The 288,358-nt window shown below is 48.2% G+C and overlaps 7 protein-coding genes, 2 long non-coding RNA genes and 1 other non-coding gene across 25 annotated transcripts in view; 5 read left to right on the top strand and 5 right to left on the bottom strand.

Moving 5' to 3' along the window:
* Positions 1-1,466: 1,466 nt before the first annotated feature.
* LOC149336506 (cell adhesion molecule Dscam1-like) lies at positions 1,467-197,735 on the bottom strand. 14 transcript variants are annotated; one of them, XM_089552927.1, is made up of 17 exons: positions 197,613-197,734; positions 195,031-195,324; positions 190,238-190,549; positions 36,127-36,246; positions 34,773-34,940; positions 33,234-33,378; positions 32,090-32,238; positions 30,622-30,744; positions 25,110-25,274; positions 20,985-21,055; positions 18,456-18,678; positions 16,450-16,548; positions 12,331-12,516; positions 11,600-11,752; positions 8,626-8,685; positions 5,398-5,525; positions 1,467-4,562 (listed from the first exon to the last, which is right to left on the bottom strand). In XM_089552927.1, exons 1-17 carry the CDS (start codon positions 197,686-197,688, stop codon positions 4,500-4,502), a joined length of 2,535 nt encoding a protein of 844 aa, XP_089409053.1. In that variant the 5' UTR covers positions 197,689-197,734; the 3' UTR covers positions 1,467-4,499. The 14 variants fall into 14 exon arrangements, with proteins under 14 accessions (XP_089409053.1, XP_089409054.1, XP_089409058.1 ...); XM_089552928.1 differs by lacking the exon at positions 8,626-8,685 and having other exon boundaries at positions 197,613-197,735; XM_089552932.1 differs by lacking the exon at positions 190,238-190,549 and having other exon boundaries at positions 197,613-197,733.
* On the bottom strand, positions 41,768-46,487 carry LOC149336507 (neuronal growth regulator 1-like). Its single transcript, XM_089552964.1, has 3 exons — positions 45,377-46,487; positions 44,640-44,927; positions 41,768-43,810 (listed from the first exon to the last, which is right to left on the bottom strand). The coding sequence occupies exons 1-3, from the start codon at positions 45,444-45,446 to the stop codon at positions 43,797-43,799; spliced, it is 372 nt and encodes a 123-aa protein (XP_089409090.1). The 5' UTR covers positions 45,447-46,487; the 3' UTR covers positions 41,768-43,796.
* TRNAG-GCC (transfer RNA glycine (anticodon GCC)) lies at positions 49,338-49,408 on the top strand. Its single transcript has one exon. It is a non-coding gene; the product is annotated as a tRNA-Gly (tRNA).
* Positions 67,045-68,214, top strand: LOC149336509 (uncharacterized). The gene is made up of 3 exons (XR_016284568.1): positions 67,045-67,852; positions 67,918-67,986; positions 68,070-68,214. It is a non-coding gene; the product is annotated as an uncharacterized LOC149336509 (long non-coding RNA).
* LOC149336510 (fibroblast growth factor receptor-like 1) lies at positions 76,982-80,341 on the bottom strand. The gene is made up of 5 exons (XM_089553612.1): positions 80,272-80,341; positions 79,889-80,176; positions 78,669-78,791; positions 78,163-78,447; positions 76,982-77,118 (listed from the first exon to the last, which is right to left on the bottom strand). The coding sequence occupies exons 1-5, from the start codon at positions 80,339-80,341 to the stop codon at positions 76,982-76,984; spliced, it is 903 nt and encodes a 300-aa protein (XP_089409738.1).
* LOC149336511 (uncharacterized) lies at positions 162,711-186,545 on the top strand. The gene is made up of 2 exons (XR_016284287.1): positions 162,711-162,962; positions 186,432-186,545. It is a non-coding gene; the product is annotated as an uncharacterized LOC149336511 (long non-coding RNA).
* Positions 183,774-185,904, bottom strand: LOC149336512 (CAVP-target protein-like). Its single transcript, XM_089554719.1, has 2 exons — positions 185,606-185,904; positions 183,774-184,258 (listed from the first exon to the last, which is right to left on the bottom strand). Exons 1-2 carry the CDS (start codon positions 185,676-185,678, stop codon positions 183,906-183,908), a joined length of 426 nt encoding a protein of 141 aa, XP_089410845.1. The 5' UTR covers positions 185,679-185,904; the 3' UTR covers positions 183,774-183,905.
* A 40,011-nt stretch (positions 197,736-237,746) lies between the features above and the next one.
* On the top strand, positions 237,747-240,669 carry LOC149336513 (uncharacterized). The gene is made up of 3 exons (XM_089554720.1): positions 237,747-238,531; positions 239,374-239,633; positions 240,093-240,669. The coding sequence occupies exons 1-3, from the start codon at positions 238,328-238,330 to the stop codon at positions 240,667-240,669; spliced, it is 1,041 nt and encodes a 346-aa protein (XP_089410846.1). The 5' UTR covers positions 237,747-238,327.
* Positions 240,670-244,693: 4,024 nt separating this feature from the next.
* On the top strand, positions 244,694-272,897 carry LOC149336514 (BSD domain-containing protein 1-like). Of its 3 annotated transcripts, none has more exons than XM_089552966.1 (10): positions 244,694-244,730; positions 244,900-244,957; positions 252,022-252,138; positions 253,614-253,769; positions 255,700-255,810; positions 258,391-258,580; positions 259,236-259,510; positions 263,086-263,395; positions 270,218-270,315; positions 272,458-272,897. In XM_089552966.1, exons 1-10 carry the CDS (start codon positions 244,717-244,719, stop codon positions 272,485-272,487), a joined length of 1,359 nt encoding a protein of 452 aa, XP_089409092.1. In that variant the 5' UTR covers positions 244,694-244,716; the 3' UTR covers positions 272,488-272,897. The 3 variants fall into 3 exon arrangements, with proteins under 3 accessions (XP_089409092.1, XP_089409093.1, XP_089409094.1); XM_089552967.1 differs by having other exon boundaries at positions 259,236-259,501; XM_089552968.1 differs by lacking the exon at positions 270,218-270,315.
* Positions 272,898-282,559: 9,662 nt separating this feature from the next.
* The window catches only part of LOC149336515 (XK-related protein 7-like), a 16,602-nt gene continuing 10,803 nt past the window's right edge, over positions 282,560-288,358 (bottom strand). The window contains exon 7 of the mRNA XM_089552970.1: positions 282,560-284,292. Coding sequence (XP_089409096.1) covers positions 283,441-284,292 — 852 coding nt within the window. The 3' untranslated portion in view covers positions 282,560-283,440. The remainder of the gene's footprint in view (positions 284,293-288,358) is intronic.

A 288,358-nucleotide genomic window follows, 5' to 3' on the forward strand; every position in this document is an offset into this window, starting at 1 on the left:
CGACATTTTTGCCTCTAATTAATTAACTAATTAATCTACAGTCATCAAACTTGGCTTCTAGGTTCATGTTTTCTTCCTCTATCTGAAGCAACCATTCGTTTTCTCGTTTCTTTTTTAGTTCCCGAGTTAAACGCTGCCAAATGTGTGACACCCTCTGCTAACGGACGACAGTATGAGCCATTCGCCTTAAAACCACGCGCATGGTGCCGCGAAACTCCAGCCGAGGGATTGATCTTTCAGGCTACATCGTAACTGCATTCTTTCTCAGGCTGTTCGCATTTACTTCAGCGGGAATAGCGGGCCCACTATTTCAGCTTTGCGTTCAGGTCCTCCGGGGCGTGGTAGAATGAGCCGCTAACACCACCACGTGGTGACCATAGGTGACAGCGCTAGAGCCGAGAAACCACGTGGCGAGGTGAACGTGGGGGGTGTGCTTGAGAGTGGCCTTCGGTCTCTCGCATTCGTTTTTCACGCCACGTGGCTGTCGTGCGGTGAAGCCAACCGAACTAAATAAACCCCAGCGGCGGGCCTCGTTTGGCTTCCTCTGCACCTGAGTGCGCAGCGGAAACCAACTGCACTTTAATACTGATTAACAGTTATACTGTTTATAGTGTACTGGTAACAGATTTAGACATCTTATGATAGACAGTGGTTAGTTCCAAAGCAAGATCCGCAGCGGCTTCGATGCGAAGGAGTTTGGGAACACGCAATCGGGACGCCGGTGGGCGCCACGTGTCTGGAAGACCAGCGTCACTGGCGTGGGTGCGATGTATTCTTGCTTGCTGGTTACAGATAAGCTTGTCTGTTGCCATCTTTATGGCGAAAGCCTTTAATGGCTTATTCTCCCGTCCGTTCGTCCGGCGTTACATCCAGCGCCTGGGGCGACTCATCGACGAGCGCAGCTGCCAAAAGGTGACGCCATCTTCGTCGACAGGTGAAGCTGTCTTCGCGGCGGCGTCGAGCGCTGCTCGTCGTCAGTCGGTGTGCGGCAGCTAGTGGGGGAGGAGCATGGCTCCCAAGCGGCGCAGCCGTAACAAACACAGGCAGTCATTGGCAGTCGAAGTAGCGCGACAAAGGCTTTCGTCTAGCGCACTTTAGGCTGCCAAAGTGCCCCCATAGTTTTTATATACAGAATTATGGATATATTAGAATCTTTCGTATTCGCCATCGAGTTTAATATATCCGGCCTCGATTGTAGCTATGTTCGGAAAAAGGAATTTGACAGGGACAATTGTAGCGGGCAGGCATCGTGCAGTTGGCCGTCTTCCTCGCAGAACGTCGCGAAAATCAGCGATGCCTCCACTGTGGAACCAAGGGGTGGTTGTCGAACCATTGAATGGAATTCCGATCCTAGCTCTGAGAACCCGGGTACACCCCCAGAGGCACCGGTGTCACAGTGAGTATGGAAGGCGTATGCATCTTGCGTTGTCACGTGCAAAAACGTGCAAATAAAGACGTGCGCGGGCTTTTCGGGGGGAGAACAGTTTATTCTTCCTGAAGATGGGCACGATCAAACAACAACAAAATGCCAACAGAATCAATAATATTTACACACTTAACAGCAACGCAAAACAATATCGTGTCTCGACGACACACAGCCCAGGTACCATACACACGCATTCAGTGCACACCGCTGGAGCTCAAGTGAGATTCAGTAATTCACTAAACGGCCTCGAAAACTCCTCTAATTTAACAGTGCAGCTCATCCTCTCAGTCGCGAAAGCATTCAGCCTTGCTCAGCGTGCGTCAGAAGCATCCGCTTAAGTCAGTTTCCACTAAGCTGGAAAGGTTCGTGATGATTGAATATTTTTTTTTTTTTGCTGTGTCCATTTTCGCGAAGTACATCGAGTTTTTTTACTTTTCTTTCAAGTTTCCTACGCTGGAGATAACTCACGTCGTAAAAACGATCTGGAAATACAAAACGCTTGCACTCTAAAAACAATTTGGCGGTTCAAGCCAGAGCACTTTTTTCATTACCGATAAGCTCCATTGCCATTCAAATTTTCCATCTGGATCGAGGCGACCACAGGATACATATGATATTCTTTCCCAAAAAGAAGTGCAGCAAGTTGCAACAGCATATAGGCTTTCTTCATACTACTGTTCACCTGCACACTACTGGATAGCGCTGAAAGCATAAAAATCACTTTTGCCACAGATAATGCATGACAGTCTTTACAGCTCGAATTAAATGCGTTGCTCCGTACGCAAGCCAAATGTTACTTCACAGAACTCTAGAAATACATATAGCTACACACCACGACACATAACGCTGAAAATTGAGCTGAAGCTAAAAGTGGCTCGTTAAGAGTCCTCAGACACGTGCGTGTATTATAAATACCGTTGTACATATGCAGTAATAAGTAGACAAGTCTAGGATAGAGAAGATTACAAACGCGATACAACACTGCTGCGATATATTACTCGTTCATGTTGTGCTGACGTGTACTGTTCACATCTTCCTCTGACTACATAACAATCGGTGGCGGCCACTATAGTGGTTGTCATAGTGGTCGCCACTACTAGTACCGTGTATTTCGCCCGCGAAAAGCAACACACGTTGACCGCATATCACAAATACAAAATCAGCCGCTCAAGGAACGGTGGTCAGACAGGACCACAAAGGTCGCCGTACGTGCGACGCTTTCGTAATCGGACAATGTACGGCGTCGACTACGAGTGAGGATACCCAAAGGGTTTACCAATGGCGACCCGATGTTACGCTCCCAAGTCGTACATGAACGGCTTTGCGGCAACAGATACCTTTAGCATACCGTGTACCGTGCTGCCGATACCGGAGGAGCACGCGCGTCGTCAGTGCGCACGCGCAGATCGCCTTTAGGGCGCCAGGCACCCGGCAGCTGCGTGTGCCTCATCGGGACCAATCAGCGCGCGCGCCTGCCTCATCGGGACCAATCGGCGCGGGCGCACTGGCGATGCGCGGGCTCCCGGCATTCCGGTAACGGTAACACGGTATACCAAAGGTATCTAATGACACCATGTTTGTCGAAGGTTTTTATAAGCGATGACAATGAAACGCGACTCGTGCAGTTTCGCTGCACTCTCGATCGGGGAAAGGCGCTTGTTTGTGCAACTCGTGATTTCGTGCTCCACAAGTGACGTCACCCTCCTCCTACCCACAGTTCGGTTCTGAGACAACTACGGATGCGTCGGCAGAGGTTAAAAACAAAGTAGTGTCGGATAACGTAGACCAGCTACGTCATCGTCCGCAGGAAACGCAGGGTTGATAAAAGTACACGCAGTGCGCGTTTATCTTCCTTGCATGATTGCCAAGATGGCCGGCCGACTTCCGTGACCGTTAGGAGACACCTAAAGGTTGTTTGTGACCATTAATTAAACTAGTTAGCTGATGGAACACCTGGCTGGGCATCATGAACCGACACAAGTATTCTTTCTCGATGTAAGAGAGACAACGAGATTTCGTATCAGTTTTAGAAATTGCTGCTTCACTTGTGACATCACGATGACTCGCCACTTCTTCATTCATTTGCCGGCTGTACCTACAACACCAATAGCGGCGACTCTGAAACGCGTTCTTCACTTCTGCATTTTCTAACACTGACCTGCTCGTTGACTTCAGTTGTTTAGCTCGCGATGCCAAAGCCATGAATTCCACCGAAAAATCTCGTTTTTAAGCGACCGCATCCGCTTTTCTATGCCCTTCAATACTGTCTTCCGCAGTACATTACGGTTTGAAACCCAACCAAAAGCGTGTGCAATTTGAAAAGAATACTGCACATTTAGATATGGATTTCGCGTGAAGCACCGCCTGTACAGCTTCACATAATACTGGAATACGTAGTTGACCAGCAAAGTATGACAGTGTTTGCAATGACAAAACTCTTGATTCCCGCGACGCACAGGTCACGATGTGAAGCCTGGAAAGATGATGAGGCCAATAATAGGCTTTTGTACATGGGACTATCGTGAGGGTGACTGAAAAGAGAAAACAGTCGCCGAACGTCTCGCGAGGGATGCTAGCACAGCCAGTGTCGAAATTCCTATCTCCATCGGGTTGGCTTCCGGGGTCTCTAGAGCTTCTCTCACCGAATCCCCAGCATTCCTAATCTCCGAGGGATTAGCAGAGGTTGCCTGTTCAGCCGTTCAGAGATTTGAATTTTCAAGACGGCTGCGAGACCACTGAAGCACAGCCCAGTAGCAAAAAACAGACGTTTTTAGCATACCTACAGGAGACATACTAGCGGAGACATATACCGGTTTACCGGACCCCTCTTGCGCACGCGCAGTGACTCTCCCTGACCCCAACAATGCCACTGCGCAAGCGCAAGGGTCCGGTAACCGGTACGCGTGTCCGCTAGTAGGTCTCCGGTATGCTGAAAACGACCAATGGCTGTACCACCTGTCACACTCTACGTATGAGCGATGCCCGGCAGACAATCGCTCATTGCTGTCGTTGAAACCGGAAGCTGAGCCGTGTAGAGGCTGGGCATCCGCAGCCGACGTCGGAGGTGGAGACGTTACACGATGTTGCGCTTTCCCTGTGTCTTGAGCCTAGCGTAACTGCCGATGCCGTCGTTGATCTGCGCAAGGAAACAAGAAACGATGATTAGCGCTGAGGCGAACCTCGCACTGAGGTGAGGTTCACCTCGCGGCAGCTGCGTTGAGGTGCAGCGTGTACAGATAACGCGATTTGAAGGTGAATGATTCAGGCTTGAACAACTGTCATTAAACTGCTATGCAGCAGTTTACATTTGCAAGGGGGCTGAACGAAATGAATAGCTTAGCTATCCGAGCCATTCCTCTATCGTGCACTGTCGTTTTTATTTCAAAGCATGAGACCGTCACACTTCGAAAAAAAGTTTTAGTCCGATTCGACCGGAACGACCGCGATGACCCTCATATTGCGTTATACCGTACTGTGTGTGCGGTCAGGCTAAACCGCAAAAGCTAGTAGTAAACGACAGCGGTGCCCGTGACCCGATGTCGGTACCATTTGCTTGAGGCATAACATTCGGAGTGAAAAATTTGGGCGACTTCATTTCATAAATGCGACGTGGGAAAGCCTACCTAACGAGTTTTCAAAATCGTGTTGTTTTACGTTGGATGTCTCGAACCAGAATGCCAAAGTTGGACATTTTAATAACTGAGCTCGTTTTCGATGCTGGCGACCTTCAGTTTCATTTTAACAGCGCGCAAAAACGAGATATTTGGAATCATATTGGTTCATTTTATTTAATTGTCTCCTAATTACATTTTATCCTGTAAATAATGGCCACCTTGCGAAACATTTTTTACGACTTTCAACGTAAAAGTCTGTATACAGTAACTTCGAACGTCCTGTAAATGTTCCGGGATATAGTAGGTAATATTGCCCCCCCCCCCCCCCCCCCCCCCTCGATGCGCATGCGTGCTCACCATGCCGGTGCGCGTGGGCGGTCCGTCCCATGGGATGTCGTAGGCCTCCTCGGTGTTCTGGCTGTTTCGGCCGTGCTCCATGGTGGGCGCGTACGAACCACGGGCGTACTGGCTCACCAGCGGAGTGCCTGCGCACAGGGCAGTCAAGGGCGCCGTCACTGACCGTCGCACACTCGGAAGCAACCGCTTCTGTGTCCTACACTGTGGTCCACTGTGACACAGAGGGATTGCAGCCAGGTATGAAGTAAGACATCGACGATTGCTATCGACAGGCAGTCTTCCTTTTCAGGAGGTGACCATCACGGTGCTACGCCGGTTAAATACAACGAGTATTTCCTTCCGGTTCTACTCCGTTGCTCCAGTGCGCTAATCTAGTAAGCGCATCCCGGCCGCACGGGTCTATGGAAAAGGCACCGCATCGATTGAGCGAAATATTAAAGGGCAAAAAAAAAAAAATCGAGATGACATTGAAAACTATTATAAGGACTATATTTAGCAACAGCGTAAGGGACCCGTTCCGCAGAAAAGTCGGCGCCGGCGTTGCCGCCGTCGTGGTTCCCGAAAAATTCTGATTGGTCGAAAAAGTGGCTGTTATAAGAGGCGCCCATAGATGGCGCCAGGCACACCAGCGACGCATCTAATCTTCATCGGTAGGAGCAACCGCGAGCAACGTGCCAAGACGGGCTGCCAGCCGCCGCCTTCCTCTTAAAGGGTCAGTCTACTGAATTTTATCGACCATATTTTCTTTGCGGCAACCGATAGCTCTTTACTCAAATTACCGTTTAGCCAGCTGTGGTGCCAAGGAGTGCGGTAGAACATTTTAAAATAGAATTTATTAATGTGGGAACACATCTGTATGAGATGGTAGTCTCATCTGGCAACCATCTGGATTTCCGCCGCGCGGCGACAAACATGGCGGCGCCCGTCGAAGCCGGACCTCTCGCTTCGGACTGAATTCTCGTTGTTGCTGCCTTTTTCAGTGCGTTCACTGGCCATAAATGGAACGCCTGTCTTTCGCTTCGTCTCATCTCGCCTATAAGAAAACATATAAGAGATAAATTTGCTTTATTTTAATAATTAGAGCGACGATTCTGCCGCTCCTAGGCTTAAGTGGAGAGTCGGTTTGTTTACAGCAATGGTTCCCGTCCTGACGACCAGATGGCGCCACTATAGGCTGAGTTTATTTTTGCGTCTCTGCTAGCATACGCTGAACTAAAGGTGGGAATGTGCCTGCGTTTTGCGTACGTGTAACTATAAATATTCATGTGATTGACAGAAAAAGCGAGCGGTACGCCTTCTACAGTTTACTAGAACAAAACGTGCGTTTCTCTGACATTGGGGCATACAAATGGTACGTAGTATATTCACTTATGCTTCCACAAAAAAGACTACCACTTTCTTGAACAAAATGAACGTTTGGGGTCGCCACCATGCATTTTTACGCGACTTTTAACGCCGAAATAAAATATAAATTCCTGCCTAAACCGGGCGCAGACCCCTCGTTCTTGATGTTATAGGGTGCCAACTACCAGAATATGCCATTATTTATACACTCATCTCGGTGAGTAGACTGACCCTTTAAACAGTTTGGTCACTATGCGGTGGCCAGGTTGTGATGACGCCGCAAGGTCACGTGACCTGGGTGGCCCACCCAGGTCACTCTTCGGGCACCACGTGCCCACGGGCACCACGTGATTTTTCGCCTACAACGCCGACGCCGAATTTTTTGGACAATGGGGCCTTTTAACGCTATGGTGGCGTTGAAAACGCGCCGCAAAATATGAACGGCTTTCGAATCAGTCTTTTGGGGAATAAACATAACCGGCCGGTGAGTCCTACGGTGCGCATCGGGCTCTTTAGAAGCATGTGTTGACAGCTGGTTCCAATTCACAGCAGCTTCTACGTAGTTACGGCACCGAAAGAACGTCAGGGCTGTGAGCCACTTGCTTCTAGGAAAGAAGTCCTCCATGTTTTCCTTCGACTTCTGGAACGTACCACGACAGGGTGATGGTACCTTAACAGAACCTTTTGAAGATAGTGATGAATATAAGGTGAGATTTGGGGAGTTTGGACGAGTGCGCGGTAATTAAGACTAAAGGCGAGAAAAATATGAACAAAGAAAAAAAAATCAGGCATGCATAGTGTGAAGATCATGCAATTCATTGCTTTACGACTTCTGTTCAGCTGGCATAATTTTGGCGTCCTCATTTAATTCCTATCTATTTCGTTTACGTAATTCCGCTGCTTCCTTTGCTTTTAAATATGCAACTAGATGGGATATAAAAGGGAAGCGGTAAGCGTATGGGTTTCGGATTCGCAGGTACGACGGGCCCGCGTCTAACATTGCGAAATCTTAAGGATTAGAAGAACTGTGCTTTTAATTTTCAAAACGGCATGCAGTCGCCAAATCGAGCACTTCGCTGCCTCCATACAACTATAAAACGGCTACAGGCTGGGGGCCGGCCTGCAGCTTCAAGCTCTCATTTCTTCGCTATCATAGTTGTTGCAGCTGTGCACTGAAAGTTGCTTTTAATTTTAACTTTTAAATCTTATTTTCTAATACACGTTTCCGTATCGCACCAGAAAACCTGTTATGTATGTGTCGCCGATGAGTTAAACATTGTCATCATTAAGTTGAAACGTGTTAAAAAAAATGCCTGTGGTTTGACCAATGGCCATCCCGAGTAGAATTGCGGAAGCAACGGCGCGGCAATCGCCGCGGCGGCGGCAGCTCAATCGCCGCGGCGGCGGCAGCTCTGAGTCACCCGCGCAGCGGAGGAGTCGGCGGCGGCTCCGCGCTGCTCTGACGTCACTCGTTCCTCGCGCATGCGCAGCTGGGGCTCTCCGGGCCTCCGCGAAATCACTCATACCTAGCGTAGTGCTGCTTTCGCAACAAAAGCTTTTCTGCCCGCTATGTGCTAGCCAACTTCGTGCGCATCGCGCACAAAACGCCATTCACGTAAAAGCAAGAGCAACAGAGCTGAGAGCAACGCGTTGCAGCTGATCAACGCAGAAATGACGGACGACAGAAGGATGCGGGTTAGTATGGTAAGCTGTGCGTCGAAGCGTTCATCATTGAGAACCGTTGCAGAAGTTCAGGCTTTCGGGCTAGGCGGTTAGTAGGGAAGCTGGAAGCAAGGACAGTGGTTGGCGAAAGTGAGCCTCTTCAGCAGCGTGAGTGCGTAGTGGTGACAGGCAGCAGTTAGTCGCGTGAACATTCGTTCTTACCTGGCGGTAGCTTACAGTCGCCATAGTATTCGGAAGAACCGTAAACTTTCAGGTATGCGTCTGGAAATGCACACAACGAGCAGGGGAGTCAGTCGACGCACAAAAAAATCTCCGTTCGCTGATGCCTTTTCTTTTATAAGTATGCTATATTACGAAGTGAAATCAGCTTTCCGTAAGAATTTCATTTTACCGCTTAGGCCGATCGTATCGTCTCCACATTTGAAAAAAAAGCTTTGCAATGTTTTTTTCATTCAAGTGTGACTAATGCGATCGGGATATCGAAGCTAACGACTGTGATCGGTTAGCACCGAATGCTTTCCATCTAGCTCTACTTCCTGTCTACACTGTGTTGTCAGCAAACATTATTGCACATTGTCGACACTTATTGCATATTGCCACTTATTGCACATTGCCGAAAACATAGTTCTGCACATTCAAGGTCTTTTGGTGTGAAGCATCGCGAATGAAAGCTAAACTTTACTCTCCTTAAAAAGGCAATAGAAACATCGTATTCCTCTAGACGCTACTGAAACGTACCGAACTCAGGAAAATCATAGTTATAAGAACGTACAAATAAAACACATGCAACAAATCAGTGATAATAAAGCGAATTAAGCACACTCATTCAAGAAATCAAGAGAAAAACGCGCGCGCCGCGGGCTGACACTGCTAAATTCACTTCGTACCGACGACTGCCATAAAGTAGCCTCCGCGATCTGCGCCAGCGGGCTTCAATCGCGGAGGCCACGGCCATAAGCTTCGCATAAACGAATCTTCACGTCGACAGCGCGAGAGAATCTTGAAAGGGAGGAGCTTTTATGCATTATCTGATACAGGCACGTTTTGCAGGTGGGCTTAGCGCGAGACAAACGGGGACAAGACAGGCGCTCGTCCTGTGTCCCTCTCTTGTCCTAGTTTGTCTCGCGCTGAGCCCACCTGCCAATCATGACTTACCAACTGGCCCGAAACTCCACTTTGCAGGCACACAGCAATAAATGTTTTGTTGCGGGTTGTTGCTGGGGGAGGGCGGAGAGGGGGGTTCTGAACTTATTCTCAGGGGGGGGGGGGGGGGGTTGGAGGGGGGACGGCTCCGGGCCTCCCCTTGTATCCGTGCCTGACCTGGTACATTCCTATGGGTCGATATTCATCCCAAATGCATGCAGCTGAGTAACATGGCCACGCCTGTCTCTGTGTCGTAGAAAACACAAATGAAAAAAAGATGTGCTCGAAGTCTGAACGTCGCTTATACACTACGCGCGCAGAACACTCGGGGCCACCGTGAGAGATGAGAGGACCAACCTTGCCAGCCAGGAAGGCTCAGTAGGGCGGCCTGGTCGGCCAGGCATCCCAGCTGATACAGCTTTTCGACTTCGTTTCTTTCCCATTAATCACTACTCTGTCGTTCAGCGGGATGACGTTTCTATGAAGCGGTACGATATTGAGGCACTAGACGAGCGTCCCTCGAGGCGTTAGGCAGCGAACCTTGAGTTGCAAGCCCTCTCTGTGCAGTGAGCAATGGAAAAAAGTCGACAGTTCACGACTTGCAGTGCGCAGCGCTTTAGGCCTAGCGATGTGGCCTCAAATTAAAATCCTTTTTTCGTTGATGCGCACTCTTTATTAATTTTTTTTCCTTTGACCGTCACTTTTTTTACTGTTCGAAAACGCAACGCAACAGGCTATGAATGCACTGGATGAGCACCGACACGACGTCCGCATCGCTGTAGCGCCTAGTCGCCGATGGTGACGCAGAACCACACGGCAGCGTTTCTTCGGCGTCAGCGTCTTGGCTACCGGCGTCGAAATATCGGCGTTTGGAAGGTGTTTGTATTAGTCAAAGACCTTCCAAACGCAGGAATTTCGCCTCCTGTGATGCCATTAGACGAGACGCGATGCCGAAGAAACGCTGTCATGTGGTTAGGCCTTAAACGCGGCTGAATTTTTAAGGCGAAAGCCTTTAATGGCTCATTTTTATCCGCTCGTCCGCAAAAACTGTCACACTGTAGGTGCTAATCATTCTGATGACGTCATCGCCACGTGGATGGCGGCGCCCGCGCCGCTCTCTGCTGCGCATGCGCTTTGCGCCTTGGTGGCGCCACCGTCGTGCGGCGCTGACATTCCAGCCGACCGAGTCAGACGTCTCCTTCGAGTCGCGCCAGACGGATGCCTCCTAAGCATTCTCTCGTTTCGCCAACGACTAAGCGCACTCGCGCTGCAGAGCTTCAACAGAAATCGCGAGAGGCCAATTAAATCGGCGCGAAAATGCTTTCGCCTCGCGCACTTGAGATCGTCACAGTGCACCCCTAATTTTAATTATAGAAAGCTCAAAAATAGCCAGTCTTCATGTCTCATAAATGATACAGACGGGGCCTCTAGGACGCCATGGACTGACAGCATCCCTTACGCAAGTGGTACGTTCCTACCCTGGAAGCTACGTGCAAGCGAATGGCTGGAGAGTTTTCGCATAGGTGAGGCGTGTTAGATGTATAGACATTTCCCTTAAGCATTCCTTGGATGCCGTTATATTGCTAGCTGGACTGCTGTGAGCACCGAGAGCTCTCTGAACCTGTTCGCGACGGTCCAATAAGCAGGTGCTTTGTCATATGCATGCACAAAATCGAAAGGTCTGTGCGTGATTGCTGCAGCACATACTGCAGCAGAAGCAGATGCTTGACCAGGGAGAGTGCGTACCTGCCTGTGCGCGCCAGCATCGGGCATCTGGTATATATCCTAACACGTATCCGCTGTGTTAAAAGTCTATATTAGGAGAGCAGCGAGCTGAGATAGTTGGCAGTATCACACCAACGAGACTGCGCAAAGCACAGCCACAAAAAAAATGAAGAATTCATAAGTGCGTACTGCACCCTATTTCTTCCGTGCCTGTTTGTTCACCGTTTGCTAACTAGAGCCATTAGCGCTGCTCACGTGACAGACACAGAAAGAATAGATGAATGATGAGATAGGGAGGAGCGCTCACTTTTCTGGATGATGGTGGCGCGCTTGAGGCAGGCCCAGGCAATGACCACGGCCGTGATAATGACGGTGAAGGAGGCGGCCACGGGTACCACGAAGTAGGTGCGGTAGTAGAAGGGCACCTCGCTCTCGGTGGTCACCTGCAGCGAGCGCCCGTCTGCGGAGAAAAACAAAGTGGGAAAGAAATGACAACTCAGTCAGAACCCCACAACCGCGAAAGACGGTACCCTTACGGTGAACGGCCGGGCTGCCGTAAGACAGACGCAGGGTGGACTACGCGGCCGTCATGTAGCAGACCCACCTGAATGTGTGAAGTTTGAACTCTTGCAGATGTCGCTTACCAACGCCGCCTTTTACATGGTCACATTGAAGTCTAAAATTATGCACTAAAACCTTCGCGCTCACATTTGACAACATTTTCGTCTTTACGGGTGCTCTTACTGCTCCACTATATGGATAAAGAGCAACACAAGTGGCTCAAGAACTTCTGACCAAGGCTTTGTATCCTGCAGCGTCCACTCCAATACCGCAGGACCATATATATCCATAGTGAAAAAGCTGCATCATGCAGTAACTTCATACAGGTTGTTATACAAATGTCGCTCAATTATAATGCCCGTGTCATACGTTTTTAAATATCCCTAATTTCTCGTAACAGTGTCGTACGGTATTATACAAATTGTACGAGATTTGTATGATAACTCTGGGCCAAAGCAAGCCAGGGTCTGTGCTTACCGGACAAGTGAGTGACAGCGGGCAGGTTGTGCGAAAAGTCTCCACGGCCGTACATGTTGTACGCGGCCAGGCGGAAATTGTAGCGGGTGCCGCTGCGCAACTCTCTCAGCGTCACGGTGTCCTTGTTGCCTGGGATGTGCAGGTCCGCCTTATCCTCCTCGTCCGTGCCATACTGCACCAGGTACTCTGCATGGAGAGGCAGGCAAAGCTACAGCATTGAAGCTTCCACGTTGCCAGAAACTCTCTCGGTGCTTGCCACCTGCTTAGAGGAATGGCAAATTCCAATAGCAGACCGTGAGGGGCCACCCACAGCATGACAGGGGCACCTGTGCCCGGTGGAGAGTATAAGCCTCAAATCTGCATTTGGAATGCTCGCTCTCTGGCTGAAGCGACCGAAGAGAGGTCACAAATTGTTGACAGAGAAAGTACCCAGCATTCCTTTCGTTCTTCTGTGCGCTTAGTGTGCTACAAAGTAGCAAGCAATGAGGTGCTGGAATAGAGGGTACTGCTATGTGAAATACGCCATGCAGGTTTCTGACCGAATCTGCCAATTTAGGCAGGGCAGTCCGGGCTGCTGCGGGGAGTTACCATGGCTCATAAACTAATACAAATCTATGACTAGCCTGCCCCTGTGATTCAGTGGTTACGGCGCTCGGCTGCTGGCCCGAAAAACGCGTGTTCGATCCCGGCCGCGGTGGCCGAATTTCGATGGAGGCGAAATTCTAGAAGCCGTGTACTGTGGAATGTCAGTGCACTTTAAAGAACTCCAGCTGATCGAAATTTCCGGAGCCCTTCACTACAGCGTCGCTCATTGCCTGAGTCGCTTTAGGACGTTCAACCCCAATAAATCAAAACAGATCTACGACAACACGCAGACCACAATCGACATTAGAACAACCTTGCTGTAAAAAGAGCAGAAAATGTACATCTGCATGCCCTTTGAACTTCTGATTCCTATTGTAGATTAATTAGTAGCTCAGTCAAAATATGGCTGAACAAGAATTTGCAGGCTGGGCTGCATGCTGTGACGGCAGCATTTCAGTGGACCATTAGTACGACAACAGTTCTGGACTAAGATTTCGTTTCAGCATTGAACAATTGCAGGCACTTGAAATTAGCCTGGAACCCTCGACTACGTGCGCCTCAAAGCCGATGCTATGCGTTACTTTAGCACATATATATTTATTAATCTTAGTGATAGGCTGGCGTATGAGAGACACCATTCTGGCTAAGCACACGCCTCTAAAACTTGCCAGCAGCTCTTGAAGTTCAGCTCCTGGTTTGCAGGCACGACCTGTAGCTACTATGGCAGTGCCAAGAAATCATTCAACAGTAGAAGAAAACTGCCAGCAACTAAACTACAGGGCAGGGAAAAGTAGAGGATATGAATATAAGTAATGATGCAAGGAAGATGAATCTGTAGAGGCCCGGAGTTTGGTTGCGTGACGCTTTGTCGGGCTAAACTTGAGTGTGGAAGGAGAGGAATCAAAAGGCAGGTGAGAAAGCTGGCACAGCATGATGGTCTACTGGGCGTCCCAAGAAGCTCGGGCACGAGTCCTGTAACAAGCGGGCTGGACCACAGAAGAGGACTGGGTTCTATCAATCACTCACTGCGCAAAATCGCTGATTGCCCACGACTCAGCTGTTTCTTGTTTCTGAGGTAAACACCTTTAAGCGTAATGCCAATTCGTGGCTACCTAGAAAGTTTATCCATTAAGCTCCAGTGCAAGCATGAACATTTCAAATCTCGTTTCCCTCAAGATGTTGTTTGTGTAGTAGCTAATCATGGTTCAGAAAGGCACAACTGCCAAAGGATCGACCAATCGCAGAGCAAACTTTATACATAAAAAGCTCTGTGGATGTTATCTTGTATCTCGCAACACGGATGCATGCGCCAGTATACAGGTGTTCAAAATTGCGCTTTGAGGATTTTATAAAAACAAACAATAACTGATGTGAAATGCACGAACACTCATCCTGCACACTGGTTTTATAACCAGACAGACAAAAAATGAGACGTCTTGTAAATATCCTAGTGAATAAAGATAATTAACAAATTTTTGGTGACAGCAGTTGGTGTACATAGTTATATTAGAAATTTAGATCATAGTCGTTTATCCTGACTATTCCACTTCCAGAATTTTTCTAACACGCGTGTGCTCCGTTATATTCGCGACCAGTTTTGCTGGCTAATGTAATTGCACAAGCGAAACAGGATCAGCGCTGATCTCCTCCGTGGTGTTCCTTACGGTGTTTCTTCAACTTCACTAGCCAAAAATGAGAGGGAACCAGTGTCTTCATCTATTGATCTGCGTAGTTTGCGTAAGAAATGCCACATATCAGAACTGCATCACTTCAGGAGAAGTTTTTGCAGTGATAGTCAGAGCCTTGCAGGCGCATTCGCGCAAATTCACCTGGAAATTTGGAGGCTAATATGTCGGAATTCTGCAAAATGGAATAGTCAAAATGCATGACTGCTTTTAAATTTTTTATATAACACTGAACTCCAACCCCTGTGGCTAAAAAGTTTTTGACTGATTTTGATTCTTACTCATGAGACTGAACGCGACTGATTCTGTCAACTTGTGCCTGCCTAGCCAGTAACCATAGGTGCAGAAATGACTTTCGCGCATTGTGCATCGTCTGCACTCCCAGAATCCTGAAAACGTAATTTTAAGCACACTGTATACTATGGTTACACCTTAAATGTCAAATCCAGAGCTGGGCTACAACTGAACCTTCATATCGACCTACAGGGGTTGTTTCTCCTCGGGAACCAAGGTGTCTGTGCATGGGAGTCTGCATTTTTCCTCCATCAAAATACGGTCACAGAAGACGGGAACGAATCCGCAATCTAATTCTCAGTAGCAATGCATCCTCCTATGTGCTGGGTCACCATGCCAGGTACATTGAGCAACAAACTAGGCAATCTTATCGTCCTTTAGCACTGCTGCTATCAACGTGTGTCTGGCACGAAGAAGTAATGAGAACCTGTAAACCTGTTGGCTGGAATATGTGGCGAGATGCAGTCTACGTGAAAGAGGCCAAGGGCATCCAAGTTACACCTGTGATAGGAAGCTTCAACTCCTTGACTTGAACCGTGATCGCAAGGTGCTACAAGGTGCCAACTTTCCACGAGGTCATCGGCTATCAGTGATTCCATTTGAATGGGTCAAAAGACAAGGCTGTTAATATTCCTGCCATATTGGCTGACTGATCGACATTTGCCATGATTAGATGTTCCCAAATTGCATTTTTCTACATTAATGATCCAAATGTGTCATGATCGACATGACTAGCTGAGTTCAGCAGAATATGCTGCGTAAACACAGTTGACTGTCACTCAGTTCAATGGCTTTTTGGAAGCTGAACTGGTGTTCGCTTAGAACAGGTGGAACTGCTGGGGGACAGAAAGTTGAGCTCACAACTTTCGTTTAATGGGTCACGAGGCAGTTTTAGAATATCGTACGCAGGTGTACACAAAATCGCTAGCTTACGACAAAAAATAGCACACTTCATAGTGCACATGCACCAAACACTACTTCTAATCTGGCGTTAATGCAAACTCACGCTGAGTACGCCATGTCTCTTGTGTGTGCAAAAACATAGAGTTTGCAACACCACCGTGCACGTCCCTTCGTTTTGGACTGAATTTGTTGCTAATGCATTTTCCAGTACATTTGGTGGCCATAAATGGGGCATCAAGCTTTTGCTTCGTCTCATTTCATCTCGCCTATACAGTTAATAAGCAATATATCCACTGTGTTTATTCGTTTTTTCATTTGTCACTACTGCTGCTGCTGCTAGGCCTAATGAAAAGTGGTTTGTTGCCAAAAGTTGTTCTCTTTCAAAACCTTAGATGTCGGCACTATGGCAGACGTTATCATTGTCACCGTTTGCATACGCTGACCTAAAAGTGCAGATGTGACATACAGCGTAACATCCCGTTTGCGTATAGGGTTCATAAGAGTGCATAACCATTCTAAAGATCGGATCAGCAGGGCCACGAGTTTGTGTGGAGGTGCACGTTTAGCTAAAAGGTGTGTGTTCTGAACTCGAACCGGAGAAGCCATGCAACCGACGAAAGTTTGTGCGAAGTGCGGACGTGTTCATACTTACGGATGACTGGTGTCATTGGGCTCTGCGGCGCATTCCAGTTGAGGCTAACGGATGAGGATGTTATTCCGGTCACTCGCAGGCTTGGCACTGGCGGTGGATCTGGAAAGAAAAATAGTATAAGCATAGTGCAACACAGGTTACGATGGAAAAGCAACTTCGTGAGCAGTTTCCCACGTAGACTGCCATATGCATGTTGCTCATAAAAGTAATCAGCCAAAAAGAGAGTGTTTGATGCCATGCTCCAAAATGTGTGCTTAAGTCAGCTTTTGTGGAAAAATTGGCCTGAAGCTTGTTCAATAGTCAGCCATGTCAGTAAGTTGGAATGAAGAGAACCAACGTGAATGGAACTGAACTGAATTGTCACCAATGGTTAGGAATAAGTGACAGAGCATGTCCGTATATGTAATGTAGTGACAGAAGCTGTGGAGCACCAAAACATATTTGGAAGAGAATTAGAGACATATGGCATGCTTGTAGCTGGCGCTGTCAAGTTGCAAACAGTAGCATGCTAGTATTTGTGAAAAAGATAACACAACAGTGTATTCAAGTATCCAGTGCTTGCCGGTACATTTTGAAACAGAGAGTTAGTGAAAAGCATGAAATTAGAACAACAGCAGCACAGGGAGGTATGGAACAGAAAATCATAAGGTAACTATAAGAACCAGAGAGAGCTGGAAGGGTGCAAACATAAGTTGATAATACAGTAGCCGACTGATTTTCCGGACTCCAATAATTCGGGCTTGTGCGATATTTCGACCTTGCTGTGGAACCATCGCGCACCTCATAGGCACGTGAACAATTTCATGACCAATATTTCCGACTCAGTGCAGTCAAAAAGTTCGATTTTTCGGGCTAAAGTCGACGCCAGGTGTGGAGATCGTTTTTCAACCGCAAAGTCGTTTTTTTTCTTTGAATTAATATACACGCGAGCGGGCATCGCTGTCGCAACCAAATGGTTCTCCACCGCTGTTAAAGGCGCCATCTTGGATTTAAACGAAGTCAATCCGACAGGCCGGCTTGGCTATTCGTTCTTATTTGTTTTTTTTTTATTCGAGCTGTTTGCCATTAGGCATAATGAAAAAGGAAAGAAAGTTATAAAAAGGAGTGCAAACAAGCCTCGCTTAAAAAGCGGCACATGTCGTTCGTCTCGGCTGCTGCCTGAAATAATGGCACACTCTTCGTTGTCATCGAGATGGCCTCAAAGCGCGCGCGATCGCGTCGAAATCGAGACAGCTCCTGCGTCCGCCGCGGCTCGGACGGCGTTGGGGGGGGGGGGGGGGGGGGGGGGGGCGAATTCAGAGGCACTCACTATCGCCGGCGTCTTCCCGTGGGTTACCTCTCTCGGTCTTCGCGAGCGTCGTTGCGCATCAAAATTGGCTGTTCTTGCTTCGCACGGCGCGTACAGAAGTCCTTCATGGTCTGCGGCCGCGTCGCAGAGGCTGGTGTCGTGACGTGGAGTGACTCTATCGTGACGCGACGTGGTGCGGACATGACGAAAGCACGACTGTGGCTCAGATAAAGTCTAATATTATCGCTTTCAGGGCGGAACGCGGGGAGCGGCAAAGTTCGCGATTTTTGAACCCGGTTTTTCGCAGATTATTTTTTCAAAGTTCACGCATTTTTCGGACTGTTCGATTATTCGGACCATTTTCCGGCTCCCGCCGATTCTGAAAAATCTGTCGGTGACTGTACCTTAGCTGAAATTTCGAGGAAATAGACTTAGGCGCGCATGTACCGCACCGAATAAATAGCGTTGGTTTTTCTCATCAGCAACATTTTTCATGTGGCTGCATGCTGCCTGCTGGAAAAAGGAGAGGCGATGAGTGGTGATTAACAATTTTTCTAGGTGGGGGGGGGGGGGTGCAACGATTGGCGCAGGACGTGGCTAATTGGCCAATAGGGGTGCGCCGTCGTCCAATGGATAATGTCTGAGTTATGGTGGCACCACGAAGCACTCAGTGAGGATGGCAGAAAGGCTCATGTAGCTTCGGGGTTATTAGCCGTACCTCCGTTGAGGGTGGTGCAGGAGACCTCCTCGGAGGCCGGTCCGGAGTCGATGTCGTTGAAGGCCTTCACCGAGAAGGTGTACACGGAGGCCGCCTGCAGTCCGGCGAACACCTTCTGCTTGGCGTTGCGGTTTACCGTCTCCTGGCTGAAGGGCGTCCCTTCCAGCTTGTAGCTGACCGAGTAGCCGCGCAGCTCGCCGTTCAGCTTGTCCGCCGGCGGAGCCTGAAAAAAGAGTGGACTCTTACAAGAACGATACAGGAGTATACATGGCGGCGCCTGCGAAAAGAGCGGACTTTTACAGGAACGATACAGGCCTGTATAGGTGTATACAGGAGCGCCCTTCTTGGATCAAAACATTCGCCAATGGGTGCGTCGCGACTTGCGCGGTATGAAGAGGGAGTTTTATTCGCAATCTCCGCGGCATATGTGCATGCCGTGTACTTGCATCTGCCTTTAATTTGTAGAGTAAAACTGCGGGATTAAAGTACGGGCACGCTTGAAAAAGAAAAGCGGAAAAGAGGGGGCACCCTCTCTAGGTGAGGAATTTTTCATTCGAAAACCGCACTGTCCTCACCACCCCGAACCGCTGCCCATAAATCCGCCGCTGTATTGAAGAGACGATGAGGAAAAATTTAAGTTCGTCTTTATCTATTGATTACCGCGTTGTAATCACAAAGAGGGGTACTCTCACGAGAAAAGGAGCCTGTGTAAGCTTTTAGAAAAGGGCAGTGAACGAAATACGCGTATCGCCACCATCAGCCGTTGTCGCAAGCAAACTAGGATGACGTCGAGAGAGTTTACTTGGTACGGATCCCTGAGGCCAGCCTGCGGCGCCGTCCACCTACCCGCGGTCACAGAGTCCCTTCCGATCTTGACGCAGTGAGTTTGAATCAGGTGGCGGAAAAATTCCGGTTATATAGACCTATCAAAATCCGGTTCTATAGACCTTTTCATAGGCAGCCGAAATTCTTGCGGAACAAAATGGCGTCTATCAATGGTTGTAATCACCCTCAACGGAAGTGCTTTCATGCACGCACCCTAGCGTTCCCAGCATATGGGGCGCACGTGGCGGTGGCACAAGCGCCCAAAGCACCTACGTTGCCGATGCATTTCGTCAACTGAGAAGCCACGGCGAGCGGAACGGTCGAAGGTGTGATCGTAGAGGCCGCACTTTAATGGCACGCGCTCAAGAATGCTTAAGAGTCGAGGTGACTTCGCATCCCACTGCGCTGGGTTCAGAACCACTGAGTGCACGGCAAGTGGGCGTTTGAGATCTCGGAGTAAATGTAATGGCAGGCATAAACACCGACAGTGACGAAATAAGGCGGCAACGGCTACAGTAAACGACCGCTGTCCCTCTGCCCCGACCCCAAGTTCGGCCGCAAGTAAAATCTTCCGAACGTGCATTACATACTTGGGAAGTAAAAAAAAATTGGCAGTGGTTTAGCTCTGGTTAAACCTGGAGGAATGCGAAAGCAACGAGGAGAGAGAGGCAGTGCAGAGCGCGCGGCAGCGGCGGCGGCCCCAGCCGCCCCAGCACGCTAGCTATGCGCCGCTACTGCGCATGCGAAACTGGCTAGCGCGGCGGCGGCACCTCTGAGTCACCCGCGCAACGACGGCGGCGACGCGCCAGCTGTGCACCGTCCTCGAGCATGCGCAGTATGGCCTTGCGTCAGCTCTGCGAAATGGCTCGGCGACTCGCGTAGTGTTGCTTTCGCAACAAAACAAGCTGCCTGCACAAAATGACATTTGGCCCGGCAGAATACTAAAATCTGTCATTTTTTCCCCGTAAATACCGCATTTTTAGAAAACTACGTAATGACTAGCAGAGGCGAAGCTGGGCAAATGGCATTGTAGCACGGAACGACTTACGGCCCCCGCAGTGTCCTCGTTTGTGTCAGTTCAGCGGCGAACTGAGATGGATTAGGATAGTAGAGGTCAAATGTTTAGTGGAATCCCCCAATGTGGAGTAGATTTGTAATAAGGGAGTAATTACTCATTGACATCCACCCGAGCGCAGCCATACGGCTACAAAGGAAAGCTATACAGCTTTCTCAGAAACTTCGTACTTAAAGAAAAATTCGTCCTGGTCCGGGGTTCGAACCCGGGACCACCGCTTCACCGGAGCAGTCGCTCTACCAATCGAGCTAACCAGGACGGCAAGCTTATGGTAGGGCGAGAGCGAATTGATCAATAACTCGAAGTGGGAACAGTGTTGGTCAAATGTTTAGGGGAATCCCCCCAAGGTGGAGTAGATTTGTAATAAGGGAGCAATTACTCATTGACATCCACCCGAGCGCAGCCGTACGGCTACAAAAGAAAGCTATACAGCTTTCTCAGAAACTTCGTAGTTAGAAACTTCGTGAAGCGGTGATCCCGCGTTCGATCCCTGGACCAGGACGAATTTTTCTTTAACTACGAAGTTTCTGAGAAAGCTGTATAGCTTTCCTTTGTAGCCGTATGGCTGCGCTCGGGTGGATGTCAATGAGTAATTACTCCCTTATTAGGATAGCAGAATGAGCCCTTACCTCCCAGGTGACCTTGATCGTCTTGGTGTCAATGGCCTCGCACTTGACGTTCATGGGAGGCGCGCCAGGCTCTTCACAGGGGATGGAGAGAGGGAGAGAGAGTAAGAGAAGGGCCGAAGCTGAGGCGGATGCCTCTGGCATAGATAACGCCACTCCGCTGCGTTTGCATAATCTGATTTCCCTTTCGGCGCGTCGAGTGTCCATATAAGACAGGTAGATAAAGCACTCCACGGCTTTCTCCTCAGTTTCAGCCTCGGTTTGGTTCGTGACCAAAGGAAGCAACCCTTACAAAGATTTTTTAGACAGTCTACACACTTCTGTGTATAAATTTTATAGAATGTCTACAGAAAAATCCTAGAGAATAGTCTATAGGCAACACATATCCCATAAATAGTCCGTAGACAATCTGTAGGTACATGGAAATACACTTTTAATAGACTTTTGTCTATAGAATGTTTATAGGCTACGAATAGTCAGAAAAATTAATAGGAAGGAAATAGAGTCTATAAGAAGTCTATAAACTGTCTATAGCCCATTTTATACGGTACCGCAGCTTAAAGGCAAAGCCCATAGGCGCTTGGTTGCCAATTCCTGGGTGCTGCACTTGGCATCTCAATTCTCGTTCATTACAACACTGGGCTGAGAGCTCCCGAGTGAAGTAGATTTACTAGAACATTCCAAACTTTATTTTATTTTACAAATGTGCATACAGTCTTTAGGATGAGCCACAGGCCAAAAGCTAAAGAAAATAGCTTGAAAATGCCTGTGGCTCATCTAAGAGCCATTACAAAATAATAAAATAAACACATGCATACAACGGTGGCAGATCGGAAACGAGCACACTGTAGAAAGAATTTATAATATTTACGATTGAACTGATGGGTACACAGAGATGTAGTTTGAAACTAGAAAAAAACAATTAAAACTGAACAAATGCATTTGAAAGTTATACACTGCTGGGTTGATTACAAAGGGGAAAAGGACACCGATACATACACAAACTACAATATATGAAAAGAAGTTATGGAATATTATTTACAAAGTACACTTTTAAATCATGTGGTCGGAGGTTATACATGCTCAGCTGGTTAGATTCGTAGCTGTTTAGAACATTAGGTATAAGGAAGTTAAGTGCTTGTTTACCATAGTTAGTTCTAGCTCGTGGAAGTGTCCATTTTGCAGTTGATCGGGTTTGAACATACTTTTCTATGGGCTTTAAAGATGCGATATTAAGCAAAAAATTACATATTGATGGTGAAGAAAATTTGAGATAGTATAATAGGCGGTACTCAAGAAAAACATTGACACGAATTACTTCATACTTAGTAAACAATTCAGCCGTATGGGAAGTAAAACTGGCACCTGCGATAATCCTGATAGCTTTCTTTTGGAGAATTAGAATTTTCTGTAGATTTGTTTTGGATGTGGTAGCCCAAACTATGTGGCAATAGTTAATGTGTGATTGGAATAGGGCATGATAAATCATTCGTTTTATACAGGGAGGAAATTCAGTGCGGTACCGAGCAAGAAAACCAACGGAAGGAGCTAATTTCTTGCGAAGATGTGTTGCGTGTGCGGTCCAGCTCATACAGGCGTCAAAAATTACACCGAGTGATTTGAAGGTGTCCACGATTTCTATTTTATGATTCCCAAGTTGAAGATCATCGTTTAAGTTAATTTTGACGTTTTTAGGCCTGAAGAAAACAGCTTTAGATTTATTGGTATTAATAGACAACCCATTTTGAACGGACCACGCATGCAAAGTTTTAAGAACAGCATTACCGCGATTTAATAACTGATCTGTTGAGGAGCCCGTTAAGAAAATACTGGTGTCATCTGCGTACAGAATGAATTTAACGTTACTGTCAATGTTTACGAGATCATTTATGTATACGTTAAAGAGAAAAGGACCTAAAAGGCTGCCCTGAGGCACTCCACAGTTTATAGCCTGAAGAGTGGATCCATGTCCGTCACAGAAAACAGCCTGTTTTCGATCAGTGAGGTATGACCGTAGAAGATGGAGACACATTCCTCGAACACCATACATTTCTAGTTTAGCAAGCAAAATAGTGTGGTTAAGAAAGTCAAAAGCCTTACTGAAATCAACAAAGATACCGAGAGTTAGACATTTACGTTCAAAATTTTGCAAGATAAATTCTTTTTGTGAGAGGAGAGCAGATTCGGTAGAGCGTCCTTTTCGAAACCCGAACTGTGAATCTGTTAGCAAGCTGTGTTTAGTAAAAAAGCTATCCATTCTTTTTAGAATAATCTTCTCATATACCTTCGAAAAAACCGGAAGTACGGAAATCGGGCGGTAGTTGGTTAATACGGCTTTATTACCTCCTTTAAAGATAACTGTTACTTTGGCATTTTTCATTTCATTAGGGAAAATAGAGCATGAAAGGGACTGATTAAAAATGAAAGCTAGATACGGGGCTATTAGGTCTGCAACAAACTTCAGCGGTTTTATTTGCAGCCCATCATAATCCACACAGCGTGTTGATTTCAGATTCATTAATACTGAGAACACTTCTTCCGAATCCGTTTGATAAAAGACTATTGATTCATTAGGCATATTGCTAATTGTACTAGTGGCAGGTTTTACATCTCCGGTTGGCTTAAAGGCAGTAAAAAAACAGTTAAATTTCTCTGCAAGGGAGGCCCCGGATAAAAGCTCATTTTCGACAAATAGTTCACCTAGTGTTTTGTTATGTTTTTTGTGGACAAAAGCTTCATTCAAAACTTTCCATAGCTGTCGGGGATTGTGCTTGTTATTACTAACTAAGCGCTGCTGGTAAGCTTGCTTAGCGCTCCTTAGCTCACTTGTTAGATTATTACGATATTTTTTGAATGAAACTAAATCAGCAGGATCCTTAGTGAGCATAAAATGCTTGAAAAGCTTACTTTTGCGCTTCATCATTTTCATGTGAAGGGGGGTTACCCATGGTTTTCGGATCTTAGATTTTTTAGTTTTTGTCTTCCATGGAAAGCAGCGTGTGTAGTGTACTTTTAATTTATTAAGAAAGTGCTTATAGCAATCGTCCGGCTGAGAGTAATTGAAAATCGAGCTCCAGTCTTCAGAAAGTATTGACAGCCTAAAACGGTTAAGGGATTCTTCATTAATGCACTGGTAAGTAAAGACGTTATGTTCACAATTGACAGCAGGTGTTTGGGAAACAACAGAAGCAAATACAGCGCAGTGATCACTAATATCCGAAACTATAGTTCCAGCACAATTGACATACGAAGCGATGTCAACAATCAAAAGATCAAGTGTACTCGAAGAAGTAGCTGTAAATCTGGTAGGTGTGGTTATTAAATTCAAAAATCCATTGGACCAGACAGCTTCTAAAAAGGCACTGCTGTTACGACTATTATCTTCAATGTTAAGATTAAAGTCGCCACCAATAAGCGTAGATTTTTCCCGAGAGCAAAAGTCAAGAAAGGCATCAAAAAACTCAATAAAGGTATCAGTGCAACCTGACGGGGGCCTATATACCACTGAGACAATACTGTCAGCAATTTTGACTGTAAGTATCTCAAAATCATCCTTCATAACAGAAAACTCGGGTAGCAGGTCTGCTTTAAGACCGCTTTTGACGTAAATGGCTACACCGCCACCTCGCGTGCTTCGGTTCAAATAGAAAAGAGAATAATCAGGAAGGTTTATAAAATCAATTTCATGCACCGCCCACGTTTCTGTGAACAACAGCACATCAAAACTATGTTGAAGGTGTGCTAAGAGATAGGGCAAGTGGTCGGCCTTGTTTCTTATAGACCGCCAACAGCAGAGAAAGACACCTGGACATGTCAGTAGCTCCGTATTCACTCCGAAATTACGTGCCAACCAAGAGGGCTGAACCATGTACCAGTTATTGGCTGCCATCATGGAGGGCAGAGAAAGGCATATTTCTTGTCGTCGTAGTCGTGGCATATATTCTGCAAGAGCGCGTATGCTTTCTGCCTGCTGGCATATTGAAAACAACGCTGATGCGAACACCCGCACTAGCTATTTCGTTCTTTCTGCCTTTTCACGCCGTCCCATGAAGATCTAAGAGCGACTGCGCAGCTCTAGCGGTTCTAGAGTGTAGAGGTGCGGCAGGAAGAGGAGGCGGTGGCGCATACCTTCGGAGGCCGTCGTGAAGTGGACGGGGTCCGAGGGTTCCCCGAAGCCCACCGAGTTCTCTGCGAGCACCACGGCCGTGTACTCGGTGCCCGGGTGGAGCTTGCCCACGCTCAGGCTGGGCCGCAGGCCGTCCACTTCGCGCTCCTGCAGCACGCTGCCTTTGCCTGCGTCCGTCGACCCACAGAGAGAGGACGTCCCTTATACGGAAATAACCACAGGCAAGGAAAAACAGGGCAGCATGCAATCGTCTTTGCTGCGAGTTACGAGTATTTGCCAGACCGGCAAAGCTTGTAGTATCTGGCGTTTATTCCGTCCGTGTAAAGCGGTATGGACACGGACGACGGAATACAATTTTTGCATGGCGCGAACCGCCACCGCGCCCCGCCACTGAGCATGCGCAGATCGCCCTGAGGACGCCAGATGGCGCTACGTTTCCGTCTACAGCGCGGCCGCCTGCCGCGTCGAGACCAATCAGCGCGTGCTCAGTGGCGGGGCACGGTACGCGGTAAGCAGTAGCGCCCTACGCGCTATGCTAAACGTAGAGAGTTATAGCATAGCGTGATCCGCTTCCGCGCGACGTCACTGCTTACGCGCTGATTTGTCCCGATCGCGGCACGCAGCTTACTGGCACGTGGCGCCATCTGGCGCCCTCAGGGATTTCTACGCATGCGCACTGGCGCCTAGCGGATCACGGAAGCGGACCGCGAATCGCGCAGTGCTATAGACCAGATTTTTTTACCCTCGCACGCAGGCTGCGGACGCGCGCCTACTCTCGACGCCAGTCGCCATCTGTCGGCACGCGCGGCCCGAGGGACTGCGGGTCGCGCCGGCGCCGCGCATAGAACGCATGTTTACGTGTTCGCTTCTGCCGTTTTGTGCTCCATCAGCTAACGTATGAGGGTGTGTGCTGTGCGTCACTACTCACATTTGCCCTCTTCCAGACAGTGCTGCGGTTATCTTGTGCGCAGTTACTCGTTAACGTGACATCCGAGTGTAGTCGACCAAGTAGTGTACGGACTGGAAACCGGCACTTCTAAGCAGATTTCTGCGCTGTCGTGTCGTTTGTCGTCGCCTTTTACGTGCGATATCGTCTATGATAATTTTATGCATCAGAATTTAGATCTATTGATTTGACTCAGTGGAGTAGTAACTGGATAGGCGAGCTGCAGACTGAAGGTTGTCCCGACGGAGCGCGTGTTTTCGATCACCATGTACGTGTTCGGCACCCGTGCGCTGAGCTTGCTCTTGTTCCCATTAAACACATTTCATGCAGAGGATTGTAAGCACGACCGCTACCGATTTCAGCTGCTTTTTCCGCACGCATGTTAGAGGTATCTGGGGAAAGGTTTATCTATAGTACCTTTCTGCTGTTGGTATCTACCTTAGCTTGGTTTGGTTTATTAAGGTTTTACGTCCCAAAGCGACTCAGGCTATGAGGGACGCCGTAGTGAAGGGCTCCGGAAATTTCGACCACCTGGGGTTCTTTAACGTGCACTGACATCGCACAGTACACGGGCCTCTAGAATTTCGCCTCCTTCGAAATTCGGCCGCCGCGGCCGGGTTCGAACCCGCGTCTTTTGGGCCAGAGCAGAGAGCCGTAACCACTGAGCCACCGCAGCGGTGCGGTATCTACATTATTCATAGGAAAATATGCGCGATTTCATTACATTTTCCACACTTAGCCAAACGCCTACGCAACGCTCTCACACGCGGCGAGAGCTCCTGAATAAAATAACCCGACTTCGGACCTCAGAATTAGTGAAAGCTGGATTAGCTGCTCATATCTATTCAAGCTTTTATAAATTAAGCGGAAGTACGTTTTTATGCACCAGGTTGCATAAACCATGACAAAATTTGTTTTCTGTTGGCGCTGCGACTCAGTTGAGCTCACAGCGGTAATTTGTTGATAAACTGGCGCGGCGACAAGAAAGCAGTTTGTGGAAGGGGGGGGGGGGGCTTTATGGCCGGCAGGAAGGAATAAGAGTGCATGGGAATTGGAACTGCATACTAGCCGCACACCTAATTCTTGATATTGAATAAAAAGTTTCTTTGCGGTGGAGCACCAAGACGGAATTCGATTAAGCACGAGCGCGTTCTAAGCGCCGGCACAATTAACTTGAATGTCATTAAAACGCGTCAATGTTATCCCTTTGATAACGTAAATACTTCCTGCAACACAGCCACGCAGCGGAAGTATGCTCGACAATGTTTTTTTAGCGCCCGAAGCGCGGCTATATGCAGGCGCGGCCGCGGAACTACCGCAGCCCCGCAGTCCCCAACGAAACGCCCGCACCGCGGCGCGCCAGTCGGTGCAAAATGGCCGCGCCCAGGAGAGGCTCAAAAATCTGGTCTATATCTCTATAGTATCTAATGCCTTCCTAAAGAAGGCCGACGGAGCAAACGTCACGGCTTCCAGAGGCTGCGGCGCGGCGACGACGCTTCTGGTTTTGGTCCCGCGGCGGTTAGGGGGTTGTTTGCTTGGCCGACACTAAAGGCGCGTTTATAGTCCGACGTGTTCAGCGCGCGGGCGAGCGTAGCTCGCAGTCAGTCGCGCTACGCCGGTTTCGCTGCGCCGGCCGGAGCGCCACCCATTCTATACTTCGATGCGTCCAGACGCCGCGCGCCGCTTCGGAGCATGCGCAGAACGACCGCCGACTCGCGCGCCTATCGTCGACCGGCGGGTAGTTTGAATTCCGTTCGCGCCTTTTTCTGCGTCGCCTCATCCGTGCGTCACACACTTAGTGCATCCTTGAAAATCATGTAAAACGACTTTTTTTGCAGGATGACCAAGGCCTCATTTGATAAACTTTTGAGCCTTGTCCGCGACCGCATCGTCCATTCACCGAACCACAAGAATCCAATCAGCCCAGGAGAAAGGCTGGCAGTCACTTTACGGTTCGCTTTATTTGTTCCCAAGCGTTCTCTTTTCGCTGGTTGTCTCTGAAATCGAGTCGTTTTGTGTCGTATACACAGGGGTGTTGTTTTATGGCTTCAATAAAGCGTTCCACAACGATATCCGGCTCGGTTTCGATGTTTGGGCAGCTCGCGCCACTCACGCCGCTCGCGCTGGCATCCGCCATTTTTCTCCGCGCGATGCATTGTGGGTCGACGCGGTCGGCGGCGCCTGCGCGCAATTGGAGCAGGAGCCAAATCTGCGCCGGGCTCGTCGGGGCACGCTGGCAGCCGCCGGTTGCGTTGGCCGCTGCAGTGCGTCGAACTATAGACGGAGCTGTTTTCACCAACGCAACGCAGCGTGCGCGCGCGCTCGCTTGCGTTACGTCGGACTATATTCGCGCCTTAACTCTCCGTCGCCTTGCAGTAGCGGCCTGAGCGGAGTTTTTCTCGTATCTGGCAAGTTCGCAGTGCGTGTTTTCAGTGGCGTCCCCTCTTTTAGGCGGTGGGTAGTATGGCAGCAGTGATGTTCACCTTTGGCTCCAGACGGGGGACCTCGACGTGGAGGAATGCGCTTGATGATGCTTTCCTGGCGCTACTCCTCCCGCGCCGTATTCACACGGGCCTCCTGGAGCCGAGGGGGCAGAACTGTTACCGTACGGCTCACCGACAAAATTAAGGGACGCTCCGCCGAACACGGGCCGCGAACTTGCCGGAAAGGACAGAAACTCCGCCCAGGCCCCGCCTCTAAAACAAACAAACAAAAAACGGAGGGGGAGGGGACTGCCAGTGCCAGCTGAGCCAGGCTGAGCAAACGATCCCCTATCCGCCGCTGGACCAAACTAGAAAGCTGCGTCGCCGCGTGGCCTCTGGAAGGCGCGAAATGTGCGCAGTCACCCTTGCTTAGGGCCATGTTACCACCGGCCGACATCTCCACCTTTTCCTGTCATTAAAATTCCTTTCATTCTCATCGCCCGTGTTTAAGAGTTTAAGTTAAGCGGGTTTGTGCGCTCGCGCCGCTCAGCGAGCTAGCGGGAGCGCTACTGCGCATGCGCGAAACGCTCAGGCGGGAGCGCGCGAGCAGAACGGCGGACAGAATCGCCAATTCGTTCACGCTTCGTCCGAGGACGGCGCAGGCTTCGCAGGCTAAAAATAAGAAAGCGAGCGTTTTGTTCCTCTTGGATTCTGGCGGCAATCGGCTGCGCTTCTACAAGAAGTACAAGTTTCGAGTAATGCAAGAACGGCATTTTCCTACTTTATTTTCACTAATGTGGGGGCACTTTTCTGGGAGAGCTAGGTGCCGTCGCCCGCCCATTTCCTTTGTGTTGGTGCAGTTCTGGGGTACGGTACCTGTCTCCCTCTTCGAGGGACGCGAGAAGGGCGAGAAGCGCAGTGGTTTCGACAATTTTCCGGTCCATCCGCTCCGTCGCCTGCTCTCGTAGTCCGTGCCAGCTGGTGCCGGTTCATCTGCACGCGTCTCTAATCATGGGACCTTTCCGTCCGTGGTGCCGTCCGTCGTGTGGATCCCGCTTTAGCGCGCCTCTTCTCCACTTCTCCAGTATTCTCCCGGCACTCATTCAACTCCTTGCATGCCTTCGTGCGGTCGCCGTTACGATGACGACGACGCCGATATCTCTGGGGAATGGGCCATTAATCCCCGTTGTTGTGAAAACCTCACAAGGCCGCATAGGTCGCCTTTAGGAAGCCCGCCCAGCGCTAGCCATGAGATTGCTTGAAACTGCACAAGCTCTTTTCGTTTTTCCAGCGACATCAAGAGTACAACGGCTCTGATATATGATAAGCGCTACCAATAGGACGAGAACTATATTGCCACTATAGTTTAAGCATTAAGTATGCTATGGGAAAGCTATTTTAATGACCTCACATGATTTCTCCGCTCGCTTGTTTTGTTCAGAACTGGACGTTCTACTGTTTCGGATGTCGTTAAAACTTCTCTTTGGGCGAGTTGGTGCAGAATGCTTTAGTAAAATATTATAGCACAAACACAGACAACCATGCACATGGAGTATGAACACATACACAGCTCTCTAAATGTCAAGAAACTGGAATCGTATACGTGTTGTAGAGAGATAGAGCCTGGTCCCTTATAGCTAGACGCCAGTATCGCGGATGGTGGCGATAGCGCCACTACAGAGTATTTGCTGCCTACTCGAGAAAGGCCTTGCCGCCTTGACCCCATGGAACGGCGTCGATAACTCTTGAGAAAGCAAATATTTTGAGCACATCCCGCGACGAATACAGGTCGCACAGTCGGAACGCCACCCCTAGCACCTCCGTTCCTGGCTTGAAGCCGGCCAGTGAGGGGGTGTGCTTAGCGGCTGGTCTTTCTGACCGACTGAATCGCGGCGTTTGCAGAAAGTTAGCGTATATGCGGTGGCGGGTACCACCACAAAGGCGGGCCCCGCCGGACCAGATGAAAGGCGGCGCATCTCGTCTCCACTGACAAGTGCCTCTTCGGGACACGGCCCGCTCCGATAAGAGCGCCGGCGGTGCCGACGATCCTCCACAGTTTTCACGCAATCTCTGGCGCATTCCTAAACGTATATACGTACACTTTAGGGCAGGCTGGAGGAGAAGGAAGGCACCCACTGAACTCACCGGATTTCTTCCAGTAGCGAACGAGGTAGCGGGTCACCGACTTGCTGGACTGGGACCACTTCATGAGGACGTGACGGCTGCCACGTTCAGTGACCACCACGTTGGTGGGGCTCTCCGGCGGCTCTGCGCGATGAAAAGCCGGTGTTAAGGATGCGTTATCACTTGCGTGAATTTTACCTAGACCTCCGCCCCCTCTACTGAAAGTGCGTGTTCATGCAGCTGGGTCGCGTGACTCACTGTCATCGGTCACATCACGCTACAGTATTTCAACAAGAGCTCTTTGATAACACCAGTTCGGGAACCACGCTTCAAAAAAGTGGCTAGTCCCAGAGGCAACTATCCGTATGCTTTCGGCTGGCGAACCTATCTGGAAACGGCCAATAAAAGCTACCGTAATATGTCGCCGTTATTTTCTGAGAACCGTTTGTTTTCCTTCTTTTGCCTCTTCAGTTTATATTTCGGTCTGCTATATCTATGGATTTTCGTTAATACATACTGTTCCCTGATTTCGTCGCCAAGCAGCTGCGCATTTATCAAAAATCTCAAAGCTTGCGCTTGAGCACAGTTTACGTTGTTAACCACGGGCGTCGCGGAATGCATGAACATCCGAATTTCGGCCCACTCGGACCGACATTTCTTGATGCTTAGACCCGATGGGGAGTTTCGAAACTGGTAGTATCAAAGAGCTCCGATGAGAACAACGTTTCAGCTTATTTGTCTTGCGCTGTTCTCCGGTACAAAGCATCTACTCCGTGTTTTAGTAGCAGTGCACGTATTTTATGCACGAAGGTATTTTGCAAAGACAATGGAAGCATGCGATTTGAACCGACCGCAGAGCAACCGAGTAGCCGTATGGATCCTTCTAGCAGCGGACTTATCTCGGGAAGCACTGTTCAAGGCGCGCTGGAAGCGAGCCTCTAAACGCCAATATTTGTAAAGCTGCTCCGAATGCTGCGAGAACGTTTGCGAAGAAAGACAATGGACGATAGCACGGGCGACCAAAGTGCACATTTCTCGTGTGGTTTGGTCCATTCGCTAAGCTTTCAAACAGCCCTGCAAGATTAAGCCGTCGATACTTGAATGTGAGCATTCATTAGTTCTGTTGCGTGCTTGCGACAGCTCTAATGAGAGTCGAAAAAAAATGGCAGTGGTTTAGCTCTGGTTAAACCTGGAGGATTGCGAAAGCAACGAGGAGAGAGAAAGAGGCGATGGAGAGCGCGCGGCAGCGGCGGCGGCCCCGGCACGCTAGCTATGCGCCGCTACTGCGCATGCGCAACTGGCGAGCGCGGCGGCGGCACCCCTCAGTCACCCGCGCAGCGACGGCGGCGGCGCGCCGTGTGACGTCACTGCTCCTCGCGGATGCGCAGTATGGCCTTTCGTCAGCTCCGCGAAATGGCTCGGCGACTCGCGTAGTGTTGCTTTCGCAACAACAACAAAGAAAGGTGCTGGGAGGTGCAAGGGCGCGTACCGAGGACGGCGAGCCTGAAGACGTCCCTCGTCTTGCCGTAGTCGTTCTTGGCGATGCAGACGTACTGCGAGGCGTCCTTCTTGACCGTGTTGTGGATGACCAGCACGGACTGGATGCCTGTCGGGGTCACTTCCTCGTGCGTCTCGTATCTGCAACGGGACACGGCCGGAGATGAGGACACTGAATCCATAAGTGGCTTAGCAAGGAGAACAGGTCGTCCACACGCTGCAGAGTACGCTGTTGTCAAGACCTCAAGACCTGAGTCACCTCACCCACCGGCATTATCATGTCCGTGGTAACCACTGGACACAAGTGACGTGTGTGGCGTCGCGTCCACTGCCACATCATCATCGCCACTGCGTTTCGGCTCTATCTGTCCAAATGGCGAATTTGAGAAAATTAGGTGTGAAGATTGCGATTTAGCCATTCGCTTTATGCGTTGGGGTACCGCCGCGTCCCGCACTGTGCAAAGGCAAGACTTTATGCATGATCAGCTTCACAGCACCTTTGAGCTTCAATAAGGAGATTTGTCATCGTTTGGCACATTCTATTACAGCAAGGGGCGCGTGGGATGGTGAACTTTTCGCGGAGTTTTGTCACCTTCTGTCTCGATCAAACTGTGCCGTTGTAGGTTGCCGCTCCCCGCCATTTGATCGCGGTCCGAATCATCGTAGATGTGAACCGTTATTTTGGTTGGGTGCCTTGGATGTGGTATGTTCGGCTATTACTATTAGCCCGAGTATGATGCCCTGTAACCTGAAACCGTTCTTAGGGATTAATAGGGCAGATATGACGTAACATTTCTTTTTGTCCGATTCCATTCCATTTTAATCACTCAGGGCTCCGACTGGTAGATACCGGCGAAAGCAGAGACGTGGTTTCGATTCAGCCAATCATAAAGGGCAGAGATAATAGAAGTACAATAGAATGTGTGCAGTAAACCGGGGCAGGCCTTCACAAATCTCACGCCCGTTTCTCTTTGGCGTGCCTTTGCCTTCAGTATAGAGCCTTGTAGTGAGAGAGTCTGGAGTCCGGAGATATCGACTAGCGTGCTACTGCCCTGAGTATGCCTGGCGCGGAGCCTGGCAGTTCTAGGACAGTGGCGCTTCCGCGAGATGCTCGCCAGCGTCAAGGGGGCGCTCACCTCTCGGTGGAAGGAATCAGCGGGCTGTCGTCTTTTTCCCAGGTGACCACCAGGGGGAGCTCGCCGGTGACGTCGCAGGCGATCTTGGCGATGTCTCCGCGCTTCACGGACACCTCGCTGGAGCCCTTGGCGATGGTGGGAGGCACTGCAAGCGCACAAGCACAGGCCGACGGTGAAGGTCAGTAAACGGCATGCTAGGACTGTGCTTTCTTCTTGACTTTCTGAAGCAAAGCCAGCGCGTTAAGTCCTCAACATTACACGAGAAACCAAGTTACGTCTGAGTCCTTACTATCACTTCTCTCGCTGACGTTCAGGTACTTTCCCCATAATGTTTGCTACACTGCACTGAGGTCTCTACGGACTGACTACGTCTCCGTTGCCGCTCTGGGGAGGCTTGCGTTACATATTGAATTGCATGGTGCGGATCGAAGCTGCGCACAGCTGTTGACAGGGGGCATGCAGACCTGCATACAAGAGTACAGCAGAAGGATACACTGGCGCTTTCTCTGAGGTGCCACGAAAATGACATGTCGTTCCTGCTGCGGCAGTGAATGGCGCTGCATGGCTGAAGGCGCACAGTTCATTGGCGCCAGAATACAGGCGACGCTTCTTACCCACGAATCATGTTCGTAGAAGACGGGCTGTGAACTTTATTCGCTACAGAGGTCTGGTTTAAAAAAAAACTCGGAACTCGAGCCGTCGCAGGGTGGAAGAAGTTGTGCCGAACGTTGTCGATGTTCCAGCTTTAAACAGCTTTCGTACTGAACGTTACGAGCTTTTTTCAACCACGCTTAAAAAAGCAAATTCCGCACCAGCCAACGGACAGTTCTAGCGTAATGTTTCCGCGCGTAAATTACGGACGGTGATTCCTGCAAACCAGCGAAGCTTTCACTACTTCCTGTCTCGTATACACTGCACTTTTCAGCGTTCTCTATGCAGTCTGGGCTGTGGAACTGACAACGCCTGAGTAGAGTAGGATATGACGTACGTAGACAGCGGCTTTACTACAGTTAGTGAAATGGCCGAGACCACTGCCGCTGAAACCTCCAAGCTGGATAGTTTCGTAGTAGCCTGTTACACTATGTTATGTAGGGTTTAACGTCCTGAAGATTACAAATGGACTATGAGGTGAATGACGGTGTATTGAAGGATACCGGAATCATTCCGACGACCTGCGGTTTTCTGACACTCTCACTTAGCGCAGCACACGGGCGTTTATATTCCGGCGGCCGTCGCTGCCGGAATTCTATCCCGCGACTTACGGTTTAGCAGCTAAACCCCAGAGCCACTGAGCCACCGCGACGGTGCGTTTTATAAAGGCGGGAAGAATGCCGCGCTTTTTGAAGCTTCCGTCTTTGGGAAAAGACCCCACTATGTGTGGGCCCTCGGGCGTGACGTAGTGGATGAAAGCGTGGTTTTCTTAAAGCCCTGAGCACGTTATAGCTAAGATAAGGGACACTATGAAGCAACCATGCTAAGATGCGGCTACGCTGCTGGCATATGGCGACCGGAAGGTCAAGGCACTCGGGAGAGGCGTACCGTGCACGGAGACGGTCACCGCCTTGCCCAGCGACGGTTCGATGCCGTTGCTGACTTCGCAGCGGTAGACGCCGGCGTCCTGCGTCTCCACCGCCGCCACCACCAGCGTGCCGTTGTCGAGGATGCGCTGGCGGCCCACCGGGTGCAAGGGGACGAACTCCCGGTTCCCTGGACACGCATGATTAAGAGGAACAATTACTGAATGAAAAATTGCGTGGACACTTGGGCAGCTAAAGTGTTGAGAGGCGAAAGCCGGGGACACTATGCCGTGACGACTTCCGGTGGATGTGACGTCACACCGGTCCCGTGGCTATATCGATACCCAAATTGTACATCTTTCGGGGATCTTAAGTGTTAATTACGCTTAATTACACATTTTCCTATCTAATTTGACACAAATCCGACGTTTTTTTGACCATTCTGTGACAATTTTCACTATGCCGTGACGACTTCCGGTGCATGTGACGCCACACCGTTCCCGTGGCTATATCGACGTCCGAGCTATTTCGACATTTTTGCATATAATTAATTAACCAATTAATCTGCAGTCATCAAATTTGGCTTCTAGGTACATTTTTTCCTCCTCTATCTGAAGCAACCATTGGTTTTCTTCTATCATTTTTTAGTTCCCGATTGTTAAACGCGTGCGACACGCTTTGTTATGGACGACAGTATGAGCCATTAAAGGCTTTCGCCTTAAAAATGCAGGCGCAATAGACGCGCCCGCATGCATGCGCAGTGCTCCATACCCGCGGGTTGCATGCAAGAGACGAACGCAGAGTGCAAAGGAGTAATGCCAGCAATGGCGCAGAGGCCGGCAGGAGCGGAGCAATTATGGCCCGGTGCTGCACGCTGGGGCAGATGGGAGGTGACATAGGCAGGTAGAGAGAGAACATGGTAGGCGGTGATGGCGTAGTAGAGTGAGATGCCGACTAGACGCTGAAGACATAGTGCACTGGGGCATGCACGCGCGAGTCACGAACACGCATACACCACACACGGCTTGCCTTCACAAATGCCTCTAGCAGGGGAGTCATGCGATCCCAGGGTGGTGGGAGTGCTTTGCGCAATTGTCTGTGTGCAATTCTTCAACCATTCTGGGAGCATAGTATGTAAGCTTAATACGCTTCTTAGATTCACCAGTTGTGATAAGCACACAAATGCCGCCGCCGACACGGTAGCAGCGTGAATATCAATCACACCGTACGGAGGTTTTTCGGCACTTTTTCAAAGCAGACACGTTCGTGTCCGTGCGTCACGCATGTATAGTTCATGGTGGCAAATTCACTGAAACAGCACTGAAAGTACTTGCAGAGCGCACTCAGAGTGAAAAATGAGTCAGGGGGCGCCTTACCAAGCTGTATCTTCCAGACGACGTTGGGTTTCGGGTAGCCCACGGCCCCGCACGGCAGGTACAGGCTCTTTCCTTGGATGGCTTCGGCGTCACTCGGCTCCGCGGACCAGACCGGAGCGGCTGCAATCGCCCCGCGCACAGCCCCGCCCGAGCAGCGGATGAGCGACTCGTTCCAATATATCGCACGTCGCAGGTGTCACAGATGGCAAGTTCAAAGTCTGAGAGGCTTAGTTCCGCATCACATAGACAGAACATCGAAAAGCAAGCTTTATGTAGACACCATCGATTTTCGTCTGCAGTTATGCAGGTTGCGGTATTAGGAGGGTTTGTTATCTCCCGTTTTTGCTGCGGGGATAAGACGCGATTAATGATGAGGTCGCGCAGATCTTAACTGCAGAAAGGAAGACATTGCCGAAGCCATCAAGATATTGTCAGCGTGTGGAACGAGGTTTGATGGGCCCTTATGAACTGAATCACAGTAAGGGTTAGTTTAAGTCTCGGGGGGTTTAAGTGGGCCTTGAAACGATGAGTAGCAAATATACCCCTTGTAGGTAACGGCTGTTGTTAATTAAGAGGAGTTGTAGTCAACCATATTTCAGGTACATCGGCAGCTACCGCTAGACGGCGTGACTTCAGGCGTTGGCCACAAGCTTTACTGGAGATATTAGCAAACCAGAGCTATTTAGCGTGGTTCATAAATCAGTACCACTTAAATCTTCCTGAATATTCACATGATTTCACTTAATAAATACCGCAAAGAGAACAACAAAATTAAAAAAAATGGTACAGTGTCAACTGGACAGTCTAGGACGCGGATTTCAAGCTGTTTAGTATAGATGACTGTGTGGCCCTGATTATATAATAATAATGCCCGTCGCATCACTTTCGACACAGAGCTTAAAAATCTGAATAATTTTCTCGCATATAACGACATGAATGCTAACATAATAGCGGGAACTGTCTTTTCCAACGTGTCTATAAAAAAAAAAAGGTCGAAGTGTCAGCTGCTAAGGATGAAGAATGAGGCTTACTGAAAGATTAATTTATGCAAAAGCGAACCATAATAGCACAACAATCAAATTTTTGCGGTCGTATAGTGCTGCCCTGGCTGGCGATGGAGCAGTTTTAAATTTTGCTCTTGATTTGCTGTACGAGCATGCGTATATCGTCCCTAGCCTGTCAGAAATTTCATCGGCAAGACCCGTCAGATGCAGGCCTACGTTCTAGACGTGTGCAACAGACACTGTACGGGAGGCAGCTACAACAAACAAAACGTCACTCGAGCCGAGCAGAAACTTGACAAGACAGTCAACATCAGCCGTGGTCGACACGGCAAAGACTGTTCTGTTTCGCGTGCAGCTAGCTGTTCTTCCCAGAGCATACTAGCAACAGTAACGTGCAAGGCAATGGCTGTACTCACGTCCGGAAGACCCACTCTCTCCAACAAGGGCTGCGCTTCGAACACACATACAAATCAACCCCTCTCACACTGTGAGCCTTTGATTTGTACAGTTTATCAAGTGCTGCACCATGACCTTTAAGGAGGTCTGCGTACTGCGATATTCGTGCGCGCTGCCTTGACTAGTCCTCCGCAGTCGTACCCAAGCTGATAGCAGGAACAGGTTTGCAACATGATTGGGCGAAGCGACAGCGACCTGATTGTTGTTGTCCGCTTGCAGTGCTGTAGCCATGCATTGTAACAGCCTATGGCAACTCAGCCGTAGGGCTGAGAAGGACATCCAAGGTTTAAATCTGTGGCCATGACGAATTTTTCCCCAACTAAGCTATAACATTTCAAAACGTAAACGTAGCGTTCTTTCGGCGTAAATTGCTTCTCTGGTCGATGCTAATTGTACTTGTGACCCAGTTAGGAACCAGTTTCGGCTAAGTACATTACATCAAAGCAGCAAGAAAAGTGTTTTTGTTTTCGTTCTTTTTGGAGCATGGTGACTTTTCTAAAACAAGGAAACTTCACAGGAACAGGTGCCTGCGAAGCGCTTCCTCCCCGGGTTCGGTGAAAGCCTCTTTAGGCTGATGCTCGCTCTTGAGCGGCACGGTAGCACAGCAAAAGCTGCTACATGATTCAGCTAAATTGTTGCCGTCTTTAAACATCGTATGTTCAGAATGTGCGAGACACAACGCCAAAACAACCAGCCAGAAACGAAAAATTCTTTTTTCATACTTTATTGCAGCAAGCATAACACACACATCTCTGAAGCAATCAAAGCTAAATAATGCGCAGCGAAGTGACGTTGTGATACAATGAGAATTGTGAGAAACGGCCAAGATAATTTAGGGTATGCGCCGGGGTATTTAGAACCGCGGAAAAAAAGAAAAACAACCGACGCTAAAGTATTGCAGCGTGCTCGAAACAACGGGAAAGACATGGGTAATAATCGCACGCGGCAAAAAGAAGTGTATTGCGTGTACGAAAACAAGTATTTTCATTGGATGCACCTTTGAGCGCTGTTTCCATTCGGGTCCTTATAACGACTGAAAAATAGAGGCCGAGAAATGACATCGTGGAGATCGTCCGCGATCTCGCGATGAAACATTGTCGTCGTCAGTAACCCGTGGCACGGGATTTTTACCCGCACAGCGTGCAAGAACTAAAAGGACACGACAGCCAGGACACAGAAGGACACGGGACACACGTAATGGCAATGTGCTCTTTATCGAACAAAACACGCCAAACAGAGGTGAACACAAGCGAGTACAGATAAGATGCAAACGCCCAGAGGAACCAAAATGGCGGCTTTACGCGCGTCTACGCGTAAGCGACCCTTGTCCGTACGCACCCACCTTGTACGTAGAGTGTGGCCCACACCGCCGAGGTGCCGGCGTCGTTGCGGGCGACGCAGGTGTAGTTGCCGACCGACGCCGGCGAAACGGCCTTGATGATGAGCATGGCCACGTTGTCGGCAACGTGCGAGACGGTCGTCCCGACGCCATCTCGCGGGGAGATGGGCCGGCCGTCGTGGAACCAGGTGAATGTGATCGGCCTGGCTCCGGCTATGGCCACGCACGAGACGACAGCCGTGCCGCCCACGAAGGAGTTCTTCGAGAAGGAGAACTCCTGAAGCACGGGTGGCTCTGAAACAGCGAAGGGTGCAGTCGTTTAGGAGGGGGAAAACTGAGCTCTGAATTGCAAATGTGTACTGCAAACGAGTTGAGACGACACATGGCAGGTGAGGATGCAGAAACAACCCAAGAAGGGAGCCTCGAGAATAAGGTGTGGTCAACAGTGGACCCAGCCAGCGACTTACTGGGCTAAATTTCAATCCTACCGCGCGGCTGGAGTGTTTGCGTTAATTCGTTTATGTTGAGCAATTAATGGATCTAGCAATACTAAGTTTCATATGCTGCTGGTAGGGATGCCCCGGACCAGAACGATGTCCGTTCTGTGAGGTTAAAAGGGCCCAGGTCCTGAGGACCTTTGCCGTCGACGGTACAAGGACTGAGGTTCCAAACAACAGGGGTCTTTTTAAGCAGCAAATATTTTTTTCATGATCAAGGGCGTTTAAAAGGGCACAATGTACAGTCTTTGTCAAAAGTAACCAGACTGCACGTTTTCCTTCTCAGTTGTATATTAAAGCTATTATGTCAGCACTCAAGCTCTAAACCTCTATGTGGTAGGAAGAACCCCTGTTCTCACCTTCAATGAACTTTTTGATCTTTAGGGAAGCCGTGATGGCTCTGTTATACGAATGATAAGTAAACCATGCAGCCTGGTTACTTTTGACAAAGACTGTACAAGTACGAGGCAACAGAGATGTCAAAGATGACTTAGAAAACACGAGCCTCACATGGTAAATCATGAGCCTTTAACAGAGCAAGATCATTGAGCTAACTGAACCACCCTCCCCTCCCCCTGAATAACTCACTTATGACGAAGATTTTTACACGTTACCTCGAGACATGAGAGAAATTGAGAACCCATGAATGCTGTAATTACATCCTAGCCGCGACGCAACTTTACCACAGTACATCACTGATTATATCATTTTCTTTTTCTCTGATTTTATAGGACGTAGCAGCGCCTGTTGAAGGAAATCATTTCGCGGTCGGTTCGTTCTGGTAACTCTTGTTCCCAGTAATATGTGCGATTTTCCGAAAGCGTTCGGAGCCGCAGAACGTGCCACATGCGGCTGACGTACGGAGAGTAGTCAGCGACGCACTGACGTGTCTCACGCGCAGCTCATGAGCTGGCCGCTGAACTAAGTTGATTGGCTGTGAAGCCATCACTCAGGTTACCCACAAGAGTAAGAATAATCGACGGCGCGTGACAAGTGCAATAGTTTGGAAAAGCTGAAGGGAAGACAAACGATTAACACGGAATGTTAACGTTCACTGGCGCCGAAGTTCACCCTTTTCTGCTGCTTAAAGAAAGAAAAAAAAAGAACCAGTTTCTGTAGAATTTTAGAAGCGCACGGAATTTCTTATTCGTGATAGCAGGCATAAACGCCTATAAAGGAGGTACTCCCGCCATTGTAGTTAAGGGGCTGTTCTGTTTACTGTTCAGTTATCGCACCTGCTTGACGCTTCGTTACAGTTCGGAAATGAGATAGGAAAAAAAAAAGTGAAAATAAAATACCACTTACCGTGAGCTGCGGCTTCCCCGAACCACTGCGCCAAGTAACAAGCCAGCAGGGATGACGCCAACATCCTCGGCATGTTCCGTGCGCTGGCAGCCGCTATCCGCCGAAGCCCGATTCTCTGAGAACTTCCGAGCGATTGACAGCGAAGGCTCGTCAGCTTCCTCTACATCCGCGCGCACTGGGGCGATTGCCGCCGAAGGTTGCTTGCCGGCTTCGCGGTCACGCTTGGCGGTCTTGGGATGACGGCGAGGACGAGTACGCGACGCGCGAGACCCGCGAAAGCGATACGACGCGTCTTCTGTCCGCGCTACTTGCTTGATTCGCCGCCGTCGCGCGCTCGTTACGTCACGCGGATGCGTGGCGCCATCTCGGGACCGGTCGGAAAGTTGCGCGCGCGCATCTCGTTTCGCGCCGCGCTTGAGAATTGCGTTTATATTTTCCTTCGCGTTTGAGACCGAACTGTTCACGATTAGTCCCTTTAAGAAGATAGCCAAACACAGTAGTGTAAACGAGTGGTCTAGCTTGTGACGTGCGACGTAATGTCGCCGATTTGTATGAAGTGCCGAAGGCAGTGGTTTCTTTGCGTTTTTGTACCTATACGTTAAGCGAAAGTTCACATGTCGGGAGGAGCAACGATTAGGGTAATCAGTGAGAAAACAACAAAGTTACTTTTATCGCAACAGTGTACCGACTTAGTGATTATAATTATCAGAAAGAGAAAGAACGAGACGATAAAGTGCTGATGAGATCACAAATATATATGAAACAAAAAGTGCATACGCAGAAGAATGCTTGTGAACTACGTATCCAACGCGTTTCTCAATAGAGAGGTTTAGCATAGCAGAGACATACTTGGGCAGACGTAACCGGTTTACCGGACACCGGATGCGCACACGCAGTGGGCCTACTTCCCTTAGAGAAATTTCTGTACACAGTCTATGGACTTTTGTCTATGAAGTCTATAGGCTAATCGTATACACTACTGCACAGGCAATACAAATCCTATAGAGGATCAATAGATAATCTATTGATTTATGGCCATTCACTCTTAGTAACCTTTTTTTTTCTGTAGACAGGCTTAGATTATGAATATACAAAAAGGAAATATTTATAGCAACAGTCTATAAAAATTCTATACACTATTTTTGTATAGCAATTAGACGCACACCTACCACTGCATATGCGCAGAATGCGTCCGGTAATCCGGTACACGTCTACGCTAATGCGTCTCTGATCGGCTAAAAGCTACTGGTATGTCAGCGCGCACAATCCGTTGCTCGAAGTTCCAGATAGAGCAGCGCGTATAGAATACGCCATCCAATGCTTTCATACGAATCGAATGACAGGCGAACTAACGGTACGCACGCTGCTTGTGCGGAGGAGTTTCTAAGCTCACCATGTTGAGAGAGCGAGAGTGAGCGATAGAAGGAAAAGTGTACGGGCCTGTGCTTGGCGATTTCATCGCCACAATACCACTGCAGCATGCAGATAGAAGAGGAGAGGATCGCCACCGCAGTGCTTCGCAACGGAAGTGATACGCACGACGCAAACAGTACTCTCTGACTTCATTTGCAAAAATGCTGGTTCAAGGAAGCGCCCCGCAAATTAGTTAAGAAGTTCATTTCTTGAAAAACATGGGCGTTGAAGAGGTTGAATTGGAAACAGTTTTTGGCGCGGCACGCAAGGACAGATGAAGAGAAACTCTCCATACCGAAAATGGTGGACTTTCTCCGTGTTTCTGTCAGCCCCGCCTGAGCTGAACCATAGAAACTCTTCTTCAACATGCCGCGTCAACTGAGTTATATGGTAGGCTGTGAATAGAAATTCGCGGGAAATGTAACGCTGCGTGTACACCTGAATCGGGCCGGGGGGAAGTGTTCAATAAGGTGAAGGAAATGACTGCTTCCATGTATCATCAGAACACGCACACATTTAACCTTGTAGACGTGTGACCTTCCTCCTAGACAGAGCAGCATTCAACGCTTCGCCTCCGGCCACAACTACAGTAGGCACACTGTAAGTTTCTGCGAGAAAGCTGTTTCGCCTGCACCAAAGCGGTAACACGTGTGGGGACGCTTTCGTCCCCTGCGTTCGCTTTCCCTCAACGCGCTAGTTCCCTGTGGTTAGCTCCTCCGCAAAGCACTCCTCTCGGTTCGGTGACTTTCCACTAACAGGGGAGGGCGCTCGCGTCGCAGCGACACCAGCGCCACGGATGGCGTTTTGCTGCGCGCTCGCGGGGAGCTACGGGGTCTCTTCTCCCTCGGCAACGGGAAGCGAACGGACGTTTCGCTCGCAGCTTCGCTCTTCGTCGACGGGCGCCCCTCGGTCGGAACTTACTCCCGCCGAGCCCGTCCCGCTCGACCTCGGAGTTCCCTTTGCCCTACCGTGGGCGGACGTTCGCTCGTAGCCGTGCTGGTGAGTCGGACATCCTAGATTCCTCAGTGTATTTTGTTGCTAGCTGGCGTTATTGTTGCTATAGCAATAAATGCCTTGTTTGTGTCAGCCATTGTGTCGTTCCTTTGTTCCCGTAGAGCACGGCCCGCCGTGGTCGGCGTGCGCTCAGTAGCGTACGCGATCACGGGGTGGGGTCCGCGCGGTTTTGAACTGAGTCAGCCGTGCTTAAACGGGGAATACGTGTTTATCTCCCCGATTTTAACCCCACACACGTCACCAGCAAGTTCCGAAAGAACAAAGACAACGCTAAGTGTATAGCACTTCTCCGCGACCCCCTTGTATAAGGATGCATTCGTTTGGAGTGCACACGGCGCTCATGCTGGCGTCGCGCTGGACTCCCTCCGACACGCAACGGACCACTGGAGCAAGACGGAAGCGAGCCTGCGCACGACGCGGTCCGCTGGGCGTCGCGGACTCTCACGCGCAACATCGATGCGTGATGCAGCACGCCGATGAGACGTCGCGCCGGTGGCAAGTCCCGCGCAAAACAAAAACAATTAGGAAACGCTCTAGGAAGCCCCGTCTCGTTCTTCGGGACTTTGGCTGTTCGCGGCTTCGGTTCCCACGGTCGGATTCAATGGACGATCCACTAAGCGGCAGATGGCAGGAGCAGCAGTGTCAGCCGCAACGGTCTGGAAAGGTCGGGACACCAGTGTGAGCTACACAAAGTACGGATTGCAGGCTTTCTCACAGCATAAGATGCAATCATTGCAGGCTGCATTATCAGAGTCTGTGCGATTGCTTGCTTAGTTTAAGCTGTGTAGCCAAGACTTTCGAGCATAGGGTAGGCTGCGAAGCTCATGTGCAGTACTTGTAGCTCTGGAAGAACTGCGCTGGGTCACTTACATGCACACATACAGCGCCGCGAGCCTTGTCGGCGGAAACTGCTTGCCGCTTTGGCATCTACCAAAGGCGAATACAAGCCTAGCATTTTAGGCTCAGGAACTCAACCATGTAGCACCAGTGGAACGCATACGCACACTGTGCTTTGTAGAGTTCTTTCAAGAAACCTGACCATGCAGATCGGCTCGGGCCGTAGGGACCGTGAGAGCCTCGGATTAGGTCATCTTCAGAGTCTGCCCTGATCATGTGGTCCACATGGACCCTTGAGCGCGAAAGGTTGCAAATGTTTGGTGAGAAAAGGAAACACGCAGAAACTGTCACATGTACTGTCGGTGGACATCTGCAGCATACCGTGGTGGAAGTGGTGAAAGAAGGTGCCTCAGTGCATTGCTGCCTGCTAATTTCGACCACCTCGGCTTCTTTAACGTGCATTGACATGGGACTGCATATGGGCAGATTTAAATTTCACCTCTATCAGAATGGGGCCGCCGTGGACAGGATCGAACTCTATGACAAGTGAGCCACCGCGGCGGGCGGGCGGGCGTGGGTGCAACACATCAAGGATCGCCCTCACACCAAAATTCCGAGCTTTTGTAATGTGTTGCCGTGGCAGTCTACCTGGGATTATGAGAGTCGTGGAAAACTGGTCAGTTCCCCGAGCATTGGAAGCCACGCATGTGTAGTTGCCAAAGTCGTCCGGTCGAATCTCCCGTAGCGTGAGCGTCGACAACGTGTCCGACTGCCTCGTGACCGTGACACGTTTGTGGTTCTTTAGCGCAAGACCGTTTTTGAACCAGGACAGATCGTGGGGACCACGGCTGCCGCTCTTGATGGCGCACGTGATCATCGTGGTGTCGCTCAGAGACAGGTCGGGAGAGAAGCTGAAGGCTTGAATCTTGGGGGAGCCTGGAACGTGGTTTTATGGGCATCCACATTTTGTCATCAGCCTTGCCTGGTCTCATTTAACAGACTGTCATTCGGCATGCACGAGCTACCGTTTATCCTGGAAATGTCAGGTGGGTGACTTAAAAGGAGACTAGGAGGTAAGATAAAAAACGGTTTGTCAGTATTTCATTTAACTCGATGCACTAATGAATTTTGCACGTGCAGTACTCGGAAGTTTCAAGAAACTCAATGCTACTTCGTGCAAATCATATCGCGAACTAAGTGCCCTAAGCAGAATTGCCGAATAATGGGATGTAATCATGAATATTGATTAATTGTTACGTTGTGCCCCCCAAGAAACTGCTTAACTAGAATCCAACGGCATTTATAGCGGGAGGAACGCATTGCTGAGCTTATGTGGCTGATTACTGTCACGAACTTGTTTATACAATTGATAAGACAGCGCTTACCTTCGGCGTTGGAAGTCGCTGCAAGGAAAGATAGCAACGCGAAAGTTTTGACGGCTTTTCCTAGTGTCATGATGGTGTCTACGCGACCGGTACCGACGGTGAAGTGTGCTGCGAACGCTCTCAGATCGGAAAGCGCGTCAAGATGTGCCGCGGAGCGGAAACCTCAATATATGCGCGTTCTCAGCGGACAGCTAGCGCCATGCAACGGCTTAGAGGTGAACTAACGTAGCCGGAACGCCTGGCGCGAAACATTTAAAAAGCGTTTTGTGTCGGTCGAGCGAACGAAAAATCAGGGATGACGAGTAATAGGAGTAGGCAGAGAGAACGAGGTTATTGGGACAGGCGCTGGAATATCTTCGATTTCTGCGCAGTATGTGCTGTCTAATTGCATAATACCGTTGAGAGGGCGCTTAGGGCGCCTATGGTTGCAATGAAAACTGTATTGACAAACGAAATGACCACGAATGTGGGCGAAATAACAGTGTTAATCATGTGGGCGAAATAACAGTGTTAATCAGTCAACAAGATTAAAATTATTACATTTGCAGCGCGCAGCATTCCAGACAATAAACATATATTCTTCACCTGCGCAACGTGTTCATGGTCCATTACCTGTCGGGCGTACCAGAAACAGCAGGCAATGTCCACAAACTGATTGACCCTTTAGTTCAGATCATACTGTTATTTCGTCTGACCGCAATTCTTTAGTGGAAAAAGGGAGATGGGTGGAGGTTATAAGAAAATGGAAGGAGCAGTAATTGTCAACGCAAGTTTGGTGTTCATTCCCTCATGGGAAGGGACAGGCAGAACTCTTTGACTTGTTCTTTCGCATCCTAATCCTTCCGAGTTGAAGAAACAACTGTTCGATGAAAGAGTAACTGTGAATGTTGCGCTACCATGGCATACAATCGAGAACAAAGACGTATTAGTAAAAAAACTGAAGTGCTTCCATCGGGTATTAAAGCCCCTCTCAGAGCCCTCAAATACAGAGTCGCCCGACACGCAAGCGCTGTTATGGACAAGCACCTGACGCAGATGTCGCTACTGCTGCCTACACCGCTTGGAGAGGCGTAGCGTTCGCCTTGTCGCCAAAGCAACCGCGAAACCGATGGCGACCAACGACCAGCCAGCCTACCTGTGACGGCCAGATATGCCGATGCCTGGTCGCTGCCATCAGCGTTGGTAGCGATGCACGTGTAATTGCCGTTGTCCTCGGCCGAAATGTCCTTTAGCGTGAGCGTCGAGATGGCGTCCCCCTGGTGGGACACCAGGACACTGTCCCTCGCAACATCGCCCAGCCTTTGGCCGTCCTTCAGCCAGAGCAGCTTGTACGGACCGCGGCTTCCTTTTCTTACGATGCAGCTGATTACTGCCGTGTCGCCGACCGAGAGACTGGGGAACCTGAACTCTTGCACCTTTGGGGGTCCTGAAAGGCGTGCTTTTTCAATCTACGCATTCAAGTGACGGACTGCAGCATGAATCGTTGAAATTTATCCGAGCATCTTAGAAAATCAGATCTACGCATTGAATCCTGCCTGCAATTTTCGAGCGAATTTCTCAACGCAAACAATATGGGTGTCCTTTAGTTCGTCTCTTTCAATCTGTTCTCCTGTCGTTTTCTAATGGGCAGTTCAGAAAACAGCAATAACAATATATGACGTGTAGAAGTTAGCTTGTACAGCTTCTGGAAACACAGCTCCGACAGCATAAACAAATTTCGGTGCTTTTGTATAACGAAATATGAAAACGTGTTTGCGAGATAATTAAATTTTAAATGAATGAATGGTACATGCAACAATTAATTTCTTGCTGCTGAAATCCCGCTGGTAAGCGGAGTGTTTCTAAAAATTTTTTTTTCAGCCAAATAACTTTCAGAGGCTAGTACAATTGTGGAGGCCAGGACTAATGCGAAATGACCTGGTCGAGCGAAATGAACACGATGTGAGATGATGGAGCATGGGAACCAAAAGGCGTACCTGAGGTGGCCGTAGCGAAGTTTAGGACAAGAAGAACCAGGCATCCGCTACTCAGCGATCGAGTAGTAGACATGTCACCAGACAGACGTCGCTCGGTATGAGGCTTACGCAAATGTTTCCGGGCTGAGATGCTGAGCCGAGTGGGATCTTCCAACCCAGAAAGGCTCAGATATCCCCTTTGCACGAAGTGCTGGTGAGAATGGTGAGAGACGTCTTTGTGACGCGCCCAGAGACGAAGTGAACACTGGATGCGCGTCGACGAAAGTTCGTAAATGCACAAGCAAAATAAAGCTAGGATTCTAAGCGGACAACTAGCGCCGCCTATGGGCGTTTAGAGCAACCAATGCGGAGTTCAATTGAAAGGCGGAAACAACGGTGGGTTCACGTTCTAAGTACAGTGCCTTCTAGAACACTGTGCCCAAGTACCGAAGCTCGGCACTGCTGGCAACGAAAAAAAAAAATGTGTAAAGAATGACGTTTGGTGTCGTAAATTTTTACGCGCTTTTATTAACCACTGGCAGTGACGAATATCGCATTGATGAAGGCTCGAAAAAGCATGAGCGCGGACGGAGTGCATTCTGTTCACGACCGACATCGCCGCGAGAACTTTCGCGACAAGTCGCAAGATTTCCCAGCGTTCTGCAGTGTCTGAAATCATTTTTGAACTCTTGTTGGCAGCGTAATTCGTGGAAATCAAAAACTAGCAGCCAAAAAAAAAAAAAAACGCCCCAGTGTCCCTTCAGCGGCAACCATTTCATTTTCGCACAGAAGCAGCTTTTGTACCTCACCGGGCTGCGGAAAATTGGCAGATGCGCTCTAAGACCCCCCCCCCCCCCCCCAGAAAAAAAAAATAGAATGAAAAGAGCTGCGTTCCAACTTATTCTACTCCTCTGTGTGCCCTCTGCCACGCGTTCGAGTACAAGCTTTTAACCACTGATCAATTCTGGATATTACGACGGTTGTTGGGAGCACATTTAATCAGATATCAGTAGTTTCTGAGCACACACGCAAGTTAACCGCTTTTAATTCTATTTGAATAATTTCCGGTTGCATTGTTCTTAATTATGCTAGTTATTTCTTAATGATTCCCAGCTTCCGGTCCAGCGTCGAGGTCGTCGATACACACACGCTGTAGCACCAGGTTAACCAGAAAATCGACACCAAATTTTTGTCGTTGTAATTGTTGCCCACATCCCTTTATTCATATACCCTGCAGGTAGGGATTCTGCCGAGAAAGCTGTCTCCGCTGATAAATGAGAAAGGTGACGATCGGGGGAGGCCTTATGATGGCCCCGTATTCAGACGGTATATAGGGCCCTTGTAAAAAGTTCCGTGGCCATTGGGTTTCCTTCTTGGGCTCTGTACAGCGCCTCGCATAGCACATCTAGCAGTAGCAATCTCTGAAGGGCCAGAAAAAAAAAAAACACTTTTCCTGATTTAGCGAGAGTTCCGAAGCGTTAAATGTGTTGTCAGGGCAAGCAGAGAACGGAATGTTGAGAACTCTTGATAAGAGCAATGCATTACTCGCCCATCGCACCACCGCAGTGCGAAGTTTGTCACATTCCCAGCAGGCCGGCTGTGGACCGTTTCGAACGGCTTGCCCGAATTCAGCGTATTTTGCGGGAAAGAACACGGACACAATCGAACAGAGAGGGAGGGAACAACTCCATCCTTGTCAGAACATTCCGTCCATACGCACACTGTACGGTTCCTGAAAGGAAAGTGCCTGACGCCACACAGGCGTGCCTCCCGCCGCGGCCTTCACGATAACAAAGTGGCTTAACCGAACAAAAAAAAAATAGTAGTAAAAGGGGCGAGGAGGCAGTAATTTGGACGAATGAAGTTGAGCAGCTCTCCACAGCGGGACGAACGCGGCTTCCAATTTAGAGCGTAATGTGCTCGCCTCGCTTGTAATGCAACGCATTGAACCCGTGCCAGGAAAAGACATGGTATATCTAGCATCGATTGTCCCGTCTGTTTCAGTCGCGTCGGTGGTTCAGTGGTAGAATACTCGCCTGCCACGCGGGTGGCCCGGGTTCGATTCCCGGCCGACGCACATTTTTTTTTTTTGCGGTTTTTTTTTTTTTTTTTACTTTTCTCAGGGCACTTCGTTAAAGCGTACGGGTAACAACACTGGGGAAGGGAAAGGGAGGAACGTAGCTTCGAGCTGCGTCACCGGCATCACGCGTCCGCTCGGCCCCGTGAAGCGCGGGACTCTGAGCGGATCGACGCGGGAGCCTGACGGGGCTGGGCGGGGGGTCTCTCGACAGAGGAAGCGGAGCCGCGATGCTGTTGGCATACGCTGGCATGGCTTCGTAGAAGACGATGGAGGCATCGCTCTACACGATGCACGTGCGGCCTATATAATGGTTCAAGAATGCAGAGCGAAAAGACAGGCACAAACGAAGTGGAGTGGACAGCGCCAGTCCTGTCCACTTCTTCGTTTGTCCCCCTGTCTTTTCGCGCTGCATTCTTTAACCATGATCACTGACCAACAAGCCCAAACAGACGCTGTAGGCCTGTATAAGTTGACTACTGGGATTCCGGTTCCCATAGGCGAAATTTCGCTTCACAGCATGGTGCTTGTCCGGTCGTCTTGAAAAAACTAGAGTAATCACCTTAGGAAAGCGGTAGATTCCGATGTTTCGCATTCAGATTGGAATGCGCCGGTCAACGAATCACCGGATCTCGCGCATGTATGAAGGCTGCAGGTAGACTTGATCGCCCTTTGTAATCGTATGATGCTCGCAGTTAATGAAAGTGAAGTTTTGCTTCCGAACCGTGTCTTGTGCTTTAAATGCTTGGTTAACATTAACAGGCGTTCGTAGACTACGCCACGGCATTCGTGTATCGTTTTTATCCATTTGTTCTAAAACGAGCACTCGTTGTACTATCCATTGTCTTTTACGTTCATGTCGGTGATAATGGTGACCACGATAATAATAAATAATCGTAATGGCTAGCTTTTAAAGAACCTTCAAGTACAGTTGTGAGCATTCATTGACTGATTAATTACTCCGTAATTCTGTGTGAAAAGCGCTTTTTTTTCTGTTTGGTAACTAGTTTTCTCTTGGCGTAGAATTTCCAGAAGTCGTTTTAAATTTTATAGAAGAGACAACCAGAAAATTCGTAACTTTGAGCAGAAAGTTTCTACCTTCTCGTACTCCTCACGACTGTCCAAGAAAACACCTAGGTTTCGCTCACAGCAGGAACATCAAAAAAGAGACCAAGAGTCTCATCTCGCGCAGAAACACGCAAAGAACAAAAGTCAGGGTTGAAAACACTACTAAGTATGTTAAATCGGGAAGCAGGCACAAATGAAAACTGGACACCTGGTGAATCAATAGAAGCAAATCAACGCTGACAATTTCACGATCTCTCATTCGCAGGAGGCCACACATCTGGGACCCTGCCATATCGGTTGGGCTTACATAAAACCATATTTTAGGCCCAAGGGAAGAAACGGATACCTTGTGATCAGAGGTACGACGTATGATCTTCGTGTGTTTTCAGTGATATAAGCACGCATATCAAAAGCACAAACTTCTGAACGGCGTTTCTTGACGCGCACGTCAGCGACCGCAGTTGTACAGACGGAGACCTGAATTGGGCGCATACCTGAATCCACCTACAATGCCTTCGCAACATGGAAAGTCTTGTTCATCTCCATTACATCAAATCTCCTACTGCACCATAACCTTGCAACACCGAAGTTTGTCGCATTGCGCGTACCAGTGATCAGCCCATTGTGCCATAACGAGGGGCACTGTTTGAAGACAAACGAAGAAACGAAGCGCTTGAGTGAAACACAGGCAAGTTGAGCCCTTACAGGAACTTCCAAAGAAGGCTTCGTACGTCTCGCATTCCCCCACTGTGACATCGATGCCCGCTCCCCTGTGCGCCTAAAGCCCCTAGATAAGCTGATCTAGGGACTTTTAAGTGCGCCGACTGCGCCCATACCAGCCCGTATGCCTCAAGCGGTCGAGACGCCCACCTTAGTAGCAATCTTTTAAGGTGAAAGCCTTTAATGCCTCATCGTTGTCGACAGAAGGTTGTCGACAGAAGGTTGTCAGCAGAGGTGTCACGCTTTTCGGTTGGTGTAAATGGCTATGACGTCAGAGTGCGCGGATTCGAAGTGATGAGGCCACCCACGGATGCCTGACGCCCCCTTTTGGAGCACACGACAACTAATAAAAATAGTTGTCGTCCGCTCCGACAGGGGGCGTAAGGCGTCCGTGGCGACCACATTACATACCTCATTAATGCGAACAGAACCATGGATACAACCGAACTCATCGAAGCAGAGAGGGAGTCGTGCTAAAGGAGCAATCAAAGTCGGCAGTCAAAGTGTGTAGTTGTAATGTGTAGTGAAAGTGTGTAGTCAAATAAAGCACTAGTGCAGCAGAAACAGTATCGCAGTCAATGCCAAACAGTGCGCCAGGAAAGGCTTTCGCCTTGCAGCACTTTACAGAGCCAAAGTGCCCCCTGAATTTTTCAAAGGAGCAGGTAGGATTTTTCTGTTACGACATACTTCGCCAAAAATCAACGTGTCCTAGAAAAAAAAAAAACCTGCATGCAGCTGTGGTCGTAACGGTGAGGAAGTGAAGTAACACATCTTGACAACGAAAGCACGACATCCCAGGACGGTTTTCGTTGTGCAAGTGAACAGGCCTGCACGAAGAATGCGTACCTGACACCACAAGGGGCGCTGTGAACACGTCTTCGCCGCGCGCGTTCCTGGCGACGCACGAGTAGTTGGCGACGTCTTCGGGTCCGACGTCGCGGAGGGTCAGCGTGGAAAGCATGTCCGACTGGCGGACTGCCGATACGCGGCGACTGTCCGCCCCTAGCTTCTTGGAGTCCTTCAGCCACGAGAGGGTGTGAGGACCCCGGCTTCCCTTCTTGACGGCGCAGGTGACCACCGCGGTGTCGCCCAGAGACAGGTCGGGGGAGAAGACGAACGCTTGGATCTTGGGTGCGTTGTCTGAAAGCACGAGCGGCTGTGACAATGTTTGTTGCTTGCCAGTGGGAAGGGACTTCGATTTACTCCATGCGCGCAGCTAATGCGAAACACAAGACGCTTGGTTGTCAGTAATACTCCATGCACAGTTTTACGAGGGAGGATTTGTGTTTAAGGCTGAAATGTCTCATCGACGAATAGTCAGCTCTGCGAACAATATGTCCTTTATCTCCTGCAAAGAGCATAGTGATCGTCTAAGATAGAGAACATGATGTGTAATATCTGGCTACAGAGCGCAATGTTCATCTACGAAATAACCTAGTCAAAATCGTGATTCTTCAATGCGAGCTGTGCTCAGGTGGATGCTACTGACTAATTATTCCCTGGATTGAAATATACTCCACATCAGGGGATTTCCTCGAATACATCGGAACTTTAAAGTTCGCATGCAGCTTGCGATAGCAAGAAAACAGCTCGAATTCCTGGTGAAAGTTTTAGGCGCACCATTTCCGGTATTTGTGTAATCTTTATCGAATCATTTCGTATCAGTTATCTGGAAGAGTATCGGCTAATATTGACGGAGTCAGGCAAGTCCTACGGCACGGCACCAAAAAGGAAAAGGTGAAAAGCAAAACGTACCTCCTTCAGCGCCCGACGAAAGTTTCCGCAGACTCGCGCTACCTGTGACCATGAAAGCCACAACTAGGTGAACTATCATTTCGCCGAGGATTACAACGACACGTTTCGTTGCAACTTTCTAAGACTGAGTTACACTAGTCCAAGCGACGGCACGATCCCACTCGCTACGCGACACCTTCAAAAGCGGTTTACCCCCCTGCACGATCTCCGCGGTAGGAAGCGCGCGACCCCCAGAGGTGAAAGAGCAACGTTGTTTTGCGTGCAGACGTGTTGCGCCACCTGTGAGCCACATTTCACACTGTTACGAGGCGGGAAATACGGCCGGTCCACTGCTGTCGCTGTATCACAGATGTAGAAACAACGCGCGCATCTCCATCGAAAAATGCATGTAAGAAAACATGAACGTCACTGAAAGCACATTTGCAATAAGCGCATGCTCGCTGTCACGTTGTACTCCTGTACGTCATTCTCGGCTCATAAAGGTTCCAAATTATCTCTTTGGACGTTACCACAAGCGAGGCGAAGCATCGAAAAATTTGAATAATATCTTTCAGGCATGCCGGAAGGTTCGTAAGAAGCTTATCACCCTCTCGGGCTCGCAGATACGCTTTTTGCCACTTTCGCAGCCACCACTTCGAGAAGCCATGATTTAGCGTAGGCTAGCGTTAGCACATAGTTTGACCGACAATTTCTCAGCTAACTGATTGTTACCGTTGACAACCAAGGCTGCCGTGACGCTGTCGCTGCCTTGGGGGTTCTTCGCGGTGCAGGTGTAGTTACCGACGTCTTCGGGTCCGAGGTTGGCAATGCGCAGCGTCACGCTTCTCTCGGAAGGGCTCGACACTGTGATGCGATGGGTGCCTTCGATTCGCTTTCCATCCTTGAGCAGGGTCATGTGGTATGGCCCGTCGCTGCCTCTCTTGACCACGCATGTCTCCACGATCTCGTCACCCAACGATAGGTCCGGAGGGAAGGCGAAGCTTCCCACCCTTGGTGCTGTTACACAGAGGGCGGAGAAAGTGGTCCCGTTTTAGATCATATACTGTGTGGTGCTTCTCTTGAGTAGGGAATCTGAACGAGGATAACTGCTACGCATTTCAAAGCAACGACCATACAGTAGCTGTAAAGGGTTGCAGAGCTTTCTCGTGACCGTGGACCCAGCTGTCTACCAATTATAAAATAAATTTTATAATAAGAGTAATTACTCCCTCAGTAATTACAGTTACCCTGTTAACAGTAATTACTGTTAGTAGTAACTACTGTTAACCCTCAATAAGGGTGAACAGTATGAATGAATAAATAAATAAAAAAATTACTTGGGGGATTCCCCTAAACACTTGACCAACACTGTTCCCACTTCTAGTTATTGATCAATTTGCTCTCGCCCTACCATAAGCTTGACGTCCTGGTTGGCTCAATTGGTAGAGCGACTGCTCCGGTGAAGCGGTGGTTCAAGGTTCGGAACCTGGACCAGAACGAATTTTTCGTTAACTGCGGAGTTTCTGAGAAAGCTGTATAGCTTTCGTTTATAGCCGCATAACTGCGCTCGGGTGGATGCGAATGAGTAATTACTCCCTTCTTACAAATCTCCTTAGGGGATTCTTCTAAACACTTCATCAAAATAAATTTCACTGGAGTCCTTGAACTTCGAACCTTGCATTAGCGATGATCTATGATCTTTGCTTGAAATATTCATTTGAGGTACACACAATATATTCCAAACATGTATGAACTTTAGTTCACCTAAGCGGCCAGAGAACTTGTCCACGCTTACCGATGGCGCCAGCAGTGAATGCTTTCGTGTGGAACTTCAGCAGTATCAGGAGCAGCAGTAGGCGAATGGGCAGTGTCTTCATCGTGATCATCGCAGACTAATGCTGTTTCGGCTTGCGTAACAGCGCTAAAGAGCGCACGCTTGGCTGACGGCTTCTTGCAGAATGGAGAGGAACGAATTGCGGAGCCTTGTTGTCCACTTCCGTCGGCGAACAGCGCGGTCTGGTCGTATAGGATAGGTGGCGCCTTCTAGTGGCGGTATCGGTTACTACGTGCGCGCCGTAAAACCAGAGGCGCGAATCACAAAGAGCTCCGCGATGTGCAGTACGTCATTCCTCGATGCGGCATCATATTCAGATGAAACAGTCACTTGCTGTTGCCATACGACACGCACTTTTAGTGTAACACAGTTTTACCACATCTCCTGCGCACTAATTAGAATGGAGTATAAAGGGAATAAACTATCTCATAGCCTAAAACAGGCTAGACTATACCTGTCCTGTAAAACTGAGTGCGCTAGAGTACAACTTACTCCCATTTTTACATCCATATATGCGTATTCGTGTTAAGAGTGTGGGTCGTCATGACCGCACCAATGGAGGAGAGATGTGCGGCTTAGTGTGATTTTAGCCGCCGCGGTGGCTCAGTGGTTATGGTGCTCGGCTGCTGACCCAAAAGACGCGGGTTCGATCCCGGCCGCGGCGGCTAGAATTTCTTTGGAGGAGAAATTCTAGAGGCCCGTGTACTGTGCGATGTCAGTGCACGTTAAAGAAACCCAGGTGGTCGAAATTTCCGGAGCCCTTCACTACGGCGTCTCATAGCCTGAGTCGCTTTGGGACGTTAAACCCCGATAAACCAAACCTTAGTGTGATTTTGGTCGCCTTAGGCAATGCTGCAAAATTAAGTTTGAATTAAACTCGCTTAAAGAAAACGCTCTCAGCATTAGCATGGCCTGTCTTCATGCATCGAACAAATAAATATACTTTAACCGTTGATTGGAAGGCTTCGATGCAGCATGTAAGGCCTGCTAACAGCGTCTAGTTCTTTTTTTAGCGCAATACCGAGACGTTGTTAGGTAAACCTCGCTCACTATACCGGGCGAGACGGCTCACGGAGCCACCTGCGGCAACAATATATTTAAGAAATATAGGAAGATACGAGAGGGCAAGTTCACCTGTCACAACCAGAGGTAACGTCAGAGCATCGCTGCCGAAGTCGTTCGCGGCTATGCACGTGTAGTTGCCGATATCTCCGACCTGAATAGCCTCTATGTTCAGTGCCACGCTGGTCGCCTTGGTGACGACGCTGATGCGATTCGTGTTTTCCAAATCCCTGCCGTCCTTGCGCCAAGCCATTTTGAACGGTCCCGACGAGCCTTTCTTCACGAGGCACGCTGCAAGAACGTCATCTCCGAGGGAAATATCGCTTGGAAATCCGGCGCTCTGCAGCCTTGGAAACGCTGAAACATGAGTGGCTCGCTTGTACCGGACATTTACAAGCGCGCAAAATGAAACTAATAGCGCACAAACTATGCGTAGGTGTTTCCTATAGTTTAGGCGACGTGTAGCATTGCGATGACCTGCCTCTAATTTACACGCAGTGGAAATTTCTGAGCCGTAAATTCCCGTCTTGATACACAAAACTACATTGATGATCTCTCTGAAAATATCAGACAGTGATCTCCCTCAAGCTCTTTAGAAGCTTTGAAACTCCCTGGTTCTTTCAAGCTTCAGTGTTAACATTGGGAAAGAAAGCGACGAAGGGAAGCAAGAGAAGCACTCCTTTTTGATAGCCGCAAGTCCCGTCCATTGACAGATCAAATAATTCCGGTTCGGGCTGCTGCGTACAAAAGTTGGTACTTGCGCTATCCGGGGCTGGTTTCAAAAGATTAAAAAAAAAGGAAAAACAAGGTACTAGCTAGGGCGCTGCAACAAAGTTAGCTCTTACTGATATATTTGGTAAGCGTAAAAGGGCTTATACCACGACAGTTTCTAAAAGCTTCCTCCTAGGGGTGTGCGAATATTCGAAATTTTCGAATATAGTTCGAATATTATATTTTTAGTATTCGTATTCGATTCGAAATCCAAGTATTCGTGTTGTTTCGAATATTCGATCCGACGCGAATATACGTATCTAGCCAAATATTCTATTGTGAGCACCGGCGTTCATATCGGTCCGCAAGTCCTTTCGACAGAGACATAACAACACGGCGGCGCCTAGAGCAATGCGCAACGTTGGGCCATGGCGTAGCTGACTGCGCTGATGAGCTTCTTTGTGGCTATACCTGCGAAGCTGGTATAGTCAGAGCTGTGCACGAAATGCCTCGCAATACGTGCCAGTTCACTGGCAAGTGGGAGGGCATTTGCTGTGGCTGGAGGAGTCGTTAAGGGAACTACTTCTGCCTGACCATGTGGAGCAGGGGGTTTTCCCTTCTCGATAACCTTTTATGTTCATCCCAGCAACGCGCTTTTGTGCTTATGGCAAGCTAGCCTTAATCAGTGCTGTGTACTAGCCATCTTCTCTAATATTTCCACTCTTCTAAGAATAATGTTCGAGGCTTTGATGCTTTTTGTACAGCCACACACACCTTTTGTGTTCATTTAATCATTGATAGTTAAACTGTGATGTTCTTGAGTGCTCAAATAAACGTTTTGTAGTGGTTAAGTGCGTCTGACCTTGATTATTCGATATTCGAATCGATATTCGGAACCAAGTATTCGTATTCGATTCGTATTCGAAAAATTTGATATTCGCACGCCCCTACTTCCTCCAAGACAATGTTTTCTGATCTGTGTAGTCTGAGATCCTACCAGCCCTCACGTCAGATTATAAGAGAACAGATATCCGAAAGCTCACCTTGTGATCCGGCTCGTGTGATCAGCGAAACTGCCGATACGAAGAAGAGAGCAAAGTACCTCATTTCTGTGCTGATGTTTCCGACCTCACAGCTAATCTTTAAACGTGTATTGACGAAAGACCTAAAGCTTTCTCTATGTCACAACCTTGCCGACGCACAGCCGCCGTACTTTCTGGCGCTGATGTGTAAAGAGCGCCCCGGGATGGAAAATGCGGCCAGCATGGACAGCGAGCGGCATCTTGTGACCACTCCAGGAACTGCATTGGCTGGTTTCGCATTTCAGTACTATAGGACACCTGTTCCGAAACGCGGCATTTTTAACCTCTGCGTGCTGGTCTTATAAGTGGGCACGTGTTGGTCTGATAAGCGGAACGTGCCTAACGTAGACCTGAACCGGTCCATTTTAATGTATAAAATCCTTTCCTGTTCTGTAGTATTTCGCCTCACCGAATTGAAACAAATCATTGTCATTTTCAGTGTACTAATGTTAATGAAACGTGGTCTTTAATTCGCACTAATAAACTTTTGAGGCCATATTGCAGTTGGACGATAAGCGAATGAAATCTGATGCTGTCTTTGACATTACCTGTACAACAATAAGATTTGCACGGGCATTACATCAAAGACCGTATATTTGAATGTTCAGATATTTATCTTCCTTTCACTTCATTTTGGATCGCAACTCCTGGCATATGTACTCTTTATAGACTTGCCATCCGTCACTTTGACCGGCTTAGAGTATCTGCAAAACCAACAGCAAATGCAGAGTGGGCTGATTCGTTGTGTCAGGTTCAGAAAGGAGCTTTGGAGGGAACGACAGACACAACCTGCGCGTCCCGACAGAAACTCTTTTTGGGGAGCAGAGCGGGTCCGCCTATAGCGTGAAGCGGCCTATTGCGTCACAAAAAAAAAAGACCGCGAAGAAAAGAAATACACGCCGTAATTCTGGACACCAGAGCTGCACGATGCCTTGCGTACCATCAGAAGTAACAGTGTTCGAACCGAGATGACTTTATCGTGAGGTTTCACTTTGCCACGTGGAGTACTATGCAGTGGAGCTAAAGCCACATAGATACAACCGTGCCTATAAGAAGATTAACAACTCTGTCGCACAAAAACACCCAAATGCAATTCGGGCTGTTTTCAGCCAGGGGTGAAGCGCTGGTATCTAACTTCCTCGCAACGAGAGCGTAAGTTCGAATTAACAAGTTTTGATTTACGCCGAATGGAGGCGCTAAAAGGCAGCATTTATTCTAACTAGCGTCATATTGAGTGCGTTGATGTCACGTAAAAAAAGAAAACAAGAACACGAAAGTATCTATAAACGTTGGCTGGGACGACAGTGAGAGGAGTGCTTCATGAAAAAAGTATATGCACGAAAATATTCACTGTTTCATTGGAGACATCATCATCTTCAAAAAGACATTTCAACGATCGCAATAAAATCCGACGCCAATATTGAAAGTATTTACCGAAAACAGTCATCAAAACTGATACATATAGATGACAATACCAGGTCGAGACGGAGACGCATTCATGGCGGTTATCAGGTGCGTACCCAAATTGCTATGCATTGTTAGAGACCCCGATCTGTGGAATCAGTGCTGCATTTTTTGTGAGGATAAAAGCAGTATTTCCACCCAAAACCAACACGTTCTTCACGCCGAGAAGCAAATGAAACCGCGCGATTTTTTTTTTCTCGGAAGAATAGCGCAGGATCGCCGCAGTATGGCGTCGAGTACGTCACCGTATTTAGTAAAATAGAGATCTGGGATTAATGTAGTCAACTAAGAAAATTAGGGCCCGAGTAAGATAAGACAGATAACACGTGAGGCTGCATATCGCCCGTAATGCTTGCTCGCACCTAGACGCGCAGTTGCTGTAAGGGCATTAGGTTGCCCGTGTGGGAGCCCCGACTTTACAAGCCACGAGAAAAGTTCAGCTAGGGGTCACCACACGCATTGGTTCCTTCCACGACCCCACCCCACTTCACCTTCTATCATTGTACTGCACAATCTTTCATCCTCGAAAGAAATTCATCTCATTCATTCCTTTAGATTATTCTATTTCACTTCTTTTTGCATTTTTTTTTGCAGACGTCATATATGTCGCTCTCAAATCATGCGCTGTGTTGTGTGCTAATGCATACACTTTCTTAACTCTGGTACAGAGCAGACATGGGAAGGGGAGAGAGGGGCTCCTTGGTGGTCAGCGAAACCAAGAAGCACAGGGGATGACTTTTTTTTATAATTTGTGGTGTTCATCGACGGGAGATTAATAGGGTGATTATTAAAAAAAGGTATCCACTAAGCTCCTTGCTTTCGGTGACCTGGCTTCCGTCATGTAACTACGGTACCATTCATCACCCGTAATTACAATGTGCAAAAAGCCAAAAACGAATTATATACTTTTCTAAAATCTCTCAAAAAGGGATGATTAAAACCAGCTAGCTCCTGTAATATATCTTCCTTTTTGGCTGTAAGATTACGGAGACCGAGCGTGGATACTTCAAGAGTGATCACTGTGAAGCTAAACGGATGGATCACCTGTCACTAGCAGCGGGACGGTCAGGCTGTCCGTTCCAAAGCGGTTCGTCGCCGAGCAGGTGTAGTTGCCGATGTCTTCCACACGAATGGCGTCGATGCTCAGCACTGCCTTGCTCGCCTTGGCGATAACAGTGACGCGATCGGTGTCATGAACTTCTTTCCCATCCTTGAGCCACACCATCTTGAGCGGCTCCGAGGATCCTTTCGTCACAAGGCACATGGCGGCTGTGTTCTCGCCCAGGGAAATTTCGTTAGGAAATCCGGTGCTTTGCACTTTTGGTGCCACTGGAACGTGGGCGAAACGAGCTTAATTTCGGAGAACGTACTTTCCTCCTTTAGGCGACAGCGCCAACATATAGGCCCTTTTCTTTGGCGTGGTATACAGAACCGGTTGCTTACGGCATTCGATTCGAAAGCTGATGATTATATATAAAGCTCCTGTTTTCCAGGTACAGCTTAAAGACAGTTTTTTAGCCTTGCAAACCACTATACGGAAAAGGGAAAAAGTTGCGAAATAGTGCGCGGGAGACTAGCATGTATACCGTGGACTACGCCTTCTCTTTCGAGCCGTGAAGACATGAGTGTCTAAACAAACTCAGTGGGTTTTTGTTTCGTATCCGTGCTTGTGACAGTGTTAAACTTCTAACCACAGTAATGGAAAAGGACTGCAAGTGGGTTAAGTAATCAATCTGACACAATCGACCAGGATTTGTAACAAGTGCCGGTGGCTCAAGTGAAAATATCTCGTGCGTGCCCTACTTATTAGTATTCATACTTGCAGATTAAACAGGGGCTGAACTTTTCACTCTACAAAGTAAGCTAATCGGGACGCGGCGAGCTTTCAAAATCCGAACAAAACGAGGGCTTTAACGCTTACCGTGCGCCTTGCTAGTCACGGTCAGAACACCAATCACTGAAGCCAAAGCAATAACGAGCAGATTCATATTTGCCGACCAACTCTCGAAGACGCGCCAACAGGCTTGTTGTGCGGAGCTGATTTGGACGCGAGTAATGCACCTCTGCCAGAAGGCCGGAACTGGCGTACTTTGTGACGTTGAACAAGAAGAGCAGCAGCGACGGGTGATGTGGCCAACTAGCGGCATCTTGTGGAGCTGTGGAAAACTGTAGGTGCGGTGACGACTGATTGCCCCCCGTGGCGCGCATAGCAAAAGTTTTGAAATACCAAAATTCCGGCGTTATTTACTTACTTATTTACATACTTGTCTGCAATAAGTATTGACAGATATTCGGTACAGATGTATATTCTTCCAATTCTTCACGACACTGAGCTAGTGTGAAAGTAGATTACTTCACAACTTTTAGCTCGGAATAACCACTTGAATGCTATGCATTGTGTGTAACAGAAGACACTGTAATAGCACATCGCCCAGACGAAGACAAGTCATCTTGTCGAAACGTTGGCTCAAGCAACCTGAGGTTTTCCCCTCCGTTGTTCGTTTTGTGATCGTAATAGCTAGTTAGGCTAACGATGGAATACACACGGTAATATATACAGTTGCTTCAGCAAATCATGTAGCAAATAAGCCTTTTTTGCTAGTTGAAAAACTGTAGAAGGAAACCATGAGTGTTTTGTGAATCGAAATTGAGCGCAGGTGCAGTTTGTGGCGGTTAGTGACCATGAAGAGTTTGTAGAACCCGTTCTACACTTTTAGAGGTGTGCATAAAGTGGCACTGAACAAATTTTCGGAGGTGCGAATGAAGTGTAAGTACGTAACAAGGGATGTGGACAGACAATCTTCATAACAAGCATGAGAATCGCTGGCCATCTGTTTGGCACATAGTGCAGTATTAAAAGTACATTATTCACGACCAGACGAAAAGTGACCACTTGTCGCAGTTAAGTGATGAGTGGGAGTTAACGTCGAAACTACAATAATCGATTTTGCATTGTTTAGCATCCTAAGCAGTATGCTTGGTAATAAAAGACAACATGCTCTATTCGCTGAAGACCGGGCCATTATTGGCCCAATATCGCTGTGAAAGTTTAGTAGGATGGTATAAATGGTCTGGTTGGTGAATAAGAATGAGCGAAGCGCCATGGCTGCGTATGGAATAAAAATGTACAAGGACTTCTTTTCCAGACCAGAACTGAAGTCCGTCTGCGACTGCGCATCGAACGGCAGGGTTGATAACTATCGGGAGATGGGGTTCACGCGTGTTAAGGCCGCTTAACGATCAGTGAATATCAACGTGTTCTATACACAATGTTCAAGTGAAAAATGACCAGATAGCTTTGCCTATTCTGTTAGGCCTCGCGAGACAGCCCAGTGGCACAAAACTTCTCGACAGCCGTCATTGTTGGTGACTTGGAACGCCCGGTCACCAGGGCAGCTTCGAAGCGCGGAAAAGATTCGTCGTTTCATTCCACCAGTTTCGAAAATGTAACCGAGAAAGCCAGTTTCATCAACATTCGGAAACGAAAGCTTGCGTATCTTTATGCATAAAAACTCTGAAAACAGAAGAGGCCCAGCGAGCAGCAAAAGCGAAGGGACGGAACTCGTCCGAACAGAACTGCTGCTGTCAGCGTCAAGTTGCTAGCGTGTAGAATAAAGCTTAAATTCTATCGTTTGCTAACGTTCTTTAATATAACGTCATGTTGAGTATGAAGCCATGCAAGATTTTACGACAGGTTGCTCATTGCGGGTTCAAAACACAGCTGCAGTGCCGTATTCCACACGTAGTCAGTCACTTTTTTTTTCGTGGAAGGAGCACAGCACCTTGCTCATTCAGCAATGCTGCATGCTGGCAGCCCCCATACTTGCGCACTAACCTATACTAACCTATAACCCCCATACTTGCGCAGGTAACCTATACAAGGGACATAGTTGTGAGACGAGTAGAATTTTAGAAACAACTCGAAAAAGATGACTCTGACAATGCGATTGCGATTCGTATCGCGATTAACATCACCAGCACGTCATACGCACGCCAGCACCTATCATCAGCACATAATGTTCGGACGTCCACAAAACGATATGGCTGAAATGAAGCGCGCTCCTGAACGACGGAATGCGAGGTTTCTTGCTTCATGGCGCCACTGACTAGAAAACACACAGCGCACTCATGAATGGTTCACGTCTTTGTTCGTAAGTATGCGCGCAGCCGGTGAATACATGTAGATTACTGCTGAGTTCGTATGCCATCTCTCAAACTGCCCGATTTCTGTGATAAGCAGAGTAGTTTGTCACCATTCCTCAGCCTTTAGAGACAGGCCAGTGCAGAAAAGATGTCAATGGACAGTGTTCAGTCAGTTGGAATACGTTTTCGCGCAGAAATCAAGAACTCCCAGCATGACCCAGTAGTCTACTTGCCAGAACCGTGACCTGCCCGAGCTTTACAACTGGGAGATCACGCTGTGAGTTATGTACGGAAGAAGTTGCTTCACCGTGAACAGTGAGAGGTGCCGTGAAGCTATCGCTGCCGAACGAGTTCTTCGCCACGCAGGTGTAGTTGCCGATGTCCTCGGGCTGGACACCGCCGATCCGCAGGGCGGCGCTGGCCTTGGACTGGCCGGACACCGAGAGGTGGCCGTTGCTTTCTATTGCTCGTCCGTCCTTCTGCCAGGAGATGTGGTAGGGACCCAAGCTACCCTTCTTGACGACGCATCCGACGAGGATTTCGTCGCCCAGTGCCACTTCCGGCGGAAACGCGAATTCGAAAACCCTCGGAGGCCCTGGAAGCAGCAAGTTGCGAAGTGTACGCTAATTTCCGCATGACAGTGGAAATGAGAGGAACGTCCACGTCCCGACGTTAACTTACCAGAGCCGCTTGCAAAAAAGATGCCGGTAACGATGAAAGCGAACACCGTGAGTATACACCGTGAGTGAGCACACAGAAGATTTCTCATATCAGCAGAGCGAAATTTCCCACGCGCTTGACGATTCAAGATGTGTACCTCGTCTTTCGTCACAGATCGCAGGTAGCGTTATGGCTCGTTCACACTTGGGCATTCGGCGGCGAGAGCGAGCGGAATCCGCTGCCGCGGGAGAGAATCCGCCGAAATACGCCGCGGAATGCCCGTTCGGTCAAGGACCGATTTTCGCCGCCGGAAAAAATCCGCCGACTGCCATCAGCCAATAGGACGGCACCCGCGGGCTCCGGCAGTTTGCAATATGGCGTCGGTGTGCGCGAGTGCTTCCATGGCCATATCTCCAGCCACAACCGAAATGCTCATCGACGCAGTGAAAAATTATTCGGTTCTGTACGACAAGCGGCATCCAGAACACAAGAACAATCTTCTAAAGGATGACCTTTGGAACAAGATCGGCGCCGAACTCGGCATGAGCGGTACGTACGCATCTCTTGTTTACTATGCCCGCACAGAGTATGTCCCAGTTTGTTGCCACAGTGCATGGGTTACTCACGCCATGAACTTGCGAGGGATTTAGTGTGCATTTTCCCGTCACCAAACTTGCCCGATGAGGCTGTCCGATGGCGTGCGTAGCTTCGGTGAAGTGGTAATATGCCGCGATATGCGTGCTAACGGTAATGGCTTCTTGAAAACTTTGTTAGCAAGCAGGCGAATATTTCCTCAGATGAACCACTTATTATTACCGGATTATAACGATGCATAAAAACCTGTGGCTCGCCCACAGCTGAGTCTCTCGGAATGCGGATGGTGTTCTGCTTACGCTTGCTTGGCTGGGTACCTTTCCTCGAAAGCTCAATGAATTCGCCAAACGCGCGGAAACGAATCAGTACATCAAGTTTTAAGTGCAATACATTCAAGAACCGCAAACCAACTGCATGTGTTGTGGAATGTACAATCACGATGAAAATCACTGCGAACAGCAGAACGCGTACGCGCCCCCGCTGTCATCGCGGTTGTGCGCGAAGCCCAGATTGCACGTTTGTGTTTTTAACCATCCGCTAACCGCCAGGAAAATTTTGCGGTACGCGAGTACGCGTAAAAAAAAAATTATTTCGGTATCGCCACATAATCTACGTCACCTGAAATGTCTCAACGTATGAGGGGACGTGCACACTCGTCAGCTGGTAACACTACGGGACTGGGTGACGAGGCAGAGCTAGAATAATTTCTTTTCTGAGAGCATGCATCCCATAAACTTTTGCTGCCGATTTACAATGTTCGCGCAGCCAAGGCTTCCTTTATGGTCACTGCCATGCCTATGGTATATGCTGCATGTTTGTGGATCGATGCAAAACCAGATCATTGCATGCATATATAGCTAAGAAATAGTGTGAACATGAGTTCTTTATTCCAGGGATGACCTGCCAGAAGAAATTTAAAAACTTAAAAGACACTTTTCTTAAGTGCCGCAACCAGATAAAAAACAAAATGAAAAGTGGTGCAGGAAGGAATGACATCCCAGTCATAAAGTGGAAACATTTTGACTCCATGATGGCTATTATAGAGCCAGTTTCACGGCAACCAATGTAAGTTCAGTAATCATGCTGTTTGTCTTGAAATCTGTTGCGTGTTTTGGAATTGGGCAGTAGCTGAGGGACATATGCCTCAGATAAGGGTTTGCATACTCCAACAGAGAAACGAGAATGTACTTTCCTACACCACTAACATTACTGTGGACATGTTACTGCAGTTTTGTCAATACTACAGCAGAATGCTTTTCTCATGTTGACAACCCCTTTAGGTAACCTACCGAAAGTGAACTGACACAACAGGCTCTCTCAATATGAATCGAAGTTTGGGCATTCAATTATTTATTACTCTATCATTATGTGTGACAAGCACACTTTTTCCTGTTTCTTAGCTAGTTTTCCTCCTTGTGTATAATATTGGAAACTAATTTTCGAATTTAATATGAATTAACAAAAATTCCTTCTTTTTCTGCAATATGGTTTTCCTTTTCATATTGAATGGTCCTGTTGATTTGTAGCATGAAGTGCCTTCACGCGAATGCACTGATGCAGAACACCCCTTTTTTCAATGCAACTCTATATCTTGTGCAAGATATTAGAGACTCCATGTCGTATTGCTGTGCTTGAACTTGGCTAATAAATGCTTTGTCTTCTTAAAACTTTTTCAGCCTTTGCAGCAATGTGAGATTTGCCACTGTACAAGAGTGAGTTATAACACTACTTTCAACTATTAGCACTGTGTGAGCGTTAATATGAATGGGAACCTCACATGAAGCATGTTCTGAAAGACACAAATACAGCCATTGTCAACAATATACAGCCCCTATGATTCATTTCTGAGGCGTGTTTTGAGGCATGCTGAACCCTTGGAGATCCAGAATGAATTCAGTGTGCAAACAAAAGTTTGTCTCCCCTACTAGACATTTGGAACACGGAAGATCACGGCAAAGAAGCCGCATGGCACAGCACGAAAGCAAGTCAGATCATTTGAGCTATATATTTTATTTGACAAAGCCTGCACACGTAACTAACTTCAATATGCCCTGAAGCAGGTAGGCATTCACCACTCCTTTCACATTAAACAGCACTCACTACATGTGTGTTAAGTAGGTCTGCAGTACTGTTTGAAGCCAAAGCTTTCTTTTGTACTCTGAACTGAACACACACTTTACCTTCAACTCACATGTCAATAGAGGGGGGTAATAGAAGCGTTTATTGTCATTACAGGCATCAGGTGGAGTCAAAAGTAACCTCAGTGTAGAAAAAAATTTCTTTGTTACAGGCTTGAACTATACACATAAGTAATAGGCAGAGAATTTCTTCTCTTGCTTTGCTAGAACGTAGTTTGTTTTGAAACAGTATGTCAAACTACAAATTACAGGCTTGAACTATATACATAAGTAATAGGCAGAGAATTTCTTCTCTTGCTTTGCTAGAATGTAGTTTGTTTTAAAACAGTATGTCAAACTACAAAAGTGCCAACACCCAAAGGCATGCATAACACGAAAGCCACTTGCTACGATTAGTTTTTTTGGTAGCAAGGACAAGAAAGGAACAGGAACTCATGACAGAGTTAAGCCACGATGCAAGGATTCTTGTCTAAAGCATTGGTTGGTGCATGCAAGCTTGCTTCATGGCACACTACATGATACTGCATGAGTGAATACATACATTTACTGCAGGACCGCAGTTCCAGACCACGAGATTGAAATCACTAGAAGAATAAGAATGGAGCACAGTGCATTCGGCAGGCGCTCTCAGGTTATGAATGGCAACTTACCAATATGCCTCAAGAGGAAAGTGTGTAACAACTGTATCTTACTGATCCTCACATATGGGGCAGAAATGTGGAGGCTAACAAAAAGAGTCCAGCTGAAGTTGAGGTCAACGCAGTGAGCCGTGGAAAGGAAAATGATAGGTGTAACGCTAAGAGACAGGGAGAGAGCAGAATGGGTCAGGGAACACACACGAGCTCGTGACACCTCAGTTGAAACAAGCAGGACATGTAATGAGATAGCAGGATAACCGATGGTCATTAAAGGTAATGAATTGGATTCCGAGGAAAGGTAAGCATACCAGGGGGCAGCAGAAAGTTAGATGGGCGGATGAGATTAAAAAGTTTGCGGGGATAACATGGCTGCAGTTAACACAGGATCGAGTTAATTGGAGATATGGGAGAGGCCTTTGTCCTGCAGTGGGTGTAGTCAGGCTGATGATGATGATGATGTGATCCTGCTGCAGAACTGCACATACAGAGGCTACTCAAGCAATTGAAGAGCCTCAGTCACAGGAGCTCCTTCACACTCCTGTAAGTCCAGCTGGACCACCTCGACCTACACGACCTGCAAGTGCGGAAAGTGAAAGGTGAAGAAAAACTGGTCACTACTGCATTACAGAATGGTAAAACAGCAATGTTGTCTTCATCGTAGGTCACTGCAAAGGAGCGAATTGGAAGCTGGGCTAGATGCCGAGTTGGACGCTCAGTTGGACATTGAAAGGTATTTTCCTTATGATAGCCTGCTGCTATTCATGTAGTGTACTTATGAAATTTTGCTAAATTGAGTTGCTGTCTTCTTTCTAGCACTCCTAAGCCAGCAAAGGCTCATAAACTTGCGACCACCACAGGAAGGTAAAGTGAAAATGCTTTCAAACAGGATTAACTGTAATTTACACACAAAAATTATATTTCCAGCTCTTCAGAGGATATGCATCTGCAAGTAGCTTCGGCGTGCCTGCAACGATTATCTTCAATGAAGTCGGAACAGCAAACACAAGATCTGCCACACCATTATTGCATGGCACTCGCTGTCAAACTGCGAAGTTTGAGCAAAGTGCAGCAGCTTGATGCCATGCATGAGATCGACAATGTTATGTACCCAAAAATGAGGGAAGCATTACTCTTTGATAATTAAATCTTTTGCAGTTATTTTCTAAACAGAGCTGTGATATGATTCCTGAGTCTATGTTACCTAATATATTATATTCACCTGAGCACAATTAGGTGCCATGCATGACAATGAAAATAGGAGGCGAACTTGTGAAGCATGACAACTATTTGCAACTGTGAAGCGGTTCATCTGCGAATAAAAATGTGATATTTTACCTGCTGAATCTTATTTCCCCCTTATCATGGACACTTGCCATGGTACTTTGCCGTCGCTAATAAGGTACCGGCACAATCTGTCCCTTACGTCATACGCAAGCCTGTAACATAAATGTGGTGTAAACACACGTCAAATAGAGAAACACTGTTACTGAAGCAAGTGATGCAAGTTTTAACAACATGCAAGCACAGTTCTGAAAAAATTACTGAACACCGGCATGCAAAAGACCCGCATTCAGCTGCAAGCTCTTAGTACCTGGTTGAGTTGCTGCCAGAGTGGGGCAAGCCCCTCAATGCAGAATTTGCACCATCTTCTGCCCTCCAACTTCCATCAATAACATTTCCTTGCCAATCAGTGCTGTCAGCTGTACCGGGCGGGCAATATGAAAATTGAGAAGTATGTGACTCCTTCATCAGGAAATTATGCAAGGCAATACATGCCGATATTATTTTTCTGATGTTCTCCTCTTTTGCCTTGAAAGGGCGACGCAGAATGCGCCACCTCTGGGCCATAATGCCAAAGGCATTTTCAACAACCCTGCGAGCCCGGCTTAGACGGTAATTGAATATTCTTTTCTGGTGCATTTCTTCAAAAGCACTTGGGGCAGCGCTTTGACTGCCGGGCTGTGGTCCACTAGAACCACTGGCGGCAAACAGCGGATGAAGGCCTGTAATGTGAACCATGAGCAGAGAACAATTGAATACATTAAAAATTAACAAGCTGACAACAGCAATTCACTACAGAGTTCTGATGAAACACCAGCATGGACAGCATATATCAGTGACATGTCAGCCAATATGTCATAATATTGGGCCAAGTGATATTTTCTACTGCAATAGTACCTTCATGCAAGAAAGTTAGCTATGATTTTGGAATGAACAAGTTTATTATATAAGAAATGAGCCTTGAATATGTGGGACTAGCATATCGCAGGTCAATTTTAGCACTATATTCCGTCGGGAAGACATTCTTCTTGTTTCAGTGCCTTCAGCCCATTTTTCTGCTGCAATGGCTACTGTGCACCTCCAGCCAGGTTTGCGAGCCCTGGGTCACTGAGGCATCGGTATGACTGCTCGCCCAGGCTCATGATTACCACTGCTACTAATTTAGTACATTATACCACTAAGTGATAGCTGGTGCCAGGTTTTAAACGTTGCTCTCATGCACATTGCTGTCAAGCTGTGGAGAAAGCGGAGGAAAACACCTTTGGCTAGCTTTCTTGTGGTTAGAAATCGAACGAAATACAGGAAGTGGTGAATCCCACTTCACACTTTCTTCAACGCATGTCGGCCTAAATGTTTCATGATAGTGCTTGTCAAAAAAGAGCTCAAGCATAGCTTCAAAGATTGGTGCTTTCTGCTACTGCAACAAAGTACTCATGCAAACATATTGATGAAGCTTACTTTTCCTGGAGTACGGACGCATCATACACGTTTTCAGGGGAAAAGCCTCATCCCCAACAAAAAAATAAGGCATATTGCCTGCTGTTCCCAGTGGCGCATCACGTGGGAGACCTCTCTGGTTGCTTTGAATTGATTCGTGGAGGGTACTGCGGCCAAATACTCCGCCATCAGACTCGCTCCCGAAGTGTCCAACCTCGACATAAATGAACCTGAAAAATGAAACAACAGGCACAGAATGTTTATGTAACTTCAAATGAAGATGTGAAATGGTGCACTTTATATAAGTGCTTTCATAGGCACGCCAAGTCAATTCACACCACACTTATACTTGTGCATGAATTTCAATCATATCACGTTGGCAGGCAGCTAATGCATGATACAGTGTGTACAGCACTGCAACAATGCACAGAGCTATTTTCATGTGTTCATTATAAGCATCTATCGCACATAAGGAAGTTTGCACCTCTTTATCCTTACATGTGGGCGTGATGGGTGTTTATGCAAGGCAACATTGACAAAAATATAAATGAAGTAAGCTCTTCGTTTCAATGGACCTGTTGATGAACATGCAAAGAGCACAGTTTGCTACCAAGGAGTTGTACCTGTAGTAAGCATCACTGATAGCAAGCAGTGATTTGCTGAAGAAGTTCTTGTAATTTCTGTCGAGGCTGCCGGAATTAGCAGGGCATTCAATGGCAACATGCTTGCCATCAATTGCACCCAAACAATGTGGCAAGTTCCATCGCTCTTCAAAGTCGTGAGCAATCTGAAAAATGAGGTGAAAGAAATAATTGACTCTCATACGTAAAGCAATCAGGGAGCAAGCTGAGATGCTTGAAAATTAGGGATGTTAGATGGAAAGCGTAAAGAAGTTTCGGTGTGGTAGCCATGAATATGCCCAGTTATTTGATTACCTGCAACCACTCCTGAGGTGTTGTTGGGACCGGAACATATATCGGGCCAAGGATGTCCCAAATCGCTTGGCATGTCGAAGATATAATCCCACAAGTGGTGGAGCGGCCATTCAAAAAACAGAAGGACGACGACCGCATTGTATCTCCGGCAGCTAAGAACCTGAAGAAAGAATTATTTCATGCAAGCAATGAGATCATGTGCATGTACACAATGCAGCAGTCTTCGATGATAGTGTACGGACTAATGCATTTGTTGAAGAAAAGCTATTACCTCACAGTTTGAGCAAGTCGGTGCTCTGCCGGGATTGCTTTTCGAAACTTCGTGTCCCTCTTGCTGATTGCAGGTCCAACCAGCTCCAAGAGGGTGTCAAATACCCTTGGAGGCATCCTTAGGTAACTGAAAAATAAAGCAAAAGCAATAATTTGCCATATGCTGTAACAAAGGAATGAACAATAACTAGTTGTCAGAAAGGAAAGGTGCTGTAAATGGCAGACATTTTTGGTCACACCTGAAACGCGCAGGTGAGGGGGGGGGGTCGAATCGAGAAGGAAGTGAGAGAAAGAAGAGGGAAATGCCGTAAGGGAGGGCTCGGGAATAATTTCGACCACCTGGGAATCTTTGCCGTGCGCTTACATAGGACAGCACACGGGCGCATACTAAGTTTAGCCTCCCATCGAAACAAGGCCGCCCCGGCCGGGTTCCAACACGGGTGCTCCTACTCAGTAGTAGAGCGCCTTCAACACAGACACTGCGGCGTCTCTCCATTTATTGTATTGGGGTTGACGTCCCTACGCGATACCGTAATAGATGGATACCGATGAAATTAGTTTAGACCATCTGAGCATTTTTCGACTGCGCTATATCGGATTGCACACCTGCGTTTTTGTGGTTTGCCTTCACCGGATACGGCCTTCCCAGACGAGATCGAACCCGCGATTTTGCGATCAGCAGCCCAACACTACCGCGGCGAGTTAGAGTTTAGTCATTTATTTATTCACTGCTTCTTCTATTCACTCGATCACTTCTAAACTGAACATAACCTGGACACTAAAAGAAAATGCATAGTGTTGTCCAAACTTACTCTCGGTAGTATTCCACGTCGCGGGAACGAAGAAGTGGCAACAACTTGCTGGCGTGGCCGAGCTCATCGCGTTGTAGGATCGCAGGTCGCACCCACCAGCGTCGTCGTCTCTTCTTAGGCGCCTCCCGCACTCGCTGTTGTTGGCGCGCGGCCAACAGCGAGTTTGCGAGAAGTATCAGGAGAATCTCCTCCTCTTCAGAATTTGCCATTGCTGATCAAGGCTCGTACTACGAACACGAAAGCAGCGCGCGCGAAAGCCCAAAAGTTCTAGCCGCGGAGACCGGTGAGCAGCCGCGGAGACGGGTGAGCAGAGAGGCGCGCGCGCGCGAAAATAACAGGTTATTCGGGCTGTCGTCAGATGGCGCCAGCAAAGATATCGTGATACCTCGTTATTCTCGGGAGTTAACGAGAGTTCACTGTCAAGCGGCGACATGCTGGCCCGGACGGCCGGGAGGAGTGTGAACGACGAAGCGTTTCGGCGGCGGCGGATTCCGCTCGCTCTCGCCGCCGAATGACCAAGTGTGAACGAGCCATGAGACTGTGGATGACTCCACTGCTTAACTCCTCGGCGGAGCGGTTAGTACGGGCCGAGCAACACAGGCAGTTCTCGGCGGCGATCGAGAACGACGCCCGGGTGGACAACTGGCGGAATCTAGTGGACGTTTTGCACACTACGAAAGGCAGAACACGTGGCACCGCTGCGGCGCCGTGTCTTTCGAAAAGCCGACAAAAATCGCTTTTCTGGATACACATAGAAGTGTAAAGAGAAGGACCAATTGTGTCACGCAGGTCAAGTTGTAAAAGTACATTTATAGCAACTCGCGGAATATTATGCAAAATTATCTTTGACGAAAAAAAAAAGGCCGACGATACGGCACGCGGTTCGCTTTCTTCTCGCCTAATGTTCAAGAACAATATCCATGCTGGAGAGGAAATATTCCTGTAATTGCTGTAATATTCCGAGATAACTTTTCCCCAATGGCCCGACCCCTACTGACCTCTCGCATGCTTAAGACGCAATAGTCCATTTAGGAGAAATGTGCGACAGTATGTCTGATCGAACAGAACAAGCGAGAACTTTTACAGCAGAAAACCATGCTGAAGCCCATTTTGCCACGGAAATAGTAAACAAAAAAAAACATGGTTAAATGGGACCACCAACCCCAGCCGCACCTTCCAAGAATGACCTACATGCATCCCTGAGATGGAGACTGATATGATCACGAGTTATTTTCTTTTATAGAAGTTTCATGAACCGCAACATCCGGGATATAGAATAAATAACTGCTCTAATATTCCAAGAGATGACCGACTGTGAAAATGCAGCCTACATGTTTTTCACGCGGTTTTCTATGTTCGCGAAAACATCGAAACAATACAGCGCGCCGCTGGCATTTCCATCTGCCAACTCCTCTTCGGCTGGTACCATACCATCTTCGAAAAATGGTTGTTAACGTCTTACGTGCACTTAGAATGGGCACTGCAGAGAATGGGTTGAGCGACTATGCTCGACGCCGTATCTATAGGGTCATGCTTCCATCAACAGAACCTCTCTGAAGGCTTTCGCATATCGAGGGGCACAGACATCGTATAGGTCTCGCGTGCCTGTACGCCAAACTTACGCCTACGTACGTGTATAGCTTGAAGTAGTACGAGTTTTTACGGCGGTATCCACGGCAGCCATTACCGCATAGATTTCACCTTCCCAAGGTAATTTTTGCGCATTCAGCGCCAATAAGATTGACAAGTTCCATTGTTTTCAGTTTCCTTTTTTTTTTTTTGCGAAAAGGCTTATTTTCACTTCATCTGCTGTACATACTCTCGGTGGCCTTTTATCCCGGAATTTTACTGTGCAAAAGTGCTCTGTTCATTCATTCGGCAATGTCGCACAAAGTGACACGAGAACCCACAGATTGTACGATGTCGCTACACTATAAACACAAAGGAGTAAAAAGAGAGTAATTTGTCCTTCAACGTACCTCCTTTTATAGAAGCGAGTGCTCTGGACGACATCTTACTCTCTTTTTACACCCATATAGGCGTACTTGTGATTAGAGTGTACAGTCTAATTACATTTCGCGCACAAAACGGATGACAACGCCAACATCACCGCGTGCCGTGGTCTTTCAAAACGACTAGCAGTTAGTCGTACTGGAATGCAACCTCGTATCGCGTGCAGTTCTCGTACACGACAATAGTTTGTTACCGTGTACGACCAGCCGAGCAGATGCGCTGTCGCTTCCGAAAGCATTCGTCGCCGTGCAGCTGTAATTTCCGATGTCTTCGGGACGAAGGGTCGCGATCCTCAGCGCCGCGCTGCTCTTAAACACCGCCGACGTGGAGAGCCGTTCGGAAGGTCTCAGTTCCACGCCATCTTTGCGCCAGGTAATTCGGTAGGGCTCGGCGCCACCCTTTTTGACGACGCACAGGGCGATCACCTCCTCTCCCATCGCTAGATTCGAAGGGAACGAAAACTCGCCTACTTTGGGCACTCCTGGAAAGAGGAAACATAAACCCTCCTTATAACTGTATGCGGACATCAGGTACTGCGGGCGCCTTGGTCGACAGTGCGAAAACACACACACAAAAAAAAGAGTACAGAACGCTTACCATCAGTTGTTACCGCTTGCATGATGCAGTGAATAGCCAGAAAGTACAGGACGGAATTCATGAACCCCGGCATAGCCTCCGTGATTCGAGAGAAGCAAGTTCTTCAACCTCCTCAGTGGAGAGTTAAATGGAGACTGGTACAGGGACAGGCCCGTCTTCAGTGCCAGCACACTGCAGTCGAGTGCTGCATCGCCGACGGCAGCGTCAACAAAATGGAACTGAGTAAACTGATGCACCGTAGTTCCAGCCGACATATCCCGTCAAGTGTGGACACCTAGCGTCATCTGACGGGCACCTCGCGCACTAAACCGAGCGAGTTCGAAATGTGGCGCGAACTTGCCACCCACAGAAAGCGAAGTGGACGCCTTCTCACGGTGTCATGGTCGCTCCTCAGCTCATCAATTAAAACAGGCTTAAAAATTTCACCAGCGCTGCGACTAGGAACAAGAAACAGAGAAGGAAGACAAGGACAAGCGCTTGTCCTTGTCTTCCTTCTCTGTTTCTTGTTCCTAGTCGCAGCGCTTGTGAAATTTTAAAGATGTACCAACTAGCTCAAACCACCATTTTGCTCCAGTTTAAAACAGGCGTCGCGGTAGCACAGCGCGTAGCTTTAGTTCGCTACGAAAGCACCAGCGTCAGTTTTCTTCTTCTAGCCCATACAGACACCGCATGGAGTGTGCTTGACGTACCGTAAAGGCACGCTTCAATACATTGGCGCAAGTCAAATGAGTACATCCTTTCATGTTTCCTCGCTGGACGTTGTAGTATTGCACCTTTGGCATGAAAAATTTGATTCAACGCAGAACACTTCCGCAGTTCCCAATAGGAATAGAATTCCGAAACAAAGCACCCGGCGTCACCTGAAATAAGCAGTGGCAGTGTGAGGGCATCGCTGCCGAAGGCATTCCGCGCCGTGCAGGTGTAATTCCCGACATCTTCCACTCGAACGGAATCGATGGTGAGCATGGCATTGTTGGTCTTGATGTCAACTGAGACGCGACTCGTGCTGACGATTTCACGGTCACCCATGTGCCAGCTCAGTGAGAGCGGTTCCGAGGCATCTTTCTTCACTGCGCATGTCGCAACGGCGAATTCGCCGAGGGACAGATCGTTCGAGAATCCCGAGCTGTGAAGCTTGGGCTTGCCTGGAACACGAACATTTACTTATTCGCCACAGTGACCTGCGCGGCTTCACAACACTCCGTACTCTAACAGATTTCAAACATGCATTGTCTTTTATGGACTTCGTAAAAATTTCGGCGAACTGCAAGGACGGGGAATGCCAGATGAAACACATATTCGCATGCTGTAAGACCAAAATAGCTTTTGAGTGTGAGCATTTGAGTGATCAGCGTGGTGAAATACTTATGCAGGTAAGTTCCTTCAAATTTTATGGCGCAGCTGTGAAGCTCAATTCGAACTCGTACAGGAAGTACGCGGGAAAATTCTTAATTAAGTGGCTACGCTTTCCGAGTGGTGAAAATGTCACTAAATGGCCTAACTTCCGCTTTCTCATGTAACCAGTTAAAATTTAGAGCGAAAACTTACGACTACTACGTCATTAAGCTGCTTTCATCCTGAGTGACGATTCGAACTCTGTACTCAATGTTTAAGTATGTCAAGTCTCGGCAACTATGACATGAATTCGGAATGTTCAGCATGCCGTTCGCTGACAATTCCTCGCTCACCTTGAGCATGTGCACGTCCGCAGCAAAGAACTGTGGTGAAGATGAGAGATGCCAGCGAAGCCTTCATAATTGCAAAAGACAGCAGTGATTGAACGACTCTACAAATTAAAGGTCCGTTCGATTATCCTGCACTCCCTGCACCAGTTCTGTGAAGTTCCGCGGCGGTGCCGCAAGCGTGCAGCGCCAGTTCATGCAGTTCAGGTGCAGCTTGGCACTGGCTGCTTTCAAAACGAATGGTAGAGTGCAGGTCTGGTCGTCTGCTAGCCTAGGCGTCGCCACCAAATTGCAGCCAGTAGCGTGGCGCCCATATATCAACGGCCGCCAACGTCCCGAGCCGCATGAAGAATCTTCAAACAGTACATCGCAGCGAAGCATTGCCATGCATCAGCCTCGATGCAGCCTCGCGGCAGCTAAGCGAACCGCACGTCTGTTCTTTTACTGAACACTATCGACTGAGCTGTGCGCGCGCCGACTTACATGTTAAGCGATTGCTGCCACAACGTGCATCATGCTGCGTGCACGTCTTTACCTTTTAGTTAACATAACCGGCTTCGAATACTGTTATAACACTATTAGTCCAAAGGAAAGACGCCGGTACAGGTCCGTCAAGAGCAGGGTGGTCGAAAGATGCAAGGTACGTGCCAGCGAGGGCCACCGTTCCCACCTCCGTCGCCGCCTTCTCGGGTGGCCAGTCACGTTCCATAAGAGTCGGACCCGTGCGGGGCACCGTTCTCATCGATGAGTGGAATAATTTGAATATCTCCGCCGTTTATCGCAAAGCGCAAGCCATCGTCGCGCAAGCCGTCGTCTGCTTCCATGGCGGCTGCAGCTGCACCGTTTCGGCACCGACCACTGAGGGGGTGCACAGTTTTGCTGAACTAGACCTGCACAACGTCTGCACTTTTTTGAAACGAATGGCGTCGTGCAGACGGCGCCATTTTGCACCGCCTAAACGAATGGCGAAGTGCAGCACCGCGAGAACCAGTTCACGTAGTGCAGGTGAATCGAACGGACCTTAAGAATGGCCGCTATAGGAGATGCAAGCACGGCGGCGTGTCGTCGAGCACTGCAGAGTCACCGGACGCCTTGAGTGCAGAAATATGCCACACTGCCAACTACGGGCAAGTGGCGGCATCTATCGGCGGCTGCTGTAGTCTGTTGCAGACAAACCATTTTCAAGCGCGGCATTTTCGACAAGTCAGACTTCGCGCTCCCAGGAAGAATAGGAATATGGAATATGCGACTTGCCGTGTTAGTCCAGGAACGTAACTATAACGTCAGACCAGAGCACTAAGAGTTTCATGACCCGTCCTACACGCGGTTTTGCGGACGCTTCAAAACACGTACAAATAAACAGCGCGGACACTCACAAAACAGCGACGACAACACGGCGGGGGATGTAGCGATTTCCGGTTCATCAATCCCAGACGACTTATCCAACCTAAAGGTGGTCCGGGTTCTTCTGAGCTAGCAAGCAGAACTCAGGTGAAACAACATGCCACAAAAGGTCAACAACTATGACGTCGAGCTTCCTAAATATGAGGCCACGGGTTCGATTGCCGTCCGCGATTAGATGGAACCGAAATGGGAGAAAACGCCAGCTTGCTGAAATTTCAATGCGCATGGAAATAGCTCGCCGGCAGCCATCAAACAGGATCTCTCCTATAATGCACTAGTTGCATGTACTCGCAAAATAATATTATTATAGTTGTTCAAGTAGCAAATGCATCAATTACAAGCCAACACCGAGTGGGGGGGGAGTCGCACGCACACCGTTACCGTACCTTGCTCGGGTGCTGGCTTAGCTCGAGCGCCGCGCGCATGCGCAGTCATTCGGCAACGGTAATCCAAAGCGTTCCAGAAACGCGGTTACCATGAACGACCAGGGCTGCCGTGATGCTGTCGCTACCATGCGGGTTGTTCGCGGTGCAGGTGTAGTTGCCGACGTCTTCGGGTCGGAGGCTGGCGATGCGCATTGTCACGCTGCTCTTGGAGTGGCTGGACACTGTGACGCGGCCGCCGCTGCTCACTTCTTTGCCGTCCTTGAGCACCACGAAGCGGTACGGTCCTGCGCTACCCTTCTTGACCAGACACGTCTCGATGATTTCGTCACCAAGAGCGACGTCCGAAGGAAAGCCGAACTTCCCTACCTTGGGTGCTGTTTAGGATTGGGTAAAGAAATGGATTTGGCTTTTTCCAAGTAACTTTCTTCAGCATGGCCTCCTCATCATTATTTGCGCGATCATTTTCTTCCTAAATAACGTTCTATAAACAGTGAGATGCTACATGACAGAGGTCTATTCATAGAAGAAAAGAGGATATATAGAAGAAATGGGGCAGAAACACATAGAGGTTGCCAGAAAACTTGTCCATGCTTACCAACAGCGCCGACGGCGAAGACAGACGAAGCGAGAATGTAAGCCATCAGCAAGAACAGTTGCATATCGAATAAAGTCGACATTTCAAGATATCGTTCACCTGACGCAACACGGTCGAAGGAGACTAGTCAGAACGGTTCCCACCGACCGACTAAAGGACTACGACGGACGGAACTCAGTTCTGGCTCATCCGGAGGTAAACGCGCAAGGCACCGCAGTGGGACACGTGCTGCCCTCTGTTGACGCTTGGGCGAAGCACACCGGCGGATGAAAGGCGCGAACTTCGTCAGTGCGCGCAGGATTCTTTGAGGCATTCCTCAGTGACGCAGCGCACATGGAGTAGAACAACGAACGCCCGAGGGAATGCATGTTTTTTTTTGTTAATCAGAACATCCCATTGTCAAGCAGGGAGCGTTGCTTTAGGAACAAATTTGACACTTCCATGGCTTGCGTACACGACGTGAAAAATTGTAAGGGAGCGAAAAAGTTTCATTCTTGGTTTATCTCCTTTGGGAGGAACACTGATACATAAAACTGGGTGAAACGAATGAAATGCAAAACATCCGTGCTTAATGAATGCATCAGTACTGTCGCAATATATCATTCCCACTTTCATAAACTAAAAAAAAAAGCCTGAGGCCTACAGTTCGCCCCAGAGAAGTCGGAACTGCTCGTACTCAAGAACCCGAGACAGCCTCTAGCCCAAAACATCTCAATCCGCATCGATCGACAAGAAATCCCCAAGCCATCCGAAATCAAAATCCTGGGCCAGTATATACCACAAGGCCGGCAAAACACCACGACCGTCAAAAAGCTCGCAACTACTACGCAGCAGATAACCAGGATGCTCAGCCGCATTTGCAACGAGCACCACAGCATAAAAGAGAGGGACGCAATTCGTCTGGTGCAAGCTTTTGTCGTCTCACGAATAACGTACGGGACTACCTACATCTACCTCACCCCGTCAGAAAAAGCAAAACTAGTATCACTAATGCGGACGGCTTACAAAACGGCACTGGGTCTCCCAATGACAGCATCAACATTGCGCCTCATGTCTCTCGGCATCCACAACAAGCGCCAAGAAATCTGGGAGGCGCAAAGATTTTCGCAGATCGTCACACGTAATTCTTTCGAGAAAAGCCGCATGCGCGGAACTACAGAACCACGCGGCTTAGCCCTCAACCCGAACGCGCGACCGACGTCAAAGAAACGTTGCATTACCGTGGACCACGAGCAGCGCCGTGAAGCTGTCGCTGCCGTACGAGTTCCTCGCCACGCAGGTGTAGTTGCCCACGTCCTCTGGTCGCACACCCATGATGCGTAGCGCGACGCTGGTCTTGGACTGGCCGAACACTGACAGGCGGTCGCCGCTCTCCAGATCCTTCCCGTCTCTCTGCCACGTGAAGTGGTAGGGTCCATGCGTTCCCTTCTTGACGACGCATCCGACGAGGATTTCGTCGCCCAGTGCCACTTCCGGCGGAAACGTGAATTCGAAAACTTTCGGCGGTCCTGAAAGGTGGACCCGCGGAGAGGAAGTTACGTAACGCGCGCTACGTTTAGTGAAGACCATTGGAAGTGGGCTGAATGTCTAGGGGATTGCTTACCGGCGCTGTCTGCAGAGGCCAGACCGATGACGATAAGAACCAATACAGGCACCGCAGTCGGGTTTATCATGATGGCAATAACGATGACTGTGTAGGCTTGCTAGCTGGTATATGGGGCTTGGGACTGCCCAGATGAGCTTTAGTATATGCAAGGTACTTAGAAACAGAAGCCGAGTCTGTGTAGAACATAGACCTCGTCACAGCGACTGGCAGTACTGAGTGAAAAACGCCGAGAAACAGGGTATCGACGGCGAGAAAGGCAACCAACCGGACAAGTGCCGGCACCTAGTGGACGTTCCACGCACCATGGTGAACTGCCTACGCGGCGCATTTCAAACAGTGCGTAAAATCATAAGCTGAGCGAAAGCACCGCGCCGATTTGGATGCGTTCTTCAGCCTCGAGAATCGTCAACCTTTGCGTTCATGTTTCAACACATAAAAACGAAGGCAGGCCACATGTGTCAGTGAGACAACCGGCCAGCATTTTCGAATCCTGTTGCGTAGGGCCAAGCCGCTCACATGGGCCACCAGAAATGCAATAAAAATGCCAGAAATCAAAAACGTGTATCGCGTGAGGTTCGAGCGATTCCGCGAAATTAGAAACAAGAAGCCTGCAAAATGCTGAAATGGTACTAGAGCGTGGGAGACCGTGCTGGCTAGCTCTGACCCCAGAACGCAAGTTTTGGCGGTGGAGTGGGCTGACAAAGTCGTCGAGGGCTATGTACTCTCGACCACTTAACGCGACCTCTTGCCAAGCTCTTCCCGGCGAATAAAATGTTTTACAATCAAATGAAATGGTACTATTAGATACCATTACAGCGACACATAAATATAGCCGTCGCCGCCGCTTCCTTTGAATAATCACCTCAATCGTACTGCGCTCACGCTTGGAAAAGCAACACGAACCAGGCGCCATTGTACGGTGGTGTCCGCTAGAGTAATGATGTGAGAACCCTCATGGTGATGATGATGATGCTTGACTGCATCGTCGCACTGTCGCGTGTACGAACACACTGCAGTATTGATACACTCCAGTATCTTTAGCAGTGTATCGTAATGTGCAAAGCGCGGGAGAAAATTACTATGATGCATCTGCTCTTCTTTCATACCAAGTTATTGCAGGATAAACACAAATCAGCTGTGACGGCTTATTGCACGGTGACCAATTACTGGAGGCCCAGCGCCGTAGCTGCCTAGCAGATCGGCATGCTTTTACACCATGATATGAAATGGAGCCGAGTAAGGCGCAGAATAGGGCCGCAAAAGTGACAACTCCCTCTAGGCACCTTAAGTCTAAGGAGACAGTCGTTGCAAATGCTTTACAGAGCACAAAAACTTTCGTGATAGAGGCTTCGTTACCGTGTACTAGGAGCGCAGCCGAAGAGGTGTCACTGCCGAACGAGTTGGTTGCCGTGCAGCTGTAGTTTCCGACGTCTTCTGGACGAAGGCTCGCGATCCTCAGCGCAGCACTGCTCTTAAACAGTGACGACGTGGAGAGCCGTTCCGAAGGTCTTAGTTCCAAGCCGTCTTTGCGCCATGTAATGCGGTAAGGCTCTACGGTACCCTTCTTGACGACGCACATGGCAATCAATTCTTCCCCCATCGACGGAGTGGAAAGGAACGACAGCTCGCCGAGTTTTGGCGCGTCTGGAAAACGAATTTGGAGCAACCGAGAGTGAGCATATCGCGGTGAATTTATGTGACCGTGCGATAACGCTTACCAGCTGCTGTTGCCGCTTCGACTGCCGAGTAAAGAACCAGATAGAAGAGGAATGCATTCAGAGTGTAGGACATGGCTTCATCCGGGGCTCTTTCTCCTTCGATAGGGCGCTGACGGCAACAGACTCCAGCGCAGAGGGATCAACTACACTGACGGCTTCCCTAAACGCTCCTTCACGGAGTGAGAAACGCTGGGGGTAGCAGCTGTTGCGAGGAAACGACTTATATCGGCGTAACTGGACAAGTAGAGTCACCTGGTGGCCAGTTTGAGCACTAGTGCCGAAAGGGAACGAGCGAGTTCAAATCTGTGGCGCCAATGGCGTGCTACCCGTGACTGACGGCGAAACCGGTGCACCGGCAAAAACACCCGCAAGCCTTTCCTTAACAGTCGAGTGCTTCGCATAGTTAAGAACCGCAGCCAGGGTTAGTCGTACGTGTATCCTATTGATAATACATTCGCATATAGCATACCTGGCAATGCGATGTCTACGAAGGAACGCATAACAGTAAGCTTCGTGACCTCAGCAAAAAGCGCGAAAAGGAACGTGAAAACAATGTACTAAGGCGTATAAAAGGGTATCACTGTAGGCCGATATATTTTCCCACTTACGAGAGAAAAGCGGTGAGAAGCCTCTATGATGACAGCGACTTGAAGCACGTTTTACCTAGCGCAGCATTTTAAGCTGCACATACGCCTCTTTAAGAATCCTCTTGGAGGCACTTGGTTATTTTCGAAACAAAATTTTGCAAATGCTTCACTAGCAAAGAAAAGGCGCAGTAATTGTAGCGCCCTCCCTCGGTCGACACTGGAACCTCGCCGAGAGATAACGAAAGCGGAAGAAAAATGAAGGAGAGAGAAAGACTGCGTTGTAGTAAAGCCCCTCAAACTTCGTTGAGGGGCTTTACGTTGTAGTGGAGAGCTCCGGATTATTTTCGACATCGAACTGCATACAGGCGTTTTTAGATGTCGCCTCCGACGAGCGAAGCCGGGATACGATCCCGGGACCTCGCGCTCACCCGCCGAACACCACGAGCATTCACCGATCGCGGCGACGTATTTTGTAAAGAGAGAAAATAGTAGGTGGCGTTCAGAGCTTCACCTGAAACCAGCAACGGGACTGTCAGGGTGTCGCTACCGAGGGCGTTCGTAGCCGTGCAGGTGTAGTTCCCAATATCTTCCACTCGAACGGAATCGATCGTGAGCATGGCACTGCTGGCCTTGATGACAACAGAGATGCGTCCCGTGTTGACGATTTCCCGGCCTCCCTCCTTACGCCAGCTCAGTGAGAGCGGCGTCGAGGCGCCTTTCTTCACGGCGCACGTGGCAGCAGCGTCTTCGCCGAGGCTCAGCTCGCTTGAGAATCCTGAGCTGTGCAACCTCGGCGGGCCTAGAACGTGAACAGTCTGCTTATTCAGCGCTGTACTGAGCCACACATCCTTAACACCCATGCACTCTCAGAGCCTTGTAGTGCCTCGTATCTACGCAGTTTTAAAAAATTTGTTCGGGTTGAAGACGGATGTCAAGGGCAGCACGCTTCTCTGGCAACACTGATTTTGAAGTGAATGGATAGGTAATCAGGGGTCATAGTTTGATGCCTCTACACGTGTATTTTCAACTTTGGATGAACTTCTAAGCGTGACTGTGAGGCAGGTTGAATTTTATCTTGAACCGATGGTGGTGCAACTAGGTATACATAAAAAATTCGATTGAGTCGTTAGAATCAGACATCGCTACGTCAGTGTGCTATTTGTGACAATTTAAGGACCAGCATGGGGTGTTCCGGGTACACTTCGTCACAACTAGCGCTAAAACAATTCGAAAGATTTGCTCGAAAGGGTGCTCACCTTCCGCCCGCATTAGTCCGCAGCACAGAATTGCGAAGGACGTAAGTGACACTAGTAAGCATCTCATCGTTGAAGCACTGGCAGATGCGATCACTGAAATGCGTAAACTTGAAGCAAAACGCCGCCTAGACGAATACTGAAGTGAGAGCGGACGTACTTGGACCCGACAAACGCGAGGAGAAATCGCAGCCGCGAACTACGGACAACTAGCGGCACCTCACGGAAGTCTCCGTAACTCATGACCCCACACGGCCAGTTTCATCTGGCGAACAGTTTAAAGACTCATGATCGTGGGATGGTGGAAGTCGATGTTTCCTCGTTAGGATCTCGAACTTCTCCTGCGAATAAGATTATGTTGATCCATTTAGGTGAATTGGAAACTTAAGTACTGTCAAAGTACTACTTGAGTTAACATATTAAAAATACCTAAAGAGAGACCGGCAAATCTTGGCCAACGATCCGCACGAGTAGAGTAGCGATACGCTATTTTGATAGTTTCAGAATATCACTTATACGAGGTTACATCCAGATTTCTGGAAGAACACATTGTGTTGGCATCTCGGTCTTATGCAGATTTAGCTATGGACGCTGCCGAGAATATTCGCAACATATTTGTGCGCACCTGTGAAAGAAAATAGCAACTAGTACTCTCCATTACTTCCGTTAGGTGGCGGGCAGTCCAAGAAACAAAAGATTGCCCCGCTCGAATCCCCCTACTAAGGTTTCGCGGTATGAACTGCTAACAGCAAAGCGAGGTCGACGACGCAAAATGTATCGCAAAAGCAACGGCAGAAATGCTCTGCACACGACTTTGTTCCACTGACAGAAGCGCGCCACGCAGCCGAAAACTGAGGAAAGAAATCACGTCGCGAACGTATCGTTTGTATCTCGTCTCTTCGGCAGAGCCAGTTTTGACGAGGCGTAACCACTTGTGTCATGCGCATAAAAAAGAAAATATGGTAGAACATAGCCACCCGATTTGACCATTCCCTTAAAAATCGCCTATAAAAAGCCGCCAGCAGCAAGAATTCGACTGTACACTTAAGAATAACACTGTAGTCCTGGCTCATGTCTACAGGATCGTTCTATCACTCTCATGCGGACGCATAAGCGGTTTCGCGTTTACTTATAAGCACGCATACGTACAAGACCGCTTATGCGCGCCGCCATATCCTATGGTTAGTGCTGTACTTACCATGCACTGAACAATCTGAAGCCAATGCCGCTTTTTAGCGTAAACTTGGTTCACATAAGCTAATCCGAAGTAAGCAGAAATGCGAATAAAAAAAAATAAATTAGCGTTATTACGATATTTGTTTTGTTTATATTTTCCTTTTTCCTCTGTACTAAATTATCATTGCGCATATGCATATTCTTCAGTTACTTTCATTTACTAGTTTTTCTACCGTTCTACTCTCTAAGGGCTTGAAGGGTACATAAATGATGATGATCTGTAGTCAGGTAGGCACGTATATATAGTTATAATCAAAATTACACCGCAGAACGTCTGCTGATCTCCTTTCGCGCGATTCTTCGTGCCGAACTAAGCTCACAACCCGTATCAACATGAAGCAGGATATTGCCACTTCCCCTCTAACTTCACGAGACGTTTCGGTTTTTCGGGAGTCAGAAGAGAACCAACACACTTGTAGGGCGCGCTGTCAAGCGCATGCCGGGAACGAAAGCGCGGTTACCGTTGACGACCAGCGCCGCAGTGACGCTGTCGCTGCCAAAGTCGTTGGTCACGGTGCAGGTGTAGTTGCCGACGTCTTCGGGTCGGAGGCTGGCGATGCGCAGAGTAGCGCTGCTCTTGGAGTGGCTCGACACTGTGACGCGGTCGCCGCTACGGATCTCCTGTCCGTCTTTGAACAGCGCGATGCGGTACGGTCCTGCGCTGCCTTTCTTGACGACGCAGTTTTCCATGACTTCGTCGCCCAGCGCTACGTCCGGAGGAAAGGCGAACTTCCCTACCTTGGGCACTGTTTATGAGGGGCGGGAAGCGGGGTTCAGTTAGCCAGTCATGACTTGTTCCCCTTATTATGCACATTCAGTTGGAAAATCCAAAGAATAGGAGACTGGTTCTTGGAAGATTACGCCGATTTCACGCTCCCTGAACAGGCCAGTAATCAAACTGCTTGTCAATTATATCGATTATACGACTAACTTCCTGTTGATTTGCGCCTCTTGGCTGTATATGTTCTCAGAATCTCTTGACAGGCTTAAGTCTGCACCCAGAAAGTGACCCAGCTGCACCAAGCTTTACAGCGTGATATTCATTCATTTTTCGCAGTGCTTACTAAGTTTAGGTATCTGCAGTAAACGCATACGAAAGATACAGCGTAGAGAGCAGGAAAAGTCTAAGCTTACCAACGTCGCCGGCAGCAAGGACCTTAGAGACGCACAGAAGGAAAAAGAGGAACACGATGCAATCAAGCGTCTTCATGTTACTTTTCAACAATGAGATTTTGTCTGCTGAAAAGTTAAACAGCTAGAGTGTTAGGACCGGCTGAGGAGCTTAAGACGAAGCCTTCGCAGAGTGGTCGCCGCGCTCTAACTGGAGTGGTACGTAGCTTCGGGTTCGTTTAACAGCAGAAACGTGGCTTCTTTGTGGGACACGTGGCGCCAGCTGGTGGAAGGTTCGGGAACTAAATGCGGACCGCTGAAGCAAAAGCGCGAAATTCGTATGTTCGGTCGAAGTGGATCCGCACAACAGGTTGGGCTGAAAACAATGATCAGTTTGAAAAAAACGTACGCTTTAACCAGCTGACGATATTTGGCACCTGGAGGGGCCTTTCAGTGTTCTGGCCACTTAAATTCGAAGGATTAAACCCGAAATGTTAATCCCCGCCTTTGTATCCACACGACGATCACAGCGGTGAGATCCTTGACACCATGGTTGACAGCGGCTTATAGTAATCAGAATTTGCCTCGGGCAGCGCGCGAACATAGAATTCAACCGTACAATACATCATCGTAAGCTTAATTCAACGTATTCTTAGTATTACATTACTCCAGACGTACAAGGTTATGTGAAGGCCTAAGACTGTGGAGCTTACTTTTGGGCCCTAACAGATGGCCGAAAAGTAAGCTTCTGTTAGGCTCCGTGAAAAGCATTCCATTCTGTTCTTTTCAGGTACACTCAGTTCATCGCAGTTACCAACTGCGCGAACGATGGATGTTGCGGCGTTGCTCCCGTCGAAATATTTTTTTCGCGAATCGCATTTAGACAGGACTTTCGGTATGAGGACACTTGTGATCGGCGACTTCGCGTCGTATGTGAACATAAAACCCCCATTGCCGTGGCTGCCTTTGCTTGCTATCCCTTACATAAACTTCTTTAGACAGTCTATGAGCTGCCCATAGACTTCTGTCGATAAACTCTGCAGACTTTCTATAGAGAAATCCTATAAACTAGTCTATAGGCAATATAAATCGTATAGACTATAAGACTGTGTAGATTTAGCGCCATACTCTTACTTTTGTCTGTAGATTATGAATAGACGAAAGAAAACGTCTATAGGAAGGCAGTAGAGCCTATAAGAAATCTGTAGAAAGTCTACAGACTGTTTCTTTAAAGGGACACTGAGGAGAGCTCTATTAATGTTTTTTTTTATAGCAAAATCCGATAGTTCGGCATTTCATGGCTTTGTTGCCACTTGGCCGGCAGCGAAAGATGCATTTATATCTAAGAAATTTGGATTCGAAGTTGAAAAAGTTTTTCCCACCGCTCTGATTCAAACTTGGGATTCTCCTATGACGACACAGGACTAAGTGACGTGAAACATGACGTGCACATGACGTAACGTAGACTCCGTGATTTCTAGCGGCCATCAGCGCGGCCCAGCAGCAGCTGAAAAGAAAGCTAGCGCCGGCCGAACGTTGAAGGCATCTATCGGCTATTGCGGCCGTCGCTTCGTTTACGTTTGCACCGGCGTTTTGCCAGCGTTACAATGGATCCCGTTCTCGAAGTCGTCAACGAAGTTTTCGCAAATAGACACCTTTAGCATACCGTGTACCTTATTACCGTTAGCGGAATACCGGGAGCCCCCATACCGCTGTGAGCAGGCGCTGATTGGTCCCGGCGCTGCAGGAGCGCGCGTAGCTGTCGGGTACGTGGCGCCATCTGGCGACGTCAAGGAGATTTGCGCATGCATTTGCTGCGCCTCAGTGATTCGTGGCTTCTCGTGTCCTAGTGTTGCTAAAACTATTGATTCTAGCAACACTGTTTTGTCCTATGACGTCATGAAGCTTGTACTTGCGAGTTTGGCCTGTGGCGGCGATACCTGTATTTTGGTTTTGCACTTTTTTTGTTGTCAGTATGAATGGCGTTTTTGTAATCAGGAGCTGGTATTCTGTCGATGCAAGTCAACTTCAATTTCTCCTCAGTGTCCCTTTAAGGAGTGCCCTTATCGTTGCAGGATGAAGCACTGCCTCGCTTGGCCGAATCAACAACCACCGCATTTTCTGCCAGCACCATGTCTGATGGAAAAGACGCCCGTTCAAACTTCCAGGACTTTTGGTAAGCTCTTCGTATTCGTTCAGCGTGCGTGCGTGTCCGAAAGGCTGCGAACAAGCGCTGAAGCCTGGGTCCGGGTAGTGTTTCTTGGCGCGTCCGTCTCTGCCGTGCGCCCAGGCTGATGCATCGACGCCCTTGGAAGAACACTTTACATGCCCGTCGCAGAAAGCATCCGAAGTGCTCTTCCCCAGTCCTAGAGTGAAGCGATGAAGTCTTCGTGTGTGTTACGACCAAGCCAGAGTGCTTGAACGAAGCCACGCGTGCCGCCACAGTACGCGAGTTTCACGGTCACAAAGAGCTGGCTACTCCGTCTGTGTAGAAATAAGCCGATATTAATAATTGTTTCGCGGAAAATAAAAAGTGAAAATGAATAACAATGCTGAGTACGCCTCATTGGAACACGCAGCGCACACAAAGTACAGCCTAGTACAGCCTAGTGCACCATCAAGGGGAACACTTGGTTGTCAGTTATGAAGAAGGGCTACGAGGCTTATTCTTCCGTATGAATTTGACTTGGAAAATCCTACGCGGCGCCCTGCTTTTCACTCCGCAGTCTCGGAGTATAGTCGTCGATTGCACACTAACGGGGTACATCTTTTAATAAGGATCCGGGCTTCCTGCAGTATCTACCGCAGAACATGGACTGTAATCCAGAGCATGGAGACAACGCGAGCATGCTAGATGTGGTGCAGAAAACTAAGGTCGATTTGATCACTGTGTGCACCCATAGTCTAGTTTCTTTTCCCGTGAACATGTTTTCAGCTTCAACAAACTGTATTGTTCTCAAAGCAAAATAAAGGGCGAAACGTGCTTTCCATGTTAAACAGCTCTACATCAGGAACTGGATCGTGTTTTCACATGTCGAAAAATCAGGTGTTCTGATGATGACCGCATCATTCAAAAGGCGAGGTGAGCGAAAATCAACGTAAGGCGGAGTAATCGCACATGCTTAGGGAAAGTTTTTTGGTATATAGCAAGTAATCGGCCATTTGACAACGAAATGTGCAAAGTTAACTAAGACCACGGACCGAGATGCGTGAAACGCAGAGAGTTGCAAAGAAAACAGGCCGACAGCTCACACCGACACTCAGCTATCAGTGGTGACTGCACGCTTCAAAGGCGCTTTCACCTGTCGCTAGAAGAGGCAGAGTCAGGGCGTCCGTCCCAAAACGATTCGTCGCGGTACAGGTGTAGTTTCCGATGTCCTCGACTCGAACAGTGTCGATGCTCAGCAGTGCCTTGCTCGCCTTGATGACAACGGTGACGCGATCGGCGTTCTGCACTTCTTTTCCGTCCTTCAGCCACGCCATCGTGAACGGTCCTGGAGAGCCCTTCGTTACGAGGCAAACCGCAACGGTGTCGTCGCCCAATGAGATTCCGCTGGGAAAGCCGGAGCTTTGCAGTTTCGGAGGAGCTGAAACATTTGTAGGGAATAGCTCTTTTTTTTTTAACTGCTTGAAGGCGCGTTTAGTAACTTCTAGGAATGCCTGAATGCAGTCGTACGTGGGCGCGATTGGTTTGTTGCATAGGCCTTTGCCTTTAATGGGCAATTAATTGTAAAGAAAATAGTTCTACGTTACTTGTTCTACGACTTCTCACTTCTGTCAAAAAATCACGCGGTGTGAGGGCGTTATAGAAACAGACATCGGCGAGTGCTGTGCGATTCATGATCGATAACTCTGCCATTCTATGTAAGGACTAACATCATGTCTGGCGCCGCATCACTCTGTCTAGTATGCAATCATTATATGCACAGTGCTCACTAAATGCTGTGCGCTTGGTGCCTAATATTTCGACCCATTTCTGCACAACTCCGGAGCCTGAAAGAGCAGTAACGTACTTTTCCGAAGAATAACAGCCTCGAACGCTCACCTTGCAGTTGAGCATCTGCACCAAGCAGTGCAGTCGCTGACACCAGAAACATGGAAAGCAGCTTCATATCTGTACAGAAATTCTCCGAGCCGCAACGATTATGTGCCGCGCAGGCGATTTGAGAAACGAGAGTCATCTGTCCCGTCAGTGAGTGCGCCGCGAAAACAGGCGCGCGTTCCGGAGTTGATATATGCCGTGGAAAGCGAGGAGCTAGCGACACCTTGTGGAGATTTGGAAAACTACGAATGAGCGCGAGCGTTTCGAATACCGCGTATCTCGAAACCTTGATCAGAGAACGCGTGCACTGCGACAGGTCACCGGCACGTCAGCGCAAACGGCGGAAGCGATATCTACCTGTTCTATCACAGTCTGTAAAAAATAAACGGCTATTAATTTTCATGGTACGCTCACCATGCGCCGACAAATCTGGCGAAGTGAACGGAAATTAACAAGAATTCATAAGAACGTATTTCGGAAATGCGGGAGGGCATGGATATCGGACAAGAGTTTTCAGATTTTAGGAACACAGATGTATTTGGAAATATTACCAAAATAACCATTGCCGATCCCCCCCCCCCACCCACACACAGACAAAAAAAATCAGTGACCATACCAGAAACAACACAATGCTTCCCGCGAGTCATTGTAAAGGTAACGATTTCAGTTCTCTCACCGACCCTGCTTTAGTACTGCGTTGAATTCCCGATTTCTGGTGGCCAACAACTGCTTTTCTGTATCCGTTGGGAATGGGGCGTTCAAGACTAGCCACAAGGAAATCCATTGAAATAGTCCAAGGAACGCTTTCAACGCAGCGCATCGTAATAGCTCATACATTCACGCTACGCTCACTAGGCGATCTCCGCGGAGCGCTTCATTTATATGACGAAAAAAGTAGCCAAAGTCAGCTGTAATAGGGGAGTCACGTGAGTCTCGCGAACCATGGCAATGGGGTATCATTCAATGTGCTAGGCAGTAGTAGCATTGCAGTGGCCATAGTCTCGCGAAACTGGTCTCGAAACTAACGCGCTGCATGCAGCTCGGCAACGGAGGCCATGAACTCAGTGACCGGTTACCGTGAACGATGAGCTGCGCTGTGGCACTGTCGGTTCCGAAATCGTTGCGAGCCGTGCACGTGTAGTTGCCGACGTCCTCGGCACGCAGACTGGAGATATAGAGAGTGGCGCTGCTTTTGGAATGCATCGACACGCTGACGCGACCTCCAGGTACGGTCTTGAGTAGCTCGCCGTCTTTATGCCACCAGACCTGGTACGGTCCCGTGCTGCCCTTCTTCACCACGCAGGGCAAGATCACTTCATCCCCCAGCGTGACGTCAGAAGGAAAGGAGAGCTCTCCAATCTTCGGCGGAGCTGGCGCATAAAAAGAAGCAGGCAAAGTGCGCTGGTAAGAAACTTAGTCACATGGTGTGACCCTGCTTTCAGAAAAGGGCAGGAAGTCTTGCGTTGCTTACCGGCTGTGCTTGCCCAAGCTGTCTTCTGTGAGAATAGAAGGACCAGGCCAACGAAGGCGATGTAGTTCGCCATTCCTACCAGCCGAGGTTTTAAGGTTTGGCAGGTCCGCACGTAAATGCTGCTAGCCGTAAACTCCGCCGGTTCTACTGCACGTCTTGTGCCCGTTGGAACGATCTGTGCTCTCACGGAGATCGCAAACAAAATGACGCTGGGCGAACGGGAAACGGAACGTCAGAGCTATCGGGAGGAAAGTATGCGCAGGGATAGACAACTAGCGCCGCCTGTCGCAGGCTGCGCGTAACAACGCAGCATCAAAGGTTTAAAAGTTGGCGCGGGTGCGTCGGGACCAGCGAAACAGTTATTGCGGATCAGCAGTTCGCGAAAAACGTTCTCTTGCATACTGTAGAGAGCCCCGAACGCGTAAGAACAGCGTTTCTGACATGTTACGCCTGTCTTTCCAAAGCAAGACAATATCCGCAGCAGTAAGTTCGCGACAGTTGTACGGAAGAAGTTCCGCTACGGTACACTGAGTTTGCGTTTATGTGGTATCGAGATTTGTAAGAGCAAAATATGCATCATCTTACTGGACACCCGTCCGTGACTCGAAAACAGACAAAATCAACGTGAGAGATGAAGCAGCTGTCAAAGACGAGTGAAACCAGTTCGTTGAGGCCGAACGCAAAAGCACACCGTGTCGCTAGCGTCCTAAGGACAGTACTGTACTGGGCCTTATTACGAAAGCTCGAAGCCAGGCTGTTATGTCGCCTAATTAAGTTACAATTTGCTCGCTGAAAAATGTGTTTAGGTCATTGTTACTTTCGGCAACAGTAGTCATTGCTCCATTTACTATAGGCCGAGCAATTTACCATTCAGAGTGGCGCAGAGAAGACACGTAAACACAATACTCAACGCGACTGTGACTAAATTCCTAGCCTAAATCGTAGGCTGGCGTTTAGTCCATCGTCACGCCTTGTTTTCATGAGAAAAATTGCTAGCCGGCCATAACAGATGCTGTGAATTTCAACGCCACCTGGTAGCTCAACCCCGCCCTAGTGCGATGGTACTAATGAATGAGGCTGCTAAGCGGGTACGCCTTGCTCTGAAATTTACATCTGTTCTCCTTATTTTTCATACAGCGTCTCTATAGCATTGTGATGAACTGGAGGCGGCATTGAGCAGAGGAGTTCAGCATCCGATCTACGATAAACCGCGCCAGAGCCGGCCCCTGCTTCGCAACGTAGTTGTGGTGGTTGCATAGTTAGAACCGGTTTACTCTGCAGCACTGCGGCCACGGCTTCGGTAAACGTGGCGATCGCCGTCGAGAGCGAAAGATTTAGGGAAATAGCAAAGGCCAAATATCATAAACTTAGTTTGACTGTCACAGTTGCGCGTGTAGCTTTTTTCTTTTTCCCCAACGAGATCGCTTCTAGGACACCGTAAGTCCCGGACCCATTTATGTCAACCGACACTGAAAGACATGCCCACTGAGAGACATCCCATAGTGCTTTCGTTACCGTTAACTACGAGCGGCGCCGTGAAGCTGTCGCTCCCGAACGAGTTCCTTGCCACGCATGTGTAGTTGCCGACGTGCTCGGGCAGGATGCCTGCTATCTGTAACATGGCACTGCTTTTGGGCTGGCCGGACAGAGACACATGGTCACTCGCTTCGATGTCCTGGCCATCTTTCCTGCCAGGCAATCGTGTACGGTTCCGACGTTCATTTCTTGCCGACCCAGACGACGACGATTTCGTCGCCGAGCGCCACTTCCGGCGGAAAGGTGAATTCGAAAACCTCCGGTGGTCGTTCGGTGGCGAGAGAACTCATTCGCTGAAATGCAGTTTCGAAAAAGGAGCAAACCCGTCACCAGAAGGCAGCTTACCAAAGCCCACGGCAGATGTAACTGATATTAAGGCGGAAGCCTTTAATGCCTCATCGTTGTAAGCAGGAGCTGTCGACAAGAAATGTCACGCTTTTCAGTTGGTCGAAACGGTTGTAACGTCACAGTGCGCGAATTTCAAACGGGGCCAATTGTACTTTGGCTACTAACCATGCAACCAATTAAAGGGATCGTATAGTGATGCTCCAAGTTTGAGTTTAGTTAATTGCTTACTTCACCAATTAGTTCAATTAACCTTTCTAGTCAGACCAGATAAACAAATAAAACCGAGTAAGAAATTGGCCGAGCTAGGGAATCGAACCCCGGTCTCCGGAGTGCGAGTCGAGCACGCTACCACTCGGCTATAGTGCCTAGAAATTACTCGGCCATGCCAGCTCGATGGTTTGGAATGAACAAAGGTGCGTCTAGTGAATACGGTGTCTTCGTTCACTCCCATCTTCCTCCCTTCCCGTTACGGCGAGGTTCAGGAGTGCACCGAGATATGCGAGACAGATACATTTCCTTTCCTCAAAAACCAATTTACTGACGAGCAAGGCGTATTTGTCCGCGTTTCAGATTGGTCCAAATTGTCGTGATGTCACCACGCGCGAATTTTGACGGGTGTCCACCGAAATATGTGAGACAGTTACTGCGCAACTTTCTTTCGTCAAATACAATTTTCGACTAGTGTCTACTGAGATATGCGAGAAAGTTAATGCGTAATTTCCTTTCCTCAAATACAATTTTCATTTTCTTCACTACGGCCCCTCTTTCTTCTTTCACTCCACTTCCTTCCTGTGCAGTGCGGCTCAGGTGTCACCGAGACGACAGAGAATTACTGCGCCATTTACTTTCCTTAAAAAGCGTTGCGTTCAAGGGGCAAGACGTCGCGCCTAACGGGTGGTGGCGTTCAATGGACTCAGTGGCAGCGCTACAACACGCTGTCGCGTTCCACTCCTAAAGGCGAAGCTTAAGCGTCATTAATTGGCAGTTAATTAATGCACCAACAAAATGTGAAGTGAACAATCGCGTAGCAGAACGCAGCACTCAGGCTTTCGCCTTTCAGCACTTTAGCCGCTAAAGTTCCTCGTAATTTTCGTCCCCTCGCTTCGCTAACTATAATCCGGCTTTTTCACAAGGCCGCTGTGCTGAAGCGCGCCCCTTCTCCTCCAGCTCCACCAGTTTAGAATGAAACCGCCAACTCCAACTGCACAGGCGCAGTTCATGTTAGTGACAGGCGGAAGCGACAGATGGCGGCAGCTGTCAGACACGCACTTGCCACTTCGGAGGCGCAGCTGGCTCCTCGTCGTGGAACCATATCGCGCCTGCGTCTCCCACCTGCGTTTGTTTTCAGCCACTAGTAGACAAATTTTCGCCACTCCCCAGGAAACGCCACACCTTGTGAAAAAGGCGGATCTCCCTACTGAACTGCAAGAAAACAAGATGTCACACCGCCTCTCACGAAGAGACTACCGCAAAGCCCTTCCTGCGAGTGAAAACTTATTCGAAAGATGGGCTGCGCCGCCTCAAAGCGCAAGCTGGACTACTAGCACCACCTATTGGACGTTTCACACATTGCATCAAGGCAGGGGACGTGGAAAACCGCGAACATCGAGCATGACGAAACGTTTTGTAGCATCTAGTGACACAATGAGATGGCAAGCATGAAAGGTTTAATGCTTTGGCGTTTCTCTAGAGCCGTTCAGTGCATGTAGCAACACATAAACCGACATTCGATAATTCGAATTAGGAAGGAGTCGAAAGTTTGGTCGAATTTGAGGAAACCGAAATAAGGCGAGTCCTAATATATTTGATGCTGATAGGACCAACGCATTAGTCCGAATAAACTATCACCTCGAGTTAAGCATGTTGTAACCAACGAGAATCTTCGAACCGTCATCGTATTAGAAAATTTTTAAGTGACTTTCGCGTTTGTGAAACCACTCGTGAAGCTCGAGTGTGAATGCACGCATTCAGCTCTACGTTAGAAGGCTATAGCGGAATCGACAGCGGATGAGTAAGTTCTAGATGGGGGCGCAGTCAGAGGGGTTATGACTGCATGCTTCGTCTTCCCACGCTATATAACGCGTCATGCATGCATAAGGAATGAAAGAACTTAGTAAAGCACAGCCAACGGCATGGTCACGTCCGCCGCCTGGATTTTACGTCTCACAAGTTCATCGTCGTGAGCACAGAATCTCACCAGTCACAAACAAAAACATTCTTAAAGGTAATGTGCAGTCGGCGAAATGTGAACGGGCTAAAAGTGTCCGACAGGAAACGCGGCGTTACCGTGCACGGTGAGGGGCGCCGTGACGCTGTCGCTGCCGACCGCGTTCCTGGCCGTGCAGGTGTAGTTGCCCACGTCGTCGGGACGGAGAGCCGCTATCCTCAGCGCCTTACTGCTCGTGGACAGCGCGGACATAGACAGTCGCTCCGAAGACGCAAGTTCCGCTCCGTCCTTGCGCCAAACGATGTGGTACGGCCCAGTGCTGCCTTTCTTGACCACGCAGAGCGCTATCACCTCGTCCCCCATCGCCAGGTTCGGCGGGAAAGAAAAGTCGGCGACCTTTGGTGGCTCTGGAAAATGCGGAACAGATCCTTCCTTCGTTGGGGCGACGGTGGTTTTGTCGGCCAACGCTGAAACGCTTACCGGCTACTGCTGCTGTTGATGCCTTCCGTGCCAAGGAATGGAAGATCAGGCAGACAAAAAGGCAGTCCGCTCTTCTCAGCATGACGTCTTTTCGACGTTTCTGTCCTCCGGCTAGTTTTATGTCAGGTCTGCCTATGTCCCCTTCCGAAGCGTCGAGAGGGAAGAGCGTTGTCCTATTCGCCGATGGCAGTTCCACATACTGAAGCAGCGAGGAATGGAGAGGGTACGAGGCGATCTCCTTGATAGCGGTCGTGTGGCGGCACCTGGTGTGAGCATTGCGCACTAACAGAACGGCTTGAATGCATGGCGGGAACTTCAGCTGCGGCCTCACATACCTTGGAACGGATGCGACGTTGCTGCTTGCTCGAAGTTCCATGCACTTCTTTGATGTAAGTCAACGACTCTTTCCGATAGCTTGTCATACTGCGTGAGCATCTGCCGTGATGTTTTCAATGCATCGAATATTACAAAAATGCATCTTCGTTGGGGTAGCCAGAAAGGAAAACATCACACGATAATCACATATTGCTGCTGACCATCGTCCTTCAACACATAGTTTCGAACCCATCTTCTTCATCTGAATGGAGTTTTTTTCTGAGATTACGGGTCTTTTGTCCTCTTTAAAATCACTTTACGTCCTCAGTAGTTCTTTCCTTTTGACTTTGTTGCGTTGTTGCGTCTTTTATGCTTTTTCTCTACAATGTTGTACCGGTGGATAGAAAGGGTAAGATCTCGGTTAGTTTGTTTTACATGTCTGTGGACGAATTTGACATGTCTGTGGACGAAAGAAAGCTCTCACCTTTAATTACCTGCTATTGATCACGCCAAGAGTCAGTATTTATACCTCGTGATGTCCGCGCGCATGCTTAAAAGAGCAACCGCAGCAAGTATTGTCATATATGCTTGGAAGTGACTGTACGAGAGATACAATTACTTTTACAACAAATACCAGAACTTCTCCGAACATATTGTACGCATACCAAGACCATGGCCAATTTCCGCGCCCAAAAAGCAACACGTCCCTATTGAACTGGTTGTGTGGGCACTGAACGGAAGCGGGGGTGGCGGCTATGGGTAGAGAAGCACTCTAGAAGGATGACACGCTGGGGCATATGCGCCAGAGAACATCGCCTTGCGCTTGAGGATTCAGACTTGTTGTCCAACTCGGGAAGGGATATCTACGATATACAATACCTGTGTATCGTCTGACCGAGAATATCAAGGAAGAGCGAAAAACCGCTGCATCCTTTGCGTTTTATCCCGCTGAAACCTTGCACTTACGACGTATACGCGTACGTACCAAGTTGCACCCGTTGATAACGCGGCATTGGATACATGCAGAGGCGCCTGTATTTCGCTGCATTTTTTTTTTTTTTGGCGACCTTACTCACTGAACGGAGGTATTAAACACCTCGTGAGCGCAAAGTTTAGCTCACCGAAGCAAATTTAGCGGGTTATTTGCATATCTGTCACAGCCACTGCGATAATCATGTCGGAAAATTGTGCTCGCGCTTCACATTTAGGGCGAACAGAAAACTACCTCGAAACATTGTAATGGCAGTCAAAGTCGTCTACAGTGTAAGTAGTCGGTAAAAAGCTACTGGTGGACTCTCATAACCTTGCGATTATGTCTGTGCAGGATCTGCTATCAGTCGTCAAATCCCATGCTAACACTGCGGCGCCCTTGATGGCTTTGATATTAGCACTAGGAATAGGAGCGACCACAGGAAGAAGAAATATAAAAGACAGCGCGGCCTTCGTCTTTTCAGGAATACGAGTTCATCGTCGTAAAGCGCAATTACGTCCACTGACATAGCGAGTGGCAGCGCGAAAACAGTGATGACACCTCAGCTCCTATGACGTCAAGTTTTTCCCTATTGTTTTTCCAAGTTTCTCCCTCATTATGCCCAGTTTCTCCCCTAGTCGCACTGTTCTTACATCGTCCAGGTCTGCACCCCTACAAAATATTTTCCGAGAGTCTATAGACTGTCCACAGACTTTTGTCTATAAAGTCCACAGACTGTCCATAGGCCAATCCTAGAGAACAGTCTATAGGCAATACAAATGCTATAGACAGTCTGTAGCCAATCTGTAGATTTATGGCCATACACTTTTAGTAGACTTTTGTCTTTATACTGTGAATAGATGAACGGAAATATCTATAGGAAGGCAATAGATCTATAAGAAGTCTATAGACTCTCCATAGACCAATCCTAGAGAACAGTCTGTAGGCAATACAAATGCTATAAACAGTCTATGTCCCATCTATAGGTCTATGGCCGTACACTTTTAGTAGGTTTTTGTCTATAGACTATGAATAGATAAAAAGAGATATCTAGAGGAAGGCAATGGAGTCTATAGACCATTTTTATAACGGCATTCTCCAAGCTACCCTCATAAATAAACAGCACTAGGCACACTGGCGCAACTATACGAGTATACGAGTATCCGAGTAACTATAGGAGGTATTCACATGACGTCATCCGCAAGGGGCGCTAGCGGCCGGCGCGGCATTCGCCATGTTGGTGGTCGCGCGCGCGGCCGCCGCAGCCAGCCGCAGCGTTTGAATAGCTGGTGATGGGTGAAATGTGAGTGTATTTCGCGTCTCGCCGCACGTAATTTCTGTCCTACCCGTGCCGCCGCGTGACTGAGTGAATATTCCGTGAACTGTGCGAAGCAGAAAAGAGCGGGCACGCTCAGAAGGTTCTACTTTGTGAAAAGGTCGACCCCCCGTAGGAATGCGGAGGCACCGGCATGGTGTGCGACGTATACAAGACTGCTGCCGCGCGTTGAATTCACCGGTATCGAGGCCCACCTTGTGCACGGCTTAAGTTTGCTGGCAGGCCAAGGAATTAAAGGATATAAACCTATGAGAGGGTGCAATTACTTGACAAGCGGGTGAGTCCAAGAGTCGTGTTGTGAGTGCCGACGTCCGCGGTGCCGACGGCCGAAGTGCCGTTTTTGAAGAGGTGAGTAATTCGAAGGGTCCGTTCACTTAGCTGTAGCTTAACTTGTCATCTCTACCTGCTGAAAGTGACGTGTTACAACTGAATCTAGCGGAATGGCTGCACACTGCGTTGCTGCGAAAACGGTCTTGTGCATACGAAGCAGCGCTACGTAGCTACAATCAAAACTGCAAAACATTCTCGCTGTGTCTGCCGTTCGTGCTGCGAGCGCATGGCAGTATTTGTTCTGTCGGGTAAATAAGGCAGCTATGACGTTTTGCCTTTCTGCTGAAAGACCGTACGTCTGAGAAGCGTCAGCAGTTCGCGGACTACAGCTAGGCGCTTGAATTATCAATTTCTGCGGTGGCAGTCCTGGAATTTCGGTAATTAATCGTGATGTTTATCCACGATGTGCCCTGCATGACTAGCTGACAGTTATCAACTGATATTAAAAGCTGCAAGTCGTGTACGTTCTTGCGTGCAGCGCAGCCAACCAGTTTTGCTGCCGAGTTGAGGCAGCTCGGTTATATCGGCGCAGAAGAATTCTGCTGCAAACTTCATGCACAATACGCGCTCCACAAAGATAAGTGGTCGCTGACGTATTCAACAACGTACAAATATGTTACGGATCACTAACAGTTCAGGCCGGGTACCTCACGGCGCACCGTGACACTGCGCGAGCTGGCCTGAAACGACCGCAAACATGGCGCGCCTGCCGCGACGACGCTCGCGCCGTCTGGTAGCGCGGCCTCAGTGAATACCTCCTATACGAGTATAGTTTCTGTAACATCGATGCTTCGACTATATTACCGTTCACGACGAGCGGCGCCGTGAAGCTGTCGCTGCCGAACGAGTTCTTCGCCACGCAAGTGTAGTTTCCGACGTCCTCGGGACGAAGACTGGCGATGCGGAGCGAAGCGCTGCTCTGGGACTGAGCCGACACGGAGAGGCGGCCGCTTTGCCTCAGCTCCCGTCCGTCCTTCAGCCACGTGATGGGGCTTGCCGAGCCCTTCTTCACTACGCAAACGACGATGACTTCTTCGCCAAGGGAGACCTCGGATGGGAACGAAAATTCCCTCAGCTTCGGAGGCCCTGGAAAGTATGGCCATGAAGCTCCAGGTATTGAAGTGAATTCGCTAATCTCAGAAGGAAGAGTAGAGAAGCGGACATCTTATCGCTTGCTCCAGACTGACGAATCACTGAAGACAGCCCGATCGCCAAAAACAAGAACGTTTGCATAATCACTGCCGCTTTTTGAGACCGCACTTGGAAGACGCAGCAAGCTTCGAGAGATGGGCACTGCTAACTCGCGAACCTCGAGAACGCCGAGTCAAGACTGAAGGGTGACCGGAGCTGCCGGAGCGCCTTCGTTGCAGGTTCACGTTTCGCGCGGCGCAGTCGGTGGACGACTAGCGCCAGCTGGTGGATGGTTTTGAAAGCTTTTTGATGTTTCATACCGAAACTGCGCGGCGATGTCGCATGCGAGTCTCCTCGGTTAAAGCGTCATCCTCGGTCGCTTAATGTGAACGTCATAGACGTCCGTCTCCCGAATGCAAAAACAACAAGAACGGCAAAAAAAAAGGAAACAAAGGATCAGAAACGGCGCACCGGAATGGGCCCATTATACGCTGTCAACGCAAGACCGTCTTCTAGGAAAAACAAGACACCCGGCAAACGGTGTATGGCGGCTGTCGTGGCATTTTGACACCCTCATGGGCACTGGATCTTACAGCGCAACGCCCTAGTTGAAAAGCCATTCGTTAGTGCTTTTCAGCTCTACTGGTGTACTTGTGTACGGGCGCACCTAACTGCCATCCTTTGTAAAGATTGTTGAAAAGATCCCCACAGGCCTCTGCTGCTTACCGGCGAGGTTTACGCACAGATATAATAAGGATACAGCGCCGTTTTGTAAGCGGCGGCATCTGTTTTTTTTTTCCAACATTCCTCGTTCTGCAAGTGGATTCTCAAAAGGTGCCATTTCGTGAGTGATGTACGGTTCACTTCTGAAAATGAGCACTCAGGCAGAATAAGCGCAGTCGGAATAAGCGTAGTTCACTCCAATCGTGCAGTTAGATGAGGTTACAGTGAGTTCAAGTTATTTCAAGCTCGTTTAGTTCGAACTTCCTGTTTATTTAAATCAACTCTTCCATCCCGTAAACAACTGTACTAATATTTGTCTTAAGTCTAGCGTACTCCATACTATTAGAGCGAGCGTATTTTCCGTGCCATACGAATTCGAATTATCGAGACTGAACCGTATCAGTGAACATGGCTAATCTGGCTTGCTTATGACTTATGAAACCAAAAACAGAGAGCAATATACTTCATTCACAGGTGATGCCTCATGACCGTTGAGCAGCGCACCATCACACACTGATGTATCTGCATTACCTGTGACTGCCAGATGCGCAGAGTATTCGTCACTTCCGGCCGCATTCCGAGCCACGCAGGTGTAGTTTCCGCTGTCCTCTGCCCTGATGTCCACTATGCTGAGCGTCGACAGCGGTGCGCCTTTGAGCGTAGCCACCGTGAGGCCTCCAGCGGGTTCGACAGGAAAGCCGTCTTTCCGCCAGGACAGTTCGAACGGACCCGTGCTTCCCTTTCCCACCACGCAACTGACGGCAACCGTGTCGCCAGGCGAAAGGTTAGCGGGAAATTTAAATTCCTTGATCTTGGGACGTTCTGGAAGGGACCGTACACTTAGTTACTGCGCGTGATACGAAGAACCTCGCGGCAAACTACGAAACGGTGCACTGCTCGCGAGGATACGATGGAAACGTACTATATTTCTCGCGAGGTAGCACACTGCATGCGGTACTAGTTCACGCATATGTCCTGACTCAACATGATTCAGCGCTACACTTCTATCGGAGGAAATAGATATTGTGCACTTCTGGCCGACCACTTCAGCGTTGTTTGATTATGAACTGCTGTAAAAGGTTTTGCTTTTTCGCACTGCTAAAGTGCGACGCCACAACGCTCTTTATCCCTCCACTTTCTCCTGGGATCTGTCGACTTCAACGATAAACCTCGTGTTTATTTGCCTCCGAAACACATCATTTTTCCTGCTCTTTAGTATCAGCAATAAAACAAAGCCTCGTCTTTCTTTACAAAAAAAAAATAATGGTATAGTGAATAATTCCCTGCCAACTGGAAAGCAATGAAATCAACACCGACGATTTTGTCAAGCTTAAAGAGATAGGAACGATTACATACCTGAGGCGAGCACGAAGTACATAGCAGAACTTAGAACAAGAACAGCAAAGGTAAAGCTTTTCGGCGCTGCGTAGTGATGCATGTTGATGTGTTGAAGAAGTTCTTAACAATTAGTCCCTGATGGCGCACAGTACACGACCTCTACCTAGGCTGGCTTGAAACGAACTAGGCTCCGCGCGATTCGAGGAGGGCAACCAATGAAGAATGACGCTACAAGCAACGGACTACTAGCGCCGCCTAGTGGAGGCCTTACAAAACATACGAGGCGCGAAAAACAAACCTCGCTGGAGACAAGCCTTCGGTCATCGCGCGAGCAATGCGCATGAGCGTGGGACCGCATACGCTCCATTGTATGCGCTAGGGCTTGTCGTCGCCTAGTTGCTTACATACAGATGTGCTTATTTTTCGAACTGAGCAAGGCAAACTTCCGAAGTACCTGAAGTTAGTCAGCCTGCAGTGACATAAATGGGACTGAACATGGCGGAGAACGAAACGAAGCGGCAGATGTAGACAACCGGCACTTCTCATAATTGTTGATAATCTTCTTTATCGCTGCTGACAGGAACATACGTGTTCTGCTTGCTCGTAACTATCAAAACGAAATAAAATAAACTTAGATTGACAACGTTCGTCACTTACAAGACTGCGCGCAGTCTTGTAAGTGAAGATCTTTCGATGCGTGCTATCGAGCACGCTATGCCAGCCGTTGCATGCGTCGTTATGCCTGGGATCCCGGACATTCCGCCGTATATGTTCCCGCGTCAAGATAAAAAGCTCATTAATTAATTAATTAATTCATTCATTCATTCATTCAAACCTTTAAATTATATTGAAGGTCAGCTGCCAAAGAATTCACGAACGATTCGCCGCTGCTGATTTGGCCACTCATTGACTTCCCGTCGTGTGACCACGAAAATCAGCTGAACGCACTTAATCAATGCTCGGATGTTTGGGACGATCACTCGGTGATCGGCTTTAGATACTTGAGGGACTGGCATCAGTTCACACAGCACTCATAGACGGCTAAGCTGCTGTCGCAACCAACAGATCTTATGACGCGTAGCTTCAAACAAGAACAGTCGTTTGCAGTTCCTGTTCGAAGACACACAAATTAAGAGGCGTGCCGTGAAGGCTAACAAGAAAAAAAAATAGGGATCCAACGTGGCGCAAACAATGGCCACACAAACAATGTCACGCCGGATATCGCATATAATTTCTCATATAAATGATTTTTTTAACGCAGCTTACGGGCAGACACCAGAAAGTGGTAAAGAAACTTTGAGGCAGTGCATCCGGCATCAGTGCATCAAAGTTGGCTAGTAATATTTAAGCGAGAAGTTAGAAACGCTTGAAGTGGGCAAGGTTCTTATTGATACAGACACACAAAACCTTTTTTTTTTTAAATGCACGCCATTAGGTCAGTGTAGGTTATTGAGTAATACTTGGAACGCTGTTCCGCGGCATTTTCCTTGCGATGAACGTAATTGTAAAAATTATGTTCGACGGGATTACCGTGTACGACGAGGGACGCTGTGAAGCTGCTGGCACCGACGGGGTTGCTCGCCACGCAGGTGTAGTTGCCGACATCCTCCGGGCGTAAAGTGGCGATGCGCAGTGCGGCACTACTCTTGAACTGAGCAAACACGCTGACGCGATCGTTCTTTTCAAGCTCCCTACCGTCTTTTAACCAAGTCACGTGGTGCGGTCCGGGCGAACCCTTCTTCACCACGCAGCTGACCAGTATCTCTTCGCCTAGAGTGACTTCGGGTGGAAACGAGAACTCCCTAAGTTTCGGCAAGCCTGTAGGGAAATCATTGGAAATAGAGCACTACGCTGAGAAAACTCGGTCAATCAAGCAACGAGACAAATGGGACGATGATCGCAGGCTTACCGTCTTCACTACTCATTGGCTGAGCATGCGCGATAAGCGCCAGTAGTAGCAAAGCCTTGAAAGTCCTGGACATGTCTAGCTTAGCAAGCTGCCTCTAAACGTGTCTGGCGGATGGCGGACGAAATGCCTTGCACAGCCCTGCTCTGCTGAAGAAAGCACTGAAAAGTGGCACCCACACGGACGACTAGCGGCACCTAGCGATTGATTTGGAAACTATGCAAACTTGGAGCGGGAAAACAGTCCGCCCTTGGCACGCTTTCGAGAACCGCGTGCAGTGCAGCGTGCGGCGAAGGTGGTTAAAGAAAATACTGCTTAAACGAATTTGTTAATAAACATGAAATGGCGGAGAATGTGTTTGGAGTTTTTGTGGGCAATTAGAGCAGAACGCGTATAAACAAAGATGGCGAAAGTAAAAATACCAGCGAAATATCGGGGCTGAAATTTCCTTATGCCATAAATGCGCGAGAACAGGTTAAATCCGCGGAGTTATAGAGCTCGAAGTCTTACGCTATTCCTATTTTTTTTTTCGACAAATAAATGAACGCAACAGTCTTCCGCCTGAAACTGCTAGTATTTTATATAACAAGACAGTGAAATTATAAATTTTTATTTTTCGTGTATATACATGGAGTGCACAAAAGGGCCGGGGAGAAAAACTGCCCATGGGGAACATGACTGACACGATAACCCAGTCGTTCTGACAACAGCGGAGATAATTCATGGAATGATCACACACAAGTTAGCTGGCAACACAAAACAATAAAATAAACAAAGTAAAATTTATCGGATACATGTCGCCCATAACGCATTAGCTGAATGCAACAATAAGAGTAGCCGTGTATATTTGTATTATTCATTTGATAATTATTTAAGACAAAGCTGTTATCGACCAGAGCAGGCGCGAATCGCGGGCGCAGCAGTCTTCCGGAGATCCTGTTGAATAATGCGATATTTTACGGCGTAACTGTGCCAGATTGCATTGAGCAGATACTTTTCTGCATCTAGGATTAAAATTTGACGGTTAGTCGACATTTGCCATGGTAGATGAAGAACTTCGATTATGTGGGACTTATGGAAGAGATGCGTACTTGGAGATCCACATGGCTCATTATAAATGTGTCGCACGTACTCATTTTGCAGTAAAAGAATGCGCTGTAGGTAAGGGAAGGTGCGAGCTGTTTCAAATAATGGTCAACAGTTAATAAGTACTGAGTAAAAGGGGGCGTTATACAATACAAGTTTGATATGCTAGGAAAGACATATCTGATTTTACCTATAGTACCAGTTACTTATGCCAGTTTTCCTGTTAAATAAACTGAGTCGTTCCCTGGTCATACATATTAAATGAGAACACGACACCAAGACAGTTATAACGGCCCTCAATTTCTATAGGCGAATTTAGCACAATATCGTCCCGTTGCGAAAGTACTTTGTTTTTCGTGCTGAGTATTATTACTTTAGGTTTATTTTCATGTATACACATTTTACAGTACTATTACATGTTTATACGGCACGTGAGATATCAGTCCGGCAAAAAGTATAGTGGTTTCATGTGCCTATATTATCAATTCTGGATCAGGGTCAATATTTACAATATCATTTTTCCATAAGTTAAAAGGTAAAGGCCCTAATATACTACCTTCTGGTACACCATAGCTTTCACGTCTGATCGTACATCAGTTATCTGAACTAGTTGTTTCATATGTGATCAGTAAGATTTTAATGACGCAGATACTTATGTTCTAGATTTTCAACTACATGTAATGATTTACTAAGTCGAAGGCCTTGGAAAAGTGCGTGAACAAACCAATTACGATAAATTTCTGTTCATAATGTTCATAACGACGTGGCCCTACTTTTAATGAAACCAAGCCTGTACTGCGTCAAAAGTTATGCTCATCAATAAATGTGGACATCCGAGAATGGAGAATTTTTTCAGAAGCCTTCGAAAAGATAAGTAGTATGGAAATGGGTCTATAGTTTCCCAGTTCATTTCGGGGTTCCTTATTATGTATGACAGTTACACAGACACTAGTCTCTCTCTGGTAAAGGCAGCCGTCTCTAAACCTGTCTTGAATATTTCTGCAAGACCAGGAACGAAGATATCAGGTTATATTTTACGGATCATATTTGCGAACTACCAATGTCATGACTATCACTACTTCTTATGTCGGTAGCAACGAATGGCGCTTTCTGTTCATTTACGGGTTACAAAATTTATGCTTTATCGTTTCTACTATAAACATACGCTAAAACACCTGATGAAGTACTGCTTGCAGCGATACTAGTGAACAAGTGACTAAATCGGCGCAAAATCTTTTCCTGTACATTAACTTGCAGCTTTCAATAGGGAGTCTAGGCGAGTTCATACTACATCACATAGACCGGACTTCACGTCTAGAAAGGCATGGTGATACTCGGTTCTGGAGGATCGTAGTTTTTTAGTCAGTTTGGCGTCTATTCATTAAATATTAGCTGGTTTTTGAATACACAAGTATTAAGAAATTTTTGCATAGTTAATCTCTTGTTTTGATTTCATAGTGTAGTTCGGGTGTAGTTACGATTTCCGTATGTTGCGATTTTGCTTTGTTCATTTTTTCCCGGGAAAATGTGGAAAATAAAAGCACTTAAAGATAGCAATAAACGTGTTGTATGTCTCCTTTCTTTCATGACATACGTCACTGTTACCGCCTCGGTCGCCCCTGGCCACCGCAAAACCTCCCGGTATCGTTAGATTCTGTGGCTTCAGCCTCAGACTCGAACTTTTCCCACTCCTACCTTCCGCCGCCTCATCCACCCAGCTGTCTATCCCTCTTCAACTTTATTTTCTGCCCGGTCAGAGCCAATCTCGGCCACATCATATGGGGCTGCGTTCGTCGCCCCACACCAAAATCCCTGAATATTGATTCAAAGGAGCAGTGGAAGAGTGCCCTACGCAGCTCTGAGCCTGACTTCCAGGGCAAGATCCTAGATTTAGATCAGAAGGTAGCGGACCCTACCTTGCCTAACTGTCCCTCCACCGCTGCCCCTTCCCTTTTCGGATAAATATAGTTGTCAATCAATCAATCAATCAATCAATCAATTCCTTGAAGAGCCGCCGCGGTGGCTCAGTGGTTATGGTGCTTGGCTGCTGTCCTGAAAGACGCGGGTTCGATCCCGGCCGCGGTAGTTGAATTTCTTTGGAGGAGAAATTCTAGCGGCCCGCGTACTGTGCAATTTCAGTGCACGTTAAAGAACCCCAGGTGGTCGAAATTTCCGGAGCCCTCCACTACGGCGTCCCTCATAGCCTTAGTCGCTTTGGGACGTTAAACCCCATAAACCAAGCCAAATCAATTCATTGAAGACAATTTGCGCCCCCTCTAGGCAGACAACAAAGAAGCAGAAAGGGGTATGGGAGGGGCTTGCCTGTGTCCCTTAGCCCGGAGAGTCAGTAATGAAAGCAACACAAATGTACGCGTAGGCATGCAGCAAAACTTTCCCAAAAACCAAACCAAACCATCTACTCTGAACCAGACGTGTCAAATGGCATTTAATGAATGTGCCTACAGAATAGAAGGTTCTAGAGAGGTACGGCGCGATTGACTGACAACCCGACGTAACATTGCTGAAAGGAAACGCGGAGGCTCGGAACAACGATGGACGGCACACAAGAACGCAAGCTGAATGGCTCACCGGACACAGTCAGAGGTACCGTGACTCTCGCCGACGCAGCACCGGCCGAAACGACGCAGGTGTAGTTGCCAATATCTTCGCGTCGAATGTCCCTTATGCCCAGCGTGATGCTGCTTTCAGAGGGCCTCAGAAATGACACGCGGCGATTGGCCGAAAGGTCCTCGCCGCTTTCCTTTGTCCAGGTAATCTTCAGGCGTTCGCCGAGCCAGTGGGCTTTGGGCACAAAGCAGCTCGCGATGGCGTCGTCGCCCAGAGCCAAGTTGAGCTGGAACCCGTCGCTGTGTGGCTTGGGCGCGTGGACCATAGACAGAAGCGCTGCGTGGCGGTAATAATTAACTCAAGACGATAATATTCATAACGCCGCAACCGACATACCGTCAGAAGATGCTGCTGCTAGCCATCTGAAGAGCATGAAGACCATGAGGAATGTCGTCGTCCGCGGCCAAAAAATCATCATTAAAGTCTCTTTTAACAGCACCTCCATTCCCAGATTCGGCTGCGACCGGCTGGTGCTACTCGCTCTAACAGACGACGTCCGCGCGAGAGGCGGAGGGGACTGTCGTGTGCCCTCGCGGCTTATCCCATGGACAACTAGCGCCATAGCGTGTCCAGTGTCCGAACTATTTCGTGCCAGTTGCACTCGCGCGCAACTCAACCACGTGTGTCCGCCAACGCCGTGTTTCACTTCGTGAACATCGATTCATCGAAATGTATTTTGTGTTTTTGGATTACATCTCATTCTTTGCCATTGCGGTTCTTCATATTATTATGTATTATTTTTCCCGCATTCTATGCTGGCAATCTGTTCCTTAAAACGCCGGCTTAGTTAAGCTGCACTTTTAGAGGATGGTTCCCGCGGTCTCCTAGTATTTGCAAGGGCGGGACTCTTAAGGACCGGCTCATACATACCTCCACGTAGTTCTCTTTTGGGAGCAATAAAAGTTTCACCACTACCACCACCAATAAAATATAAGAAAAAACAGAGTGAGGTTTATGCTTTATTTCAAGGCAGGCGGTTTATTTTGCCTTCACCCCTTTTTTAGCTAGTACAGTTTTAAAACTCAGCCCCGTATGTCGTACTCGTAGGTACCAAATGAAATAGCTTTACAGTTTACTGCCTCGGGCGTGACATCAGGCCTTCAAATGGCCACTTTGGGAACGTTATCAGTAACAAGGAGACACAAATACATGCTAGCCTTAAGGAAATCTCTGCATCGTGTGGCCGATTTCTCACGACGTTTTGCAAGAGAAGATCCCAAATCACGAAAGCGATATGAGGGTTCGGGCTAGCGACAATCCATGTGAATACTCATGGCGCGGAAAAAAAAAAAGAAACTCTGGTCCTGCGTTTTCCTCTCCTCCGTACTTGCGTTATTTTAGGCCTATGAATGTTCACGCGAAGGCAACTGGGATTGGTAGCATTTTAACGGTATATGCTGCAGTCAGTGCCTAGCTACTAATTTTTGTCTTCGGTTCAGACATCCAGTGTGGTCCCTTCGCCCAGTGCTAAAAAACTATGGGCGGACATGCGACCCAGGCTCCAAAAATTATTCGTAGTCCCGGCTCTGTAACATTGCCGACTGTTGCATTTCCATAGCAGCAACTACATAAAATCCCGGAAGCGCTAATATGGCTGCCGAATCTACCGTACAAGATTCAATTTCGTACATTGCCACATTGCAATGCAGGGTCACTTATAATCCACCATGAATGCAAGATGCAGAAACTGCAACCGTAACTTATAAGTCACGGTTAGTTGATAAGTATAGCCGGTTAACTTATAAGGAATTTATAAATTACGACTACCGCTGGTTTAGCGGCGGTAGTCGTGAAGACAACACGTAAACCGCTAGGACGGTTTATGAACGTGGTAGCTGCAGGACGACACAACGACCAAAAACAAAAGACGGACGGAACAGGCGCTTAGCGTCATATGTTTGCTCTTGTTAGTTGTCCTGAATTTTCGATATGGTGCCCATGTCAATATTTTACGTTTTCTGAAGCGTATAGACAATTGAGTCGCATCGCCCATGAACCACACATCGAACTGCCCAACAAAAAGCGTTCTTGAGGATTCACCGACGGCGAAAGATACTGCCGCATTTTCCACTCACAATATGCATCTCGCTTTGGCATCAAAAGGAGCCAGCACAAAACCAGCAGTTGTAAGAATATGCACCCTCGTCATAAGGAGGGGAGGCAACTTCAGCGTAGTGCCGGCCGCCTTCAGATCACCTTGTTTATTCATATGCGCCACGCCTGCTTACGGCAATTGCCAGGCTGTTCTGTTTAGAAGGGTATAGCTCACTTCACAAATCCTCTCTCGTTACAGCTTCGCAATACAAATCACCGAGGGCCGTTCTTACGAGCAAGGATTTGGAACACAACCTGATGCTGAGCCTCAGGCGCTGCGCATTCGGGAAAAAAATCTACACAGGACAAAGAGAAGGAAATAGCCAACGCTGTACGCTGCCTCGTTCAGTCGTGCTGCGCCTGCTGTGACAATTGAGCCCACGCGAACGCAAAGGGCGAGAAGGAAGAGGGTGTGGCTAATGGCGAGGCACACTGATTGTGTAAATCTGAATAAACATCTCAACTGTGGCGTGGAGAAGAATGAAGAAGAGGGCGTGGGAATTTCGAAGAGCAAGACAAAGTAACGGTTGAGACCACTACGGTCAAAGCGAGTGGGTAAAGCTCATTCGATATGCAAGCGAACAGCGTGACAAATCTCCGACGTGCACGAAAATTCATTCCGCGGACCACCAGTACATCACGAACAGAAGGTGCAATACATTCCTTTCTCATAAATTTTCCAGAATAAAAAAAAAAAAAATCCGCCACCCCCGAATTCACATTCCGTGCGCATACCTGTGACTGCGAGGTGCCCGGAGAAGCGATCGCTTCCAGCCGCATTTCGAGCTATGCAGGTGTAGTTGCCGCTGTCCCGGACAGAAACATCCACGATGGTGAGCGTTGACACGGGACCTCCCCTCGGTGACGTCACAGTGAGGCTTGGCGTGGGCTCAAGGGGCCGGCCATCTTTCAGCCAGGATAGTTCGAACGGGCCCGCGCTACCCTTTTTGATAACACAGCTGACGACGACCGTGTCGCCGGGCGAGAGGTTGGCGGGAAATTTGAACGCCTTTATCGTTGGACTGTCTGGAATAGCAAGCGCTTGCCGTTATTTGGAACCGGAACTAATTACTTGTACAGTAACTCCAAAGATTACAGCTGCACTCCGATTACAAATAAGCTGCCAGTGCTACAGATGGGATTACCAATATCCCTTTTGCGTTGCATTAAAGGTGCACTGAAGAGGAATCTGAACTCGCCTTTTTGCCGCGGGAACTCGATCTACACGTTCCGAGCATTCTTAGAAACTTCGACGTATTGCCCTGTGTGGCCGATTTTCCTAGTTAAATCGAATTAACGTCCGGCTCCCGCCTTTTTTTTTTTTTTTGAATTCTCCCCCCGTACGGTGGGCGGAGTCGACCAACGCGTCGAGTGCCTTTCAGCCAGCTCCGTGGAGGCTTTGCTTTCGCTTTATGTTGTTTTTTAGGTTTCCGTGAAAAAATAGTTTAATTCGCAGATAATATAGCCGCGAAATAAGACCGCAGAAATAAAAATACGCCCGGACTATTTGCTTCTACGGATTACTACGTATTACTCCGCCGATGGCAGAGCGGCAAGCCGCCACGGGACTGGGTGAAAGGCACTCCGCGCGTTGGTCGACTCCGCCCACCATACGGGGGAGAATTCAAAGAAAAAAAAGGCGGCAGCCGGACGTTAATTCAATTTAATTAGGAAAATCGGCCACTGAGGGCAATAAGTCGCAGTTTCTAAGAATGCTAGGATCGAGTTCCCGCGGCAAAAAGACGCGTTCAGATTCCTCTTCAGTGCACCTTCAAAGGAATGAGTATGAGTCATGCAGCATGCGTTTCACACTTCAAGAAAGGCCCTGTAGAAAAGATAAGCAACAGAGGTAGTAACTGCCGAATCCTACTGCTTCTCCTTAGATATCGTTGTCGTTGGAATCCTACTTCAGAGATCAGTGAACGGAAAACAGGGAGATCATACCTGAGGTACGAGTTTGCCGATCTGTAGACGCAAGGACAAACAGCTGTAGAATAGAACAGGCGAAAGTCACGAACCAGGACATTGTTGCAGGTTCTTTGGGAACAGCACCCGCGCGCGACGAAGTCAGCAGTGCGAGTGAATCTCGGGGCGAAGAAGCACGAACCGTGAAATTAGCCCATTGCGCGCGATAGTTGGACAACTTCCGCCACCTATCAGCGACTGGATATATCAAAAGTGGCGCCAAAGATGAACGTCGTGTGGAACGTGATGCAGCGTATCATCCTTCGTTCAACCACCCATTCATGCGCACCATGCCACGCAGGGTGTAGGGCCTGATGCAGTATGTGCCTACGTTTGTTTTGTTGTTTTTTTGCTCTCTTCCGTCTTTACCCTCATGGCGCCGCTCAGGTGGCCATCATGAATGAGTCAGTTACCGAGTCTTTGCTTTCTTGGTCGACTCCTATTCCTGTTCCGTTGAGCAGCGTTCATCATCCGAGTGATCACAATTGAGAAAAACCACTGAGAATTGAGAAGAAGCCATTTTGCTCTGCAAAAAATTTTCGCCATAAATTCTCACTCGTGCACCCTGCGACAAGGTATCGCGAAATTGTACACTGTTTCCGCGCTGCTTTTCACTCTGCGAGACGAAAGTTTTTTTAATCTGCTGCATGAGTAAACTGGATAATCCGCAGCAAAGGGTTAAATATCCATATCCTTGCGCATCAATATTTGTGGCCGGCGGTACCGGCATGTCTGTTTTAACCGCAGGCAAATTACTCCGAAGTCAAGTTTACCGTGCACGACGAGCAGTGCCGTGAAGCTGTCGGTGCCGAAGCTGTTGCTGGCGGTGCAGGTATAGTTCCCTACGTCTTCCGGACGGAGGCTGGCGATGCGCAGAGTAGCGCTGCTCCTGGAGTGCGCGGACGACACTGACACTCTGCCCGAGCCTTTCAACACACTGCCGTCCTTGCTCCACGCTATTGCATACGGTCCCGCCGCACTCTTCCCGACAACGCAGGGAACGATGATCTCGTCACCCAAGGCAACTTTAGTCGGGAAGAAGAATTCGAGGAGTCTGGGAGGACCTGGACATTTAGCCAAAGTTACGCGTTTGTATGAAGAATGAAGCATGGCAGCAGAGATGAGCAACGCCAAAATGTTGAATTAATTGCCGTCCGCTTACCATTTTCGCTGGCAGAAAACTCCGGCGCACTCATCAAAATGATAGCTATTAGCAGCTTACGACCTTCCATATTACTAAACAACGTCAGCACGTAGGCCAATGAGGAGCGAAGGGAATGATTCTTACGACTTTTGACAGCGGCGGCGGCTCGTCTGAGGGACGCTGTTTGATTCTTCGTTCTTGAACTTTTGCAGTGGACCCAAGGAGTGCATCACCAAAGTGCTGCCTTTCTACTTGGTCCTTGGCCATACAGCAATCTGCATTTTTCAAGCTCAAGACGGGCGCAATGCAGTGATTACATCGCTTTTCGAGGGCCAGCATCATCGACAGATACCGTTCGTCAACAGCGGCGACTCCTTGTGACAAGATCTGCTTGATTCCCGGCGTGGGCGGAACACTTCATTTGGCAGCGGCGGCGGCTCGTCTGAGGGACGCTGTTTGATTCTTCGTTCTTGAACTTTTGCAGTGGACCCAAGGAGTGCATCACCAAAGTGCTGCCTTTCTACTTGGTCCTTGGCCATACAGCAATCTGCATTTTTCAAGCTCAAGACGGGCGCAATGCAGTGATTACATCGCTTTTCGAGGGCCAGCATCATCGACAGATACCGTTCGTCAACAGCGGCGACTCCTTGTGACAAGATCTGCTTGATTCCCGGCGTGGGCGGAACACTTCATTTGGCAGCGGCGGCGGCTCGTCTGAGGGACGCTGTTTGATTCTTCGTTCTTGAACTTTTGCAGTGGACCCAAGGAGTGCATCACCAAAGTGCTGCCTTTCTACTTGGTCCTTGGCCATACAGCAATCTGCATTTTTCAAGCTCAAGACGGGCGCAATGCAGTGATTACATCGCTTTTCGAGGGCCAGCATCATCGACAGATACCGTTCGTCAACAGCGGCGACTCCTTGTGACAAGATCTGCTTGATTCCCGGCGTGGGCGGAACACTTCATTTGGCAGCGGCGGCGGCTCGTCTGAGGGACGCTGTTTGATTCTTCGTTCTTGAACTTTTGCAGTGGACCCAAGGAGTGCATCACCAAAGTGCTGCCTTTCTACTTGGTCCTTGGCCATACAGCAATCTGCATTTTTCAAGCTCAAGACGGGCGCAATGCAGTGATTACATCGCTTTTCGAGGGCCAGCATCATCGACAGATACCGTTCGTCAACAGCGGCGACTCCTTGTGACAAGATCTGCTTGATTCCCGGCGTGGGCGGAACACTTCATTTGGCAGCGGCGGCGGCTCGTCTGAGGGACGCTGTTTGATTCTTCGTTCTTGAACTTTTGCAGGTTAGTTTTCAAATTCACCTTTTTCGTATCAACTTTCCGCCGCTGCTGCCAATGTGAAGTGTTTTGCGTTCAGTGGCTGCTGTTTGACGTATCTTGCAATGTCGCGTTGCTGTGCTTGCAGGGGTGTGTTTCTTGGGGATTCTGCTCGCTTGGCTTGCACTGAATGCGCATTCTTATTCCATGTGGGGGAGTGCTCCGGGGTTGCTGAGGGAGCACTTAAAACCAAAAACAAAAGAGAGTCACTCAAGAAAAATTGGAAGTGCAGCTCATGCAAGCCAGGTGGGTCAAAAGAAAACTGTGCTGAGTCTCCTGTCTCGCTGGAAACAGATATACATGCAGTACTTCTAGACATAAATGGCAAACTGAACTCTCTCCTTTGCCTACCAGGCAAAGTTGATTCGATTGAGAATTCTATTGAGTTGCTCTCAGCGGAGTTCGACAACTTTGCTACACGTCTTGATGCTCAAGAAAAAGAAACGAAGCAGTTGAAAGATAGGGTAAGCACCTTGGAAAACAAATGTGATTCAAATGAAGTAGCAGAACTAAAAGCTGAACTGAATGACCTTGAATGGCGAAGCCGAAGGTTGAACCTGGAGTTTCATGGCATTTCTCAAACGGATAACGAAATTCTTCTCGACAAAGTAAATGAAATTGGTGCAACACTGAGTCTGGAACCCCTCGTCACGCACGACGTCACAGCAATCCACAGGCTGCCGTCGAAACGCGACAAAATACCTGGTGTCATCGTTCGTTTTGCCCGTCAGGAATTAAGGGATAAATGGTTTGCCAAGAAACGTGCCTTGAGTGACGAGAATAGTGACCAGTACATTCTGGAAAACCTGACAAAGCACGCTCGTAATCTTCTCTTTGTCACAAAGAACTGGGCTAAGGAGCATGGTTATGCGTTTGTTTGGCACGCAAACGGCAGGATCCTTATCAGAAAGAAGCAAGGTGATTCAGTCGTCGTTGTCCGATCTGAAGCGGACCTCGCTCAGCTGTCTTAAGCTTTTTACACACTATGCAGTACCACGAGCTTCTCCTACCGCACGAAGTTAAGAGCAGCTTAGCAATAGAAAACAGCTTTTCAGCTTTACACCTAAATATTCGCTCGATAAGAAACAAGGCCGACCACTTGCCCTATCTCTTAGCACACCTTCAACATAGTTTTGATGTGCTGTTGTTCACAGAAACGTGGGCGGTGCATGAAATTGATTTTATAAACCTTCCTGATTATTCTCTTTTCTATTTGAACCGAAGCACGCGTGGTGGCGGTGTAGCCATTTACGTCAAAAGCGGTCTTAAAGCAGACCTGCTACCCGAGTTTTCTGTTATGAAGGATGATTTTGAGATACTTACAGTCAAAATTGCTGACAGTATTGTCTCAGTGGTATATAGGCCCCCGTCAGGTTGCACTGATACCTTTATTGAGTTTTTTGATGCCTTTCTTGACTTTTGCTCTCGGGAAAAATCTACGCTTATTGGTGGCGACTTTAATCTTAACATTGAAGATAATAGTCGTAACAGCAGTGCCTTTTTAGAAGCTGTCTGGTCCAATGGATTTTTGAATTTAATAACCACACCTACCAGATTTACAGCTACTTCTTCGAGTACACTTGATCTTTTGATTGTTGACATCGCTTCGTATGTCAATTGTGCTGGAACTATAGTTTCGGATATTAGTGATCACTGCGCTGTATTTGCTTCTGTTGTTGCCCAAACACCTGCTGTCAATTGTGAACATAACGTCTTTACTTACCAGTGCATTAATGAAGAATCCCTTAAACGTTTTAGGCTGTCAATACTTTCTGAAGACTGGAGCTCGATTTTCAATTACTCTCAGCCGGACGATTGCTATAAGCACTTTCTTAATAAATTAAAAGTACACTACACACGCTGCTTTCCATGGAAGACAAAAACTAAAAAATCTAAGATCCGAAAACCATGGGTAACCCCCCTTCACATGAAAATGATGAAGCGCAAAAGTAAGCTTTTCAAGCATTTTATGCTCACTAAGGATCCTGCTGATTTAGTTTCATTCAAAAAATATCGTAATAATCTAACAAGTGAGCTAAGGAGCGCTAAGCAAGCTTACCAGCAGCGCTTAGTTAGTAATAACAAGCACAATCCCCGACAGCTATGGAAAGTTTTGAATGAAGCTTTTGTCCACAAAAAACATAACAAAACACTAGGTGAACTATTTGTCGAAAATGAGCTTTTATCCGGGGCCTCCCTTGCAGAGAAATTTAACTGTTTTTTTACTGCCTTTAAGCCAACCGGAGATGTAAAACCTGCCACTAGTACAATTAGCAATATGCCTAATGAATCAATAGTCTTTTATCAAACGGATTCGGAAGAAGTGTTCTCAGTATTAATGAATCTGAAATCAACACGCTGTGTGGATTATGATGGGCTGCAAATAAAACCGCTGAAGTTTGTTGCAGACCTAATAGCCCCGTATCTAGCTTTAATTTTTAATCAGTCCCTTTCATGCTCTATTTTCCCTAATGAAATGAAAAATGCCAAAGTAACAGTTATCTTTAAAGGAGGTAATAAAGCCGTATTAACCAACTACCGCCCGATTTCCGTACTTCCGGTTTTTTCGAAGGTATTTGAGAAGATTATTCTAAAAAGAATGGATAGCTTTTTTACTAAACACAGCTTGCTAACAGATTCACAGTTCGGGTTTCGAAAAGGACGCTCTACCGAATCTGCTCTCCTCTCACAAAAAGAATTTATCTTGCAAAATTTTGAACGTAAATGTCTAACTCTCGGTATCTTTGTTGATTTCAGTAAGGCTTTTGACTTTCTTAACCACACTATTTTGCTTGCTAAACTAGAAATGTATGGTGTTCGAGGAATGTGTCTCCATCTTCTACGGTCATACCTCACTGATCGAAAACAGGCTGTTTTCTGTGATGGACATGGATCCACTCTTCAGGATATAAACTGTGGAGTGCCTCAGGGCAGCCTTTTAGGTCCTTTTCTCTTTAACGTATACATAAATGATCTCGTAAACATTGACAGTAACGTTAAATTCATTCTGTACGCAGATGACACCAGTATTTTCTTAACGGGCTCCTCAACAGATCAGTTATTAAATCGCGGTAATGCTGTTCTTAAAACTTTGCATGCGTGGTCCGTTCAAAATGGGTTGTCTATTAATACCAATAAATCTAAAGCTGTTTTCTTCAGGCCTAAAAACGTCAAAATTAACTTAAACGATGATCTTCAACTTGGGAATCATAAAATAGAAATCGTGGACACCTTCAAATCACTCGGTGTAATTTTTGACGCCTGTATGAGCTGGACCGCACACGCAACACATCTTCGCAAGAAATTAGCTCCTTCCGTTGGTTTTCTTGCTCGGTACCGCACTGAATTTCCTCCCTGTATAAAACGAATGATTTATCATGCCCTATTCCAATCACACATTAACTATTGCCACATAGTTTGGGCTACCACATCCAAAACAAATCTACAGAAAATTCTAATTCTCCAAAAGAAAGCTATCAGGATTATCGCAGGTGCCAGTTTTACTGCCCATACGGCTGAATTGTTTACTAAGTATGAAGTAATTCGTGTCAATGTTTTTCTTGAGTACCGCCTATTATACTATCTCAAATTTTCTTCACCATCAATATGTAATTTTTTGCTTAATATCGCATTGTTAAAGCCCATAGAAAAGTATGTTCAAACCCGATCAACTGCAAAATGGACACTTCCACGAGCTAGAACTAACTATGGTAAACAAGCACTTAACTTCCTTATACCTAATGTTCTAAACAGCTACGAATCTAACCAGCTGAGCATGTATAACCTCCGACCACATGATTTAAAAGTGTACTTTGTAAATAATATTCCATAACTTCTTTTCATATATTGTAGTTTGTGTATGTATCGGTGTCCTTTTCCCCTTTGTAATCAACCCAGCAGTGTATAACTTTCAAATGCATTTGTTCAGTTTTAATTGTTTTTTTTCTAGTTTCAAACTACATCTCTGTGTACCCATCAGTTCAATCGTAAATATTATAAATTCTTTCTACAGTGTGCTCGTTTCCGATCTGCCACCGTTGTATGCATGTGTTTATTTTATTATTTTGTAATGGCTCTTAGATGAGCCACAGGCATTTTCAAGCTATTTTCTTTAGCTTTTGGCCTGTGGCTCATCCTAAAGACTGTATGCACATTTGTAAAATAAAATAAAGTTTGGTTGGTTTGGTTGGTTGGACTTCAACAGTTCCTGCCCCATTGGAAACGATAGATCCTGTGTGTCGCGCCCAACAGTGGAGAACGCTTACTAAATATGTGGCGTTTGCATCTAGAGGCTGGACAGCTCCCGCCACCTGGCGACCAATTCTGACACTGCAAATCAACAGGAGCGAGCATTCCGGCAGATGGGGCGGTTGTAGAGCGATTTGGTCCCATTACAGAGACCATAAGCCCTGTAGCCGAGAAAGCACGCTTGACGCCTTCACAGAATGAGATTTTGTCTTTCAAGTGCTTTCACAAAAAACACGAATTCGGGACATTGCTGCACAACAGATATTCCGCTTTAACCGAGGACGAATACCTCAGTGTTCATGCGGGCACAAATATCATTGCGGAATGCGCAGTGGAAATAGGGGGTTGGGTAGCTAGACAGGATACTGGGAATGTCTCGCGGGATATGAAATATCTGATTAATTAATGCCAAAGTACGAAAGACTGTAATCCCATATATAGTATAGAACTGGCAGAATGAATTAGCGTAAGGTGGCCGACATGGGCAACTGTAATATGGAGCGAATTGAGCAGGCTCCAAAGCATGGAGGTAGCCTACGTGTGGTCAAGAGGAAACAAAGCATCGGCAAAATCATATGTACGCACAAACAGATAACGAGCGAAATGTCATTATCAATATGGATAACATAGTTCAAGTAGCGGAGGAATTCACAGATCTATACACTAGCCAAAATAACCAGGACGATAATGATGGAGGAAATGACGCGCAGGAAGAGGAAGTATATAAAGCCTTGCAAGCATTTCAAAGCGGGAAAGTGGCTGTTAAGGATCAGGTAACTGCAGGTCTGTTCAGGGACAGTGGGCAGGTTGCACTAGAAAAACTTGCCGCCCTGTATGCGAAATGCCTCACTACCTCCACCGTACCGGAATTTTGACACAACGCTAATACTTCCTTAATGCATAAACAAGGGGACGCCAAGGACTAGTAAAAGTACTGACCGATCAGCTTACTGCTCGTTGCCTACGTGGTATTTATTAACGTAATCGCTAATTATATTGCAGCAACCTGAGACTTTAGTGAACCAAAGGACCAGGCTGGATTTCGTTAAGACTATATACCCGACAATTGATCATATTCACGCCATCAGCCACGTGAAAGAGAAGCGCAAAATACAACCGACCCCTATATACAGCCTTCACACATTACAGGAAAGCGCATGACTCAGTCGAAACCTCAGCAGTCGTTGCGGATTCAGTGTGCATGAGGGGCATATGCAATAGTACTGGAAAATATCTAGAGTGGTAGAGTGATAAACTCACAACCAGGGAGGATGTCAGGCAGGGAGACAAGATCTTTACATTACTATTCGCCTGGTGTTTGCAGGAGGTGTTCAGAAAATTGGATTAAGAAGACTTGGGGATAATAGTTAATGGATATTATAGTAATTTCCGATTCGCTGATAACATCGCCTTGAAAAGTAACTCGGGATGAACTGCAAGGTATGAACTATGAACTGTACAGGCAGAAGAGAACGCTGGGTCTAAAAATTAAGATTCAGAAATCTAAAGTGACGTTCCATATTCTCGTAAAGGCACTACAGTTTAAATCTATATCTACTTAACTCAGTTAGTAACCGCTGACCCGGACAGCGAGAGCGAAATAACTATCAGAAGAATGGCCTGAGGGGCGAGTTGGTGCATGATGAAATGAACGGCGGCGCAACAAGGACACTAACAAGAGAGGGGACACCACATGCGCACATGATGAAATGAAGGGCGGCGCAACAGGGACACTAACAAGAGAGGGGACACCACATGCGCAGAATAGGATGGGCCGCCGCGGTGGCTCAGCGGTTACGGTGCTCGGCTGCTGTCCCGAAAGACGCGGGTCCGATCCCGGCCGCGGCGGCTAGAATTTCTTTGGAGGAGAAATTCTAGAGGCCCGTGTACTGTGCGATGTCAGTGCACGTTAAAGAACCCCAGGTGGTCGAAATTTCCGGAGCCCTCCACTACGGCGTCTCTCATAGCCTTAGTCGCTTTGGGACGTTAAACCCCATAAACCTAAAACCTAGAATAGGATGGATTGCATTTGGCACCTACTCTCAGATCATGAATAGCGCTTTAAAAACCAGTCACCCTGAAGAAGAACGTATACAACAGTTGCATCTTGCCAGTACTCGCCCATACGGCGGAAACTTGGATGGAGGTTAACGAAAAGGCTTTAAAGTAAGTTGTGGACGGCGCAGCGAGTTATGTAAACGACAATAATAGTTGTAATATTAAGAGACTGGAGATCAGAATGCGTCATTGAATAAACGCGAGTTAATGATGTCGTAGTCGAAATCAAGAAGTAATGGGTATGGGCAGGTCATGTAATGCAAAGGCAAGATAACCTTAAGATAACGGAATGGATTTCAAGAGAGGGCCAGCGTAGCAGGGGGCGTCAGAGCGTCAGGTGGGCGGATGAATTTAGGAAGTTTTCGGGAATGAGGCGGTCGCAGTTGGCACAAGAACGCATTTTTTTCTATTCGACATTTTTAAGTGCAAGATACGAGGGGAAATGCGGAGAAAAGTCTAGCTGCTGTCCTTGTCTACAGCTTGAAATGTGGCAGCTGGAAATCACTTCTCTTTTTCACCGCTCATATCGTCGCGTTTCTACGTCACATGTCCCATTTTGGACCTTGCCAGCCGAATCCACCTGGGCGAGCCACCCAGTCTGTCGACTGTAGATGGGATTCGAACAGGAGACAAGCGTAGCTTCAGCCACTGCTGAATGTTGGCCGCTTGTATGGCATTTGAGCTGTCTGTCGGGGCCAACGGCAAAGTAAAGGGCCAGTGTACAGCGCCAGCATTTTCTTTGGCAAGCAGCGCTTTTATATTGGTTACCGGAACCATGCGAGATCGCCAGGTGACTTGACAACTAAGAGCGTTGTAGCCTGCTTTCGACGGACATCGTGAGGCGGCACTCTGGTCGAGAGCGGGCCAACGAGGCTCTTCCAGCGATGTTCTGCCGCAAAACAACGAATATTGCTATGCAGGAATCTTCATCGGCGAAAACCAACCGGACGGACAGTACGAGCATGGCGATGTGGGCATGTGAAAAGAAGAATGAGCCTGAAGTCTTGGGTGATTAAAGGAAAACTGCAATCCAGGTTGAGATCAAAGTCAACGTGCGAAATCGACAGCGCGCTGCGAAGTGTTCTCTCGATTCGCGCAGTGAGACATTTTATTTCCGTATGATATCGAGTAAAATTTTTGAAATGAGATGCGCAGAAATTATGAAACCGTTTGACGACACCAACGTAGAACTGCAGCCCACAATCGGTGGTTTGAAGACGTGTTACAGAACGGGGCAGGAACAAGGGAACTCGTCCTTCTGTTCTGTGAGTGAGATTGTCGTTCCGCCCTGGTGATCTGGCAGTGCCAGATAACTGTGGCAGAACTGCTTCTCAGTGTGCTCCGTCGGAAAATCAGTGGAGTTTGCAGCATTGAAATAATCAGGGCGCCGGTCATTCTTTGGAATGGTCCTTGAAAAACAAAGTATCGGCTACGCATTGCCAGTCTCTGATCTCTCGAGCGAACGCAGTGGCGCGTGTTGAATCGTGTGCACGCACACCCAAAATTGCCAAGAAGTCGCGACGGCAACGTTGATTACGACTGTCACCGCAGCTAGTCCGGACACAGCACGCGTGCTAGAAATAACACGCGAATTACTCTAGAGTACTTATCCGTAACTCTAAAGAAAAATTTCGTCGTCATATAGGTCAGCATAAAAACAGCACAAAGGCTTTGTGTTCGTTTTCATATCCTCTGAAAACCAGAACAACAGGAGCCAAACGAAGTAGAAAAAAAAATGACTTCGCAGCTCCCTTGCAGGGCGATGTAGCAGCGATAGCTGTACCATCATTCAAAAGCGCCCGCCCACCCACCTTGATCACGTGACGACCAGGGCACATTTCCAGTAGCGCTGACTTTCTAGTACACCGGGATTGCATGCTATAAACCAGTATGGATAAACGCGAGAGTTTTAAGTCACAGAATACTGTTGGGACGTCGCAGTTTACCCCGTAGAGAAGATTCCCTGTAAAGCTTTCGCTGTTGCCGACCTCTAATCTTCACCAAGCTACAAAAAACTTTGAAACCACTGCGGCGACCCGCACTGGAGCGATGCGAAAGTACAACGTCCACACAGTATATCGACGTCCGCGGCTGTTCTGACGTCCATGTACTATATCGACGTCCATGGCTATTTTGACGTCTAAGTGTATTTTTTCGCGTTTAAGTAATGAACTAATTACACCTCATCAGCCAAATTTTTCCCACGGCAACATTTTATCACGCACTATCTGTCACAATCACACTTTCACACATTTATCTTCAGAGAACGACGTAGTCGTGCGGACAAAATTGCGAACACTTTTTTGCTGACGCGATAGACCCATATACTGTTCCAGTACTAATAAGCCTCTTCACTTCGGGTCACGGCTGCGATTCCTACCTGTTACCGCAAGAAACGCCGAGAATCGATCAGTGCCAACTGCGTTGTGGGCGACGCAGGTGTAGTTGCCGCTGTCTTCGGCCGATACGTCCAGGATGGTGAGCGTGGACGTTGGGCCGCCCCTGTTCGGCGTCGCTAGGACCCTCGCTGAAGTGGACGTTAAGGGCCTACCGTCTTTCTGCCACGATAGTTCGAAGGGACCCGCGCTTCCCTTCGCTATCACGCATCCTACCAGGACAGTGTCCCCCGGCGACAGGTTGGCGGGAAATTTGAACTCCCGTATCTTGGGCGGGCCTGGAAAGTCGAACGTGAAGGTGGATCGGTCGTTTTTCTTTTTTTTTTCTTAGCGGAAGATCCACGTACTTCTTGAGAGAAGCCACTGATCACGGGCGTTTCTAAACGAAATTGTAAACTAGTCAGAAAAAGCTATAGAAATCTTTGGCTGAACTTTGTGCTTTTCATGCGGTTAATATAGTTAAATAATCATGTGCTTAAAGACAGTCATCACGTTTTAAATATAAATTACGAAATCTACGTCGGGAGATTCCTTGCAGGCAGCATTTAAAGTACGAAAGTAGAATGTCTGGTTAGTCACGAGAAGCTTATGCTGAGAGCTTGATTAATGGGCATGCAGTCGGCAAAAGAAATCACCCTTCCAAAAGCAAAAAGGAATATCATCATACCTGTAGAGAGAGCTGAACTGTACGTCAACACAATGATGAAGCAGACGAAGACGTGACGCTGCATTGCGTGCACGTAGACAGGTTTCGTAAAATCTGTGATCAGAGGCAAACTGCGGCGCGAAAGACGTACTGCCACCCGGCGAGTGTGCGGTTCTACAGATTGAAGCACTCAAGTGCCGTGTGAACTCGAAGAGGCTGCGAGTGCGGCGAAAACCAGCCGATGGCCAACTAGCGCCGCCCCTTGGAGGACGATAAAACTACAAATGGCGCGAACACGGTGGGCGCGAAGCACGGATGTCGCACGGAGTAGAGTAGAGTCGACGGAGATGACATCTTGGGTTCCGCGCTCGCTCGCGCTGAAGTACCTGATGTACCTCAGCGCTGATGTACCTTGCGATGCGATGAACGTACGAAAACTAACGAACAAAATCTTTCACCCGCATAATATGCGCTTCTCTGGGAGTCGGACCCGAGTCCAGAGGAGCGATGTAAGGAATGAATACTCGGTGAAAAAAAAGGCGCCGTCAGCACGAAAAATGTGAAATACGAAACGCGCATCGACATGCTTTTGTGTTTTCTTTTCTAGCTGAACTGCGGCACTGAAAAAAGGGTTATCAATTATTACCACTTTTGTAAAAGCCGTTGTTACCCGTTTGGAAGCAAATTCCTTAAAAAAATGTTGTGATAACATCGGTGTCACTTGGATATGCCATGACCACAGTTCTGTTGGTCAACAAAACTATGCAATCGTAGGTGTTGGTCCTTTTTGCATGGGAAATGACCCACTCGCAAGCAGAAAACAGCGTTATGTGGTCTGGACTTTAAGGAAGATTTGCTCCAACAAGCGAGTTGCACACCCACACATAACGTCTGCTGGTGTGCCGAGAATTGCCCGAACCTTGCGAACATCGCTCTTAAGACTCGCGACCCAGTTCCTCCTGCATGTAGCTCAAGTTTTTTTTTTTTTTTTGACGTGCATTTTTCAGTGAACGATTCGTAACTCGTCGTTTCATGTGCGATCGTTTGCGTGACAACAGGCACACTATTACTATTCGCGCGGTCTCGATGCAGATTGTCTCATGGACCAATTCGGAGCACAGCAATGTGGTCAACGTCCTCAAAACCATATTTTACATTAATTTTTGTTTGCCCAGCCCTCCGAATTCGAGCCCATTTCAGTAAGACGCTTTGCATTCCGCCTATGTACTACTTGCCCTAATTATCCGCAAGTCCGCCACAGGCTGAGGCGGTAGTTACCAGCCGTGTCGCTAAATCGCGCCATCACGCTAAATATAGTGTCCATAAACTGTTGCTAAACTACTCGGTAGAATGAAGCAGTGGAAGTTCATGCTCCGAAAAAGAAATGACGTCGTTCGTGGCAACGACTGATTCCTGATTCGACTGATTCCGTTCGACAGTCTCGACGCATGTGCCACAGCTCCGAGAGAGCAGGGAGGATTGTATCTTCTGTGGCCGATGGCAGGTATACGCTGCTGCGGACAAGTAGCGCCATAGCGTGGCTGGTTGCCGGACCACAGCTTGCGCGGGAAAGTCGCGCCGAACTCAACTGGTTTCCTGGACGGGTGCCGAGTATGTCTCGCGTAGCCGACTTCTTTTGCATAACTACTCATTCAGAAGAGGCTTCATCATACTGTTTGGTAGTTAGACTTGTGCACAGCAGTGATTTACGAAAAACGGACAGCTCGCATAAGTGTGCCCCTATAGTTTTACTTTGCGATCTGCCCAGAATACTGCGAGGGCATTTCGCCGCGTGCAGACACGCAGTTCTTATTCATGATATTCTTTTTTGGGGGACCGTCCATAGACATGATATGCGTGAGTCTTCTGAGCTGCCCTTCACCATCATTTCACGTATTACATTGCCCAACTCGTAGGTTTGCGAACCACACGTCGGAATGGCTAACCGCTCTGCGCTTCTTCTCTTTACACTTCTGCAGCTCGAAGAGTTGTTAATATTAGTGTTAGTGTTACCACTTGCGTTTTTGAAACTCCCGTATCACAAGCGCAAGTTCGCGAAGACCAAAAAAAGGTTTTTACTCCTTCCGAATGTTCATCGAACCCTGGGAAAATAAACGGATGGGAGGGACTTAGTCACGCGCGTTTACGAAAGGTGCAGTGGTCGGTGCCATACCTGCGACTGCGAGGTATGCAGAGAAGCGATCATTTCCGGCCGAGTTTCGGGCCACGCAGGTGTAGTTGCCGTTGTCCTTAGCGGATACCTCCACGATGGTGAGCGTTGACACGGGACCTCCCTTGGGGGACGTCACAGTGAGGCCCGCCGACGGCACAATGGGACGATCGTCCTTCAGCCACGACAGTTCAAACGGACCGGCGCTGCCCTTCTTGACTACGCAAATGACAGCCACCGTATCGCCGGAGGCGAGGTTGGCAGGAAATTTGAATTCCTTTATCTCCGGAGGGCCTGGAAGGACAACCGTCCGCGATTATGAGTGGCTAAGGCGAAATCGCGTACGATAATGCAGTTCGGAGGTGTAACGTTTGTCGTAACTGCAATTCTAACCAATATTAAAGCAGCCCACCACCCTCTTTTTTTGATGACCCGAAGCCATGAATTTCAACATGCGGCTGGTACGCTTTCCTCAGCGACATATTTAGCGTGCAGTTACAGTGGGATTCGTTTTTTTTTTTTTAACGACACATATTTACCAAAGCTAGAATAAATTCGTTTTCAGGAAGCCTGCCTAGCCATCTACAAGTATCGCGTAGGCATTGACGCCTGCACAGGCGGCAAATCTAGAAAGCAAGGGAAAAGTATCCGTACCTGGAGAACGACTGTGACCCTCCGTTGCCGCAGAGATAAGACACGAGACGACGAAACACGTCAGAACTGCGCAGCGGACCATTCTGGGATGCCGTTACCAATGGCAGGATGCGCCGTCTCTGAACCTGAACTTATCGCAGCCAACGAAACGGGCGAAGGTGGCCTCAGTTCAGCGCTACCCGAAAACGAAACGATGGACAAGCGCCGCCACCTATCGGCGACTGAATAAGTCACAACTGGCGGGAAATACAAAAACCGGCAGCGACGAGGTCGGTGAGGAAGTAGGTCAGTAGTTGCCTTCTTGAATCGGTGTTTACGGCATTCGTTAAATCTGCAGTACCGACATGACTAAGACATGACTGCAGAAGCAGAATAGCAGCGAATATAGCCAGTGTCGTAGTGACGTGATAGGACTTATTTCTGTCGCCATTATCGGAGCACAAAAAACCCGAAGCCGTGTTTACACAGGGCTCCTTGAGCGTAACGAACGCTGACATAGTGGCCAAGGTTATTATAGCGAAACAGCGTAACAGCCTAATATATATTGAGCAACAACATAGCTGCTCAGCGATGGCGCAGAGGCCGTCATTTTGCTGAACTGCGATGCAATGGAGTTCACGACACAGCTTGGTGCCTGCCGGCACCAAGGAATCTGGTACTGAATCAAAGAGCCTCACAGCGCATAACACAAGGAGCCGTACACGGTCGCTGTCCAAAGTGTTGCTTAGCAGACCAGCTGTGGCTTCTCACGTCTTCTGGCTAAAGACTAGCGACTCTCTGCGTACAGCGTGCGGAGTGGCTGGATGACACGGGGACCCGACCATTGTCTTTCATAGTACCACCATATTTTTGCCGCATCAATGCACTCCCGCTCTGCCTACCTGATTACAAGGGAGAGTGATTTCGTCGCCCAAGCCGATTTGTGGTGGGAGACGAACTCCAGAATTACTGGAAGGGCTTTAAATGCGCCATGTAAGAGGAATCTGTGGGTCGATAGATCATCAATATTCCACTGCACTTTTAGCGTTTGGCTGCTCAGGACGAATTTGCGGGTTTGATACCGGCCACAGCGGCCATTGTACGATGGAGGCGCAGCACATGTCGCCGAGGTTCTGAGATTTCAGTGCGGCTTCAAGGGCCCTAATGGAAACCAATCCGGTGCCCTCGTATACGGTCGGTGTCACACACAGCAGAGTTTGTTTAATACAAAGTCCAATTAACCGCCGGATCATTCCAGTTAGCCTTATATTTGATTCCGACTTTTTATCGCCCGTCGCCATGGGCTGAAGAGATATAACGTACCCATTAAAGTCGGAATCTGCCAGTCGTCACGGCGGGCGATAAGAACGGAGTAGAACGTACGGTCCGCGAAGGGTCGTATATTATACCAGCTCAGTGGTGCAGGCACAACATTATTCTGGAATCCTCAGTCTGGCATACTGTACGCTAGCTGGTCTCGCGCGCTGTGAACTACACAGTCATCATGCAGATGAGCATGGGTTGCCACGCGGGGCATGAAAAGAAGGGGAAACACGAGCGACAAACGACTAGCGCGATTTAAAATGTTCGGATGCCCGTGACAATGCACGAGACAGGAATAACAGCAGCACCGAACGCGAATCATGTTAAACAGCTCATCAGACAGCTTGAGCGGAACGGTGATGCTAGCCATGGTTTCTCCGTAAGAGGCGACGCAGGTGTAGTTGGGCACGTCCTTCATCCGGATGCCCCGTGTGCAAAAGTGACGCTCCTCTCGGGAGCGGTTTGGAGCGATACACACGTGTTCGTCAAAAGGTAACGGCCGTCGTAGGCGGTCCAAGTAACCCGTAGCCCGAGTCGCCGAGCCAACTGGAGCTGGGAAAAAATTACAAGATTGCACTTAAGTCTGCTTAAGAGCGAAAATGCGAGAGCCTTTTTTCCCCTCCTCTTTTTCTTCCTCCATTTTTTAATTCTTGTTTTTAGTTTTTCATTTCCATTTTTGTATTCATGTTCCTTTCTTTTTTATTCTTTTATTTCTCTTAAACTTTTCTTTTCACATTACTGCGGCGACCCATATTGGAGCAATGTGAAAGCAAAACGTCCACATACTATATCGACGCCATGGCTATTCTGACGTCCATGTACTATATCGACGTTCATGGCTATTTTGACGTCTACGTGTATTTTTTCGCTTTCAATTAAGTAATTACTCCGCATCAACCAAATTTGGTATTTAGCGAGATTTTTTCACCCAGTACCTAATGGAATGAAACTTTTTTTTCATATATTTTTATAGAACGACATGAACGTGCGGACAAAATTTGCGGACACTTTTTGATGACGCCTACATAGCCATATAATGCTCTCGCATTAACAACTGGCATGAATGGCGTTGTCCCCCAGGCTGGGTTTGGCGGGAAACCGAGGTTCGTGGACTTCGGAGCTAATACGACAGCCGGTGACGCCGTAGCGAAGGACAGCCAATCAGCTGTTCTGGTGGAATCTGAAGCATAACGGAGTTCATGCTCTGGCATACCTTGTGAAGCTATTGAAGACTACGAAAATGGCGGTACCAAAGAAAGGGAACGCGAGTTGACGGCGGAAAGACGGTAGCGGGAAGACCACTTAGTGCGCACGCTAACCGTGCAAACGCGCACGTCTATGGCCTGAGCGGTGACAGTGAGGTAAAACGCTCTTATGCTGCGTTCGTGCTGAATAATGCAATCAAATCGTGTGTTCACCGGAAACACCAGCACTCGAGCTAATTGTTCCTCTTACAGTATATCTTGGAATGATTCTCAACATCACCCGAAGCAAGCGGGGAATGCGATTTTCCCACGAAAACCGATGCGCGGAAAGAAATGGAAAACTGATCCCTTGGTGGACTGAAAGAAAGCTAGTGGGAGGTGGAGAGAGGGGGTGGGGGGTGGGGGGGATGCAAGAAACTTGTTCCTCAAGAAGTGAACCCCTCAATGCTGCGCGTATTGTTTGCACTGTCGTAGCAGCGCCGGCATACCTTTCACAGCGAGGTAGGCAGAGAATTCCCCGCTCCCAGCTGCATTCCGAGCGACGCAGGTGTAGTTTCCGCTGTCTTCGGCGGCTATGTCCACGATTTTTTTTTTTTTTTTTTTACCCTTTTTTTCCCTCAGTGCTGTGACTTTTTTCTTATTTCCCCGAAGACCTTGGTGTGGAACTTTTTGTGTAAAACTATGTTAAATGACTGTTTGTGCCAAACTGTATGCGGGGCAAGAGCCACCGTCAGGCGTTCCGCCTTTTGCTCTTGCTCCTCTTTCTGTATCAGAAAGGAAACAAATAAATCAAATCAAATAAATCAAATCAAATCAAATACTGAGCGCCGACAGCGGTCCGCCCTTGTGGGAAGCCACTGTAAGACTCGCCGTGGGTTCGACAGGCACGCCGTCCTTGCGCCAAGACAGTTCGAAGGGACCCGAACTGCCCTTTTCCACCACGCAGTTCACGGCCACCGTGTCTCCGGGCGAAACGTTCGCGGGAAATTTGAACTCCTTGATCCTCGGCGGCTCTGGAAGGAGCCATCGTCCGTGTTGTTGGAGAGCTAAATTTACGACGGCAGAGGGCGTGCGTTGTCACTCGTTATCATCATCAGCCGCTGCAGAACACAGGCTTCCCCCGTTTGCGATACACTCTGTTCTTCGGCAGCAAATGCCAGTTTATCCCGGCACACTTCTTAATCTCATCTTCCCTCGTGATTCTGCATCTACCTTCCTTTGGTGCCCATTCTGTTAACCTAACAGATTAAAAGACCTAAGGCCTACCTGTTCACCGCATTACGTACCCTTACCAGTTGAATACCTTTCATAATAGGTGGGTAAGCTATCATTACCTCGTGTTTGTCGTCTAGCCCGTACCAGTGTCTCTCCGTACGTTAACGTTGCACTCATAATATTCCTCTCTATCTCTTGTTTCGCTCGCCTTAGTCTTGTTTAAAGTTATTAATTAGTCTTCAGCTTTCGGTCTCATGATTGAATTTCATATTAAAGTATAATAAAAGACGGAATAGCAGCATAAGACCATGTTCAGAACAAGATATCTATGAACTGTAAATGTTATAAAATAAATTGCGAACCACTCACTGGCTTCCTCGCTTGAACCTGGACTTGGCGAAAATACTTTAACAGAAGTACCTAAACTGAACGCTGAAGGCACATGACATGCGCTCTAGATACCACCTATAACACTAGTTTCTTTTAGCGTTCTCGCTTTGTTTCACGCTACACAACCGGAAAAGAAATCGCGCCGTTCCGTTTTGCTTCAAAACGATTCCGCCACTGACCATTTAAATTTGCAAATACTGCGGCAAACATGCGTGCAGAGAATGATCACTGAAGAACAAAAAAATAAAGGCAAGCATACCTGCAGGTTGTACAGACGACTTCACTGACGCAACAATCAGGAAACTGAAGACCACTGTGCAGTGGATCATGGTGAGAATTGCTCGAGAAAGGTTTTTCCAAGCGAAGCAGCGCAGTGCCTAGTTGAACAACGGGGATGGTAAATGCGCCGCTTGGATGCCAGGAAACACAGCATCTGAGAGACGCCAAACTGTGGACAGCTAGCGCCGCCTGTTGACGTTACGCAAAACGACGGAAGAGGGGCGCGAAAACTGAAAACAGTTTCGGACTCGCTAGTGGAGACCGTGCTGGCTAGCTCTGACCCCAGAACGCAAGTTTTGGCGGTGGAGTGGGCTGACGCGACCTCTTGCCAAGCTCTTCCCGGCGAATAAAATGTTTTACAATCAATCAATGAGTGCCGAGTTAGTCGCGTGAGTATTCACGTGATCTGCAGCCCAAAACAGTGTCAGTGTTGTCGGCAGTTTTGTATAGTTTCGCGGTCCCACCCAAGCAATAGGTAATGTCCCTTCAGATGACATATTTCATCGAAATCTATCGAAAGCAACGCATCGGCATAGGTCTCCATAGCGTTCATTGACAAGTATACGCATTTCACGCCCGTTTTCGTATCAGTGGTTGCAAACATTCTTCGCATTTTATCTCGTGTCATCGGCCCGAAGAGGAGCGCAAGTTTGACGGCGTCCGCGGCGCGTTGGCATAATTCGCGTTAAAAACCAAAGCGAAGCGTAAAATGGCCACTTACTTTCTTTTCAGCGACTAAAGTGGTTTTCGTCATCTTTAACAACGAATACCCAGTTCTTTAAAACAAGTCGTTGTGGCTCATTGTTAGTGCTTTCAAGACGAATAACTTTTCAATCGCTACGTCGTTTCCATCACTACGTCCTTTAATTCGCTTCGAGATTCCTTTGTTGCAAAAGAGTACTGGCTGAATTCGTGCGCGTTCTTAGCTCCCGAGTCCATCGTACGCACGTCATTCGTACAGTCTTTGTCAAAAGTAACCAGGCTGCATGGTTTGGTTCTAGCTTGTATAGTGAAGCCCTTGTGGCTTTCCTAAAGATCAAAAGATGTTGGAAGGTAAGAAGACCCCCAGTCCTTATCATTAACGACCATTTCTGCTTCAGGGAAGCCGTAAGGGCTCCACTGTACGAGCTAGAAGCAAACCATGCAGCCTGGTTACTTTTGACAAAAGACTGTATATACGACAGCCTGTCTCGAGTGAAAGCTGTAGGATAGACGAACCTGTGTGCTCTTAGGCAGAGCAAGAGTGAATTCAGAAACTAAATCTCAAGTTTACACTACATTGAAGCCTTTGGGGTAGTTTTTTTTCTTTTCCTCCGAAACTGTAGCACTTTGTTATTTGGAATACGCACTGAATACGCGGTAATTCCAGGAGGCCAACAATTACCTCGCACGACGAGCGGCGCCGTGAGGCTGTCAGTGCCGAAAGAGTTGCTCGCCACGCAGGTGTAGTTTCCGACGTCTTCGGGACGTAGATGTGCAATCAGCAGTGCTGCGGTACCTTTGAACTGCGTGGACACGGACACACGGTCGCTGTTGACGATTTCCGTGCCGTCTTTGAGCCACGCCATGCGATGCGGGCCCGTCGCGGTATTTCTGAGCACGCAGCTGGCCAGTATCTGCTCGCCCAGGGTGACTTCCGATGGAAATGAGAACTCCCTGAGTTTCGGTAGCGCTGCGCGGGAGTGGTTATGAGAACCCGACGCTGCCATCGAACTTCGTTGGTCAAAGATAAGGCGAGCGGTGAAAAAAAAAAAAAGAATGTTGTCGGCTTACCATCGTCTCTCGCTGAAGATTTGTCAGGTAAGAGGAACGCCAAAGATAATAGCCAGGCGACATTCCTAACAGTAGAAAGCGCGTTCATATGCGCGCGAGATCTCCGTCGAGTACGCGTCGCGACGTCCATCGCTCTGCTCTCGATTGCGGGGAGCCTCACCAAGCTGCAAAAGCACTGCCGCGAGGGAAATCAGCCGCGAGCCGGACAACTAACGCCACCTGGAGAGTCGATTCGGAAGCAGGGGCTTGGTGTCGTCCTCTGCTAACCTTTATGAACAGTTTGGAGCGTCACCTCTTACGAACCGAGATATCAGTTTACATAGCGACAAATTACAACAATAAAAATGATTGAGAGCAATGACATATTCAATTTCCTTCGTGAATGAGTGTTGAAGGACCAATCTCAACTCGTTCAGGAGCACCGAACAGAAGGACGACAAGGAAAAAGAAATAGCCGGGGTGAGCAACAATAGCATTCCTTTGACAACACCCTCCCAAGGAATGCTAAGAACCTGCCCGCCAATATGTTAAATGGGCTCACAGAGGAGTACCTAGACAATTTTCCTAACCATATTGCCGTCTATACAGATGCCTCCCAGCAAAATGAAAAGGCCGCTATTGGTATTTACTCAAGGGCTCTTGATTGGAGCTACTCATTTCGGGCCCCTGACTATACCCCTATTTTTGTAGCTGAGTTTCTGGCCATTGAGTTGGCCTTAATAAGGATTCCCTGCAGTATCACTCGGGTTATTATACTCTCAGACAACCTTTCTGTTTTGGCAGCGCTCGAAACCTCGAGTGATACTCCTATGAGCCGTTCCCTTCAATTTTTTATTCCTCCACATGTTTCAGAAGTTCGCTTTCACTGGGTCCCTGGGCACTGTGGCATTGTTTCTAATGAGAGGGCTGATTTTTTAGCAAAGTCTGCCCTTGATGGTCCTATTGTCCCTTTCGTCCCAAATACTATTTTCTTGACTCTAGCACGCTTTCAGCGATTCCAGCGTTTCCACACCTTGCGCCATGAGCCTCTCCTCGCTGCAGCGGATTTTCAACACCTGGCATTTCCTTGGAGTGTGCGGATGTGCAGTTCGAGGCAATGTGAGGTGTCCATGACCCTTTTGCGCTGCAGGATACCGCGGCTAAATCTTTATTTATGCCGATCGGGGCTTTCGATATCCAACCTTTGTGAGTCTTGTGGCGAAATTGAGTCTATAGAACATTTTTTCCTCTCCTGCCGGCGGCTCGCTGCTCTCCGTAGATTTGCTTGGAGATCCCCCTCGCTCGGCTTGGGCTTCCTCTATCTATACCGATTCTCTTATCCTTCGGGGCAAGCGCCAAGGGATATGCCCTGAAACCAGTGTTCGATTCTATTCACGATTATATAATTTCATCTGGTAGATTCCTCTGCTAGAATGTGAATTCACAACTTTTCTTTCTCCGTATTTTTTGTATTGTACAAATTCTAGCTCTGCGTTCCAAATTTTTAGATTTAATTCTACTCCATTCCCTGTACATGAGTGCGTTTGTATCCGCTATGCACACCGCTGTTTGCTTTTTACGGCGTGAACCGTTATGCGGAGCCAAACCTGGGCCTTCGCGTGGAAGAAATCCGTAGAATTCGGCGGTGTAAGAGGCTCGTGGTGGGTGCCCACAGAAGGGCTCTCTGCAGAAGCACGTCAGGAGACCATGGCTCAAGCAGTAAAAAAGAGAGTTCAATCCGAAGCTGCAGGGGAGACAGCAATAATTGGGGGGGGGGGGGGGGGGGGACACTTAAGCTTTTCCTTAAGTGTATCACGCTATAGCGTTAATGGGTCATCACTTCGAAGACATGAACACTGTCCGACAAGACACACAAGGCCCCCCTTTAACCAAGTCGAAAGAACATGTCTCGGCGGCCTAGGCGTAGCGTGTGGCCAATCCCCCGCAGTGGGTATGTGCCATTCAGCCCGAGGACATCATCATCATCATCATCATCAATCGCGGTCTCCATCGAGTCCGAACGTGTTGCCTCGTATGTCGAAACGCTAATACTTCACAGCGAAACGTGGTTAGAGGAGTTATCGGAAAGGGTGAACTTCACTCAGGAAAAAGATCGTCGTGCAGAGTTTAACGTTTGTAGACATACACCAACATGTGGCAAACTATGGAGAATGTCACTAGAGCGATTTCATTGATTGCGGGTGACCTTCAAAAGTCGCGCACCTGTCGATTGTAGCCGCGTAGAGTGCGCCTAGGCAGATACACGCTGCCACAATTATCTTTTGAATTATCTATCGATTCTGTTGTCTGCACACAAGTAATGCCCAGCTTTCTGGTACATTACCTGCTAACGCAATCTGTGGGCCGCCAGTATAATTGTGAGAAAAATAGAGTGCGATGAAATGCTACGCGAACATATTGATTGTGATGGCGTCTTCTTCCGACTCGCTGGAAAATCTGACCTTTAAAACGGCTCCTGCTCTCACGCAGATTAGTTTCGACGCCCGTAGAAAATAAGTGAGGACCGCTGAACATCCGATATTCCCATGTTAATTTCGCATGTTCAGTGCGGTGTTGGACGCCGGAGAAGCCGCGCAAACTAAAAGCATGTCTAGATATTCTGGCCCAGGTTAGAACGTTTGTTTTGTGGACTGTTGCAAACGCTTTCACGGGGCTCCGAGTAATATATCCACGCCACATATACTGGCCGACAGGCGCTCGCAACAGCTCTGCGTTGACACGACCATGCATGGCAAGTCCTGTTTTGTACAACTATTTGCCTTAGACATAAGGAAACCGTTGAGCTACTGTGCCGCTAGGGGATACTTCTTACTAAGCGCGGGTTCTCTGAAAGAAATGAAGTTTGCACCGTGGCGTGCTTTCGCCAGATTTCTCCAGATATGAGTCGTGTTCAGGATGCGTGAGGAAAAAAGTGCACAAAACAGAACACAAGCATGCTCATGCCAAGTCCGCGGCTTTGTGAGTGTATGTGCGCAGGATCTGGAGTGAGAAAGTGCACACAGGGCGCCGTATCACGCGAATTGAGCGTGTTCTTCAATAACAACAAAGACGTATATGCATCCTTTCGAAACGCACAAGTTTCGCGCACAGTCGAACTATTCTGCCGAACTATATGCGCCGTGGAAAGCGAGCTTCTTTGTGAACTGAGTAGCCAAAATCGTAACTGGAAATCTATTTCTGCCTTCGGACGTGTGGCTTACTTTCGCTCTTCAGCTTTGATGCCCAGTTTTTACTCAAGAACATAAAACAAGCATTCCATCTACACAAAGACTAGAAACTGCTGGACATATACATTATACATAGGGTGCCCAGCTCATAACGCCCAGTTATCCAATGGACTTCTCCATCTTCTCCCTGTGATTACCGAGAAACACCAAAAGCAACATAGACGCCTCACCGGACACGACCAGAGGTACCGTGATGCGCTCCGACGTTGCGCCGTAAGATGCAACGCAGGTGTAGTTGCCAACATCCGCTGGTCGAATATCTCTTATGCCCAGAGTGACGCTGCTCTCGGACGCCCTCAGAAGGGACACTCGGCGATTAGCGGACAGGTCCTCGCCATTCTCGCTCGTCCACATCATCTGAAGTCCCTCGCCGGTCCAACTGGCTCTCGGAACGAAACAGCTTGCGATGGCGTCATCGCCCACTGCCAGGTTTGGCGGGAAACCGAGACTCTTGGGCTTCGGCGGACGAACCGTCGCCGCCAATGCTGCGGGTGGTGACGATTGGTTGACGAGAGTGATAGAGGGGTTAAGGGAAGCGCCGAAACTCACATACCTCCAGATGCCTCCGCCAAAGATGAAGTGACCACCAACTGGGGCAGCATCAAAGTGCCCAACTTCAACGCTAATACCACGCACACTGATGCACTCTTTGAAAGCGGCCCCATAGTTTGAAATGTGTGCGGCACGGTGTGGTTGAAACTGAAAATGTCACGGAAGGACGCCAGTTGGGCGGCCTGCAGAATCAGACAAGTGTAGAATGAAGAGAGGAGGGAAGCTTCGATGTTAACGGGAGCCCGCCGTCGGACAGCTAGCGCCGCAGCGTGGACTTCTACAGAACTACATCGTAGAGAAACGAATCGCGCGGAATTCAATCAGCCCTCAGCTTTCTGCATGAGCAGACTGCGTTCTCGAAGTAAGCGCATGTCTAGATTTTTCGCAGCTCTCCATGCTTACCAAAGGAACTGATGTCGGGCGTTCAGAACAGTTCCTACTCTCACCGTTTGTGCATATATGGCACGCGAGTTCCAATAATGTTGACCCCGAAAATCATTAGTAACTAGTAGACGATCACATATCAATGCCACAGGAGTGTGCAACACAAGTCAAACTTCATGCAGATATCCGCCAGTACGCAATATTTTTTTAATGCAATATCTACTTTTAATTCGCTTCGCAGGTCTAAAACAGAAGCGATGAAACTGAGACGTACGCTGTGTTATACGAGAAGACAACTGTCGTCTCTGCTCCCCATAGAAACATCAAAGCTCCGATTGCTCAGTGAAGAGTGCTGTACATACCCTTGTGTGCGTCTACTTTGTCGGATATTTCCATTCTTACTTTTTGTGTCCTCTTGGTTTTAATGTCGTGTGCCGTGAGGTGCTGAGTAGCGAGGTTGTCGCGTCGCTGGTCGCAAGTGTAGCTCGGAAATTTTCCGTGAGTTAGAGGCATGTGTGCTCAGGTTTGTATGAAGTGCCCCCTGCCACTGCGGGATGCGTGGTGGCGATAACGTTATATCACGAAAGCGCGCGTATATATTTCGAGGAAAAAGGTCCTGGTAAAATCAGTTTCTTTCGCATTGCAGTCCTTATTTGTCAGACAGCGATTAATATGCGCTGGGATATATCGCAAGCCTGGAGAGCAGCATTATGCTTTTTGTGAACACGTTGTTAGCGGATCAAATCATTACATTACGCCTTGTCCTGTCAAGCCGAGCGTCCGTACAACCGTGCGAATTATCGCACAGGGTTAGAGCCCACGGGAATCCTGCGGCGAAAACTCGCTCCGCCACGGGATTACTATCAATATCAGGCACGTTCTTAACTTCGGGTTTGAGAGAACGTTGAAAAAATTCCCCGATTTATAAGACAGGGGAGTCGTTTCATCCAGCTCAGACATACCTGTTACCGCAAGATACGACGAGAAGCGATCACTTCCGTCGGCATTCTGGGCTACGCAGGTGTAGTTCCCGCTGTCTTCGGCAGAGAGGTCCACGATGGTGAGCGTCGACACAGGGCCCCCCTTTGGTGACATCACAGTGAGGCCCGCTTTTGGCTCAATGGGCCGGCCATCTTTCAGCCACGATAGTTCGAACGGGCCCGAACTGCCCTTTTTGATGACACAGCTGACAGCCACCGTTTCGCCGGGTGAGAAAGTGACGGGAAATTTAAACTCTTTTATCGTTGGGCGCCTGGAAAGACAAGCATCTGTCGTTATACTTCAGGCTGGAGGAGACTGCGAGTGAAGATGTAATTTCTATTCTACATACGTGTTGTGTCCCCTTATTGCTTTTGTGTGTGTGCGCCCTCGCATCCTCCTCCTAACGACCACTCGCATCCTCCTCCTAACGACCACTTGCCCTTCGTCGCACGCTGTCGCCAGATGCCCCCCCACGGTGCGCCCCCGCACCCTCCTCCTGTTCTGGGAAGCCACTCCCTCCCGTGGACGCTTCTCCGCTCCCTCCTTTCTTCGGGCGGCCAGTTCGGCTCCTGCCTCGGTCGACGCTGGTCGCACCCTCATCGGCTTTAAATAAACGAAGTCTTAAAGTACCGTGTGCGTCTTTCGCTGCATTCAACACAGCGACCGGACACGACAATACGTGAACTGCTGGTTAAGGCAGAGAAAGGCGTCATACCTGAGGCACGAGTGGACCCGCCCGTTGGAGCCAGCACGAATAGATGAACGATGAAACATACGAAAATTTCGTAGACCGACATGGTGGCCCGTCGTTGCAAGAGGGCGACAGCGCACAACGGAACTTTCGTTCCAACTGAAGGCCGCCAGAAAGCGCGGAGCGATGGCCAGTAGCCGTTTGCTATCCGAAACCCAGACGACGCGCGGACAAGTACCGCCATCTATCGGCGACTAGATGAATCAGTAGTGGCGCCGAAACCGGAACCCGCCAAAAACAAACAGGGTCATGCAACGCGGCATTTGTCCTTTCTTGGTGGAGCTATTTGCGGGGCCTGTCAGAGCGCGTTCGCTGGAACCAGGCTAGGAATTGAGAAGGCCCACCCACGGTCGCACTGCAAAATTACAGTAGTTGAGCTGACTGCTGCAGCATCGTTCGAAATAACGTCACCAAAAACAGATCTTTTCCCGCGATTAAAATTTTCTTCTTAAAGCAGAGAACACGAGTTGTGCGTGACGGAACAGGCGCAATTTCCATCGTACGACAGGACCAGGAAATGACACGGAGTTTACCGTGCACGATGAGCGTTGCTGTGAAGCTGTCACTGCCGAAGCTGTTGGCCGCAGTGCAGGTGTAGTTTTCCACGTCCTCTGACCGGAGGCTGGCGATCCGAAGAGTCGCACTGCTCTTGGAGTGTGCGGATGATACAGACACCCGACCAGAGTCTTCCAGTTCACTTCCATCTTTTCTCCACTCGATACGATACGGTCCGACCGTGCCCTTTCTGACCACGCACGGTACGATAATCTCATCGCCCAAAGCGACCTGAGGAGGGAAGACGAATTCCAGCAGCCTGGGAGAACCTGGACGAGGAGCAAGTTGCACCTTTGCAAAAAATAACGGAACGCGTGATGGAAATGAATCAACTTCGCAGCGCAGTTGCTGTCGGCTTACCGGTGTCGGCCGCCGAGCACTCCGATGTGCTGATGAACAGGATCAAGACTAGCGACACTAAGTCGCTCATGTTGCGATAGAACTGTCAGCAGTTGGGTATAAGGGAACTGGAGCACTTTCGCTTTCAGAGCAACGGTGGAAGCGAACCCAACACTGCCGCGTCGAAAGCCTGGAATGCATGCAGCAAGCGCGGAGCAGCAATCAACGCAAGTTAGCTGCCGGTGGCTGGACAACTACCGCCACCTGGTGGCTAGGCGTATCACTAAAGCGCACATTCCCGCCGAGAGGACGCTGCGCGAGGCACTCCACTTCCTCTGTACACGTGGAGAAACGAAGGATAGCGTACAACTTCTAACGCCATTTTTCCTTACGAGTAGGTATACAAGTAGTGCAAATACACTTCACGAGGGTAAGCAGAACCCGCGCCATGTTGGGTTGCAAGCCAGCTTTTTCCTCGTTTAAAGGGGTAGAGACACCAAATTTTTGTGTTGTATCTCTGGGTTGTAAATAATGCGTAGCGATTCAGTGAGCATGGAACACCATCTTAGAAGCATGAACTCGCATTATATAATTAATAATCGTATTATTTGTACCCAGCAGTTTCGGTTTCGGTTCGTAGTTGCCAGGCTTTGCCAGGCTCTTTCATGACGTCAAAAACCAGACAATGCGTTGTCACGTGGGCCCGGAAAGCCGTGACGTCGTGTAGGCATGTCGTCTGCTTGACACGCACGTGGTGCGCGTAAACACGGAGAGCCGGGCGGAGGGCAAGTCGAACAGCTCCGAGTCGGAAAGAAGAGTTTTATTTCGGCGAAGACACCGATTATGAGGAATCGCGGGATGACGCAGACGAGGAAGAAGACGCCGCGGTTCGAACCCCGACAACCACTTCATTTTTGATCCGCTGGCCAGCGATTCCGAAGAGGAGGCAGGCGTCAGGCCCAACGCAGCTCAGATTGTGCCAGCGAACACCAAGCGTGTAGGCAACGTCAAATTGTAAAGGCGCGTTCACACTACGCCGACGATCGGCCGATTTCAGTCTGGCGATGGTCGGCGGCAGAGATTTTCGTGCCGTCGGCGCGTCTGTCACACTGCGCACACGCCGACCGGGCACCGGTCTTCGCCTGACGAGCGCATCGCCGTCGCGTCGCCGAGATAGCAGCCGTCGGCCGACCCGTGTGTCACACTCTGCCGACAACAGCGCCGACCTCACGCCGACGTTGTCCCATCCCGACAGCTCGACGCTGCTTCTTCGTGCGCGCTGCTCGTCTGCTAGCTCCGTTGATGAATGCGTCGTGGAAATCGAACTTATGCTCTATTATGGGACGAGTTCGCACTAAAGCGATGTGAAGAGTAGGCCTTTTATTATAGCACAGTCGACTTCCAAAGCGCCGTCAACTGCGGAAGCGAGACCACCTAGGCCTAGCGACGACTAGGGCAGCCTGGGACCAGCGCGCAGTTCAGGCGCGTTCACACTAGGCCGACGGGACCCCGAGGTCGACGCGACAGCGACGCCGACGGTCGCGTCGGCCAACCTGGTCGTTCCCCGACTAGCCAGTCACACTGCGCCGACGACGACGCCCCAACGACCAAGCGTCGTCCTAGTGTGACAACGCCGCCGACCAAAACGAGACCCGTTGGCCGACGTGCCTTGGGCATATCGGTGGCCGAGCGAAAACATTCACCGACCAAAAACAAGTAGCGAGCTCAGAGGGGGAAGTGGAATCATTATTTAGACAAATAATGCACGCGCAGCAACATTCATCAAGCCATATGGCCACTTGGCCGACGCGCCGCACTGATCGTCGCTTGCGAACTGCCGCCCCACTGCAAGCAGGGACACGGAGCGGTGAGCATCGCTGCGCCGCTCTACCCAAGCTCCGACTGCAACCGGTGTCGCACTTCGCCGCCGTACAGCAGTCCCTCAGAAAGACTGCTCGAGCAGCGACAAAGCATGCCTGCTTATGTTTCGAGCTAACGGCATCGCTCGCGGGCGCTCCGGGCGACGAGCTCTTCTGCTGCCTGGTTGCCGTGGTCGTCGCTAGGCCTATAGCCTCTTCCGCATCGAAGTCGCAGCGGCCGGCGCTTCGGAAGTCGCCTGCGCTATAATAAAAGGCCTACTCTACACATCGCTTTACTGTCAACAGCATCATCTCACAATAAAATAATAGCATGGTAAATCTCCACGACGTCTTCAGCAGCGAAGCGAGCGGGCGCCAGGCGAGCCGGACCGCAACGTCGGGCCAGCGGCAGCTGCGAGGCGGTTGTGGCAAAAAGTTTGCTCGTATCACAGTCGTTACCTTTGCCAGCAGCTCAGTATTCGTAAGCGATCCTCAAAAATGACACATTTTTCACATTTCTTATCCCAGGGTTTATTATTTACATCAAGAACACACTTTAGCTCCTTTTTATGACGCCGGCAGACGGGATCCAGGCTGGCCGGGCGGCCGGCATGCTCGGCGTACTTCACGTTCGCACAAGAAAATACATAACATCCATGATACTAGAGAATGCTTCCTACATTAGAGCACGGGCAATATGCCTCTGCAAAAGTGGATCTTTCGGCAACGACATCGCCTGCGGCAACGCCGGGCGTAAAGCACCATCGCGCTCGCGAGCGTGCAGAAAAAAAAGCAAACTCGTGAGCACTCGTAACCAAGGTTGCTAGGCCGCGAAACCGCAAAACTTGGTCCCGTACGTCAGAAAACTGTGCAATGACGTAGGAAATACTTGCTTGTGTTTTCTTCTCTGTTCCTACGTCACATTGATGCACTAGCGATGGCTCAGACTTCAAGAGTGAGCATTTTCACAAACTTTAAAATGAAATTAAAATATGTTCTAGACCTCCCTTAAATTTAATACTTCGCTCTTATGGTCCTCACATACAAAGGAAACGAATGGCAGTCTTTTGTACAACCTTGGAATTTGATGTCTCTACCCCTTTAAGCAGAAGCTATGCGAGGTCGGACAGTAGGAACGGCAAACACCGTCACCAAAGTGGAAAAAGCGGGGAAGAAAACGACAGGCAACTTACACGTTGACAGCATATCGGTGGGAATACACGCCCAAGAAGCTGCAACAGCTGTCGTCATGTTCTAATCTTACAGCATGGCTGCTGTACCGTTATTGCCTAGATCACTTTCACTCCCTGCGCAGCGTACGTGAGAAAACACGACGCGATAATTACATGGTTAGGTAAAAAAAAGGGTTAATGAACTAAGAGGAGAGGTGGGATAGCTGCTTTACTCAGGATGGAAATCCAGACAGCGCCGCGTGGGAGGGAGTGCAAAGATAGAGAGAGACAGTTGCCCTAGTGGAGGGCTCCGGAATAATTTCCACCAGCCTGGCATCTTGAACGTTCACACTGATATCGCACAGCACATGGACGTCTCATGCATTTCCCCTGTATCGAAAAGCGACAGTTACGCCAGGATTCGATCCCTCAACTTAGTGCTCAGCAGCGGAGCGCGATAACTACTTAATAAGGTCGGTGATATCCATAACACACGCTCAGTTTCACTTGAAATTGAGTCGAGGTGCTTCGAAGTTCTAATCTTTGTCGAAGTCAGAGGAGCGTGCACGAAACTGCACGAAACGAGACTGTACGAAACTGCTCGCGGTACACTGTAAACACGAATACACCTATATGGGAGTAAAAAGGAGTAAGCTCTACTCAAGCGCACTCTTTTTTTACTCCTTTCTGTAGAGAGTGTTGAAACAACGACGAGATGCGTCGTACGTCATGTGTATTAAAAGAACATTTCATTTCTCGTCTCAAAAAGAGTTGGAAACCATCGGCTACACGGACGCCGCAACGCGCAGCTATGGCGGCGAAGAGCGCATTCTTACGCACCCCCGCGGTCGTAAAATGCTCCGCACTTCACTATAGCTAATTTGATGGTACTACTGCTCTGTGTCATCAAGAACCGCTGCTGCAAACTAATACCCCTGCCACACGGCAAATTTAACGTCATTCCCATCGAAAGACGTTCGTTCAAAATGACATTATTTTGCTGCCACACGAGAAAATATAATGTCAATCGATGAAAACGACATTACGTACCGAATGAATTTACGGAACTCATTAGCCGGCGATCTCCGAGCTAATGTGTTCCCTCGACACCGGAGACTTGGTGAGAATATACACCGAAAAACACGATTACAAAAGCGTCACAAGCACGGTAATATTTCTGGACCCAACTTCCGGAGTCGGTATTTCACGACAGCTTCTTTGGCGGTCGCTATCAAAACATAGTTTTAACTGGTCCATTAGGGTTGTTGCGCTGTATCGCGGATTCCGTCGCTGTGGCGCAGAATCAGCAATCCGCTCCAGATCACCCTGTGGAGTTCGCCATTAGGGAAGCACTCGCCAGGATCATACCTGTGACTGCCAGGTGAGCAGTGAAGCGATCGCTCCCAGCCGCGTTCCGAGCCACGCAGGTGTAGTTCCCGCTGTCTTTGGCGGAAACATCCACAATCGTGAGCGTCGACACGGGACCTCCTCTCGCTGAAGTCACACTTAGACTGGCCGTCGGCTCTACGGGCTGATTGTCCTTTAGCCACGCGAGTTCGAGCAGTCCCGCGCTGCCTTTCATGACGACGCAGGTGACAGCGACCGTATCGCCAGGCGAGAGGTTGGCGGGGAATTTGAATTCGCCTATCCTTGGAGGGTCTGCAGGAGAAGCGCTAGCTGTTATTTCCGACGCAAAAGTTGTCATGCAACAAACTAAGCGATTATGGGTTTCAGGAATGGTGTCAGCTTATTTTTCTCATAGAATGCATGGTTTGATTACTCAAGGTCTATCGACGGAAAAGGAGTCCGAGTGGGGAGTGACTGACGGGAACAATACAGGTACAAAGCGCTTCTTTTTCGTAGGGTTTCTACCTGCCTCTATCACGAAACACCTTACCGCAACTCTTGGTTCTCTTGTATTCACTTTCAGCACGTTTTCTTTCTTTGCACCTTCAAGTTCTTTATATTTTAAGATTATAATGAAAAAAATAAACAGCATAGCCTGCATTGTAAATTCTAAGCAAACACTTTGTACTGTGCGAAGAAAGCTTTGCTTACAAGAAACCACGCAAACCAGCTGTTTCTCTGAAATCACGACAAGTACATAAATGAGATAACTGAGGAGGAACCTCCATACCTGAAGAATGAATGTAGCCCTCCGTTGATGCGACGATGAATAATTCTACACTGCAAGATATGAGGACTGCCAGGTTGAACATGCTTGTAGGCGCTCGAAACAAGCACACGCACCGCTCGGAGCCTCTATAGCAACTAAGGGTAAGCCTGCAAGCGGAGCGAAACGAGATCCGAACCTCACCAATGCGGAGCTGCACGTGGACGAGTGGCGCCACCCATCGGCGGCCGGAGAAATCACACGTAGCGCGAAAGACAAAAGTCGTCAGCGTCAAGGTTCTGGTGGAAGCCCACCCACGGGTTTGTTGTTGCAGCGTCCGCCACAGAGGCCCGTGTGGCGCCTCAAAATCACAACAGCATAAAGATTTATGTCAAGCACAGTGTGAAGTTTTACTGCGAATATATTTTTGCGTATGGCTTGAAGTCATCCACAAGACCGAGATGTCGCTTCCAGAAAATACGTGAAAATTGGAATTCACGGTACTATGAAAGTCTCTGGACCATTCGCAAACTGAGGTGATGCAAGTTATTCGTATCCTGCGCCTCGGTTAGTGCAGGTTAGCCCCCACAAGTTCTGCTCGGAGGCTAGCTATGCGCAGAGTAGTGCTGCTCTGGCGGCGTGGTGACGTCAGCGAGTGTAGACCAGAGCCAAAGTGCGCTTCCCTCTTTGTGGAACGTATGGGGCACTCATACTGTGGGCTACTGCAGTTGTCATGCATCCACAAATTACCGCATTAGAGCAAAGACGCTAAGTTTACTACAAAGCAGAGCTTTTATAAGCTGGAAAAGCCCAAAATGAAATGTAGGTGGCGCAGCCGTCAGCCGTTTTCAGAAGTAAACTGCGGTAGCAGGACGGTCAAATACCGTGCTGATCTCTGAGGCTAGGCTGCACGGTCATTCACTTCCAAAGAGTGATCACGGTGTCCGCTATGGCTTTCACGTCACGAGTTTGAATCAGGTGGCGGGAAATTTCTTGTATACACTATTCTCAGAAATAAATACGTCTCTCGTGCCCAAGAAACATCAACGTGGACAGAAAGAGGTATATAATTGATTTTCACAAATAACAGAAATTGTATGGTGTTGCCTTCAGCGTCTCCTAAATCTGCCAGCAGGTTAACGCAAGATTTTACTCCTCGTTAACCAGCTGCCTGCGCTGACCCGCGTTAATGGCCAAGCCGTTGGCCCTAGAGAGACTCCTATACATCCATAGCTGTGAAATAGCGTCGAAAAAGATACTGAAGCACTTAGCGTAAGTCTAGGAACTTATATTTGATGGAGACGTGCATCTCAGTCGCAGTAATATAACCTGAGAAATCATTCAGTGAGACTAACCCTAAGAAACGTGAATTCCAACATTCCAACCAGGTACCTCTTGAAGGGCATATACGGCTTAGGGGAAGAAGGAAGCTCACAAGTAAAATAAATCAAATATTAAAACTCGTGTAACGCCATCTCTCGGCAGCAAGCGACAAGAACGGGCACGCATCGCTGACAAGCTCCGTTAACGTTGTAAGCTGGCAACACTGCCGAGCCAAAGGTTCGCAGTTGTGACTGCAATGAAAAGGAAACTATTCCCATTTCTGTTGCTTTAAAACCCTACTCCAATATGGACCGCCTGGGATAAGAAGCAGTAACCCGTTTCAAAGGGCGTAACAATTGCATCATACTCTAGCCGTCTAATAATTTCTGCGCGCCCGAGTGAAAACTACAGCTTTCGGAGCGAATTAAGAGCCAAATTATCAATGGTTTGCAGGTGTCAGAATGCATGGTACATGATTCACCGTTGTGATCGTACGCCGGGCCAATCGTTAGGCGTCCTTAATAGCGATGTGCTTTGCCCGTTGGGCGCCTGGTTCGCTGATGCCAGATGTAACTTATTCGACATGAGTTCCAGAAAATTAGCGGACATATGTAGTAGAGGTATCACACAGTCTATAACCGTAATGCATTTTAAGGAGAAAGAGAAGGGAAGGAAAATGAAAACCACTGACTGCTGTATGCGAGGTTTTGACATTTGACGCCTGATAAACCAGACGTCTAAACTGGTAAAGGTATTAGTTCCTACTTGCGTGTTTTGTGTTTCGGTTTAGCATCGGGAAAAATGAGCACAAGTCACCCCGTTAATTTTCATGCGCCGAGGTATTGGAGAGATTTACCGTATAACGTATACCGGTTTACCAAACTCCTCTTGCGCATGCGCAGTGCAATGGGTGGCGTCAGGCGGGGCCACAGCGCGTGCGCAGCCGGCGTCCAAACCGGTATACGTTTGTGCTAATACGACTCCGCCATGCTAAATCTCTCTAACGACAGATGGTAAACACACGACGTGATAAACGCGACGTTCCTTCAGTTAGTTCACTCGAACATGCGCGAAAACGCTCAAGCGAAGAAACAGGACGACATTAATTCAATCTTCGATCAGCCATGCACGACAAATGTCGATACGAGAACGTCCCCGAGCATCGTCCGAATCGAATGCCTTACGAGCCGGCGTAATTGATGCCGCGACCTGAGGAATGTGCCTCGCCACGGTGCCTCCACAAGCACGGAGAGTTATCACAACCGGGCGAAACGGGCGTTACCGTTTACGACGAGCGAAGCCGTGAAGCTGTCGCTGCCGACAGTGTTCCTCGCCGCGCAGGTGTAGTTGCCCACGTCTTCCGGTCGAAGACTGGCGATGACGAGGGTCGAGCTTCCTTTGGACTGCGCCGACGTTGAGACGCGTTCGCTTTCCACGACCGGTCGACCGTCTTTCAGCCAGGAGATGGAATAGGACTCTCCAGTGGACGAGTCCTTCTTGATGGCGCACACGACGATCACCTCTTCACCCAACGCTATTTCGGGTGGAAAGGAGAACCTTCGAATGACGGGAGGTGCTGAAACCATGCCGCGAGTGAAGAAATGTTGAATATCCGCTGTCAGAGTACTAACGTGAGGAACTGCCGAAGTTATAGAAGCTTACCATTCGCTGCGAGAGCTGTATGCACAATGGAAACGAGAAATGTAGCTAGAAGCCAGTTGTGGCTGCTGGTGTCACAAGCCATCGTGTCGTAGAGCGCGCGACTTCTGGTCCGCAGCTCAAAAATGACGGGTGCGCCGCAGATGGCCAATATCGAAGCGGCCGACAGGGAGTGGTGTCCGGCTCGCCGGACAACTATCGCCATCTGGTGGCCAGCGTGAAAGCTACTTGGCATCGGTTTCGACGGATCAGGGCGGGATTAACGAAGACACGAAGACGCTGAAACTGCGATGGTTTCGACAGCACGGCGTCAAAGACGCCCTCATGGAAGCATTCAAGGGGAAAACATAGATAAGGGTGTGGCCGAATGATATTGAAGATATCAACTTACGAAACGCGCAAAGCGTCGCGGGCTCGTTATGTGTTCAGTAGTTTGTCCTCAGCGCAGCAAGCGGTAGTTGAGGTGCCTTTCTTGTCGTAAAACCAAGTTACCCAAGTCTACCCAAGTTACCCAAGCGTGTACAATAACTTCCATAGGATGGAAGTTATTGTACACGCAGGGAACGTGACTATCACGACTAAGCGTATACTAGTCAGTTAACTTCATTCTATGCACAGTGCGGTCAAAGCGCAGGCTGAAGCAGGGAACATAAAAAAAGCTTAAGAACATAAAAGAAGACTGTGAATGCTCTCAAATGCGCGAGTGATTGATGTCATAATACTACGCCATCGATCACGCATCGAATCTTCCCATGCACCTATCGGCGTAAGGAAACTCTCATGTCTTTCATTCTCTACATAGAAGAAGTCATAGTACGTCATGCGAGTTCACCGCATCGAAAAGTACAACAATATTGTATTAGTTTTTGTTTCATGTGTTCCACTGCAGCGTATGTTTTAAGCGTCAGTAGCCGTTTGAGAAGGTATTGATATATTTCGTTTCAAATCCGATCGGTAGAGAGCGCCGATGAACACAAATGCGCTAAAATCATCCCATTGGGTAGAGGTCGTGTTTCACTGGGTTCAGGATTCAGTGGGATCGAAAGCTCTGAATCATACGGAAGCGCAGCTCGTAGAGAACTCTCAGCAGTTCTTAGGAAAGGTGCAACCTTTCCGCCACGTATTTCACATTTCTTCTAAGGGCCGAAGAAGTGCAGTACGAGGAAAACAAGTCAGAAACGATGGAAACAAAGGAAGGAAAAATTAGGAGTCACTTTGGCGACTAAAGTGGTGCAAGGCGAAAGCCTTAGTACAGCATTCTGTCACGAATGTGGTTGTGAATGATGATTGAAGTGCTGCCAGCGAATGACGCGTCCATTGGCTGTCTGCGTGTGTTACTGATGTGTGGTTAACATGTTAAGCTTCGCCTGTAAGAGTGGAACGCGACAGCGTCTTGCAATGCTGCCAGGGAGTCCACAGAACGCCATCGCCAATTCGGCTGTACGCCTTGCTGGACGGTAAATTTATTTTTTGAGGAAAGGAAATGTATCTCTCTCGCATATCTGGGTGGACACCTGCACCTCGCCGTAAGGGAAAGGGGGAAGATGGGAGTGAACGAAGACGCCGTATTAGCTAGACCCGCCTTTGTTCATTCCAAACCATTCAGCTGGCATTACGGATTGGCTAGCGTGCTCGTATCGCACTCCGGAGACCCTGGTTCGATTCCCCAACTCGACCAATTTCGTTCTCGGTTTTATTGATTTATGCGGTCTAACTAGAAAAGTTAATTAGGCTATTTCATATTTATATTATTGTATTTCTGTCCATCGTGTTTTGTCATTCACCTGTCAATTGTTGGAACTGTCTAGGATGTTCGACACAACGTATATGAAACGAGCAACGTCGAACTGAGTGGGGAAGTGCGTGGTGGTGGAGCGAACGCGGTTTCGTGCTTATCTGTTTTTTTCAGCAGCGTCTCCTTCCGCGGACGCTGTTGTCGCTGCGGCGCGCGTCTTTCTTTTCTTTTCCTCTTTCTTCTGACCTCTTCATTCTCCTCTATCTTAATTAGGCTAATTGATTAATTAAGCAATTAACTAAACTCAGTCCAACTTATAGTTGGAGCATCACTATACGATCCCTTTGATTGGTTGCATGGTTACTAACCAAAGTACAATTGGCCCCATTTGAAATTCGCGCACTGTGACGTCACGAGCATTTCGACCAATTGAAAAGCGTGACATTTTCTGTCGACAACTCCTGCTTACAACGATGAGGCATTAAAGGCTTCCGCCTTAATACAGAAACACTTGTAGGCGTATCCGTAAAAGTAAAAGGCTTCAGAAGAATCCTTTTACCCTCACATTTAGAACCGGTAGTTTTAACTACCGGGAGCCGGTAGTTTTAACAGAGCTTCACCTGAAATCAGTAGCGGCAGCTCCAACTTGTCCACGCCAGCAGCGTTCGTAGCCGAGCAAGAGTAGTTGCCGATGTCCTCTACTCGGACGCCATCGATGCTCAGTGCAGTGCTGGTTGCTCTGGTGGTGACCGAAATGTGTTCGGAATTCCGAATTGCCTTCCCTCCCTTGTGCCACGATAAGGAATACGGTCCCACCGACCCTTTTTTCACGAAACACGTCGCCACTGTTTCTTCGCCCAACGAGAGTTCAGTCGGAAATCCGGCGCTCTGTAGCTTCGGGGCTCCTGGAATATGGTGGCCTCAATTATTTCGGAGGAACGAGCTGCATTCGATAGTAGCATGCCACGCTTGTATTCTTTCTTAAGTGCGCCTCATAATATTTCCACTTAAAATCCAAATTGGCATGATTTTGACGGTCTCCCGTTGGCCGTAAAGCTGACGCAGGAAGAGCGGCCTTTCCAAAACCAACTCGCCAAAGGCTGTCACTAATGTTTCTCAACAGAAATTTAACAGGACTAACGAAATAATTAATGCCGTTACTGAAAGCCAAGCAGATTTGTCTAAGGAGGATAAACGGAACACAAGAAGTCGATTCTCATGACCCTGCTAGTATGACAATGCAGGGAGCAGAAGGGACTATCCCCGACCATGGAAGGAGAGGACTGTCCCCTTTCAACGGCAACTCCTTGCATTGTCGCGCTAGCAGGCTCATGAGAATCAGCCGACACAATTGGCTGGACGGAGATCCTTTGACGGGGAAAAGCCGCTCCTTCCTTGAGTTGTACCCGACTATACAAGGCGCATTATCAGACAGATTTTCAGGCAGAACAAATTCCTCAAGAAGGCAGGCGTAACAAAGAGGAGTTCGCAGTGCTCACCTTGCATTTGAAGTGTGCCAGGAAATGACGTAATTAGCACAAAGACTGCGGCGTTCACACGGGCGCGGAGCAACATCTTTCTTAGCTGCGGAACGGAACCTATGAACAGCAGGAGGTGCTACACGCTGGCGCCGCTGCCAGAAGCGGTGTGCAGCAGTGCAGCCAACCGCTCTAGAGAGGAGGAGGATCTTCGACTCTATCGAGAAGGGCGAGGCGCGCAACATGTAGGCTCCCTAAGAAGGGCGGACGACTAACGGCATCTGGTGGCGGTCAAGGGAATCGTGTTTTGGGGCCGCGTTTCGATGGAGGCGAAACGCAACAGGCGCCCGTGTGCAATGTGATCGAAATTATTCCGGAGACCCTTAGATGGTACCTTTCTTTCTTTCTTTCTTTCTTTCTTTCTTTCTTTCTTTCTTTCTTTCTTTCTTTCTTTCTTTCTTTCTTTCTTTCCGGCGCGGTTCAGATGTGCACCGAGACTACCGAGACGTCAGACAATTACTGCGCCATTTCGTTTCCTCAAAAACCAACTTAAAAATTTTTCACTGACCCCCTTCATATCCGCTGCTGGTGTTCCTATACGGTAGCTCCAGTCAAAAACATGCGACACTAAATAATCCGAAACTACGAAAATTTAGGAACGACCCATGCGAATAATTTTTGCATCAGCTTGTTTATGAGAACCAATTTGGATATGACACAAGCTTTTTTTTTTCTTCTAGCACGTGGAAGTCTCGTTTAAGTTGTCACAGTTTCTTGTGTTCATTGAAATTTATTATCTGTTACTTCAAATATATGCTTCCAAATGATGCCTTTCAACGCAAGCCTTATAGTGTCAGATGTGTTGCGATACAATATACCCGGCACTCTTTACACTGAAAATCTCTAATACGTCCACCTCTCGCCCATTGTATTTCACTTGTGTAGTATACAAACAACCATGCATTCAGCCGCTTCCATGTTCATATCTGAGAGTACGAAACTGCCAAACCCTTCACGGGCGGTCCTTTTCTGCAACGCACCCTTGTAGTTCCAAAGTAATGACAAAGAAGGACCGCTTCGACTGAATGTAGCTTTCGTTGCGTCGTCCATTCTGTCAGCCTATACCCTATTAATTCTCCTTTTCCTCTAAAGCTCCTAATCATTCCAACAGTTCACCGCCTGTGTCTTGGCCACTCCCCCGTAGTGGGTATGTGCCATTCTACTCGAGGCCAACCAACCAACCAATGTAGCTGCACGCCTCGTTGCTATTGCTGCGATCAAATACATTTGAAACAAGTGCAGCGATCGGCAAATCTTTCCTTGTCTGTAGAGATGAGCTTTTGATGCGGATATACAACAGCTTCGATAAAACTTGAGTTCCATACAGTGCTGCCCTCTCTCTAGTTTGGGAGACTGCAGTTTTGGAGAAGTGGCAGGAAGAAACAGCAACCACATGTCTTTTCATAAAATGGACCGGCAAGTCGCTAGTCGGGAACGTTTTGGAGGTGCCCAAAGCAGGTGCACTGGCCGGAGTAGCGAGCTCCCAAACGGACCTTACAGGGTCGTCGGCGTCTTCAGTTAGGAAAGGCGCTAGAAATCATAAGGGGGTTCGCCGAAGTTGTCATATGAATAAACTGGCAGTGGTTTAGCTCTGGTTAAACCTGGAGGATTGCGAAAGCAACGAGGAGAGAGAGAGAGGCGATGGAGAGCGCGCGGCGGCGGCCCCGGCACGCTAGCTATGCGCCGCTACTGCGCATGCGCAACTGGCGAGCGCGGCGGCGGCGCCTCTGTCACCTGCGCAGCGACGGGGGCGGCGCTTCAGCTATGCGCCGTGTGGCGTCACTGCTCCTCGCGCATGCGCAGTATGGCCTTTCCTCGGCTTCGCAAAATGGCTCGGCGACTAGCGTAGTGTTGCTTTCGCAACAACAATTGCGGCGCGCAATGAGAGTGGCAAGCGCACGATCAACGTAACATTGACGGCCTTTTATAGTGGCCGACCACAGTTCTGCACCGTGACTGCTAGTACGAACATCTGTTTAGCGAACGTAATAAAACTTATCAAGCCGTCATGTCAAAAGCACTGCTTACCGGCATTGCTTTTATCGCGCCGCACAGTTTAAACAAATGATTCTACAATGCATCATGATGCAAAACAATAGGTTGGGGTGGAAGGGTAGGAGGTCGATAGAGAAGTGACCGCCGTTGGCTGTACGAACATCCTGAAGGTTACATCAGCGGGGCTGCTGTCATTACCTGTTCCAAAACAGAACTACCGAAGAGCGCTAACGAGTCTCCATTTTTACCTGTGACCGCAAGGAACGCGGAGAAACTGCCGCTGCCGGCCCCGTTATGGGCGACGCAGGTGTAGTTCCCACTGTCCGCTGCCGACACGTCCACGATGGTGAGCGTAGAGACTGGGCCGCCCTTGTGTGATGTCACCGAAAGCCTGGGCGATTCGTGTGCCAAGGGACGGCCGTCCTTCTTCCAGAACAGCTCGAAGGGACCCGCGCTTCCTTTTGCGATAATGCAGCCCACATGGGCCGTATCTCCGGGCGATAGGCTGGCGGGAAATTTGAATTGCAGTATCTTGGGAACGTCTGGAAGGCGACAGATTACGATATGTTTGCTTGCTTGAGCATATTCAGGAATGTTCTCGTGCAGCCACAAGGGGCTGCAGCACCGCACATTGGGCTTTAATTTTCAATGTCAGTCGCCTCCTCAAACTTACAGGCGGCTTTACGGGAACAAACCCAGCTAACAGTGTAACTCGCGTTTTTATTTGCTGCGCTTTCTCTAAAAGCTTCAACTAGCCGTTTCTTCAGAGCAGCAACACATATAATAACCGATCTACCTCTTTAAGAAAAGTAGTTGGCATGTGGAAATATCCACTGAGAAGGATTACGCGGAATGAGGGACGTTTCACACATTTGGGCACGACTTAATGTACCATGGACTCTGTTACTGTAAAATCCAATCACATGCGGGTGCAATGAAGATTTTGTAATGCTGGGAAGCAACGCTGCAAAACAGAAATTTCATGTATATTTAAGGAAACGTAAGGCAGAACAGCCGTACCTGAAGAAAGAGTCGCTGTTGCAGCCAAGGCAATAATGACGTGCCCGAGAACACAAGTCTTCATGACCCCGACGGCTGACAGGACCACTTTTTACAAAGGCAATGCGTTCACTGAGAGGGAACTTTCCAGCGCCGTCAGCGCACTGGATGTCGAGGAAAAACCAACCCGGTGGACAGCTAGCGCCGCCTGTCTGCGCCTCCCACAATCACAACTGGCGCGAAACAGTCGAACGAATTTGAGCCGGACGTCGGTGAATTGTACGCCGATACCGATCAGTGGACTTCCCTCACAGCCAGCGTACGCGATGAATCGGCACCTGTTTTGTGAGCGGCTGTGAAAGAATGGAGCTTGCCGGTTAACTCGAAGCGAGAATTAGAACCAGCTGCAGATCTTAGTGCACTCATTGTTCCACCAGTGCGCCCACATGGGTTAACAAGTTGTACCACGAGTCCTGCAGTGTAACCGCGGAGGTTGCATTGATGTTTTGTGTTCCCCAACTTCGTTGAGACAGGCAGGTCATGTGACAAGAACGAAGGAAGTTTTTTTTCGTTTATTTATCTACTCATCGGTGCTTATATCTTCGCGCAGCTATCCTTTCCACCTAATTACCACGTCGCGCTGTATATAGCGAGTGCGCTGCAAGTGTGGCGCAGTCCAAAAGCAATCGTACAACTAACGTTGCGAACCGGTTTTGTGAATCACAACAACGTTAACTTCAAAGAGCGGACGAGAGATGCAAGTATTATCCTCCGAGAAGCAGGGACATGTGAATGGCGGGGCGGTCGTGAGAAACGCCGGAAGCCATGCACGTGGAGTTGGCTCTGCCTTCCACGATTACGAGATGGTAAGCGTAGCGAGTTGTGCAGACTGGCACATTTCCACCGGCCCTTTTCAGGGCCTCGCAAACCAAAAGGGTTAAAAAGAAACTAAAATTAATTTCAGTCTAGGAGAAAGTGAGTTAGGAGCTGTTAGGCTATAAACCTATTATCTATCGCCGGCCTTGCTATTCGGCTCTCACTAGCTTATAAACTGAAGAAACAGAGGAAACCCATGGAAACGCTAGGAGTGCTCGCGTAAACTACTGGCGTGGCATGATGATGGGCAGCACGCTATGCTTCTGTCAGGTTCTCTTGATTACGCATTGTTGTATAACCAGCGGCCCATGCCGTTAGTTCAGCCGGCACGACAACACGGACCCAAACGAACGGCATCTGTAGCGTGGCTTGTTGGTGCATAGTTCACGAAAAAACTCAACCACTTTGTCTTTCCTCTTCTCTTGCGCTATGGTTTCTTCGTGGACGACTTCTATCCTCTTGCAAAGCATACCGAAGTCGCTCCCGTGGCTGCTTTTATAAATTCGTCACGGATGACGTCAATAACTCGTTCAGGGCGCGGGAAATGGAAACCGCCTTGTCGTGCCCGAGTCGTGTGAAAAAAAAAAAAAAAAGAACTCGCCTAAGCGCGCATGAAACGTAGCGAATACACAGCATGTACGAATAGGCTTTTAGTTCGACGGGAAGCCGTGTGAACAGTTGTGGACCTTTACACCTTCTCCTATATTTTCACCAATGCATTTGAAGCATAAGGCGTCGTACCGAGTCAAGTTAGCAGCAGTCTCCACAACTATAGGGAGTGCTGTGCACATAATCGTTTACGGTCTTGACTGTTCTAGAGGAAGTTTCGCAAAAATGTCACCGCTTGTTTCGCACGAATAACAGGGGACAGCGTACCTACTTCGCCGGTGTCCAACTATACGCAACTATGAAAAGATGTTGGTGTTCCAGCTTTGTTGAAGGGGAGAAGCACGTGATGTATTCGCAGTAGTCACACGTGATTTTTGCCTGTCAGTGTCCTCAAGAACGCTGAAGGGCACCGCCGTTTCACACGGACCACTGCCTGAATGGCCTACTTTAAGAAGTTTCTGCGGTGGGCCATTTTTAAGATACACGCACCATTTAATGTGTGGCATGCTATTCCCAGGTTATAATGAGAGTGCGCGCGCGCGCGCTCGCACGCACACACGCAGAGGCCCGCGCCTCTGTCCATCGTTCTCACCAGGAGCAGCATTTCACTATACATAGCGTGGGCTATCTATACAGCATCTACGTAGGGTGCCTACAGTGATTCAGGTTTCACAAAGCAAAGAATGTCTTCGACGCTCATTCAACCAAAGGCGGCCGGTTTGAGAATAACGAGTAATGCAGAGCCAAACAATCAGCATTCGGTCAACTTTGCGCGCTGATTCTATACATGCTCGCACACAGTGCGATTAGGTGTAGCTTTCGAGCCTTCCGCCCATCAGCAAAGGTCTCTCAGAGCAGTGCTTGTTCGCAGCACAATATTAGAGAAATTTGCCGTAGCGGATACGTAGACCGGAAGGATCACTGGACGCCTCCTGCGCATGCGCACAGGCCTCGCCCCTGCTACTGTGTAGGGGGCGTCCGGTAACGCATTGTGCGTAGACAGTAATCCGTCTTCACTATGGTAAATCTCTTTATCACGACCCAGAGGCAACGATTTGGATGCCCTCCTGTATCTTACAATTGCTGCTGCGGGGCGGGAAAAGGAAATAAAAATAACAGTCCGTGCCTGTTCTCACTTCACGGAGGTCCATATATGAACTAAGGCATAGGGATCAAACTAAAGTCTTTGAGCAAAGTTGTCGTCTCGCCTTGCGGAGTTCGGTACTTCGTGGTCGCGGCGCAAAATGCAAGTGCACCCTGGTTCCTAGTAAATTCAACGGCGAATAGTGACCCGATTCACACCTTTGTTATGAGAACGACGTATTTGTATTCACTTCGAACTAAGTTAAGATCAGTGATTAAACGCGTCAGCGCAAGCCGCCTAACTGCAGTGTTCGCCGAACTCGTCGACTGCTTGCAGTAGTTGGAAGTTTTTAAACCGCCATCACTAAAACTTTCAAAACCAAAGCGATTAAAGGCGTCAGAGTAACTGCATGCAATCAAACGTAACGACCGACTGCGGTGTTACCGTTAATGACGAGCGCAGCAGTCACGCTGTCGCTTCCGAAGTCGTTGCTGGCAACGCAGGTGTAGTTGGCCACGTCCTCCGCTCGAAGGCTGGAGATCCGCAGCGCCGCGCTGCTCTTCGACCGGGCAGCGACGGAGACGCGTTCAGTCTCTTCCAGCTCTTTCCCGTCCCTGTACCAAGCGATGCGGTAAGGTCCCGCCGTGCCCTTCTTCACGAAACAGCCGACTAGTATGTCCTCGCCGAGCGCGACTTCCGAAGGAAAGATTAGCTCCCGAAGCTTGGGTGGACCTGTGGGAACGCAATGACCGGCGTATACAAATTCGACGCTAATGACTTAAACCGTAGTTTCACGACGGAAAACTTACCGACGTCGACTGCCCGGCACAGTTCAAAGAAGACAAACGTGAGGCATATCCGCAGGATCTTCATGTTTCCGGTGCGACTCCTTTTCTTCGTCTTGCTAGGACAGCGACTCTTCATATGTGATAAAATCTCAGGCTAGCTGCATGCTTGTACTTGTCAAAGGCCGCAGACAAGGAGGAAAGTATCCCGAACAGCGAGATGTGGTCGTGCTCTGGAAGTCTGAATGATGGCGCGCGAAGCGGTACGCGCGACGCGTTTAGGGCAGTCTAGGGCGCCCGGACAACTAGCGTCGCATGGTGGCGTTATAGTGAACTACATCTCCGGTTCTTTCGAACGCCAGTACGTCGCGCCAGTTTCAAGCAGAACCACGCGCGCGCCCGTCTTTGGAGAGCAGGGACTTCACAAACCCATGAGTACTTGACAAGGTAAGTTGCTGGGCGAGTTGGTTCCGATATTCCATGACTACAGCGCAACGAACGGCACAAGAAGAAAAAGGACACAAGCAGAGACACAACACAGCGCTGACTCACAACTGAAATCTTTATTAGCTGCTAGCCGGAATAAACACCTAACTGGCGGCCAAAAATCGAAGGAAATGAGCACAAGTTATGCAGCGGGAACACAAAATTCAAAAAATTCCAAAATATAAAAACAAAACACACGCATGTCAACATTAACATTCAAGGTAGCGTTTTTCTTTTCCTGACAGCAATACAGATGGTGCGCTTATGCATTATTCCTGGAGCCTTGCTATCATATGAGCTTCTATGATTTCCCTTGTCAACGAATCGCGGTTCCTACCTATCACAACGCACTCGATCGTTGTACAATGGTTCGCAGGCATCGTTGTCATCTTCGTCATCAGCATGTATCAATGAAAGATTAAAGGAGTATGGAGATTAAAGGAGTGTGGAGTAGCAGGCCAGGGCCATGTTACCACCGGCCGACCTCTCCACCTTTCCCTCATTAAAATTCCTTTCTCTCTCTCTAAAGGAGTATGATTATAATGTAGCACGTGGGCCTATCGTAGGCCATGTAGCGAAACACCGCAGAAATTGCGAAAGTGACGATGCTGATGACGAAGATGACAACGATGCCTGCGAACCATTGTACAACGAGTGCGTTGTGATAGGTAGGAACCGCGATTCGTTGACAAGGGAAATCATAGAAGCTCATATGATAGCAAGGCTCCGGGAAGAATGCATAAGCGCACCATCTGTATTGCTGCCAGGAAAAGAAAAACGCTACCTTGAATGTGAATGTTGACATGCGTGTGTTTTGTTTTTATTTTTTGGCATTTTTTTAATTTTGTGTTCCCGCTGCATGACTTGTGCCCATTTCCTTCCATTTTTGGCCGCCAGTTAGGTATTTATTCCGGCTGGCAGCTATTAAAGATTTCAGTTGTGAGTCAGCGCTGTGTTGTGTCCCTGCCTGTGTCCTTCTTCTTGTCTCGTTCGTTGCGCTGTAGTCATGGAACATGAGTACTTGAAATCGGAACTACGAAGAGATTACGTAAAACTCGTCGCACGAACGATGGGCGTTGACGTATTTGAACGAGGGTACGTGGATTTAACTGTTGTCACTCCTGAGACTTGGCCAGTGTTCGATCGCAGTGGGCCATTCAATTCTAAGCCGGCAGAGAAAGCACTTGCTGATTGTTCTGTACTTTTTTTTTCTTGTGAGGACGAGTTCCAGCTGTAGCAGTTTCGTTTTATTTTTATTTTTTTTTATGCCGGACGCGAATAGCAGCGTGTATTTTTTTTTTCTGGCTCCGCAGTTGCTGTCACGGAGTCTCCTTTACTCCTGTATTCTAGAAACAGAATGAAACCATAGTTGTTTACCTGTGACGAACAGGGGCAGTGTGATGGAGTCAATTCCTTCGGTGTTCTTCACGACGCACGTGTAGTTGGCTACGTCTTCGACCCGAATACCATCGATGGCCAGGGATGTGCTGGTTGCTTTCTGAAAAGTCCTAACGCGATCGGTGTCTTCGACTTGCGCGTCATTCCTAAACCACGTCATGGTGTAGGGTCCTTGTGAGTTCTTTCTCACGAAGCATGTCGCCATAGTGTCTTCACCCAATGAGACTTCGCTGGGAAAGCCTGACGTCTGAAGCTTCGGCGCGCCTGAAACGCACGAAGTGCCGTCAGACTAATATAAGCCTTGATATTTGAATCCAGGAAGTGCGAAAAAGACAAACGATCACAAATACATCAATATGGGCTGTTTCGAAGCAGATTTTAAAGATGAAAATGAGATGAATTACGATGTATTACAAAGCTGTCCGCTTGCTCCTTCGTGTTGATACGCTAATTGCAAGATGCAGGTTGGGGGATGATCACTAATGGTGGTATAACGAGAATGCGCTGTCATCTTCATTCAGAAAACGGCCTCCCCTATCGTTTTTGAGGAGCGCTTTAGAACTTAATACATGAAACAATAAAAACCGCACTAGGTCTATAGACATGTTCCGTGCAACGGATTCAGTGATGCAACCTCTCTAGGGGCGCTTGACCTTTCACGTAACAGTGCGCAGCTGTCCTGGGTACCGCATCAAACGACTTAGCACGAAACGAAACAATAGGAGGAGCATTTAAACCGAGACTTAAAATTCTTACCTCTGCTTTGGGCGCCCACCATCGAAAACGATATGAGCAGTGTTCCAAAAGCGGCGACCCATCTCATCTTGATCACAGATTCTCCCACCACATGCGCACTAACATGCAGCACCTACAGCAACCGCTCGCTCTAATCTGGCCGGTACCATTTGTACGCCGCTCAAGAAGCGAAGGCGAAGCCCGCAGTATTCCCTGGGAGTGGACAAGTAGCGACAGCTAGCGGCGATATCGTAAACTGTGACATTCGCTATTTTTCCCGCAAGGACGTTCGATTTGAGCCGCGAGTTGGGAAGGCAAATTACCACCAGCCACGTTGGCGATGTGGCCGTTTGCTGTGAGCCTCGTCAATGGCATGTGTCGTACCCCAGTGCTGCAGTTAGAACTACAACCTCAATAAAACATGCGCTGTCATATTGTTTTCCGCAGTAGTGAGTGAAAGTGGCTTTAAAGCGGTTTTTGGCGTTTCTTTTGACTACACACCGCTTCGAAATGAGCCGCGGTATGCCTGAAGGTACCCTGGAAATTCTTGGCTCGAAAATAAGTATCCAAGACAAAAAAAAAAAAAAAAACGCGTGACCTTTGGGAGTAATAGAGTAGTAAAGCGCTATCTTCGAATGTTGCTTGACTGCCACATTCAGCGCACTTTAGTAAGACAAAATCTATCGTCACGGAGGTTGTGAAAACAAAAGCAGTTCGATTGAAGAAGCCGAAAGAACCCGTACTTTTCGGCTCTTTCTCGAGCAGTATCAATTCCTGGTGGAAGCAGTGCTAGGCCACCAAAATATTTTCCGGATTGAAGCCTGTAGGGCTTTCACCTGCATACATAAGTTAGAAAAGACGCAGCGTTATTTTGTATTGCGTCATATAATAGTAGAGAATCGATGCCTACGAAAGCATTGTTCAAAACGTATTTAAACGCAGAATGCAGCCTCCTTTTTCCTTGTGCTGAACTTTGAGGAGTGATGGTGTAGGTGAAAACTCTGACTTCTGTGCAATCCTCAAACGAAGACTGCGTTAATTTTACGTGCGTAAGTAGAATCGTATTTTCGCAATGTCTTTCGTACAACTTGTTTCGAATTCTTCTCTTGCGCCGCCTTTGGAGTTGTCTTATTGCAGTCACTGCATTCACGTTTGTATCATTTATGCTAAAGGAACGGTGTTCCTCCTGGAAGGCGAGGAATATGTCAGGGGTTGACAGCCCCTGTAGTCTTGGCTCCTGGGCTGAACCTGTGCGTTGCCTAAGAGTTATTTTTTTTTTTCACTTCGAACTCTGTAATCCTTAATCCTGCCTGGAGGGATCGTTGCGCTTTTGAGCTACAGAAATCGTTACTATATATGTTTTTTTTTTTGCGCTTGGAGAAAAGCGGAAAACTGAAATAAATATCCAACGCAGACAGACCGGTAGGTTATTTAGCTAGTGAATGGGATCATTGACAAATCATTACGGCAGTTGCTTACGATAGCATCTGGTGCTCAACAAGTTCACCCCGGACCTTAAACGCGAGACTGTTGCGCCATAAGTGTCTTCAAAGCAACAACGTATGCAATGCAGGTAATGTAAACTGAACAGCGGTGTCCTAGCTCTGAGTTTTCTTCCTTTTGCTCTCTTTTTTTTTCTGCTACCAGTGGTGCTGTCGTCGGCGATACCGGTAATTGTTCGGCGTCGACTCTTCGATGATCAATTCTGAGCAAGGTGCAGTACGAATTTGCCGTTTATCACATCATAAGGCGAAGAAACACTACGCTTATGGTGAAAACTTATTGGGTTAATATAGGTAACGATGTTTTATATTCGTTAATATGCCTCCATGTCTGAGCCCATCAAGGAAAGCAAAGTGATTTCAGCGACATGGAGATATGTGAAGGTTACAATGTGTCCTACGGAGTAGCGTTGAGAAGCGGGAACTACATTGCCCATAATTTCAGTACTGGGCATTAAAACCTAAAACTCTAGCGTGAGCAGGCACCGCCCAGAGTGGAGTGTCTGCTAAACATTTTTGAGCGCGTTATTTGAAGAATGGCAACACCGCTGGCTTCAGTGCGAAATGCGGGATGGAAACTAGAGGGTGCGTACTAGGTTTACGGACAGGAACGACTCATGTCAAAGATAGTGATAAAGAGTCAATGCATACAGCCATACTAAGCATAGTACAACCCGGTACCTTCGCTCAGTCTCGAAGGCATTTGCTGTCCGTCGATGTATAACTGGTTGCTTCAAGGTACTACAGGAATCAAGCAGGCAGCTGTAGTCAAGTTACCGTTAATGATGAGCGGAGCCGTGACGCTGTCGCTTCCGAAGCCGTTGCTGGTGGCACAGGTGTAGTTCCCGACGTCTTCAGGACGAAGACTGGTGATACGGAGTGTAGCACTGCCTTCGGACCAGGCGGTAACTGATATGCGTTCTGTATCGCGGATATCTTTTCCATCTTTATACCAGCCGATGCGGTAGGGTCCCAAGGTCCCTTTCCTGACGACACAGCTGATGATGACCTCTTCGCCAAGGGACACCTCCGAGGGAAAGGCGAATTCGCGAAGCTTCGGCGGACCTGACAGAGTACGAACGGATTGTAAGCAAAGCTAGATATTGGTTATCACGGCAGAAATTGAGTCCAAAGTTCCTTACCAGTGCCGACGACAGAGCACGCTGCTAGAAGGACCAAGAACGCGTGGCAGGAAGTCGCACGTCGCTTAGCCATCTTTCTAACCACACAGCCGTGTAATGTATTTAGACGCGCGGACGTTAACTAACTCTTATTCTTTCTTTGCAGACTGTACGGAAGCGCACGGCACAAGCAGTCTGGGACGAACATCCGAGTTGAACTGAACGACCGGAGTGAAGTCTGCTCGCTCAACACTGGCGGGTACTCGACGCATCCTTCACAACGAGCGGCTGAAAGGTGGACAACTGGTGACGCCTGGCGGCAGTAAGGTGAACTGTTTTGCGGTTCGAATCAAATGCTTTGGCGCGCCGTTCGCGCGGACTTCGAGAGGCGTTGGAGTGTTTCGTTGTGCGTTTGGCTCGTACTGAGCGATAATAGCGGACATTTTCAACCTATTTCTTTCTTGAGGCTCTCAAAGCTTAATCAGCGGAGCCCAAGCTTCCTCATACCCGGTGCTACTGCACCCTTGTCCACCAGAAGGGAAGTCAGGTATGGTCGAATGTTTAGGGGAATCCCCCAAGGTGGAGTAGATTTGTAATAAGGGAGTAATGACTCTCAAGTCAGGTATAATACGCCGTTGTTAGTCTTCGCTAAACACGCCGCTCGCTATCAAAATGCAGAGTTCAGTGGAAAAAGAATTTATGAAAGGTGGGGAGGGGGGGCAGGGGGGGGGGGGGGGGAGGTTACATGAGCACAGTGTTTTCTACTAATCGCATGTTTTATGCCAGGTGCCAGCTGCTCATATAGTCGAAACTCGATGAAAACACAAAAAAGACAACACATTCGCATTAGAAGTGTGCGAATATTAGAGAACATGGAATAACGAATTGAACGCGCAATCCTATTCGATTCGTTGAACGAATCACATAGTGCGTGTTCAAAATTATACATAGTGCACGTTCAAAATTATTTGAAGCGAATCGCATATGTACTCATGTTTTCGAATTCCCTTTGAATAATTGGCAGGAATTTCGAAACAGGCTCACTGTATATTCCTTCGACAACTGCTCTAGAGATAGCGCCCGCATCGACACCACGCACTATTGGCACACTCCAAATTCACATGCTTCTGCGGCACGTTGTGTGCAATAAGAACGCACTGAGGCACAGCTCACTACACAAATTTATGAGCGCTTATGAAGATCGTTATCTTGAAGGGAAGTTCATTGTTAGTTCGCGTTAAGGCTAATAACAAGCGCAAAAATTGCCGTACTTGCACTGTGAGCTGGAATATAAATACACGTAACATGGCGGTAAAATTTTTGCGATGGTCGTCCTGATCTAATACGCGCGTTTTCTTCTTAGGAGTCCATACTTAAATAAGCATGTAAATAACCGAGAGTCACAGCGTTCAACACGGTTGTACGTGTGCCTTTGGTTTTATTTATGATGCCCGGTATATTGAAGCCGCGAGACTTCAGAAAAATTTCAAAAGGTCCTTGAGGTTATTGCCGTCCCAATCTCAGGGTAAGCAATGAGTAGGCTTGTGTTTGGTTGCGGAGTCCACCGGACCACATGAAAACATGCACTCTCCAGACATCCACCCACCTCTTTCCGTATACCCTTCAGTTGATCAAGCAATCTACTCGAGGTCGGCGCGTGATCATTTTTTGCAGGTACGCCTTCGGAAGAACGCCAAAAAGTAGTGTTCCTAGATTTAGTGGTGCGTCGTAGTCGTGGAAATGAGGCCGTGGAAGCTGAAAGGAACATCTCTGAAGCGCTGACGAAATAGCATTACAACACATGCTCATGCTTCGGGTTGGCATTCATCGTTTGCTTTCAGACCCCAGCACGTACATCGCTGGCTGGTTCTTAACGCATGATATATGCTTTAACGTTATGAGATAGCGAGCTGGTATCGATAGTCTTTGAAGCATCTGCATCTGAATTTTCCACTGCTACGCATCTGCAGTGCCTTGCAGAGGAAAAGCAACCATGGTCGCATGACACCTGAGACCAGGAGGGGCAATGTCAGGGCGTCGCTGCCGTGGTCGTTGGTAGCCCTGCAAGTGTAGTTCGCTATGTCCCCCACCCCGATGTCTTGGATCAGTAGCACCATGGTGTTTCCTTTGACGCTCATCTTGACGTGCTCACTGTCTCCACTTAGTTCGTTACCGTTCTTGTACCACGTCATGGTGTAAGGGCCCGAAGAGTCCCTCTTCACGAAGCACGTCACTGTGGTGTCTTCGTCGAGCGAGAGCTCGCTTGAAAAACCCGCGCTGTGCAGCCTCGGCGCGCCTGGAAATACGCATTACAGGTAAAACTCGATCTAACGAACCCCGATTTTACGAAGTTCCCGATCTAACGAACAAATTTTGATTCCCCGACAAGTGCCCATTGGGTTGAATGCTCTCAACAACCCGAAATAACGAAACAAACTACCACTAAACGCGACTTAACGAAGTTTTTCGGGGAATAATTGAGTAAAAGTTGATTGTTTACTTATTTTCCCCACAATCTCTTGCAGCTGGTTGGCAGCCTGCCAATAGTAACATCTAGGCGTCGAAGTAAGGGCCCTAGTTTTGTTCTGATGGGGCTGCAAGCTGCCCCGCTGCACGGAACAAAGGACAAGGCAGTCGGCGGCACTTCCCACCTTGGCTTCGAATCCGTTTTACCATATGGCGCTTTCATACAGAAACGATTTGGGCCGCTTTCGCAGACTTTTCAAACATACAGGCGCGGGTTGTAGGCAAATGCGATGCCGTGATAGCTTTTGGGTGCCGCTACGTTACAATTTAAGATTTCAAAGGCCGGAGAAATGCCTTCCTCGATATTACGAATTTCTTGATTTAACGAAGTAATTCGTGGCTGCTCGTCATTTCGTTAAATCGAGTTTTAACTGTATGCTGTGACAGGCTGAGGTAAACGAGGGTGTCCATCATCCCATAAACTGCGAACATCAGGCCCTCTTCATGTAATGGGCAAGGAAGGAAGAAAGGTGATAGCATTATGTGTGAAACTGCGTTGAATTCGGTGACACCGCCTCACCTTGTCTTTGGGAGGCACAGCTGAGAAGCGACGGCACCGTAATTACAAAGGAAACAATGATGAGGCGATGCATCGCTGAACAGTGATAGTCAGAAGGCACGAATGGCTGCGCGAAACCTTGTTGGTGCGGATGTATTGACGGTTTCCGCTGTGGTCTTCCAACTTGCGAACGAGATGGAAAGAAAGAAAAAGCTTGAACTGTGGACAAGTGGCGGCAGCTGGTGGCGGCTCTTGGAACTACGATTTCGTGGCCTCCGCGATCAGGCGCGTTCAGACCGGCGCTCGAAGTGTCGAGTTCGTATCTCCCGCGCTTTTGTTTCCAAAACTTTGAGCCCAATCGAAGCTTTCCCTGCTCCGTGTTCACGCTGCATCTTGTTTTCACGCCGTACATAGAAAAAATACGAGCGTACCTTTCAGTCGACAGTGTATTTTGAGGCAAAAGAAATCACGACCGCACTACGTGGCAGTGGCGTGCTGGGAGAGACTGTAGGCGGGAATGGAGGTACCATTTTCATCATGCATTTCTTGGACTTCTTTTGGTCTGAAAAAAGATGGTGGTCGGCATAATTATTCTCTGTAAAACTTCTCAACTCCCACCTGGGGGAAGCCGACCGCCTCCTCCGCTTCCCCACAAATCCGCCCCTGTGTGAAGAGCCATTCGTTGAAGGGTTCGGACCTTCGGATAACGAATGTTGACCTCAATCTCAAAGAATATCTAGCCTTTTCTAGCAAGCTATTGGCGAGTTCATTGCCGCCAACGTTAAAGCAGGCAATAACACCAGTTCTGACTTGCCGGTCTTGGCTGCAAAAGTGTTTCGCATATTAAGGCGAAAGCCTATAATGGCTCATTCTCCCGTCCGTCCGTCCGTCCGCCGTGCATACAGCGCCTGGGGTGACTCATCGAAGAGCGCAGCTGCCAAAAGGTGACGTCATCTTCGTCGACAGGTGGAGCTGTCGGCGCGGCGGCGTCGAGCGCTGATCCGTCGTCAGTCGGTGTGCGGCAGCTAGTGGAGGAGGATGGCTCCCAGCGGTGCAGCCGTAACAAACATAGGCAGTCACTGGCAGTCGAAGTAGCGCGTCAAAGGCTTTCGCCTAGCGCACTTTAGGCTGCCAAAGTGCCCGCATAGTTTTTGATTATCGCACGCCAGTGAACGCTAGAATCTCCTACTCTGGTATTCGCGCGGACCCCAGAGAGCCTAGAATGATAGTTTTGTTATCAATCCAGATAAGCAATTCAGCGCCAGCTAAAACGATCCAGGCTATAGACCTCTTGCATTGCCCAGGGGGCGCTGCGAAAAAGGTGCTAAAGAGCGCCCTCTGCCCTCGGCTGGGTAGTACCGGGCTCTGGCGTCTGCTTCGGAAAGCGCGTTGGCAGTACGGACCCGCGACTTTCGCTTGTGCTGTGCCATGACCTAGAGCGAATATCGGGCGCCGAAGATTTTTTCAGGGCTGGCACGCTGTGTAAAGGGAAGAAATTATGCAACGCCAAGTACGTGTACTCTGTTCAAGAAATAAGCGGCGAAGTTTCAGCGCGGTGTCAATCGCAAGTGAAGAGAGTCGCGTACGAAGTTGAACTTCATGTAAGGTCTGCACGCTTCGAGATTTAAGCGCACCAACGCGTTGAAATATTTGCAATATATGAATTCGCAGCAGCGCTAAACAGACATGTATACGGGACTGCTCGAGCGCACGACGGTACACGCCGCGCCAGCACCGGTCTTTCAGCATGCCACGAAACGGTGGGCCTCCTGCAGTCTTTGTTCACTGCATCTCGCTAAACAAGTATACATAGTCATGACTGCCTTGTAGTAGCCGCCGTCTGTTCCTTCAGCAAATGCTAACATGATGCAATGCATATATGAGCTCGCAGCCAAATAACGCTGCAGCGCGAGCTCGTGCGCTGCGCGCTTGATGTCGTTTTCTTGCTGTATTAACACGTTTTGCCGGGCTAGTTGGTTAAGCATCTTGAACGAACAGCGCGAACAAAGACGAGCACAAAAGACAAGAAAACGGACGACACAGCGCTGACAGCGCTGTGTCGTCCGTTTTCTTGTCTTTTGTGATCGTCTTCGTTCTCGCTGTTTATTCAAGATTCTTGATGTAGCTTTTCATCCTTAAAACGACATCGCTCGAACACGTTCGCTGCTATCAGTGATGCCGCGCTGCCACATACGTGCTGGTTTGAGGTCGACAATGTGCACATTTCACTCTCGACGCTGGGCTGCTCGTAGTGCGCAGCGAAATCGCACCTAATCAACCCCCCCCCCCCCCCCCCCCCCCCCATTTGTGGTCATTTGCACGCACCTGGCCACCTCACCACGTTGCACCGGTCGAATTGTCAATTGTCTCAGTGGCCGGGTCTCTAGTCGTGAATCGCCAACCATGCCTGCTGATATGCCGATTTGCCTTAATAGTGATTATCTGAAGTGAGATGTTGACATGACATAATTATACCATGCATTTTTTTTTGTGCTCTTTGCTGTGTTGTGCATTCCCTTGATATGATCTCTAAATTATGCTGTTCGTTTCTCACCTTTCGCTGCTTGCTCTGTTGCGTATTCCCTACTGTTCGGTGATTGTCATGGTACACTTTTTGCTGCTTTGCTGCTTGCTTGGTCCAAATGCCTATGTAGGGATCTACTAGACAAGTTGTGTTGTAGAATGCATAAATTCTCATTCTACGCCTGCATATGCGGCTGCTCGCTAAATATACATTTTTTGAGAGAGGTAAGCGCCAAAAGAAGACGAAAACAAGGAGGATGAGACCGGCTGTAGACCGCGGAGAAGATTGTAGGTACATATGAGGGATGACTGGCATTGTTTTGCTCGTTACCCACAAAGTGGCTTGCATATGCTGGTGTTCGGCACTGCATCCCACGGTTTGCCGTCCGGACTGCATGTGCAAAAAGAATGAATTTCAGCAATGCGGATAACCAAACAAACATCAAGGGAGGCGAAGCAGCCAGCAAACGCGAAGGTTCGCTTACTCAGTGCGTCGAACTGCAGCTATCCAGCGCGCCCGGCGCTCCGCTTCGTGAGACCTTGAAGGAAAACGGTGGAATTTGATATTGGGATTCAGACCTTCTTGATCGTGGCAGCCCACGACGCAGCAGTAACGACGGTGATGCTTTTTCGAGACTGAGCTAGGTCTCTCGGGCGGATCGGCGTCGCAGATTCCTTCTGCTGCCTGCATTTCGTCCTAAGGCACACGGAGCGTCGGTTTTCTAAAACCTAAGCCACGGCCAGGCCGCGGCGTGGTTGGTCACAAGTGACGAGCCTTGTCGCACTCACAAGAGTGCAGAAAAACGTGCGAATCGACGCAAAACGCAGGCTAGAAAGGTACGCCGCCATAGCCAGCGCTCACTACTACCCAACCTGGTACTACCCAGCCAGCTTTTCCTAGCTGCCACCAGGCGCCGCCACGTTACCTCAAACTCCAGCGCAAGAGGCCTATTCTGATGGCTCCAGTGGCATCCCGCACAGCGCGATCCGCAGAGATGCCGGACACGCAAAAAAAATAGCGCCTACACAAAGGAAACGGAGCGTATGCTTTGTGCCGGCCGAGAAAAACCATCCCATCTCCCCTGTGATTTGCCCTGCGTCGTGATGCTACGTAACTTCGCACCCGCCGCCGTTCAAAGGAGGCGTTTTGTAGCGAGAGCTACATTACCCGCAGTCTCGCCGTTTCGCTGTGGCTGTCGGTCGCCAGTTCTGCGCATGCGCGAGGAGTCGAGTGACGTCAGAGCCGCGCAGCTGGTGCGCCGCGCGCCGACCGAGGAGCAGACTCCACTCGCCTCCGACCGTGACGGCCGCGCGTTACTTTACGGTTCACCGGGCAGTCTTTCTAGCAGTCAATACAGTTGAATAACACGTGCCACCTTCACCACATGTCTCGTCTTTAATGTCTAACACGTAGCCATGACCATAAGCAAAACAGCTCGACACAGCCAGGGATATACCGTGTCTCTCGCTACGTATAACCTGGCATAGCAGAGCTAGGCCACTGCCAATTTTTTGTCACGTGACGCTCTACTTATGGGGAAACCTTTGTCGCCTCCGTGAAAACTTCTAACACTGAGACACCATGCCTTCAAGAACCTGATTTGAAGACTAATTGTTCGTTTTCTTTTTTCACAAATCGCAAATCAGTGCAGATGAGTACATCTGTCGAGCACTGCACACTGATGCCATCAACACGTCATATTTCACTTTAGCCAAATATGGATGTAAGTGACAGCGATATCTCCGCCGCGCTCTTCCACAACGTAACAGTTTAAGGTGCACATAGTCCGTGGGCCGCGTAAATGATTTTCGGTGGTATACACAGAGCCCAAGCGGACGCCTTCAGCCCATAAAATGCCCCGCATACATTTACTGCTATGGACTGCTTCTATAGGCTCGCAGTTTGACAAAGGCAACGCAATACACATGGCAGGATAAGAGCTGCGTTTAGGTCGGAAACATCTCGAACTCCCGGAATAGGGAAGACAGTTGCAAAACACTTATGTGCCTTGTGGTATTAGAACGAGTGAGTGTCGGTGTATACAGTACCGGCTTCATACACTATGGGTGCCCACATGACCACGTGTGTAAAGACGCATACCTGTCACCACGAGCTGCGCCGAAGCCTCGTCGCTTCCTGCTGCATTGAGGGCCGTGCAGGTGTAGTTTCCATTGTGCTGCACCGACACGTCGGCGATGGTCAGCGTCGACACGGAACCGCCCTGGTGCGACATTACGGAGATGCTAGGCAGCGTTATGTCGAGGGGACGACCGTCTTTTGACCAGGAGAGCTGGAAGGGACCTGCGCTGCCCTTCCTAACGACGCAGCTCACGACCGCCGTATCCCCTGGCAAGAGGTTCGCCGGGAAACGGAACTCTCGGACACTGGGGGCCTCTGGAAACGGAGGCCGTTCGCACTGTCAGGTCACCACCCTCGTTCTCGTTCCCCTAAATGTCAAAACGCACTGCCATTCCTTTTTTTTTTGCCCCTTGAAGTCCCGAGTCAATCTTCTGCTCGTTCTAAAATGCGTAAGAGTCGCGAGGGGCGTGAAGAGGGAAGTCGGGTTTCATGTGTGCGCCATAATCTGGATTTGCGATTACTCGATCAGTAGCGTTCCTAAACAATACCGCACGAGTTCCTCTGCCGTGAAGCGCGCCATATATACTATAGTCGGGCATTGAAGCTCTGCTGACATTCACGAGCGCCGAACATAATTCCTCCGCGACAAAAAGTAGACCGCAGTTAAAAGACTAAATAAGAAGCTGATGACGCGACGAAACTTTTAAGATAAATAATTTTGTTGCCCCTGGCTTGTTTGATACAGTCAAAGATTAAAAATCTGGTTTTGTTCACTGTTGTAATTAGTCAGCGGAGTAATACAGGACGCCGCGGACCGTGGCTAGTATTGCCAACTGCTGTTTCTATTAGGCTGTATCCTGCTATAATATTACTAAACGTAGAGGCTCTCCAAGCGCCTCCAAAGGAACTTCATAAAGTTTCGTAACTTTTTCGAGGCACTTGCGAGCGCCACTTGATCGCTTTCTTTACTTCGTCGTGTTAACTCTGTCTGCTATGAACATGATCGAGCTGTATATATCAGAGCATATTTGGACACCTCGCAGGGAGAAATCAGCCGCGTTAACGCATCGTTGCAGTGTTCATACCTGAAGCCGCAGAAGAGCGCGCTGCCACCGCCGCCTAAAGGGCTGCCAGAACGATCCACGCGCGCAGATCCGCTGAATCAGCAGCCAACATGTCAGCACTACTTTGCCGATGCCTGAGCGCGCTATTCAGGTTGGTGTGGACGGCACTGCACAATTGCAACGCTCCCGCTGCAGCCGTACCTCTTCACAGTCTGGCGCAGCGGAAGCAAATCGTGGTCGCGAGCATCGCGCAGAGAACAACGTTGGTCGAGAGATGGACGAGTGGCGCCGCCTATGAATGCCGAGGAGAAGTAGGAACAAGCGCGGGAAACGTGGGCAAACCGAAGAAACGGACCGAAGGCTACTGAAGAAGACGTCGGCATATCATATGTCAGCCTGGAAAAAAAAGCTTGCCGGTCTCACTTTGCTTCTCTAACGACGGAAGAAGTTTGAAGAATATTTCGCTGGCATCGCAACTTCGGCAACGCGTCTCAAGGTGCTCCCCACGAGGCGACGTGTCAGGAAAGTTTCTCCGTTTCAGTCTTTCCTAAAAATACCTTGAACTATTTGAAGCTTAGGGAGTTCCAAACACGGGTGAAGCACAGAACCCTGGCAACAAAATGATAGCAACGGTCAGGCAATCTATAAACAGTGAAACGGTCTCGCTAGGGATTTTCACTAATGAGGTGTTACGTAAATTGCACAGACGAACAGATTCACCGCATCAAGCATGAGTCCCAGATCTAATTATACGTGTCACATCAGTAGCAGCTAGCCAGATTTAGTGTGGGACAAAAGTAGTGTCTTCCTCCTATTCAGGTTATCCCGGCCTTATGCCGCCTATACGGCCATTCTCGCTCAGCATAACTCCTAAACTAATATTGCTACGTGATTGCGCTTTGTTGCGCAATAACTCAAAATAAGCGTGTTCGGCATGCGATCTTCTGGATGAATGTGTGGCCTCTGTATCATCAGCAGTTACTTGAAGTTTTCTTCTATTTCTGGCTCATTGTTTCTGTATTCTTCGTGTTGTATATGCTTATTTTTATCCACCTTTGTGCTTCCAGTACCAGTCTGCATTTGTGTAATGCGTTCACGAAGAGGAAATTACGTTAGAACATCAAACTCAGAGGCCTCCTTCTGTGCTGTGATGTGCATCTATCACTTATGATTACGCAAATACACGCTATTATTATAACTAGCACTCACCGCTGAGTGGTCATCACATTCCGTTGTTGCGCACGTTGTCGCGAGACCGAATGCTGGCCGCGCTGATCGCATTCTAATCGAGGCGAAATGCAAGACACCGCTGTACTGTGCAATGTCAGCGCACGTTAACCTCAGCCCAGGTGCTCTACATCTATCCGGATCCCTCCACTACGGGGCCCCTTTCTCACGGCTTCCTCTCAACCTCCCCTCAGTTTCTTTCCCTCACGGTGCTGCCCAGGCGTACATCCGGAGTGCAACAACTACTGTTCCTTTTCTAAAAGACATTTGCGTTTGCTAACAACTCGGAGGAGTCACTTGGAGTGGGTTCCGTGACGACCTATTCCGTGCATAATGCACGGGCTTAAGAGGACCGTGTTATCTTGCTTGTGGGATGCTCGTCGTATCAGTGTTTGCAAGAACTATTGTACTGAGTTATACGCAGAGAAAAACAGAAACATGCGCCACGGGCGATATGAAACGGCTGGTACTAAAACGGGTGCGAGGACAGCAACCGCTGCGAATCCCATCCATTCGTTGAAACAGGTAAAAGCTTGTTCTCTGCTTCCGCTACGGGATTATACACCCACAATGTGATACAAAGTACCGGTGATTACCTGAAATACCGAGCGATGCAGTAACCGAAGATTCCGCACCAGTGGAGTCTGAGGCAGCGCAGGTGTAGTTTGCACTGTCTCCGAGGCGCAACCGCCGGACGGTCAGCGTTGCCACGCGCTCCGTTAACACTGCGGCCGCCAGTCGCTCATTTCCGGTTCCGGATAAGCTTTGCCCATCCTTGAGCCACGTGAAGTGGAAGGGAGCTGTTCCGCTTTTCGCGACACATCTGAATATGGCGTCTTCGCCTGGCGTAGGATCGTTCGGGAACTTCACCAGCTGGAGTACGAGGCGTCCTGGCGCGAAACATGAACTGTCATTATAGGGCTCGTCTTAAGGAACCGCAGCAAAAAGAAAAAAAAGTTTTGCACACGACGTTCTGTAGTACACGTAACATGCTACCTTCCCTCCACTGGAGACACCTTATTGGACGTTATCCCCCCCCCCCCCTTTTTTTTTTCGTTTTACCAGTGTAATAATTTCTTAACTAACGTAACTCGACCTAAATTTAGACGCGCAGTCATTATTTCGCCATATTAACGTGCATGCCGATTCTTGTACGAATTCTGCGTACTCTGCTTTGCATATCTCCGACACTGAGCTCATGAAATGACCTCTCGACTAAGAACGCTAACACAGCAGAGACAAGAATTACTGGTGAGGACTTATGTTTTCACATGCCTGTGTTGTGTTGATACACCTGAGCACATGGCCTTGTGGAGGTATTTAGGAAGCACTCCATGTGGCGGGCGCGGGGGTGTCATATTTAGAAGAAAACTACCCATGACTTAGTTGTAGATGTTACTACTGGCACTAGCAAGTAATTATATGCAGACTTACCCACGTCCATTTCTTTAGCGCTGGCGAAGCCAACTATTAAAGTCGCAGTGAAGAGACGCCAGGTAACGTGCATTGTGGCCACACACCGAACGGACTTCGCTCGGATGTTGCACACGAGCACAGGATAGCTTCCGAGCACGGATTCACGCTTCGAATGCGGCACGCAGCGGCGAGGAACAGTCCTAAACGAAGCAATGCGGGGCGGTCCCTGGACGACTAGCGCCACCTCTCGGCATCACGTGGAACGTCGCATTCAAGCGAAGGCGGTAGACAGGGCGCGCTTTTCGATGAGTAAATCAGCTGTTGTCGCTGGTGAGGAGTGCAGTTAGCACCAGTCAACGTTTCGTGACACCGCTGCAAACAAGTATCCTTCCACTCCCATTCCGCCACAACAGTGAAAAGCAAAAAAAAAAAGAAAACAAGAAAAAAAGACCGCTAGAATCATATTTCGCAGCTCCAACGGAGTTATGACACTTCTTTAGTTCGACCGGCTTCTTTCGATTTGCTTTTTTTTTGACAATCAAATCCCTGCGCGCGCAAATACACGCACATACAAAATGCTTGCATGCATCAAGTATGAAAATGTGCTGTAGCAGTGATATTACGATTGTTCGCAGGCCAAACATGCCCATTTTTCATCCCTCCAGACTATGCTGCGCCCTCCTCCCCACGCATGAAATATCACCAGCTTGTTACAAAATGCACTATTCTCTTCTTACTCGAAACCTTCCCCTGGAAGCGGAAATCATGATACAAACGAATAAAAAAAGCTCCGACTTTCCGATGGTATAGCATGATATAGGACCACCTGAATCTTATGACCACAGAGCAGAGCGCATTACCAAGAGCGCCCATTTGTTTGCTCACCCAGATAAATTTTCATCAACCATACTATACTATACGAAGACACTGACGCCATCTATCTAGGAGAAGCTCCCCCAAGCACTGTTAATAAAAAGGTTATCAGACGACCATCGCGGATGGTTTAGAGGCTCGCTTCGGGCCACCCGTCTATGCAGGCACAGTAGCAAGCGACCGTGTGACGGCACTGGGGCAGTGACGCGATCGACAGGTGGCAGAAATGAGTATTACCGCGATCAAGCGCTGTTGTGCTGGATCAGGAGACGTCAGCTGAAAGCTGAAAAGCAAGTCTACCTCCTTCTCTGCAGCTGTGCTTACCCTGTGCACAGCCGAACATGTGCGGACGCTGTACTATCGACGACTAAAGTCTCAAGGACGCGCGTGCAAGAACCGAAGTCATTTGCTTTTGATGAAAACCGGAAGGTTGAGACCACACTTCTCGATAGTCAAATGAGGTAGTTGTTCGAAGAAGACCTGTGAGGCCATATCGCTTTTGGCGCGTGCTGGGGACTTCTGTCCTGGGCAGCAAGTCGTGGAATGTGCCCACGTTCCTTTCACAAGTAGCGCTACATCGCAGACGCCATGCGCGAGCGGTTACCTGACACCTGGAGCACCGCGGTGCGTCGATCCGATCCGTGCACGTTGGAGGCGACGCAGGTGTAGTTGCTGCTCGCGTCCTCGTACCCGATGTCCCTGAGCGCGAGGATGGACATCACGTCCGACTGTCTGTGGACGCTCACACGGCCCCCTCTTCTTTCTTCGGAGACTGCAGTGCCGTCGCCCTTCAGCCACACAATGTCGTGCGGACCCCGACTTCCGCGCCTCAGTGCGCACGTGAGGACCGTAGAGTCGCCCAGGGACAGTTCTTCTTGGACGGCGAATGGTCGAATTCTAGGGGGCAGGCCTGAAAGCCACGGCGTCACAGAAAATGCGATTCAGAGAGTGGACCTAACATCTACTGGGGCTCGCCTTGGTGTGATTCGGCATTTCACTAAGCAAAGAGAAAATTGACAGGGTATACAGCCGCGCTCAGTATGACTTGCAACACGGAAGACGTGGTCGGACCTTGGTTCACGAAGCGACTAGCGTGCTGTACGTGGTGGTTAGAATTTGTGCTCCTGTAGGTACCGGACGAGAGGGTGGGGACTTCTGCAGTGCGTGTAACGGATCTGTGGTTTCTGATACTTTGTGCGAAGATGCGGCAAGGATCGTATACTTGCTTGCAGTGGGTTACAACGCACACTCAAAGGACATTGAATGCTCACTGAGCGCGTGGATTTTAGCCGTTGTTTAAGGCTGCTTTTGAGTTTTAATGATTCATGTCAAACAGCAAAACAAGTTTAGAAGACACCTTTAATAAGATACGATATGTTGCGAATATTATAAACCTGTTTCGGACGCGCGTGGTTGCTAAGTGTTGTTTATAAATGTACAACTGAATTAGTTGCTTATTATTTACTAGTCATTCTTGTAATGAAAACATGATTATAAGGAGTTCAATGTTAATCGTACTATCGTACCGTGAATGACACCAGAATAAACATCTATTGTTCAAAGCTGCGCGGTCAACGCTGTTTTTCTGTCTCTATACGGATGTCAGTGATATCAGGAGAACTCGTCCGAGCGCCTTGACATGTCTGTTGCGCCCCGTCAGGAGCCCCGGAAGGCGGAGTTTTTGAGTTCGCAAGTGGCTCCGGAAAACGATTTACAACCGTTGTTTAAGCTCAGTGCGAAATAAATACTTTTCGGATGGGGATGTGGGAAGACTGCAAGGACGGAACTGTTGCATTATCCCTATGCCAAGGCCTACCTCGAAATAACCTTCATTGCGACAGCAAAAATAAATAGGGGAGAGTAGTAACGAAACCGAGGCAGGTTTAATAAAATGATACATCACTTTTTTTTTTCCTTCTCATTGTTCACGTAACAATGGCGCGCGTAAGAATTTCCGCCTCCTATAGGGTTTACAGCAGCACAACCGATCTCCAAGACTTCCTTACCTCGACTCCATGCCGAAGACAGCAAGGCAGCGGCAACCGCGAGGCGCATCGCCCGGAGGAGCGTCATTGTTTCTTCCGCGACGATTACGGAGTGAACAATGGGCTCCTTCGTCTCCGCCACTCGAACGCCGCCGCGGAAGGAGACAAGAGCATCTCGAGATTCGCTGTCTACGAGGAGAGCTGCCGAACACGGAGCGAGATAGCGTCTCGAGAGGCACGTCGAAGGGCGTCCGTCTTCGTGTCGGACAGGAGCGATGGAGTAACGTGGCGCCATCTACTAGGCGCGGTGAGAAACAACGTCCTCCGTGCGCGCTTCGGAGAAAGGTCCTAGCGAGGCATGGCCGTTATGTTGGCTTGTAGTTCCGGAGATGCAGTGGTCAAGCTAACCGGAACACCCTTCTGCTTAACCTACGTGCCTTCATTTCCTCTGCCCTTAATTCTCACCCATGTGTGAGGGATATTTGGGAAAGGAGGAGAGTATAGAAGAAGAAATAAGGTGATTGGGTGGTCCGAAGGAACTTCTATTCTTTGCGTTCTTCGTCCGGGAGCCCTCCAGAAACTTGGCAGTGAGAATGTTCCGGACGCTTTGTTTATGTAGGGGTGAAACATATCACGCCTGCAGTGGAGTGCTGTATACTGGGCAAGGGGATTTCCCGTGGAACCTCGGAAGTCCGAGCTAGACCGAACCGATATCCTTTACGTCACACCCAAAACGTCCACGAAAGCTTCCAAAAGTATCACGGCGGAATTGCCCATGCTGAACATGTTAGTAACCACTCATCGTAGCTGGCGTAATGACTACAGCAGTACGACATTCCTTTGCAACGCCACAGGGCATCCTGTATGCACTCATGAACGTCTAATAAATTCTTCAGTTCAAGTGACAGCGCATAAAAGGACGTAGACACAGTAGAAGTCTTGACAAGACGAATTCTGTATCCGCCACGCCGGTTTTATGTGTGGGAGACACAGAATGACATTTAGTTAGGGAGGTTTCGGTCATTAATTAATTAATTCAGGACCGAACTTGCGACCCTGCTGTTAGCATCAGAAACGAGTAAGGTACGGCTCTACCAGTTTCCCGTATAATTTCCTTAAAGCTGGGCGTCAGCAATCCTTTTGGATGAGTCGATTTTCCAGGCATTGCGCATCTGTGATTTAGCACATCAACAACGCTTGACTGATCCGAACTTTAAGCATTGGCAGTTTGTCAAAACCCCGCGTGAAAAAATTTCGTGATGCATTAAATCGTTCTCAAGAGTCCCACGGCAGTCAAGACATGGTTTCACAAGAGCATCAGGCAGCTTCAGTTTCACGTACTCTCACTAAATTTGTGGGATGATTTTCCGCGTACTTGCGCGCGGTTTGAATTTTAACGCAGAAAATCCGTGTGCTCCGTGTCTTCAGCGTTGCGAGCGGAAAGTCCTCGGAGAATCAACCAGGTGGGCCACCCAGGTAACGTGACCTTGTGGAGTCATCACAACCTGCCCGCCGGATTGTGAGCAAAGTGGCCACAGTGGCAGGCGACAGCTAAAATAAAGATTGGTCGTTCGAGAAGAGCAACCTGGGTAGCCCAAGTCCCACCGGTGGCAGCACCCGCCATCGCAGGGCATATGTTAGAGAGGGCTTTAAAAAGAAAGAAAAATAAAAGTACCGTGCGCGCACCTCCATCGCAGGACATATATATTAGGCTAGGGCAACCCAAAAGGATTGAAAGATAATAGGGCCCTGACCATCGCAGGACAGAGACAGGGACAGAGTAGATTGAGACCCTAGATTGGGACTCTCCCGCACCACTAATATATCGCGGGTTGGCGCATCGCTTTGCGTAAATGCATCAGCATTGGTATGATGACCCCCAGGGATCTATAAGTGTAAAGTCGAGAATGGCCAATACCGCATATATGGGCATTAATTAACCTACTGACGCTATCGCATCATACCCTAAGGCGGAGCCTAAGTGTCCCCTCCAGCTTTTATTGCTGATGCAATTCAATCGGCGGAATCAGGCGAGCGGATACAAAAGAACGCGCGAAAACGAAACTATACCGCGAGTGGCAGAGCGCACTACAACGCCCTGCACGATGCACTTGCGCGGACAGGCTCCGAACGTTTTGAGCCCGTCTTACGCTTTCTCTTATCCCGTACAACCAAAACGACTCTTCTCGAAGCAGTTTTTGTCTCTTTTCTCCTTACGCGGGCGGTCAGCGCGCCAACATGGCGTCGCGATGGCGTCCAGAGGCGGGAGAAGAGGGCGTGCTCACCGCCGCCCCTGAGGAGTGGCTCGGACGCGTCGCCTTGTGGCGTTCGCGCGCTCGACGCTGGCTGGTGGAGGACATGTGGTACGCGTGTAACCCACAGTTGCTAAACGTCGCGTGGACGGTACACGGTTATTGAACAGGCTTTCATCTGTGGAAAGACTAGACAGCGGAGTGAGTAGGGGCACGGGTGCTCTTGGAAATGTGCAGCACATGATACGTGGTAAGCGGGGCCTGGCAATGATTGCAGTTATGAAAAGTGCGGCGCCGCTATTGCTGCCAGTTGTTTTGTAGCGTGAGTTACATTGGCCGCAGCCTCGCCGTTTCGCGTGCTCCCTACGTCGACCATACTGCGCATGCGCGGGAAGCTAGTGACGTCACTGCGCACTGCTGGCGCCCCTCGCCGCGCGCGCTCGCTGCTGTTGCCGGCGGCGCAGAGCCACGTCACGTCACTGCTCACGCTACGCATATCCTGACATAGCAGAGCTAAGCCACTGCCAACTTTTTTCCGAGGGGCCTTGGCGGAAAGTCTGCAGTTTTTAAACCGACCTATCGACTAGTGTTCGAAAATTGTGTAACGTATATATTGCCCGTAAACCCTATAGGATCTAGGTTGACTAGGTTGACTAGACGGTTGATTATTTCTTAGGAAATCCTCAATGCGGATGGGAGGCAGTAGCATGCTGCCGTTGGCATGGCGATCCAGGTTGGCCGCTGTGAGGTCAAAGACGGCCAAGGATGACGTCACGCCGTTGTAACTCCGTTCACCTCCAGCATATTCCAGCCCAGGACATTACCGCCGTTTAAGACAGCAAGTTGGATACGCCTCGCAGCCAGAAAGCGGCCTCTGGTGCCTCGGAAATCGCATTAGGTCGTTCTTCGGATATCCATTGTCCATCATCTAGCACGCAGGCTTCCGCAAACGGATTCGCCCAAAAGCGCACCCCAGCTTACATACGGCTTCCGTTAGACAATAAGGCGGGCGAAAATACGCGTTCTACACATCTGTCGCTTGCGCAAGTCCCTTAAGTTAACCGGGTCGAACGCCATCCCAATCAGCCCCTTGGAGCAGGCATGTCTAGCAGTGCTTCAGCTCTCTATACCGACATGAGCGAAGAGGAAATTGAAGCACTCTTTTGGTTTCAGACACGGATCACTTTATAAGGAGTTTAGGGCCAGAAAAACTATATTTTTATTTTCGCAAACTGCTGCCTCGCATAAAGCAATGGCTGGAGAGAGTAAGAAGCACACAACGCACCGACACGATCGTAACATTAAGGAGCACATAGTATACCATGAAAGCACTAGGAAACACGTCAGATAAAAATCGCAGGGTCTAAAAACTCATTCTAAGGCATACCATGCGTTAGGGCTTAAAAAGGCAGTGTTAAAGTTCAGATATTTATAATGCGCGGAAGAAGGGCTGAATTTCGACAAGTCAGGACAAGCTTTTTATAGATGAAGCCTCATAAAATTTGGCGCAATTGGCAATGGACTTCAATTTCGGATTGTTCATTAACGCGTGCAAGAACTAAATATCCATTGCTATGTCGTGAAGCAATTGGATTGAGCCTCAGGTCAAAAGGAGAAAAATCTGTCATGTGAGTGAAATATTTGACGGACATCCCTTTCTTGAACCGATTCCAATTTTTTTCTATGTCCACAAGCTGACAGGGATTCCAAAGGACGCAGCCGCATTTTAGGATTAGGATGACATGCTATTTTGTATGCAGTTAACTGTGCATACGCCCGAAACCAGAAAATGCGCCTAGTAGTGCTACCGCAATAAAAATACGGGTTAATAGCATCCTAGTCGAAATCAAGGAGCAATGGGTGTTACGCAAAGGCGATATAACCGATGGTCATTACGGGTAACGGACTAGATTCCAAGAGACAACCTTTGTAGCTGGTATATAAGAATGAGCAGGGCTTAAATCAATTAAATGTACGGGTGTAGCATGTTTGTGCAATGTTGTAATGCCGTCTTCATGACCTCATGCCTGGCGCATTACAAAGAGTCATCAAAGAATCAATTTAGTTTCATTCGTTAGGACCTGGCGTAGAAAGTAAGTAGCTACTTAATTTAAACGCAAGAGCCATTCTTGTAGGGGTCGGAGCACAAGTAAAAACCACTAATAGATGCCGTGGTAGAAACCTTCCAGGCTTATGTGAGGTGTCCACTTCCGGGGTGAACAAGCGACAGAGAAGCTGTGCGCATCTCCCCCCTCCCCCTCCCCCCCTTTCCTTCTTCTCCGCTTTCTCCGTTGATTGGCAATGTCTCCCCCTACATAGTTGTAAATATATTCTTTCCCGCTGCAATATTATCAATGGCCCGGAGGTGATGACAGCAGATCTTTGGCACAAAGACACCGTTTGCATCAGAAATGGCCCCCTATTGATGCAAAACTAACGGCTTGGCTTGCTTCGTCGCAAGGCGGCATCAGCCGCTGCATTTCTCGCGGAGGCAGTCGCGTTCGCCAGGGCTTACGCGCTGACCTCGGCAGTGGCAGCTCCTGACGCCGCTCCAAGAACGTCGAACGACGCCTCCGTAATGAGGCCGCAAGACAATAGGACGAGTCCCGAGCAGTGTCAAATAGCTGTCTTCGACGGACGGTGGCGGCTTCCCTTGTGTAACCCGATGTTTGTGCTTGGCAGAGAGGGTCGATGTTTCGATGGCCGAGAGGAAGGAGTGCTAGCGACGCTGGGAGTGGTCTCGACGCTTGTGACCAGTCCGCTAGAGTTTGATGATTTCCTCATGAAATGAGCTCTGGTCCTCTCGTTTCTCTCTTCGTGACTCGGCGTCAAAGTAGTACGCTTGAAAAGTGTCTTACTCGATTGGCCTTGCATACAAAAACACATCCTTAGTGCCATGCACCACAGAGCTGTTGTTAAAAAATTGGGCACACTTCGGACGCGGGAATGCGAAAGCAGTACTGTCCCTGGGCGCATTGTTTACGCGTGATGTTTGTACATGCATTAAAGTTATTTTCTACGAGTTTATCTGCATGACACCACCCGGCACGCTGTACGACGAACGGTTGTATCGCAGTTTCGATATGAAAGTCTGGGAAGGCATACAATAGAAGGTGCATATGTCGTCGGCTCGAATCCCTGTTGCAAGCTAGCCTCAAATTTGACTCGCACATGTAAGCTATACACAGCGAGAAATCATGACACCGCCCGGAACGCCGTGCGACAAACGGTTGCGTCACGATTTTGGTACGAATGTCGCCACATGGAGGCCAGCCAGTGGGAAGTATACATAGACGAACGACGTATATAGGATTGTCTGCAGTGGCGGTGCTCGGCTTGCTGTGTATACGTCATACGGCCGGTTCGTGACGTCACCTTATTTTTTCTTGCCATCGCTGAAATTTTCTGGATCAGCTGCGAGTACACCCGCACACTAACACACACACGCCGCCGGCTTTTCTATTCATGAGACTGGCAATGTTTTCGCATTAAAAAAAGGCTCCTGAACGTTCCGTCTTTCTGGGTGCATGAAGCGACATATATCGATGTGTTGCACCGCCGCCCGCTTCTCACACAAGCTCGCCCTATCCCAGGCTTACACGCATCCTGTGACCACAGATGGAACATTCATAAGATCTTCCACCCTTCGTCCCACATTTACTTTCTGCTGCAAGTCCACATGCAAAGCATCCACAGCTGTCTACGGGGAGAACGCAGTCCTCTTTACTACACCCTAAACAGAAGGGACTGAAAAGGGTATTAACTGTCCTCTAGCGCACTGCCTTTTATAGAAGGGAGTGTGCTAGAGGGTACTTTACTCCCTTTTTATTCCCCTCTATACGTATTCGTGTTTAGGGTGTAAGCACACAGGGCACTGTCTGGTGCTATGCTGTAGGGAACTATATATACGCTGTCCAGACTCTAAGCTGTTGGCGCCACTTGCTCTCAGTCCGGACAAAGCCCTTTTGCAGCTGTTATTAAACGTCACAAATTATCATACACTAATCCAGGGGCCTGCTTTGAATTTCCATCCGAAGCATTCGATCACGCGAGATCGATTGAACGGAAATTCACTTGAACTAAAATTTTATTCCGCAACGAATAGACGTTGCGAGGAGGCAAGGCAAAAAGATCAGAGAATAGTTTGAGAAGCCCAGAGATAATCGAAATGTGACGCGTACGCACTGATGGTGGCGTCCAAACTGTCAACAGCTTTTTTCGAAGAGTATCAGGCGATCGGAGTGCAAATACGTCAAAACATTGCTCGCGATGTCTGTAAGATTCAAACGAAGCCATGTAAGAGTAGAAGAGCACCCAAGCAGCGCAATTAATCGACCCAGTATTGGAAATGTATTGGCAATAGCCGGTCCTGCAAAGGTCCAGAGTTAAACCATCCATTTGCAATATTGGGCTGACTTGATGTGCTGCTTGGGTAACGGGTATGTAAAGTGTGATGTTCTCATCGTGGTGCTTGGCCAGCGTTAAAACGCATTGGCTGAAATTGCTGGAAATGGACCCCACATGCGGAGGGTACCATCCGTGGGAGTGAAAGGCTTGGGGAAAACACAGCGCACTCCTAGACAAGGACGAAGAAAGACAAGATGATACAGCGCTGTTTCGTCTTGTCTTTTTTCGTCGTTGTCTTAGCAGTGCGCTGTGTTTTCCCCAAGATGAACTACCAACTAGCCCGCTCTTCCACCCTTGCAAGTGAAAGGCTTTCGGCTCACACCGCGCCCCACCGTGGTCCAGACTAAAACAAAACCACCATGTTGGAAAGCTTGTTTTGCGAACTGCGAACGCTCTTCGCGGACTTGTCCATTGACCATCATCGCCCAGACGTGCTGTAGTAGGCACAAATAAGGCCGTGTAAGCGTAGGGCCTTCCGAGTACCTGATATTACGAGGAGCGCTGTCATCCTATGCTCTCCGTGGGCGTTGCTGGCGACGCAGGTGTAGTTTCCGACGTCCTCCGGTTGGATGTTCCTGAACGCCAGTATGGACATCATGTCCGACGGCTGAGTGACGCTGATGCGTCGCTCTTGTGGGAGCACTGCACCGTCTTTTCGCCAGGCGAGCGTGTGGGGACCCACGCTGCCCCTCTTGACGGCGCACGTCACAGCGGCGGAGTCGCCCAAAGAAAGGTCGGGGGAGAAGCTGAAAGGCCTTATCCGGGGCGGCTCTGAAACAAGGACGAGTCGGAAATCGTGCACCCATCACGACTTGCATAGCCTTTCCAAGACAGCTTCCCCCTCTCCCCCCTTTAAAATAAAGGAGAAAAATGGCTCTTATAAAGTGAGGATTCACAGAAATGTGTGGCTAGTAGGGAGCATTATTGAGCGAAGCAAGCGGAACAGTAAGGCGGGGACAAGGACATGACAAGCAAAGCAGAAACTTGAAGTCTGCAACTTTGAACTTTTCCGCTTGTTTAGATGCAGGCATAGGCATCGTTCAAGCAGTGGACTTTGCATGCGTAGGTACGCTGTATAGACGAGAAACTCAGGACCGACATGCACGTGATGTGAAATTCTGTGTGTACGCGTGCATTATGTGCGTGATCACTCCGTTCTTATCATTCTCCTCTGGAATAGACTGCCAGCTACTGTCATGGACAAAAGTGATGCATAACACACTTGCTACGACTAAGCTGCATCGAACCTTTCGGGGTTTTCGATGAGCGGGAGCGCGATGGAGTGAAACAAGGAAACTGATATGCATGCAGGCAAGAAAAGGTCCCCCTGTCGCTGTCTGGACACAAAGCGCGGCAGTGACATGGTGATAGCAATGCGCTTTTGTCGAAACTCGCGTGGTACATTCCGCTTTTGCTCTCAGCAACGCATTCGCAGGCTAACATCTCTAGGGATAATTAAAGAGTGCCTCCTCCTCTTTACCGGATTGTTCGTTACATTTCCAAAGCGATTTTCATGTTTGAAATTGCGAGCTGCCAAATTTCTAGCGTATTAAGAACTCCGATGTCATCTTTACCGCATGCAGGTGACTTCGCAGAGCTATGCTCTTCAGCCAGATGTGACATTATAAGCCCCACAAATTATTTGCCTATTGGCATATCAACTTTACAATCCAGTATCGTATACTGTATGTTCACTACAGCGAGGTTTTCTTGAAGACTGTGTAAATAAGCGCGTCTGGTTATTTCTTACCACAGTCGACAGTTTCATGACTGTGCACAAGACTTGCTTTTTTAAAACAGACTTTTAACTATGGCTAACTATACAGTCGGAGCATTTTCTTTAGCACATCAAGTCCCACTTAAAAAAAATCTATATTTATAGTGTACCTATTCTTATAATTGTTAGGTCGGTTCACCATATTTGTATTTAGCGTGTTAAATGCGTGGTCTCTGTTTCTTGAATTTTCTTCTTTCCTTTACAACTTCACTCTTCTTACGACCTATCTCACCTATTCTGTAGCAACGCCTGCCCTGCACAGATCTCGTAAAGCACGAATAAACGCCTCAATGGGACGAAAGGGGGCGGGAAACCGTAATACAAACTCTTTGCGTGCTTACCTTGGCACTGTGATGGCACTGCGACTTGTGAAGCGATGACAAATGCCGATATTAGTCTCCGCAGTATCCTCATCGTCCAGCTTCTCACATGCGGCAAAACTTCGGGTTGTGAACACTACTCCCGCTCTGTCACACTCCGCCGAGCACCGCTATCCTGCAGCGTCCCCGGCACTGGCAGCGCACAAATGTGAAACTGGCAGCAGCGGGGAGCCGAAAGAGCGGCGAAACGAAGTTCGCGCCTTTGTTGGGACGGCTGGCGCCATCTAGGGAGACTGCGAGACAACAGCAGCACGGCTCCGTTGTTGCAGGCCACGGTCACCGTGGCCACGGTGTTGCAGGCGTTCCAAATGCGTGCGCGCGCCATGTTGGGTCATTTTCGAACGCACAGAGACGGGTGATGCGTAGTCGTTGCCTCGAAAGAAGCAATAGCGACGGTGTTTTAGTCATGGATTGCCAGATTTCAAGCCGGCGCCACCCTGGGGTGGAACTATGAGGCCTCGTTAACACTGCGAGGGCACTGGGAGGACTCAGCTCTTGTCTCATCCTGCGAGCATTTCAACTGAAGGATAGGAATTGAGCGGCGGGACCGCTTAGCGGAGAGATTTTGACTTTGTTGCATTGTCGTTTTGGCGTTAAATTGAAGCCTCATTCCCACAGTCGACTTAATTTGTTGCGGCCAACGAGTGGCCCCATTTGCAGCACTGTGGTTTGGCGAAGGTATCTTCATACTGGACGTACTGGTGTCTTCGTACTGGACCAATTGCACACTGCACAAATGATGCTTATTCGTTTTTGCTTTTCTCTCTTTTCTTCTCATCTTTTCCAGAATCCTGACACAGAGCTGCCTTTCTCCTGAGCCCTGCACTGCAGCCATCTGGTGCCGGCGAAACGCAGTTGGAAACGGCTTCCACAAAACTTCTAATAAACCGAACTCCTCTGAGCAGTGATTTGCACTGTTGTCACGTGATCTGTAATTTCTTTTGCAGGCAGCAAAACGTGGTGGTCTGAATTGTATGCTATACTTGTTTATTTCTTCTCGCTTCGTTGAGCTCCACAGTCTAGCGCAAAGTTATCAATTAGGGCTACCATTAATTCTCGATTGCTGCCGCCTAACCCCGTGTGGCATTGCAGTTGGCTAGCAGGCGCAAGGCGATGGACCGCAGCCTCATGTCTATAAACTTCATAAGCCTCATTGAGGAGCACTTCCCGTCTTGTTCGTGAGTTGAATCCCACTATAGTCAGTGCGGCACAGCACAAATGAGTCGTACATGATAGTAGACGGTATTTACGCATTTTTTTTTCACACAGAAGAGTTCATTGGCGTATCAATGACGCACAGCGCGTGTGCTGTTGAAATACACCAAGACCCAAAAAAAGATTAGACAACAGTAAGACGTCCGCCCGGTTATGTTCATGACCATTTGCATCCGAGCAAGGCGTGCAAAGGTAACGGATAGGAAATCTTAAAAGCTGACATGCAAACCTGACCTTTATTAAAGGGTACATTAAATAAGAAAAATGAAAGCAGTAAAGCACAAAGAAACAATTATGATGTATCATTAGTTTAAATATGGTTTCATTGCCGCCGCGGTGGCTCAGTCGTTATGGCGCTCGGCTGCTGATCCGAAAGGCGCGGGTTCGTTCCCGCCTGCGGCGGTCACATCTCGATAGAGGAGAAATGCTAGAGGACCGCGCACTGTGCAATGCCAGTGTATGTTAAAGAACCTCAGGTGGTGGCGTCTCTCATAGCCTGAGTCGCTTTGAGACGTTCAACCCTATAAACCGAAACAATAACATAGTTTCAATGGCTACACGTCGAAGTGCTGGCCGCCATCGCGCGTGGTTGTAGAATCACTGGAAAAAGCAAACGACCGTTCCCAATTATTTATATGAAGCCTGTGCGCTGTATAAAAAATTAGCGGAGTTTGAGCACGTCGGGTAATCCCGTAAAAAAAAGCACAAAACGCAAGAAAAGTGACACACTGTTGCAGAAGATCGCCGCCCTTCGTAACTTCCGCCACTGAATGGGCACTGTCATTGGTGGGTTCCTCCGAGGAACTGCAGTGCAGTGTCCAATGAGCGAGAGCCTGAGCGCTGCGGCGCGCAAGCTGTTACGGCGAGTGCATATTGTCTGTAACCCTTTTTTAAAACTCTAGTTGCTGCCAGACTTGTGGGGGTTCATTGCCTAAAAATACGCGGTAATTGTTATTTCAACAAGTCTTTTGCATAAACCAAAAGTATATCAGTACCATGGTGCTAAGTACGCCATCTTCGCAAGCTGTGAGAGCTCCAACGGCGCAGTACATAAACAATCTTGCGCTTGGCCGAACACTGTACAAGGGTCCAGGACCCGATTCGCTGTCACCGCAGCAAACTGTTACCCGAGTGGACAAACGCTTCATATGTAAGCATGGCTCTTGTTGGGTCGGCGCGGCGGGTTATCACGTTTGGTGATGCTTTTTAACTAAACTCTATATTAGATGGCGGGAGTTGTATACTTCCGCGTCAGTGCCAGCACACTGTGCGACAGAGTAGAGGTCAACGTAAAAATCGCTATCCGGGGCAAACGACGCGAAATGGAAGTCATATCAGCAGGGTTGCCAGATTGGGCTATTAATAGCCAAATTGGGCTACTTTTTGTCCGAGTTGGCGTCAGAAATTTTGTTTTGGCTATGTGGCTACTTTTGGGCTATATCTTTTTCGCGCGTGAAAAAAAAGTTAAAGTAGTTATAATGTGCTCTGTTACAATTATACAGTGACAGAAATAAAAGGCATGCTGGAATCGAAATTCAGGCTATAGCAAGTTAAAGAAATTGAGCGCGTCTGCTACAAAATGCAATTAGAATACGCTCTGTTCCAGAAAACTTGTGTGTCAGGCGGTCAAGGATCATGGCCCTTCGATTTCTTTTATAGTGGACACTACGTGACAGTTGCCCCCAGGAAACACTTGATGGCCTATAGATTCCACTTAATCCGCGAACTAACGCCACCCGCGCGCGCGCGCCACCGAACATAGACTGTTGCCGTGTGTTGCGGGTGACGTTGGCGCCAGAATAGAGGGAAAACACTAAGAGAACGTGTCTCACTGTTTCGCTTCTGTTGCGTGGTTTCGTGATCCTGCACATGTTAACCGTTAACCGTAGACGTGGCCTAGTGGTTTGGGAGTCCGCTTCGGCTGCGGTAGGTGGCTGGTTGGAAGCCCACCGCCAGGCGTATTCTTTTCTTGTATTTTTTATTCTGGTTCTGCGGGCACATTCTGCTCAGGATATGCATCAGACAAGTAATGCTTGCGCATTAATAAGGTCTTTTTCTCTTTCTTCCTATTCCCGTGGTGGACACAGCGAGCGCGCCACTCGCAAGAGCCTACGCTGTTTTCTGCAGCCTCAAGCGGCACACGTGCAGCCCTCGAGAATCATTGCGAGCTACGCGAGAGCGCCGTGTCTGTTGCATAATCCGCGTGCACTCACACGGAGCCATGGCGCCATCCTTCGGCGCGGCGCGGAACCCACTGTAACTAATGAAGGCGGCGGAAGTTAGGGGCATGACATGGCATTAGATCCGTCGCTACGAGAACCTTCACAATGGCCAAGTGGGCGATGTAGATCCGGAACTACAAGAAGGAATGGAAAAGGAGTCGGAATTCAAGGCTAATATGTTTTTATCATTATTGCGAACGTGCTCTTAGACTGAACATAAAATCGACATAGATTATCGTCTAATGGCATATATCCTTGATTTATTCTGAGCTCATGCATATCGTCGAATGTAGTTTCAAGAAGGCGCATGCTAGACGCTTTGACGTGACGCTCTCCGTGAGACTGACTCCGTGATGTGAGGCTGCGTAAGTATACAGCAAGGCATTTTCACTGTCGATGTGCCTAATGTGCGCGCGAACATTTAAAAGGTGAAATATTCCTAAACTAGAGCTGCGATTCCGTTATATAGCGCCGCCGTTCTTTTCCGCGTGCAGACGCTGTCGTCATCCGCCTCAGGTGATATGGCCTACGGCCGCGCCTGCAAAGTGGAACTGCGGCCATATCTTCAGGACCTGGTTGGCGCTCCTGGTTAGCCGTACGGGTTAGCGCACTTCACGGCGGCGAAACGTAACTATGGTAGCCACCATAACGTAACAACGGAAAGAACATGCCGTGCGCACCACCTCAGACATGTGCGGGAAAGAAATCTAATATGTAAATATTCTTGCCGAAAATTATTTCAGTCAGCTTAAGAAATGTCATCACAAACACAAATATTTTTGGCTACTTTTGGGCTACGCAAAAATTTCGCTTTTGGCTACGTTTGGGCTACTATGGAGGCCAATTTGGCTATCTGAGGTCGGAGCGATCTGGCAACCCTGCATATCAGTGACTGTCCCGTGATGTAATGCGTCTGCAATCGTTAGTACGAGCCTATATGACAAGGCGGTTCAACACCTCGCGGTGTCCTCGCAAAAAATTTCTTATGGCTTGGCTCAGCTAGGCCAGTCTATACATAGCAAGAAGTACGTTAGGCCTAACAACCATGGCAACCGGTTTCCGTGGTTTCGGCGCATGCGCACTCGAAGTGCATCTTAGCGCAGTGGGGTTTAGTATAACCACTTCGGGAGCTCCATTTGATTCGCACATGACTTACCGAAGACCACGAGTGGAACGGTGACGCCTTGCGAGCCTTCCGGGCTCCGAACAGTGCACGTGTAGTTGCCGACGTCGTCGGGTTGGAGGTTGCGGATGCTCAGCGTGGTGCCCCCACTTCCCGAAGTTGTGTGCACTTCGATGCGGTCGTCCGAGACGAGTTCGCGGTCGTCTTTAGACCAGGACAGCGTCAGCTTTTGGGCGTTCCTAGCTGTAGCTTTCACAAAACAGCTGGCGATGGCGAGGTCGCCTAAACCTAGGCTCGGCGGAAAACCGAGGCTCTGGGGCTTCGGCGCCGAGGCCATGTCCAAGGCTGCTGGAAGGACACGGAATAATTTATTATAGCAATGATTTCCTTTTTGTCACCAAAAGAAGGCATCGGAATCAAATGTTTTGTTGTTTCTGCTGGTTTATTTGCAAGGGTGTGCGGGACATTAGTGAGAATGAATAATCGAGTGCAGTTCAGCTGAACTCGGCAAGTAATGTCAAAATGAATTTTTCTCTGCCATTAAATTTTAGCTTCAATTTCAGCACCTATTATAAGAAAAGTAGATTTTTGATCACGTGAGACATATGAAGACTGCTATATAATCTTTGTTGGTTTATGCGCTGTCATTCTGGCTCCTTCAGCAGTCTAGCGTATAGCATTTGGAGTGAATTAGAACGACGAAGCAGCCATTGTGTTGCACTCTTCGTATACCTCAGGCATATCTCAGGTGATCTCAAACTTACTTGCGACATCACAGCCACCTTTCGGCTTGTGAAACTGCAGTGACATGGGTAAGAAATCCGATTTGGATTACATGCCTGGCTTATGCTAATTGCATATTAACTAATGCTTTAAGCATCCTTCCGAAAAAAAGAAAGCACACAGAAAAAAAATATTGTTCTCTCCACACCATATATTAGTGGTAGTCCGTCGTCGACATCTCAGAAACTTTCTTGGTTGGAGCGGAACACGAACAGTGCCTCGTTCAAACAGAGCACAGTGTCCTTGATGACCTCTCTAGCACAATTCCCTCTGTTTGCTGTTGAAGTTTAATTAGTGCACAGTGTGCCGTTTCATCCGCTGCACATTCCATAAAACAGAAAAGTAACGGAACGGAACCGCTGTCCTGTTCATGGCCGATAGCTTTCCGCTGAAACTTTAAACTGCTTTACGTAATTACTTGGCAGTATGGATGCTGAGTAACGTGGTTTTACTGTAACCTTTCCAGCAAAGCTCGCGTTTCAGGCTAAGAGGCGTTCCTCAGCGAAATTCATACTTGCCTATGCGGTTCACCCAGTACTGAATGTGGTTCCACAATACAATATGCTGGGCGAGTTGGTTTTTAGCTTCCATATCTACAGCGCTAAAGACGAGACAGAAGGAACACGCAGCGCTCTGTTGCGTGACTTGTGCGTGTTCCTTCTGTCTTGTCTTTAGCGCTGTAGATATGGAAGATGAATGTAGTTGCCCCGCACAACTTCCCAATAAAATGCGCTCCGTCAAAAATACATTCATCGTAATGTAACGCCACTCGTAATGTGACGCAAATGTGACTCGTAATGTCACATTACGTCACTCGTAATGTGACGTAATGTGACGCAAAGTGACGCAGGTGCGTCACTTTGCTGCGTCACTTAGCCCCAACACTGCCTGTTCAGCAGCTATGCCACATGACGGCAAATAAAAGAATAATGAGGACGGCTATGAACATAATTTGCAGAGCCAACTATCATCCCCAACGAATGTGTGGGCTTTGCCTGCAAATATATGGATGCCGGTTAAGGAGGACATTTTTGTACCGTGATGTGTCAGTTGTCTTTTATGCAGATAGCCGGAGATTGTTGAACACGTATTGTTAAGTTTTACAATGAAAGCTTTTTCTTTAGATTATGGTACAGATTTCGTTTTTTTTTTACAGTAGAGAATGATGATGGTGTTCTTAAGTGTACTTGGCCATGCTGATATTGGCGTGAGAGGCAATAGCGAGTATCTTGATGCTTCTGTTCGCCATATAATGTGTATTTGGAAAACCCAATCGTGTGTGCCAGAGTGTATAATCGCACTAGAGAAAGTGAGATTTGATCTACTTATAGTGATACCAACCACCTCTAGACCGGCTCAATGTTCCGATTCGACCATTGTGTGTTTTATTCGAACCTTGTTCGACATACTTAAAGGCGTGTTGCTGTCGCTGTTCAACAGCATTATCTCAAGCGGCATGATCCCGGTGAACATGAAAGCGGCTATAGTTACCCCAATTCACAAAGGTGGTGCACGTAATAGGTATGAGAATTATCGTCCTATTTCAGTCTTGCCCTGTTTGACTCAAATATTAGAAAAACATCTGCTGTTTACAATGACAAGTTTTTTAGATAAGCACAAAATCCTGTCACCGTGTCAATATGGTTTTGTACAAGGTAAAGGGACGGAAATGCTTTTGGAGGATTTTTCTGACATGTTAAATCGATCTTTTGAACGTAACCAAGTGGTGTGTGCACTGTTTCTGGATGTCAGCAAGGCTTTTGACAGCGTGTGTCACAGTGTGTTATTGTGTAAACTGTCCAAGTTAGGCTTCCGTGGAGCGTTTCTTTCGCTTTTGGAAAATTTTTTACTGCAGAGAACGCAATATATCTCCATTGGCCGGGCAAAGAGCGCTTCTTTGTTAATTAAAGCTGGCGTCCCGCAAGGTTCTATAATTAGTCCCCTGTTATTTAACGTCTACGTGAATGACCTTTCAAACTTTGTTCCTGTAGGCCTGTACCAGTACGCTGACGATACTGTACTTGTAACCCAGTCACCGAACTACTCTGACTCAATTTCTTCTCTTCAAGCTGCAGCAATAATTTCTATGGACTGGTTCTCAAACAACCTAATTAAAGTTAACAGCTCTAAGACTCAGCTTATATGCTTTCACAGCCCGATGAAGAAGGTAGATTTAAACCATCACCTTTTCTTGCACGGATCTGATTGTTCCCAATGTCAATGTATACCCTTGAGCTATACAAATACAGTGAAATACCTAGGATTATACTTTGACAGTGCTCTTTCATGGAATGATCACTTGTCCCACGTTTGTAAAAAGCTCCGAACCGTCTCCTGTGTGCTTTACAACATCAGGTACTACATGCCGCTTTCAATACGCAAAGTTATCGTAAACGCCCTTGGTTATAGCATACTGCGCTAAGGCATAACGATTTATGGTCACTGTGCAGTTCGCTGGAAGTGCAGGATTAATTCTCTCCTACGATCTTTATTAAAAAATATCGGATATGATTTAGGCCTTCCCTCCAATTCTGATCTCTTTAAGGTATTTTCTCTACCTGATTTTGATCACCTTTTGATGGAAACGATCGTCCTCAAACATTTTTGGCTTAGTGACTATAAGATTCCGTATGTTCCCACACGGTCTCTTCGACCGAAGGAACCTTTTTGTATTCCCCGACAGTCTACAAGATATGGAAGGCGTTTAAGAGATTATTACGTTCCCTTTCACTTTAACAGGTTACCTCCAAGTGTTCGCCGGGCAAAAACTAAATACAAAATAAAAAAGATGCTGCGATACATTAATTAGAGGGTTTACGACATCATGCATGTGCTTTACCACCTGTCAAGTAAATCTTGTGATGTCATTGGTTACTGCTGTATTTATTGCACTGATCTGAGGTATTGTTATGCCACTTTGGTTTTTCTTCCTTGCGATTTAATCTGATGAGGATTTTTTTTTCCTTCATGTAACATGAGTCTTGTGTCTATTTTGTTCTCACCGTCATACTAATTTGATGTCCGTTATTTTGAATGTGTTTTTTTTTTTTTTGCCTGTGTGTATGTCTGCGCGGTTCCGCTGCCTGTCGGGCTCTGCCGCTCAAGCCCTATGAGGCTTTGGCAGGCCGGATTTCTGTACATTTTTTTAAATATTTGGCGCAATAAAGAATTATTATTATTATTATTATTATTTTGAAAAAAAATGTGATAAAAAACTGCGATGAACAACTGTGATTTTAAACGCGTAAGACAGCGATTCGAGTCCCGTTGCTGAATATTTTTTCTCGTTTTTTTTTTGTTTTCACCAGATATTACCAGCGCGCAAATCATTACTGTCTCTCCTGGGTGTGTGCTACCTTTTACGTCGCATTTTCTGAAGCTTTCAAGTCGAAACCACCGAGTATAAAGTCACTCAAGTGAGCCGGGATGCGAAACGGGAAGTTAGTTTCAGACTGTACTTTTGAGAGGACGGAACTACGCGCGGAAGTCGCGGCTAAAAAAGGAACGGACTTCACTTTCCTCCGTTCCTCCATTAGGTTCCGGCTGTGGTGCAGAGCGCTACTGAATTCTGAAATGAGTCGGCCGAACCAGGAACTTTTCGTTGCCCCTGCAGTATGAAGGCGATGTCGTCGTCGATGTCGCCGCCCCTTTATAGTTCGATCCTATTCATGAATAAGTTGCCTGGCTTCCAGAAAGGCGGCCACTGTCCCATTTCAGCTCGGTATACAAAGGGTGTGCATTTGCCAGCGAAGCGCGTTTCTTCATATTCTCTTTTCATTTATCCTGCTTTAATAAAAAAACTGCCTTGCGCATAGCAGCGGCTGCACATAAATGAACTGCTGTTTACCGCAGGGGTACAATGCGTTGGGAGTACCTGGTACACCCTAAGCAGAAGGGAGTAAAAAGGGTGTACCTCTATAGCGCACTCCCTTTTATAATAGAGTGTGCGCTTACATCTTACTCCCTCTTTACTCCCATATGGGTGTATTAGTGTTTAGAGTGTAATGGGATATCATGGCAGGGGTGTGCACGTCAACGCTCACCGTGGAGGACCAGTGGAACGATGGTTTCGACGCGCCCGTCGGGACCGTCGGCCACGCAGCTGTAGTTGCCGACGTCGTCGACCACCACGTCCCTGATGGCGAGGGTGAGGCTGTTTTGCGACGCCTTCATGACGATCACCCGATCCGTGGACGTCGGCACCGGACGGCCGTCCTTGAGCCATGACAGGGTCGCCGTCTGTCCTGGCGAAGTCTTCCTGAGGAGGCACGTCGCGACGGCTTCGTCGCCTGGGCGCAGATACGTTGAGAAGCCGAGACTCTCCGGCCTCGGGGAACCTGCGCGAAAGAGGGGGGCGTTTCCACATCCACCGCTACCATTGTCCTTTTAAGTATTTAGGGTACACCGCATAGGCGTTCCCATTAGCGTAAGTTGTAGTGTGTACGTCTAAAGGCTGTGAAATGTTTGCCGCAGCTCCTTTTGATTTACAGTTGGAGCAGTTGTTGAAAAATAGATATAACTGACGAGCCTGTCTAGAGAAAAGGCCCAAAAGTTGCATTGGTTGAACGTTGGGGAAAAAGCATCCATCCAGATTCTAAATGCCTTTCTGGCAACAAGGACGTATTCTGGTGGCATTTTCTGTCAACTAAATTGTAACACCTTGAAAACAAACAAGAAATAGCGGCAGCGGTTTAACCACAGTTATCCCAAAGGTCGAGAATTTTGCACGGTTAAACTCTTTATTGCGCAAAATTACTAACGATGTAGTCACTGACTGCAACATAAAAAGTCGGAGGTCAAGGTTCATGGTGAAGGTCAATGGTAATGCCAGCATGGTGAGTCATGGTGGCCATGGTATACCCCTTGTTGTGCGTAGTTTGACATAAAGTGATTGTGTTGCTATGCTGGCTTATCAAGGTCAGTCAAGGTCAGGGATCGCACCGACACGAAGATCGACTTTCGCACCTAGTAGAGTTACCCCTCTAAAACGGAGCGCCCTCCGACCTGGATTCCAAACAAAATTCGAAGAGCGAGGATAAGGGTAGGAATGGTTGCTAAAGGCCGGCTACATCGCTCAGGGGGGCACACGGTACCGAAGAAGTGGAATAAAGTGAAGATCGTGAACTTAGTTGCCGGACATCTGGTCACGTCTGGTAACAATGCCGCCGATTTCGCGAAGACCAGTTTGTATTGGGCCACTGTCGCGTCTTCGCACTTTGGGAAAAGGTGAGGAGGAAAGGAGGTCCTGCAGCTCTTCAGTGAGCAACAAATAAGAAGGAATGGGAAGGCAGGGTCGGGTTTTTGTTATAATCGTCAGTGTGTTGGATGAAGGTGCATGTCGTATATATGGGAGCACAGTTGGCTGTAACGGTAAAGATCGTGGGTCCGTTTGGTTAGACATCAGGATTTAGAGCTGGGCAGAAGGGGGAGATGTCGGTGCTGCTACACTGCTGCCGGCTATGTTTGGCGGCGGCTCTTGTATTGCTGCAGTTATGGTGGAGAAAGGAGTGCACCAGTGCTGTTGTACTGAAATGTGGAGCGCGCGCCTGTGCTTTGTGGGGACTGATGGAGCTTCTGGGTATGAGACTAAAGGGACCAGTAGAAACTAGACGCGACACAAACCAAGTTCGCGAAGTCCTGCATAAACTTCCTTGGCGTTAAAGGGCAACTGAAGAGGTCTTAGAAATGGATGAGCTTAAAAGGGCCGAACGTGTGAAACTTGCAGGTTAAGAAATGCGAAATCTTATTGTATTAGCATTTGAAATGGTGGCGTAATCGTTCAGTCCGCAGTGCACAGCGCAGGGGAGGGGCCGTAGTGATGACGTCATGTACGGCGGCGCTACATTTGCAGCAAAGAAATGGTTGCTTCAGTCAAGAAAACTAACGCCCATGAAGCGTGGTTTTGGGGTGTGTGACGACGTGCGGCGGGATATGGCCGAAGGCAGTGCAAATTTGAAATGTCGGCAACAGTGACGTCATCAGGAGTTCCTCCGTATTTCCCTGGCGCGGTGAGGGAAAGCCTTAACATTACCGCTATTTTAATAGGCGATTACGTCTTGCTTTGAAATGATAGCTCAAAAATACTGGGCACGCTTCTCCTCGAAGCTTCGATCATACATTAGAACCATTGAATCACCTCGAATTCTCGAAAATCCATTTCAGCCTTCCTCTAAGAGCGCGTGGTAGGCGTTGGCGTTACCAGAGTCGTTTACTGTTATGTTTCGCCCGCTCTTAGGTGCCTAAAAACCAAAAGTCTTTGAACTCTAGAAGGCGGTAGATCTGTGACAGCGCCGCAGAGGTAGCTTCGCGACCAGCCCTCACTCAACGACAGCGCTCACTTCACGTCATTGCATTGGGTCACTTGATTGCACCGGCAACCTTCTACAGGGAACCCGCGTTGATAACATTCTTACTGGCCAGAGATCTACGCTAGAATTTTCCGTTACAAAGCACTGCAACGTCATTATCGCTTACCCCGCAGTAAGTAGCCCTTACAACTATAACGCTGCAAAAATGGTGACGCTGTGGGTGATGCCTGTGAGATCCTCGCTCTATATGCAAAGTGGATTAACGTTGTTATGATTTAGTAAAGAACGGCAAAGAGGACGGAATAATTGGTGCTTACCAACGAAAGACTGCGTCACTGCCTCAGTCGCAAATGCCAGGTTGATGGCCCACAGGAGCGCCGCGGAAGGCCTCATTGGATGCAGGTAGGTGTACACTGCGCCGACGTGCTTTCACCACGGGAATGCGCCGCGGCCTCTTTTTGATGACGATGCCGTACACCCGCGTCACACTGTTTTCAGCGACTGCCGGGCTCGGTTCCGCGGCAAAAGCGACCGAAATTACTCGGCTGTGGTTCCGCTCTCCGTGGTAGGGAGCGCACGCCGGCAGACAACTGGCGCCGCCCTCCGGACGGATGGGCAACTCCATCAAGGCTGGGTTGCACTGCAAGAATAATATCGTCTTTTTCTACCGCGGTGACGTCACGCATCTAGGTTCCCGTGTTTCTTTTTCTTGAATTTTACACCGAAGCATGTAGCAGTCGCTGTCACTCATGAGTTATGATGATGACAGCGGTGCCCTGAAGTAAGGAGATTTTTATCTCTCTTCATGATCGCGCCGTGACGTGTAAATTAGCCATCTTTGTTTCCGAAGGTCAGTTGGGGTTCAGACTATAGATATTTTCACCGAAAAGTATTCTTTCACGTCACTAGACGAGTTTAGCATTTTTCTAAAAAAACCGCTTCGCGTGCTCATATCGAAAAACATGGCGATAGTATTGATCGGAAGAAGCGCAAAGACCTCAGTATTTTTCACGAAAGCATAGCTTCCCTGCCGCGGTGATAAGTGGCTTTGGTTCTCGGCTGCTAATCACAAGGTCGTGGGTTCACTTGAAGACGGTGGCGACCCGCCCATGTCATCACGTCATGGACGTCATGAGTTTGAATCGACTGGGGGGATGATTTTTAAATCCACTTTTTTCGTCGATAAGAGTTTTCCTGACGGTCCAACGTCCGCATAGCCAGAAAAAGGCAGAGAACCAACTAACAGGAATAATTCGATGGAGTTGTCCTCACTTTTCCCCAAAGATTACAGTTTACAAGTTTAGCACATCGTGCTAAGTTCATCACTCGTATCTATGGCAGACATACCATTCGTACTAGGCTGCCAAATCTGTCCACAATAACGGACTTCAAGACAAAGGAATACACGTTCCGGATTGAGATGACCGACAGGCCTGCTTGTGAAAGATGCGGCTGCGAAGAGACAATTGCATATATCTTGTGTGACTGCCCTGCTTTGGCGACCGAAAGGCATACGCTGTGTTGTGCCTTGGACCGCTCGAAACCTCATTCTTTAGCAGATGATAAGATACTAGGGCCGTGGCCACATCAATCGACTGCCCTCAAGACATATAAGGCACTGTTCATCTTCTTGAGAGCGATTGGCTTGAGCGACCAGTTTTGACTGTGACACTCGCCACTCTCTCTTTCCCTTTTCTATCCCCTCACCCCTCTTCCCCAGTGCGTGGTAGCCAACCAGAACTCCCTTCTGGTTAACATCCTTGCCTTCCCTTTATCTCTCTCATTATGGCAGACATGACCAGGAATCTGGATGCCCTTGACACTGGGTCGAAGCTACACAACTTACCGAAGTCACAGGCAGGTCCAAAGTAAATGAAAAGGGTCGGTTCGTATTCAAGAACGACTTTTATTAGTTCTACTCTGAAGCTGAAAATGTTTCGTGAGCATTATTCGCCCAGGGAAAGCCTCACTTCACCTTTTCCCTCATTCATGAAGTAATCATTGGTACATTGCGGTTAGTGTGTTCCCCTTCATACTGCAGCTACCTGTACCTTAACAATAAACCGCAGATACTGCTCAATAATTACTATAGTAGGATACAACTTAAAAAAAAAAGCGGTTGCTAACACTGGGCCGCGGTCCGCGGCATCCTGTATACTCCACTGGCCAAACGCAACTGTAAACGAAATCAGCTTTGTAATGTTTGACTGCATGAAACAATCCACGTATCAAAATTCTAGAGCTCATAATTTTTTTCTTGAGATAAGCTTCTTGTTTAGGTAACAAGAAACGTTTAAGCAGGGCGGGCGGGCGGGCAGTGAACTTAGCAACTACTGGTGCGTCGAGCGATGCACTCGTATGGACAGTGTATGTCACCCGTAATGTTTATTTCCTTGTGTTTCTAGCGTCATCAGAACCTGCGAAAAAAAAATGATGCCCCGTTCCCTCTAGCGCTCATTTTACAAATTGAGGTGTTAAACATCTTGACACATTGTTCGAATTTTTTACGTGCCTGTAAAAACACAACCACTAGTGTTTTGCATTCCACGCTTGAATACGTATCTGTCTCGATGCCCAGAGAAATGATTTAAGTTTAAAAAAAATTAGGTTTGCAGAGAAATAGCAAGAAGCGCCTGAAAGGGCTAAAAGCGTTAATAATGCAGGCATGCCAACGAACGTCAGATATTTACGCGTTCACAGGCATTTACAAGCAAATACCAAAAGTTAATGGCCATAGTCTTCTGAGATAGTGACTCATGATTAGGGGAAGCATCGTTAGTCTCATTAAAGAAAGTGATCACAAAAAAAAATAATTGCGCGCTTGTTTCCGGGAGGGAGCTCGATAGAATACACCGAAAAATTTTATTTCATGCGCACGGCTTAATTGTCATGAAATGTCATCTGAAACTCTTCGTGTGCGGTTTCGGACGGCATGAGTAAGTGGCAGTATATATCCGGCAAGCGTCAGAGTATTGTTTGTAAAACATTTTATTCACTGGAAAGAGCTTGGTAAGAGGTCGGTTGGTTAAGTACTTGGTTAAGTAAGAGAGAGGTTGGTTAAGTAGTCGAGTAATGGAAACAACTCAAAAACACTCGAATTCCCCGCGAGAAGTGCACTGCATTGTTGCTGAAAAGAAATAAAGAAAAGTACACACCTAAACGAGTTCAAAGACTCTTCAGCGGCTTGCACTCGAAATAATGAGGAATGAAGGCCATAGTCTGTAGCGAACTAGTTATCTTCAAATGTCACACAAATTGCTTACTCCTTCTCTTTCTATTTTGTTTTTGTTAATTTGCTGGAATGTGCGATTTTTTTTCATACAAGCTCGGCGGTGTTTTAAAAGCGTTCAACATAACAACCTTTGCAAGGCCACCTCCTTGAGAAAGACGAACTGGTGAGCTTACCAACGGCTTTGAAGATGTGCATATCTTCTTACAATCTGGGCCGTTTTGCTTTACATTCCTCTATCTTTGTCCTTTGGGTATAAATGAGGTTTAACTGTAACCATGGCGTGTTTCATATTCTAACTTCCGAGAGCGCTTTTGATTACACTTGATTTGTGTAATGAAGTACGTGTGAGATTTGCTCGGAAGCACACACAACTTAAATCAAGTGCTTAGAGAATGTGGTACATGTCGTACGAAAGAAATTGAAGCAGCATCCTTCATACGGTTGCCACACGCAAGAGCATAATAGATTCGTTACGAATAATTTCAATCATGAACTATTTGATTCGTTCCACTAATAGAATAGGAGGATATATTCTATTCGCTATTCGAACATTTCAAATATTCGCACACCCCTACACTGTTAAGCGTATCAAATTTGATAGGGTGCATTTTTCTTGTCCTAAGTGGTCGTGAATGGTAAGAAAGGAAGTCTTGATTACTTAATGTCACAGTGTGCACTGTCTGAATGCCATGCCCACAGTAACTGAACAATCGGCAGGATTCAGGCAGTTACTGCTTTTCAAATGTACAGGCGCCGTCAAAAGTAAATTGGAGGCGATATTAACGAAAAAATCTAATCATTGCCCCCCCCCCTTTTATTCATGCATCCTTGAATACATATGTGAAGCCTAATTGTGATTTTGCGAATTCAACTGTGCACCAACAAACATGGACCATTATGCTATAGATTTAAAGAAATTAAATTTTTTTGACGAAGTCGCCTTCCATTTACTTTTGACGGCGAGTGTACGTGGCGGTGGCGTTTTGTGTTTCTTGCAGAAACTCGATAGCTAAAGAAACGATTTTTTTTCTGTACTTTCTGTACTTTTGCCCTACCCTTGTTCTCCCTTGATGCCATTTATTCATTTTATTTTTAGCTTTCATAATTTGTAGTTTTTGTGTTCATTGTGTGTGCGTTTTTTATTTTGCGTGACTCGGCCAAGGTCACGCGGCCAACGTCGCCGTCGTCGGCTCCGGCTTTCCTCGGACACGGAACACCTAACGCTCTCGGGTTAAAATTTTAAAGTTATCCTTTTTTTAGGATGCTCTGCAACTATGAACTGAAAGTTTGGTATAAATTGGAAAGTTGAGAAGTTTAAGTGTTTAAATAGCTAATTATAGAGAATGCAAAGAACACTCGGAGTTTTTTAGCTGACTGGCCAACGGTGTGGTTCCCATGGCACCTTCTCGCTATATTTTTAAATCTGAGAGCAAGTTCAGAGGCCAAGATCCTCGCTTTGTGGCCACAACAGTCGAATGCCATCAAGGGTTACAAGGAACTGTTTTGTTTATTGCGAGAGGCTGAATTGATTGACAAATTGTGACTGTGTTTCCCGTTCCTTCTTTCTTCCTCTTTAATCCCCTCATTCCCTTCCCCAGTGCAGGGTAGCAAACCGGAAACCTTTATAATTAACATCCCTGCCTTTCCCCTCTCTCTGTATCTATCATCTATCTATCAGAGAGCAAGTTGCATGGCACATCTTACAAATGTACGCATTTCTTTTGTCACAGTCATTAGTGACATCAAGATGGAACCACGGAACGTTGCAACCCTCCTTATACTCGTAAGCACTTACTTTGTACCCACATCAGTGCCCATGCTTTTGTGTTAAGCACGAAGTCACCGTGCCGCTTTGTAGACATTTTCCTTGTACGCGAGTTGAAGCAAATGCCCGATTTTAGTACGCTCATCTTCACGTCCTGAATTCTTTTGTCAACATGTTAAATCTGATCAAGAAGTGAAGAGCACAGATCACTTACCTTATCACTACCATCGTACCGAGTGACAGTGGACTTACGAAAGCCACCTTTCCCCCATGAGGTGGTGCTCTCAAGGGAGTGCACAAAAAAATTCAGGGGGCACTTTGGCTCTCTAAAGTGCTGAAAGGCGAAAGCCTTTCTTGGCGCACTGTTTGGCATTGACTGCGAGGCTGTGTGTGCTGTACTAGTGCTTTATTTGACTACACATTACAACTACACATTACGACTACACACTTTGACTGCCGACTTTGCTTCTTTAGACGACTCTATCTCTGCTTCGATGAGTTCGGTTGTAACCATGGGTCTGTTCGCAGTAATGAGGTATGTAATGGGGTCACCCACGGACGCCTTATTCCCCCTGTCGGAGCGGACGACAACTATTTTATTAGTTGTCGTGTGCTGCGAAAGGGGGCGTCAGGCATCCGTGGGTAACTAAAGTGGGTGACCTCATTACTGCGAATCCGCGCACTCTGACGTCATAACCACTTCCACCAACCGAAAAGCGTGACACCTCTGCTGACAACCTTCTGTCGTCAACGATGATGCATTAAAGGCTTTCATCTTAAAATTTGTCTCCACACAGAAAACTAGTTGAAAGAAAACGCAGGTGAACGCCACATGCGGTATCCGCTTCCGCGAGGCACCTGCACTCTGAACAAGAACACGCATATAAGGGAGCAAAAAGAGATTAAAGTTGTTCTCTAGCGCATCCCCTTTTATAAAATAGGGAGTGCGCTAGAAGACAGCTTACTCCCTTTTTTACACATTTCCTGTTTAGTGTGCAATCACCACGCGAAATAGGTGTGCCCTTGCTGCTTCCCTTTGCACCTTTCAATAACATTTCAATAACATTTCAATACTGCACAAGGCTGCTACCAGTAGCAGTCTGTTTTCAGCCAGCAGGAGACAAGCGCATGCGTACAGCGGCAGACGAAAAAATGGCGGAGGGAAGATATCGGGTCGCTGTGAAAGTTACGCTTTTACAGGGATTGGCATCTACAAGTTCGATTAAAACTGTTTACGATTCCGCGACGCCTCAGAATTGAACTCCAAATAATTAATTTGATAATTCTTAATCAAATCTCAAATTCTTCCTGCCATCTGCCGGGGCGAAGAAGCAACAGCACGGACAGCTGTACCGCTCTGGACCTCCTCCCCTTACCGTGCCCAAGCCCGAGCCTAACCCCAGTGTCTGCTTAGTGCACACGTCCACTTGGGTCCAGTACGCTTATTGCTTGTCACTCAAAATGCGGAGGTGGCGGCTTTGTGACGAGCGTCGACAGTTCCCCCGGCTAAGAGCTTCTTATTTTCCTGTTCGTGTCGCAGTTGTCTTGTTCGAGTTTCTTTTCTTGCTGTTAGGACATTCATAATACGCATTGCTCAATGCTGACACATCGATCTATTGCTCAGATGTGACGAAGATTTAGTTATAACTTGTAAAACTAAATCCTTCATAGGAAGCCCAAACGTCAACCTTAACACTTTCCATCAAAATTTTGGTATGGGCTATTCGGTGGCTCATCTTAGAGAAAAGTAATATGCAGCGCAAAAAACAGGGACAGCAGAGAAGAAACAAACAACACGACTGGCGCTATCAGCGCCTGTCCTGTTGTTTGTGCCTTTTCTGCTGTCCCTGTTTTTTTGCGCTGCATATTACTTTCCTTAACACTTTCCTTTCATCATCGCAACATATGCAAATTATTTTCTTTTTAAAATCCTTGGCTATTGTTATTTGGGGCGCCTCGCACTAGCTCTAAACGAGCAGGCAGTCTCCTGTCGTTAGTGAGTTCGTTCCTTCGTTTTCTCTTATTTCTTTCCTCCTTTCTTTCTCTCGCACTTTCTGTATTTCATATTTTTTTATGGGGAAGGCCGAAAGATAAGTACTCATGAAATAGGGACTTACACTTCCTTTTTAATTTTGCAGGTAACCTTGGCGACAGCTGGTAAGAGATTCAAATTCGCTCTGAATTTCAACTACGCTACGTATTTCAAAGGAACTTTTCCTGTAGAAACGCTTTTTCCGACGTTCGATGCATTGGGGGTGCTGTGTAAGAGAACGGTTTTGAAAGGTTTGTTAGTGGGTACTTACGCTGGCTACTTGCTATAGACTAAATTTACAAAAGTGCTCTCTTGGGGACCGCCATAACGCCCGCCGCTATATTGTGGGCACCTGGCGCAAGCATGATGGAAGTGGCACACTATAAACAAAAAGGACTAAAAATGGAGTAAGCTGTCCTATAGCGCCCTCTATTTTATAGAAGGTTGGCGCTGGAGGACAGCTCACTCCCATATCGGCATATTAGTGTTTAGAGTGTATAGTTCCAGGTGCGTGCAGCAAGTGGAACACCCACATGCCCAGCAGCATATATGGGGACGTCCAGATTTGAAGGTCGACATTCGTTCTTCACATGGGAAGTTTGCGAGGCCCTCACTACGCGAATAAGAGAAGAGCGCTTCCATCGACTGTCGATCAACTGGATTACCGCCCTCTCTCCGAGGAGGCTCGCTCAGGTGATTGGCGGGAAACTCCACTCAGTACCTGCTTATGTCGTTCCCTTTTCCTAGCTAGGAAAGAAGTATAAAGAGGTGCTGCTCCGGCAGGCCTATCCATCCTTCCTCACATTCAAAATTTATTTCTCTTATCATCATAATCATCAGCCTGACTACGCCCTCTGCAGGGCAAATGCCTCTCCCATGTCTCGCCCATTAACCCTGTCCATTGCCAGTTGCGGCCACCGTATCCCCGCAAACTTCTTAATTTCATCGCCCACAAAACTTTCTACCACTCCTTGCTACGCTTGCCTTCTCTTGGAATCCACTCCGTTACCCTTGAGGACCAGCGGTTATCTTGCCTTCGCATTACATGCCCTGCCCAAGGCCATTTCTTCCTCTTGATTTCAACTAGGACGTCATTAACCCGCGTTTGTTCCCTCACCCACTCCGCCCGCTTCCGGTCTCTTAACGTTACACCTATCATTTTTCTCTCCAGAGCTCTCTCTCTCTCTTATGTCATAAGTAGAGGCCGGATTTTTAGGCACTAACAAGCACGTTTTAGGCGCCATAAATAGGCGGCTAAAATTGCATTTTAGGCACCTAACGGAGAAAAATAGGCACTATAAACTTTATCAAAAGTGCACACAGTTCCGAACTTCAGCGCGCAATATCTGCCGTAAAATAAAACAAAAACACAGCAGGAATGATTTGGGACCTTAAAGGGGTGGAGACACCAAATTTGTCGTTCGCGCGTTCTTAGTTTCAAACGTTTCTTATGGCTCCAGGAAGCATGATACACACCCAAAGATTCATATATTCACAGTGAATAATTTATTATAGCATTTTTAGGTGAACGATTTTCGGTTTCGGTTTCGGAACGCCGAGTTGTACAGTGACGTCACAGAGGGGGAAGATCAACTGCTTCGCTTGGTCACGTGGGCCCACAAAAGTTGTGACGCACCTACTGCTGCATCGTCTGCTTTCCCACACATGTGCTGACCAGCGCATGAAAACAAACTACTGCACGTCTAGTCCCAGCAGCTCGGATTCTGACAGATCTGATTCCAATGAGTGAGGACATCGACTTTTTTTTTTGTTCGCACGCTAATATCGCCTTCGCGGATTCGCGTGAGGATGCGAAACACTTTGCAAAATGCCAGTAAGCATCGCTGCGCCGCTCTACCGAAGCTGCGCCCACAACCGGTGTCACTTCGCTGCCGTGCAGCAGTACCTGAGCGCTGCTTGGGATGGTGTACAAATATCACAATAAAAGACGAGATCGCCTTGTTATCAGAACTGCCAGCTATACTCGAGCAGCGACAAAGCATGTCTGCTTATGTTGGGAGCTTTCGGCAACGGCACCGCTCGCGGGCGCTCCGGGCGACGAGCTCTGCTGCTGCCTGGCTGCCGTGGTCGTCGCTAGGCCTATAGCCTGTTTAGCAAGCGGCCGGCGCTTCGGAAGTCGTCTGCGCTATAATAAAAGGCCTACTTTTCACAAATAGCTGTAGTGTTAACAGAATCATCTCACAATAAAATAATAGTATGGTCAATCTCCTCGACGCCTTCGGCAGCGGAGCTAGCGGGCGCCAGGCGAGCCGGACCCCAACGTCGCGCCAGCGGCAGCTGCTAGGCGCGGTTGTGAGAAAATTGCTCATATCACAGTTGTTACCTCTACCAGCAGCTCAGTATTGGTCAGCGATCCTCAAAAATGACACTTTTTTCACATTTCTTGTCCCATGGTTTATTATTTACGTCAAGAACACTCTTTAGCTCGCTTTTATGACGTCGGCAGACGGTATCCAGGCTGACCTACCGGCCGGCAGACTCGGCGTACTTCACATCCGCACAAGAAAATACAAAACAGCCATGCTACGTACCAGAAAGGATGCTTTCTAGATTCGAGATACGACAGCATGACTGTGCTAAAAGTGGATCTTTCGGCAGCGACACTGCCTGCGGCAATGCCGGCCGACGACCTGCGCGCTGGTCCCAGACTGCCCTAGTCGTCGCTATGCCTAGCTGCTTTCGCATATCGACTCCGCAGCTGAGGGCGCTTCGGGACTGGCCAGCGCTCAGAAACGTGCTCCGCTCGGCACCCCTTTACTGTGAACTCGTCCCATAATAAAAGATATGTTCGATTTCCACGACGTCTTCAGCAACAGAGCTAGCAGACGGCAGGCGATCCGCACCAGGTAGCAGCAGCACAAAACCGGCTGATGAAATTTGCTTGCATCGCAGTCATCACTTCTACCAGGAACTCGGTATTTGCCAACGATCGTCAGAAACGATGCATTTTTGATATTCATATATCCCAGGGTTTGCTATGAACGTGAACAAACAATACTATCGCGTTCTTCAGATGCCGGCGCTCGGCACGAAGACTGGCGCAGACCGCCCGGCTCCAAGGAGTGCGCCCTGTCATCATGACGCTGCCGCTTCCCGTCGTTGTTGCCGCGAGCGGCCCGCCGTTGACATCTAGCAGGCCGGACGCAGGCAACTAGCTGCAATCGGACGTTGCGACGCTGTTCGCAACGGCGCGCCGCAAACCGAGCGAGTGGCGGTTAGCAGCAAACGCGGCTAGCTGGTGCGTCGACTGCGCTCACGCGGCTGTGCCCCGCTCATCGTACGTCACTGTATTTTGGTATGACGTCACTAAAACTTTAATTTTTCTGCACCCCTTGTGACGTCATGGTTGATGGCGCTAGCGATGGGTCTAGATTGTGAGAGTGAGCATTTAGGTAATCTTTGGAACCGAATTAAAATATTTTTTAAACGTTTGTTGCGTCCAACACCTGGCCTTGAGTGCCCTTGCATACATAGGAATCCCATAGCAGGCTTTTTATAGCTTCAAAATTTGGTGTCTCCACCCAGGGGTGGAGACACCAAATTTTGAAGCTATAAAAAGCCTGCTATGGGATTCCTATGTATGCAAGGGCACTCAAGGCCAGGTGTTGGACGCAACAAACGTTTAAAAAATATTTTAATTCGGTTCCAAAGATTACCTAAATGCTCACTCTCACAATCTAGACCCATCGCTAGCGCCATCAACCATGACGTCACAAGGGGTGCAGAAAAATTAAAGTTTTAGTGACGTCATACCAAAATACAGTGACGTACGATGAGCGGGGCACAGCCGCGTGAGCGCAGTCGACGCACCAGCTAGCCGCGTTTGCTGCTAACCGCCACTCGCTCGGTTTGCGGCGCGCCGTTGCGAACAGCGTCGCAACGTCCGATTGCAGCTAGTTGCCTGCGTCCGGCCTGCTAGATGTCAACGGCGGGCCGCTCGCGGCAACAACGACGGGAAGCGGCAGCGTCATGATGACAGGGCGCACTCCTTGGAGCCGGGCGGTCTGCGCCAGTCTTCGTGCCGAGCGCCGGCATCTGAAGAACGCGATAGTATTGTTTGTTCACGTTCATAGCAAACCCTGGGATATATGAATATCAAAAATGCATCGTTTCTGACGATCGTTGGCAAATACCGAGTTCCTGGTAGAAGTGATGACTGCGATGCAAGCAAATTTCATCAGCCGGTTTTGTGCTGCTGCTACCTGGTGCGGATCGCCTGCCGTCTGCTAGCTCTGTTGCTGAAGACGTCGTGGAAATCGAACATATCTTTTATTATGGGACGAGTTCACAGTAAAGGGGTGCCGAGCGGAGCACGTTTCTGAGCGCTGGCCAGTCCCGAAGCGCCCTCAGCTGCGGAGTCGATATGCGAAAGCAGCTAGGCATAGCGACGACTAGGGCAGTCTGGGACCAGCGCGCAGGTCGTCGGCCGGCATTGCCGCAGGCAGTGTCGCTGCCGAAAGATCCACTTTTAGCACAGTCATGCTGTCGTATCTCGAATCTAGAAAGCATCCTTTCTGGTACGTAGCATGGCTGTTTTGTATTTTCTTGTGCGGATGTGAAGTACGCCGAGTCTGCCGGCCGGTAGGTCAGCCTAGATACCGTCTGCCGACGTCATAAAAACGAGCTAAAGAGTGTTCTTGCCGTAAATAATAAACCATAGGACAATAAATGTGAAAAAAGTGTCATTTTTAAGGATCGCTGACCAATACTGAGCTGCGGCTGGGTTTCGTGAGACGTACCCGCCGTCTGCTATCCCAGTGTTGCCATACTGTAGTGTTGCCAGACTTGCGCGACTTCCAGTGTTGCCAGGCTATAAGGTTGCCAGATTGTGAACTAAAACCCAGTGTGGCCAGACTATTTGTTCCCTCTCCCTTTTACATTCTCCTCCCCCTACAGCTACGCTGTCGCGCCGGAACCGCCCAGCTCGTTAGAGCAGCCTTGCCCGGAGTGGCCGCCGCCTGTTCGCCAAGCGAAAGAGCACGTCCGCGGCGGTTGTGAAATTGTTTTTTTAGTGACTTGTCGAGCAGACAGGTACCACAGACGAAATCTGCCGATGCGTGGCCCCAGTGAGCGTATTAAGAGGAGAGAAACGCGTGATTTTGTTGAAATAAGCGTGCTGTGCTCAAATTCACTTGTCGAGCAGACGGGTACGACAGACGAAATCTGCCGATGCGTGGCCCCAGTGAGCGTATTAGGACGAGAGAAACGCGTGATTTTGTTGAAATAAGCGTGCTGTGCTCAAATTCACTTGTCGAGCAGACGGGTACGACAGACGAAATCTGCCGATGCGTGGCCCCAGTGAGCGTATTAAGACGAGAGAAACGCGTGATTTTGTTGAAATAAGCGTGCTGTGCTCAAATTCACTTGTCGAGCAGACGGGTACGACAGACGAAATCTGCCGATGCGTGGCCCCAGTGAGCGTATTAGGACGAGAGAAACGCGTGATTTTGTTGAAATAAGCGTGCTGTGCTCAAATTCACTTGTCGAGCAGACGGGTACGAGAGACGAAATCTGCCGATGCGTGGCCCCAGTGAGCGTATTAGGACGAGAGAAAAGCGTGATTTTGTTGAAATAAGCGTGCTGTGCTCAAATTCACTTGTCGAGCAGACGGGTACGACAGACGAAATCTGCCGATGCGTGGCCCCAGTGAGCGTATTAAGACGAGAGAAACGCGTGATTTTGTTGAAATAAGCGTGCTGTGCTCAAATTCACTTGTCGAGCAGACGGGTACGACAGACGAAATCTGCCGATGCGTGGCCCCAGTGAGCGTATTAAGACGAGAGAAACGCGTGATTTTGTTGAAATAAGCGTGCTGTGCTCAAATTCACTCGTCGAGCAGACGGGTACGACAGACGAAATCTGCCGATGCGTGGCCCCAGTGAGCGTATTAAGACGAGAGAAACGCGTGATTTTGATGAAATAAGCGTGCTGTGCTCAAATTCACTTGTCGAGCAGACGGGTACGACAGACGAAATCTGCCGATGCGTGGCCCCAGTGAGCGTATTAAGAGGAGAGAAACGCGTGATTTTGTTGAAATAAGCGTGCTGTGCTCAAATTCACTTGTCGAGCAGACGGGTACGACAGACGAAATCTGCCGATGCGTGGCCCCAGTGAGCGTATTAAGAGGAGAGAAACGCGTGATTTTGATGAAATAAGCGTGCTGTGCTCAAATTCACTTGTCGAGCAGACGGGTACGACAGACGAAATCTGCCGATGCGTGGCCCCAGTGAGCGTATTAAGACGAGAGAAACGCGTGATTTTGTTGAAATAAGCGTGCTGTGCTCAAATTCACTCGTCGAGCAGACGGGTACGACAGACGAAATCTGCCGATGCGTGGCCCCAGTGAGCGTATTAAGACGAGAGAAACGCGTGATTTTGATGAAATAAGCGTGCTGTGCTCAAATTCACTTGTCGAGCAGACGGGTACGACAGACGAAATCTGCCGATGCGTGGCCCCAGTGAGCGTATTAAGAGGAGAGAAACGCGTGATTTTGTTGAAATAAGCGTGCTGTGCTCAAATTCACTTGTCGAGCAGACGGGTACGACAGACGAAATCTGCCGATGCGTGGCCCCAGTGAGCGTATTAAGAGGAGAGAAACGCGTGATTTTGATGAAATAAGCGTGCTGTGCTCAAATTCACTCGTCGAGCAGACGGGTACGACAGACGAAATCTGCCGATGCGTGGCCCCAGTGAGCGTATTAAGACGAGAGAAACGCGTGATTTTGATGAAATAAGCGTGCTGTGCTCAAATTCACTTGTCGAGCAGACGGGTACGACAGACGAAATCTGCCGATGCGTGGCCCCAGTGAGCGTATTAAGACGAGAGAAACGCGTGATTTTGTTGAAATAAGCGTGCTGTGCTCAAATTCACTCGTCGAGCAGACGGGTACGACAGACGAAATCTGCCGATGCGTGGCCCCAGTGAGCGTATTAAGACGAGAGAAACGCGTGATTTTGTTGAAATAAGCGTGCTGTGCTCAAATTCACTTGTCGAGCAGACGGGTACGACAGACGAAATCTACCGATGCGTGGCCCCAGTGAGCGTATTAAGACGAGAGAAACGCGTGATTTTGTTGAAATAAGCGTGCTGTGCTCAAATTCACTTGTCGAGCAGACGGGTACGACAGACGAAATCTGCCGATGCGTGGCCCCAGTGAGCGTATTAAGACGAGAGAAACGCGTGATTTTGTTGAAATAAGCGTGCTGTGCTCAAATTCACTTGTCGAGCAGACGGGTACGACAGACGAAATCTGCCGATGCGTGGCCCCAGTGAGCGTATTAAGACGAGAGAAACGCGTGATTTTGTTGAAATAAGCGTGCTGTGCTCAAATTCACTTGTCGAGCAGACGGGTACACCAGACGAAATCTGCCTATGCGTGGCCCCAGTGATCGTATTAAGACGATAGAAACGCGTGATTTTGGTGAAATAAGCGTGTTAACTTGAAGCACTGGTCATACTCATCCTGGTCACGGCACCAGTTAACTTGAAACTCTGATCCTCCTGGTCACGGCGCCAGTTAAAGGCCTACTTGACCGAAGTTTTTCAAACCATAGAAAGGTTGTTTTTTCATAGTACACCCCCGTATTATGCTACCCACAAAACATTACGCTCCAGTTTCAAGCAGTTACGGTGAAAAAGGCACGCAAAAATCGGAGTTTTCAAAACCGAAACTGGAAAAACGGACGCCATTGCCGCCCGCCGGAAGTGACGCATGTTTGAGACTGTACTCCGGACGGGTTCGGAGCGTCTGCTCGTTGCGGCTCGAGCAAAGCGCTGGTAGCGGTAGCGCGTGCAGCACTTTGTGCGATAAATACTGGTTATATGTGAAAACACACATCTTGACACGGATGAAACGCCCTAGAAAAAGTTTTAAACGTGCTTTATTTGCTGTAGTAGACCAGAAAAGTCCCGGCTCAACCTCAGTGAAGATGATCGCGCCGCAATGCTTGTGAGCGCTGTTTGCCTGGCAGTATTCGATTACAGCTTGTGCAAAGTCCGGATATAGCGGAGGAAGGAAGCATATTCAAATGGAGGCCAAGTAGAAGTGCTTGTATTATAAAGTCGGCTTTTTTGAGCGGGCACGCGCGTGGCAACAGCACATGTGCGCTCTGCTGTGCGTGCAATATTGTTGTTGTCTTGATAAAAAAAAATGACCTGCCTTCTCCTTTTCCTTCTCATTTTTCTCCCCCGTCGAAAGGTATTCCTGCCTGTGCACAGTAATTTGGAACAGATGCTGTGAACGCCAGTTAAATCAATAAAAACAGATGGATGTGTAGAAAGAGAGCTGAAGAGAATTAAGTGCTGCGTTAAGCGAAAGAATATGCCAGAAGCAAAATTTGTGTTGCAAAATAAATATATATTTTTCTCTTCGAGGACCGTGGCATCAGTGCGGTGCCGATGGTGGGCTGGTTCATCTTTGCGCGCCTCGGTCGGGCAAGCCACTGCGCGTTGCGAAATACATGTCGATTCAAATGAACAAAAACTTATGCGTTGCGTTCATTACAGTATTTACCTAGAACCACTTAAAGCCCGTGTGCTGCAGGGACGGAAAGGTTTTTCTAATCTTTTCAAACCACACAGCTGGGCAGAACGACGTGGTTACCGAACCCCAGTCGACCGTATACGCCCACCGCGCAAATTACCGTAGGTGTCTCTAACCCAACGTATAAATTTGATATTTATATGTTATGGTATTTATATGTTATGGATCACCAACTAGCCCGCACCCTTACCCTACTGAATAAAATCAAAATTCTTTGAAAAGATTATCATTCAAATAACATGTGTGTGCAGTTCTCTGGGGTCTTGGAGACGCGTCTCGAATGGTAACGCTGAAGCTTCCTGTAATCGACCTCAAGTGTGAATGGCGTGAGGCAGTAAGAAAGTCGACGTTTTCAGTAACGCTTGTGTGGCCTTCAAGGATTCTCAGCCCGGCCTGCAAATCTTCAAGGCAGCAGATACACTCGGCGCATGACGGCATTATTGCGCATTGGGCAGAGCTGTACCTGCAATAAACGGGTGTACATATGTTGATTCCTTTTCAGACGAAGCAGACCTCTCCTAGACTTCTGCCTGGTGGAAATAACGTGCCGTCAAAAAGGCGTTGCTCGATGAGCAGTAAAGCCGTCCACTTTAACTTCTGGACCGGCTTAGCTAGCCTGTGACGAGCGGTTCCCCCATCCTCTTTATTCTCCCGATTAGAGACGCCTCGAAGCCTTCGGTTCGTGGCATGCTTTGCCGATCGGGCCAGAAAGACGTAGGTGCTCTGATGCATGGTGTAGACCGGGACAGGTCTATTGACAAAGCCCAACCCACAAAAGGGGTTAGCGCGAGGCAGAAGCGTCAGTCACCCACCATTATCTTTTTTGAAGAAGAGAGGGGAATTCACGTTAAAACCTGAGCTCCAGACAGCTGACACCAGCTTTCGAGATCGGGGGTGAAGGGCAGTGGCCGAGAGGTATACATGGTGCTTTCCGCATTCCTCGTATTCCCTTCCGCGGCCATGCACTTCGTCTACATGATGCCAGCAGTTTATTTTTCTCGGATACCATCGAACTTCGCGGTGAAAACAGCCAGAAACGCGCCAGAAGAAGAGCGTACAAGGGGCGCGCACTCACTTCAGAACGCCTGAAACTGGCGAGCCGGCGATGCCGGTGTCTCAAATGTGCGTCATTTCCGGTCAGGTTTGTTAGTTGTTCAGCACACCGCTAGGGGTCTGCGTCGTCTGCTACAGAGGTTTTTGAACGCTTCTAACTAAAATTCTAGACGCTTCACAGCCCTAATATTAAATATAAATATTGTTAATAACATGCACACTATATGGAGCGCAAAATTAGCCGAAGTAAAGTTTCGGTCAAGTAGGCCTTTAAGTTTCTCCTCTGGATCGTCGTCGGAATGGCCGGCTCGTCTATGCATGTGGTTAGCAGTTCGAAGGGCACTTCGCGCCAGTGGCGGTCCCAGAGATTGGTTTTAGGGGGGGCGGACGAACTTCCGTATAAAAAAAAAAAAATAGACACATTTTTTTTATCTACATTTTATTTGTACAACTTTTGCGCGTTTTTTTTTTGAAAATTAAATGATGAACGATATAAATGTTATACCATAACTCTTGCCTTGAATGTTAACGGCTACGTGAGAAATATTCATTTCGATGCCAGGGAGAAACAGGTCGTCGGATGAGACATCCCGCCACGGTGGGTCTAGCAAGGTCAATGCACCTGTCCGGGCATTTCACGAGTGCGATTGGCGGCCCTCATTACTCAGTTCGGGGAAGGAACTTTGTTCCGCCCTTGGTCACCTCCGACAAGGCGGCTGGGCGGTGCGTCTTGTGAAGCCAACCGAAGGGACGATCCCCACGCTGGCGTCGCTGCGTCTCATGGTGGGATAGGTGGTAGCGGTTTATTTTAAAGAAAAAAATAAAAAAAGGCGAAGGAAAAGAATGTTGCCGGCCGCGTCAATTGCCATCTAGTATCGTAAGCACGCGAGCTGCAGCCGGCGGAGGTGAAAGGGAAAATATAGCGAGGAGAAGGACAGGGAAGAGCTTTGTATGCTATTTATAAAATACAAAAAGTTATCACGTTCGCGCCGCTCGCGCGCAAATGTCCGGGCTCTGTCCGAAAGCAAGAGCGCGCGAGCGGCCACTGTGCACAATCGTTTACAGAAAACGACAAATTGTACGTAGCGTCCTGTCTCTAACTAATCGCGCGCGTGGCACACTGCACGAGCGGCCGGGGTGGGGCGCCCGGCCTCGTAGAGTCCGAGGTAGCACCTAAGGAGCGTGCATGCCACGCGTGCACTACCTAGCGAAGAGCAAGCGGGAAGTCAAGCCCGCCTGCTCGCCAACGGTGGGATAAAGACATGAATGAGTGGCTCCACGTCGCCCCGACGAGGTTGCTGGCCACCGCAACCGCATGTGAATGGCACCGCCGTCGTCGCCGCGCCGGCGCCAAGGCAAGACAACAGCGGGGCATGGCAGGGCCCCGATGCCTCGACAATAACTACGAATTTTAGAATTGTGTGGAATAAAACTGCCGCTAACACGTTGAACGTACAAGGTAGGGGACTACTGGACACATCACTGACGAAAAAGGTTTGCTGATTTACGTCAAAAATCACATCTCGCCCTGTGAGAGCCCGAAAACGTACGTTCGGGAAGATATGCAAAGGCTTTAGGGGAAGGGGGGGGGGGGGGGGGGGGGGAGCGCCCCCTCCGCCCTTCGGACCGCCACTGCTTCGCGCCTTCGTCCACTCGTCCGGCGACACGTTGCCGGTTGGGGCAGCAACTCCAAACTTCTTGAGAAGCAAAACTAGTTTATTGAAGACGGAAACAAAAATAAAGGCAACAGGAGAAAAAGGCGGTTAAAAAACAGGCGGTTTGAAAAAAGGCGGTTTGAAAAAGGGCTGTAGAAAAGCGGCCGAGATTGGGACTCGGCGCGCTCCTCTTCTTTGTTTGCAGCTGGTTTTAATACCGTCGATAATTGGGCGGAGCTTTATTAAATCTGCTCTCGCGCAATTTCAATCAATACTGCTGGAGTGGCACTGTAGGTACAAGTGGGCGGCGGCCAGTGCTCGCCAGAACCCGACTCCCGACCTTACTGACCCCCACCCACTTGAGAGCTAATCTCTTTTTAATAGGAAACGGTCGTCGGCCCCTTGGTCCCCGTTTCCCGCGGCCTTGGAGAGCGTCCGAAGCGCGCGACGCGCTGTCACCATTCCCAACCCGTCTAGACTTCCGATGGACACGGTAGTTACCGTCGAGAGGGGGAAGGAACCTACTGGCGCCGTAGGCGTCTAGCTTACAGGTACCAACGACGCGTGCTCAGATTCACGCAACATTGACACTTTTAATTGGGGTAGGCAGTGTTGAACTGAATAACTGATAACAACGAAATTGTAGGCTGTGCTTGGTGAGCTTCGAAAAAAGTGCGAAATTCGGGCGTCGTCAGAAGCAACCTTGCAGAAATAATTACTTCATGTGCGCGCATCCTATTATTGCCCAGTCACTTCGTAGTGGCTAGATATTTTTTTCTTCTGGCAGTTAAGAATGCTCTGCAGCTCGTGCTGCGTTGAAAGCCGCATTCAGAACAGTAATTGTAGGAATGAAAACATCTTCGACCGAAGTCCGTCTTGATGGGTTTTTGAGATAGTTGAGAGGAAACTGACGCCAACCAATATTTTTACTTTTTTGCCCACCGTTTCGGGACCAACTTGGTCCCTTCTTCAGGGGTGACTACAGTGTGCCAGCAGCAGCGGGGTGCTGCCTTCGCTCTGCCTTTGTTAGCCCGTGGCGCAGTGCACTAACGCACGACGAGGGAAGCGTTCCTGGAGTCCTATTCGTCGCCGCCTTTGTGAACCGGATGTGCCATGACTCCACATGTCGCCTCTTGAACGGTTTTTTTTTTCGCGCAGATTTTAAAGGTTTATTAAAACGAAATACAAATGAGTTGTAAGTTTCATAAAAAAGTTAGTACAGTAGGAGGTCCCAAAGTGAAAACTGTCTGGGGAACCTCCCATCAGGAATACATAAGAAAAGTGCACAAGTTTGGCAGGGGAGATGGAACAAAAGTATACAATTAAGTTAAAACCTATTAGTGTAATTTGCGCCAATGAATAAGTTATACAATAGTTAGCGGGCATAATTTAACAAAAATGGCATAAAACAGCAAAGCATAAGAGCAAGAGAAAGAACACAAAAAGACATCGGATAGCAATGGGCATTGAATAAATGCAGATATAAAACATAGGCGGAGGAAAAAAAAAGAGGTTCCAGATGAGTAACAATATGACCGTTTGCTGTCAGAGTGGGGAACAGAAAATAAGATTAAGGCAAACTTAAGCATGGCATGAGGCTTAATGGGTTGATGAGAGATGTTTTTTTAGTAAAGTGTAGAAAGCGGACTGCGAACGTGCGGATTTGATTGCTAGTGGTAATGAATTCCAGGTTTTGATGGCGGAGAAAAAAGCAGTTTGTTTTCCATAATTTGTACTCACTTTTGGTAGAAGCATATTGTTTTGTTCAGATAATCTAGTGTTATTGCTATTAGCAAGGAAAGATGCGGAAAAACAGAGAAGTTGATTTCAACAAAATCACGCGTTTCTCTCGTCTTAATACGCTCACTGGGGCCACGCAGCGGCAGATTTCGTCTGTCGTACCCGTCTGCTCGACAAGTGAATTTGAGCACAGCACGCTTATTTCAACAAAATCACGCGTTTCTCTCCTCTTAATACGCTCACTGGGGCCACGCATCGGCAGATTTCGTCTGTCGTACCCGTCTGCTCGACGAGTGAATTTGAGCACAGCACGCTTATTTCAACAAAATCACGCGTTTCTCTCGTCTTAATACGCTCACTGGGGCCACGCATCGGCAGATTTCGTCTGTCGTACCCGTCTGCTCGACAAGTGAATTTGAGCACAGCACGCTTATTTCAACAAAATCACGCGTTTCTCTCGTCTTAATACGCTCACTGGGGCCACGCATCGGCAGATTTCGTCTGTCGTACCCGTCTGCTCGACAAGTGAATTTGAGCACAGCACGCTTATTTCAACAAAATCACGCGTTTCTCTCGTCTTAATACGCTCACTGGGGCCACGCATCGGCAGATTTCGTCTGTCGTACCCGTCTGCTCGACAAGTGAATTTGAGCATAGCACGCTTATTTCAACAAAATCACGCGTTTCTCTCGTCTTAATACGCTCACTGGGGCCACGCATCGGCAGATTTCGTCTGTCGTACCCGTCTGCTCGACAAGTGAATTTGAGCACAGCACGCTTATTTCAACAAAATCACGCGTTTCTCTCGTCTTAATACGCTCACTGGGGCCACGCATCGGCAGATTTCGTCTGTCGTACCCGTCTGCTCGACAAGTGAATTTGAGCACAGCACGCTTATTTCAACAAAATCACGCGTTTCTCTCCTCTTAATACGCTCACTGGGGCCACGCATCGGCAGATTTCGTCTGTCGTACCCGTCTGCTCGACGAGTGAATTTGAGCACAGCACGCTTATTTCAACAAAATCACGCGTTTCTCTCGTCTTAATACGCTCACTGGGGCCACGCATCGGCAGATTTCGTCTGTCGTACCCGTCTGCTCGACAAGTGAATTTGAGCACAGCACGCTTATTTCAACAAAATCACGCGTTTATCTCGTCTTAATACGCAAACTGGGGCCACGCATCGGCAGATTTCGTCTGTCGTACCCGTCTGCTCGACAAGTGAATTTGAGCACAGCACGCTTATTTCATCAAAATCACGCGTTTCTCTCGTCTTAATACGCTCACTGGGGCCACGCATCGGCAGATTCAACAAAATCACGCGTTTCTCTCGTCTTAATACGCTCACTGGGGCCACGCATCGGCAGATTTCGTCTGTCGTACCCGTCTGCTCGACAAGTGAATTTGAGCACAGCACGCTTATTTCAACAAAATCACGCGTTTCTCTCGTCCTAATACGCTCACTGGGGCCACGCATCGGCAGATTTCGTCTGTCGTACCCGTCTGCTCGACAAGTGAATTTGAGCACAGCACGCTTATTTCAACAAAATCACGCGTTTCTCTCCTCTTAATACGCTCACTGGGGCCACGCATCGGCAGATTTCGTCTGTGGTACCTGTCTGCGCGACAAGTCACTAAAAAAACAATTTCACAACCGCCGCGGACGTGCTCTTTCGCTTGGCGAACAGGCGGCGGCCACTCCGGGCAAGGCTGCTCTAACGAGCTGGGCGGTTCCGGCGCGACAGCGTAGCTGTAGGCGGAGGAGAATGTAAAAGGAAGAGGGAACAAATAGTCTGGCCACACTGCGTTTTAGTTCACAATCTGGCAACCTTATAGCCTGGCAACACTGGAAGTCGCGCAAGTCTGGCAACACTACAGTATGGCAACACTGGGATAGCAGACGGCGGGTACGTCTCACGAAACTCTGCCCTGAGCTGCTAGTAGAGGTAACAACTGTGATATGAGCAAATTTCTCACAACCGCGCCTAGCAGCTGCCGCTGGCGCGACGTTGGGTTCCGGCTCGCCTGGCGCCCGCTAGCTCCGCTGCCGAAGGCGTCGAGGAGATTGACCATACTATTATTTTATTGTGAGATGATTCTGTTAACACTACAGCTATTTGTGACAAGTAGGCCTTTTATTATAGCGCAGGCGACTTCCGAAGCGCCGACCGCTTGCTAAACAGGCTATAGGCCTAGCGACGACCACGGCAGCCAGGCAGCAGCAGAGCTCGTCGCCTGGAGCGCCCGCGAGCGGTGCCGTTGCCGAAAGCTCCCAACATAAGCAGACATGCTTTGTCGCTGCTCGAGTATAGCTGGCAGTTCTAATAACAAGGCGATCTTGTCTTTTCTTGTGATATTCGTACACCATCCCAAGCAGCGCTCAGGTACTGCTGCACGGCAGCGAAGTGTGACACCGGTTGTGGGCGGTTGTGGGCGCAGCTTGGGTAGAGCGGCGCAGCGATGCTTACTGGCATTTTGCAGTGTTTCGCATCCTCACGCGAACCCGCAAAGGCGATATTAGCGTGCGAACAAAAAAAAAAGTCGATGTCCTCACTCATTGGAATCAGATCTGTCAGAATCCGAGCTGCTGGGACTAGACGTGCAGTTGTTTGTTTTCATGCGCTGGTCAGCACGTGTGTGGGAAAGCAGACGATGCAGCAGTAGGTGCGTCACAACTTTTGTGGGCCCACGTGACCAAGCGAAGCAGTTGATCTTCCCCCTCTGTGACGTCACTGTACAACTCGGCGTTCCGAAACCGAAACCGAAAATCGTTCACCTAAAAATGCTATAATAAATTATTCACTGTGAATATATGAATCTCTGAGTGTGCATCATGCTTCCTGGAGCCATAAGAAACGTTTGCAACTAAGAAAGCGCGAACCACAAATTTGGTGTCTCCACCCCTTTAAGCAAGGTGCGAACATCAGAAGCCGTTTTTTTTTAAGGCTGTCGCGCAAGTTTTCGTACAATACACATGCTTCAGCAGAGCAAGAGGGACGGTTACCAACCCTTTTAAAACACTTTCGTGTACCTCGGAACAAACAATTCGCTTGTCGTGTACAAAAGTAGAAACAATGAACACCTTAACAGGAGGCCATGCATTTAGAAATTGATAGAAACATTGCCAATTCAAAGCATCTGACAAATGAGTTCAGTCTTCGCTCACACAGAAATTGGCCTTATTTATTGCAGGCATACACGATGCTTCAACATTAATAAATATGTTGTCATTTGTGTAAACAGTGTTTTATAGTTTGTGGCTTCACGTGTCTGGAGCCACGCGACTATCAAATGGTGCTTGCGATTAGAAGGGTCTGGAAACCATAAATACGAGATGCTAGAAAATGTTACACACAGTGCTTCTTGATGCGGAATATGCCGAAAAGAATCATAGTTCTGCACGAGGATCCATGATAAAATAAACATCATTCATCTAGAAATCACTGCTAAAGCTATGGAAGCAGTAGAAGACACGCACCATTTGGGGCACAAGGAACGAAATTAAGGCAGGTTACCCAGGTGGAAATTTTAATAAGGTAAACTGTCTCCAGCAGGTTTATGGAACATTTTATTGTTGGTTTCAATTGGAATCAACTGGAATTATTTGGACGAATCTATAACTTACTCCGTATACTTTCCGAAATGTGGTGCAATCTGGTCAACTACCATTTTAACAACCAAAGTGATCAACAAGCTGCCACGATAAAATGGCAGAAAATAGGAAAAAGGTTGCTTCGATATATTCGGCTGACGTGGTTGGTATTGTGCACACAGCCGGCGTAGGTGCAGTGTTCACCACAGCCGACTGATGAGGTCATCTAATGTTGCCACGTGTGTGTTCTACTCAAAACCGAAATGGATTTGAAAGCGAACAGAATCTGAAAGTAAAACCACAGCGTATTTCAGGCCCCTTTTCTGTAAAATAGGGCATTTTAGGCACCGACGTCAGAAATAGGCATTTATAGGCACTGACACCCAAAATAGGCAATTATAGGCACTATAAAAATAGTATTAAACGTATTGTCAACACCTAATTCGTGCTCATATGTAAAAATGGTGCGCCTACGAAGCGCTGAAAAAAATAGGCATTTGCCTAAAATCCGGTCTCTAGTCATAAGCAATAGACATCTGAGATCATCGGTAACGAAGATAAACTTCTAGACTTCCCTCATACACTGGAGTTGAGTCAGATCCATAGTTTACTGTATCCTCAAGAGAGAGAGAGAGAGACTCTTTAATGAAGAGCAGAGAATTTAGCCGGCGCTTAAAAATCGCTGGCATGCTACTCTGCGTAGGGAGGGGAATTTGGGAGATAAAGACAGAAGGAGAGCAGAGTGGAAGAGGTAAAAAAAAACGAAGATAAAATGCGGCCATGAAATGGGTACTAAGGATGCAATGGCGAGAATTGATGTAACCTATGGAGTGATGGAGTGCATAGTCCGTCAAGTACAGCCACTTTCCACCTCGCACTGCCTTTGTGGCTCATGACCAGGATAACAGTATTTTCGGCCAGCGGTCGAACGCGTCAGTTTTCATGCGCAACCTCCATGGTTATAGAGTTTGCCTTTGAGGAAAGCCTATAAAGAGCGATAGTTAAGGAAAAAAGTAGTATCTTCAGAGGCGGTCGGCAAGCACATGCTAACAGGATGTTGCAAAAAGTATAAAATGCACGATCTTCGCTCTAGTCCCGCATTCTCTTCCCTCGACACCAGGTACATGCAAGACGGTGAACCTAAGGGCACAAGCGAAGAGATTCTTCGCGAAGAAGCCATATGTGGACAGCTGGGGCTTGACGAGCAGTTACGGCTACTGGAAGGAAGAGAGAAACCGCAGCGGAGAGTAAGAGCCACAGCATGCTTTCTTTAAATCCTCTTAGTCATTTAAAAACGCACCAGACTTGCCGTTTGGTTGTCTCTGAGGCTTTCCTTCTCAGTGCTAAATCCTGCGCGTACTAAGAAAGCATCTCAAATGCAACCTCTAGAGTCGAGGCTGAGAATTCAGGCATACACTACATGCCAAGAACACCAGAAGTTCACCTGTAGAGGTTACCAAACAAAAGGAGCAGCGCCAAAGCATGCAACCATGGACGAAGAAAGGAGAAGACACCATAGTTTGCTGTATGTTCAAAATGCACCAACTAGCCCCAAATAGAAGTTTTATTAGAGGTTACCAAGTGTCCTAGAAGTCGTGCAAGAAAGTTTTTTTAATAGTAAGCGTTCATTCAAACAAACAACTTTTTGTTCTCCGTGGCGCGGACGTATGGAAGTAGGTTATAATACATTGGCATTAGAGGCCCCAGCTCAGAAAAAAAAAATGTTAGGCGGCGGTGCTCTCTGAAGCCTACACCTGCCACTTTCCACGGTTGGCAGGTGGAAAGCGGTGAGAGGGAAATCCCCATTTCCCTTTTCAGGCTGAGAGAACGGAGAAGCAAAGTAAGAGGGAAGACGAAGAGAAAGCGGAGGCGACGAGTGGCGAAGACCTTTAATAAATGTTTCTGTATCACTTATTCCTTACACAAGGGGAACGCATAAACACACATATGAAAACCCAAATAGAATGCGCCTAACGATAGCGCGTTTCTTCCGCATCAATCGGATTGATCGTCCATACTTTTTTTTTTTAATATACTAGCACTAAATCACCTACACACCGATTTCGCCCCACAGTGTGTCTAGCGACGCGGGTTGCTCGAGAACAGAAGCCTGGGACTCCCAGGGATCTGTCAATATAAAGCAGAGAATGACCAATTCCGCATATATGGGCATTAACCCGTTAACGTTACAGAGTCATACCCTTAAGGCGGAGTCTAAGTGTCCCCTAAAGTTTTAGTGCGTTATCACAAAGGCCTCCACTCACCGATTTTACCTATCTTTGTCTGAAGCCTGTTCGACCTTGTAAACCAAGCCTCGAAGCGAAACCGAAGTGAAAACCATAGTAGTGCACTGCACGGGCTCGGGCCAGCCCGAAAGCCCGGGCCCGGCCCGGCCCGCGGGCCGGGCCGGGACATGATTTATTTTGCCGGGCCTGGGCCGGGCCCGGGCCTGAAGTTGCGGGCCCGGGCCGGGCTCGGGCTTAAAGCTGCGGGCCCGAGCCAGGCTTCAGTCCGTACAGAAACGGCTGGTGTCCGACTTTTCATTCAATATTGCAGAGTGAAGTGCAGAACTGCGGCATTGAAGCAGCGACACGGATGAGCTATGAGTTATAGTACGCGCTGAGAAAAAAACTAAGCTTTATTCATTGACTTATTTATTTCGTTATTTCCACGCCGCGGTGCAAAAACAGTAAAATTCAACCAGCCTTAATTGGCCATTGATCATTCGCGTTCCCAAAACATACCTATACACTATTAGAAATGCATTAGGGAAGAACATATTAATTTAGGACGTTTATGGTCTTCAAGCACATGCCATGAAATACTCAAGCCTTTTAGCTTTTCGTTTCTGCTGAAAGGTGACCAGTTCGGCTATGAGCTCAACCTGTGAGATCGCGTTCAGTAAAAAAATGTCATCCTACTGCGTGCTAGGCAGCTTTAATATTTATACTTCGCAGGCGGCAGAATATAACTGATTACAATCATGGGGGAACGCAGAGTAGACTAATACGCGTGTATGCAGCTCTTTTTATTTGGCTCTCGGAACTTCCGAGTTTATCTTTGCCCACCTACACGAGATCAGTCTCCAAAAGACGGGCCTGGCAAGAACTACTCTTCATCACTTCCTTCTGGGTTAAAAAGAATACCCTTTCTTTAAGCCAAACTGCGGTTTCAGTACCTTTGTCGGCCAGTTCCTTATCGGTGTAGTAGCAGTCTACTTGCTCAGTTAATGTGAAACGGGCCGGGCCGGGCCCGGGCTGGGCTTCACTCCGGGATTCACGGGCCGGGCCGGGCTCACTAGAGCGATAATTTAGCGGGCCCGGGCCGGGCCCGGGCTTGAAGCCGCGGGCCTGGGCCGGGCTCGGGCTTCAGGTCGCGGGCCCGGGCCGGGCTCGGGCTTCAAATTCAGGCCCGTGCAGTGCTCTAAACCATAGGATACAACTTAAAAAAACAGCAGTTGCTAACACTGGACTATGGTCCGCGGCGTCCTGTATTACTCCGCTGGCCAATCGCAACAGTAAACGAAAGCAGCTTTTTAATGTTTGACTATATCAAACATTCCACGTATCAAAATTCTACCACTCGGAATTTTTTTCTTGTGATAAACTTCTTGTTTAGGTAACAAGAAACGTTTAAGCAGCGCACTACTTTTTCGTCGAGGAGGAATTCTGTGCGCAGAGGCTGAATGTGGGCGGAGCTTCAGTGCAGACTGAAGTTGTATCCGACAGCGTACTTAATTCGCATTCGGAAAAACAGCACTAAATCGCCCGTTTTTTTTTTAATTTCAAGTTTTATAAATACATTTATTGAAGTAAATTGTCGAGAGGAAATTAAAAATAAATCAAAGCTCATTTCGCGCTTCTGAAATAAAAAAAAAATTCCGGAGGCTTCCTCCTCCACAGGGACGAAAAAATGAGATGGATAGTGGCACCGCTATCAGCATTTGCATGCCTGTATGCTACCTATTATTTGCAATGCAATCTTTGTAATGTCGTTTTCTAGTAATACAGAGACTAACTTAATTAACCCTGCTACACTTTTCAAGAAAGGAACCAAAAGTATCTGAAACCAAGGAGCCTTTGTTCCTTGGTTTTAAGGTCTATACAGGCTGCTTATGCATACTTATACTATAACGAGCACCCCCACCCCCCTTTGCTACTGCACTTCTGCCTTCTCATTTGTATGAGTTAAACTTGTTAATTAACTGAATCGTTTCTCAAGATAAGGGCTTGCTGGCTATGTTAGTCTTGTTGCCTTATTTAAAACTTCGGATTATGTCGGCCTGTATAGCACGGCGCTCTTTTTGTGTTATTGGTCGGTGCGTGTGCAATGGGGATAAAAAGCTTTTATTTGCGTGTGTTCAAATTTTGGAGCGAAAAGCTTCCCTGCGCTGGTTAAGAGCCGAGCTTCGCGTGAGCCGAACTGGTGAGTTATGCGCATGCGCGAAACCGAGTGACGTCACGCGCCACGCAGGTGGTCGCTCCTCGCCGCTGCCGTCGCCGACTCCGTCGGCAGACCTTTCGGCGCAGCCGCGCGCAACTGCGCATGTGCGTCGCCTCCTCGCTGTCGCTACAACTGCGCACTTCGCCTCCTCGCCCACCGTTTGACCATTCGTTGCAGCCGCGTGTTTCTCTAGAGGGTGTTGGTGTTGCCCGCGTCGCAGCCGGCCACCCTCCTCTCCGCATTCCTGCGGCAGTTTTAACCGCGCCGATTTCCGTCTCCTGCTCCGCCTCCGTACAGGCAGTGTGTGGACGGCCGTCAAACCAAGCATAAGTGAAGCTTTTCGCTTGTATATCCAGGCTTAACAAGAGCTAAGCCACTCCCTAATTTTTTTCTTAATTTCTGCGAAAAGACTTCACAAAGCTTTTAGCATTAGTTACCAAATCAGTAATGATCGCATAATTATGAATTAACGGAGCCGTTCGTGGCATTCGTCTACAGGTACCCAATCAGAGGCAAGGTGGATAACTATGAGTGCGTCGGAAATGAAAGCGTAGCCATAAAAGGACATCTCGTCCAGGCGCACTGGGCAATAAGCGACGCTTTACAGAGTCCTTTTCGCCTCTATGCCACTGTCACTGTTCCCATGACTGCAAGCCAAGGTATGAAATCGACCACCCTCTCCTTTGACCTAAACAATAAGACAAGAATAACGGCACAACCATCGAAGAGAAGCCTTCCCAAAACTGAACCTCGTGCGATTCGCACGATACTCAAGTATAGGGTAAGTTTTAGCGTCGTCATCTTAGCTATGCCGAAATGTTAATTATCCTTGAAAGCACCAGCGAGACACATACAGCCGACTACGTGCATATCTACTTACGCTAGCTGCTTTTAGAGAGCTGGAAGGCCAGTGCGTTTGCTATTAGTCTCAGCGACTGTCGAACAGCAGTGCAGTGAACAGGCTTGCATTGTACGAAAGCCCAAGGATGGCAGTGATTAGACTTATGCACTAATTACGCCGCAGAGTGAACATCTTAGCCGAACTGCGCGGCCTTATGCGACTCGCGTAGCGACAAATATAGGTAAGTATCCGACCCGTAACCAGGCCTCCTTTCTTCATTCTTTTTTTTTTGATCTTGTCTTCTCCGTTTATCGAAGGGGAGGATTGGCGCGCTTTGTGTTTGTAGTTCTGATAGTGTTTTTTTTTATTTATTTATATGAGTTCGAGAAATTCGGATGTTTATTCTTCTGCATTCTCATTAGGGTACTTACATATAAAATGCGCAGCTTGCCTTCAATTGCAAGGAAAAAAATATTTGGTCACAAATGCGAGTCGTGCACGGGTTCACGAGTATTGTGATTACCAATCTCTTACACAGCGTGGAAACATGAAAGTGCGATTATCGTTGCCTGTGGTTTGGTGTGTGAGAGGACGTAAAGGCTGGAGTTTTCCTGTAACACTCGATTTTCGTTTGCTCGTTTCCAGACCTGCAATTTCGCCTTCAGGGTGACGTTGGACGGTTGGTTCGCGTTCCACATCAGTCGGTCGAAAGGAGACGAAGGTCCTTACTACGTGTCGGCTGTGGTCAGCGATCTAGAAAGTAGGGCTGCAGGACTGGTCCGAAACGGAGACAAGTTGACCTACACGATTAGAGGTGTCTACACAGAAGTCTACCGGACAGAGGCTGTGAGAGGCCCAGAGAGAGCAGTCTGAACTCGCAAGCGTGAATACCAATTCAGTGAGCTGCGCGTGAAAGGATTTCTAATAAAAGCTTAAAATGGTGAAACAATACACCTATAAAAAATGGCGTCTTCTACAAGGTGCTAATCCAAGATAGAGAGAGAAGAGAAAAGACATGGAAGGTTAACCGGGGTAGTGTTCCGGATGGCTACCCTGAACTGGGGGAGAGGAACGAGGGGTTGTTAAATGGTTTGGTTTGGGGGGGTTTAGCGTTTCAAAGCGACTCAGTCTCTCAGGGACACCGTTAATTTCGGTCACCTGGGTGCACTGACATCGCACAGTACACGGGCCTCTAGAATTTCGCCTCCATCGAAATTCGACCGCCGCGGCCGGGATCGAACCCGCGTCTTTCAGGTCAGCAGCCGAGCACCATAACCAGAGAGCCTCCGCGACGGCTCAAAAATGCTGTTAAGTGGGAAGATTGAGAGGGTGAGGAGCACAATCGCAATCGCTCACTCAATCATTTCGCTCTCAGAGAGCTAAACAGCGCTTTGTAAGCTTTCAGGGCCGTCGATGACTGTGGCCAGAGTCTGAAGATCTCACTCTCCGCAAAAGGGCGAGGATAGAGGGTGTCTAGAGCACAGCACAGAGTATGTCTTTCGGCACTGAATGCAGGGCACTAACTCGATTGTCTCTTCAAATACACATGCGTCATAGGCAGGGCAACACCAAGCCGTAGACTGCACAACAATGTTGCTTCGCGTCGCGGTTTGTTAGGAAGAAGGCGAAAGTGTAGACCGGTGTCCAATGTACAGAGGCGACGGTTGTCAAACTCCTCCGTTTTCAACGAAGCAAGTGTGAGCTCCTTCGCCACCGCTTGATGCATACGCTCTAAACACCAATAAGCCTGAATGGGGGTAAAAAAGGGAGTGAACTGTCCTCTAGTACACTCTCTTTTGTAAGAGAGAGTGCGCTAGACGACATTGCTCCCTTTCTACTCTTTTCTGTTCAGAGTACCCGCTGCGTCCATCCTTGACACGAATAGTGAAACGAAGACAGTCATTGTATTCTATGTAGTAAACCCCCCGCCGCGGTGGCTCAGTGGTTACGGCGCTCGGCTGCTGACCCGAAAGACGCGGGTTCGATCCGGGCCGTGGCGGCTGAATTTCGATGAAGGCAAAATTCTAGAGGCCCGTGTGCTGTGCGATGTCAGTGCACGTTAAAGAACCCCAGGTGGTCGAAATTTCCGGAGCCCTTCACTACGGTGTCTCTCATAGCCTCAGTCGCTTTGGGACGTTAAACCCCAATAAACCAAACCAATCTATGTAGTAAATGGTCACGGGGTTTGGGTGCAGGAGTGATGACGGTAGGCGTGCGCCCTCCTTGCGACCGTACACCCCTCACAGTTACGTAAGACCGCTCATCCATCCATACAAGACCTGTGTCCGGCGTTACAGGTGTAGCGAGGGAGAAAACCGAGAGGGAGAAAGGTAGGGAGAGGAACAGCGGGAGTGCGCTGACCACGTCGCCAACGACGACATTACGATTTCGCCGAACCTCGTACTTAGAGCTGTCGATATCCGGGGCAATTCTGTGGAGGCTTGATGGCAGGAGGCGCCGCCTAAGAGCTGCGCAAGAATCTATTGGCGGTGGCCTGAACCCATCTTTTTACAGGGCTATCCGGTTTAGTCTAGCTCCCTTTAAATGGCGTAGTCGTGAGTGTTGGAGGTGTACTGCTCATAGGCAGCGCTATTACGTGATCAATCCGTGCACGTAGCCCTCTCTTCGTGTTACCTTCGTCGTCAGCGGGTGGGGCGTGCGGTAGCAGCTAGACGCCCCAAAAGGCCTTTCAGTACAACATCCTGAAATTGTTAAGGCGAAAGCCTTTAATGGCTCATTCTCCCGTCCGTCCGTCCGGCGTTACATCCAGCGCCTGGGGTGACTCATCGACGAGCGCAGCTGCCAAGAGGTGACGTCATCTTCGTCGACAGCTGGAGCTGTCGGCGCGGCGGCGTAGGCGGCGTCGGACGCTGCTGCGTCGTCAGTCGGTGTGCGGCAGCTAGTGGAGGAGGATGGCTCCCAAGCGGTGCAGCCGCAACAAACACAGGCAGTCACTGGCAGTCGAACTAGCGCGTCAAAGGCTTTCGCCTAGCGCACTTTGGGCTGCCAATGTGCCCCCATAGTTCTAGCTCTCCCTGGGAAGTTTAGAACCTATTTCGCCACTCGTATTTACTGGCGACTTGGACGTCGACGTCATAAGCGCAAACAATTTGCCGCCGACGTGGCATCACGAGACGTCACTCTCGAAACAGTCAGCGCAGTCGACAACACCACGAAATACGAGCACCTTTCTGGACTTCAGTAGGCAAAGCAGTATAAAAACGATATAGAGGGGGCTTCAACTAAGACTTTAATCCTGTAGGTGTTAGCAGCGCACACGAAAGAAGGACGGGCTGAAAAGGGAACGAAAGACAGCGCTGGTGGCTCAAACCCGCCGTGGTGGCTCAGTGGTTATGGTCCTCGGCTGATGACCCGAAAGACGCTGGTTCGATCCCGGCCGCGGCGGTTGCATTTTGATGGGGGCGAAATTCACGACGCCCGCGTACTGTGCGATGTCAGTGCACGCTCAAGAGCCCCAGGTAGTCGAAATTTCCGGAACCCTTCACTACGACGTCCCTCATAGACGTAGCCGCTTTGGGACGTTAAAACCCCATGAAACCATAAACTAAACTTCTTGCAAGCAATTCATCAGTTTCGCATAATTTCATGAAAGGATCATGTGCGGAAAAACATAATTGCATTTGAATAAATCCAAAGAGAGACTCGTGAGGAGTTCCCCGCTCAGAGTCACCCCGCGCAACGGACTGTCACGCTTGAGGGTCTTTGCAGAGCAACAAATTATGACGATTATAGACCCGTGGTAATAGGGATGGTCCGCGCTAGCTGTTCCTTCTTTGTGCGTTTATTGTTACACTAGCCATGCATGAATCTGTGACGATCGCGTTTCTGTTTCCGGAAGGTTTGCGCGAAGCGTAATGAAAAGGCTGTTTGCACGGGCTGGTCATGTGATTCGGTGGAGTGGCACTCCACACAGGGTGCCACCCCGTCTTCTGATAGCGTTTCTTACGCGCTCGCTCGATGGCGACTACAATGGAGAGGTTTAAGCCGCAAACCTTCACCTTAAGAGCCAACGCAGTAAAAAATCTGAGACAGAGAATGTTTTTATTCGGAATACCCGAGCCAGCTTAGTTAGTGTGTATTTTATGGAAATATTTTTTTTTGCGGCTCTTAACTTCTTTTCGCTTTTTATACATTTCCTGTTTGCACAGTGCACAATCTGTGCAGCAGTGTCCTCAGACATTATTAAAGAAATCGGAGGGGACATTAAGTTCCACCTTAAGAGTTTTACGCGATAGCATGATGGGTTGGTGAGGTCATTCTCTACTTTTATTCACCCCTGACAGCCTTCATACGCCTCCTGGCGCAACGGTGCAGCGGTTAAGCGATAGAAGGTGCTGCCACCTGTGGGGCTTGTGCGACGCAGGTTGCTCTTCCCAAGCGACCAATAATTAATACAACTGCCACAAGCCACGGTGGGCAGGTTGTGATGACGCCCCAGGGTCACCTGACCCAGGTGGCCCACCTGCCGGAGTCATGCCCGTGATTTTTCGCTCACAACGCCAGCATCGGATTTTCTGGAGAACGAAGCCTTTAACGCTGTAGTGTTAAGACCTGAAGGAGCACTATGTTTCATTATTGCTTCTTGCTCGTTTACCAACAAAAGGGAATTATTGCTTTTGTTAGCATATTACAAGGTACTTTTCATGAGTGAGACAATTAACTTTGGTAATGCGGATTTTATCACGTGGGAAAGTGCCCTTAAGCGTTAAAAATAAATATTAACTATGTATGCTATACTGTCAAAGCCTCCGCACTGTATCATGGAATACAAAACCGTCCTATCTTTGATGAAAAGCGGCTTAATTAAGAACCCGCCCGTTTCATGCTATACTGTAATAGTTGTTGCACTTTAAAAAACACCTTTGCCTCAGGACGACATTTTGGTTTATTGATTTAGACGATTCGTTCTGTGAGCATGTATGGAGATCTGGTGGAGTGACAAAAATGCTATGGCCAAAGGCCTTTCAGACTTTCGAGTTCCTTTCCTTATCTTGAATACCGGCACTAATATGATTTTCCCGATGCCTGTACTTTGGAGATACTCCTTCAGAAGATTACTTTGGTTTATTAGGGTTTAACGTCCCGAAACAACCCATGCTATGAGGGACGCCGTAGTGGAGGGCTCCGGAAATTTCGACCACCTGGGGTTCCTTAACGTGCACTGACATCGCAGAGTACACGGGCCTCTAGAATTTCGCCTCCACCGAAATTCAGCCGCCGCGGCCGGTATCGAACCCGCGTATTTCGTGTCAGCAGCCGAGCGCCCTAACCACTGAGCCACCGCGGCGGGTCCCTTCAGAAGAACTTCCTGGCATTCGGGAAAGCCCTATATATAATTGCACTCGTTGCACTTGACGGAGCGAAACGTGGTCGTTGAGGCAATGCGCCATGAATTGCAGCTGCCACAGATGTGATTGGCTCTCCTCGCGTGTGGCCTCAGGCGCCCTACAAACACATGTCCTAGTCACATGATCTTAAAGAGAAAAAAAAATTACCGGAGACTCTTAAGACTGCTTACGTGTAGGAATGCGAAAGCATTACTGTCACTGGGTGTATGACACCCACCCGGAACGCTGCAGGATGAAAGGTTGCATCACAATTTTAGGGCGAAAGCCTTTAATGGCTCATACTGTCGTCCGTTAACAAAGCGTGTCACACGCGTTTAACTCGGGAACTAAAAAAGGTAGAAGAAAACCAACGGTTGCTTCGGATAGAGGAGGAAAGAATGAACCTAGAAGCCATGTTTAACTACTGTAGACTAATTAGTTAATTTATTATAGGCAAAAATGTCGAAATTGCGTCGAAATAACACGGACGTCGATATAGCCGCGGGAACGGTGTGACGTCACATCCACCGGAAGTCGTCACGGCATAGTGTCCTCGGCTTTCCCCTCTCAACACTTTAGTTGCCAAAGTGTCCTCGCAATTTTTTAATAGTAATAGTGGTTTATTTAAAAATAATAATAAAAGGAGGCGAAAGATTTTCGCTAGCCCCAACATCTGCCATCGCTACAGGAAGCACCTGAGCTGGGGCAGCGGAAATAAAGAGATAGCAGGCAGACTGGAGAAATGAAATGATAGAGATTAGGGGACAGGCAGAAATGATAGGGGGGAGAGAGGTACAGTATACAAGTAATCTATTTACACTATAACATATGTATACAGGACAATTTTTATGCAAAAATTGGTTTTCGAGGAAAGGAAATGGCGCAGTAATTGTCTCGCATCCAGGTGCACACCTCAATCCTGCCTTAAGGGAAAAGGTAAAGAATCTGGGAAGGCATGCAATTGAGGTGCATAAGTCGCCGGTTCGAATCCGTACTTGACTAGCGCGTCCTTCATAGCCTAAGTCGCTTTTCAATTCAATTCAGTTCACCTTTATTTTCAACTTTTCACAATGTTGACGGTCTCGCAGGCAAAAAGCTGTAGCAACAGCTTGACGAGGCCTGGAAGCCGGCGGCAGGCAACAGTGACAGCAGTAGAAAAAAAAATTCTGTACTAGATATCAATTGCTATCACATTTTGTCACAGTCACATTTTATCACAAATTTACAAAAACAAGAGGTGAAGTAAATGAATCAAAAAAGATGTCGAGATGTTATACAAAGTTTGAGACGCTAAACCCCCATAACACCAAACCAACTTGACTAGCTGAGCACATGCAAGCTAAATGCAACGAGAAATCGCATGACATCATCCGGAACGCTGTACGACAAACGGGTGCGTCACAGTTTTGGCAAGAATGTTGTCAGGAAAACTGGCGCCACATTCATGTCGGCCAGTGGGGAGTATACAAGGTGTCCACGCTAACTTTAGCCAAGGGTTAAAAAATAAGGTATTTGAGGTAGGCCAGGGAACCCACTTGCATACATCTACCAACCGGCTTGCGCATCATAGGGATTTTTTTATTTCGCAATTAATTAATTATCAATTAAGAAAAATTTTCTAAATGCGTAAATATTGACTTTAGGCAGCAAATGTGAATAGGAAAGTTGGAGAGCACCTTCAGAAACCCCCATTCCATTTAATTACGGTAAAGAAAACCTCAGGTGTATCTTTTTTCCGAGCTCCAAAGAAAGCCCGCGAAATCAAAAAAAAATCACGTGACTGGCGCATTCGCGCGCCACGATTGTGCTGCTCCAACCCTGGCTTGAATGAACGAAATCAGCTGCTGGCAAGGCGCGACGACCTCAGTGCGTCGGCAGGCCGATATGTCAACGGTGGTTGCGGCACCCGCGCGAGTCACTCTGCAAGCGTTGACGGTGCAAGTTCCAGCGAACGCGCCGGGCATTGTGAGCTATGACATGGCCAAAGGTGACAAACACAAAGTAAAGTTTCACAAGTTCTTTATCTTCCTTCCTCGCACCAGAGGTGCCCCGCCAGAGACGGTTTGTTTAACTGGAAGACTGAAGCTTTATCTTCGCACCAGGGGTGCCCCGTCAGAGACGGTCTTGCGACGAGATACGATGCAGGGATAAAGGGAATACTTGAAGATTTATGTACAGATATTTACAATCACACACAAGTTAAGGCACTGGAGTCATATTAAGCAGAAAAAAGACAAACAACAAAAAGGTGGAACTGGCTAACACTAGGGGAGGCCCCTACTCGGCATAGCCGAAGATGCATAGCACCTGACCTTAGCTCAGAACCGTTTTTCCCGGCTCCGGGGCCCGGTTTTAAAGCCCTAAAGGCCCGGCCCACATTTCGCAGCTTCCAATCATGCTACACTCTTCACATGATTGGCTCTTCAAGGGCATGGCCAGCCCTCCAGCTTCTATAAGGTAAACCACCCTCTCCATACCAAAATAAAAGCAAAAACAAACACAAACGCACAGTCATGCCAGCACGTGCGGAGTAGAACATTCCCTCGCAAAAATAAAAGTAAAAACAAACATGAAAACACACTCGTGCCAACACGTGGTTTCCTCCGATGACCCCCCGACCTTGACGTCGTCTAGGAATTGGGGATCATCGGGCTTTCACGGTCAGTTACCGCTGTAACTGCCACTGCGAGCTTGGACCCGCGTTCCTTGGCGACTTAGCCTCCCCAGGCTTACTAGCTGGCGCCTCCTCGACACCTGGTTAGCCGCGTCATTCAGCTCAGGTCGTCGCTGCTCGCGGCTAGCCGCACTGTCGCCGGCCATTCCTCATCTCTATTGCCCCCCTCGCCAACGGCGCCCTGACGCCGTTCCGTCCGGCAGTGCTTAATCCTCAGGAATTCTGCAGACTTTTCGAACGAGACGTTCGTCGCGAGCTTGTGTCTCGGCTGGTGTCCGCTGAGACGAGGGGATTAAGACAAGGGGGGGGGGGTGAGGTGTCGTCGTGTGGCGGCTCTTCAGCCCCAAGCTGCCACCGCTCTTTTGCCCAGCCGGGGCGAATCAGTACCGCGGGGCGATGGGCACCAGAGCGACCCGGCGCCTTCGTGCGCGTGCATCGTTCCACGAAATGTCATTCTTCCCTTCGAGCGCACCCCACCGTCCCGTCCCGTCCCGTCGCGGAGAGGGGGGGGTCCATTGTAGACGGCAGCGGCGGTGTGCTGGGAAAGAACGACCGGCCCCAATGACCTCGCATGCACTACCGATCCCTTACACACAAATTCGACGAGTTTTATTCGCCACTGAGAGGCAAATAAGATAGGCAAGTATTTTACTTATCTTCTTTTGCCTCTCAGTGGGGCATAAAACTCGTCGAAGTTGTGTTTGTCACCTTTGGCCATGGCATAGCTCACAATGCCCGGCGCGTTCGCTGCAACTTGCACCGTCATGAAACTTGGGAAAAAAAAACCCACCTGTCGCTGTCTCCCAAAAACGCGCCTGTCCGTTGTCTCCTCGTCTCTTTTTATGCGAAGCATACTACTTTAGCTACCACTTTAGCCCTTCACCGTGGTTATGCGCCTCCAAATCACGTGATACATGACGTCACACCACGTGACACGATGACGTCACGACAGTGGAAAACGGGGGCCCACCTCGCGCCGTCGCTGTGGTTGTGCGCCTCCAAATCACGTGACACGATGATGCCACACCACGTGACACGATGACGTCACGGCAATGGAGAAACGGGGGCCCACCTCGCGCTGTGGTTGTGCGCCTCCAAATCACGTGATACATGACGTCACACCACGTGACACGATGACGTCACGACAGTGGAGAAACGGGGGCCCACCTCGCGCCGTCGCTGTGGTTGTGCGCCTCCAAACCACGTGATACATGACGTCACACCACGTGACACGATGACGTCACGACAGTGGAGAAACGGCCCACCTCGCGCCGTTGCTGTGGTTGTGTGCCTCCAAATTACGCGACACGATGATGCTTCGCATTCTCCAGGCTTAACCAAGTTAAGCCTCAGCCATTTTTTTTGTGTCGTGAAATCATTTGCGCCTAGGTGGTTTTGTTTCCCAAGTTTCAAGATGAAAAACTAACTAGCCCGTCAACATGCCTTACTGCACCGTCACGCTTGCAGAGTGGCTCGCGCGGGTGCCGCAACCACCGTTGACACATCGGCCTGCTGGCGCATTGAGGTCGCCGCGCCTTGCCAGCAGCTGATTTCGTTCATTCAAGCCACGGTTGAGAGCAGCACAATCGTGGCGCGCAAATGCGCTAGTCACGTGATTTTTTTTGTGTGTTTCGCGGGCTTTCTTTGGAGCTCGGAAAAAAGATACACGTGAGGTTTTCTTTACCGCAAATGAATGGAATGGGGGTTTCTGAAGGTGCTCTCCAGCTTTGCTATTCACATTTGCTGTCGAAAGTCAATATTTACGCATTTAGAAAATTTACCGTAATTTATAAAATTATTAATTGCGAAATAAAAAAATGCCTATAATGCGCAAGCCGGTTGGTAGATGTATGCAAATGGTTTCCCTGGCCTACCTCAAATATTTTATTTGTTAACCCTTGGCTAAAGTTAGCGTGGACACCCTGTATATATAGACGAGCGACATGTATGTGACTATGAGGTGGCGGTGCTCGGCTTGCTGTGGGCCTCGTATGGCCGCTTGATGGCGCCACCCTATCTTTCTTGCCATCGCTGGGATTTTCTGCAACAATTGCGAGTACACACACACGCGGCCGGCTTTTCTTGCAGTGAAACTATAGTAATGATTTCGGATTTTAAAAAGCCACATGCACAATTACTGTATAATAACCATTGTTTTGCACAAGGCAGAAAAATCAAACTCCCGTTAAACTTTCAGTGTGGCTCCTTCTCTAAATCCAGAAGGTGAAGTGCAGAATTTCCCTCCAACATTCCATTTTTGTTCACTTGTTTCCTGACCTGCAGCTTTACTGCTTTTTGGTGATTCTTTCGCCTACCACCGAAGCAAATCAAGAGAAGATGGTGATCTTTACTACGCGTCAGCCGTCGTCGGTGCGCTCAGAAATGAGGAAGAAGCATTAGTTCGAATGTACAAAATGGCGCACACAATTATCGGCGTGTACGCAGACAGTTAGAGCTCCAGAGAAAGCATTCTGATCTCTCAAATGTCGGTTTTATTGTGTTAGAGGAGAGGAGGACCATGTAGCCAATGTGCCTGCAGGTCACGTGGGCCCTGAAGCTCCCAAGGGGCTCCATGCGGCCCACATGGAATGCTGCCTGTGGATCACATAGCCTTCTATGGGTAACAAAGTGTATTCCGAGAGGAAGCAAACGTAGCAGTGCGCGGCCGAGAGTGTCGCGAATCGGGGTGACGCGTCCCCAACTGCTCAAGGGGAACGCTTTCGCGTGCAGGTTAGAAGAACAAAACAAACGATTCAAACAAAACAAAACGAAGCCGTGTTTATACTTTAAAGGAAAGGAGCCAATAAAAGAAACGAAAACACCAGCGAAAACACACACTAGACACGCGTACAACACTACGGATAAAAAGGAGAGAGTTCACCGGATAAAAAGCGTCCCAGGTGGAGCGGGAATGCCTTGCAGGTAGCACAGACGCGGGTTGTCGACTTGCGATGCGTCGCTGGCGTTGCATCCAGGGAGGCGGTGGTAGAGAGCCAGGAGGGGAGGAACGGAGATGCACACGGGAGACGCTGACGAACTCCTGTCAGCCGCCCCCAAGAACTGGGCAGCTGCAGCAGGAAAACCGTGGCCAGGTCCTGTCGACGACGTTCCAAAACACCGTAGGCTTGTGCAGCCGCCTATCCAAGGAAGCCTTGGCAGCAAGGACCCTCAATCCTTCTGCTACCTCTTCCGACCTCGAAAGAGACGCAGTAGGCCTGTGTCGTTGATTCAAGGGAAGTCCACGGCAGCACAGAACCGAAGTCTGACGGCTGCCACCTCCACGCTTGAATGGGACTCAATGGTCTTGCGTTGATGATCTAAGGGAAGTCACCGGCAGCACGGACCCAACGTCCGACAGCTGCCACTTCCACGCTTGAACGGGACTCGATGGTCTTGAGTCGATGATTCAAGGGAAGTCACCGGCAGCACGGACCCAACGTCCGACAGTTGCCACTTCCACGCTTGAATGAGCAGACTTGTGGTGCGGTGTCTTCCTCTACACCTCGGTTTGCTGACACATCAGCCCTCCGCTCCTCATGCCTGCCTCGCGCACACGATGCGCACGCGCACGCACACGCACGGCGCTCCGCTGTCCGACGCACCACTGCCGACACGCCGCGTTCCAAAAATCCCTCGACAGTTTGGTGTGCACATCACACAGAGTCAGTTGGGACAATCTAACAATCTACTGGAGGCTTGGAAGCCAGAGGGTATAAGGGCAATGCGTGCAAATCGCCCACGTGGGCCGCGGTTCTTTAACGCTCCAGTTATAAAGTAAGAGGCGCCAGCGCAAGTTTATCAGCGCCCTGAAACCACCTTTTTTGTTTCCAGCATCTCCGAGAAGTTAATCCAACTGTCACATGCGCCTTGACAATCGATCAGCTGAATTCCAAGCCCTCAGCATCTAAGAATGCCGGATCTTGTATAGCGCGGCCACGAAACTGTGATCATCATCATGATATTGATCATGGGCGCGTGCTGAGGGCGTGCGAGTGGCGGCAGCAGCAGAAGTTGTAGAAGAAGTGTCTGGCAGAGAAGAAGGCGTCTTGGGCTGCAGCAGCGGTCGCAGAGAGACCGGTGGACAGGCGCGACATGTCGTTCACCAAAGAGGACGAGCTGGGCGACTCGCAGGTGGCGGAGCTGCGCGACCTGTTCTTCAAGTTCGACACAGACCGCTCAGGCGCGGTGGCCTTCGAGCACGTCGACGAGATCCTGCGCACCGCCGCGCGGGTCATCACCGACCCGGAGTTCAAGAAGCTCGTCAAGAGCACCGTGCCCGCGGACCTCGAGAAGAAGGTCAGTGCAGGCGGGATCACTTGCGCACTCTTCGTTCTAATGCGGGGTTGCATGTGTGCGATCGAGCGTCCAAGTACCGTAGCGTGTTCGTGAGGTCTAGAAGAAGCCGTTGGCTCTTCTTTGGAGTGGCGCTAAGGGTTCTTGTTTTTTGGCGTAAAGGTACAAGAGCCAGTGTTGCAAGAGCGAGGCTTCCGTGAGCTTTTGCACCTCGACCCTGCTCTGGGCACCCTTCGAATCTTGTAAGAGCAACCTGAGGTACAAGCCTCACTCACTCAGGTGCCATTCATTATCTGAGAGAACCTGCTTTATGCGCTCCACCCCAGTCTCATTTTTCTAGTTATTTCCCTGAAGAGAAAAGTATTCAGCACTTGTATCTTACCGGTACTCACCTATGCATGGGTCAAAAACGTGGAGGCTAACGAAGAGGGTTCAGCTTAAGTTAAGGACAACGCAGCGAGCTAGTAAAAGAAAAATGGCAGGTGTAACGTTAATAGACCGGTAGCGGGCGAAGTGGGTGAGGGAAAAAACGCGGAATAATGACACCCTGGTCGAAACAAAGAGGAAAAAATCTTCTTGGGCAGGGCATGTAATGCGAAGGCAAGATAACCGCTGGTCCTTAAGGGTAATGGAGTGGATTTCAAGAGACGGCAAGCGTAGCACAGGGCGGCAGAAAGTTAGGTGGGCGGATGAGATTAGGAAGTTTGCGGGAATACGGTGGCCGCAACTGGCGAAGGACAGGGCTAATTGGAGAGGCATGGGAGAGGCCTTTGCCCTGCATTGGGCGTAGTCAGGCTGCTGCTGCTGCTGCTGCTGATGATGATGATGAAGATGATGACATGCAGGTGCAGTTCCCCGAGTTCGTGGACATGGTGTCGAAGCACACGCGTGCCTTCAACCCGGCGGCAGACCTGCACGACGCGTTCCGCGTGTTCGACCGCGACGGCCACGGCTTCATCACGACGGCCGAGCTGCGTCACGTGGTGACCACGCTGGGCGAGCGCATGACCGAAGAGGAGGCCGACGAGCTCATCCGCGAGGCGGACGCCAACAACGAGGGACACGTCGACTACGAGGAGTTCATCAAGACCATCTCCAAGCCGCTGTACGCACGATTCGCACATTTTGCATAGATTATATACTGTATAGACAAATCCTTTCGATGGAGGCGAAATTCTAGAGGCCCGTGTACTGGGCGATGTCAGTGCACGCTAAAGAACCCCATGTGGTCCATATTTCCGGAGCCCTCCACTATGGCGTCCCTCATAGCCTCAGTCGCTTTGGGCCGTTAAAGCCCAATAAACCAAATCCTAGAGATTAGTTTATAGGCAATACAAATCCTATAGACAGTCTATAGGCAATCTGTAGATTTATGGCCATACACTTTTATTACACTTTTCTGTATAGACACTCTATGGACTATCAACTGACAAAAATTAATATCTATAGGAAGGCACTAGAGACTATAAGAGATATATAGACTGTCTATAGACCATTTTTGTAAGTTCATAAAGCCCTAAATTCATTCGTTCGTTTGTTCGTTCGCTCGTTCGCTCATATACAGACCGCCAGGTGAATACGGCGTACCGCCGAGGAAGAAGGAGCCCCCGCCGGCCCCCGAGGTTCCCCAGGAAGCGGAGAGCGTGACCTCGCCCACATCGGCCGTCCCGGCCGAGATGGCCTCGGCCGCCATGTCCGAGGCGCCCCCACCTGGCGAGGTCCAGGCGCCGGCGGCAGGAGCCGAGATGAGCGAGAAGTCGGGACCGACGTCGGCGCCTGCGGAGTCATCCGAGAAGCCCAGCGAAGGGGCCGCGGCAGAGGGATCCAAGTCCTCTGGTAAAGGCTCCGCGTCGGGATCCGGGAAGGGCTCCGGAGCCGGCTCTGGAAAGGGGTCCGGTGGTGGATCTGGAAAAGGGTCCGGAAGTGGGTCCGGAAAGGGCTCCGGAGCTGGCTCTGGAAAAGGATCCGCGTCGGGATCCGCTAGCGCGTCCCGAAAGTCATCCGGAAAGGGCTCGGGAGGTGGGTCAGAAAGCAGCCCGGCCGGATCTGCGGGCCCGGTTGGGTCCGCGGGCCCTCCCGTCGAGGTGGTCGCCCCAGACCCTCCGGCTGAGAAGACCAGCGGCAAGATCGAGAAGAGATGAGGAGAATGCATCCAGGTTGGTATACCCAGGTGTTGTCTGTCGGGGCTAACGAAGTGATGCCCGGCTGCTGTACCCGCGTTACAGTAGGCGCGAGACGCGAAGGGACTTAATTGTACACGAAGACTTCAGCTGGCGAGATAATAATAATAATAATAATCATGTTTATTTTCACCACTTCATACAAGTGAGCGAAAAGAGGTGGCTGAAGTAAAAGCTGAAGTGAAGCCTCCGCAGCTTGACGACGCCTCAGCCACAGCAGCAGTGACATGGCGAAAGCAAGAACATGCGTTAGAAGGCATTTTCTGTTCAACAAGCCTATAAAGAGAAGTTTTGTCAGCATAAGGCGAGCAAGAAAGATTGCATTGCAAAAAAACAAAACAAAAAAACTGAAGGCAATATAAGCGTTACACAAACAGGTTCGCTATGTGCCTATGCGTTATTGTAATAATATCTATGTACTGGAAGTCAATATCGTTCAAAAGAGACCAAGAGAGATATTACTTACCTATTCTTCAAATGAACGCAATCATTACAAATTCCTCCATTTCGGCTTGCACTCATAGCCCACAGCGCATCTATGCAACATGCAAATCTCATGCCAGAAACATGATCCGCGCTTCTCCCATACCGCGGGATATGCGACACCCCAAGAGTTTTAATTACAAATGCCTGGCAAGTGCCACTGACCCCCTCCCCGATTTCACCTCGGCGTTATTTCTTGTTATGCTCGGTCGACATTCGGCAACTTATTCAGTGCACTAAGGTGCTGTAAAACTGCCAGCGCTACGTTCTGGCTTTTCTTTTTAGCGTCCTGGCCAAATTCGGCCTTTTCGATAGTTCCGTGCACTGGAGGGGTTGCTTAATTTGCCTGCATGCTTTCGAAAGCGGATGTATTTTCGCACGATGCAGCCAGATTTTGTCCAGTCACAGCGGGGAGGTCAGTTGCGCGCTTTCGAAATTATAAAATAACTTATATGGCTGTTACTAACGATCGGCTACAGATATCTGATTGCAACTAGGTACTTAACTCTACTAATTAAAAAAGTTTAAAAATTAGTTAATGAGGTTACTGCTTAAGACGATTTACCGGTTTTCTGGTGTCCGCCAACACTGGTAATACTATTCCGCAAAAGCCATATTTTTGCCCCAGAAAGCCTGTTTTCGGAATTTTTCGAAAGTGTTCGCATGCACCTCGGCAGGTTTAACCGTCTACAGAGAGACCAACAGACAAACACACAACGGCTAAATGCGTAGGATGGCCACCACTATAAGGGCCAGCGCACTAAAAAAAGAACACATTGTAATTTTGCATATATCAGTTCTTTATTGTTCTGACTTGTTGACAACACTCTTTCATCCTCACTTATTCTTCAGGATCACCTTCTTTATTGTATTTAATGTACGGATCCCTCGCATAGTTATCTAAAATTCTCGAATTCTGCCTTTATGAAATTGGCGCTGTAAAACGGAGGACGAGGAATGAATTATTTCGGAGTGTGGCATTATGACAATACGATTCTTACCTTTAAGGCGAAGGCCTTTAATGCCTTATCGTTGTCGACAGAAGCTTGTCCGCAGAATGTGGTCAGCAGAGGTGTCTCGCATTTCTAGTCAGATCTGAAAAAAATCTTTGTGCACGGTGGGATTCGAACCACCTTCCATCCGTTCCGCAGCCGAGCGTGCTAATGGCAACGCATATGTAGTTCTCCTTGTGCAGGACGCTGGAGAGTTTACAGAAAGGCGTCGAATCAGACGGATGCCTCTCAAGCGCCTTCCATTGTCTCCAGCATTTAAAATTCACACACAATTGCGTACTTAATTAACATCTTAACCACACATCAGTGACACAGGCAGCAACACCGCGCTAAAGGCTTTCGTCTCACCGCACTTTAGGTCAACAAAGTGCCCCCCCCCCCGAATTTTAGTAACGCATTTTTTTTCTCTGCAATGAAAACGTCGCAGGTCCGTGTGAAGACAGCGTGCTCTAAGGGCTGGCTCAGGGCTGCGAAGAACAGTAGGGCACACGTGCTTTCCTGAGGTCGCCATCTGCGGCCATCGGTGCGACCTCCAGCGGACAGAGACTCAGGGGTGGAGTGTCTTCGAAAAATAAAACGAACGGGTGAACTCGGTCTCGTTTTCATAGTCACTGTGGTCGGATACAACTCGCGAAAGCATCTACAAATTCCCTCAAAGGAGGACCAATAACGTCGGGTGGACGTCGGATGGACGTCGGATGGACGTCGGATGGACGTCAGGTGGACCAATAACATCCACCGGACGTTATTACCAGTGCCACAATAACTGCGCTATCATGGTCTTGGAAGTGTTGAAAACTTAATTCCTGTTTACGTGTTCTCCGTATTGCTGGCACTAGAAAACTAATTCGCAGTGACACTTAGTGGCTCTTCTTATATCTATAGTATGATACAAGTCAAGAAGGCAGCCGCAAATGCCCCTCACAGAGGCCGTCCAGCCAATGGCGTCGACCGATGGACATGCCGTTGCTGTTAGCCCCATTTCACACAGGCACTTGGCAGTCACCAACGATTTCACTCTAGGGTATTACAACGACGTCTTGGAAACAGGTCGACGCCGCTATTCGCCGCTTAGTTCTTGAGTTGTATCTGAGTGTGGTTATCGTGTAAACATCTATGTAACGTCTCTTATCAGATATTTTTTTCCCAGCAAAGCTCGGAGAACAACCTTTGAACGTGCCGGCGAACCGCTCTCAGTCAGGCAACGGACCAGACGAGGCTCCGCCGAGCGCGACCGAGTTCGCCGCGTAGCCGCAGCATGGTGCCGATTTCGTGAAAATCGCCAATGCTCTTGGGGCTTTCGATACCCCCGAGTGAGGGAAAATTGCAAACAGAACTATCTGAAAATCAAACTAGTTCCCATTCCAATTTCGTTCAGCTGTAAATTCCCATTAAATCTAACTGGAATGCCAATTGTAACAATGTTGGAAAAGTCCGAAAACCCATGGAGCCAATGGACTTTTTCAGCTGTGCTTGAAACGATAGTCCATCGACATAACGGCAATTGGCCTCCAAGCGCAGGCAGCGTTCCAGCCACTGTAGCAGCGTGCAGAGTCCGATGTCGCGGGCGCTCACAGCTATCCGTGATGATAAATAACATTGGAGCAGTGAAATAAAAATTCCTTAATTCACTGCCTTAATTTGTTATTTTCGCGATGCAAACTAGTGGTTTTCATTAGCTGATAATTAGCTCAAATATATACAGCTAATTAATACTTTTTACCACAGGGGCTTCACAACACAAATAACTTATTAGAACTGTTGATATTAAGCGCAAGGGACCTTCAAGGGCTTCAAGGTACATATCATTTTTCCTGTCGCGACACTGCAAGGATCGACGGATGTTCCCCGGGTGGTTCTACGTGGGATTTAAATTTTGCGGGCTGGTCGATTGTGACTCATTCTTGGATGAGATCGATAGACGAACGCGGCGGTAGGCAAAGCATGTTGCAGGAGAGAAAAAAGAAATAAAAAACTTGGCGATTACTGCGGCGACCCGCATTGGAGCGGGTCGCAATGTACTATATCGACGTCCAAGGTTATTTTGATCTCTAAGTGCACCGCGCATGCCAGACCTAAAGGCACACCTCACCCTGCAAGCTTAGGCCGATCATGAAAATACTAAAAAAATGCTTGATGGGTTAATGAAAATTAGAAAATTGGTCTTTCGGAAAAAAAATGGCGCAGTATCTGCCTCACATATCTTGGTGGACACCTGAACCGGGCCGTAAGGGAAGGGATGAAAGAAAAACTTAAAAAACAGTGCCCTTTTGCGCCAAGATAACGAAACCGAAACTAGTAAATCGAGTGTACCTTCTCAAGCTTCTGTTTATAAACACTAAACCTAATGACAACACATATTTTACGTATACAACTAACATTAAAATTATATTAATAATAGCGTATATTAAAAATATTTTGTAAAGGTATTTTATGTTGCAGTTTCGGTTTTCTGTTTGTAAACTTCAACCACACGAGCGTTCTCTGTCGCTGTCATCGCAAACATGTAAAGATGGCCGAGGGCACGTAAGTCTCCGCGATTTGTGAAAATCGCATTGCACCTCTTTTTTACAGTGTCTGCGATGCGAAATAACATTCACTTTTCCCTTCTGAACATTTCATGACCTCGAAGCGTTGATCTTTTGGCTGTGTGCAGCGCGTTAACCTACTGTTGCCATCATTTTTCTTTGCGCAGCAACCCGGACGAAGGAACGCCGTGGTGGAATAGTTGGTTGCAGACAGCAAAAGACAAGGTAAGACATACATTGCACGCCACAACATTGCCTTGCCAGGCCTATGAGTGAGTTAAAAAGCGATCGAGGTTGCGCTTGCGAATAGCGTTACGCAACCGGCATCCACTACTTGGCAGAGGCGCGGCGAGCACGCTGGCCCAGAGCTACGGTGTGCTGTGTGTGGCCTGCGCTTTGGATCGCTATCGACGGATTTTTAGCGCCTCATACCCCTCCCCCCACCCCCCTCAACTCCCGTTTGGCTTTTTCATCTTGATTAGACTGCATATCTGGTGCATAATCTTGTTGCGAAAGCCACACTAGTCGTAACCAGCGGCGTTCTATTGAAGACATTTAGCGTTCGTTGCACCCAGGCCAAGCGAGCGAACCGTTTCCTGGCGTCGTCATTTTTGTGTTTTGGAAGCGAACACGGGCCACAGGCACTGTCTCTGGCGTCGCGAATGTCGCCACTCTTCGAGCACACTCTTGGCGTCGTGTACGAGGAGTTGACATTCTGTAATTCGCAACTGTCGCTAACAGCGGAGGACCGACTCTCGGCAACGTGCTGATCGTGTTAAGAGTCGCTAGGTTTCTGATCACGCTTGCACGCTGCCGACCTGCATGCAGACACGTGCGGAACCTAAAAATAATGTTTATGTTGTCATGTTAGGTCAGAATATTCGTGCTCTGACCATGCTACTTCTTGATAACCCCTATCGTAAACGAATAATCGTAGTTTGGACTTCTTTGCAGCTATGCTTCGGAGGGGTGATCGCGACTGTGAACAGCTATCGAACAGTCGCGAAGCTAGGAAGGATGTTTGCTTCGCCTGCGAGCCCCTGTCTATAACTCCGGATATGCGCCGTGATTCGGCCCTCGCACACCTGGCAAAAGTGTTCACGACGGTATCGAGACACGGCTAATCGCTATCGTCGAAATAAACATGCAAGAGCGGCCGGACGTGATGTTTGATCACGCCTCTATGCAAATTCGCCCGCTGTTTCTAGGGTTGAACTCGCTCGCCGATTACACATTGTCGCGCTGCCCTGCGCCGAGCGATTACTCATCCGGTGTCTGGACCTGCCAGGCGCGCCGGGTATGTTGGCCAACTGCGAACCGTTTCTCGTGTCGCGACGCTTTTACGGGTCGACCCAGCTGTTGCGGTCGAGGCCGCGTTTTTTTTTTCCCTTTTGCTTCTTTTGTTTCGTAATAGTTTTCATTTCTTGCATGATTCGTCGCCTTGGCCCTCTGGCTGTTGAGACCACCGGGTCACGTGTTTGTAGAGTTTGCGACTGTACTGGAGTTAAAGATAATAAAAAAAGACAGTAAAAAGGGGAGGTGAAGTTGAAGATACATGCATTCAGCGGGTTTCGCAGATATGCTGTCTCTGCGCGTAGTTGCGGTACCTCGTCTTTCTTTTTTTTTCCTATTCACTTTCTCATGCTGCTGTAACTTTGATAAGAGGGCTGCCGCCAAGCATGCCCTTCAAGACTTCTACAGCAGTAAGCTTTAAGTCGAGGTTATCAAGCCTGCTGTCTGGAGAGCTTTGCACACACAACTGTCTGGAGGGCTGCTGGAATAAAGGTGTTGCAAGCGCTCGTGTGATGTACAGAGACTGGTATTGTTCTGTGGTTACTTTCAGCCGTTATTTTTTATTGAATCTCTGAATCCTTTGTACCCTGAACTTCTTCGCGTCAGTCATGAATTTGCACTTGCTGACATGGGAGAAGATGATTTAACGGGAATCATAGGAAATGGAAAGGATAAGTGAGGCTGGGGGGTTAGTGGCTGTTTATGGTTTACCTGGTTGTCTCATTACTAATGTTTGTGCTTACGAGACCACTGCTGCAGTCCCCGTGCTCCTGCATAAATAATTGGTTACATCTATTTAATAAAGCTGGAACAGTACATTAGCTCTATGAAGTTCTTTGGCAGTGTAAACAACTGTTTACTTAACTTCAGTTAGGTACATAGCATCTTTTTCCTTGAATGCAGGCTTTTTTGCATTAAAGAAAAAATTCTGGATGTCTGATCGCAAACGAGTCAAAATATGTTGCGTCAAAGAAAGAATCATGACAGCCTTTGATGAAGAACAGTTAGGTTAAGCTAAATATTATGGAGTGAAATGCAAGGAATGTGGCTGGGAGGAAAAGCTGTGGCATGTTAAGCATGCTTAACTGGAGCAGGGGTGTCACTTACTTTGTAGAGCTGAAAGAAAAATGTTTCTTGCTGAAAAATTTGCACATTCGTGCCTATCTGTTGCACGCTCTGGAGTCCATTAGTTCAAACTCGCTGCGCTCGCTCGGTGGTTAGGGCACTCGGCTATTGAGCAGCTGCGTTTCGATGGAGGTGAAATGCAAAGGCTCCCTAGTGCCTGTTCGTTGTCTTTGCATGTTAAAGAACCCCCCCCCCCCCCCCAAAGATGGCTTGTACTAAGGGCTGGAAAAGGAAGGAGATTGGCCTTTGTCTCCTGAAGGCTGGAGGACCAAAGTGCAAATTTCGTTCCGCGGCAGTATTTAACGGCAAGTTAAATTAATCCGGAGTCCTCCGCTACGGTGTCCCTCAAAGGCCGTTTGCTGCTTCAGGATGTTAAAACACACAATTTACAATTTTATTTTCAAACTCTTCTGATTTTTTAGATGAGATGGGATTAATGGCTGAGAAAGATAATAGAGTGCTTGAGGATGGCGCTTATGAACGGTTGTGCATGATAGCAAATTTGTTCTTAGTGGTACAGCAGCATTAAAGAGTGTGATGAGCATTAAAGAGCAGTGATTTCTTCGTTTCATGCCAATTTTGCAGTCTTCATTTCACAAATAAGCATAATCGAACACAGTAAATAATATCCCACGAAGCAGTGAGTGGGGTAGCATGTCGTTTGCCATGTTTGTGCAGACACATTTTGCCACCAGTAGTAACATCAGTTTGGTTTTTTATTTTCACAATTTCAAGCATTGTGTGCATTTTTGTGCATTAACCCGATAAGTAATGGCATTTTGATGATCCTGTTTTTCATCAATTATTACACTTTTTTATGAAATTTCGCACATCTTTGAAAAAAATCGCCCGCTAGTATTTTGCACTGTAAAGCTAACAAGTTGTTTTTTTTTTAAGGCTTGACTGCACTATTTAGGGAAGATACTTCGTTTTGTCGGAAACTAAAAATGGCATACCGAAGGATTACTCTACCTCTTTGAAAATGAGGGTGACTGGTTCATCTAATTTCAGCCTAGTTACATAAGCAGCTAAAACTGCCGTTCAGCTCAGCAACAGTTCAGCTTTCTGGCTGCCATTGAACTGAACTTCAGCTGAGCGCATAGGTCACTTTTCCTGAAACTCAGTTCTGCCTTTTTATCATGTGATCAAGCCATTTGCAGCCCATTAATGAGCAGAAATAGGTGCGCATTTTGTTATGTTTAGTTTCAGGCTCTCATTTTATATCACGTTTGTCTAAAGTGCAATTTCTGTGCCTGCTTTGTGTGCACTGCAGCTGCATACTTCACAGAGGACACTCAGCATATGTATGCTTAGTTTTAATGCTTAACCGCAGTTTTTTTAATGTCACTTTGCATACAGGTGTTGCTGTACACATATGTTTAGTGCAGACTTTAGTCTGCACTAGCCAGGACAGCAAGCTTTCGTGTGATTTGCAAACATGTGGCTGCAGTAAATGGCGTGTATTTGGTTGGCATGGCAGTTGACCTTTTAAGCTGGCACGCTCTTCTCAGTTAAACTGAACTGCAGTTTAGAGGTCAACGGCAGTACGTGCTGCCATCTAACACCGCTTAACTCTCATTCATCTGAATTGAGCTGTCATTAAAGGTGCGTATGCAACAGGGGTATTACTGTATGTTGGTTAGGGCTATAGGCACGACTATCTTATCTGCACTCATTCATTGCTGGCATGAGCGGGAGGAGGTTATTTGCATGTCAAGCGCTACCATACATTGGTACTGTGTATGGGTAGGGCCCTTTGTTTTTGTTTTTTTTCAGAATTTGGTGGGTTATAGATCAGGTGACATTTTATAAATTAAAATTAGGGTACGGATTTAGTTATTTAGCAAAAATTTTCCTAATTCGGGTTTTTTATGGTCCCCGCTTTGCAGCAAAGGACAATTTACTTTAACAAGGTGGATGCTAGGCTGAAGCGTCAACTTTTGAACTGCTGTGCTAATTTTGATAAAAATTTCTGGAATGGTTTATCTTCTTGACATTAGCCTATATTCTGAATTTCATTATCGTAGCGCAAACAGAAAACGCTTATATATTGTCATATAGATCAGTTAGGTTGCTCAGTTTGGGATTACTATCATTTCAAAAATAGTGAGGATATATTAATTGTTTGGGATTAGATACCTTCGAGGTGGTTTACAGTTCAGGATAAGGCTATAGTTGCGTGTTTTTTATGTTATTTCTGCAAAAGTGTCATCACTTTAAAAACTAATTTTATTTTTTTCTGTTATTATATCTCAGATACATTTTTTTTGTGTTAGAAAAAAACTAGAAACCTAGAAAGTACGTCTTCTTATTCCTGACAAAATTTCAGTCTAGACATCACCTTTAATTGAAAGCAGCTTTTCGCGAAATAGTTTGGAAATGATAGTTTTCCTAACGGTTTCGTTTTCCCAAAAAGTGCAAAGTTAAGTGAAAAAAATGCGTTCAAAGATTTCAATACATGCTATTCAAAAGTGCCTGCTGCTTAATTTGGGCCCACCTATTCCAACACGACGCTGCTCTGTGGCAATTGCTCCATGTTTTCTCTTTTTTCTTCAGCTTTAAAGCTGTCCAGTGCGCTTCTCTGCGCTCGTGAAATGCTTTCCTTGGCTGCTTGGTCGGTTGGAAAGATAAACAAATAACCAGTGTCGAACAGAGCTAAAACTAGGTCTGGCCTAGTGATATTCCGAGTGGCCCGAAAAAAGCTTTGGAAGGTCGCGTGCTGTGTTTCCGCCAGTTGAGGCTTGTGTTTCAGTTTGCCAGCCATGCACAGTTGCCATGGTCAAAAAGATGCCTCTTTTTCTCATTTTTCTTTAGTAGTCTGGTGTAGTCTCGATAGAAGGTCTCCCATGACTAAAAAGCACTAAAATAAACTTTCTAACGTAGACATTCACTTTGGGTTCGTTTTCTTGCCGCTGTGCGGCCAAGTCTTGAAAAAAAGTGTCCATAGGCACTTTAGACACTGGACACACAGCACCATGTCATGAAAAGAAGTCATTATCTTCGTTTCAGCTGCTCAGATAGCTGCCAAAGTTGGTGAGAAGTTTATTAAATCAGGAATCCAACATGGCACAAATTTAAAAATAATTTTTTTTTGGCAAAAGTCGTATTTTAGCCCCGCATCCCCCCTTAAGTGCTCGTTTCTGTGCAGGGCACAGAATACCTTATTTTTTTGCTCAGTGTTTCACAAACACTAAAATGACAAGTTGCACAGAAAAAAACTGCTACCAAATTTGATTTTTTTCTCATCTATTACAATTATTTCGTTGCATAAACTATCAATCTTGTATTCAACACTTCGCATGCATGCAAGACTTACCTGCCTTGTACGTACACTGCGAAAACAGTAAATACGCATCACAGTGGCTGTTTTAGACGAGCAAGAACCCTGGAGTAGGATGTCGTTATTATGGAAAGCGCTTGATACATAACACCGAATAAATGCCTGGTCAGCACCCGTTTTTTGGCGTCCCGCTTCTCAGAGTTACTTTTCGAACGTATCCACAAATTACGCCACTTATGAATAACAAGCCCATTAAGAGAGGTTTAAGATCGCCAGTTGAACAAATAGTCCTCCGGAACGAGCCCCTCATTTCCTTGCCCTTGTGTGTTCTCTAGAATGGATATATTCCGGGAGAAATCTGGTTTAACCTGATTTTTTAAGAGATGTGTTTGGGGTGGGGGGCAAGAATCTATTTTACCCGAAAATGGAAAGGCTCTGTGCATGAGTAAAGGTTCTTCCCATTTTGCATCGCAGAATAGGACTGGCTGAAAGCCCTCTCATCGTAGGGCGGAACATGCGCGGATTGAAAGTTAAGATGAGCACTTGGCACTGTTGTACATGTCTTAACTTTCAGTGTATGTCTGTTATGCCTAATCTTGTATCTATGACTAAATACGACATGTGAACGCTCCCCTGCTTTTCTTAGAAATCTTACATGTGCACTTCATGTAACTGTAGCATTGTAATGCCTTTAATTTAATGGTGTATTACATTTCTTCCATCTAGCAAACACCAGTGTAAAGATGCTAAGGGTTCAGAAGTGTCATCCAACATTTCAGTTTTATAGCATTGCAGGATGAAGAGGTACTCCTTTCTGAGTTAAGGATGTAATGAGATCAGTACTGCTGTTATTATTATGTGATAACTGTGGTGTGCAGAAACATAACTGTTGCAGAGGGAGGTTGCGAAGTAAAACTTGGTTTGGTTTGGTTTGGTTTGGTTTGGTTTATAGCGGTTTAACGTCCCAAAGCGACTAAGGCTATTTAGGCCGCTGCGGTGGCTCAGCGGTTATGGTGCTCGGCTGCTGACCCGAAAGACGCGGGTTCGATCCCGGCCGCGGCGGCTGGAATTTCTTTGGAGGAGAAATTCTAGAGGCCCGTGTACTGTGCGATGTCAGTGCACGTTAAAGAACCCCAGGTGGTCGAAATTTCCGGAGCCCTCCACTACGGCGTCTCTCACAGCCTTAGTCGCTTTGGGACGTTAAACCCCATAAACCAAACCAAACCATCAAGCTATTTGGGATGCCGTAGTGAAGGGCTTCGGAAATTTGGACCACTTGGAGTTCTTTAATATGCACTGACATCGTACATTACACGGGCCTCCAGAATTTCGCCTCCATCGCAATTCGACTGCCACAGCCAGGATCGAATCCCCGTCTTTCAGGTCAGCAGCCGAGCGCCATAACCAATGAGGCACACTGTCGCTTTTTGCAGTTAATTTATTTTTTGTGCGATGAAAGTGGGCAGTTATTTGGGGATAAAAATCTTGTTCAGTATTGTTTGAAGGGGTTGTTTTGTCAGTGTTCAGGGCTTCGTCTGGGATTTGAGGAGCGAAGAGGTTGTTAATGTTGTGCCCTGACATCCTTGTGCAGTCATCCACAGCGTACGAGTTCTTCAAGCGGGACCTGACGGAGTTCTCAAGCACAGTCCAGCAGGACACGGCACAGGCGGTCTCTTCGACGGCAGCCTTTGTGCGGGATAAGCTCAAGGTCAGCAGGCATGGCACCTGTAAAGGGACCAGGAGATGGTCTCTCTCTGTCTTTTTTTTAAGGCGGAAGCCTTTAATGCCTCATCGTCGTAAGCAGGAGTTGTTGACAGAAATGTCACGCTCTTCAATTGGTCGAAACGGTCGTGACGTCAGAGTGCACGAATTTCAAACGGGGCCAATTGTACTTTGGCTAGTAACCACGCAGCCAATTAAAGGGGTCGTATAGTGATGCGCCAAGTAAGTGGGAATGAGGTTAGTTAATTACCTAATCACCCAATTAGCCTAATTAACCTTTGTAATCAGGCCAGATAAATAAATAAAACTGAGTAGAAAATTGGTCGAGTTCGGGAATCGAACCCCGGTCCCCGAAGTGCGAGACGAGCACGCTACCACTCGGCCATGCCAGCTCAATGGTTTGGAATGAACAAAGGCGCGTCTAGTCTTCGTTCACTCCCATCTTCCTCCCTTCCTGTTACCATGAGGCTCAGGTGTCCACCCAGGTATGAGGTTCACGTGTCCACCGAGGTATGCGAGGCAGATACATTTCCTCAAAAACCGATTTACCGATGAGCAAGGTGTAGAACCCAACGGATGATGGCGTTCTGTGGACTCCCTGGCAGCGTTGCAAGACGCTGTCGCGTTTCACTCTTAGAGGCGAAGCTTAAATCTTAACAACACATCAGTGACACAAGCAGCAACACTGTGCTTAAGACTTTCGCCTCACCGCACTTTAGGTGAACAAAGTGCCCCCCTGAATTTTCTGGATCTTGTGGCAGTCTGGCTTCAGTGTTAAAATGGAGTAAAATAGCGAAGTAACGACCCTTTTCCAAAGCAAACATTTGATAACGTCAGCACTTTATGTGTGTGTTATTTGCCCTCTGTTGCTCGGCAGAGCTCAGTGGTTGAGTTGTTGTGGCAGGATCTGCTTTTTTTACTCTTTGTTTTATATTCAATCTTCCATCTCCCAAGTTTCTTGCACCATTGTGAAGGCTTGGGCGATCTGAGCCAACCAGAACGGCGTGCGCTGCGAAATGTGTTCCTCCGGGCCTCTCGCCCCCGCGACTAGTGGCGCCATCTCTGGGTAGGAAAGAGTACCATTGTCCAGCTGCTGAACACTCGGCTAATGCCATGTTTACGACTGGTGACATACCACTTCGCAGCACATTGCTGTGTACGTGCCAACTTTCTCTGCTAATTTTGCTAATGAATGAAAGGCTCGCTGTGGTTTTCAAACACCACCCTTAACTACCTTTTCAATTACTGCAATAGTTGCCCGAAAAATAGTCTCAATGCCGCACAAAAAATTTGAGGGACTATTTGCTTTCTCCCTTGGCCGTGATTGGAAGAGAGAGCTCTACCTTTCTCAAGCGCTGCTAACGACTTGTGAGGTGAAGTATCAATGTGCAGTAGTGGCCTGTAAATGCACATTACCTGCCTGTTACTCACTTGATCACCTGTCTGCATTAACGTGTCCAGCTGGATGGGGAGAATTCGGTGACATCCAAAGCCAAGGAGGGGCTGACCTCTCTGATCGGGAGCATCAGTGAGGCCCTGTCACCCACCTGGGACCCGGCCGACGACGAGCTGTCCGTCATCCACGACAATGAAGTGCACCCTGTGGACCGCTGGCAGGTGAGTGTGCCGTGAAAATATCCTTTCTTTTTAGCATCACAGTGGCCTTGGCGTTTGCAGCGAAGCGCTTGAAACGGGCCCAGATCCCAGGGGTTGCATTGTGGCTTTGATCCTAGTGCACTTTGATTTCCAGGATTGCGCATTGGCTGGCCGAATCAATCAGGGTGGTTGCTCTGGCTGATTGGATGCCAGAAATGTAGTTAACCGTGTATGCCTATTTCCCTGTGTTGTAAAAAGTCTAGGTGTACGTTGAAGAACCCCAGGTGGTCGAAATTTCCGGAGCCCTCCACTACGGTGTCCCTCATAGCCTGAGTCGCTTTGGGACGTTAAACCTCCATAAACCATAAACCATGCAAAAAGCCTGGAGATGTATCTCTTGGTTGCGTGTGCCCGTGAGTGATGGTGGCAGCTCCTGTTACTAGACTGCTACAAATTACTAGTTGGATAAACTATAGGTTGATGTATGGGAGGATTACTGCCAGTGCGTCGTCACTGTCTCACTTTCGCTGCGGATGCTTTATGACTTGTAATTCACCAAAAAGTCATTCCTAAACTTTCAGTTTATATTGTCATCATTGGCGTGCTGGATGTGTTAGTGATGCCAGAAATGCACATCACGAGCTTGAAATGAGATGCGAAGCTGTGGCTCAAAGGAACACCTGCACTGTTGTTGCTAAGCGCAATCATTGCTTTGTTTGGCGCGCCCGAGTTAACAGCTGCTTCCGCTGCCTGCCTTTGTTGTGGCGGACGTCTCTGGTAGTCGTTCAGTAATCGTTTAGTCGCACAAAAGCTGATGCCCAAGTTACAAGTGAGCCTTCTGTGTTGTGCTAGTTTTGCAGGGAAGCCCTGCTGTTTCAGCCCTGTGTCAGCTTTGTTACTGCAGCGTCATTTGCGCTGTGCATATTGTGCATCATGTTTGTGAAATTTGTGGTTTGTGCTGGAGCACTTCGTTGGGATGTTCTGAGCATTCCACAAAGTGCCACTCGTTATTTCGTGAAAACGTTGCATTGGCGTGTGGACCACTTGGCATTTTTTAGATAAAGTCCGACAGGACAGGTTGGCAGTAGTGTTGCAGGTGCATTTCTGTTCATGCCTTGTAGTGCGTAGGTGATGCTCACATCTGCTGGTGACCAGTTAGGCCTCCACTTAGTACAGCCTGATAGTGGGGCCGCTTAGGATTGAAGACTCAGGTTTTAGGGTTCCTTTTGTGGCTGATGCACATCGGCAACCTGTCTGCATAGTATTTTTGTTTAATTTTTCTGGTTTACCCTTATTATAGCTTGCTGATTCTGACTTAGGTTTTACATTATTATTTACGTTCTGTGAGTGAGTTTCATTTGTGTGTGCTCTGGTTGAAAGGAAAGCAAACTTTTCATGGCTCCCTTGTTGTGTAAGTTGTTTGCCACCATTCCTATACCAGCCGTGTGAGTGTGGATTACAGCCACACTTGTATACTTCTATCTATACTCACACTCAGCTTTGCCACTGCTGAATTTATCTCATGAGCTGGAATCTGTGTACTTGATGAAAGGATTTTCTTTTTTCAAGTGTGGCCGCCGCAGTGACTCAGTGGTTGTGGTGTTAGGCTGCTGGCCCGAAAGGCGCGGGTTCGATCCCCGGCCACGGCGGTTGAATTTCTACGAAGGAGAAATTCTAGAGGCCCGTGTGCTGTGCGGTGTCAGTGCACGTTAGAGAACCCCAGGTGGTCGAAATTTCTGGAGCCCTTCACTACGGCGTCTCTCATAGCCTGTGTCACTTTGGGTTATTAAGCCTTATAAACCAAACCTTTTTTCAAGTGCGACTCGCTGTCGGAAGCTCATGGCTGCTATCACTTGCTGTCACTTGCCTGTGATATTGTTGTGGGGCTGCATGGAATTACCAGTACCGGTACGTTGTACAGATGGTGACGGTGGCTTGCCAACCTTTGCAGGCATGCCTGCACTCAATTCTGGTGGATCGCAACACTTACTGCCACGAGCCGGACTCACCGCCAGAGGTGTACGAGACCTGGCTGGAGACCTTCAACATGAACGACCACAAGGTCAGCCGAGTGAAATCGTGTTTTTCTTGCCTTGAACGAGGTCACCTCGTCGTTAGCTTGGTTGGTTGGTTCAGTCCTAGAGAAGCACCAAGGCCTTCTCCTTACGAGCTCCAAGTACCTTTGTGAAAGCTGGAGCCAAATTATACCAGTAAATTTCATTGCCATATCACTTCAGTTGACCCCGTGCTTCCCCTGACTGTCATTTCCTTTCGTTGAGGTTCCTGTGATTTGTGGGAGTACCTTGGGTTTTCTCAGGATTGTGAAAATGAATCCTAGGGAATAGTAATAGCCGCAGATTTTCTCAGCAAGTTGAGAGGTGAATTTCTGATGTGAATATTTTAAGCGGGTCGCATGAGGAACACGATTAGTTGAACGGAGTTAGGCATGAACTGTGGTTTTGAATTGACTTCCGAGTGTTGATAAAAGATTTATGGCCCAGGTCCCATCTGAGCAAGCTCATACTAGCAATTTAAGAGCTTCACTAGGTATCAGTTTTAGTAATGAATGTGCCTTCAAAAAGTTACCAAGCATCTAAGCGTGCTGTTAGTGCTGTCAACATTGTAATCAACATGCATTTGCCAGGTCAAGTCGCTAGCCATGTTAATCCTGCAAAACACAGGTGGGACACATGGGTGCTAGTTTGAAGGAGCACTGTAGGGGGTGCAAAGTCTAGCTCGAATGAAGGGGTAGCAGTACCTCATGACAGGAGATACGGTTGTCCTTACGAAGAATGTAGGCTGCATAAGTCAGCAAATTACATAAAAGTGAAAGGAGTAATGCAACACCGTTCACAAATTCTGGTTAACTGCACCCACTGAAGTGAATTCCTTGCTGATTGTGATTTGGTAGTCACTTTTGCATGCAACAGTGTTTTGATGGGCGGGTGTAGTGAAAATAGGAAGTGCTGCGGTGGCTGCCTATTCTGCAAGGACGTGAAGTGACTGCATGCCACACAGTTCGGCTGCGCAAGGCTGTTTCATGTGGAAACTTTTGAAGCGCAAGCCAAGCACAGGCTCTGCTGCAGCGTCATTTGCGTTCTTTTTATATGCTGGGACCAGTGTCTGGAGAGTTCAGCTCCCCAGCATGAATATTGGTGCACAGTATACGGTCGCCGACCGTTTTTTTTGGACTCGGCGGGACCTGGAAAATGGTCCGAATAATCGAACGGTCAGAAAAATCGACGAACTTAAAAAATAAACTTTTCTGCAATAAACCAGCTTTCTAAAGCGCGAAAATCGCTGCTCCCCGTGTTCTGCCTACAAGCGATAATATTAGACGCTATCTGAGTCGTAGCCATGCCTTCTTTATGTCCCCACCTTATCACATCATGATACCAGATAGTGCGACGCGGCTGCAGTCACGCCGCAAATGAATGCACTCGCTACGCGAAGCAAGAACTGCCAGTTTACATGGGGCAATGGCACTCGCAAAGATCGAGGGGTAACCCACGGGAAGACGCAAGCAGAAGCGAGCACCTCCAAATGCAGTCCCTCCACCTCCCCCCGTCTAACGCGTTTGCTGCCCTGCACCGCGGGGTGCGTCGTCCAAGCTGCGACGGACGCTGCAGCTATCCCGCTGTCCCGTTTTCAATGCGATCGTGCGCTCTTTGTAGGCCATCTCGATGGCAATGGAAAGCATCTCATTATCTCGAATGGCAACGATGGAGAACAAATGGCCAAGCCCATTCAAGCCAGTCTGACTGCGCCCGCCGAGCCGATTCCATTTAAATCCAAGATGGTGCCTCTCACATTGGCGGGGAATGGGTTGGTTGTGACAGCGGTGCCCGCTCGTGTCTATATTAGGCCGAAGTAACGAACTTTCGGTTGAAAAACTATAACCACAATATTGATGGCGCCTATTTTAGTCGGAAATTTCGAACTTTTAGACTTCACAAAGTCCGAAATATTGGTCGTGAAAATGCGCACGTTCTTATGAGGTGTGCGACGGTTCCTCAGCGAAGTCCGAATTGTCGCACTGGTCCGAATTATTGGAGTCCGAAATATCTGTCGGCTACTGTATATGCTGGGACCAGTGTCTAGAGAGGTCAGCTCCGCAGCATGAAATTTAGTGCACAGTATATTGTGGTGCCATCTCTTGCTAAATATGCGGCTACAGCAGTTTTCCCTGATTTGCAAGAGCTCGGGAGCTTACACTGCATGAAAATGTTGACACTGCCCGTAGTGGGAGGCGGGGGGGAAGTAATTTTGAGGATTTTTGTCTGCGGTTTTGTCAGCAAAACGGTCATCTTTTTACACAAAAAATGGTATTAGTGTCTCTGAAGTGCAGTATCAGTCTGTTGTACCTTCTTGTGTCCCTTAATGTTTCCCTTTAGTGTCCCATAAGGCCTACTGCTGTAGTATTTAGGTGGTTGCTGACAGAGTTGGGTGTAAGGCCGAGCATAATTGTTCTGCTGCACAGCTGTGATGCTGAGTAGCGCACGTTCAGGTCATGGCTCTGGTGCAGCGATGTTGAAGAGAGCACAGGTGTTACTCGGCTAAGTGCAGGAGGTGCGGACTTCGCTGGGTGACGCCTCCCGAGCAGCGGCTGATGTCACCCTGCTTGCGTTGAACAATGGTGCAGGACGAGATTGCGGAGATCCTGCTCAACCATGCGGAGGTGCAGGGCCTCTACGATGAGCTGGTGCCGAACGCGGTGTCGCACGAGGAGTTTTGGCAGCGCTACTTCTTCCGCGCCTTCCAGCTGTGGCAGGCCGAGGAGGAGCTGGTCAACAGCGTGCAGCAGTCGAGCGAGCGCCTCTCCATCAGCGGCGGTCAGTCGTCTCCTCCACCTGCTTCGCTTGATTGCAGTGGTTATAGCTGCGCGGTGCTTTTTTGTTGTGGTTTTTCTAGTTTTCGTGCGTAGTGAAGGCAGAGGGCAAGCACGGTAGCAAGTGCTTGGCTTGACAAGCAAGCAATTCCCCAAAGTCTTCATATTGCTTGTTTGATGGGTGGGAACAAAAAGTTAGTCAGTTAGTCAAGACATGGTGAAGCAGACATGTCGAGAAGGCCGCAGAGAAACAAACGCTGGTACAACTTGGCTTGGCCATAGGTACCTGAGCGTGATGCTGAGGAGGTAGAACTGCTGATATCATCATAGTGCACACCAAGCCTGCTGATACATGTGGCACTTGGTGCGACGTAACTGCTCTGTTGTGAGTGTGTTAAATTTCTAAATAATAAACTCGAGGCAACCAGCACACTTGTTCACTTGATGTGGTTGTTCAGTTAGGTGAGGAACGGCCTTGGCTCTAAGAGCTGCCTGCAGTGGGTCCATTGAAGAGTGGACTTTTAGGACATGGCATTGACGTCACCTTGTTTCAGGTTCGGACAGATCTCGTATGTCTGCTTTTTTACCACTCAAAGGAACACTGTAGGATTCGTTTGCAACTGGTGCAACTGGTGAGAGTGTGTGACTTCCACCCACAGTGGACTCTGACCACCTGCTGGAGACACTGGCGGCCAGCCCCGGTGGTGCTCGGCTGGGTTCCCGGCCAATGGTGGTGCCTCCCAACACGCCCAACGCCCCATCAGCCGAGCAGAGCGGCTCCAACTCGCCCCAGCCAGCCAAGGCGACGCCCACCCCTGCAGGAGATGCTGGCTGTGATGTCATGGGGCCCCTGACACCTGAGGAGAGGGAAGAGGAAGAAGGGGGCGAGGAGCAAAACAGGACACTGCCCAACAACCCCGGCAAGGTATCACTGGTGGTGGCCACACTCTCTGTTTCTGCCTTTAACAGCCCTGATGAGCTGCACTTGTGATGTCGGCAGGGGAGGCAGGTTTTATCGCCATCCCCTTTGAATCTGGGTGTGTAGCCATTTTAAGGACAATGCAGCGAGCTACGGAATGATAGGTGTAACGTTAAGAGACCGGAAGCGGGCACAGTGGGTGAGGGAACAAACGCAGATAAATGACATCCTAGTCGAAAACAAGAAGTGGGGCTTGGGCAGGGCATGTAATGCGAAGACAAGATAACCGCTGGTTCTTAAGGGTAACGGAGTGGATTCTCCAAGAGAAGGCAAGCGTTGCAGGGGGTGGCAGAAAGTTAGGTGGGCGGATGAGATTAAGAAGTTTGCAGGGATACGGTGGCCGCAGCTGGCAAAGGACAGGGTTATATGGAGAGGCATGGGAGAGGTCTTTGCCCTGCAGTGGGCGTAGTCAGGCTGATGATGATGATGTGTAGCCATTTTTAGTGTTGAATTATTGTATAATGCTGCGCTGTACAAAAATGACCACCTGAATTTCGGGGGGATGACCTACGTGCAGAGTCGTCCTATTTACAGGGTCTAATTTAGATTTGACCGAGCCGTGGGTGTACATGCCACTTGCAAGTGCCTGTTCCCGGCAAGATGTATCAAGGGCCATTTGTCGAAGAGCATTTGAATGCAGATCAGTTCCTCTAATGAAAATTCAAATTGTGCACTGTTTGCCTCGATTTCTCGCGCTGGCGGTTGCTTTCCTTGAGGAAGTGTAGATAGACGGTGCAAGAGCAAACTTCCAGCAACCTCCGGAGCGTGTGCGGTGTCGATATCCAAAACTGCAGGATCGTTGGAAGTTCGGTTTTCTGCTAGTCAGCTAGGCCACACACAAGTATGTCAAGCAAGATGGGGCGCCGTTTTATTGCCTACAACTGCTGGTTTTGCGATTGTATTATGCATCTCATGTGCTGCAATGTCATCCCATGGGGAAGTACATAAAGGGTGCAGCTGTGGGTGTGCACATCGACTTGTGTAGTAAAGCCCCGCTGTTACATTCCCGGGTGCTGCATTTTCGTAAGCTGGTCGTGTCCAATTGAGCTTCCATAGATGCCCGTGCAATACAAACTCAGCTGTTGCATCGCAACTGTATTGGCGTTCCCGCATGTTATGCAATAGCGCTTTACTGTGTGCTGGAAATTTGACAGCCTACGTATGTTTGGCGCATGCGGAAAGGTGACGGCGCACAGGCCAAAGCGGGGCCCGACTTCATCGATTCTTGATTGATGCCACACGGGCTTATGGTTGGCGTGAATCTGTTGGTGTAGTTCCATTGCTGCTCTGGCGCAAGTGGAAACGACTGATGGCGCAATAACAAAACCACCGCACGGTAGACGAGGTGTGGGCAGCGCTGTACGGGGTGCGGTAGTACGGGTTGGCTCTGAGGCATGTTTCTGTCATGCACATTTTCCTTGCTGCCTGCGGCTTAAAAACACAATTTCTAGGTTCCAGTAGATGATGATATGGGTTTAAGGGGGGAACGAGGGTCTTAAAACTAACTTTGTTATTTATGGCTAGAATCTCATGAAGTTTTGCACACATATCCATTTTTCTCGTCTGATTCCAAATATGCAATCATAATTGAGCTGGTGGTCTTAGATTTTACAAAGTCTAGAATGTAATTAGGTAATTTCTTACGCAGCTTTAATGAACTTTCTCATTGCATTTTGTTGCCTTTATTTACATGAATTGATAGCCACAGGGTTCCCATACCCGATGACATTCTTACTTTTTCTCTAAAGGCATGTCATCCTGATATACTACATCGAGAATAAAAGGTCGCACTATTTTACACTGCAACTCGTTAAGCTAATTGTAAATTGCTTTTTATACATGGCCTAAACAAAAAAAGTAAGAATGTCATCGTGTATGGGAATTCGCTGGCTATTAATTCATGTAATTAAAAGCAACGAAATGCAGTGAGAAAGTTCATTAAAGCTGCGTAAGAAATTGCCTAATTACACTCTAGAACTTAAGATAACTTTTGATCTGAGACCACCAGCTGAGTTATGATTACGTATTTGGAATCAGAAAAGAAAAATGCATCTGTGTGCAAAATTTCATGAGATTCTAGCCACAAATAAAAAGGTCAGTTTTAAAACCGTCGTCCCCTCTTAAAGCGGGTGCCGCGAAAGCAGTTCAGAAGCACCCATGCATGCCCAACTTAGCCTGCCCTACGTGCTCCCGCTTTCTTCGCTATTGTGTCGCTTTTGCCGACAGCTGCCAAGGGCTTTTAGGACATTCTGCACGTGTGAATGATCATGAGCCCAAACTAGAAGTGAAAAAATGAAAATCTGCCGACAGTGATGTGCATTTTTTTTCACACTCGCTTCCATACTAGTACTATGTTTCCAGGCTGGTACCTTTGTGTTTTCGCAGTCCTGTGAATTACGTAGCAGTGGGGTTCTCTAAAATTGTATGGATTGTCCTCAGTCTCCATTTAATTAAGGGGGGAAGAGGGTCTTAGATACAAATTTTTATTTATGAAGCCACAACTATAAAATCTTCAACAAACATGCATTTTTGCATGCCGATTCCAAATACGTAATTTAATTTTATATACAAGTCCTTGTGCACTTATGCAATATGTTAGGTAACCTTTGCCGAGAGTTTGAAAGAAATTCTACTGCAGGGAACTTTTTAGATTGCATGCCATTGGTTTCTCTTGACATCAAGCTATGCAGTAAGGGTAAAATTATCATCCTGTCTATTATAGAAGGTGAGTTATAGGATTTTGAAGTCATCAGTTTCTTCCCGTTTGTGAAGTGGCAAATTCAAAACCCTGTAACTCAACTTTTATGATAGGCAGGATAATAATTTTGCCCTTATTGCATTGTTTGATGTCAAGACAAGCCAATGGCGTGCGTCCTAGCAAGTTTCCTGCAGCAAAATTTATTGAAAGCTCTTGGCAAAAAGTTACATAACATATTACATAAGTGCACAAGGACTTGTTTCACATAAGATTAAATTACTTATTTGGAATCAGCACGCAAAAATACATGTTTCTTGACGAATCCATTATTGTGATTTCATTAACAAAAATTTTTTTCTAAGACCAGCTGCGTTTCTAAGACAGATGCGTTTTTCTTTTCTGATTCCAAATACGTAATCAGAACTGAGCTGGTGGTCTTAGATCAAAAGTTATCTTAAGTTCTAGAGTATAATTAGGCAGTTTCTTACGCAGCTTTAATGAACTTTCTCACTGCATTTCGTTGCTTTTAATTACATGAATTAATAGCCAGCGAATTCCCATACCCGATGACATTCTTACTTTCTTTGTTTAGTCCATGTATAGAAAGCAATTTACAATTAGCTTAATAAGTTTCAGTGTCAAATAGTGCGACCTTTTACTCTCGACGTAGTATATCAGGATGACATGCCTTAGAGAAAAACGAAGAATGTCATCGGGTATGGGAACTCTGTGGCTATCAATAACCATTTCCTCTTCCGCTTCCTGCGCTAACATCATCACTCCATCTATGGGTCTTTGCGCCATCATTAATCTTGCTGCACAACCAACGCAGGTGCTCGAGGCGAAGGAGTCGCCACCCGTTTCAGCTGCGGCAGTTCTGGCTGCCAAGCTCTCGTCGCGAGTCAAGGCTGCCGTCGCAGCTGCCGACGACACGGCTTCGGAAGAGAACTCTTCTGGAGCGACAGCGATTGACTCTACCGAGTCAAGGTCACAGCCGGCCGAGGCTGGCGGGGCCGAAGAACGACTTGCTGCGGCACCTTCGGCGGCTGCGGAAGCCAAGAAAACAGCGGCACTTTCGCCGGGGGGAACATCGGGAGAGGCAAGCAATAAGGGCCCTGGCTCCGAGTCATCGAGCGGAAAAGGTGAGGGAATTGCTCGTGCCTGATCCACCTTTGTGGTGATGGCTGTTTGTGCACAGACTCCTTCCTGCCGTTGGTGGATGAGTGCTGAATTGCTTTGGCTGTCTAGGAAAGCAGTTGCATTGTTTTTAACCTTGGGGGGGGCTGTTGGAAGGCGAGAAAATGGAACGGTGGGAGGGTTGCGGTTTTGTGTGCCAGCAGTATCTTGTGTTGTTACTTCATCAAAGCTTTTGGCGTGGCTTTAGAGAGCTGTGTCAGTTCATTTCAATTCAGTTTATTTTCCTTAAAGGCCCCCTTGTATCGGGGTATTACATAGGGAAGCTTATGAAACTCAGTCAGCAAAAAAAAAAGGTGGGGGGGGGGGATGGATTTTGTTGGTGTCTTTGCATGCAATCTAGACTAAATACATGAAACCTAATTCTGAATGTGCAAATAGTACAGTGCAGCATTAAATCTCGGTCAGTGTGTGCCTCGTATGCAAAATTTTTTTTTTTTTTTTTCATTATAGTTGCGTTTCGTGAAGTTCTTACAGCGATTGTACTCATAATTGGATATGTAAGGGGGGGGGGGGGGGGGCACTGTTATACGAGGCAGAAAGGAAGCAGCTTGGATTAGCAAACAAATTCAGGAATAGTGTCCTAGATGAATTCAAGAGGAGGAAGCGGATATGGGTATGGGGGACCAGTAATCTGCAATTGGCATCTTCATCACTGGAACACAGCAGTCTACTGATGCAAGTCGACATCAGTTTTTCGTCTGTGCGTGTCCCTTTAACACCATCTGCCGTAAGGCACGCACATTTCTCGGTGACTATTAAAGAATGTGTTGTGGCAGCATGTGCTCATGTTGATACCCCCCCCCCCAAAAAAAAAAAAAAAAATCCATCGGCTTTCGGCCTCAGTGAGCATACTGTGGGACTAGGGCATTGGAAACAAAAAAGCATCAACCTCTCTGTTCAGGGCTTCCTGAATTAGGCTTTCGGTCACACTGTTGTTATTAGCAGGACTTTCCCTAGTTTGCACTTCATGTTAAAGTGTAAGTGTAGTGCTAATTTTTGCACTGCCTTCAGCACAAGCTGAAGAGGAATCTAACGCGATTCCTCTGAAGCAATATTTCTGAAGTTGCCCTTATAGCTGCAGGGTAAAGGAGGGTATTTGTCGGGCCCCCCTCCACGTACGGTCAGGTGTGTTGATTACGTGGAGACCACCGTGCCATGTATTCGGTTGGACCACCCCTGGTAAGGGTTTCATTTGTGCATGATGTTGTGCAAGCGTTGGCGCCATGCTGCCGCGATGCTTGTCATCAGTCGGTTGTGAGTGTGTGAGGCTGTGGGTGGGTAGTGTCACTCGTGCCCGCAAACTGAGTTGTTGCCATCTTCTCGACAACGCTTGCCTTTAAGTTAGTTCCTTTAAGTTAGTTCCTTTAAGTGCTCCTTTCCTTTTGGATCAGACAGCCTGGTTTTTCTTTCCTTTGTTTGCTTGGCACTGTTTCTGCATTTCCTTTCGCTTCAATTCTGTTCTCGGAACTTCCCAATTGTGGCTTTTCCTCATTTAGGCGCGTACTAATTGCTGCCTGCATTGTAGAAGGTACAAGTGGTGTTTAGTTAAACCTACACATTGCAGTCTTGCTTTTTCTTCCTTTTTCCTTCGATTTTCTCTACCGTAGTGCTGTGCCTTTTTGTTAACATAACTGTTGTTCTTTTCTCTCTCTCTCTCTTTTTTTTTGTTCTGTTTTGGGCAGCTTTTGAATCTTCTACGGCACCTTTCTGCATCGCGTCAGTTATGCCTACCTTATCTAGCCTGTTGTCTTTAAGGTTATTCATTTAGTGAAAAAAGCCTGCCGTGCTTTTCCTGTGCCTGCATTGTCTTCAGTCTTCACAATGCTGCCTTAATGGGGCACAGTTTGCATATCGATTGGGAGAACAGTGGGAAAAGAAGCAATATCACGAAATTCGGCTCTTTGGGCAAGGTTACATAAGAGGTGGGAAATTTTGGCACTGGTCATGCCCGGCCAAGGAAACTGATTTTCCTATTGGTGCCTGTTTCATTGGTTATGCTTAGGCTTGTTTGTTTGGCCCACGTAATATGTTCTGCCCCGTGTAATAAAGGCACCCCCGAAATTTGTGCTGATTTGACAAGACAGTGCATTCATTATACAAGTGAATACAGCTGGCATCAGTTCCTCTTGGGCATGCTATACACTCATGGTAGTTGCCACATCCTTCAAGCTGGTCGTTCTCATCTTTCTCTTGTTTCGGTTTCTACACAGTAATGCTACTTGACATCTCCAGGTAGACTCCCGTCAAGTCAGCCTTGAGGGCACGATGAAAAGTTAATCATCCTATCAGAAGCTCGTCTTATCATGAGTGCCGCCAAAACAAGACGTGTGAACACGCTGGCTGTGTACAGACATGTTACAGAAAGCATGGAGCGAAATGGGCTTGCTGCGAGGTGACAGTTGCAAAGAGCATTATATTTGGGCTATGGATGATGGAAAGCGATGGTTGCCGGGCCATGAGTGGTGCAGTAGTATGTAGCAGTCTGCTACCATGCCGAGGTGGTGCAGTGCCGGGCTAGTTGAAAACATGGGGCCCATCATCTGCTGGAAGCTGCTATGTGCACCAGGTATCTCTGCCGCACAAAGTGTGGGGGTAGACTTGGGGCTTTACTTGAACCACCGTACCGAATAGTCTCCCTCTCTCTCTTTTTTCCCCCCTTTCTTTGATAATGCTGTGCAGTTCGTGTACAGTGTGAAAGACTTGTGTTAACTGAGAAGCAAACACGAGGCAGTTTATTATATTGCTACGGACGCTGGGAGGACGACGAAGTGGTTTTGTTACGAAGACGACGCTGAGGTGCGAGCTTGTGTGCTGTGAGTCTACTTCAAGCCGTCGGTCCCTTGCGTAGCAGATTACCTCTGCTGTTTCTATTGCTGCTTCTAGCCGCCACGTATCATTATGAAGTGGATTTGCTTCGCATTGTTTGTAATATCTCCAGGATTCTCACTTAGCTGACCTCATTTGAACTTTGAGTATGTTTTGCTAGCCCTGTTGTTCACATATTATCATATTTGCTCGCATAATAGGCGCACCCTGAAGTTGGCACTGTGATCAATACTGTATTTACACTGTTGCAAGCTTATGCCCCCACCCCAAATCTTGGGTGGAAAAGAAAACGCACGCACATTCCACAGCTTATTTTAGAAAAGGTTTTGCTGAACTGACTACTAGTACTCACTATTTTTGCTGCCGTCACAGCTGCTGCGGACCCACAACACGTACGACGACATTGCGTGGAACAGCCACGCATGCCGAATTCCACACATAGTTTTCAGGGATGCTCACTTTACACGGCTGTTTGGAAAGCCTCATCTCCAGCTGGAAACCTTCACGACTTAGGCCCATGAAAACCTCAGCGCTTGGAGTCGCATACGAACATTTAGGCACGCCGCAGTCGCAACTGCCACACTTCTCAGCCACGTTGAATTTGCCGCCCGCCGCACGCTTGCCGTGTTGGAGAGCAAACTCCCAGCCATGTAGCTATTAAGGTGCGCGCTCGTTGTGCTAAAATTCCAACGCTCGATGATAGCACACGAAAGCCACAACTATGGTGAACTAACAGGCTGCCACAACTCCCATGCCTTTAAAGGGACCCAGAAACACAATCTTAGTAAACTGTTTTGCCTGTTGATTGCATACAGTGAGTTATAATGGTGCTATTAGCGTCGGTAATACCGCGGTAATACCCAAAAACAACTTCATGGCTCTGATGGTGTCCCCACAGAGTGGCGGGTTTTTAGCAGCGGATATGACATCACCTGGCGCGAGCTTGATGATCGGACAAACAGTAAATATACTGCAAATTGTGTGAATAAATAGAGACACATTTTGTCACCTGTCTGCGTTTAATATTAGATCAACAAAAACAACTTGTTTGTCATAGATAAAAGCCCTGCAAAGCAAGAAAAATAAAAATACACCACGAGGGGCGCTCTGGCATGGAAATGACGCTGCCAGTCTCAGCAAGAACGAGTTACAGAGAGCAGGCAACCATGGAGTACAAACTTCCGCGACGTGCTCTGGCTGGCTGTTTTGATTGGTTGCGCCAGGTGCCGTCATTGGGAGAGCGAAATAGGAGTGGGAAGCCCCGCCAAAATCGAGTTGAGGGCAGCGTTTTGTTTGCTTGTATTTTCAAATTTCTCCACTGAATAACTCCCGTTCCTGTGCATCGATTCCTGTAATTCTTTTTAAGTCAGCATCTGTGTGACATAAAGAACCCACCTGAAGTATAGCCGGTATCCCCCCAAGCAGTGTTTCGCAGCCCCTTTAACAGCCACAAAAAGCTGGAGCTGGTGATACTGATGCCAATATGGATAGTGGAAGAAAAAGTTCATGATGATGATGACCCGCGACCTCTGGTGCTATCTGTGGGCGGCACCTGGAAGCTCCTGTGCGCGTGTGTGGCCTCCGTGATCAAGCGCACTGTTACTCACAGCCGGAGCTGATCGCGGAGGCCACGGCGCGCGTATTTTGAAGGCTATCCCCGCTTGAGTCGTGGAAAGTTTGGGTGCGACCTTTACAGGGATCTTTTTTTTTTATATTTCCTTTGGGAAAACAGAAACAGGGTATGGCCTTTACATGTGTGCATTTATATGTTATGTACAGTATGTTCAATTTTCCGAGTCAAAAAATTTTACCCCACTTAATAGGCGCACCCCGAACTTTGAGCCGGATTTTTTGAAAAAAAAAAAGTGTGCCTATTATGCGAGTGAATACAGTAGTTTTTTTTTTTTTCGCATGCACTCATTGTTGTCATGCCACCTCAACTGACTGTTCATGTATCAGTTTCATTTTTGGCAAGTACTCATTGTTGTCGCATCACCTGAACTGTCTGTTCACATATCACTTTCTTTTTGGCATGTACTCAATGTTTCCATGTCATCTAAATAGTCTTTTTTTTTTTTAAGCGTCTCACCACAGCAATAATGTTTTGCATTGCCTGTGTATGCATTTGTTTACTGGTGAGGCACTTTGGTGTAATTTGGCACCCGTTGCCATGTTTGCCTTGTGCCAAATGTGCCATGGCATTTCTTGTTCTGGTGCGAGTCTGTCAGCTTTTGTGGTCTGTCCTCTCCTGTTGTTTGTTTTTGACTTGGCCCTCTTGCTTGCATGATCCAGCGTTCTCTCTCTCTCCACATACTCTTTTTCGTGCGTCAAGCTATCCTGACCGTTGCTTTATTCATGCTTTCAAGACATTTCTTTATCATCTTTGACTTGTGCTTTGATTTTGCCACTTCACAGTTGCTTTCTTTCCACTTCCTATGCCTTGGCTCTTTACTGTATACACTCTTGCGAGCGCATCTTTTTTTTTGTTTTAGTTTTCGACTCCGAAATGGGATATCTACCACTCTATTCTCGCATTGCAGTTGGACGTATGTCCGACATCCAGTTGTGGATGCCATTTCTTTATAACTGCAGTACGAACACTTCACATTGGTGTCACTCTTGCCACTGCTTGGGCTTTCAGTGCTTTCATAAATGCAGCCATGCTAAGCACCATTCATTGCATTCAAAATTCCTGTACCCTAAAGCTGTAGAAACATCTGGGCTCACTTGCAAGACATGCAGTTAAATCTATGAGTGAATGACCTGAGGTGATGCCCTCTCTAGTCGTAATAAATGAAACTTAATTGTTTATTCTTCCAAACATTTTAGAGTGCAGCTCGTACGCCTGTTTGTGGGTTGAGCCTCATCGCCGCTGTCGGTGTAACCAAACCAAACCAAACCATGAACAAATAAAAATAAACATTGCCATGACTGGGTTTTGAACCCGTGGCATGAACAGATCAACTTCGTTGGCCACTGCACGAGAGCACTAGACAGTCGCTGCAGCCGATCACGCCTAGAGTTAAACTACAACACACTCTCACTGTGTGCATTGCACATCGTCGTCGTCTTCAACTAATACTGCTATCGAACTAATATCATCGCCAGACGTGCTGACAACTCAGCAAAGCAAAACAATGAGCCTACAGAGACTGAGAGCACTAGGCTATTGTCGCAGCCGATCACGCCTCGTGTTCAACTGCAGCACACACTTACACTGTGCATCGCACATCGATGTTGTCTACAACTAATACTGCTGTCAAACTAATATGCATATTCTCGCACGCTATGCATTACACATTGTCGTCTTCATCAACTAATACTACTATTAAACTAATATTGTTGACAGGCGTCACAACGACTGAGCAAAGCAAAACATTGAGCCTACAGAACCTGAGACACCTGCAGAGTTGCACTCAAATTTCGCATTAGGGAGTACCGTAATCATCCTTCGAATTTTTTTTTCTTATGCTCTCGAATTTCTGGCTGCCAAGTTGAGGGGCGTGGCACTCGCACAAATGCGTCTCGTCGAGTGTATACAGTACCGCTGCCTGCTGACATCTGGACCTCTTCCATTCTGTGTCCACTCTGGCTTCAGCTAAAGCGCCTCCTGCTGCTGTGCCCTTTCCTCTTGCATCGTTTGCCTTTGCTCCGCTCCCTTTCCTCTGCTGGCCTAATTGACCTCTCTGTGTGCGCTGCCAGTCTTGAGTTTGTTTTTCTTTTCCTTGCCTTGTGGAGGCCGGTGGCAGCCTGTGTTCCTCTGTGGTCTACATTGCTTGTAACCTCTTCCGCAACTGCGCCTCTGCCTTGTGCGTAACCGCCCCGTACTCTGTTTTTGTTCTTTTTGATGGCCCCGTCCCCTCCCCTTCCTCCTGTTCAACCTTTGACCTCCCCCACCTTCGACCTCTTTCTCTCCTGGCGTCATCCCCCCTTCTGTTCAGACCTTAGCGACTGGGAGGAGTTTGAGCTTGAGTTGGCGGACACGGATGTTGCTACCACACCGTCCGTCGCGAAACCGGCCTCCCACTCTGCGTCCGAGGTAAAAACGCAAGTCAAAATTTTAGAACCTGGTTACAGTGGTCCGGGCACAGTCCTTGCGAACTGTTGTGCGGATCGCTGTTGCACTGCGGACGTGGTACCAGCGTGGTACTGCGGACGTGGTGGGCAGCTTGGGGGCAGATGGAGCATGCAGTTTTTTGGGTGGGGCGAGGCGGAGCAGCGGTAACTTTTGTGTTCTACTTTGAGCTTGGTATAGTTTATCACACAGTGTGATTGGGGCAGGATGCTGCAGCTGAGCGAGTGCTATTAGGTCACTCCGAGGTGCCTGTGCCTGTTGCAGGGAAGGATAACATACTACCCTTTGTTGGTGTCAGGCTTAGGGGCTGTGTTCATGCTTTAGACATAGTGTACAGAGCGTGGCTATGAAACTGTAATGAATCAGGCGCTCTTTTTTCCACTTCTACCGTCAAGTGAAGCTGCGAACACCAAAACTTGGCCCCAACGTCACATGAGGCATGCGTCGTAGATTAAACATATGACAACAGCCGTGTGCATCATGCCAGTTCACTGTTGGCCAGAGGTGTGCTGGGCAAGTGCTGAATAGTTTCAGTTGTCAGCGAAGCCCTTTAGCAGCTATTTTCGGTGTTACAGATCTGAGGTCGATGACATTGTCCCTGTGTAATGTAGCTAGGTAGTGTATTTGCTGCTGCTTGTCAGTGTAGGAACGTGTCAGGTTCGATAGGAAACAAGTGGCCATATTCGGGCTCTCCCACAGTTAGTGCCATGTGTCGTCACATGTACAGTGCCTGGCCCCACAGCATCTTGTGATACGTTAGTTGAGCAAGTAAATGATTTGGCCTCTAGACTTGCTGAACAGTAGAGAGTGGATGCCTTTCTGCGCAGACATTTCTTTGGATTGCTCTTGTGCGGCTTCAGGCTTTGGTAAGCTCACTTGCACATGTCGCCTGTTAAGTGCAGTCTACAATGCAAAGTTCAAGGGGAGTGGGGGGGGGGGGGGGGGGGGGGGGCTGGCTCTGTGCCACTCTTATGCTTGCTCAAGTGTGGTGGGCGCTTTGCCTTCTGTGCATCCTGTGCAAACAGGTGCGGTGATGCTTATTGCTGGTTTTTATTTTTTGAGTGGCCAGTTTTTAAAAAAATCTGGATGAAAGTCAAGTTAGAAACGAAAACCTCGCAGGGATGTCATCTGGTGGCACATGAATCGCCGAACATGGGGTAATCACTGTAGATATGCTTGCACATCACTAGACTTAATTACACAAGTTTCTTGTTAAAAATGGCAGCACTATAGCTGGATCAAATTCAGGAATGTAGCGACAAATGCCCCTCAAAGGATGCCCCTCCAGCCAATGCCGTCGGCTGATTGTCATGATGTCGCGGTCGTGATGGAGGCACCTGTCAATCACCTTTAATTTCACGCTAGGGAATTAACTGCGACGTCATGAGAACAGGTTAGTGCCATTCGCTGGCGGGCCCCCTTTGAGAGGGGCATTTTCTGCTGTTCCTGAGTTGTACCCATCCATCCATAGTAACTGCGGTAGTATGGACGGAGTCTTTTCTCGTCACCAGATGGCACCACCATGCCAGTGACTCCTATGCATCCATTACTATATAATGTTGCCACTACAGAGCCTCACATTTATTCTTGCTGGTCGGCCATAAAATGAAGCGGAGTTCTTTTTTTTTTTGTGACGTGTGTTACCTTAGGTATAACTTGGCTGCTTTGGCTTAGTCGGGCACGGGTTTGTAAGCACCAGTTCTAGTTCTGTGCAGAACTTTGTTTTAGCTTGCAGAGTTCAGGTGCTTTTTGTACGATCTGAACTCATTGTGGCCCATTTCATCATTTGTTGTGAAAGTTAACAGTTGGTGTCAGTATTAAGTTGATCACTTTCGTGCCGGCCAACCAAAAACCAGTAATATATTTCTGATGCGACAGTCCCTGATTCTCCGAAAAAGGTGACGGTGAAGGTGAAGGATACAGGGATAAAGGAACTAGCTATTCGCATCAGTGTTCTTGCAAGCACGAACTGCTGTACAGCACTATGCGACTAGGTTAGCGCTGAAGTGGTCATCTTCGTATCGACGCCAACTGTACGGGGTTGTGCAGTCAGTGCCGAAGGAGAAGACAAGCTGCTTTTGTTGGCCTCTTCTATCTCTTTTGCAGGGTGATGATGACTGGGAGAAGTGGGAATGACTGAGGGCACAACGGTGTCCACAGTGCAACTCGAGAAGATGACACACACACAGAACCAGGAATGTATACATACACGCATGTACACACGAGAGAGGCTCCGTTATTTAAAGAAGACTGGACAGTGAGTGTGAAGAGAGTGAATTGCTGCAGCCAGGCCAGCGGATGGGAGCGAGAAGGAAAAAAAAATTGTACCATATCTACCACGACCGCCGCCACCTGCGTGCCAGCCAGTTTGCTATTATATATAGTGGCGTGGCGTTTTTTTTTTTTCCTCTTTTTGTCAGTAAAGCAAGGGGTATGTGGAGGGAGGGAAGGGGGAAGGCGAAATTTGCGCGTCTTTGCTGTACATCCTTGGGAGGGGAGCAAAAAGTCTTTGGAAATGTTTAAATAAAGTTGAACTCTAAGAGGCAGATCTGTGTCGTGTTTATTTCAACGTCAGCAGAGTGACTGCAGACAAGATGGGAAATGACATATTGGTGTATTTTTTGTCTTCTTCTGTTGAGTGTCACCGTAGTCAGAATTGGTCAGACAAATAAAGTGTTTCAGGTATCGACGTTGTTGTGAATACAGTCATGAACAAGCTGACCTGAAACGACGGAGTGACTGCAAAAAACTACTGGTAGCTCTGTGCAGCTGTGATAATATGAACCAACTACCATAATAACATTGGCACGATAGTGCTGCTGGCACCCCCTTTAAATTGGAATGCCTTTGTGATGATAACCCTTGTGTAGGCAAAATTTCCTAAATGGCAGAAGCAATCATGAATAATTGCGATTACACGGCTCGTAATGTGGACAATCAGCACTAGCTGGCATGCGGTAATGTACGTATCCCCAGCTGCTGTGTGCACAGGGTGGTCACGTGATTGCACATCTATGGGGAGTCCCTCTCCCCGTCATTCTTGGCTGCACAGACTCTTCCCTTCACTATGGCATCTCTTCTTTCATTCCCTTCTCATCCCTTCCCTAAGGTGCGGTTGAGGTGTCCACTGAGAAGTGAGACAGTTACTCTGCTTTTTCTCCTCCCCATTCTGACTAGCACAATAAGAAACGTGCTTTGTCCAGGAACCTTCGCATTACCCGCTGCGGTGGCTCAGTGGTTAGGGCGCTCGGCTGCTGAGTCTGAGTACCCTTGTTCGAACCAAACCACTGCGGCAGCGTTTCGATGGAGGCGAAACACATAAAGGTGCCCGTGTGCTGTGCGATGTCGGTGCACGTTGAAGATCCCCAAGTGGTTGAAATTATTCTGGAGCCCTCTACTAAGGCACCTCTTCCTTCCTTTCTTCTGTCAGTCCCTCCTTTATCCCTTCCCTTACGGCGTGGTTCAGGTGTCCGCCGAGTTATGCGAGACAAGATACTGCGCCATTTCCTCCCCCCCCAAAAAAAAACAAAACAATTATAACAGCTGGTGCTGTAAAACTGCAGTGGTAGTGTAGAAGGCACTCGTGAATGGATTGTTGGGATGGTGCAAGTGTTGCGGTTCTCGGCTCTCCTTATGCCTACTATGTTGATTCAGGTGCGTGTGCACACTCATGCTGGTGTTGTCATTGGATCATGTTCTTTTAGCTGCATGTTGCCATCAGTAGTTTGTCATTGCCACATCATTTAAGGTTAGCTTGTGACTGCATCCATCTCACTTGAACAACGAACACCTTTACAAGATCTCCTTTAAACGCAAGCATATTGAGATCTACAAGGTGAGTATCACCAACTAACCACTTTATACTCTGTTATGTGCAGGAAATTGTGAAGCAATACAGGTGGCATTCTGTAAACTGGCATATTTGTACAGTCGCGAGCAAAAAATATTAGCACAGATCACTGGCGATTAGAATTCGTATATCTCACTACGCGGCGCTGCGGTACGCAGACGTGCTTATCAGGCCGTTCCCATGTTTTGCAGCCTAGGGGGGGGGACGGCAGGAAGTAAGCTTTATCAAGCGTGCACCCCCGGACGTTGAAGTGCCAACCCTACGTGACTGTGCATGCGGCATTTATTTTGGCTCGGTCATCAAGCAAAGATAGCTTCTTTTTATAACTGTTTTTTTATGTCAGCGATGGTTTGTCAAAAGGAACTCGCAGGAAGAATAGCTGATAGCGCTGCTTTTAGCCAGTAATTTTGCTGGTCCGTGGCAGTCCACTGAACCCCCCTAATACTGTAGAATGGGAGCGGCCCGGCACTCTCGTTGTCAGCCTCTTCGCCACCCGCAGCGCCACATGTTGTCATTCCGGCGCTCTGGTGTTCCGTCTCGTGTGCTAATCTTTTTTACCCGCGACTGTACCACTATGTTGAACTATTCCATGCAGTTAGTTTGAGCTGATATAAGTAAAGATTCCAGCATGATATTTTGAGTTTGTTTCTTCTTTTCTTGTAGGTAAGCAGAAAATTGAGAAGCTGCTTTTGGAGGATTTCCTTGATATTTTTCTACCCTTAGCTTACTCCACACCCCCTTGCCCCGCGACTAGTAGCGCCATCCTTGGGAAGGAAAAAGGACTAGTGTCCAGCTGCTGCACATAGAAGACACGGTGGATGCCGTGTTTACAAATGGCGATGCACCACTTCGTGGCAATCCTCCACAGTGCCAAAATCATGCGAACTTTCTTTAATTTAACTAGTGAATGAAAGCTCGCTGTACTTTCAAATGCTATCCTGTACCACTCTTTGAGTTAGCGCAAGATTTGTTTGAAAAGTAGTTGCAACGCTGCTCCAATATTTGAGGAACTATTACCTTTCGCAGTGCTGCAAATTTGTGAGATCTGGGCCGAAAAAACTGTCAACACACCAGTTTACTCATGAAAGTGGCCAGTGAGGGTGGTACCTGTATTTTATTTCTGGCCTTCTGTAGCTCTTAAAGCTGTTTTCAGGGAAAGTATTCGTCTTTGTTGTTATAACGTGCCATTTTTCAATACAGGCCTACTTAAATTTGACATCAGCACCCCTTTAAGCATCTACACTTAATCTCCACCAGTTAAGCATTAAAATATGTACCACTAAGGATGACTTTTCCAACTCGCATGTGTCCAGTTAATATCACCGTACAGGTTTGTTCTTTTCCTTTTCAGACAACTAAAGAACCGAACAAACTACAAAGCGCCCTGCCGCGGTGGCTCAGTGGTTACGGCGCTCGGCTACTGGCCCGAAAGACGCGGGTTCGATCCCGGCTGCGGCGGCTGAATTTCAATTAAGGCAAAATTGTAGAGGCCCGTGTACTGTGCGATGTCAGTGCACGTTAAAGAACCCCAGGTGGTCGAAATTTCCGGAGCCCTTCACTACGGCGTCCCTCATAGCCTGAGTTGCTTTGGGACGTTAAACCCCAATAAACCAATAAACTACAAAGCATGTTCGATACACTAGCCTTATTGGGGCCATATTACCTTTATAATCTGCTGTAGCACCACAGCAGATAGTTCCTTGTACAGAAAACTGCTGGAGGAAAAAGTTGATCCCAAGGTGAACCATTTGCGAATACTATAAGAATAACATTGAATGATAGCATGCTAAATTATGTAATTGAAGTTGATTGTCTGATTTAATATCTTTTTTTAGAGCAATTACAGTATGCAGTTGCTGTTGAACTGACATTGTTTTTCTGCGATTGATGATGGTTTGGTTTGGTTTGGTTTGGTTTATGGGGTTTAACGCCCCAAAGCGACCAAGGCTATGAGAGACGCCGTAGAGGAGGACTCCGGAAATTTCGACCACCTGGGGTTCTTTAACGTGCACTGACATCGCACAGTACACGGGCCTCTAGAATTTCTCCTCCAAAGAAATTCGACCACCGCGGCCGGGATCGAACCCGATGAATTTGTGCACAAAATGTATGTGCTTTCAGGTCTAGTTAAGTGTGTTCATGTTCAGGTTGACCTGTTGCACTGATTGTGATAGATCATGCATTTAATCAGGTGTTTAATGAGAATTTCAGTGTGTATCACACCAAAAAGAGATTGTAGACCAACATGAACCTTTCATAACATTTTGTATACACTCCGTTTATTAGCACATTTGATATGCATATCATCACAGATAAAACTGTATGTAAAATAAATGCAGAGGCAAATATAGTCTGCCACGATAGCCAAGAGACTTAGTAGCACTAAACTAGTATTGCTAAAAATGCAAGCAAGACAACATCAATCATGCACTGAGCGAATCTTGATATCCTCTAGAATATTGTGCTGAAATCTATCTAATGTACACATATATACAGATATATATACACAAGCGCTCATTGTAAGATGATGGCGCAGCACTTGCAAGAGATTGAACCTCAAGATTATCATGGAAGGTAGGGATAACACTAGGTGATGGAGTGTAACCGGGAGAGAGTAGTCACACTTTCTGATTTTTCTTGGGAACACCTTGAAGAGTAACCGCAGTCAGTGAAGTCATTCACCCACATGCTCAAGAAGCACTGCAGTCCTAAGCATCCTCCTAATCAAAGGATTCATGGTCTTTGTAACACTAACAAAAGAATGCTGCAGGCGCTTAGAAGTTTGGAATTGTCACACAGAGCCCAACTAACGTAAAATCTTTTAAGTAATCTCAAAGCAATGTATTAATTTCATCACGCAGTTTGGAAGAAGCATGCATGATGAAGATCTGAGGCATCTGCATTCGCTCCTGCAACATTTTGTTTTCTTGAGAGACTGCCCGTTAGGTTGTGTCTCCTTCGATGCAAACCTCAAAAATAGTCTTCAAAAATAAATGGCCTGGCTTAAAGTGGAACATATAGTATTGTTAAAGTAAAATCTTGAACACTCTCATGCTAATACGTATAAAGACAGGAACAGGCTCATTTTTTGGTTAAAAACTTGAGCTAAATCCTGCCTTTTAACTACTGCACAAGATAACAGTGCCTTTGCAAAGCACATGCTTAGAAGAGAGATTGGTGGTGTACTATGAAGGATATAAGCATAACACTGCTTGCCAGTACAGCCAAACCATGTTAATTAGAACTTTCTCTTTACTCAAACCAACACTTGGTCCCACTAAAGTCATGTCTATTAAAGGAGTAGACACACGAAATTTTTGGGTGCGGGTTTTTTAGGGGTGTGCGAATATTCGAAATTTTCGAATATATTTAGAATGTTATATTTTTAGTACTCGAATTCGATTCGAAATCCAAGTATTTGTGTTGTTTCGAATATTCGACCCGACGCGAATATTCGTATCTAGCCAAATATTCATTGTGAGCACCGGCGTTCATTTCTGTCCGCAAGCCCTATCGACAGATACATAACAACATGACGGCACCTACACGGAAGGAAAATTCTTCCTCCAAGGGCCATGCTGTAGCTGACGGTGAGCTTTTTTGCGGCTATACCTGCGAAGCTGGTGTAGTCAGAGCTGTGCACGAAGTACCTCGCAATACGTGCCAGGTCAGTGCCAAGTGAGAGGGCATTTTCTGTGGCTGGAGAAGCAGTTTCAGCTAGAAGGGAACTACTTCTACCTGACCATGTGGAGCAGCCGGTTTTCCTTCACGACAACCTTTTATGCTCATCCCAGCAACGCGCTTTTGTGCTTATGGCAAGCTAGCCTTGATCAATGCTATGTACTAGCCATCTTCTCTGATATTTCCGCTCTTCTAAGAATAATGTTCAAGACTTTGATACTTTTTGTGCGGCCACACACACCTTTTGTGTTCATTTAATCATCGATAGTTGAACTGTGATGCTTTTGGGTGCCCAAATAAATGTTTTGTAGTGATTAAATGCGTCTGTCCTTGATTATTCGATATTCGATTCGATATTCGGAACTAAGTATTCGTATTCGATTCGTATTCGAAAAATTTGATATTTGCACACCCCTAGTGTTTTTCTCTTTGGAATAGGTTGCAAGACAGTATAGTGTACTCGCAAAATGACGTAGAATTCACCTAGACTGGGTGAATAAATTATAACTGAATTCTTTCTTGTGCCATGCCAGAAGCCCGAACTGCCACGTTAGTCAAATTGTTGTACCATTTCAGTTTCGGTTTCAATGGCCGAACAACAGTTATAGCATAACAGATATTTGAAGTCATGTGAGTCATGCAAAAACTGCAATATAATCGCTGCTTGCCCATTTTTTGTCATTCTGATTCTTGGGTAGGCTTGCATAAGTGTTGGTGCGAGTTAAAACGAAGAAAGCGGCAACATACTGCAGTTTTTACATGCCTCGCATGACGTCAAATTGTCTGTTACATAACAAACGTTGAAACTAGGGGTGTGCGAATATCAAATTTTTCGAATACAAATTGAATACGAATACTTGGTTTCGAATATCGAATCGAATATCGAATAATCAAGGACAGACGCATTTAACCACTACAAAACACTTATTTGAGCACCCAAGAACATCACAGTTCAACTATCCGTGATGAAATGAACAGAAAGGATGTGTGTGGCTGCACAAAAAATATCAAAGTCTCGAACATTGTTCTTAGAAGAGCGGAAATATCAGAGAAGATGGCTAGTACATAGCATTGATCAAGGCTAGCTTGCCATAAGCACAAAAGCGCGTTGCTGGGATGAGCATAAAAGGTTGTCGTGAAGGAAAACCGGCTGCTCCACATGGTCAGGTAGAAGTAGTTCCCTTCTAGCTGAAACTGCTTCTCCAGCCACAGAAAATGCCCTCTCAATTGGCACTGAACTGGCTCGTATTGCGAGGTATTTCGTGCACAGCTCTGACTATACCAGCTTCGCAGCTATAGCCACAAAGAAACTCACCAGTGCAGCCAGCTACTGCATGGCCCAACGTTACGCATTGCTCTGGGCGCCGCCATGTTGTTATGTCTCTGTCGATAGGACTTGCGGACCAAAATGAACGCCGGTGCTTGCAATAGAATATTCGGCTAGATACGACTATTCGCGTCGAGTCGAATATTCGAAACAACACGAATACTTGGATTTCGAATCGAATATGAATACTAACTATATAATATTCGAATTATATTCGAAAATTTCGAATATTCGCACACCCCTAGTTGAAACCAAAACTATGTGACTGTCCGTGTTTTGTAATGTGCTGTGCATCATTCCAAAAACACAGCACAGAACTAAAATTTGCCGTGTCTATTCCTCGGAGGGGAGCCTGATCAAGCTCCTCTTTTTTTGGACTCCTCGTTACTGAAACACATTTTCAGACTCCTTCAAGTTCATGCTGTCGAGATTCAACTGTATAACACAATTTCGGGGACCTAGAAACCATGGTTACACTGGCATTCTTTTGTGATGGTCTGTATCTTGGAAGAAGTGGGCTTGGGCAGGGCATGTAATGCGAAGGCAAGATAACCGCTGGTTCTTAAGGGTAACGGAGTGGATTCCAAGAGAAGGCAAGCGGAGCAGGGGGCGGCAGAAAATTAGGTGGGCGGATGAGATTAAGAAATTTGCGGGAATATGGTGGCCTCGGCTGGCGAAGGACAGGGTTAATTGGAGAGACATGGGAGAGGCCTTTGCCCTACAGTGGGCGTAGTCAGGCTGATGATGATGATGATGTATATTGGAGTGAATGCCCAACTGGATGATCAGCTGTCAAAAATTTGACAACCCACCGACTTATTCAGCGCTTGATACTGCGTTACAAATAAAGCGATTTTTTCTCTCTCTTTCCCTTCTACAAGTGCACTTGTCCCAGAGCTTCCACATAATTTGTCCCTGATTGAAGAGTGTCATACTATTAGTTTGACACAGAATGCATGAGCAAAGATTCCGTTTCAAGGGGCGCCGTTTCCATCTGTGGCACACACAAAGAGAATAAAACAAAAACTTTGAGAACGGTTTACGCCTTTACACAAATGGTGCAGGCACCAAGGTATGCACTTATCAGAAAAAATTGTTAGTGAAGCACCTACTCTAAAATGCATGGTATAAAGCTTTCCTTCAGTGAAACTTTCACTACAGCTGCAACAGTAAATAATGGAAGTTTGAACAAAAATGCGACAACTCATCCTAAGCCTAAAGGATGCAGCACTTCTTGACTGCAGCTAGAAGGTTCCTTCTACGGAGATTTTTCGTTCACAATGCCGCCGCTCCCCCAAATTTTCTGCAGAACGGAAGCCTTAAAGGGACACTGAGGAGAAATTGAAGTTGACTTGCATCGACAGAATACCAGCTCCTGATTACAAAAACGCCACTCATACTGACAACAAAGCTCTTGTAACGTAGAAAAGAGCAAGAACCAAAATACAGGTATCGCCGCCACAGGCCAAACTCGCAAGTACAAGCTTCATGACGTCATAGGACAAAACAGTGTTGCTAGAACCAATAGTTCTAGCAACACTAGGACACGAGACCACGAATCACTGAGGCGCAGCAAATGCATGCGCAAATCTCCTTGACGTCACCAGATGGCGCCACGTACCCGACTGCTACGCGCGCTCCTGCAGCGCCGGGACCAATCAGCGCCTGCTCATAGCGGTATGCGGGCTCCCGGTATTCTGCTAACGGTAACAAGGTACACGGTATGCTAAAGGTGTCTATTTGCGAGAACTTTGTTGACGACTTCGAGAACGGGATCCATTGTAATGCTGGCAAAACGCCGGTGCAAATGTAAACGAAGCGACGGCCGCAATAGCCGATAGATGCCTTCAACGTGTGGCCGGCGGTAGCTTTCTTTTCGGCTGCTTATGGGCCGCACTGCTGGCCGTCAGAAATCACGGAGTCTGCGTTACGTCATGTGCACATCATGTTTCATGTCACTTAGTCCTGTGTCGTCATAGGAGAACCCCAAGTTTGAATCAGAGCGGCGGGAAAAACTTTTTCAACTTCGAATCCAAATTTCTTGGAAATAAATGCATCTTTCGCTGCCGGCCAAGTGGCAACAAAGCCATGAAATGCCGAACTATCGGATTTTGCTATAAAAAAAATATTAATAGAGCTCTCCTCAGTGTCCCTTTAACACTATTATGTTAAAAACTCGCTACATCATAAGCAAGATGCTTTTTTGGATTTATACTTTCTGAACTGAGATAGTTCCATATATGCTACCTTTAAAAATCCCGAGTTTTGGTGCATCCCGTTTTCTCGCACTAAATATGCCCAACAAATGCAGCACCACAGTGCTTCGTTGCTGCTCAGTGAGCTTCTCTTGGTGAATGTTTGTATTCGTAGCAGCAGCCTGCGAGACATTGACGATGTATTTTTATGGCTGTAATCATACTTGTTTGCATTACTTAATCTTGAGATGGCAGTTGACTGTTTGACACACTATTTTCTTGCATAACACTGATTTTTGGGTTTTACAACCACGTTGCTTGATAACTCTTCTATGCTGAGCAATCAGCACAACGTGCATCCTAAGTGCCAAATGTTTTGTGCTTTTTCCTACAAGGGTCATACGATGGTTTCCTTTCTTTCAATGGGTCGCCTTGCTGTATGCCAGTATGTGGGGGGGGGTCAGGCTGCCTCAAGTGAAGATTAATTCCACTTTTTTCCTGGGCCCATCCTCATCGTTTCTGATGAAAATGGAAAGGCATGAAATTAAACAAAAATTAAAAGAAATCTCGAACTGGAGCAAAGAAAAAAAGCAAAAATAATTGAATAGCCCCAAGCCCAAAGCCCAAAAGCCCAAAACCTTGGGGGATTCCCCTAAACATTTGACCAACACCGTTCCCACTTCGAGTTATTGATCAATTCGCTCTCGCCCTACCATAAGCTTGCCGTCCTGGTTAGCTCAATTGGTAGAGCGACTGCTCTGGTGTAGCGGTGTAGCGTGTTGTGAGGATAACTTCACGTTATCCCCACAACACGATTCATAAAATGGTTCATCATCATCATCATCAGCCTAACTACGCCCACTGCAGGGCAAAGGCCTCTCCCATGTCTGTCCAATTAACCCTGTCCTTTGGTCAAATGTTTAGTAAAATCCCCCAAGGTGGAGTAGATTTGTAATAAGTAGACTGCTCCGGTGAAGCGGGGGTCCCGGGTTCGAACCCCGGACCAGGACGAATTTTTCTTTAACTACGAAGCTTCTGAGAAAGCTGTATAGCTTTCCTTTGCAGCCGTATGGCTGCGCTTGGGTGGATGTCAATGAGTAATTACTCCCTTATTACAAATCTACTCCACCTTGGGGGATTCCCCTAAACATTTGACCAGCCCAAAGATGCCTCGGCCATCACAGCAAGTCTGTTGCTGAAACACCATTCGTAACATGCAGATATTACACATTCATGCCTGCCATCAAATTTGCAAGTGAACCCGTGTGCAACGAAAAGCACCTTGCACACTTCGGTCAGCTTACGAGCGATGCTGTTGAGAAAGAGATTTTCGTAAGTATGCAACGCGGACAAAGAAATTATACCTGTACAATATTTGTATTCAACTTAATTGCATTTCGGCCGAAGCTATATGAGCATGAAGCGACAGTGACCAGCGTGGTTTGCTTGTAAACATATGGCATGTTTGTGGAAGCCGTCAGGGCACTTTTGTGGCCTGTATTCCACTGCGAATAAGCAAACATTTTGCCATCAAATTAACAAGTTGCCATTTCTCTTCACCCTCAAGTTGCGTTTCTATAAACGTGGCACTTTCACAACGTCCAGTGGCATTTCCCATTGAAACCTGCCTTTAACTACTAACTGGCACTAGTTAGGGCAGGCACTGATCTTCACTATCTCCCAAATGGCAACTACACCAGCCACACTGAGTATTACATCATGAAAATGCGATAAAGGATCCGTGAGAAAGACGGACTCTGTTCTCACATTCTGTGAGCGCCATGCACTGCATAGGACGACGCGACTTAGCTGTAAAGTTGACGGCAGCGCAGTCTACAGGTGAATGTGGTAACTCGCCAACTCCAAGCTCAATAGGGACGGGAGACAGGGTACCATGTTCAACCAGAGTGCTGTATACGATGATGTGCACTGTGTGCCGTAAACATGCTGATGCAGCTATCGCCAGCAGATCACATTTGGCAGTCCTCTGACACTGATACCACCAGTCACGACTTGAGTCCTATACAATGAACAGCTCAGATGAGCAGTGTTGCCGACCCACTCACAAATTCGCTGGCCAAGCTTTCACAAAAGGCCGGGGTCGCCGCCAGGAAGTTTTGCATCGACCAGGAAGCCGCCGAATCACCGCCACTCTCGTCTTGCGGCTGGCCTAGTCTCATGTTTGGCGTCGACTTCACATTCTGCAGTGCCTTCTTCTTTGTCGAGTCCCCTGCACTGTCTGTCGGCGAAAGGAATGACTCGAAACCAGCGCGATCTGGCAGGCATTCGAAGAGCACGAGGCAGGAACAGTGCCTCCTGAAGAAGTGGCCCAGTGCAGCGTCGGCCACAAACGGACGGAAGTTGTAATTGACCACGTGGTGGCGGCTGGCGATGCGGTCCTTTGTGATGCCGAAAGCCTCAACCTTGTTGTAGTACGAGTCGGATCCACAGTCAGCGAAGCTGCACTCTTCTGATCGCCACCGGTGGTGGCTTTCGTCGAGCGAACAGTCTCTCAAGTCGAACCTAACTCGGCAAGCTTCCCTGGGACTTGTGATGCTCCCTAGATGACTCTGCACGATACTGAAATGGCAAATTTCACTTTGCCTTGTTTCATCTCTGTCTCGCATTGTTCCGCTGAAGAGCCTTCCTTCGCCACATGCCTCCCCTGTGTCGAGGTGCACATCGTTGTCACATGGTGAAATTGTACTGTCGTCGCTCAAGGACGGCGATGCTGCCCTGGTGTCCAACTGGCGCGGTGTGGACGTCATCTGGTGGGTGCAGTTTACGTACTTGAGGGTTCGGAATGAGTGTGATGCGCTGACTGCAGTTGCTGCTGGTCTTGGCTTGCTGCGTGGAGTAGCCACGTCGCCCACTGCAACGCTCGGTTCCTGCAAGAAAGTGTATGCAGAAGTGTAGTTTGGAAGTGCTTGTTCTAAGTTGTTTGTGACGGAAAGGTGGCCAGCACTACAAAATGCTGATAAAGTAAATGCTCATTCATTCGAACTTCCAGGGATCGGGAAAAAATGTTTTAATTATTTGACAGATCGAGTCATTGACCGAGCCTGAAAAAACTTCCAAGGACTGCTTGCAACAGAGCAAATTTATGTGGTGTGAGACAGGGCAATGGTTGCTTGCTTTTGGGATCAGAACAGCGCGACGACTGTTTTTTGCTTTTCCATCAGTGCTTTATTGCATGCACACTGTCAGGAGCATCAAAGCAGAACTGCTCCAAAATTGTAAAAGCCTCCTCGACATGCCTCAAGGTACACGGTTGTCCACTTCTAGTTGGATCATGGCTCCGGGCGGCCGGCACTTTGCGCAGCACCTCTCTCTGGCACCTGGATAACTAGCGCGCAGGCGCAGTGGAATCCATAGGCGTGGCTTTCGCCACGTCGTCTGCTACAGCGCGCCAGCACCGCCGGGTTAACCTCGCCTTGTGGTGAAGAGCACTTTCGCACTGAGCGCGCAAAGCGCCCGGAAGATTACTGCTTCCAACACAGCAGCTTAGAAGCACAGCACCTGCGCGTGGTCGAAAGCTGCATCCGAGGTGGCAAAGGCTTTTCCTTATTCTTCTTTCTTGTAATCAAGACGTAACAATAAGCTGATACGGTGAAAGACGTCGTCCGAGTGGGAGTTCAAGCGGTTCACTCTGAGGCCACTACCATTACATGGCTGCAATATTTTATCATTTGAAGCTATTCGTGCCCAGCAGCCAGAACAAGCCGGCGACTCATGGGTGCTTTCATCCGCTCAAATCGCCATTCTGCAATGTCAGTACTAGATGTATGGTGCGCTGCTGTGGAGGGAGACTAATACAAAGCCAGCACGAACACCAGCACTGCACGGTAAGAATCGTGAAAAAGAATGAACGAACGAAAAACATGGCCATGTTTTGCTCATATGCCCAGAAAAGGGGTTGCATATGAGCAGCAACCAAGGCCTGCGTAGAGACCAGTGAAAATCTTTTCCAGACGAGTGCATCAATATGCGAAATGTTCAGGCATTATTTTAACAAATTCGGGGAACTCCCTAGCAACTGAGCCCCTTCTGTGTTAAGCTAAAGAACCAAATAAGAAAATTTTGCCTTACCTGCACCTGTATTGCCAGTAAACATAATTTAGCACTGGCATTGTACTGCGATGCGGCACTTTAGCGGATGAAAGCACCCGTGAGTCGCCGGCTTATTCTGGCTGCTGGGCACGAATAGCTTCAAATGATAAAATATTGCAGCCAAGTAATGGTAGTGGCCTCAGAGTGAACTGCTTGAACTCCCACTCGGACGACGTCTTTCACCGTATCAGCTTATTGTTACGTCTTGATTACAAGAAAGAAGAATAAGGAAAAGCCTTTGCCACCTCGGATGCAGCTTTCGACCACGCGCAGGTGCTGTGCTTCTAAGCTGCTGTGTTGGAAACAGTAATCTTCCGGGCGCTTTGCGCGCTCAGTGCGAAAGTGCTCTTCACCACAAGGCGAGGTTAACCCGGCGGTGCTGGCGCGCTGTAGCAGACGACACGGCGAAAGCCACGCCTATGGATTCCACTGCGCCTGCGCGCTAGTTACCCAGGCGCCCGAGAGAGGCGCTGCGCAGAGCGCCGGCTGCCCGGAGCCGTGTTCAGACTAGAAGTGGACGACCCTGTACAACGATGTGAAGCTCCCCTGCTACAGCGTCACACGGCTCACTAGCGGCAACATTGCGTTTGAGGAGACTTCACTGCACAAGTGGCAGATGGCACGCAGTTTCGGCGCTCTGGAAAAAACGAAACCACGCGAATGGAAGCAAAGGAAACGCTCAGCGGCACTGAAGCGGCAAGAAAAGAGGGGAAGGAAACACCAGCGACACGCCAACCAGCGTACAAAGCGACGTGCAGCTGAGCTCGCTGGGCTGGCGCGAAGCTCAGAAAAGCGAAACCACAACTAAGTGGTCAGACTTCTCGGAGACGGAGTCATCGTTCATCATCACGCCTGCTGTTGTGCACATGTCAGGAAATGCTAGTGACTGTGCAGCGTAATGCAGATTTTGAGTAGGGCTATTTTGACGATCTCTTGCCACGCAAGTCACACCTGGGCGCAACCTCCCTTCGGGAGCCTTTTTGAATGAGTCAGTGCGAGATCCAAAGTGCCCGAATCAGCGAGCATGTGACTTCATAGACTTACTTCACTGCTAGCTGGGACTGAGCCAGCAGTTCAGATTATCTGGATTTCCAAATTAACGAGCTTTTACTGTATACACTAGTAAAAAGCTGCATTCAAGCACTAAGAGTTGCTGATGCAGTTACTCTGCAGCATGTCTGGAGTACTTGTGTAGATCTGAATTCCATGACTGCGTTTTTATTTGCAGTTACCTTTGCACTCTTTAAAACCAATCATTTTCAAGAAACTCCTTCCAAAGGCAATCTCACAATTATTCGCTACAACACTGCATTGGTTATGGTAAGCAGCGCAGCCAGGTGGATTGAGTTAATTTGCCTGCAAACGAGATTGACACACTAAACCTCCTTGACAAATTACATGCCTGAGATTTCGATTACTGGCTGGTTAGAGCAGGAACAGAAGATGGTTGTGCCTTCAAAAACATGTTGCTACTCGTGCGACCGTATACTAGTACCAACTGCACACAAAGGTGCAGTCCTGAAGTCCGAACGACTGAAACGAGCAGAACTTTGTACAGCAAAGATGATACTATCATCCGTAGCTGAGAAAGCAAAATGAATGTGGAGGGGGGGGGGGGGGGGGGGGGGGAGCGTTTTACAGAGGCCTTTGTATAGACTGTTTTGCTCTCTTAGCAACAAAGACCACCACAGCCTTTATATTGGTGAAATTCTGCTTTGCTTGTGCACAGCCAATCCCAAGGTTTTCAGAATGCCTGTACAGCATACATCATCAAGTGTTATGTCTATGCGATGACAAAGGCCTCTCCCATTGATATTTGACTACTCTCTTTTTCCACTGGCTATTCCAGTGAACTTTTTGTGGTCAGATACAACTTATCAGACTTCAGTGAAGCGCTGTCCACATTCATGGCTGCCACACAGAATTTCTCCACGACTAGAAAATAGTCCATTGTTAAACCTCCCCTTGTAACCTATACAGGAAGCTGATTGCAAGACAATATACATGCAAGAATTTTAGTGCCTACATGGGCGTCCGGAGGGGGGGGCAAGGGGGGGCGGCTGCACCCCCCTGGAAAATCACTCACTCGAACCGTGAGTGATGGCCGCACGCCAGGGGCGGTGGTGCGCTCAGCCAAAAGGGTGAAAGCAGCCCCGCTTCCACGCTTTGGGTCACATCTGAGAAATGCCGCGTCCGGGCACGCGTCTTTACGCCGTTTTCAAACCACGCCATCGTTAGCTCTGTTGAAGGGCGACCTGTTGCAGACATACAGCGGCACCGGCGAGCATGTGTTTCGAGCCGTCTTGAGATGGGTGTCTAGAGAGATAGCGACACGGAGGCAGACAGTGCACGGGGCATCTTGTTTTCGCCTATCGTTACGCCGGTCACCGATGAATTCTTAAGGAGGGAAGGACAAATCAGCCGTGTCCACCCCCGCTTTGTCGGGCTGCTCAGGGGCAAGCGGGCGATGAGTTGGCGCCGCCGCCGCTCGCTCTCTCCTCCGATCCACGGGAGAGTGCAGTTCGGTAGAAGCGCCGCTTTCAGAATCTCCGGCAAAGGGGATTAGCTGCTTTTGTTCACGGCGACGCAGTCTCCAGAGGCGCCCCCACACCAGCGTTCTTTGCGTCTTCTGCGAAAACCAGCGCCTTTGGTCAACGCAGCCCGATGGCGCCTGCCTGGCTCGCCTGTCACCTCTGGCTGGGCCTCAAATCACAACAGCGCCCATGTACTGTGCGTGTCAGTGCATGGTAAAGAGACCCAGGTGGTCGACATTATCCGGAACTCTGTACTACTCCGTCCCTCATAGCCTGAGTCGTTTTGGGGCTCTGAACCCCATAAAAACAC

The sequence above is a fragment of the Amblyomma mixtum genome, chromosome 7 (genome assembly GCF_055824585.1).
Source record: "Amblyomma mixtum isolate Tamu chromosome 7, ASM5582458v1, whole genome shotgun sequence".
Taxonomy (NCBI): domain Eukaryota; kingdom Metazoa; phylum Arthropoda; class Arachnida; order Ixodida; family Ixodidae; genus Amblyomma; species Amblyomma mixtum.

Coding starts and splice junctions, on each gene's coding strand:
- LOC149336507 (XM_089552964.1), bottom strand. CDS start 45,446: ATGACACTAGGAAAAGCCGTCAAAACTTTCGCGTTGCTATCTTTCCTT. Junction 44,928..45,376: donor AGCGACTTCCAACGCCGAAG/GTAAGCGCTGTC, acceptor ACCACGTTCCAG/GCTCCCCCAAGATTCAAGCC.
- LOC149336510 (XM_089553612.1), bottom strand. CDS start 80,341: ATGATAAACCCGACTGCGGTGCCTGTATTGGTTCTTATCGTCATCGGT. Junction 78,792..79,888: donor GGCGCTGCTCGTGGTCCACG/GTAATGCAACGT, acceptor CGTTCTGACTAG/TCTCCTTCGACCGTGTTGCG. Junction 78,448..78,668: donor CTTCGCCGTCGGCGCTGTTG/GTAAGCATGGAC, acceptor AATCCTAAACAG/CACCCAAGGTAGGGAAGTTC.
- LOC149336512 (XM_089554719.1), bottom strand. CDS start 185,678: ATGAGGATACTGCGGAGACTAATATCGGCATTTGTCATCGCTTCACAA. Junction 184,259..185,605: donor AGTGCCATCACAGTGCCAAG/GTAAGCACGCAA, acceptor TCCTTGTTTCAG/AGCCGCCCCGGATAAGGCCT.
- LOC149336506 (XM_089552927.1), bottom strand. CDS start 197,688: ATGAGGCCTTCCGCGGCGCTCCTGTGGGCCATCAACCTGGCATTTGCG. Junction 25,275..30,621: donor TCGCTACTGGAAGAAATCCG/GTGAGTTCAGTG, acceptor CGACGGACGCAG/GCAAAGGCAGCGTGCTGCAG. Junction 5,526..8,625: donor CGACTGTAAGCTACCGCCAG/GTAAGAACGAAT, acceptor CCCTGTGCGCAG/GCACTCCGCTGGTGAGCCAG.
- LOC149336513 (XM_089554720.1), top strand. CDS start 238,328: ATGTCGTTCACCAAAGAGGACGAGCTGGGCGACTCGCAGGTGGCGGAG. Junction 238,532..239,373: donor CCGCGGACCTCGAGAAGAAG/GTCAGTGCAGGC, acceptor GATGACATGCAG/GTGCAGTTCCCCGAGTTCGT. Junction 239,634..240,092: donor AAGACCATCTCCAAGCCGCT/GTACGCACGATT, acceptor GCTCATATACAG/ACCGCCAGGTGAATACGGCG.
- LOC149336514 (XM_089552966.1), top strand. Junction 252,139..253,613: donor TTGTGCGGGATAAGCTCAAG/GTCAGCAGGCAT, acceptor TAACGTGTCCAG/CTGGATGGGGAGAATTCGGT. Junction 259,511..263,085: donor ACCCCGGCAAGGTATCACTG/GTGGTGGCCACA, acceptor CAACCAACGCAG/GTGCTCGAGGCGAAGGAGTC.